This window comes from Parasteatoda tepidariorum, chromosome 2 (assembly GCF_982258835.1).
Source record: "Parasteatoda tepidariorum strain Cologne lab strain chromosome 2, Ptep-v5.0, whole genome shotgun sequence".
Taxonomy (NCBI): Eukaryota; Metazoa; Arthropoda; class Arachnida; order Araneae; family Theridiidae; genus Parasteatoda; species Parasteatoda tepidariorum.
In genome coordinates, this window is record NC_141756.1 from 1,546,247 (window position 1) to 1,786,736 (window position 240,490).

Below are 240,490 nucleotides of genomic sequence, written 5' to 3' on the forward strand. Positions count from 1 at the left end.
TTTATTTGCTGAGCTATATTTTTATATTAATGCAAGCTTATTAATTTCAGTTAGTATTAATCTCATTTATCAATAGCTATGTAAAGTGTACTTTTTTTTTTTTTTTTTTTTTTTTTTTTGCAATGTGGAACTATTTACTTGAATCTATAGGCAGTTCGTACATCCAAAAAAATAATAATAATGTAAAACAGTAATAACAATAATAAATTAAAATATTGTTAATTAAACTTAAATTATAGCTGCAGTGTTTACTAAAAATTTATTGAAATTTTATTGAAATTTTATGAAAATTTATTGAGACATCATAATTACCATTCAATGTCCCTTAGGTTGTGTCGTTCCGAACATAAATTTAAGTTAAGTAACATTAAGCATTGCCTCAAAGTTTCAGTACAGTAAGGCTAATAGAAGTTTTTCTAGTTTTTCAAAGAACTTTTTTTTAAATTTTATTTATTGCTTTCCCATTTTAACTTAATGTATTTTAGATGTCTAGTTGTTAGCTAATACAAATAAGACGTTAAAAAAAAAGAGTAGAGATTTAAAAGAATATCATCAGATTTTTTAAACGACTTGAATAAAATTTAATTAAACAGACTTTTAGCCTCCCCGCCTTTAGAAAAACGTGTTTTTCTTTATATCACTTTTAAATTTTTTTTTTATACGAATTTTTTATTTTCAACACTGTTTTGTTGAAAATGTATATAAGAAAATTTTTCACTCTAAAAAACTGATGCAAATTATCAGCAATTTGCGTACCTGCTAACTCATGAACTTTTTAGAGAAAACATTTTACAGTAGTGAAAATTGTTTGATTGTACATTGCAGATACATCCACTAATGCACTTCATATATTTTCAACTCTACCAAGTGAAATAGTAAAAATCCAATGTTGAAAAATCCAATCTAATGACATTTATCAAAAAACTGCAATTGATATTATTGAAATTCTATACAGTGTGCAAAAATTAAACGGACCACCCTGAATGACTTGTGATCGAATGATCAGATCTTCACGTTCTAGGACTCAATCTAAATATTTCGAGGGGATAACCTCAAAAATGCTAATTACCTAGTGCAAACGATATTTTAAGTTACGAAATCAGGCACAAAATCCTACTTTCTCTAAATAAACAATTTTTTCCCCAACGGATTTGGATTTCTGACCCCCAAAATCTAGAGGGTAGCCGCAATCAGGGAAATATATTAATGCATTTGTAAATGCAGTGTATTTATAATAAGTTGGAGCTTTTGTTTAATTATACTTCTAAGTATAAGCAATCATAAGTAATCAATATCAGATCTAAACTTTAAAAATAAATCTTATTTTCAACTTTGATACTTTTTCTGTATTCACATTAGTTTAAGATTAATACATAGAAGTAAAATTGAAAATTAAGAAATACAATTAAAGCTGAACTGATAAGCTTTTTATTATAGTGTTTTTTGTTGCTGAAGAATCTATTATTTAATCAAAGATACAGCATTGCCGCTTAAATATTCAGACAGTTTTACAAAAGAGTGTCTAATGCAGCATGCCCTTTCTTGATCCTTGTGCCGATTCTCTAGGCCCTTCATTCAATTCAGTTCTCAAAGTTTCACTATAGTGAAACTTTGAGTATATATATATATATATATATATATATATATATATATATATATATATATATATATATATATATATATATATATATATATATATATATATATATATATATATATATATATATATATATATATATATATATATATATATATATATATGTAGTGCTCCTCCTCTATTTTCCTCGTAAACTCTTTAGCAGTCGCTTTCATTCATGAATCATTATTTTGTTGATTCCAATTTTCGCAGTCATATTTTAATATTTTTAATATCCTTCATATAAGGATGACAACATAATGCATTTTCTATGAATTTATTGAATAAAGGATAAGGAAATCTATTTACAAATTATATACAAACGGAGCAGAGGCTCCGGGACACATCTTTACCATTTCATTTCCAAAATATAAGTGTACCTTCTTTAACGTAACATATGTTCATGTCATGTGATCTATATAACCCAGATGTTAGAACCGGCGTCTGGAACATCTTCAGACCAGATGGAGATGAACTAATATCTCAACACGTCTTGATTTTTATGGGAATTCGGCTTCGTTACGATTTTTTATTGCGCGGGGTGGATTTATTTTATAAATAAAGATTTCATCGCTATTCAACGGAGCTTAGTATATACGCGAAGGGCTAAGTTAAGTACGTGAAAGAGAAATTTAATGTTCTCAGAAACCAGATAAGCTTATTTGCAGATAGATATAATTCTTTTTGAGTTTAGTCTTAAAAGATTCTTTTAATTTTATTAAGGTAGTATTTTAGATATTACATATATATATATATATAATATCTAAAATTTAACGATGTATTTAATTTAATGATAATAACTGGAACTTTCTAGTACATATTAACCTTAACAACAATTATATTCTTTTCAATGACCACCTTTTTCAACAAATTAATGGTATTCCCATGGGAAATAATTTTAGTACTAACATCTGCAATATTTTTCTTTTTCTACAAGAATATAGATTTGTAAAATCACATGTTAATCTTCCAATTGATTCTCTCTTTCTCAGATTCATTGATGATCTATTAGTTATTAATTTTAATGATTTCGATATTCTTGCAAAACATATTTATCCAAATGAATTAATTCTTAATAAAACAAATAATAGCAATTCTTCAGCAAATTTTTTAGATTTGACTCTTAATATTAGTGCAGATAAACATATTACATTTAAACTTTTTGACAAAAGAAATGATTTTAAATTTCCAGTTAAAAAATGCATAGATTTTAACTCTAACTTAGCCAATAAGGTTTTTTCTAATATTATTGCCAATCAAATTCATAGATTTTACAGGAATAATTCTAACTATAGCGAGTTTTTATTAGATACTGATATATATAAAAACGATTTAATTAATAGCCATTTTCCTAGTTCATTTCTTAAATTCTATTTTAAAAATATCTTAAAAAACTTGGTACATTAATTTTTTATTTTTATTTATTTTTTCTGTTTTAAGAATAAGCTCTGATTTTTTCAAGGTAGGAACTAACTATGATAAACTATTCCTAAAGCCACTGGACGGAATAGTTTGGATGTATGACCTTTTATACTGGATTAGTTAAATATTTTTTAGTTACTTTTTAATTTTTGTAGCCTCTTAAAATTAATTTAATTTTAATTGTCCAGTATAATGAACAGTTTATTTATTTATTTATTTATTTATTTATTTATTTATTTATTTATTTATTTATTTATTACTTTTGTATAAGTGGAATGGGCTCTGGTTCGTAAAGAACCACCCCAAATGAATGCAGATGATACGTGTATACTTTAAAATTATGTAAGGTTGTATGAATGAAGAATAAAACCTATAAACGGTTTTCTATTCCTGTATGCAGGCTCTGATTTTTAAATAAGTCACCCTATGAAAGATGGATATGTGTATTCGGTAAAATTATGTAAGAATTTATGAATGAAGGATAAGTCTATAAACGGCTTTCTATCCTGACAGACTGACTTTTTAAATTATTTCCCTATTAATGATTTTTTCTGCTAATTTAATCAATCCGTTAAACAATTTTTTTATTATTTTTTCAATTTTATTACATTTTTACTAATCGTTTCTCATAGATGGCAGCACTAACATTTTATCTAAAAAATTTTATTCTTCTTCTTCGTTCAAACATATATTTTTTAAATTTTATTTTATTCGATTCAAGCTATAAGCACAACTTCCAATATTTTACATCTTCGCGATTTTTGTTAACTGTTTTATTATTGTACTTTTAAACCTAAACCGCGTTTTAGTTCACGCCGGTAAGTTTGATTTCCTTTTACATTTTTCTTTTATTTCATGATTTTTTACCACATATGGTTTTTTGCGATATCGACACATATAAGGAATAATTTTTATCTTAGGATAATTATTCTTTATTCAGAAATATCGCATTTATAGCAAATAGATGTGTCTTGAAAACGACTATTTGCCTTTACCATTCTTATTTCTTTACAATTTAGTTTTTATTTTATTCATGTTTTTCATGTTAATTTGTGTTTATATATATATATATATATATATATATATATATATATATATATATATATATATATATATATATATATATATATATATATATATATATATACTCCTTAATAAATTGTGTTTTGTTAGATAGTCTTTCAGCTTTTATTTTTTAAATGTTATTAATATTACTCAATGTTTTGCTTCCAGCTACAGTTCTCAGACGCTTTGAGGCCAAGAGCTTGTGGAAAAATTTGGGAAGGTCCTGGCTGCAGCCACTGATTGGGAAGGACGAAAACCTAAGATAATTGACGTGACCAATTCTTTGGACTTGGAGACCCAAGAATGTGCCAATTTGTTTTACTAATTCAAATAAAATATTCATAGCTACTTTTTGTTTTATTCCTCTGCATTTACACCTTCTATAATTACATATCAGATGGGCAAATTTTATTAAGCCCATAATATTATGATATTTTTTGAGTTTTTAGTGCTGTTGTGTAATATATTAAATTACTTATTTTCAGTGACTGAATCCTGCCTGAAGATCAAATGTGCATCGCAAATGTTAAAAAATAAGAAAACTAATTTGCGTACATGTAAAATGTGGTTATTTTAAAACAAGCAAATAGTCTTTGATTTTGATTTATAAATCATAGTTGAGTTGAAAGTAATTATCATGCCTTACATTAATAATCACTTCTTACATTCCATCTACAGTGCTCACACTTATTCCTATTTACCTATTTTACACTTAATTAATTTTTAAGCTTATTACTGCGCAAATCCTAATTATATAAATATTTTTTTGGAAACTGATTAATAATATTTTTGATTGCTTTTTTTGTTGAAAAATCTGGCTACACGCCTTGAACTTTGAAAGTATGACTTAAATACTTATAGATATTTTATTTTAAGGCAATGTTAAAAACAATATGAAATCTTTGTTCACTAGTTTGCAGAATGCTTGTTGTCTAGCATGCAAGGAAATAATTAATTTTCTGTTAAATAGGCATAGACTGAGCAGAGCATGTAGTTCTTTTCAAGATATCCTGGACAAATTTTGCGCAGTATAAATCTAAGGATTTCTTTTTACTCATTATAAATCTAATTAATTGAATCTGCAACTGTACAGCCTGGAGTGCAATTAGCGAAATAAAATCTGAAGTGCAAAACCGTATAAAATAATTGAGACATGTACCTATATCCTACAATACCCAATGAAAAATTTTTCTTGAATAACGTATCAAAATTATCGATCGGCGTTCTGACGCATCTTTAAATGCTTATAAATATTTATTGTACGAATAACGTGATGAAAATATTCATCGACATTCTACTGCATCTGTAAACGCCGTGTAATATGTTTTTTTCAAACTCGGCATTCTACGGCGTTAGTGAAATATCGATCCATACCAATTTTACAATGTCGCACAATATTAAAAAAAATCGGGCGTTTTTACATACATCGATATTTCGGAACAACATCGATCGACGTCGTAAGCGAAGTTTTTTCGAGATCAATCGATATTGAGTGCTACTTGGGTAGTGTAGAAAACACCATCCATAAGATGTTTATTTTATTAATTTTTGATGCATAATTCCCACCAAAATCAAAGAGAATGATTATGAATTGTCCATTGAATTAATATCATGAGTAATGAATAAATTATCAAAAAATTCTGTCTTTTAATTCTAGTTCATTTCTATTGGATTGTAAATATTTTATTATTTAATTGCAGGAAATTATTTGTTTGTCACCACAGTCCGTTTATGAAATTGACGCAGGAAAAGTGTAAAAGACGTTTCTCAAAAAATTCAAATTGTCAAGGAACAATATCTATAACGAGTGAAGTGTATCTATAACGAGAAAAAATTAACAAGGAAATCAGATTCCTTTCTAAAATAATATTTTCCGCTAAAATATGATAAAACCTTTTTCAAATAATCAAACCTAATTTTACAATAATATTTATATACATTTTGAAATCTCATATAATAAATTCAAACTGAACAGAATGGTTCTGCAATTCGCGATCGCAACGAACTATAGGGGGCGTTGTTGTATGAGACGCTTACCTGCGATTTCCATATGAACCGTCATTCAGTTACTCTGGAGACGTCGTTAATGTAGCGTGTAGCATTGCAACGTTCCTTCTTTAATGTGGCTTATTAAATTTAAAAAAGAAAAATGCTTGATCTTCTTTCTTGTACAACCGAAAACAAAATGGTATTTCTTTTTATTAGAGAAGGAATATCCAAAACACATCGGAAAAATATTTGTACATTAACAGAAAAAAATATGTATATTCTGATAAGAGTTAAAACCTAATGCCCGAGAAATAGTATTACTAAATTTAATGATATAACATGAAAGGCCCATTTAAACTTTACATTCTATAGTTTTAAGAATCATATTAGTTCAAAAATTAAAATGAACAAAAAGTATACATAAGCCTCATAATTTTATGAAATTTAATTTTGTAAACAACGTTTTTTGACAACAATTTTTATCAAAAAATTTCAAGTTTCAATAAAAATCATTATTTAGAAACTAAGAAACGTAAAATAAAGAATGCTGACGAAACAAAAACAAAAAAAAAATTCTTTTTTGTCGCCATTTTTAGTGCTACGAATATTCGTCTTCGGGATTTGCCAAAAACAAAACAAGATGCAATTTTATTTTTTCAGGAGGGAAATATTTGACCGAAAAAACGAAAATGTACCAATTCCCACAACATAAAACTTTATCTTGGCAAACGTACGTTTTGGAAATGTTATTTTATTTGGAATCTTATTCATCAGAGTTCATATGGCGATATGATTGTTTTGAATCTATGCTAAACTCTATATCGGCTCATTTTCCACCGAAATCCAATTAACTATTTTGATTTTAAATAAAGTGTTTTATTTTATGAACTGTCGCAAAAATTTTAAGTGTAGATTGGCGGCACTTAAAAACCGCCAAATCTGTAGTGGCGGTGGCGTTAATACATCGTAAGTACCGAATTTTTATTCCATACTTTTCTGAATCATATTATTTCAAACATTGGAATATACAAGAAGTATACATAAACACATAATGTTATACCATTTAATTTTTCAAAAGTATTTTGAGAACAATTTTTATCAAAAAATTATAAACTAAAAAACGGAAAATAAAGAATTCTTAGGATAAAAAAAACGATTTTAAGAATTATTAACATTGAAATAAAAACTTTCATATTGTTTCTTTTTTTATTATTCTTATAGTTCTTAATCAGACGTAAAAAACCATTCTGTAGAGAACCATCATCAAATGGAAAAAAAATATTTACAAGCAAATTTTTTATTGTAAAAATCATTGCACTTACCTGATTTATGATTCCCGGAGAATTCCAAAATGATAAGTTCCTTGTTTGAAAACTTTAGTCTCAAATAATAGATACATAGTTTATACCTTCATTACTTTTAGATAACATGCTACACAGCAAAATTTTATAATTGATATGAATTTGAATATGTAGCTAAAAACAGAATAGCTGAATTCTAGTTGAACTTATTCTTTCAAAATTAAAAAAAACTTACCAAGAAAACGATTTAAATTAATTAAGAATCAGCACAAATGGCACTATTTCAAGTAACTTGGATAATTTTTTATTGTTTTTTTCCGAATTATATGGATACAGAAATATATACTATTCTATAACGAAGAAGAATATGCTATAACTATTACAATTCTGTATGTTCTGAATTCATATTTATTCACTGGAATGACGAAAGCAATGTTGACTTCACTTTAATTCGTAATGAATTGAAGACAGAAGAAATGCATTTTACCTTAATACACACATCTGTAACAGTATCCGAAATCGGAAGTCATCAGTTGCAAGTTTGTTGATAATAGAAATTAAAAATTATTGAGGAATTTTTTTTCAAATGTTTGGCGTGTTCTGTTCCTGAAAGATTTACTAATATTCTGGAGATTTTTTTCAAGTTCTTCGGCCTTTTCCTTAGGGAAATTTTGTTTCTTATTTGCTGCTAAAAAATGGCGTCTGATTCAGTCAATGACTTTGATGGAACTAAATGAAAACGTGATAAATTAATGTCCGATATTTACAGGCTCCCGCTAGACGGCGTACTCGAGCGTTGCGATCGCGAATCATACTTAATAAATTAAAGTAAGAGAATTTAATTTCTAAGTGCGTAAGGAGATTAATAATACTATTCAATTTGAATATTAACCAATTCTTATATTTATTATATAAAAGCTAGCTAATAAAGCTTTAATTTATGTTTAATAATTACTATTGTACTAATTTGATGTTTTACCAAAACATGGTTGTTTACCTTTATTTCCCTGAAATTCATAACATTAATATTAAATATATTATACTGAAACGTACAAAAAAAATATTTTAAGCAAATAAAGAAAAATATAGGAATAAAATTTAAAGCAAATTAGATTTAAATAAATGTGTTAGTATTAAAATACCATTGATGACGCTATTTTATGCTTTGTCCTTTCCTTTATTTAATAAAACTGGGCACCTGGCCCCTTATATTTTATATTTAGTACAAAACTTTAACATTTGTCTTAAAATTAGTATGAGAAATATACTGGTGATATATGATTGATTTACAATTTGTGATCAAACTACGGAGAAGTGATGTTGGGGAGGAGCTACAAAAAGACGTAGCAGAAGGCAATGCCGAGAAATCCAATCAGCGCGCTCAAAATATCTTGGGGATACTATAGATGTAAAGAGAGTTTACATGCAATCGGGCATCCAAGTTCTTGGCGATAGAATTCGTTTGGCAATCACCCATTTCTGCTGATTGCCAAAGTTTAGGGTTATAAAACGGCTGGCATTCAAGACAGTGCGAAAAACGACCGTGAAAATGGGAATAAGCTTTTTTCTAGGTTTGAGGTTACAAACGGACTTTTTAATCAACTTTGTTTATTCTTTCTACTTCAACTTGTATTTGTTGTTGTCGCATGGATACGGCATCATGGTTTGTTTGGAGGTCACGGAAAAGTGATAAGTTATCTTAAAATATTTCTTGCTGCCTCTGTAATCAGATAAAATCCTCTTTCTCATAAGTATTTTGGAAGTTAGAAACTATTAGAGTTTACCAACAACAATCAAACAATTTTAAAGTAAGTCCTACGGCTGTATTGTTATGCAAACAATTACCACCAGCATATTTATGTTGACAAAAATATAACCAATCTTCAAATATTTATAAGTGTATAAATTGTCTTTTTCGGTCTTATTTGTAGCTAAAAGAAACAATAAGAATAATTGTGAGCATTAATTCATCCTTGCTTTTCCCTGATGGAGGTGTGTTAGTCCAAGTCCTAATTGAAAACCGCGATTCTTCAAGAACTCTTCTTGCCTTAGAATTCTTTGTTTTGTCTATCAACAGAGAGAATAGACGTGAACGTGCATATTAATTATGGATGAAGAGGTAGAGGTGACACAATATTTTAAACAGGGACTCGCATTTAATAAAGAAGGACATCTAGGTCCTAATCACCCGTAGTTTTGGCAACTTCAAGGGCCGGCGAGAAACTAAAAAAAACATCACAGAGAAGGACCAACTCGAAAGGTATAACTCGTAGCCACCCCCGGGCAAGCATCTACATTAAATAAAAAAAAATTGCAAGTTAAAATCTATTTAGCACCTAGGCCTAGTGTAGTTGACTTGACAGATCATGATACTGAAATATCCCTGCTTTATAAGAAAACATTTATGTATAGATGCTTCTTTTAGTTCGTCTTTTGTCAGTTTTTATTTTTTTGCTGTTAATGAAATAGTACGCGATCTCTTAAGATGATTTAATTTTTATAAGAAAAGGTTACACAGGGTGGCCACCCAGCTTGAAAACCTGGAATTATCAGGAAATTTTTTTATGCTGAAAAAAACCTGGAAAAGTCAGGGAAATTTAGATAAAAGCCTGGAAAGATCAGGGGATTTTAAAGAAAAGCTGGAATTCTTTTTATAGATTTTCTTAATCTGTTATACCCACTTGTTTTAGACAGAAATTTATTGCCTAACAGTTGAAATATCAACTTGGCAATATTTTGCATTTGTCAAAATTTCCTCCATTAATCCCTGTTAAATTAGAATGCCACATAAAACCCATGTTTGCTAAATTAATGGAGAAACATTTTCGGAAAGGCAGATGGTGGAGGTTGAAGAAGGAGTTAAGATATTTGCTTCTGTTTATAAAAGTAGCATTTGTTTAACTTCTAAACTGTGGGTTGAATCCATTTATAGTTTGTTCTGATGCTCTAAGTTTTTTTCTTTCTTCCGACTAAATAATAAGAATGTTTTAGTATTTTTAATTTAATAAAGTTCACCACAAATTAGGAAAAGAATTCAAAATATTAATGCAAACAATTAATAAAAATAGCATCCAAATGGAAAAAATGCACTAAGCAGCACTATATTTTATAGAGAAACCAAGAGGAATAAAACACATGAGACGAAGAAAAAATGAAAAAAATATGACAATCAAGGCTGACGTCAGCCTTGAATTGTCACAAATTAGTTGGTCATAATTTAATAGATTTTATGTTACACTCTTTTTCTAAAAGCTTTTGTACTCTCATCCAAATCGGTGAATTATTTTTCTCAGCAAAGCCAATCAATCACATATTTTCTTACAATCGCTAACAACAATGTTTGTTAACAAATCGTTACAATTTTTGCATTGATGCTTATTTTCTCGATTTCGTTTTGACCTTTTATAACATATTTTAATTTAAAAAAAGGTTCTTTTAAGGACCAACCATATGTTAACATTTTGTTGGTAAATATTTGATTTTTAATTAAAAATTTAGACTTCTGATTTAAAATTTGATTCACAATGTCCAATTCAAAATTGACATTGTGTAGTAATAGCAATGTCGAAAGTTCGTTAATGTTACTCTTTTTCCAGAGATGATATTTTCCGAAACTGTTTCTCCTTTTTCTTTGTTTTTTTCTGCCAAATCACTATTTATTATATCCCTAGTGAAAATATATTAAACAATACTTGTCAAGTTTTTTTTTCTCTCTGTATTTCCCATTCGGTGCATTTTGTGCAAAAATTACTGAATACATTAAACTTTTTTTATTCAATAAAAACAATATATTTTACATGCTAAACATATTATTTTCTCCGCATCCATCTTAATTTTTTTTTTAAATTAATGTTGTACCAAAACGTTAAAAATTACACATAAAAAATAGAAAACAAAATCTTGCTAAGTTGTTAAAATAAATGTATTTTACTTATTTATTCAATATGATGTATTGAAAAAAATATCATTTTAAATAAAATACTTTACAATATTGGTACTTTTGTTGTATCCATCCTATACTTTATGAGAAAAAAAACACGTTAACCTGGAAATGTTAAGATTTTTACCTGGAAAACCTCGAAAAATCAGGGAAATTTGAAACCTGATTTGAGTGGCCACCCTGTTATAATAATGCCTGTAGTCTTCTGCTTATCTATCTCTCATCTGTGTTCTCCCTAAGCGTTTCTAGAAGGTGGCCCGCCTGCCTGCCCCTTGATCCCTGTAAATTAGCCTTTTTTGTAAAAATAAGCTGCTATCTCTTAAAAACAGTGTCTTTTATTGATATTCCATTTTAAAAAATTTAATTCACTGTATAATTATTACACACTGGTAACATTATCTGTATTTTTAGGTTTCATTTTGATAATGCAGATATTTATTTTATTAGCATTATTCTCAACTGGTTAAATTTTTAAAAGTTTCTCTTTTTTTAGAGGGGGGGATTATATTAAGCGATTTTTAACATGATTTTTTAAAAAATAGATATCTCTTTTTGGAAATTCACTTTTAAATGTTCATTTCTCATAATTTTCCGTTTAAGTTATAGATTAAGGCTTTCAAATAGTTGATCAATTAATAAATTTTTAGCTGACTTTTTTGAACAAATTTTTTGCTTATTTTGAAGAATGAGATTTTTTTTTTTTTTTTAAATATACGTATAAATAAAAGGGTGATTTGCAATGCTTTTTTAAATACACACAACAACATAAGAGGGCAATTTAAAAATTGTAAAGTATCAAATTCAGTTATTACATGATAATACACATTTTGATAAATTTTAACAGTGTTAAATGAGAGTGTCTTTTCAAATCTCAAAATGACCTCTTCTGTGAGCTTTTTTATTCCTGTACAGTAGGGGTGCACAACCTGTGGCCCTTCGACTGCTGAAGTGCGGCCCGCGAGAGCTTCTAAACACAATAAAAAAAATTTTAAAAATGGCAATTTTTAATCGAGCTTTTAAGTCATCACGTTTTGACACAATCAATTGTAACAGATTCTTTAGTAAATAGCCGATTTTATCGTAAATATAAATGATTTTTTTTTTTTAAAACAGTTATTTCCGCTTATCTACGTGATTTCGAAAACCTGGTATTTTTCTTCCGACGCGAGTTTCAGATCGCAAATTTAAATATTCACTTTTTGTGCACTTTATTTGCGACGATTTCATCGTAAATCTAAGTGATTTTGTATCTTTTTTTTTTGCAATTCTTTCTTTTTTTTCAACAATTTTTTCTGCAGTTATTGCTATGCGTTCCCGCGTATTATAAAAAATTCCAATTGTTCTATTACGACATACAAATTTTAAATCATGCATTTGACACGCTTTATTCGTGATGAGTTCAGCATGAATATATTTTTTCCCAATTATTTCTATACTTTTCCACGTGATTTTGACAATCCTATTATTTAACTAGATGTTATTACGACACATGATTGTTAATCGCGCAATTAAATAATCCCTTTTTGATACGGTATTTCAGTACAGTTTTATCGTCAATCCTAGTTATTTTTCCTTCGTTTTTATTTCCGCAACGATTATAATTTGGTCGAATGTGGTAATGAATTGTGATTTAATCAAAAACCAAATATTCGACAAAAAAGAAGAAGAAATAATCGACTGACGCCGTACACTTGGGGCCAAATAGCAAAATCTTTTAGCAGCATAGCAACACTGAAATTAAAATTTCAATGCTCAGAATAATATTTCCTGGAATAACCTATTCATAAATTGACTCTAAAAAAAAAAAGCCAATCAAGAACGTTTTTGAAAATGTTGAAAAGCGAGACAGAGAATATAAAAATCAATATTAATCTTTGGAAAAAAATTTTAAAGCTGAACATCTCAGTTTTTCAATTACCAGAAAAAGCCAAGGAAAAAGAATTAAGTCAACAGAAATGCTATTAAAAATTACTGCGTTATAAGGAAAACGTCTAAAAAAAGTTTTTTTTTTATTTAAAAAAAATAAAAAGATAGGAAAAACGTTCTTAATTTTTTAAATGAAAATCTTATGCCGAAAATCTCAATTTAAATTTTTCTCATTGCCATAATGTTAGAAGAAAAAAAATTGCTATAAAATAAATTTTATTAGTAACTTTATTTTAAAAAAAAATGCTGAGTCATAATAAAAATACCTAAAAACAGAAAAAACACATTTTTCTTAGTTCCTGAAACAAAACTTTAATACCGAAAATCACACTTTTCTATGTTACTGGTTATTTATATTACAGTACAGGGAAAGAGGGATAATAAATTAATAGTAGGAGACATTCTGTTAAAATGCTAGGTTATAATAAAAACAGTGGAAAATGGAAAAAAATCCTTCTCAATTCTCAAAGTATCGAAAAAATGACAAAATTGACTTGTCTGATTATAATTTAAAAAAAAAGAAAAAAAAAGTAATATTTATAAAAACTCAAAAATAAAAAAAACTTGGAAAAATACATTTCTAAATAATATTCTGCCGAATATTTGACTGATCATTCAACCAATTGAATTTTTCACAGAAGGGCCAAATACTCGTTACATCCCTCCCTAATTTAAATGCAATGTTATTGCAACTTGAGAAATTCATAAAATGACGGAAAACGTGAATTTTTAAGCTGCTCACTGTTTGTAGTTTAGATTTCAATTTTTTGTTGCTTAAGTGATCTTTTTCGATAAAAAAAAAAGGAAAATGTTTAAGATGTAAAAAAAATCTAATAATTAATTAAATAATAAAGTACATTACAAAATAAGCATTAAATTTTATTTTGAACTATCGCAGTTTTGTTTTTATTTTAGGCTTTTGTTTAAAACCTATAAATTTTCTTCAATTAAAATATTTAATTTGAATTTATATTACTTAATTATGACTAAACTTTTTCCTACTTTCCTTCTGTGTCATTGCAGTTCTTTTTTTATTTATTAGAATTTAATTCTAAAATGAATTTTCGTATTGCATGATATGATAAAAAAAAACCATTTCTTTTCTTCAATGTTTATTTATTTTGATAAATCTATTGTTCATATGATAAACATAGCAAGTATTTTTATTTTTGAATGAATTCCAATAATGGAACACTACTAAGTTATTGATATTACTAAGTTTATTGATTAAAAAAATGGAATGCTAATGTTTAAATAAACATTACTACTTTGTCATTAACATGTCTAAATACATCTTCGGCCCTTCGTTAGCCAACCTGCTGTGCAAGTGGCCCTTCACTAAAAAGGTTGTGTACCCCTACTGTACAGCATCTTCTCAGATCACAGTTGTTTTGTAAATTAAAATCTAGAGTTTTCAAAAAAATTGCTTATTACTTTTGCCTTAATAAGAAAGCCTGATTTTCTCTCTATTTTAGTTTGAATAATAAATTTGGTCTTTTATTTTGAGTATTTTGAAATGTGCAGTAAAAGCAAGGTTACTTATTTGCCTCTCTTTTGGTTGAATATTGATAGGTTTTACTCATTGAGGTTTTTATAATAATTATGTTTAATTTTAATACTCTAAATACTTGGAGCACTCTGGATGTATGGGACACTTAAAAAAGAACCCTATATCAACTCAGACATGATTAAAATATGTTATTGATTTCATAATTTAGTAACTTGGTTTACAAAATTTTCTAGAAATTGTGAACTTTCTTTGACTGAATAAATATATTTATTTATTTTCATAGACTTTGTTTAATTGGCGTAGTAAATTCATTTTCCAATGAATTTTGCTCCTGACTCATTCGGACCACGATGCTGACGTAAAGTTATCCCAAGTGATAGACAGATAATCAGTTAAGAGTCTCCTTTGCTATCTGGGTAACCGTGGGAAATTTTTGTTGTTTTCCTCTCCATGTAACGCAAATGCGGGTTAGTATGATCAAGAAATTTTCTATGAAGATTAGTTTTTCCCACTGTTTGAATCATATGTTCCCTTGTCTTCTGGATTGGGGTCAAAATTACATGGCTACGAAGTTGAACATTGATAGTTGTAAACTCAGAATTGGGTGGACTGTTGAATGTCTGTTATAAAATAAAAGGAAATGCGTAAAGGGAAATAAGTTTACAGTTTGTTATTTTATTTATTAATACGAAGTTGGAGTGTAATTTGGGCATTGAAATATTTTTCCTATTTTTTTCATTTTAATTTTTGAGGAATCCAGCTAGATTTAAACTTTTATGTGGAGTAAGACTGGGCTAAGCAATAAATATTGTGATTATATATTGTGATATATTCTTTGATAAATATAGTGATGTATGGTGATATAGCATATATTAAAATATTATTTCTTTCGAATAAAACTACACATTCAGAAATCTATCAATCTTTAAGCAATAAATCTATAACAAAAGGAAATGTTAGTTATAAGATATTCTTTCATAACATCAATAACATTGCTTAATTTTTTTAATTAAAGTAATAAAAGTGGATTTACTCAAGACTGATTTTTTTAAAAGTTGAAATAAGCATTAGCTTTGTTTTAATTTTTTTTTGAAAACCACTTAATTTTTAATGGTTTCAAAATAATAAAATTCTATCAAAAGATTTCACTTGTATGTATTGTAGGAAATTTAAAAAGAAGAAAAAAAATGGGTGAAAAAATACAAAAGTAATTGTGTACTTAAGTAAAACAAGGTTTTTAAAATTATTTGGGGAAAAACATGGTTTTGAGACATTATTAGACCTGATCATAGTGAAGGAATTTTTTCTTCAAATTGAATTGACATATTTTGTATCATTGAGTTAAAAGTCTATAACTTTTTAGAAAATAAAAATTTTTATACCAAAAATTTATGAATTTCAATGCTGGTTTTCAGATACCAATTATTAATGCAATTTTGTTTACTTTGTTAAAGTATTATTTTTATAATATCAGTAAATATCCTTTTTTAAGTAATATTAAAAAAATGATTTTAAAAAATATATACTACTGTGATAATAAAAGCCAATTTAATTCTTCTTTTTAATGTAACAAGAGTAACCAAAAGCTTTATTCTAAATTTAAAAAAAGTTGAATACTAAATTTGAGATACTTTTCAAAATCAAAAATATCCGTATGGATGTTCTGTATTTATGCAATGGTTTGAAACTGATCCATGTAATTTATCTGCTGTTATTCTAAATAACCACAAACTTTTTTGTTTATTGAATTAATTTTTTCAATTTAATTATCTGTAATAGCTACAAGGAGATTTCAATAAAATAACTTCAATTCAGTATCACATCAATTTAACAAAAATTACAGATCACTTGCTTGTTGTAGACAGTTTCAGTTAGGGATGTAGTTTCAAGGGCTTGCTTGTTGTAGACATTTTCAATTAGGGATGTAGGACAGTTTCAAATAGGGATTTTGTCGAATAGCTGAAAATATTAATCTAAAAAATCAGCCGAATATTCTGCTACCAAATAGAAACCTTTTTTGTAAAATCATTAATATTATTTTTTAAGTTTAGTTAATGCTGAAAATTAATCAAAACTTAGTTATGTTATTGGTATAGAATAAAACGAAAAAAAAACTATAATAGTTATCCATTTAAAATTTCAAAGATAAATATAAAACTAACTAAAAAAGTATTAAAAGAAATTTAAAAAAAGCTAGAGTTGTAAAGGTGAAAAAACGAAATAGAAAAAAAATTACCTCGATTATTAATTAACTCTCGAAAGAAAATTTTAAAGCTGAATATCTGTTTTCCAATTACTATATGTTCAAGAAAAATGAATAAAATATAATAGAAATCCTGCGTCATAATAAAGACGTCAAAAAAGCTATATAGAAACCAAAGCAAGAATCTTTCTTAATTTTTAAATGAAAAATTTTAAGCTAAAAATCTCTACTTAATTTTGTCACATTACCTTATTTTTAGAGTAAGTGTTGATAAAAGAACGCTCATTAGAAATGGTCTTAAAAAAATTCTGTGTCACTATGAAAATGCCTATAAAAAGCTATAAATGCTAAGAAATGCGAAAGAGAAACAGCAAAAAATTTTCTTATTCTTATTGTTTTGTCTTATTCTATGTTTTTATATGTCTTATGTTTTATCTTTTTTTTAAAAGGTTGCCTACATTTTCAAGTTCAACATCAAATTGTTCCTTCAACATGGGTCGAAAAGTTACTCTTGCTACATGCACCCTTAATCAGTGGGCAATGGACTTTAGAGGTAATTATGAACGAATTCTTGAAAGCATTAAAATTGCCAGAGATAGAGGTGCTACTTATCGATGTGGCCCAGAATTAGAAATTACCGGCTATAGTTGTGGTGATCATTTTTATGAGAGTGATACATTGCTTCATTCATGGGAAGTACTGGCTAAGTTATTGCAGGATCCAGTTTGCAAGGATATGATAATTGATATTGGAATGCCAATTATGCATAAGAATGTGACTTATAATTGTAGAGTTGTATTTTTGAATAAGAAGATACTTCTAATTCGACCCAAACTAATCCTTTGTGATGATGGCAACTACCGAGAAACTCGTTGGTTTACTGCATGGACTAAAACGAAACAAACTGAAGATTTTCATTTGCCAAGAATGATTCAGGATATATGTGGACAACAAACTGTCCTAATAGGTGATGCTGTGATTGCTACTTTAGATACCTGCATTGGTTTTGAAATCTGTGAAGAATTATGGAACCCTCAGAGCTCACATATATCACAAAGCTTTGATGGAGTTGAAATAATTTCCAATGGTAGCGGATGCTACCATGAGCTTAGAAAAGCCTATGTTGTTGTAGACTTGGTAAAATCGGCTACAGCTAAATGTGGAGGCATTTATTTGTTCTCAAACTTGCGTGGATGTGATGGAGAGAGAACTTATTTTCAAGGCTGCTCTCATGTAGCAATTAATGGGCATATGGTTAGTATTGGCAAACAATTTTCATTACAAGATGTTGAAGTCATAACTGCAACATTAGATCTGGAAGATGTCCGGATTTACAGAAATGCCATTCGTAGTCGCAATTTAGTTGCTGCTTCAGCACCTCGTTATCCTCGAGTTCAATGTGATTTTGCTTTATCCTCAAATGACTTATTCTTGCCAACGTTTGAGCCAAAAGAGTGGAAATATCATTCACCTGATGAAGAGATTGCTTTAGGGCCAGCTTGCTGGTTATGGGATTATTTACGACGAAGTGGGCAAGGTGGCTTCTTTTTACCATTGAGTGGTGGAGTTGATAGTAGTAGTACTGCTGTTATTGTTCATTCAATGTGTACTTTAATTTGTCAAGCTATATCTGATGGAGACACCAATGTTTTGGAAGACTTGCGAAAGATTATTGGTGATTCAAAATACAAACCTCAAAATCCCAGAGAGTTATGTAATCAAATATTGGTGACTTGTTACATGGGCACTAAAAACTCATCGGAAGAAACCTGCAATCGAGCAAAAGATTTGGCTTCACAAGTTGGTAGTTTCCATATGAAAATTAAAATTGATATAATAATAGATGCAATATTAGCTGTGTTTACCTTAGTTACTGGTGTAACACCAAAATTCCGTGCTCATGGTGGAAATACACGAGAAAATTTAGCCTTACAAAATGTGCAAGCTCGTATTCGAATGGTTATGGCATATTTTCTTGCTCAATTGGTTTTGTGGACTAGAAATCGCTCTGGTGGCTTACTAGTGCTAGGTTCTGGAAATGTTGATGAGGGGCTTGCCGGCTACCTCACAAAGTATGATTGCTCAAGTGCAGATGTCAATCCTATAGGATCAATTAGTAAAAAAGATCTAAAATCTTTTTTAAAATATGCAATATTTCAATTTAGCTTACCGGCATTGGGAGAAATTCTCGATGCGCAACCGACAGCCGAGTTAGAACCGTTGGTAGAAGGCAAGTTAGTCCAGACAGATGAAGAAGACATGGGCATGACCTATGATGAACTTAGCATTTATGGTCACTTGCGTAAGCCAGGAGGTTGCGGTCCTTACTCTATGTTTTGTAAACTTGTGAATACTTGGTCAAATATTTTGCAAGCACATGATATAGCGGATAAAGTGAAGCATTTTTTCAGGAAATACTCGATAAATCGTCATAAAATGACTGTTCTCACACCCTCTTACCATGCTGAAACTTACAGTCCTGATGACAACCGATATGATCAAAGGCCATTTTTGTATAATGTGAAATGGGATTGGCAGTTCCATGCAATCGACGTTGCTCTGAAAAGGTATAAGAAAATAAAAGAGGACAGAATGAGAGAGATAGCTAGTCACGGTTACAGTAAAAGTCATCATTCAAAAGAGAGGAGTTATCCCGACCTTAGTGGTGCTCCTCTTCTAGAGAGTGTGTCTGGAACTGGACGATTTGGTGTTGTTGTTTCTGATAGCTTGCCTAAATGCTCAAAAGATGGCATGCATAGATCATCCTACAGACGTGGAACTGTGGGAGCAGCTGTGAGCTCAGATGTTTTATCTTTTTAAAAGATCTGTTAATTTTTGATTAAATTGAACAAATTTTGTTTAATTCTCTTTTCTTATGTTATTTAGTTTTTGAAAACTCAAGGTGCTATACGTGCTGTCCTATATATATATATATCTTGTATTTATATTAATCTAAGAGTTATGTTACTAGATCATGAAAAAAATTGAGTGTAAATTAAAGTTTTCACTTAAAGTTAATAGCTTATCTATCAGTATTTACTTTTCATACGTTGAATTTTTTGGTTATATTATTAATATTACTAGAGTTTTTCTCTACAGAAGTCTAGTTATATATTTGTGCTGTATTGTTAAATGTTTACCTGCATAATGTATGGTTAAGATTTTAATTGATAATTGTTTATTAATTAATTACCATTGATTTGCTTAGTGTTAGATTTTTTTTTAATTCAAAATTTTAGAGAGCTGCAGTAAGATTAATTTTTTTATTCTCTTGAAACCCTATTTTCTGTACTGATTCAAAAATAAATAAGTTGCAGGACTGCTGGAAGAATTTTATTTCAGAGAAGGTCAGTGGCAGATTTTTTGGAGGGGAAATGCTATGAATTCCAATATTTTATATGCATATTAAATAACATGTCAAAACTTGTTTCCATCTGCATTAAGCTTAAATATTTACTTTGAAGTAAGGTTTTTTACATTTAATTTTATAACACAGTTGGATTCTAAATAATTGAAATGAACAGTTATTACAAAATATAAATACCATACAATATTACCGTGTTATTAATTTTTATTCTGTTGGAACTTTAAAGATATATTTTTAGAAATGAATTAACAGTACACAATTACAGTTAATTAAAAAACTGCAAAATCGATAAAAAATGGAATTTTACTCTCTGCTGTCTCCCTGCGCAATAACCCTAAAGATCTGTACTGTAACTGAAGAATACAAATATTTTTCTATACATTTTAAAGTACATTTAAATTAATATTGAAATGTCTATTCCTCAAAACTCATCAATTGCATTAAATCTTCAATTATATTATAAACACATATTTTTTTTCATTTGAAAAATGTTATGTTAGGTTTGTACCTATTCATAATGAATTCCATTTTATGCAAAACCTTTTCAACTGCTATTTTAATGCTGTTCTTATTCTATTATTGAAAATTCTTTATTTTAAAGTTAATTTATTCAAAATTTAACATTCAAAAAAAACTTTTCAACAAAATGCCTTTTAATTTATTATTCTAAAAATTAATAAACAAAAACTGGAAAAAAGGAAATATTCTGGCAAAAGTGTGAAGAAATCTAATAGTATAATACATATTTACAGTCTCTTATGAGTTGCATGAAAAATCTGTTCTCTGTCAAATAATTTTTATCAGTGAGGATGGTTAAATATTCTCAAAAAATGAGTTTTCTGAAAATATGTTTAACAACAAGTCTTGTAGGGTAGCATCTGGCAATCGAAGGAATATTCTTAACTAATTTGTATACAGTATAGAATGCAAACAATAATATTAATCTTGGGCAGTTTAATATTAGAAGAAACTGCATATCCTTTTTGTTATTGTTTCGAATATTTTTCGTCTCATTCTGTAAAAATATTATTTCCAATCGAATTCACAGGCAATAAATGTATTATGTGTATTTTTTTTCCTCTCTTTTTTAGACTTATTGTAATATTTGCTCATTTGGCTGAAGTTTTTGTATGGATATTTTAATTTTACATAATACTTAGTTTAAAGTTAAGTCTCTAAGATTTAAAAAATTACTCTCTAATCGTTTATGTATATACTTTGGATATATTTCTTTATGTATATATTTTTAATTAATAAATTTTTAGTCCCCTTGCATTTGTGTATTTATTGCAAGAATATGTTTGAAGGCTCAGGCCTTGAGTAAACACAAAGATGAGGACAAACCTTCAAAAACTTATGATTCTTTTAAAAAATTGAAATATTTCATTAATGTGAAATCGAAGTGTATACTTTTAATGAAGGTAAAAACTCAATACAATGGTCTATTTAGCTAATTATTCTTTCTTTCCTAATAGTGTAAGACTATGCATTCGAACCATGGATTGAGCTACTGAATTCAGAGTTTCCACTATATTGAAAATTGGTTTTCAATGACCCGAGATCTAATAAAAAAAATCATTTTTATGCCCTGAATGATTTCTGAGGGGTCTCTTCTTGAAAATAAGTCAAGTCTTTTTATCTCAAAATTTTCTCTTAGTGAAATAAGATAGTTACTGTAATGTCAAAGAGGGCATAATATATAGAATACAAACAGAAGGCATTTTCAGTTTTTGTAATTTTTTTTTAATACAAATTCTAAGGAAATCATTAACGGCAAATTATTCTGAAATAATGAGATTGTTCAAACATTTTTATAAAAACTAAGGTGTTGAGATGGTTTAATAGATTGGAAGGACAAGAAAAATTTAGAATTTTTAACACCTCATGCCTTAAAAAGTTGCAAACAGTAAAAGTTAATTTTTGCTCATTATTTTTATGTATTATATTCCTTTTTAATCTATCTATCTTGTATTTTGCATTCATGTACGGTGATATAAATCAGACTTTAGAAACCACAGGTGATTTATTCTTTTTTTCAGTTGAATTTTGTCTTCGTAAATTTGCTGGCCACTCAATTTTTTTCACGCTGTAAATCAAGTTTCGCAGTGGATGCACTATACCTTTTTTTTTTCCGCTTCCACCCAACAATTTTTGGCGTATTTGACATGCTGTAGCACGTGAGAGGAATCGTTGATGTAGATGATTTTTTTAAAACTTTCATCTTTTCTGCTATTTGTTTTATTATACGTTTATTAAAAGAATGTACTGATCTCTTAGAATTGATTGTAAAAAATTTGCTAATGTTTTTAAAAATGCAACATTCAAGGTGTTACGTCAAGTGCTCAGGTATCATAATTTTGATATAGTTGCGCTTTCTACGTCATTTTGTTACCATCGTTTTGTTTGTCATTTCTAAGTTAACTTTCAAAACATTCTATGGCTGGCAACAGTATTTTTATTTTTTTAAGTTGTTTATTTTTATTTCTTTTAGAATTCGTTCTTTTTTAGCGAAATGTTTTTTAACCTACCAGAATTCTTTGGCGACAGTTATCTCTAAATATGAAGAAAATAAAGAAAATATTTAAGTGTTCTGAAAAGAATCTTATTTAGTTGTACAAAGTACTTCACAAGGTTTTCCAAAATTACATCATGATTTTTTGGCATACTTGTTTTGTTATGCAAAATAACAGCTGGATTTTTTTTAAAAAGAAGAGCTTCATTCAAAAAAATTTATATGAAAAATAGCTGGGTATTTTTGGAAAATAAATATGTATGACATGGCTTTTGGCACACAGGGTAAAGGAAAGAAGATTTTGATGATTTAAAAATGTTAGACCCAAGTAGCACATGGATATTGTAACAGCTTTAATATACATCGATCGACATTGTATGTACGATTTCACGTTAAAAGTCTCTTTATAAAACTTTTCATTTTAAATTTTATTGTGTTCTTAAATTGAAATTAAGCATTTAAAAGACAAAAAAGGACATCAAATTGTTATAATTGCAAATATAAATTTTTGGGAAAAATATACTTGAGGGTGCCCTTTGGCGAAATTGGCGACTTATGTTTGGCGTTATTCCTGTTTGAGCGGGACATCGTGGTAACAGGAATGGCGGCCAAAACATTGGAAAATTTCAACAAAACATCGGCAAAACTTGCAATGAACCCAATATGAGCAAAGTTAATAAACCCAATAAAAAGGATTTTGAATCGAAGCAAAAATTAATGGAGTAGGAGCAGAAAGAAAAGGAAAAAAACAACTCACTTCTTTATTAAGCTTGAATATTCTCAGATTTAGGTGCACAGAATTATCTAATAACAGTTAGATACTGTCTAAATTTATCATGAATAGAATCTGTTCACCTCCATCGACACATAACTTAGACGAAATACGAATCGAAAATGGCGTCTCTACTAGCTGTCACATTTTTTTCTTAAATCCTTTTTTATGACTGCCCACATACCTTCGATCTTATAGACCAGATTCAAAAGTAATCTTACCAGCCGGTATCCAACGTAGAACTAACGGACCTCTGAAATTACATATACCGTTGAACATTTAAAAATAACGTTAAAATCTAAACCAATCAGAATCACGATTGGGTTTCAACATCGCCCAACTTGGCGAGAATCAAGGGGCACCCTCAAGTATAGTCTACCCAAATTTTTAAATATCCGAACAATATTTGATATCAATATTGTGATTGCGTTTTTGTCACGACATCGATCGATATCTCTAAATACTGAAATAAACGATATACCACACTCAACCGTAGCGTGTTAAGATGATGTTTATTACTATCCGCTACGCGTGCGGTCTATTTATCTTTTGTCTTCGTTACATTTAAATCTAATTTAGTCTTATAAGATTTGTCGTTTTAAATTTATTAAGAGAAAAACTTATGAGACAAACTAGCTGAAGATGAAACTGAATTATGCACCTTGTTGAAATGAACGAACTTGTTGGAAGTCCCAGTTCTTCAATCTTGTCAGGTATGTCTCGTTTTTTATATGTATATGTATATTTGCAAGAATTGCACCAATTTCCTCTTTTTTTAATGTCCAAGTTGGTTCACTATTAAATTATATCACATTATTCAATTCTGATATTCACATCAAGTTTGTGACGAGGTAAACGATTTCATTTTCTAAATTCGAAACTCCAAAATAATTTTCATATTACCGTTTTGCATTCATTTGCCGTACGTACTTTCTCTTTATTCTGAAAGATATGGCTTGTCTTACATTTATTGAAAAAAAAAGCAACAAAAAATTTATATTTCACGTGTTCAAAAAAAATGAATTGATATATCACTTTTTATCAATTAGTGCCACTTCTAGTATCGCCAAAACGGATGCAATACAATTCGAAACATTGGCTTCTTTCACCAATATATTACGTCTCAAAAATTGTTAATTGAAGAACTTAAGTCACAAAAAAATCTTCGGATTACTTCAGAATCTATTACGAATATCAATCCCTTTGAAAATTAGGGAGATGTCCATATCTTTATCTGTGGCAGAATAATCTCTCAGTCTTGGCAACTTGCGGGCAGCGGCCTGTGAGGAACTAAAAAGAAAATCACAGAAAGGGACTAACTCGAAAGGTATATCTCGTAGCCACTCGTAGATAAACAACTACATGTTTTTTTTTCTTTAAAAATTGCAAGTTTAATACCTATTTGGCACTTTGGCGATTGTAGTTGGTGCGGCTGATCACGATAAGGAAATGTCCATGAAAATCATGTTATTAATAAAAAAAAATTTTTATTTCTGTTATATGGAAAGATTTGAAAATTTCGTAGTTGTCAGAAACGTCTCGGATTTTTTTCAAAAAAGTTGCACTCTTGTTTACTTTTATTGGTTCTGCGCACTATAACAATTTGTCTGCTTCTCTCGGACTAGAACAATGTCTGAAAGACTTGAAATATGACAAACTTGTTCAATGTTTCTCCCATATGCTCATGCCAAAGGATAAGGTATCTCTCCTGATACCCTATTCTTTGGGTACATATAGGTATTTATTAGGGTGCATATTGGGTATCTGCACACCTAGAAAGTCATGGATTACATTATTGAACAAGATTTGTCATGATTTTAAGTATTTTTTAAAAAAAAAAAAACGGATTTCGGTCACTTAACAATCTTAATTTTTAAAAATGCAATTCGCAATTTCACAATGTTCTGAATTTGTAACAAAATATCCACTCTCAGTCATATTTTATTAAAACATAAAGTGTTTCGATTGTGTTCTTTAAAAAATGAAGGAAAGAACATCCTTTCTAGAGTGAATTATCTTTTAAACTTCAGTGATTTCAGAATTTTATTAATTATTATTTATTTTATTTTAATCAATTTAAAATTCGAGCTTAGGCTTTTTATATTACACTTACTTTCAAGAAGAAATAAAGCAGCTTTAAATTACTGTATAAAAGTTATTTGCTTTTGTAATTTTTTTTCCAGCTATTTAATTGCTTCAACTTTTTCTTTACTCGGTTTTTAAGTTTAAAATCCATAAGTAAGAAGATTCAGAGAGTATAACAGCTTTGGTTATATCTATCATTTCAATCGATGTTATTATAATGCTTTTTTAAATTTATTGTTGTGTTTTTGTCTGAGAAAATAGTAACTTCGGTAAGTCATGAAAAATTATTGGAATTATTCATGGAAAGTTCGTGATTTAAAAATATAAAATGTGGCAGATACCCTGTACATATCAAACTGAAAAGCAAACCATAGCTGAATATGTTCCAACTTTGCAACTTTAACTTATGTGATTCTCAAGTCAAATATGGCTTTGATGGCATAGGTATTTCTCCACACACAATTTATACATGGAATTCGTGATAATTGGATTCGTGAACATACAATCTGATATAGCAATCAATATATTTATGCGAAGGCCATTGCTTTGGAAGCATATACAAAGTGAAGAACTAATGCCAGAACCTTACAGAACTCTTTCAGAGAATAAACTGACTAAAATAATAAATAATATATTATAAAAATAAATAATACAGAAAACTTATATAATTCCTTCTTTCAGCAATCCCATGCCCGTTTTACTTGTATGGTTTTAATTGATGATAAAATGAGATACATTTTGTAATGGTTACCGAAACATTATAATATATATATATTCTTTCAGATATGTTATTTTGAAACCAGCTGCAAAGGCAAAAGTATCTTCTTTGCTCTTTTACTTAATTTATGTGTGGAATTGGCGATGACTTATTGTAAATTAGAATGAAAAGAGAAACAGTGTTTTGAAAGCCTCTCAACGGTTACAAAGACCATCTTGGGTAATTTTATAGACATAGAATTTTAAAATTTGTAATAAGACTTTAATCTTGCTCTAAAATGGATCAGTTATTCCTTAGATTAATTACCCTGGTCCTTCCTGTTTTATTTTGCTTAGTTTGTATTCTAAACTCCGAATTAGGACACACAACCATTTACTCTTAGTTTGCTCAGGTGAGTGTGAGAATCAGAACGTATCAGCTATAAAGTATTTTGATATCACCAAATAAGATCTGATTGTGAGTATAAATATTTATTGACTATTGTTGAAATGATGAGCTTAAATGGCCTAAAATATGATCGATAGGTTTAAAAGTTTAACTACTATAATACGTTTAAGTTCAGAGAGTAGTAGTTATAGAATATTTTTTCCCTTAAATTTTAATGTTATTTATTTTTTTAGTTAGGCTTGAAACTTTTATGTGAGGCAAATGCGTTATTAGTAAAAATTTTAATGCATTTGTTATAAATTATGAAGAAAAAAAATTGTTATCTATTACGAAATTAATATTCTTTCTGAAAATTGTAAATCACTAAAAATACTTTTACAGCATTGTATGTTTCAAAGTTCAAAAGTTGATCAACTCTTAAAGTTTTGTAATGTTTTTCATGGCGTCTTTTCTCAACTAGTAGCTATGCATTTAGTTCTGAAAATAGCATAAACGATTGGTAGCATTCTAATGCATGCATTATAGAGCATGGAAATATGTTAGGGCACAGATAGGCTACAATAATATACTTTTCGAAAGAAAAGAATGCTGGACTTTTAATATGAGATATAAAGTAAACAAAATAATGGCAGAATTAAAGAAAGCAAAATATTTTTCAGTAAGCATTTCCCATATAGATCAACTGATGTCCGATATATAAATAATGGATTTTCGAGGATCATTTTTTGAATTTTATTCCAATTGAAAGGCCCAAATCTGAATATTTGTCTGATATACCAGTGTGTCTTTTCTTAATTAAAAAGGTATAAATGATTTTGTATTTGATTTTATAACCGTCATTGAACAGCCGACCCAATTTTCTGTTCAACTACGTAGCGCAGTAATTTTGAGCCTAATCCAGAAGACAAGGGAACTCCTAGATCAAGTATTGAGAAAACTTTACCTTAATGGAGGACTGTTTGATGGAACTAACCTGCATTTGCATTATATGGAGAGGAAAACCATGAAAACTTCCCACTATAAGCCTGACAGCAAGAGGACTCAAACCCATTATCCATCTACCACTGTGGATGTTTTTCATCACTGTGGTCAACCCAGGTTAGATGGGGAATTTGTATTGACCAGCCGGGTTCCAATCCCAACCGATACTGAGATTGGAATCCAAATCACCTCATCGAAAGGTGACCAAATAATTTTTAAAAATTATTCAAGTAAAAACTTTTTTCCATCTATTATATTTTAAAATATAATATTTTTCATAGGTTATAAACTTACTCATAGGTTATAAGCTGAAAAATTTGGTGAAGTTCTTGCCACCGCCAACGACTGGGAAGGCAGAAAGACTAAGTTTGCCTCAACTGACACAGTTTTGTTGTTAGAAACAATTGATTTTATTAAAGAATACAATAAATTATAGAAATTAGTGTATTATTCTTATCTGTTTAGTAAAAATTATTCTTCATTTACACATTTGAAAACCGTACAAGCCCTAATAGATATCTTGGCAAAATTGTTTAATGGACAAAGGCCATAAGTAAATTAGATCGTAGCTTACTCTATCACATAGTTTCTCAACTTTTTTAACGTTGCCACCCCCTTAAGAAGCAAAAAACATATCAACGCCCCCCTTTTGTGATAATCCAGTTATTTAGAGCATGAGGACGGAGGGGGTGTGCTAAATTATAAGATGCATTTTTAGGCAATTTTTTAAGTGTTAAATTTGTTTTTTTAAATTAATGTGTACGTTAACTCGATAATTTTCTTGAGGTAGGTAATCACAGTCTATTTGTCATAATAAAAATAAATACGGTAATGAAAAAAAAGTATAACAAAGAAATCTATGCTTAAAAAGAGTCACTTGTTCTTTATTAGATAATTAAAAAAAGCACCCAAAAATAAATGTAGTATCAACGAAACAATCCAATTACTATGTCAGTGAAATGATTGTACTTGATGGTTCATAGCCAATTTCTTAAAGTTCGGTTCAATATTTTTACTGAGGTAAGGACGCAAGTCCCCTCGTTGCATTATTTCGAGTCTATTTCTCTCTTTTGTGACTAGATCCATAACAGCACTGAATCCACGTTCGACGAAGTAGGAGAAAGGGAAGGAAATTAAAAATAATTTTGAAAATAAGAATGAATTTTGACAGTCCGGAGTAGAGACGACTGATGTTACCTTGAAGCCAAAATTCTGTGAGCTATCACCATTTCATAACTTCATTAGTTGAAAGTTTGACCGATTTCTCCTGAATCTGAACCTCTTTTGTTTCAATATTCAAAAAAAAGGGTTAATAACCCATTGAAGGACTTCCAGAACAAAACATATTTATTACATATTCACTTTAAAAGCATCTTTGAAAAGAAAAAGGAATCGCAAGGAGAAATTTTAGAAGTCTCTTTGTATTTATTTACAATATATATTAACGTCGAGTCCCCAGATTAAAATAGCCCTTTTTTTGTCCGTAAAATTATACTATGTAACAATTAAAAAAAATTTGAACTTCACAATTTTATGGGCATAACCATTTCGAAGTTCGTTCAAAACGGGGCATGATATCTTTAGATACAATACGTGGATGCAAAAAATGTACTTAAAACTTTATTTGCAAAACATTTAAATGATTCAAAAGTCAATCGATGCATATAAAAATAACATTACATATCAAAATGTTCTTTAAATTTGCATGAAATTTCAAATTTTTATAACGAATAATTTTTGCGTTATGAGAGTAAGAAGCGCAGAAATTTTTTGAAATAGCGGTTACTGCTACAACTATTTTCCTTTATTACGGGGCCTCCTTGGCCGAGCGGTATCGCCGGTCCAAACGCTCTGCTAAGCGTGGAGGTAGCGGGTTCTAATCCCGCCGTAACCCTGGATGTATTCTTTGTGATGTCTTTCTCTGAATTGTTCTATCTGTATTTTCTACTTGACAATGACTTATAAGCCTATATTGAGCACACAAGCCAGCAAATGTATGTAATTTCAATAAAATAAATAAATAAATCCTTTATTACGGAAGTAATTTTTACACTTACAATGTATGGTAAATTGCACCATACAGTACAAAATACATCGATAACAGAAGAAAAAAATTAGATTTAAATTTGCACTAAAAGGAATCTGCACATTATGGTATCAATATTAGTGATTTTAGATTCTTAGAAACACACTTGAAAAAAATGATGTGAGACAAAAATGTAAAATATAAAATTCGTTTTAATTTAAATATTTTGAATTAATTTGTTTGAGTCCCCTTGTTGGGGGAGACTTGACCCCTTGTTGGGCAGAGTCTGGTGCCATCCTTGTTTCCTTCTATATTTGTCTTGTTTTTTTTTCTACTGCTTTATGCTTCGGTAATTTTTACTGCATTGTATTACATAATTCACTATTTATTCTTGTATTCTTTTTCTGGACGGAGCAAAACTTTTTGGATACAGAGAAAGCATTTTTGACTTTTGTCTTAGCTTTCTCGATAGAAAGAGTTTTGCATTTTTGTGACAATTCAAGGCTGGTACCCCCTGATGACGTCAGCCTTAATTGTCATATTTTTTCATTTTTTACTAATTTTTCTTCGTCTCATGTATTTTATTCCTCTGGGTTGCTCTGCTGCTTAGCGCATTTTTGCCATTTGGATGTTATTTTTATTAATTGCTTGCATTAATAATGAATTCTTTTCTTAATCTTGTTTTGCAGCTTTCAGCTTATCCGACGATAAACGTCGAGGTTTCAAAAAAATGGGCGGTCCTTTTGTCTGTATACGATGTTCCACTCCGTGCTTAGCTTTTCTTGGCTTGACACCTGACCTAATCAGAGCAGGAAACTTTGACAGCAAATGGTGGAATTTAGAGTTCGCTAAAATTACTTTTACCGTTGAAGAAATCCCAGCATACCGGGTACCTCTTGTTTGCAGCTTGGTCAAAGGATCAATTACTGCAGCATTTTTGATGTCGACTAATAACCCAAAATTGCGTAAGAAGTCAGCTCCGATAATTGGATGTGGCACGGCAGCGATGATAGAAGGCCAACTGAACTCTCTTCTAAGTCCGAGGTCTAATTTCAACAGGCGTTGGCCGAGCGCTGGAATGGTCGTATCGTTTGCGGCGAACAATTTCATCTGTGCTGTATGGTCACTAGATGCATAGGCAGCACGAGGTATAACAGAGACGTCAGCTCCCGTATCGATGAGATAACGTGAGGATGTAGACTTGTCTGTCAGATAAAGCCGCTGAATCATCGCTTCGCCGTCACCATTTGACTGAATGACGGCCTTAGCAGTTTTCCGGCTGGAACGAACATGGAGGCTATTTTGTCGCTCGTTGCTAGAATTTTTTATGATACCTGCAAATTCGCAGTCTGTCGCCTTCGGCTAGTAGAGCGTTTCTGACTAGAACTTTTTGACAGGTCATTTGTACGAGCTTCCAACCGTGAGAGACGAGCTGTGTCAATAAAGACCGCAAATCCGAATGATCCGTCAAACTAGCAACTGTGCTGACTGACTGTCGCAGCCATAATACCATCAGCCATCTCATCTAGGTTATCGTTGGAAATCTGTTGAACATTAGTAGGCAACCTCCGCAAAAATAAAGATTTAAGAAGTTCATCGCTAATTCTTGCACCGACTTTATTCCGCATATCCAGAAGCAGTCTTGAAGGACGGCGGTCTCCGAGTTGCATTCCAGAAATTAAATCCCTTAAACGCTGTGTTTCAGATTCAGCATATTGAGAGCACAATCTTTTTTTCAGTGCGGTGAAAGGCTCATCTACAGGTGGACTGATAACAATATCGCTGATACTTCCTCCGGTTGCAGAGCAAAAACTACGGGGTGAAATGTCGTTGACTCTGTTGTCACTCCAGCAAGCGTGAACTGACTTTCAATTTGTCTGAACCATAACACTGGATTACTTCTCCGTGGCGGCTTTACAGTGACACGAGCAATTTGTTGATCAGCAGTTACCGTAGACTCGGGCATTTTTTGCATTAATCCGAAATATACAAGTCCAACAAGAGAGGAAATTTGTACTCACAGCTTGCCAAAATTTTTAAAACTTGAAACGTGTCAACATTCTGTCGTAATCCATCAAATAGTAGTGCTTCCCAAATGCAGTTTACAGAAACACAAATTCCCGTGTGAAATTGAATGCCCAGAACAGCGGCGGCGCTCATGAATTTTTAATATAGAGATAAAATTTCTTACATTGATTGTGTTCATATACTAGATAAAAATTCATATAAAAAATTATAGTATATTTGTTAAAGCTGTGGTGGCTCTGGGGATAAAGCTCTCACAATCAGGTAAACCCGATTTTGAATCTCAACAATGGCTGGTCGATACAAGTCCCACACCCAGCTTGCACTGACCACTGTGCTGACGAAAAATCCCCAGTGGTAGACCGAACATGGGTTAGTGTCCCCTTGCCATCAGGCTTACCGTTAGAGGTTTTTGTGGTTTTCCTCTCCATGTAACACAAATGACGGTTAGTTCCATCAAAAAGTCTTTCCCCCATTGAGAATTTTCCCCCCCAGAACTTGATCCAGGAGTTTGCTTGTTCTCTGGATTGGTTTCAAAATTACAAGGCAACAGTGTTAGAAATCAGTAATCGTAATATCGCCAGGGACAAGTTTAATAGCCTTTAAACAGATACATAAATCTTGATGGATCTATCACCACCACTAAATAGACCACAATTGAAGCTATCCTGGAATATCATTTCCCATTGAACCAATCCCCCTTGCCCGGAACCTGCAAGTTATAACAAAGATCAACTATTTACTAGGAATGAAATTACAGCTGTTGTTAATAGTATAAAAAACAATAAAGATGCAGGTTCTGACAACATCCCTGTCATTAAATCCATATTTTACCTGGAACCAAAATGGTTCATTAACATCTTGAATAAATGTCATTCCCTCAATTATTTCCCTACATTATATAGAGAGGAAAATACAACCTAATTTTTTTTACATTTTCAAACAAAATCAAGAAATTAACAAAACATCTGAATTCCGAAGGAAAAAAAAATCACCTCAAATAGAGAAATGATTAAAAAGAGAGAAGTCATAAGAAAAATGAATGCAATTTTATTTATTTTGCAATTAAAGATATTTATATATTAATTCCCAGGATTTACAGCAGCTGATAAGTAATAATAAATGACTCGTTAACAAAATTACTTATATTTAAACTTCCTAATAACTACTGTAGATGGCACTTAAAAATTTGTAGTATTTTTTAATTTCACAGTCTGGCAATCCTGAGGATTGCATAAACTACAGGTATATCGTGAAACAAGAAAGAGCGGAGGAGACATACATAACAGATTATTGAATGACTATGACGACCATTACGGTGCACTAGATCTGAATAGGTATGCAATAAGGTCGATTACTCGGTGTTGGCGCGCATGCGCGTCAGCGCCCCAACCGGCAGAAGATTTTGTAACTTCCACAATGACAGACGGCTCTCATGTAGCTCCGTCTAATTAAAAATAATACTCTGAAATCGCATTTAGAGATAATTAAAATAAATAAAAATAAATCATCTCTTTTTTTTTAAAGAGTGGTCCGTCTTATAAATTTTTCTATTCATCTGGTCCGTCGAGCCGGAGTTTGAATCAGAACAATGGCTAAGCCTATGGACGTCATAAATAGATCAAGAACTTCATTTAAAGGTAAAATTACCCGCCTAGAAAACTTTCTACAAATTGATGATCTGCGTGATATCACGGAGTTAAATGTCAAACTTAGAAGTGTAGAAGTCTTAAAAAATAGAAGTGAGTCATTGCGACAAGAATACTACAACTTGGACATTCAACCTGGTGATATTGACAACATCGATACTGATTTGAATCAATGTGATGAACGGTTGGATAATTTAGAGGTAGGAATTTTAAAATTAATAAATTCTAATAAACTATTGAACTCTGATTCTAATAATAAGACAGAGAATAATCATAAACTAAATGATAACTTAGAAACTGTATTAAAAATTCCTCCAGTTAATCTTCCTATATTTTCCGGAAAATATGAACATTTTTCTAGTTTTAAAAATCAATTTGATGATTTAATTTCTTCTAACTGTCAACTCAGTGAAACACAGAAACTATATTATTTAAATTCTTGTCTTGCTAATGAAGTGAAAGAATTTGCTTCTACCTTCGATACATTTACTTCTTTATATGAAGCATTAATTTCAAGATATGACAATAAAAGATTAGTCGTAGATATACACATTCAATCTATCTTGAATTTTAAGAAAATAGAAAAAGAAAATGCTGAAGAAATTCGCGCCATGATTGACTGTTTGAATAAAAATTTAAGAGCTCTAAAGGTTTTAAAATATGATCAAGATCCTCTATTTGATATATTTTTACAAACTATAATGTTGAAAAAAATCGATAAAGAATCTCGTAAAAACTTTGAATTGTTACAAAAAACAAAAGAAATTCCCTCTTTCAATGAGTTCATAACCTTTTTAGAGCAACGGGAAGCTGTACTTTTATCCGTAGATAGAAACTGTTCTTACGAAACTAAAATAAAAAAGCACCCAATGTTTCCCTCTAAACCAAAAACTCTTTTAGTGTCTGAAAACGATAACAAAAATAAAAATAAGAATTGCTTTCTTTGTAAACAAGGTATGCACCCCATTTTTCGCTGCACATTATTTTTAAATCTTGACATTGATGAAAGAATAAAGATAATTCGTGCTAATAAGTTGTGCGAAATATGTCTGAAAAAAAATCATACAAAAGCCCAATGTATTTCCCCATATCGGTGTCCTTGCTCTTTAAAACATTCAAAGCTAATTTGCAGAAAATTAAATTCGAAAGAAACTGAATCAAATATTTCTTCGAATTCTATGAATATGAATCATTTGCGATCTCAAAGTGAAGTTGATCACGTGCCACTTCCTTCTTCTTCCACTAGTAATCCATCAAATCCCAATGCTTCGGTATTAAGCGTAGCCACTAATAAACAAACCAAAAAATACGTTTTGCTCTCAACTGCTGAAATATTTATTACATGTGCAGATGGTAGGAGAATAAAAATAAAAGCGATCCTTGACTCAGCTTCTAATATACGCGTTTTAAAGAAAAATATGAGCGATTTATTAGGGATTAAAAAAGAGAAAATAAAAACACCGATTTCAGGATTAAACGGATCGATCCAAAACATTAATTGGAAATTAACTACATCCATTTCGAATGAAGATTTTAGTTTTAATGAATTAATTGAATTTTATGTGGTTGATAATATTACGGGGCTCACACCGCCCACTACTTTAGACATTTCGCAAATAGAGATTCCTCATTTTTTGAAATTAGCCGATGAGTCATTTTATGAAGCTACTGAAGTGCACGCGTTAATAAGTTCTGATATTTTTTTCAAGGTTTTGAAACAAAATACTTATAAAATAAATGATGATCTGTTTTTTAAAGAGTCGTTATTGGGGTGGATAGCTTGCGGTAAACTTAAAGAAAGCGAAATTACTCAGGAAAGATATTGTTTTCTAACTAAAAATGATTCGTTACAAGATACACTAAAACTGTTTTTTGATTTGGAGGGGCTTGGGATTAAAGACGATCCAATTTTACAAGAGAATGATCAGGCCATGAAAATATTTAATGAAACTGTTGAATTCAAAGACGGTCGTTACATAGTGCAACTTCCATTTAGAAAAGACTATAATGAACTTGCTGATAATTATTCTTTAGCGAAACAACGTTTCCGAAGCTTATGGAAAAGATTTACGCATGACCCGGATCTCTATGATAGATACCGTGAAATTATACAGGATTATACAAGTCAAGGCATTATAGAAATAGTTAAACCTGATAGTATACAGGATGAATGTGAAAGACCTATATTTTATTTACCCCATATGGCCGTTAAAAAAGAAAGTTTAACAACATCGTTAAGAATTGTGTTTGACGCTGCGGCGCACGAGGTCAATGAACTCTCTCTCAATGACTGTTTGTGGCCAGGGCCCAATTTAAATCCCAATCTTTTGGATATACTTATTGAATTTAGACTCAACCGAACAGCTTTCTGTTCTGATGTGAAGCAGGCTTTCCTTCAAATAGGTCTTGCTGAGGTACACAAAGACGCAGTAAGATTCTTTTGGAGCAATGATGAACTAAGTGTTTCTAAAGATCCCAAAGTAATTATCTTCCATTTTAAAAGAGTGAACTTTGGAGTCAACTCTAGTCCATTTCTACTCGCTGCTACTATTAGGCACCATATCAAAAAATATGAAAATGATCTTCCTGTTATCGTTCAACTTCTAGATAGAAATCTTTATGTGGATGATTTTATTTCCGGTAGCAATGATCTTGATGAAGCATTAGAAATATCTAGAAATGCAAATAAAATAATAGAAGCTGCTGGAATGACTCTAAGGAAGGGGGTAACTAATGATGCTGATTTGATGGAGCAGTGGAAGAATGAGGGACTAGATACTCATCCTGCAAACGCTAGTGTTAGTCTGGGCTCCAATCAGACTAAAGTGTTGGGGCTTTTATGGAACACCAGTGAAGATTATTTTTCTGTAGATACCAGAAGTCTCCTAAAATTCGTCTCCTCAAGCAAAAGTACAAAACGTTCGATACTCCAGGCTATAGGGAAGATATTTGACCCTTTAGGGGTTAATTTCATGCTTCACCATACGAATGAAATGTCTGATCCAAGAACTGTGGAGTGAAAAAATTCCTTGGGATGAATCCTTGCCACCGAAAATAGAGAAAGAGTGGATAAAATGGTGCGAAGAGATACCTTTTTTGGAAAATCTTAAGATACCTAGACTGGTTCTTAATTCTATATCTAAAGAGGATATCGTCGAGATTCATAGTTTTTGTGACGCCAGTAAGAACGCATACGGTGCTACAGTATATTTGAAAGTTTACACACCAAATGGACCGATTGTTAGACTTTTGACTTCTAAAAGCCGAGTAGCTCCTTTGAATAGTGTGACTCTGCCTAGACTGGAATTGCTGGGAGCTCTAGTTGCAGCTCGCTTGACATCCAAAGTGAAAAAGATTGTGAATCTGAAAAGGTCTTCAATTGCATATCATTGGACTGACTCTAAAATTGCACTCTACTGGATAAAGGGAAAGACAACTCGTTGGAAACAATTCGTTGCTAATCGAGTTAAAGAAATAGCCACTTTGACAGATCCAAACTCCTGGCACCATTGTGCAGGTACAGATAATCCTGCAGATATTCTCTCTCGTGGAATTAGTGCTGAATGTTTGGTTGATAGTTCCAGGTGGTGGACAGGTGCTGAATTTTTGATGGAATCTGATTTTCAAGAAACTTTAGAACAATCATTTCCTGATATAGAATCCCTTGCAGAAGGTGAAAAAGAAACAATTCTCCGAGAAGCAAAAACTGTTTCCTCAACCGAGAGTACGGAAGAGACTGTTTTGCTAACTGATGATTCACAGACCCTGATTGATAAACTTTTAGAACTCTCAAATAATTATTATAAAATTAATCATATTTTATGTTATATTTGCAGATTTCTTCATAATTGTAAACATAAGGATAAGAAAATGGGACCCTTGACAGTTGACGAGGTAAAGTATTCTGATTAAGCATTCTCAGAAGACACTGGTAAATAAGAACAATTTTTCTCGCAATATTTTTAGCTTAAATCCTTTTGTAGATGGGGACGGTTTAATACGAGTTGGTGGAAGGCTCGATATACCCTGATTGATAAACTTTTAGAACTCTCAAATAATTATTATAAAATTAATCATATTTTATGTTATATTTGCAGATTTCTTCATAATTGTAAACATAAGGATAAGAAAATGGGACCCTTGACAGTTGACGAGGTAAAGTATTCTGATTAAGCATTCTCAGAAGACACTGGTAAATAAGAACAATTTTTCTCGCAATATTTTTAGCTTAAATCCTTTTGTAGATGGGGACGGTTTAATACGAGTTGGTGGAAGGCTCGATATACCCTGATTGATAAACTTTTAGAACTCTCAAATAATTATTATAAAATTAATCATATTTTATGTTATATTTGCAGATTTCTTCATAATTGTAAACATAAGGATAAGAAAATGGGACCCTTGACAGTTGACGAGGTAAAGTATTCTGAAAGTATCCTGATTAAGCATTCTCAGAAGACACTGGTAAATAAGAACAATTTTTCTCGCAATATTTTTAGCTTAAATCCTTTTGTAGATGGGGACGGTTTAATACGAGTTGGTGGAAGGCTCGATAATGCTTCAGTACCCTTTAATCAAAAGCATCAGATAATCTTACTGAAAAAGTCCAAATTAAGTAAAATTTACTTCGATAGTTTACACAGGAAATTACTTCATATTGGCCCTCAAGGTTTGTTAAGTGCAGTTAGGTTAAAATTTTGGCCTTTAGGAGGTCGTAATCTTGCACGTCAAACTGTACATCAATGTGTAACATGTTTCAAATCTAAGCCCTTCCTTTCCACTCAAATTATGGGTAATTTACCAAGTGAAAGAGTCAACATGTCACCCCCATTTTCCGTCACAGGTATAGACCTGTGCGGCCCTTTTGCTGTTAAATATAAACATCAACGCAAAGGTACTCTCAACAAAGTATATATTTGTATTTTCATTTGTTTTTCTACAAAAGCCATCCATCTTGAACAGCTGACTGATTTGACTTCCGATTCGATGATTGCCACATTGAAACGATTTACGAGTAGACGCGGAAAATGCTCCAAAATCTATACTGATAATGCCACTAATTTTGTTGGAGCTAATTCTCAATTAAAAAAGTTTTATGGATTAATTAATTTTCCAGATCAGATTTTGGCTAATTATTTTACCTCTGAAGGCATAGAATGGAATTTTATTCCACCAAAATCACCCCATTTTGGTGGTCTTTGGGAGGCGGGTGTAAAATCAGTAAAACATCATCTTAAAAGAGCAGTTGGAAAATTTCATTTCACTTACGAAGAGATGGAAACAATAGTTATTCAAATCGAAGGAATTCTGAATAGTCGCCCCCTTTGTCCCTTAAGCGGTGATAATGACAGTTTTGATGTTTTAACACCAGGTCATTTCCTAATAGGGAGGCCTATAACATCAATTGTCGAACCAAATTTAACTGATCTCAATGATAATCGTCTAAGTCGGTGGCAGAAAACTACAAAAGTTGTACAACTTATAGGGGAAAAATGGAAGTCGGATTACTTAAATACATTACAAGCTAGATCAAAATGGATGGTAACAAAAAATGATTTAAAGATAGGACAGATGGTACTTGTAAAAGAAGATTTCTTGCCTTTAAATACCTGGATTTTAGGCCGAATAATTTATGTTCATCATGGTGCGGATAATAAAGTGCGTGTAGTAAAAATTCGCACAAAATCTGGGGTATTTAAAAGAGCTGTTTCTAAAATAGCTGTTTTGCCTATCGATACATAAAAAAATAAAATACTGCATTTTTCATTATGTTATATATTCTGTTTTACATTTTATAATGTTTATGTTTTATATTGTCAAGTATGTAATATTTGTGTTTATTTTTTAAATTTTATATGTTAAGTTCTTGCATGAACATTGCAAGGCCGGGCGGGATGTTGGCGCGCATGCGCGTCAGCGCCCCAACGGTACGGATAAAAGCTGACACGGATGCATATTCATCTGGATATATAAATGCCTAATATGTTTTGCACTTAAAAGTGTTTACAAACACTTAAATTATAATGAAATATTAAGTAAAGTTTTTCCTACAAGAAAAATATTTTTCTGACAACTAATAAATAGCACCAAATTATGAAAATATCCCATGCATAAAATAATGAAGAGATGGTTTCTTATTTTTATCAGCTTTGTTAGTAAAGAAAAAAGGATTAAACATCTCAAAACCAAACATTTAGTTTACAATAAACTTGAGAAAAAAAAAAGGTGTGATCTTAAGGAAAAGGTGTGTGCAAAATATTTTTTAAAAAAAGTAAGAGATGTATTAAAAACTTTTATTAGAAAATATAATTTACAACAAAGATCTCTATAACAAAATTATTTTCAGTTTTTAATAAAACTATCTGAATTGATTGACAAGTTTAGCTGTTTTGTAATCAACTCTTAATTGGACAAAGTTCATAAGCACAGTTCGATCAAGACATGCCTAAAGAAATGAAAAAGATCAATATATTTACCAAATATGAATGAAATCAGAGCACAAAACTTTTGCCAGATATAAGCTACTATACATATATATATATGCTAGCCATGTATAATATATACCTATAGGTTAGCCATGCATGAAAACAAAAAATTAATCTGGATATAGGCATAAAAAATAGGCAGGCTCTGTAATCCAAAAGTAGATGTTCCAGTTTGGTGGTGAGCAGTACAGTGTTTAGTCTGGTGTGATGTCACATAGTAATAAGACTTTGATAATGTTTTTTCTCCTCTTTCCTTTAATTTTTAGGGAGTGGTTGACCTTGTGGTCAAAATCGACCTTCAAATGAGCAAAACTTTGAAGGTCCACTCTTGTTTTTGGCCACCTTCAAGTACCCCTCTTAGTGACATAGGCTAATGAATATTCCACAGGCTTCTTTTTGGCGTAGGACAACTGGTTTTCCCCCTTGAACTTCACACCTTTTGCTGAGAGCAATGAATCTAAACGTACGTGACAATGTAAAAATATGATATACATTTGAATAATCTGCCACAACTTAAAAAAAAATAGGAAGTAGATGTACGAGTTTGTACTTGAATCAGAATTAGTTACGTTCCGTCATCTTGAACTTGATGCCTAGTGATTTGGAGGACATTGTTGTGCTGTCATCGCCATGTTTCTTTCCCACTACTTTGATTTTTGATTTCTGTGACTCATTCCCTGTTCTTACAAGGTCAATTCCAGTCGGATTCGAATGAATAAATGTTGAATACATAAAAGCGGCAGAGTCATCAAGCTGACCTGAATGGATATATCAAAGAATAATTTATGTCAAAGTCTAAAGTTCGTTGTTGATTTGGGAACGTGATGGATGCTTTGATCTGAGAAGTGATGTGATAAGATTGCGATTCTAAGATCGAGATATTGCATGAAAGAAATAAAAGGATACACTGCAGTATAAATGGATTGTTTATTTTAGCGTTCTATATCGTCACATATTTCTTGTCATTTAGTTTGTACCAGATGTGATCAAAAGTAAAGGGGTAAGTACCATTTTTATTATCTCTGTTGCATCTCTCTGCTTACTCGCTTTCCAATTTTGTTAAGTAAATTAGAAACTTGAACATATCATCTTGTAAAAAATTTTAAAAAACAGCTACAACACAAAAATTGTACTTATTTCTTTCCACTATTTTTCTGGAGTCAATTATACCACAGCTTGGTATTCATTTTATGGACTGACTGAAGGGATTCAAGACTTAAGGATAGAACCCTGAACATATATCACAGGAGAACCAGGCCTTTTACATTATTCTACTAATTCTAAATATAAAGCAAAAATGAAGAATATTATTTAAAATAATCAGATAATCGTTAAAAAAATTTATTTTTCAATTGTGCAACACTTAATTTTATTCCTTTTAACAATCTTACATGTTAATTTGTTACGAATATAATAGTCTTTCAGTTTACATTCAAAAGACCAAAATTTTTAATATGTATGGTCTCGAATAAATCTATCCGGAAATACAAGAAGAAGAAGTAATAACAGAAGAATAAGAATAACTATAATAAATAACTTACTAACAGAATTAGAAATAACTTACCAACTGATCAACAGTACACATCTGTTTCAGATTGCTAGGCTCCACCACTAGTAAATTACACAAAGCATGTAAAGTTTCAAAAAGAGTATTTAACAATGGTATTTGAAACTCCCTGACGCACCTTCTGTATTCATTTAAATCACAAATAACTACCATTGCACCTGTTACAAAGAGTAATAAAACTATAAATGAGAATTTAAATATAGGCTGACTATCTAAAGAACCTCCTTCACCATAAGTCAGTGGCGGTTACTAGGTTTAAATATTTCAAGTAAGGGTCAATACTTAAAACATATTTAGACCGATAGAAAGAAAATCAGAGGAGAGTTCTCCTTGAGATGCGTTATTTCCATAGCAGCAGGCGTAATTCGTGGGGAGGAGAATTCTTTCTATAGACAACACATTGATTTAAAAACAGATTGGACAAAACAAGATTATATCAAACTTAAAATTCACATTTGAAAAATTAAGTTTAAAAATTATTCACTTAAAAAATAATAATTCTTATATCGAAGTAAATAAATCTAACAAATTTATATATTTTAACCAATTCATAGATTGGAACATGAAAACTATCTTTTTTTTCTGAAGCTTGACAGCAACTATTTAAACTTAACCAATCTTTACACACTGGCAAAAACAAATAATGGGAAGGGACAAATGTTTTTTTATAAATAAAAAACAAAACAAAAAACAATTAAGCAAATGAAAACAACTCAGGTCGAAATACTATGCAATCTATGACTCATATATATATATAAAATCTGTACCCTAAATAAGGAAACAGATCTTTAGTCGAGTACAGCAGCTTTGACCCTCTCAGTTAGAGAAAAATATAACAGTTATACAACTCTCACATCGACATTTCATACTCTTAACGAGGGTCCTTATGAATTCCTAAGGCACCAAGCCACTCATGAGCTCACAGATGGTTGTCAAAGCTGGTCTTCAAATTGTAATTGAACGTCCAAGGGCATACCATACATATTGGATGGGATTAAGGTCAGGGGATACCACTGGCCACTTCCAATTGCTGCATAACCTCTGATGAGAGGTATTCGTTAACAAACTGAGCCCAGTCGGGACAGATGTTATTTCCATAAAGATAAAACTCGGGCCACATGCTTTACAGAAAAGGTGCACGGATCTCGTTTCGATACCACCGACCCGACAGCGTACCTTTATGGAACCTGCTCAAGCCACCTCGACCATACCAGCCTTTTTCGACAATGTCAGAGGGCCAATATTGACTACTTGGTTCTCTTCAGACTGAATTGTAACTCATCACTGAAGAGATCTCAATCATTTCTGTTCAAGACTGGTGACCTTGACCAGGTCAGAGGACCACTGTTCCTGTTTCTCTGAACTGTTTGCACAGAGTGGACACCACATTTCTTAATCCCCCCCCCCCGAGATCCTCACAGCACAGCAAATAGCCTGCGATTGGAGTGTCTCGATTCTCCCAATTATCTGCCATCGTGTGGCATTTTCTAAAAAATGATGACTGATCATACTAACGAAGGGTAAACAAAGAATTTTAGAAAAAAAGCTACTATGGTTTAAAATGTCCTTTGGCAAAGAAAATGCGCTACATAAATGCAATGCCTTTTCATGTCACAAGCCACTGTGTGGCAAAGCTATTCGCGGAGATTGCCTTATTTTCATATTCTCATTTGGTTCTTTTTTTAAAAAAACTGTTCCACCTTTTAATTATTTTATCTATCTATTTTAAGTAATAGGCGCTATTAGCCCTACCAATACTGAAATTTGTTTACAAAGATTTCTATGTAAATATTATGATTACACAAATAAATTGGTGCAATAAAATGCTTCAAAAGATAAATTAGGGTGGCCACTCAAATCAAGGCTCCCTAATTTTTCCAGGTAAAAATCTTAAAATTTCCAGGTATTTTTTTCTCATAAAGTGTAGGATGAGTACAGTGAGTACAGTGTAGTGTAGGATGATCATAAAGTGTAGGATGAGTACAGTGTCAATATTATAAGTATTATATTTAAAAATCATCTTTTGAAAATAATTAGACTAAATTTATTTTATCAACTTAGCAAGATTTTGTTTATTTTTTAAATGTGTGATGTTTTGGTACAACTGATGCAGAGCAAGGAGTCCCAAAATAGTAAGTGCGCCAAAAACATCGATAAAGTGAGCCAAAGGGTGAGTTTGGCAAAGTTTCCTCTTGCTGTAGGGGTTGCAACCATTTAGGAATCAGTAGAAAGTTTGCATAGCTGAGAAAAGGTGACCTGGTTTCGAGATGACACACCTGGTGAGTGAATCCTAGATTCTTTCCCCCTTTGTATTACTTAATGTTATGTCAAATTGTAATCAAGAATATTTTAATAATTAAATTTAACTTTAACTATGTGTTTTCAAATTTTAACTCAAATTAACATGATACATACTAAAGTGAAATCAATAGGTGTATCACAACATTAATTTTCAAAAGATTAAGATAGCAGTGGAGAAAATAATGGAATATATATTGTTCTAATTGAATGAAAAATACTGATGTGTTACTTTAACAAGTTTTTGCACAAAGTATAGCAAATACAGAATGATGCAGGTAAGCACTGGTTAACATATTTTCATTAAGCAAAAGATTCCATACATCAAAAAATTTTTATATTTATTTACATTTCAATATAGAGCCATTTTATCCAAATGTTTATAAAATTCATGGATCACATTCTCTTTAAACCAATATCTTAAATCCAATGTTCAAATAATGTTTGTTTTGAATTAGCATCATTATTATTAGAGATTTAATATTTAGTATTTAAAAACTTATGTCGCGAATGTAAAATTGCCAAATTTTTTGTAGCATATTCTATAGAAAGAAACTAGATAAAATTCTATACATTTTTTTTTCTTATTTGAAATTAAAATATTTAAAGAATTCCAGTCTTACTATATGTTTTTTAGTTCAGATTAGTTAATTGTTTTTACAACTAGGCAATTCCATTCTTTCGTACGTAAAAAATTAACATAAACTTCTTAGAAAAACCTCTCTCATAATAATCATAAAATTTTTATATCAAATATTTAGTACATCATAACTTATCAAAAACCAATTTGTATCATAAAAACTGATAACAATAAGTTCAAATTAAATTATTGGAGTCGGACATAAATTGCAAATGATTACTCATTTACAAGCTGTCTAAACTATGTGAATTTATTTGTAATTTGAATGTAAACTTGCCTGAATTTTAAAGATCATATTTAATAAATAATTATAAATAATAATAATAAATAATTCATATTAATAAAGAATTTTGTGCAGTTCTTAATTTGTAAAATATGATACATAATTCATCTAAATGAAAACCTTTACTTTGCTGGCAGACGTAAAATATTTGGTGTCAGACGAAAATTTTTCAAGTTGGATATAAATTTAAGTCCATAATAACCATCACAATGACTGAAAATTATTTTAATCTTAATATAATTTTTGATTAAGTAGCTTCTTTAAATTTAAAATGCCCACGATTTCCTATTGGAATAGATGGATCAATGTGTTTTATAACATTTTCCATCTTGTAAAAGTTAGTTGAAAAACCACTAATTTAAATTTTAACTATGCAATGTATATTAACTACAATGTAAATAGAACTCATATTTAAGTAATATTTTCTTAAATCTAATAATTTTAAAAATCTTGGAATAAAAAGAATTGGCGCTATTTTTTTTTTCTATATTTTTTAAATAAGATTTTTGTATACAATAAAAAAATCTATTGAGAAAATATATTACTGTACTTACATTAAAAAGAAAAAAAAATTTTTTTTTTACTGTATTATTAGTTTATAACAATTTTTTCTAAGAAAAATAAATTGTTCATGCAGGTAGAAAATTTAATATTAATAGCTTTAGGAGGATAATTTAATAGCTTTAATTATTGCCTACAAAAAATTAAATAATCGTTTTGTACAGTTCTTACAATCTATTGTATTTGATGTTTAAAAGCAGACGATATTAATCAATATACCTTTAACTTGTATTTAGTGGCATAGCTAGCAGTGAACAAGAAAGAGCATTTGAGATGCGCCCAAATTTATGAAAAATTAATTAAAAATGAATTCCAAAATAAATGTTTATCCCTTTTTAATACCCTTCCTCCAGTTTCATTTGCTAATGACAGGCCCAATAACTACAAACAATTTTTACTCCATTTACCTAAAATAGAATGTGTATGATTGATGTACTTCGCATTTATATTATTTTTTGTAAATTGGTGAATCACTTATCTCTCAATCAAAAACAATAAACATTGAAGTGCAATAAAAACAACACTTTACAAACGCATGCTGTTCAAGTTGAAATCGAATTAAAGTTTTTACAATGACGAGTTACATTGCTTTAAAGTTGTAAAATCTTATTCATGAGTTTAGTCTTACAGAATCTAAACTTGTAACAGTCTGACATTGTATCATTTATATATCTTAGGGAGTGCAAAAACAAAGATCAGTGAAGGCTATTATTGCTTTTGAATATAGAAATAAGCGGCCTTGATAATGCTGATTATTAATAAATATTACTGTCTATAATACAGGGGTGATTGTGAGCCCAACTCAAAAATCCTGAAAATTTCTTGAGTAAAATCCTTAATGACGCATTTCAAAAAATTTATATCTTTATAAATTTAAATCAATGATATTTTCACAACATGAAATTCTAAATAAATTATATGCAGCATAATTTAAATTTATAATTTTGTATAAGTTTACTTTTATCTCTAATCACATTTATTATTCTACCAGAAAAAAATATTTACAAATGAAAGAGATGCCAAGTATAAAATCTAGTTCTAATATTTTTAAATAAAATATATAAGAATTTTTATACATAAATGTGATCGATGATTTCTTGAAACTTCTGGACCTTGGATTTCCGAAAATTTCCCAATCAAGGTTAGCGAAAAATCCGGAAATCCGAACTTTTTCCGGAGCACAATCATCTCTGATAATATTGTAATCACTCATTTTTATCGGCCTCTTTAATTTTTTTAAACCTTAAATATTAATTAAAACTTAAAAAATTTAGAATATACTTAAAAAGTACTTTTAACAATCATTAACTTACCAATGGAACTATATTGAAATTGTTGAAGATGATCAAGTATAGCTCGATGGAGTCTAGTGCCTAGCTCAGTTAAAACAGCTTCAACATTTTTACCATCAAGTGTTACTTTGATTTTCTTGATGCACTCAGTAATAAATTTAACAACACTACTACAAGCCTGAAATTAAAAAATTATTTAAGTCAGCTCAAATGTTAAAATTTAATAGATTCATTCGTCGTGACAAAAAATACATCTGAAAATTGCCTTAAAATTAGGATTCTCAAAATTTTGAGACTTTATATTTTAAAGTCTATTAATCTGTTCAAATATAAAAATTTTGTTAAGATCTATTTTTTGCATTAATATAAAAAAATAGAGTCTTAATTTTAAAGCAATAAAAAGAGCCAAGTTATTTAAATATTTTTATGTTCTTAAAGAATATGTGATTTACAGAAACTAAAACTTTTGAGACTTACTTAATTCTTTGAATTAGCAGTAAAATAACATGCCTGTAAAAGTCAAACTGGTAACTCACTCCTGTGCATAGATTCAAAGATTTTTGAGGTATTTAAACTATTACTTAGTATTCTATATGAAACTTAAGAATAAGTCCTGCTTTTGAATTTTACAGCAAGAAAACAAATACAGTATTTTTACATATTTCAATAGTCTACAAATATTCCATTCATAACAGGTGACAATGTATTATAAATTTAAAAGCTGTTGAGAGGTCACAAAGGAAAGTTTTATTTAGGGCAGAAACTTTATATTTCTGGTTAAAATAAAAGTCAATCTAGTCTACTTTCAAATTATGAATTAATTTGAAGGGAAAGATTTTATTAAAGTTAATTTCACTTCAGTTGCTTGAAAACTATAGTTTAAATGTTAATATTTATAACATCAATAATTTTACCTTTAAAGTTAGGAAGTTAACATAATAAATTTCCAAAAAACCTCATTTTTTCAAAAAAGTTAATTCTTTTCAAGTGAAAGGTTAACTTGCTTTACAGGATCTTTTAGGTTTAACCCACTTTAGCAAACCATGATTCTTGACACACAAAAACTGTTAAATGCAATATCATATTTGAGGTTCAAACATTCTTACTTTTTTTTCTTCTTTGTACTCGAATGAAAGTTGTTGTTGTTACTAATTCCCATCTGGTCTGATGGAGTCAGACCAGATCTATAAACCCATTGACATTTAGGAAGTCCGAAACTAAAAGAGGAGAGGAATGAATGTCGTTCCAGTTCAGCCCCAAACAGTTCAAGATATGCTCAGGTGATGCCTGATTTTGTTGGCATTTAGGGCAAAGAGGAAAGATCTTTTGATTGGCAGAAAATGTGAGACTTTTCAGGTGTCCACTGGCCAGTCGGGGTAAGCAAGTGTTGGTCTGCCTGTCACCAGGAAGAGATAGAGTCCTGGTCTTTTTGCTTTGTACCAGTAGTAAATAGGAGGAAGCAGTTTTTTTTGTTTGTTCTGGGCCTTTTGCCTTGCGAAAAGTTCAAGGTATGTAAGCTCTGAGGTGGAGGGGACTGGATGGTCTAGTTCCTGCCTTGCAAGAGTGTCACCAACTCGTTTCTGTGGATATCGACATGGGACGGGATCCATTGAAAGTGGACTTCATGCTGCTGGGAAATGAGCTTTACTTTTTGCAAGATCGAAAAACTGGTTTTATCTCCAATGAGGGCCCAATTTTTGAGGTGTTGAATTGAACTATGGCTGTCAGATAGTATCCAAGTATTTCGAAAGTGCCCTTCACTCAAGATTTTCTCTAGTCCTCTGTCGATTGCAATTAGTTCGCTTCGAAAGACGGAACAAAAATCGAGGTTGCGTTGATGAAGAGTGTAGTTCTATTGAGGTGTTTCAATAAACACTTCACTGCCTGTCTGTCTATCCATTTTACTGCCATCAGTGTACATTTCGACGTCGTTTGAAGGGATTTTATTGATGATTTCCAGGGACAATTGTCTGAGGAAGTCAGGCACACAGTCTTTCTTATCAAGCGTGGTAGGGAGGCTTTCATGGAAACTAACATTGGGAAGATCTAAGCAAATGATGTTCCTCCCTTGACAGGGCGGTGAGGCTTGAGCGCACCTGTTTAAGATTTTAAGTCATTAACGTATGTATATTTAACAGAAGCGCCACCTTTAATTTTCCTTAGATTTAATTGTTTTAAAATTTCACTTTAGGTTGCGTGGCAACTAGATATGGTTTTTGTTGTTGTTCTTTTTTGTTGTAATTTAGGTATATATTTTTTAGAATCCGTTTTTGATGCTAAATTGTTGGTTATTAAAAGATTAAAGTTTTATATTTGTTGTCATTCATCTGTAGAACTTGTAGTTCATTTGATTGACTTATTTAAAAGGAGTCCGCATTATTTATTTCAACTTATTAACGACATTTGTGGCGTCGGCGACAGGACTCGTTGATACGCTACTTCTGATTTGAAAAATGTTTTTAGTATCAAAAGGATTTAAAAAGGAAGATCTTATTATTGTTGCCCAAGAAATTGGAGAAGTATTACCTCAAAAAGTTACTGTATCGGATTTGAAAACAATCATTTCGAAAAGTAAAGAATATTTAGCTGATCCAGATTTTGTAACAAGTGTATTGGTAGCTACTGTCAATGATCGACGACAAAAGGAGGAATATGAAGAAAAATTGAGACAAAGAGAATATGAAGAGAGAGAAAATATAAGAAAACATCAACTGGAGTTGGCGAGACTTCAAGCTACATCGCATAGAACCGGTGAGTCTCCGCCAAATATTATTAGTGCCAGTGCGAAAAAGCAGTTTAATTTGCCAAAATTAGAACTTAGGCAATTTAGTGGAGATTTAAAAGATTGGCTACCATTTTGGGGTCAATTTGAATAAATTCATAAAAATACATATAGTGCCCCTGAAAACAAATTTCAATACCTGATTCAAGCTACAACTGTTGGATCTAGAGCTAGAGAAGTTGTAGAAAGCTTTCCGCCAACCGTTGCAAACTATACCAAAGCAGTTGATAGCTTCAAAGCCCGATTTGGCAAGGATGACCTTTTGGTCGAAGTTTACGTTAAGGAATTGTTGAAACTCATAGTTTCCATTCAAAAGCATGAAAAAATATCTATGACGTTTCTTTATGACAAACTCTAGTCATATCTTAGAGCTTTAGAAACGTTAGGTGCTATGACCGAGAAATGCGCTTCAATACTATTCCCTATTGTAGAATCCTGTTTCCAAGAAGAGTTTCTGTAAGCATGGAACCGAAGTTCTTTGTGCGTTGCTTCTGTTGACGCCCAAGAGCGATTAACAAACATCATGACTTTTCTGAAGGCAGAAACGGAAGGCGAAGAAAGAATTAATTTGGCCATGTCAGGTTTTGTCTTGGGATCTGATGAAAAACGCCAGCCCTTTAAAAAGAAAGCAAGAGATTTGCCAACAAAAAGATTTCCAACAGCGGCAAATCTATTGACTACAGGTGTAAAGGAATTGAAGAAAGGATGTGTTTTTTGTTCTGGGAAACATAAAAGTTCAGATTGCTTTTCCGCTCGAAATATGACTTTGGCTGAAAGAGAGAACATAGTAAGAGAAAGCCAATGTTGTTTTGCCTGTTTAATTCAAGGACATCCAGTTCATAAGTGCAAAGCTTTTATAAAATGTGTCATATGCGGTAAAAGACATGAGGTACTAATGTGTGAATCTTTAGCTGCAAGAAATCGTGAACCCGATAAATCTGGGCAGAAAAGTGAAAGCTCTGAAATAAACATGTCTAACATTACGTACTGTTCAAAAGTATTCCTTCAAACTATGAAACTAAAGCTGATATCTGATAGAAAAGAAATTGTGGTGAGAGCAGTTTTAGATTCTGGATAACAAAGAACACATATTTTAAAAAATTTGGCAGAAAAGATGGAATATGTTCCCTTGAGAAAAGAAACTCTCATACACTCTTTGTTTGGTGGTCATACATCAGATAAATTTGAACACACGTGTTATAGAATTAGATTAAGGAATCCAGAGAATAATTTGACTTGTAACATGGAAGTTTTGGATCAAGCATCTATTTGTGATACTATAACATCTGTTAGTTTTGGACCCTGGTTAAAAGAGCTTGAAGAAATGAATATAAAGTTGTAGACGTCGGAAATGAGTCACAACCAGTTCAAATTCTGCTCTGAGCTGAAGTAATAGGAAACCTTATGACTGGAAAACGAAGAGTTTCGGCCAGTGGATTAGTAGCAATAGAGACACTACTGGGATGGACTTTAACAGGGAAAGCACCTGAATATGATTTATCGTCAAGCAACGCAATGTTGGTTACTTCCCTTTTAGTAAAAGAAATGGATATTTCGGAGCTGTGGAGATTAGATTCCTTAGGAATAAAAGATCCTTCAGAACAGAAATGTAGAGAGGAGCTGCAAGAAGCCTCAATGGAACATTTCTTAAATACAGTGAAAGTTGAAGGAGATGGCTGTTTTATAGTTAGTCTGCCATGGCTTGATGAGCATTTGCCTTTGCCAGATAATTATGATTTGGCGTTAAAGAGATTGCAAATGACAACAAGCAAGTTGAAAACCGACAAATTGTATGATGCCTACGGAGAAGTGTTCAAGGACTGGGAGAAAGAGGAAATAATTAAAGAGGTTTCAAAAGAAGACACGCGGATACCTTGTCACTACTTACCTCATCGACCTGTGATAAAGGAGAGCAGCACAACTAAAATCAGGCCCGTGTCCAATGCTTCTTCCAAGAGAAAAGGAGTTTTGTTTAAATGATTGTGTTGAGAAAGGGTTAAATTTGATAGAAGTAATTCCCTCAATAAAAAATAAATTTCGAAGACATAAATTTGGTGTAACAGCTGATATACGTAAGGCTTTTTTGAAAATAAGTCTTTATGAAAATGATAGAAATTTCTTGCGATTCTTATGGTATGGAGAAGATGGACAGCTCAAACATTTTCGTCATCGAAGAGTTGTGCTTGGCGTTTCCTGTAGTCCGTTTTGCTTGGAGCCACTATTCAATACCATTTGAATAATAAACTAGAGGAAGCAATGGGAGGGAATGAAAAATACCCTAAAGAGATCATACAGGAACTAATATGCAGTTTTTATGCAGATAATTGCCTCACAAGTGTGAAAACTGAATCAGAGTTGAAACAATTCATAGAAGTTGCTACTAATATTATGGCTGAAAGACAATTTGATTTACGGGGGTGGGAGTCTACTAACCCATCAGAACCTAATTCTAGTGAGACCAACATTCTGGGAATGAAGTGGAATAGACAAAGTGATACTCTGTTAATTAATATTCCTGATATGAAAGACACAAAACATGAAAAAATCACCAAAAGAAGCATTTTAGCTGCCTCACACAGAGTTTTTGATCCTATGGGGATAACTAGCTCGGTATCGCTACGACCAAATTATGGTTACAAAATTTGTGGAAAGTTAAAATTGTTTGGGACGATGAAGTTGACACAAAAACCAGGGTTCGCCAAGTGGGCCCACTTTGAAAAAACCCGCCCGGGTTTTATTGGGCGGGCCCACCTTGAAAAAACCCACTTGGAACGATAAGTGGGTTTTTTCAAAAAAAAAAATTTTTTTTTACTAAAACTTATTGTTTTACATTTATTTTTATATAATTTATAGTGCAGCATAAATTTGTCAAATAGAGTTGCATGATTTATATGATTAAGTTTTTAATATTAGTAAAGTAAAAGAAACTCGAATCTTCATATAATTTTATAGTAGGTATCTACTATTGAAAACTTCAAGTGGGTTTTTTCAAAAAGTAATTTTTTAATGATATTAAATCAAATAAAAATTTAAATAATATACTCTGAAAAGATCAATTTTTCAAATATAGTTGCATGCTTTATATATTAATAAACAGGTTATTATTATTAATTCATATGTTTAAAAAAATTGAAAAGAAACAATTTTTTTCTTTTTTTACCAAGTTATACATTAACAAATTTAAACAGTTTTATTTTCTGGCTTTAAGAAAAAAAAGCTAAAACTTTTTATAAGAGAACTTTTTAAAATTATTTATCTAAAAATGAAATCATTTTCCTAGGGTTAATTATTTGAAAACAAATAGGACAAGTAACTGATACTCTTTATAATTATACGTAGTTTTAATTTCACTTTCTATTAACCTTATTATAAAAACATGTAAGACCATTAAATATTTATTTCAGTTTTTTATTTAACTCAAGTCAGATGAAATTTTAGTTTTTACTGATTATAAATATTTACAGATTATAATTTTATAATAGGTAATATCCATATGTTTAATAAATATAGTAAATAAATGTGTGTGAAAACAAAAAGATTAATAAACTTGTTCCTTTTATATTACTGCTTTTATATTTTATAATTCCTAATTTAAAAAATTATGAAACGTAATGCACTTAACAATAAAGAAGATTCAAATAGGTAGTGATAATGCGTTATTTAAACTTAATATAAAATACATATAACCAGGGTTCCCCAAGTGGGCCCACTTTGAAAAAACCTACTTGGTGTTTTTTTTTCATAAATTGTTTTTTTTTAAATTTGGTTCAAAAAGAAGTATCTCCTAATACCATCATTGGACACATCGTTGAAGTTAACAAATATTTTAGAAATGTGCATCAAGCACATGGATGGGCAAATGAAAAAAACTGCTTGATGACCCAATGACACTAGGTGGAATTCATATTGTGAGCACATAAAAACTTTTGCCAATAATTACCATAAATATGAAGAGATTGTTCTTGAACATCAAAATGAATCTAATAATAATATGTCAAAAATATTAAATAATGTTGGGCTTTACCAATAAACTATCAATTGGGAAAAACAGATATCAATTGTTTCTTAAGCTTTAAGAAAGCTTCAATCAGAAAACATTTCAATTTCAGAAGCTGTTGAAATGTGAATTAACTTACTATCGTGTGATGAATTAGAACCCCATAAACATTTTGTAAAAAGATTCAATCAGGCTGTTCAGCCACATCATTTATTAGCATATGCATCCTGGATCCCGAAACAAGGGGACAATTTTTAAATGATGAACAAGACCAATTAGTAGAAAACTGTCTTTCTAAGCATCATCCAGAATTTCTGCCACATGTTATGGCATTTAAAATTTCCGATCCTGAATACTTTCCAAAATCAATGATGCTTGACACTGTTATTCAACAGTTTTCATCAAAAAATAGTGGAAAATTATGGCAAAAAAATTCAGTAAATAAATAAATAAAATTCCTAACTTCCACAAAATTTCTGTCAATTCTCTTTTATTTGCACTCAGCACCAGCATCCTCTGTCTCTATCGAAAGACACTTTTCAAGTTTCGTTTGGTGCACAGTAAACTTCGAAATAGATTAGGAATAGATAAAGCTACAAAACTCGTAAAAGTGTATCACCATCTAAGAGAGAAATGTAGACACTTTGAATCTGTTGTATGATAATAATAATAAAGAAAAAATGGGACCTTTTTTTTAAAGTTAACTCTTAACATCTGCTGACAATTTTTAACTATTTGGAGAAAGTTTATCACAAATAAAAAACAGTTAAAAATTAAAATATTACTTTTAAGATTTTTTAAATATTATTTTTAAGATTTCATTTGAATAAAATTTATTTTGTTTCTTTTAATCATGTTTAAAAATATTGAAAGCAAACAAAAAAAATTTCTATTAAGTGATACATTAAACAACAATAAACAAATTTAAAGTTTTATTTTCTGATTTTAAAAAAATAAGCTATAACTTTTTATATATGCTTTTTTTTATCATTTTAGGATTAATTTGTCTTTTGAAACTATAAAGTTAAAATGTATCTAAAAATGCATATATTTATCTAAATATTTGAAAAAAGGGGCAAATAACTGATACTCTTTATAATTATACGTAATTTTAATTTCACTTTCTGTTAATCGTATTATAAAAACATGGAAGACCATTAAATATTTATTCCAGTTTAATTTTATTACAGGTAAAAGTCGGATGAAATTTTAGTGTTTACTTATACAACTCTATTTAATAAATAAAAATATTTTCACAGTAAAATTTATGAGCACTAAATGAAAAAACCCAATTTTCCCCGGGTTTTTTCAAATAAAACCCAATTTTCCCCGGGTTTTTTCAATAAAACCCAGGTGGGTTGGGTTTTTTCAAAAATCCCCGGGTTTCTTCAAACCCTGACAAAAACACAAGAAGATTTTTCAAAGTGGGTAAATCAGCTTGAATATCTGAAGCACATAGAAATCCCAAGGTGGTTGCATTGTGACAAAGGTTACGAGCATATTTCATTACATTTCTTTTGTGATGCCAGTAAATTTGCGTATTCCACAGTAGTTTTCCTGAGAATAGAAGATGAAAGCAATGTTCAAGTTCACCTGTTACAAAGTAAAGCAAGAATCGCACCTAGCGGGGAAAAGGAAACAACGATTCGACTTGAACTTCTTGGTGCCACAATTGCAGCTCGTCTATCTATTGAAATAGTAAAACAGTTTCAGACGGACAAAGTTCATTTCTGGACAGACTCAACAACTGTAGTAGCTTGGCTTAAAAGAGAAGATACATGGGGTGTATTTGTGGAAAATCGAATTCAAGAAATCAGGAAATGGACTCCGGTAAAAGCATGGAGGCATTTGCCCGGATCTATGAATCCCGCAGACTTACCAAGTAGAGGTTGCTCTGCTCAACAACTTGGCAATTCGAAATGGTGGGAGGGTCCCAGCTGGCTATATCTTTCTCACGCGGAATGGCCTGTAGCAGCTGACGAAATTTCCGGTAATGAAGAGGAAGTAAATTTGGAAAAAAGAAAACAAGTAGTTATTTCCATGGTAAATGTTGAAGTAACGGAAATATGTTGTAATTACTTTTCAACATATAGAAGAAATGTAAGAGTAGTCGCTTGGATCCTACGTTTTGTCCACAACGTTTCACATCAAGATAAGTTAAAGGGAAATTTAATCTATGAGGAGTTAACAAAGGCAGAAAGTGTGATTTTTAAGTCAATGCAAACAACGCATTTCCAAGATGATAAATTTCTCGCCAAAATACAAGCTTTTCGAGATAAAAGTGATATTCTGAGAGTAAAGACCAAACTGGTACATAGTGATGAGAATGAGAATTTCAGATGTCCAATTCTTTTACCTGCTAACAGTGTTGTGTTAGAATTAATCTGTGAAGAGCATATAAAAGCGATGCATGCAGGTCGTTCCATTTTACTCTCAAGACTCAGAGAGCAATACTGGATTCTTAAAGCTAAAAAGTTAATAAATAAAGTTATTTTCAGGTGTGTGACTTGTAAACGTCATCGAGCTAAACCAGTAAAAGTTTCTTTTGCGCCCCTTCCAAGAGAAAGAGTTACTCAGACAAAAGTTTTTCAAGTGTCTGGTGTGGACTATGCCGGTCCTCTGTATCTAAAATCGAAAGAAAAAGCTTGGATCGTTTTGTTTACCTGTGCTGTGTACCGAGCAGTTCACTTTGAATTAGTACGGTCTCTCACTACAGATGCTTTCATTCAAGCACTCCGCGATTTATCGCAAGAAGAAGTAGAATATTGGTAATTTACTCAGATAATGGAAAGAACTTTGTAGGAGCAAACAATTATTTAAAGAATTTAGTTTGGGACAAGATTGCTGTGTACTCAACTGCTCAGAAAATAATTTGGAAATTTATTCCACCCACAGCAGCATGGTGGGGTGGGTGGTGGGAGCGGATAGTTGGAATGCTTAAGACTCTTCTGTGTCGTGTGTTAGGTAAATCTGTTGCAGATTATGAAGAACTAACTACAATTTTATGCGACTGTGAATCGGCTATAAATAGCAGACCGTTGACCTACATTCACGATGATCCATCTGAATTAGTACCTTTAACTCCGGCAACGTTTATATACGTGGAAGACAGCAACGAAACTCCCGATCTAGACCTTGTGAATCGAACCTCTATGCTGAAACATGTAAAATTTTGGCAAAAATTACGTGAAGATCTCAAACAAAGATTTAGAAATGAGTATCTTGCTCAGCTAACGCACAAGGGAATAAGAAGGAATGATGTAATAAACATCAGTGATATTGTTTTAATAGGACAAGATAATGCTCGACGCATAGATTGGCCTCTTGGAATTGTCTTGGAGCTGTATCCTGGAAAGGACAGTATTCCTAGAGTAGCCAGATTAAGAACCTCCCAAGGAGAAAGGATCCGACCTTTCCAAAGACTTTTTTTGATGCTAAATTATTAGTTATTAAAAGATTAAAGTTTTACATTTGTTGTCATTCATCTGTAGAACTTGTAGTTCATTTGATTGATTTTATTTAAAAGGCGTCCGCATTATTTATTTCAACTTATTAACGACAGCACCAATGACCCGGAGGGCTATGCTGGCAGTAGTTTATTACTGGTAGGGTCTCCCAAGCTGGACAGGCCGAAGGGTAGGTGCCAAACTAAAAAGAACACACCAGAAGCCAAGACAGTCTTCTACCTCACGGTGTTCCGGTCTTTGGACAACAGAAGCTGCATACCCCCTCCCATGAATCAGTCGAATGAAAGTAGGAGAAAAAAAAATCATTGAATTACATTTATTTTGCTAGATACCAAATTCTTCTTCTGGAAGTTTTTTTTTTTCATATTTTAATTGTGGAAGGTGCAATTCAGAGATAATTTCCTATAAAAACTGCCACACAGAAAGTAAAATGTTTCACATATTTTTTTCTAACTCTGTCCGCTAAACCACAACAAACGCAAGCCATATTTTAGTTTCTGTAAGAAATAAACTATAAAAATGATTTTTTTTTTATTTTTAAAAACAGACCATTTGTATTTTACATTACAAGCAAATTGTTATAGCTGCCAACTTTTCTGTTCCAGAGAACAATATTTTTTACACTTATTAAAACTTATTCATAAATAACTGTAGGGAAAATATTGGGTTTAAGATAGAAAAGAATACAATGATAAACTTACAGCCGTAGATTTGTCAGCGTCAAAGGTGGCCATTTCAGATTCAGGCTTAAAATCAGTCTTTTTTTGTTCTGTTTGTAGAAGAAATCTAACCCATCCCAAAATAGAGGCTATGCATCTACTCAAAGAAAAAAAAATTATTTAAGCCATCTAAAATACAAATATAAAGGAAATTTAGATATATTTATTAACTGATAAGGAGTAGTATAAAAGTAAATGACTCCAGCAACAGGCAGTTGTCTGTCAAGGGGAGGGTGACAACGTGGTCAGCACGGGGCGTCAGCTGCATGCACTTCCCAGACAGCTTGGTATCTATCCATTTAAAGTTAGTTGGGTTTTACGCCGCAAACTTGGATCAAACCCGACTTTTATATAACAGCTCAGTACCTAAACCACTGTGCCATTATTGTGGCTTAGTTCAACTCCTTTAGCTACATTATAAAAACAAGAAGTGAAAACCCTATTATTCAAGTGTCATTAATATGAAATTAGTAAGCAAGCACAAAATTCCATTGTTTTATTGAGCGTTTGGGTGGGCGTTGAACAGTCCACCCAATTTTGAGTTTAGGACAATCAAAGTTCAACTGCTTCATACCCTTGTATTTTTGAACCCAGCCCAGAAGACAAGGAAACTCTTGGATCAAGCATTGGAGAAAAGTAGTCTTCCTGGAGAACTTTTTTGAAGAACTCTCCTGAAATTGCATCACGTGGAGAGTAAAACAGCAAAAGCCTCCCACGATTATCCCTGCAGCTAGGGATTCTAACCCATGATCCACTTACCACTGAGGATATTTTAGGTCAGAGTTGTAGTAGGTGCGAGACAGGAGCAGAATTTGTATTGAGCTGATATTACTGGGATTAAAAGTTGGGTCACTTTATTGTAGGGGTGCACAACCTTTTTGAGTGAAGGGCTACATACAGGGCAGATTGATCAATGAAGGGCCGCACGCCAAAGTATTTAGACAGACATATTTAAAGAAATTGTAGGTAGTAATTGTTATCTAAAAACAGAATCCGAAAATCAAAATCAATTCATCAGAAAAAAATTCGATAAATTGAAATAATTAAAAAAAAACTATGGGAATTTTTTTTTAAAAAATCATATTACACAATACAAAAGTCCATTTAAATATAAATTTTAAAATTAAAAAATTTGTTCATAGAATTAAATAAAAAAAAAAAACATTAGTTATTAAAATAAATGCAAGTTAAATATTTTGATTTAAAGAAAGTTTATAGGGTTAAAAATGATTAAAATTAAAACAAAACCTCTTCAGTGGAAAATAAGATTTAGCATTTAGTAGGAAATATACTTAAACTTTAAAACATTTATTTTAAAATAATTATAAGAGGCAGGGGCTGAGAGAGGGAAGAAAAAAAGCATTAATTTTGAGGGAACTATTTTCCTTAATAATAAAAAAATATTAATAATATACTTGTTTACAACTTTTAATGATGAATATTTTTTAACATGACACTTACTATATACAATTAATACACATATATATTAACAATTAATAAAATTTACATTACTTCACAAAACTTATCTTGATTACAGTTTTTACAAATAAAATTTAATGATATACAAATCATTTCTCAGCATATAATCATAAATGATATAAAATTATCCAAATAAGAAGAAAATGGGTTAAAAAATTGTCATCCTACAATTTGCAAAATTTTAAAATATTGTGATAATTTTATCTATTGGATCATGTGATAGCTTTATCGAGCCATTAAATGAAAATTTAATGATTTTGTTTAACGACTGCTCTGGAATTTTGAACAGACAAATATTCATTTTGGAAAACAATCTTTCGACAGAAGCTGTTCATGATGGAAGTATTAAACTTAGCGCAAATAACTTAATCAGTTTTGGAATTTGTCCTAGATGGTGTTCTTCCCTTCCAGATTTTTAAATCGCATAAATACAAATATCAATTTGTTATTTTTGAATTGCTTGAATACGAATTTGTGTGATTTTTAAATTGCGTAATTAAAAAACGGGATGTGTGGTTTTACAATCGCGTGAATACGAATCGCGACGGATGATTTTTAAATATCGTTAATGTTAATGCAAATTGTGATGCACAATTTTTAAGATCTTGTAAATACGAATTCCGATGTGTGACTTTAAAATAACGAGACGAATAAAAACTTTAAATTTTAAAAACGAATCGCGACATGAGATTTTTAAATCAATAGACAACAAAAAGAATAGGTTGGGTATGTGTTGTGAAACTTGCACGTGCTCATGGGACTAAAGAAATATGCACATGTTTTGAATTATTTTTTTGCAAAAGGGACTGCGTTTAACATAAATGTACACATCTCTTTTTTTTCTCATCAAGAAGGTGTCGATTTTGCTAAGATACGTAATTACTTTTTAAATTACAAAAAAAATTTCAAATCAGAATCGAATTTCACGAGTTGTAATATTGTGTTAAAATATCAAAATATTCTAAATCACAAGTAAAAATGCAGCAATAATGGAAAAAAAAAAACTTTTTGAAAAACCTCTTATATTGTTAAAATCGGCACAAATAGAGCACTTAAAATGTAATTATTTCAATGTGCAATTCAAAACTCGAGTGCTGCCAAATTACAGTATTAAAAATATCAGAATTGTTTTAAACTACGGAAAAAAGCATAATAATAACTACAAAAAATATAATCAAAAGAATTTATAATTACGATGAAATTGGCGCAAATAAAGCGCTTCAAAATTTTACGTATTTAAATGCGGGATTTGAAATTAAAATGTTGCAATAGCGTATAAAAAATATCAGGACTTCCAAGACCTTGTGTAGCGATAATTGCCAAAATAACGATTGGAAAATAATTTGATTTGCAATAAAATTGGTAAAAATAAACCACGTTAAAGAATGGTAACCTTATTGAGTGATTCTTTACTCGTGATTCGTAAGAATATCGTGCTGAAATATCGAAAATTTAAAAACCACGCGGAAATGCGCAGTTATAGCTGCCGGAAAAAGGATCGTAAGTCATTTAGATTTTTCATGAAGTTTGCACAAATAAAGCGTTTCATAACTTTCTAAAATTCGTATATCGTAATAACGATGTATTAAAAATATTGGGGTTTTCAAAACTATGCCTAAATCCGTAGCGTTAACCATCGAAAAACTAAAATCCGTAACTTTCAAATTTCTGAATTTTTTTTTATAATTTTATTTTCTTCTCATTTTGTTCAGATTGCAGCCACGGGCCACGCATCGAAGGTTGGCGGGCCGCAGGTTGTGCATCCCTACCTTATTGGGAGGAAAGCGCTCTAAACTCTGATCTACTAAGGCTTCCACAACAACCCACGACATTTAAGATTCTACAGTTGTGTGACCTACAGCATAATGATAGCAATGTGGCCAATTTTGCACATCCCTTTCCTTTTATTTATCTGACAAGGTGGTACTCATCTTCTTCAGTGGCAATCAAGCCCCACTTTTTAACAATGGCAGTTCAGTGCCTTAACCACTCAGCTATTGCAGTTCATCTGAAAATAGATTTATTCCAAAAACCATCTTTTACATTTAAATTAAATAAATATTTTTAAATGATAAAATAAGGCTGCAAGAGCTCAAAATATTGAGGTCAAAAAACTAAATAAGCACACACACTTATATGAAATTTTTTCATTGAATAATTACGCTTTAAAGCACACAATATTTGTAACAAACGTATTTAGTGTTCTGTTTTTCTATTACCTTTCCAATCCTGTGTGAAGTTTAATTTCCATTTCTTCAATGGTTTTCTTCTTTTTTTGCAAGCAATCCCCATGTTTCGGTGTAGATCTAAATAAATAAAAGAAAAATAAGGGAAACTTTAATATTAAGTAATGATAGAATTTTCTGAAAACTTATAATTTTATAATGGCATTTATTATCAATAAATATAACTTCTTGTAACTTTGCCTTAAAACTTTAAAAAAAAATCATATTCTTCTCATTAATCTAAGAAATATTTAAATTTTTAGCATTTGCAGACAAAAACAGCAACATATACAGAAAATAAATCAAGAGCTTAAAAACTCTCAAATTTAACTCTTAGATGAAAGTAAAATTTATAACTTACAATTATTCAAATAATACAAATATTATTGCCAAAAATTGAGAATTTAATTCAATTAAAAATTTATTCAATGCCATTTTGTTAAGGACTCAGGTGAACTCTAAAAGTATACGACACCATTAGAAAACTTGATTCTTATAGAAAATAATCAAACTATTAGATTTTATGGTGAAATTTGTGTGAAATCAATTTCTTGATTGTAGTTTGTATCATAAAAATCTAGTCAAATTTTTTTCATAAAAATTTAAATAATGACAGCCATTTTAAGTAAAAGTTGCAGGGTAATTCCAAAGTATAAAGCATTAGTTGCAAAAATATAAATATATTGTTTAAAATAGCTCAATTTCTAACCCTTATAGAAGATATTGGTATCCTATATACCAGTGGTGCGCAAACTAGGGGTCGCGACCCCTGTGGGGGTCGCCAGAAGTTTTTTGGGGGTCGCCAAATTTTTATGAAATGCATTATCCCTGCAAGCTGCATACCATACAGTGTACATATAAAGAGTGAAGCGCCATCACTCACTGTTTAATTGCAATTGGATTTCCGAAATGTCACGAAATATCGAGTCAGAAGTCATAAAACGCATACAAAATTCATCTGTATTTGCTTTACAACTGGACGAGACTACTGATATTACTAAAATGCCACAACTAATTATTTACGTTAGGTTTATTTTTAATGAAGATATAACAGAAACGTTTTTATGTTGCAAAAATTTTGAAGGAAAAACAACGGGAGAAAAAATATTCGAAGTAATAAATGAATATTTTGAAACAAAGTCCCTTACCTGGGCAAACTGTGTTGCGGTTTGTACTGATGGTGCTGCAGCATTAACAGGTTCGAAAAAGGGCTCAGAGGCTTAATTCAGAAGGTGGCACCTCATATGGTATTTAATCACTGTATGATTCATCGGAAAGCTCTTGTTGCAAAAGATATGGAAGAAGAGTTGCACAACGTATTACAAGACGCTGTTAGTTCAATTAACTACATTAAATGCAACAGCCACAACAGCCGTCTCTTTTCAATACTTTGCAATGAGATGGGCTCAACGTATGAGAAATTACTGTTACACATCGAAGTCAGATGGCTTTCACGTGGGAAAATACTACGGCGGATATTTAATTTGAGAAATGAAGTGTACATGTTCTAAATCGAAAAGAAACATAGATTGGCAAGTTATTATATCAATGAAGTTTGGCTAGGGAAGCTGAGATATTTAGTTGATATTTTCGAAAAACTTAACGACTTAAATTTGAGCTTGCAGAGTGAGAATTCAACTATCATAACTACAGCCAGTAAAATTCAAGCTTTTAAGAATAAGTTTAGTCTCTGGCAAACTGAACTGAATAAAAACAACACCAACATGTTCCCTTGCTTTAACGATTTTATCAAAGAAAATAATATAGATATATTTACATTTAAAAACATCATTTCCAATCACATTGAAAAGTTAAAGAAAAAATTTTCGAGAAGATTCGAGGATTTTCCTGAAAACGATCTTGGTTGGATTCGTGATCCATTTTCCTTTGACATATGCAGTTCAACGCTTCAAATTAGTGAGAAAGAGCAATTGATAGATCTGATTAGTGATTATGTTCTTCGAAATCAATTTAAGACTCAGCCTTGCCAAACATTTTGGCTATCCCTGGAAAAACAATATCCCATTTTATGCAAGAATGCCATCAGAGTGTTAATACAATTTGCATCAACGTATTTATGTGAAACTGGATTTAGCAAACCAGTTTCAATAAAAACTAAATACCACTCGCGTTTAAAACCTGAAGATGATATGCGAATTGCAATTAGCAACATACATCCAAACATCGATGAGATAATTAGAAACTTGCAGCCACATACATCTCATTAAAGGGCAATTTACTGATTTTTGTGTTATACAAAAAGTATTTTCTTAAAATTATAAATAAAATTAATATGAGTCAAATATGATGATGTTTTTATTCGATGAAACGAAAGAAATGCTCGAAATATACATTGTATTTGTGAACATTTATCTCTAGGGGTCGCCAAAAATTTTCTCTCTACAAAAGGGGTCGCGGTCGAAAAAAGTTTGCGCACCACTGCTATATACTATTTATCAGATCAGTAAACTATAACTATTCTAAAAGTATGAATTACATTAAGTAACTTCAAAGTCAATAAAATTTCATTTTAGTCTCAGTTTTTATTTTACTCTGCTTTGTAGTGAAGAACTCATTTTTAATATGCTGTCATTTTAACGATTTGTTTTTTCAAAATTTTTATGAACTCAAATCAACTCCTTCATTAATCGTTTTTTTTTTTACAAATTCAAAAAAGAAGAAGAATTATAAATAAAATTTTGATGAAAATACTCTTGGTTGGTTAATATGCTACTCGATTCGTCAAAGGTTTAAGATTGCAACCCATACTTAAATCTGACTCTGTTGAGCGATTTGATAAAATAAAATTCAATCTAATTATACTCACATAACTAAAGGTATAATTGTATCACCAAATTGCTTCTCAAATAGATGATATATAGCATTGCATTGTCGAATCACATCAAAAAAATATATTTCAGGTGAACTTTTAGGTTCAGACAAAGGTATAGCTGCAATAAATCATATTACAGGCATGTTTATGATAAGGAAATTCTACAAACATAATTCTGTGCAGATGAACTGTTAACTGGCTTTGATATGACTTAGTATTGTTTCAATATATTTTTACTTACACAGATCATATATATATAACAAACAATTATTCCAAAGGAAAATCTTCTTTAATAATTTAATAAATAGAATTTCACTTTACAAACTACTTAATTCAATGCATTGACAAGACAATTTGAAATTTTGTCCCCATCTTACATTGTAAAATATTCTGGTAAAAATATTTTTGTTCAGTTATAAAATTACAGACACTCTCTAAACTAGTACACAAACCCTAAAAATAATTCATAACTTCTATAAGTAATACTTCCAAGTAAATGTCAGTGCAAATTCAAAATGAGAAAAAATAAACTATTTCAATAATTTGGTTATTACAGCTAATACATACATTACAGAATATATAGTTAAACTGAAATTGCTAAGTAGACATAAGTAAAATTTCGAAAATTAATAGGAACTGAATCCTGGATCTCAAATATAAAAAGTATATATGCAGAGCCTTTTTTCTCCATTATCTCTCAGCTCTGTCACAAGTCCGTGAAAATTCATAAACTACAAGCAAAAATTCAGACCATGACCCTTGTTGGGTTTTTAAAAACATTCCGAACTGATCTGAGTTGCATTTTTAAACAGTATGGTATTAATGTTCCTAATAAATTTGAAATACAGGTACAAGAAAAATACGACCAAACCTAAGATTTTTAGACTGCCTTGAAAAGGACCTACAAGTTTTAAAGATAATAAACTGGCTAACCTTGGCTAAGGGAAGAATGTCTTGGCATAGGCTTGTTGAGAAGGCCAGGGCCCATCCTGGGCTGTTGTGCCAATGAGAATAATAATAAATTTGAAATATTAAAAATTGTTTGTAATTATATTTTACAACTACGTTTTTAAATTTTCTTTGAATTTATGATGAAATTGAGCTTGTCAAATAAGGTACTCATACGCATGATTCGAAAATCTAGTGTATTCTATTAAAACATCAATATTTTAAAAATCATGCAGAAATGAGTTATAATAACAGTAAAAACACGAAAGGCAAAACTACGCAACTTTACGATTTCATCGTAGCAAATCGAGCGTATATAAAAAAAATTACTCTATATTTGCAGAGTCGTGACAATGCATTAAAATATCGAAATTTTAAAAACCAGCAACTGCGAAAAAGAAGAGAAGAGAAACATATACAATGGACTAGCATATTTCCTTATAATTTCAGGATCGTAGCTTCGACTTCTCTATTAACTAAAGTAAAATACCTGAAATCCGGAATTTTCCGATATCTGAGCTTTTCAGAGCAGTGCGGATATTTTAGGTGATACTCTACTTTATAACATTTAAGCTCTAAAACCTATAGTAAATTTTTAAATTATTCAGGGTGGTCACTCAAATCAGATTTTCATGATTTTTCCAGTAAAATTCTAAAGATTTTTCCAGGTCACCATGTTTCCCCCCCCCCCTCTCATAAAGTGTAATGTTATTTTTTTGATATATCATCTTGAATAGATGTGGAGAAAATATGTTCAGCTTGCAGAATATATTGCTTTAAATGAATAAAAAATGTTTTAAAGTGTCAAGCAGATCTTGCACAAAATGTACCAAATAGCAAATACAGAGTGACTCAAAAAAACCTAGGATAATATATTTTACAGTTTAATATAATTTCGGTTTAACATATTTTCATTTAATTCAATATATTTTCCTTCAATTCATATTTACTGTGTAATATCTTTTCATTCAACAAAAGAAAATAATTCCAGGTGATTACACATCAATAAATTTTTACATTTATTTACATTTCAGTATGGAGCCCTTTTATAATGTATTTAATCCAAATGGTGCTCTTTATACAATTCATTGATATAATTTTCATTAAGCCAAAAAATCAAATGTTTAAATAATGTTGTTTGTTTTGAACTAGCACTATTAAGAGATATCCAGTATTTGCAAAGGTAAAATTGTCAAATTTTTTGTTGCATATTCTATTGAAAAAAATTGCTACTGTACATTTTTACTGTATTATTAGCCTATAAAAAATTTATCTGGGAAAAAAGATCGTGCAGGAAAAAATGAGTATTTGATAGCTTTATTTATTGCCTGCATAAAATTAAATAATTGTTTTGTACAGTTTTTACTTACTATCTTTTGTATTTGATGTTTCAAAGCAGACAATATTAACCGATATATCTTTTACTTGTATTTAGTGGCATAGCTGGCGGTGAGCAAGAAAAAGCATGCTCCCGGTTGTAACATTAGAGATGAGCCAAATTCATGGGAAAAAATTTAAGTTATTCTACCTTTTTAATACCCCCTCTCCAGTTTCATTTGCCAATTACAGGCCCAATAACCACTAACAATTTTTATCCTATTTATTCAAAATTTTAATAGGGTGTGTGTTATTGCTGTAGTTTGCTATGCAGGTAAGTTTACTTTTTTTAAAAAAGAATTTTTTTCTTAAAAATAAATAAATAACTACAGAATGTTCAGAGAATTTCTTTTTTTTTCCCCTCTAAAAGCATACATTTTTAAAGCTGCAAGCAAAATGATTGATTTAAAATCCTCTAAATAAAGTTAAAATTGTTTCTCAAAAAATTAAAACTGAGTTGCTTACCTCAAATAAATAAATAAAATTAAATTAAAAAATATATGTATGAAAACTTCATTGATTAATTTTAAGTTATAACATAAAAAACTTTAAGAACAGCATAGTTAAACAAATTTTATTAGGTCACTGAGGTGAAAAATTAACCTAAAAGATTATTTAGATGGTTTCTGTTCATATTTTACTTTATTTAATAAAGAAAAAACGAAATAAGAGATGGAAATAAATAAAAACAAATGTAATGAAAAGAAAAGCAGTGGTGACTGACGTAAAAATAATTAATGATTATTTTACAATAAAAATATTTATTATTACCAAAATCTTGCTTTAAACAAAAATAATAATTTAATTATGTTAAATCCCAGCAGCACAGTACAATTAATTATGTATTTTGGTGTCGCATGTAAATTATCAAAAGTGTATCATGATAATTTTTTTATAAATTAAAATGCGAAATGTTTCTACATATTTGTGCAAAATAATCTGTTTTATTACAGTTCTCTTTAATTATTATCTTTTTTATTATTAGTGAGAATTTTTAAAAAAAAAACTGTACTTTGTTAGAGATTCACTTACCACGGTTAAAAATTTCAAAAGATGTAGCCCTTCATTTAACAGCCTATAACTTACTGAAAACTGATATCTAAGTTAAAAGTCATTATTTCTAAATCTTAAATTTTTTACCTTGGAAATGATACCTTGTTTACTTAATATTAACAAAATAGTAAAATATAATATGTTATAAAAAGTTAAAATAAAATCCAGAAAATTAGCATCAATGCAACAATTTTGCTGTTAGCGATTGATGAAAATGAGTGATTGGTTGGTATTGCTGATAAAAAATTCATTGGATGGGAGTACAAAAGCTTCCAGAAAAAGAGTAAGATAGAATCAATTAATAAATTATTATTTGGAGAGTTTTATAAAGTTAAAAATACTAAAACATTTTGAATAATTTTGCTAGAATAAAAAAATACCCCCAAAGCATTGGAACAAACTTGAACAGTAAATAAATTCAGCCCAGACTAGAAGATTTAAAAAAAATAAAAATAATAATAAATAAATAAACAACTTTACTCAACAGAAGCAAATATTCTAACCCGTTCTTCCACCACCACCACAGTTTTTGCCTTTCTTAACTGACAAAGGCCCATAATCTCCAAAGAGGTTAAAGATTTCTCCATTCATTTAGCAACATGGGAGAGTTTCATATGGCATTATAGTTTAGCAGGGTAATAATGGAGAGAATTTTAATGCAAGCAAAGTATTGCTAAGTTGATGATAAGTACTGTCTAAATAAAGTGGATAAAACGAATGGTAAAATAATTTAAATAAAGAAAAAAAATTCCAGCTTTTCTTTAAAATTCCCTGATTTTGCCAGGTTTTTTATCCAAATTTTCCTGACTTTTCCACTATAAAAAAATTCCCTGATAATTCCAGGTTTTTCAGGTGGGTGGCTACTCTGTTATTAGTCCCTTATATTAGAAATAAAAAAATAGTTTGCTTATGAAAAATAACACGATTCTAAAATTAAAAATAATTTACATTTTAAAATTTCTAAGTGATTGGAACAAGTATTAATGTAGCGAGTTAAATGAATTGAAAATACCTAATAAGCCAAGTTCCAAAGCATAGGAGACATGTTCTTGAAATAAATAATGTAACATAACATCAAATAACAACACAGCATTTCCAGGCAGTTCAGACTGTTGCTTTGACAGCTAAAAATGTAAAGAGCGTCTTGAAAAACATTTAATATGAGTAAAATGATAAAAGAATAATGATATGAGGAACCCATAAGATTGTAACTAATTAAACTTATTACTTATATTTTTATTTAAAACTTATTCAAAAAAATTTTTTCAATAACAAATTCACAACCATCATTAGAGAGAAAGCCCAACAAGAATGAAAAATTAGTTGAAAAAAAGTCAAAATGTAATTTAAAATTTTTTAAAAAAAACTGTATTTAAATTAACAAATAACATTACTAACGTTAAAAATATACAGAGATCAAAATAATTAAGTAATGAATTACAAAATAATTTAAGCACAGAGAGATATTTGAAAAATCCAAACATACAAAAATAAAACTTCACAAAATATCCAAAATTACATTCTCAAAAATGAAAAGTAAAGAAAATAGCGCATTTCTAGTTAATAAACATTCAAGACTTTTTTTTAAATAAACAACTGCGCTTATTTTCCATTCAACTAAAGTAATCGTTCTACATAGAAACAAACCATGTAAAAATATTATCGATACCATGTATGGATGTACATTTTAAAAAAATTAGAAAACTTTTTATTTCTCAAGAACTATTTGGCAAATTATGTTATTTTTTTTATATGATATTATCTTTGAATAAACTTGTTTCTTAACACAGGCTTCATAGTGGAATAATGAAAAATTCAGGACATTTTTTGGAATGGTCGGTATACACAAAATTACTAAAAAAGGTACAGATTAACTTAAGAATAATACAGATCAATTTTATCGCAAAATGTTAATAAATAGCATTTTTAATTTCAAAATTACTCAATTTAAAAAAGAAAGTTTCAGCAGTTTTCAGTATAATTTTATTACTGGAGCACTTTATTGGATACAAAATTACTAAAAAAGGTATAGATTAACTTAAAAATAATACAGATCAATTTTATCGCAAAACATTAATAAATAGCATCTTTAATTTCAAAATTACTCTATTTAAAAAAGAAAGTTTCAACAGCTTTCAGTACAATTTTATTATTGGAACACTGAACAACTCATAACTGATCAACTCATAACAATAAAATATAGACAGAAAATTTTAATATTACTGCTGCATTAAAAAAAAAATCAATATCGATTAGTACTATTCTCTCATAGAATCCTTGAAATTTGTAATGAAGTTCAAAACTTCCTTGCCACTGAGAATTTTTATGAAAAAAAAAATCTAGTGGATGATCTCTCAATTTACTATTTAAAAATTCCATAATATGATTACAGTTTGCTGATTAGAATTTATAATTCAAAGAATCAGATTAAAGAGATGAATTGAAAGTACAAAACTATACGATTTATTACTGCATTTCTTAAAAATAATAAATAAGCATATAACCTCTGAAGCACTAAAACTTGATAATAGTAAACTATGCTTTCTATTTCATAAAATGACTAATACCAAAAAATTTGAAAGGATGAATCCTGCAGGTGATACTATTTGTCTAAATAATGTATAAAATTAGTGAACAGTTTTATCTGAGTAATCTATATAATTAAAGGTTCAAATTTTAGGTATTTTCCTAGCATTATTAATTAAAATAAAAAGATCCAAATCAATTATTCTCGCATTTGTATTCTTACAAAATGGTATGTACATAGATAAATCAGGAATATTAGGACAAAAAGCTAAAAATCAAGGACCAAAATATTTTCTTTCAAGAATGGCAGGATCAAGAACCCTGCTTGTGTACGTAAAATTGATTCCATTTCACTCATTAAATGCAGAGCTAAGAACCTAAAATTTTGCTGGTTGTACCAAAAAAATAGAGAAATTTAACAGAAGACAAGAGTGAATTGAAACAATTTTTTTCAATCAATAACTGGAAGTCGATTGCTGCATGCAATATGCATAAAAAAATGCTTGGAATAAGAGAAAGTGAAATGAACATCTTCTTGTTGTAATGCTGTTGACTAGATAGAGGCACATAAATGTTCCGCCAAAGAAAGAAGCTACAGATATTTGATTGCTAGAAGAAGAAATTATTTGAAATTATTTTTCTTCATGCATCATTTCTTTTAGTACTTAATATTTTTTAGATATAGGAGATAAATAAAATTTTTATGTTACAAAAGTTACATTTATAAAATTTAAAGAAAGAAAGAAAACTTTTTTAATCTCAACGCATAAAAGAATATTTATATATATATATATATATATGTTAAAAAAAATACACATTCACCCTTTTTTGCAATTTGTGACTTGTCATTGCATAAAAAACGTGAAATCCGAGTCAATAAATGAAAAAGATGGACGATGCATTTACGATGAAATCACAACAATCAGACGCGCAAAAGAGGGTTCATTAAATTTATATATCAAGATTCATGTGGTGTAACAAATAACTATAAAAAATATGCGAAAATCAATAGTGTCGAAAAATTTATGTAAAAAACGATATAATTATCATGTCAAATAATGAATACTCATCTGAATTTCCTCTATTATAATAATATCAAGAATTTTAATAATGTGAAAATCTACAGAACTGCTAAAAAAGCATCGAAACACCGATTAACAATGGTACTGACCTAAATTAGAGAGCATCAAAAAGGGATTACTCAAATGCGTGATTCAAATTTTGCATGTCAATTTTGTGTAATAATATCAGAATTTTAAAAACCACGAGAGAATCAATTGCAAAAGGGAAAGATGGTATAGAGCATGTTGAAAAGTGATTATAGAAACGTGGAAATTTCCATGTCTTAATATCATATTAAAAATTAATTCAATCTAATTGTCGCAAAATTAAAAAGGGGACAAATATAAATTATTCTTCTGTTACTATTTGCAATAAAATTATGGTTTATTATCGAAAGTAAAAAATTTTAAATCAGCGGAACTCCGAAAATTTTGACGGAATATAAATTATTGATTCAAATCAATGGTCTTCCGAATTCTTTGAACTAGTGGAAAAATCACATGCCTGAAACTACTTCAAGTTTCTTTATTGTTTTTCACTCTAGATTCTTAAATTAAAAATACAGTTAAGATTATTTTAGTCTTATAACTTTAATTCTTAATTGAATACTTAAAGTTGTAGTTTCTGATAATTCTTTTTAATCAACTTGAACTAGCAAAGATCTTGACAGAGCTAGACCACATCTGATGGGGTTTCTTAGATTAAGTAAAAATGCATTGTAAATGTTTATGAATACACTGTAAATATTTCTGAATTTTTATTCAGTTAACTTTCAAAAACATTTAAGAAACAAGTTTAAAAGAGAATTTAATTCTTGTACATTTGGCAATAGAGCCGCAATGCTAAGCTAAATAGATTCTTTCGTTCAACAGCCAAAAGCAGTTATACTGTGTAACCTCTAAAAGTTATTTTTTTACTCATTGTAAAAAAAAAAATACTGACGTTTATAAACTAAGTTTTATGTTAAAAAGATTATTTTATACAAAGTTACAAAAACTGTTTCCTTTGTAGGCAAAATTGAATCACAAGATCATACAGATTTCATAGTTACATGAAAAGAAAAATTTTATTTCCTAGAAAAATCAAATACTAATTTCAAAAATACTGTCAGAAAATTAATATAATCAATCAGAAATGGAGGAGTTACAAAAGTGTGCACTAGTTTAAATGATTTTAAATTACGTCAAATTAAATAATATTCTCATGTCTTTAATATTTGTATAACAACTCTCCTCTGAGTAACTAATGAATCGAAATGACTGGCCCACATAATGTTGTGTAGCTAATTACTATTATTGGGATGCCACTATATTTATTTATTTTATTATAAGAAGAATAAGGACTTACCAATTGACATCGATTAAAAGCCTTTTTACAATCCTGTAATATATTCATAGCTATTTCCTCAGACAAAAAAGTTTCCCCTCCATAGTTATCCACAGCTGAGCTCAGAATATTTGTTTTGGAGCCTATCTTTGCTTGAATATCTCGACGTAGATCATGAATACTAAAGTAAGAAGATGAAATAATTATTCTTTATTTGGGTTATGATTTAAAACAGAAATGAAGAGAGACTCACCCTCCAAAATGGATTTGTTTCTTCTGATGATTCTTTGAATTATAGTAAATATTTAATGCACTTTCACACTTATCTTTCAAACATCGCACTTCTATAGTGATATAATTTTCTAAGTATCTGGCAAAGATATTTTTGGTTAACTTGCCCAGAAAAGATGGATCACAGCCTATTTTAAGATTTGTTAATTCATTGGTTAATTTTGTAGTCCTAAAAGAATGAATATATAACAATCCTTAGAAAATTTCACGTAAAAATAATCACCATTAAAAAATCTGTTGTTAAATTATTTTGAATGCTAAAAGAAAACTTAAGTCAGACAAAAAGAATTGATTACTACATCATAAATTTAAGATAAAGTTTTTTTGAAATGTAATGAATGACATATGCATTACAAAAAAATATTTTCACAACATATATGAATGATAAAAAAAATCAAATTATCTGGTTAAAAAAAATAGCTATACAGATAGAGTAATTTTTAAATAAATATTAAAAAAAAACAATTAGAATCAGAATATATCCAACAGTATGAGAGACATAATAACATGAAGCAAATTTAAATGATGCATGGCTTATGGATAGATCACTTTAATTTAGAAATCCGCATATAAGCTGACATAAAAAAATAAGGTTCACTACACTTGGAAAAAAAATATTCTTATAGCAATATGGTATGTCGATCTAGTAACAGTTGCACAGTGAGTATAAGAAACATCGACCTGCCTCACATTAACATATCTCACAATAACATAATTAATATATTTAAAAAAAATAATTGTATTCCTTTCAAATTGCTCATTTTGTGTCTTTCTTTTTCTTCTTTTTTTTAATTATTAATTTTTGCCTGTACCGATGATAGTGTTAAATTATACCAGATTTTACATTTCCCCTAAGAAAATCCCTCTTTGTTTGTTTCTCTAACAGATCAATATTTTTCTCTATTAAGTTTTCTTTTTCTGAAAACCCCTTGCAATTAATGCAAAGGGGTGGCAACTCACAGAAAGTGTCACACTGGTAGAGTAGCGAGCACATTGATGTTTGCAAATGTCCAAACCTTTGACACTGAAAGCATCTCAAAGGGTTTCTAAGATAGGGTCGGACAAGACAGTTCATCCGAGCGACAGCAGAGGGAATAAGGAATGAGTATGAAACCTTCGTACAGCTTTGAATCGTTAACACCCTATCCTGAAAGTACTGCAGTCAGAGTGAATGCTTATTTGCAAAGATGACACCTGAACTAAGGGCGACAATTACAATAATCTATTACTTGAAATCATGATTACAAACATTCATAATTTTGATTACAACTTTAATCATGATTGCATAAACAATTACGGTAATAAATTGTTTGTAATTGTGATTACAAGTAATCAAAATATACGATTATGAGGTGATTGTATTGTATATGGGCATACATAAATGCATATAGGCATACATTTTAGTTACACACACAAATACATACACTTATATTGTATGTATAACGCATATGTACGTATGTACAAATCTAATATTAATAATATGCACTAGTCATAACAATTTCATTGCAACTTCAAAATTTTTTCAAAGTGCAAGAATTTTGCTGAGTTGGCGAATTTTTTTAAGCAAGATAAACAGATTTAGAGCAAGAAGAAAATCACACAAAAATCAAAGTCGGGAAAAAATCATAAAAACTAGAGAATACAAATAGCAAAATTGGATTTTTAAATCTTTGAATGTAAATCGTAATGCTTGATATTAAAATCTAGTAAATATTAATTGCACTATTAGCAAATTCCAGCACAGTTTTAAAAGCTAAAAATGGCGAAAATCTGCCAGACCAAAAGAATCTATTGGGCGGAAATATAACATGTAAGTAAATGTCTTGCTATCGGAATTTAAATTTTATAATGGGGACTTAGGGGATTATAAGTGTTCAATTTGCGGAAGTCTCGAGATACTCAGTCTTGTGACTCCTAGTTTTTTGGCTTGGAATTCTGGGATAAAAAGACCACTGGATTATAAATAAATAATTGAATATGTACTAACCTAAGGAAGAATGCACTCACCTAAAATAGAGTCTTTCAAACTTTTCAAGATACTTTTCAGGGTTACCACAATCCATCAATTCTGCTTTAATATGTGTCTAAAAGAAGAGTACACAAGATAAAATCATTTTTCAAATTATCATTCACTCTATTTTGTAGAAAAAAGGTTGCTCTGATAATTTAGGGTCTAAAAAACCAAACAGCTGAATGGGTTGCAGAGGATATCCAGCATAACTATCTAAACAGGAAATTTGTATGCATGGACGAAACATTTTTAGAAATTATGACTGTACAACCGAGTATCCTCGTTTTAATTACAAATGTCAGTTTTAAATTCCTTTTGTTTTTAGATAAACAAAGTTTAAAAAGTAAACTATTATTAGAAAACTTTTATGGAATATGTGGTAGGGACGGCTATTCAAGGAAAAATTCCTTAGATGAAATATTCCAACTTTTTTGCCCTTAATACACTGCACACAATATAAAATAAACTAATACACGTTCATTAAAAATGTCAAAATTGTAGCATAAGTTTAAAATTAAGTGACATTTTAAAAATAAAATTTAAGACAGTTTTATTATAATTGTATCAACAGTAGTGTTATAAGCAGAAAAAATGCTTAATATTATGCTAAGGATTATAATTAATATTGATTTTCCCAACAATATTTATCATAGTCTAGATTTAGAACTGCATTATTAACTTGCATTAGATTACTCATAAGAAAATGATCTTTTCATAATTAAAAAATAAATAATCTAGATAAATAATCTAGATTTAGAACTGCATTATTAACTTGCATTAGATTACTCATAAGAAAATGATCTTTTTATAATTAAAAATAAATAAAACTTAAAGAAAAAAGTTAATCCTCAAATAGTAACAATATTAAGAATTTGAAAATAGAAATAAAATTAATCACAGGTAATAAACTAACTTGTAATTTTCCATGAAAGATATTAAGGATATATTTTGACATAACTTGATCCGGATTGTTGAATACTTCTTTTGTGACAGTAAGAGCTTCTGCACATGAAGGCACAATTCTTGTTAAAATATCTCCAGTAGAGGGAAGGCTCTGGGAAAAAATCATTGTTTACATCAGTATAAAATAATAAATTATAAAGGAGCAGCAGGAAAAAAAAATCAGTACATACCATTTGTCGCTGTTCAATAAAAGCATCCACACATTGTGAATAACCCTAAAAAATAACAAAAATATTTAAAAAAAAGCCCAAAAGAATGCAGACTAAAGTGAGAAGTGTGAATAAAGCACAAAATAATGAACAGAAATGAAAATATAGTTTTTGTTCTCTAAACTAGAACCTTCTTCTGTGTCTTAACACGCATGAATTTTGTATGAAATTAAAAAAATATATATTCTCATATAATCATTTAAAATTAATTTATTTTTGTATATTCTCCTATCCTCTTTTTTCCTTAGTAGATTGAGGGTAAATACTTATTTAATTTAATATGTTCTAAAACTTAAACAAAACGCAGGAAAATACTCAATTAAAATAAAAAATAAAGAAAACACAAAAAATTAAAGATTGTAATTTTTTCCTTGGAAATTCTGCAACATATTTAGTATAATTTTAAAACAATTTCCACAGGTTCAAATATTTATTCTTTAAATCAAAATTTTATTTTGTCTTTTTGCAAATTGTAATTACAGTAAAAGCTCAATGTATCGAGATTCCTATTGCGAGAAGTCCGATATTACGATGCCTTCAAAACATTAATATTTAAGATACAAAAACTCTTTATTTATAACAACATAAAAAATATTAGCTTTCTGCTATAGTTGCAAAAATTCATAGGAGGAAAACGCGTTTTTCTGATATTAAAATTAACAAAGTTTTACAAAACAGGACAACATGAAAGACGTTTTTATTTATGTCTGATAATAATTTCAGGGGTCTGTCTAGGTTTTTCTGAGGTACCTATTTCGTGAAAATTAAGACATTTGTGAAAAATTAAAAATTATATTAAAAAATCAACACAAAAATATGGTACAAATATGTATTTATCGTTTCTTATGGGAAACAAAAAATTTGTGAAGGTACCACTATACGGTAGCATATTTGGCTTGGACAGATCCCTGAATATAAAATGTGAACATCATTTCACCTTATTTTCCTCGTCCAATCATAATGCTTTAAGTTGTTAAAACATATAAATGTGGATAACCACCAGCTACATTATCTTCCTATATAAAAATGGAAAATCTTTTGCTGTTAATCAGCAATATTGACATATACTTCAAAAGGATGTACAGTAGGCAAAAAAAATAAATGGACCCACCAGAATAACTTTCGATCTTCTATTTTCATGTTCTAGTACTCATTCTTAATGGCTCAAGAGGGTGACGTCAAATATATTAATTAATGCAAATGATGTTTTAAGTTAGAAAGTTAGACACAAAACATACTTTCTCTGATTACACATACCTTTTTTTGGAGCAATCCTTGGAGACAAAAAATAAAATTAGAAGAGATTTTCAAATGTTGGGAAACGGTGGTTTACTAGAAAGATCATAACTAAATTATTAGAATTTTTCAAAATATGACTTGATTCCCAGAAATCAAACTCAGTAAATGAAGAGCAATGCTGAATGATTTTAGCAAAAGAAAACATTGAGTAGATGAAATGATTAGAATTCCAACAACGTAGGGGCATGAATGATCCGTTAATATCCTGATTTATATTTGACTGATAATGAAAAATGAAATAGGATCACATTTTGAAAATTTGCTGGTATAAATTTCAATAAATATTTAACTACTACAGTCGAACCCCGCTATAGTGAACCGTCTGCGGACTCAGTAATGTGTCCACTATAACCGATGGTTCACTATATCCAAATTTTTTGAAAAATATTTTTTGCATAAGACAGTTGAATGATTGAAAATTGGCTTTGCAATTTTGCAAAAGTAATTTAAAAAATTATTAACTAATTAACAGAAAAAAAGCAAAAATTGATGGAAAAAGTAATTACGTCGCTAAATATTAGTTTTATTTTCACTTTTTATGAAAAAAATTTGTGATTTTTGATTGAACTTAATTTGATTTTGAATTGAGTTCATCAATTTTCTTATCTACAATGTGCAAAGAATGTAAGATTTTTACATTTTGAACAAAATTTCGAACCATCTTAACAAAGCATCTTCTACGTTTTCTCTTTCAGCTCCACGCAGTTTTTTCGATGAAACCATGTTTTTGTCATATGCCGCAAGAATTGCACTTCGATTTTTCTAAATGTTTGAAACTGTAGATTTTGACAAGGAAAATTCCTTACACAGTGTCGATTGATTGGTTCCATCATCAATACGCTTTACAATTTTAACTTTGTCGTCTATCGAAAACGCTTTTCTCTTTAGAGAATTTGCCATTTTCACTGCTTTTGAAACAAAAATCTTGTCTCAAATAGATAATGTAAGAATATGAAGAGAGCAGCTGTAGAATGAGTTAAATTGTTCCCCTTTTTGATTGTCAAGGGGTGATTTGTAAAGAATATGGTTTGAACAGATAAGAAAATTCCAAAAATTCAGCAGGTGGCCAAGTTAACTAGTTGTAGAGCAAGCCTGGGGAAAAGAGAGAAAGCGAGGCTTGTCAGGGAGGGGGAAGTATAAGATAAATGATCTGTTTGACATTTATTACAGTATAGTTAAAAGTGATAAGCATAAAGGAGAGTAATATGACACATTTCATAGGAATGCATTCATTTTCAGTCCCAACACCTACAAGTTTAAAGATGGAGGACTGAAAAAGATATTTAAAGAAATGGAATTTGAGTCCACTATAACCGAGTTTCTAAGTTCTAAGCTGTTCACTATAAGCGTTAAAAATAACATTATTTAAATAGGAATACGGACAGGACCGCTACAAAAGTTCACTACATCCGAGTGTTCACTATATCCCAGGTTCACTATAGCGGGGTTCGACTGTAATAACATGAATTGAAAAAAAACATTAAACAATAATAAGAAAAACAGAATCTGATTTTTAAAAGAAATTAAAATTTTAGAAACAGAAATTATAAAACAATGAATATTAATAATAACTATTATTGTTAAACGAAAATTTAATTTCAAACCAATAATTCTCAAAAAAAAAAAAAAAAAAACTTACTTTGAAATTTGATAGTATTGCAGCAACTTCCTTCATTTTGCTTCGTTTATCAGACTGGTGGCATTTCACAAATTCATCAATAAGTTCTCGTTCAATCTCATCATATTTTTTTGCTATTCTCTGGCGTGCCAGTTCAAATTTGGGCCTACAGAGTGAAGTGGCATTAATAAAACTAGTCAAAAAAAGATATTTATTACTAAAATAAAATTTAATCATAATAAGATGTGAGCAGGGTTGGCAAGGTTTAGGACAGAATGGATTAATCCACGGTTTAAACCGTCCTGTCCAAAACCCCTTTGTCTTAAACTGTCCAAAACCCTTTTACTCAAATTATGTCACAATTTTATCTGAATCTATTTTAAGAGGTAAAATAAACATAGAACTAATAACATATTGATAATTAAATATACCAGAGAATATTTGTTTTTAAAAGTATAATGTTTTATTAATATTGTTTGACTCTTCAATTTAAACAAAGGAAGATTAATCAGTAATCAAGTTCAACTGGTCCTCTCATTCAATAGTACATAACTGAAGTTTGGTCTTGCCATACAGGTTAAAATATTAGGGACTAAGTGCTTGGTTCGTCATAAACAGGTTTATTTATCTATAGTACTATTCAAGAATACTTTTATTTCATTCATGTTCAATTCTTTTAGCAAAGTGGTGATACATCACCAGTGTCAGTAACTGAAACTGAGGTTATGCCCTTCAAAACTGTTAATACATTTTTCAGTTATTTTGTATTTTCAATTTAAACTAATATATTTATATTTAAAAAACATTTTTTTTTAAAAATAGATGTCTTTTTTGTCATCCTGTGATGCAGAAAGTATAGCATTTTTTAAAAAAAATATTGTGAAAAATAAAAGGTTAATTTTTGAACAAATTTGGTATCTTTTTTAAGAAAAATTATTATTTTTTAATATTGCCATATTTATCCTTATGCAAAAATATTATTTATCAGTTTTAAAAGCATATTTATATTTAAAGGATTAGTTATTCACTTTTGTGTTCAATGAATTGTGGAGCTTCAAAGCTTCAAAAATTATAAACCTTTTCCTATTATATTATATTATTTTCTTTTAATAAGTTATAGTGAATAATATAAAAAATATCAAATATTTAATGATACATGTAATTATTATGTGTACAATGGTTACACCTATAAAATTGTTACCTTTTACCAAAGTTCAAGGTTTTGGACACTTTAAGACAGTTTAACCCAGTTTAGGACAGTTTTACCCAGTTTAGGACAGTTATAAAGATAACTTACACAAATTTTATGTAATAAAACATTGAAAGTGAAGAAAAAATATTGGACAATTTATGTCATTCTAAAAGAAACTACAATGGGTGACAAAAACTAAACAAGGACATGAACAGTAACATATAAATTAACTTTACAAATAGGTTTAACACATCACAAAAAAAAGTTCAAATTTTAAAGGAGTGGATGAGACGATTTAAAGATGTCACCTAATGTACTACTTTGTAATAAAACACTATTTATGCAATTTAATTATATGAGCTTGCTGTTTTGCTTCTTTGCATATAAACTTTTCTTCTCAGGATCATTTTTTTTTACTAGGCAATAATGAATGAAATGTTACTTAGTAATGTTATGTTTTTTAAGATATATAGATATGAAAGTGCGATTAAAGCTAATTAAGAAACAATGATTTTACATAAATTCAATCAAGTAACAAATTTGGGTTACTTAAAACATTAAAAATACGCTTTAGTATATTTGCATACTTTCCAGGTGGTAATTCTTGTGAAATCAGATGAAGTTTTTGAATGATGTCAGCTGATTCAAAAAGCTAAAAGAAAATTAAACATTATAAATAATAATTTTAATAAACAAACAAGATTAATTTTACCAAAGGTAATATACATATTTAAAGTATTTTAAGAAAAGAAAAAGATCATTAAAGCCCATTTTCGATATATCTGTGCAATAGTAATTTTTTAAGACTACTGAAAATGGACTTTCACATAAGGTACTCTTTTTCTATAAGCACTATAGTCAGTTTTTTCTGTGCATAGTCTAAGACATAATGAAGCTTGTTGATCAAAAACAGCATTTATTGTAAAAAATAAACAGCATACTTTGCCACTAAATTAAAACATATAAATTGTACATTCGCATTCATAGTAATTTAAATCTCAGCATCATAGTTATTTTAATTACTCTCGTTGAATTCTGAAACGAACCCATAGTCACCAAGTTTCCCTTTCTGCCAGACTGATCTCTCTCCATTGAACAGGGTTTTACAGCTCAAGATTTGAAGATATTGCCACCTTATGAATTATAACTTGTAAAGAATATTTGATTTTCAATTAATTTGCATAAAACATAAAATATTTCCAACAACAGCCCCTTTATGAATTATGCAAGAAATCATACACCACAAAAAATATTTCAACCATTCTTTAGACGGAAAATGGCTTCGTTAAAAAATCAACCAAATTAAGTTTTGAATTTACATATATTTCAATACAAAAAGTTCTCCATTTAACATTTGTCTAATAAATTAAAAATTTATATCTATATGTTCTGTTTTCATATTTTTTCTGGTAGTCTTTACAAAAATAGATATCACAAAACTGTATAAGAATATCAATATTTAAAACATTCAATTCTTCAGCTACATTATAAAACCAAGTAATTTCTTTCACATTTTCTGTAAGTGCCACAAACTTAAATTCCACAGAAATTTTGTTCTACTGATTTCCACATAAATGGTACTTTATCTAAGTATAATACATAACCACTATTTGAATGTCTTTGTTACATCTCCAATTTGCATCAGAATATCCTAATATTATGCATTCACTTAAATTTGAAAAATTAATTTTTAAATATTTATTATTAAATACATAATTTAAAATGTCCAACACAATGCTAATATGTGTACCCATTTGAATATTGTGACATTATGTTTACCAAAAAAGCTATATCGGGTCTACTCATATTTGACAAATGACACCCGATTACTGTTCTATAAGGATATTTATGGATTAAATCATTCTCTATTTTTTTCATTCATTTTTTGAGGTAAAACATATCCAATTTTGAAGAGTAAATAAAAAAAACTTTTAGGCAATTCTTTAAATTTATCAATTAGTTTATCACTATAAGATTCCTGACTTAAATAAATGTTATTTTCAAATTACTCAAAATTTATTCCAAGAAAATATTTTACTTCCTCTTATTCCTTTATTTCAAGTTTAGTTTTTATTAAATTCGTTATGCTGTCAATTAAGTCTAAGTTTTTACAAAACATTATAAAATCGTCCACATAAACTAGCAATACAAATTTTTTATCAAATGTACAAACACAATTACACCATTTTAGTTTTTAAAATTCTTATTTCCTCAGTACTACTCATTAAACCATTCTCTTCCACATTGGTGTAAACCATAAAAAGTCTTTTTTAATGAACAAACTATATTTTCCTGAACTTTCATACAAAATCCCTGAGGTTGTTTCATAGAAACAGTCTCTTTCAAATTCCGTTATGCAGCATTAACATCTATTTAACTATGTTTCCATCCTAAATATGCTACAAGTATTATAAAAAATCGAATTATAGAAAAATTAACTACAGGAAAAAAGACATGTTCGTAATCTAAACCTTAGTTTTGACCAAATCCACTAACAACTAAATGTGCTTCTAAATTAGTTTTCTCACTTTTATTATTTTTTAAAGTATTATTGTCAATAAGTTTAACATTTGGTAATTTGTCAACAAGTTCCCAGACTTTACGTTGTTTCATCATTTTCAACTGGTCTTTCATAGCACTTTTAAACTTTGGTCAAATCCTGAGAGTGTTCAAAATTTTTGGGAAGAATTAAGCTTTATGCATTAAAGCTTAGAATTAGGAAGAATTAAGCTTTATGCATTAAAATTTCACATTCACTTTCTTTATTATTTTTCTTCTTTATTCTTTTCACTTTCTTTATTATTTTCATTATTCTTTCTTTATTATAATTCTTTAGTATTTTTATACTTTGTACTTAGTTTGAAGTTAAACTTTTCAGGATAAAATTTTAAACTGTTACTCTTACAATACTTTTCTGCATCATTTAGAGATCTTAATCTAACATTATCAGGAGGATAATAATACACATCAATCCTATCACTTAGATAGATTTCTACGTACTTCAACACTGTTTCACAAAACTGTATCTAAAGGTATAGTTTTAGGTTGAGCTTTCAGACTCTTATCTGTTTTATCCCTTTCTTAAATATTTAATTCAATAGGATTAGGATAGCTCTTTCTAATTTATAGTTGCATCTATTGACTGAATCATGAAAGAAATTTACACTGTTAAAATTTTCTTTTACTTTTACCTGAATACTTTCACATACATGTCTGTCTTTGGGTAAATATTTTCTATTTCAGTTATTCATTTCAGTCGTATAACCTACGAAAATTATGAGTTTGACTCTATCTTGCAGTTTGTTTCGGTAAACTTTTGGAATATGAACGTAAGAAAAAGAACCAAAATCTTTTTAACTGAAGGTTTTCTTCCTCTCCATAATTCAAAAGGAGTCCGTGAATTTATGAACAGTCCCATTCCTTACATATACAAAAGTATGAAATGCCTTACCCCAGAATTTAGGTTCTAACCCACAATCCTATAACTCATAGCCACTTTCACTATTGAAATTTTCACAAATACCATTTCTTCAGGAGCATACGTAGTAGTTTGTTTTATTTTTATTCCTAAAGAAGTTAACAATTTTTCAAACTCATTTAGATACCATTTCATATCTCGATCTGTACAAACAATTTTTAATTTAATTCTCTTTCTGACTTAGCTAAATAATCTTTGAAACAATTAAATTCATTTGTATAATATTAAATTTTTCATTCAAATTTTTTTTATAACAAATTAAAAAATATGAATATCTACCATGCGATTAATATGGAGAAGGTCCCCATACATCACAATTTACACATTCTTAAACAAAATTCGTGAATAACTATGCTTCAAAGAACTTCAAGTAGATTTGGAAATATGACAGTTTAACATTTTACTTTTAACTTTATCAATGCCTTTTACATCATTATTAGGTACTAAAATTTAATTATTGATGTGACAAAAGAGTCTATGCAAAAAAATTAACTTCAATAGTTGTATCTTTACTCCAGCGCCATCTACAGTAACGTTTTGTAACAGAGTTGCAATAAACAAGCTGTCCAAAGGTTGGTGGTGCTCTCTCTCTTGTCGCATTCCAATGCTAGCATTTACCAGATTTAGAAAAATTACTAATTTTAGGTCTTACCAGCGATAATACAGTCCACACTAATTAGAAGTGAAGATTCATGGATAAATTACCCCCCTTTTGTTACCCCACACCAACAACAGTAATAAAAGCAAAATTTCTATTGCTATCATGAAACACATTCAAAGGTATACTTTGAAATACATAAAATTTTCCTAGTCTAGGAAAAGTACATAAATAGTTATATTTATTATCATAAATTATCAACTATCATATCATAAATTATCAACTATCAACTAAATCATAAATAACTACAAACATTAATGCTAAATTTAAAGTTTGCTATATCTGCACTGCTAATCAAATTTTTATGCATGTATACAAAACATTTTTAATATTCATTTGAATGATATCATTCTTATCTTTAAAATGATACATTCCCAGAATTCAAGGGTTTCTTTGTCACCCACCAAAGCTTTAGATTCTGGTAAGTATCCATAAGATAAGAAACCAAGATTTTTTGTAACAGAAGTGAGATGATGATACAGTATATTTAGAGTTTTCCATCGACACCTTGAATGCATCAAATTGACAGTATGTTCTTCTTTCTCCCACAATTCAAGGTTTTGTTTTGTAAATCACAGTTCTTTTTTAACTTTCCACATCTATAGTACAATCCCAGTCTCGTTTTACTTCTTTCTCAATTCTGGCCCATCTCATCTTGATTTTTGTAACTGAACTTTCAATCTTGCTTTTTCGTATTTGAATAGGATACATTAGCTAATCCTTCCTTTTTTGTTCAATGTAGCTTCAGTAATTGGCATTCAATATTACTCATTGCGAAACTTTCTTATCTGTACAAAACTTGTACTAGGCCCTTGAACTCACGTGGTATTAACTGGAAGCAAACCAAGATTTCTGGTATGTCAAATCCAGCCACTTCTTGTTGTTTCTCATTGTCTCAACGAAAGTAAATTGAAATAGTTTCCTCATTTTGATTAACTGTAACTCGAAGAACCCAGCAAATCTAGCTAGTTATTTTTCAAGACTGTCCAAGCTTCCATCAAAAATGTGACTAATTAGAGGTTTCTTTCAATTCTTTGGTTGATAGTAGTATAAGCTTGTTGCTTTCTCAGTTCAAATAGTTGTTTTTCACATTCAGAAGCAACATTGGAACTTCTATTTCCTTCTATAAAATCCCATATACCTCTATCCATAAGTAACACTTTCATGTCAGTCTTCCATGTTGAGTAATTTCACAGTCCCAACATCGGAAACTAAAATTGAATCTCTATTGGACAACTCCGTATTGCTATTCACTTAAATCAGAAAGGCATGAGGCCCATAACCTTCTATAGTCAGTTTCTTCGCTGCAGTGTCATAACGAAGCTTGTAGATCCAAAACAGCATTTATTGCATAAGATAAAGAGTATACTTTGCCACTAAATAAAAACATAACAATTGTACAGTGAGCCCGAAAAAATTTACCATCCTGAATAACTTTCAACTTAATGATTGGATCTACCCGTTCTAGGACTTAATCTCAAAAGCTCGAGGGGGTGACCTCAAATATGCCAATTAATATGTGCAGACGATATTTTAAGTTACAAAATCAGACACAAAAACATACTTTCTCTAAATAAAAATACCTTCTTGCTTGACGGATTTTTGATCCCCAAAATATAGGGGATACCCACAATCTTCGAAATATGATCCCCATAGTTTGGTCAGGACAGTGATTCAAAATTTGGATCACTCAAAGTTAATTTTACTTTTAGAGGGAAAGTTTTGTACACAGTTATAAAATTGAAAGTTTCTTTACCTTACTACGATCACTTAGAATATCCTCTTTGCCAGCCTCTGCATTCATTAAAACTGAAAAATGATTCATCAATTTTTGTGCTTCTACTGCACGAGCACGAGGAGTATTTACACTCTCTAGTTGGTCACCCAGATGAACTACTTTTGTAGCTACAAAATCTATTCTTTCATCGAGTTCATGAAATGTCTCATAAGCAGCCTAGAAAATATTTGCATAAATATAACAAAAGCATGACATACAATAAATCAATGTTCCTTAAAATTAGAGACTAAGAGTATTCTTGACAATCAAATTATTATTTATATATAAATAAATAAAAAATTCAAAATGAACCTTATTTTTGTCGATAAGTTCTTTTGTTTTTTCCCAGTGAGCTTTCTCTTCTTCCCGGCATAGCATCTCTAATGTACCACACTGACGCTGCTTGGTTTCATAACTTTGCTGCAGATGTAGAATGGCATGCTCAAATGCTTTGTGTAGTGAGCTTGGATCAAATGCCTCACCTTCTCTCTGAATACCTCCTATTCGCCATGAAAGACGATCAACATATCCCTCAGGATCAAATGGTTCATCAGCAAATAACTGCAAATAAAACACATTGTTTTGTTAAGACAATGATCCAGTATAAAATTTTGACAACAAAATTCACAGCAACTATAAATTGAACTAAGTACATTTATAATAAAATGATAAACTCAATATTGGAACTAAGTCAATATTCAGTTGGACATAGCACAGGATCTCCAAGCATCCAGACAATAATGATGCATGCAATAACACTAGGTATATATCGAATAAAATGAATACAGGTTGCAAAAAAACAGCAACAAGATGCATCCACAACTGTTTCTACAAGTATCTGGTTGAATTATCAAAATCAGGACACATTTAAACTCTAACAAATTAAACTTTTAAGATTTAACACTTTAAAGACTTCAGAACTTGAAGGAAAAAAATTAAACATTTTTAGTTTAAGTTTAAAGCATACATCAAAATTTTCATTAAAGTAATAATTGCAATGTAAAAAAAAAAAACTATTCGAACATAACAGTAAATAATTTATACCAGGTTTTAATAAAAGCTTTTACCTAACATAAAATTCCAGAAATTCAATTTTTTCAGGATTTATCTTAAATTGTTTAATTGTTCCCGAGTTTTTTAAACTAATATTTAATCCTCAAAGCTTTTCTAAGCTCTCTCTTAGGCAAATAAACTAACTAGTAGTACTTACAAAGCACCTTCTAGTCAATGAAATGAATTCAGATATATCTTCCAAAAACCAAACCCCTATAATTTACTTGCAGGCCTAAGATAATTTAATTTGTATAAAATTCGGTTACAGAGGCATTAGAAAAAAATTACAGAATTGATAATTTATTGTTATTACAGATTTCATTTTCTATTATAGAAAGATAATAAAATTTAATTTAATAAAAAGATTTAAATAATAATGAATGTAATGTTTGCTTAAAAATTGCACTTTATGTAGTCTGCAAATAGAGCTATGTAAAATTTCATCAAGAGCTTCAGCTCAAAGGACTGCTTATAAGCATTGAGACTGTTTTACCTTCATTACACAAATATTTACATTTATCTGGGCATAATTTACTTGTTTGTTGATCAGATTAATAATAATAATTACAACAATTAGATAAATAAGTTTTTCAAAAATAAAATATATAATTATATGTAATAAGGAAGCAATTTCATTGAAAAAAAAACTTAACTTTCATTTTTATAACATGGATAAAACTGAATCTAGAAATAATGAAAACTATTATAGTGAAGATTAAAATGTAACTAAAAAATTTTTTAATCTCATTTACAAAACAGGGTCCAAAAGATATGTAGGTATTAATCTTTTTGCTGGAACCATAAAGAGTATTTTACAATATCTATATTAGATACCTATTATCAGAATTAAAGCAGCACAACCTACACAATAATTATTTACATGTGACTAAAGAACCTCCTAGCAATTGATGAAGCTACAAAAAAAAAAAAAAAAAAAAAAAGCATTACAGAAGGAGACTAGATTGAAAGGTATTATTCTTAGAAATTCTACATGTCAAAGCATTTTTTTAACTTTATTTTTAAAATTGAAAGTTTAAAATCCTTTTTTCACCCTGGCAACTGTAGTTGAAACACAAAGATACCATTACAGAAATATCCTACTTAACACAAGATAAGAAAGTTATCAAGAATAAAATAACTGCATTATCAATATAAACCAGCTTAAGATTAATAAGACATGAATCTTTACATGACCATCCTATTAAAATCAAATTACCATCCATCCAATATGTAATGCAATATTTTCAAAAAATAAAAAAACATTGTACTCTATTTATACATCGCAAATTGTTAAAAAAAAAAACTAGGTATATAATAATAATAATAAAAAAAATCTGGCACATTTATGGTAATTTATTATTTTATTTTAAGTTTACTTTTAATACTTATTATAATTGAAAATATGACATTTTTATATAGGTGTGTTATTCACCTCATCAAGTTCTGAAAGAAGTTGAGAAAAGTCAATTTCATCTTTTTTTCGAGAACCCCATCGTACATTGGAGTTCATTTTATTCATTGAGTATCACATTTATTTATTATTATATCTTGGAAGCAAAACTTCGTCTATTTACTCTAGTTACTAACTCCAGGAACAAGTCGAAACACCTACTGTCGAAGTTGCCATTTATTAAAAGATAATTAACTCAGTTAGTTAAATTCTTAAATTAATAATATTAGAACAGAATAATTATAGTTTTTTATTATTCATTATCCTTTTTTTTTTCAATATAATATACAACTTATTTCGCACATTTTCTTCTTTGACATCTTCTCTAATTAAAGCTATCTCTAATGAATTTGAAGATGAATGACGCTAGGAGTAAAATTCTTCGCACAGTGACTAAAAAATAACTGAGCACCGTAACTGTTTAGTAGTTCTGCTTCTGAAAGAATTGTTTGTTTACAAGCAGTGGTGCGATCATGAAGTTCTACAATTGTGGCTGTAATTTCACTCATAATTAGAGCCCGGAAGTTCAGGCAAAATGCCATAAATGCCCTTTTCTGCCTTTTTTAAACGTTTTCTTCTTAAAATGCCTTTTTCGTTCCTTTTGTTCATAAATGCCTATTTCTGTCTAATTTAAAATTTTTCTGCAAAGCTTTTTGTGCTTTTGACCGAGCATAAACGCAAAATGAAGAAATTTTGAAGTACAGAAATGGCTGACTGTCATCCGACGTATTGTAATGCATTTATAGAGATTAGGACTTTATTCCTTTTGTCTTATTAATATTTTCTCTCCGTGGCGTCACCTTCGTCGTGGCGTCAGAAAACGTGGCGTCACCTTCGCCCGATGCGCTTTGCAAGGAGAGAGAGAAAGGGAGTGAAAAGATTGGAGTTATTTTTACTTACAGTCAATAGAATTTATTCTTACTTACGGCCCATATAGCCTACACCAGGGGTGGCGAACCTTTATACACCAACGTGCCATTTTCTCTAAAAAATTGCTTAATGAGGTCATAGACGTGCCGTCAAATAATTTTGACTTCGTGATTATTGGGAAAATAATAATACTAAATACATACTATCAACTCAAAACTCGTTATTTACATTGAATTTTGCAATGTCTCAGTTATACAAGTAATTCAACTTAAAGTTACATCAGTGTGACTTCTGTTGTTGCAGATTAGATGACCAATAACTTATATTAGGTTGTAAGATGTTAGTTTAAGCAGGACTGTTGATTTTTTTTGCTAGTTATTTATTGTTAGCTTGTTTTTTACGGTTATTAATTGTTTTTTAGTGTTAATTTTTTTATTAATAATTGTTTAATATTTTGTTTGTTTTTTGTGAATTTTAATTTAATTGTTACATATGCTTCATAGCGATAACATTTGTGTAATGACAATTCATAGTGTAACAACAATTGTGATCGGTGGAGTGTCCAAAATATTGTGTCGTGTGCCATAAATGGCACGCGTGCCATTGGTTCGCTATCCCTGGCCTACACCATCGAATAACTCGTATTCTCTCTTATATACAAAACGAATTCACCAAGCTGGTTGAGCACATTGTAGCAGGAGCACGAAAAAGTTTTCTAGTATACTAGTTATTTCTAAAATGCCTAAAGTAAAAGCCTGCACAAGCAAAAAACTGGACAGTTTTGTGAAAGAATTTGGGTCGGATGTGTTTTCTACTGATGGGAGCATTCTGTTTTGTAAGGCATGCGAGAAGTCAATAAATTTTGATAAGAAGTATTTTATATCTCAGCACTTGGAGACATCTAAGCATAAAACAGCAAAATATAAAAAAGATGGGAAAACATCGACTCTGATTTCCACCTGTTTTCAATTATCTTCTCGCAAATCGGAATTTGCAATGGATTTATGCAGATCATTTGTAGATGCCGGCATTCCGCTGTGGAAACTTAAAAATAAAAGTATACGAGCTTTTTTGCAAAAATATACGAATCAAAGTGTGCCCTGTGAATCAACTTTAAGGAAAACTTATTTAGATGACTGTTATACCGAAGTTCTTAAAACTATTCAAAATGAAATCGGAACGAAAAACATAAGGCTATCTATAGATGAAACGACAGATGCAACTGGACGATATGTTGCGAATGTTATTGTTAGTGTTATGGACCCATTTGAAAAACATAAAATCTTTTTGTTGACATCTGAACAGTTGCAAAAGACTAACAGTACTACAATTGCACAGTTGTTCACTAATGCACTGGCTTTACTTTGGCCAAATAGTACTGAGCATGAAAGAGTGCTATTATTTCTTGCAGCCTCCTACATGAAAAAAGCTGGAAATGCCTTAAAAGTTTTATTTCCTAATATGATCCATCTAACGTGCCTTGCTCATGCATTGCACAGGATAGGAGAGGAAGTAAGAGGTCTCTATCCTGAGGTAGACTCGCTTGTTTCTAGTGTGAACAAAGTATTTGTGAAAGCCCCTTCAAGAGTTCAAAGAAATTGCTCCAGACATTCAATTACCTCCTAAACCGATCCTTACGAGATGGGGAACATGGATTTCAGCAGTCTCATACTACTGCACAAATTTTGAGGAAGTTACTCGAGTTCTTACCAGTTTTTCGGATGAAGAGGCAATATCCATAAGAAAAAGTAAAAATCTGCTTAGCAGTTCTAAAATTAAAAATGAACTGACTTTTATTTCAACTTATTTTGGGAAGCTCCCTGGAGCTATTGAACACATGGAAAAAGGAAATAAGTCTTTGTCCGAGTCACTAAAGATTTTCGACAATACTATTGAAGAACTAATGTCTGTGCCTGAACCATCTGGTGACATAATAAGGAGGAAATGTGAAAACGTCATCTCTGCAAATACAAACTTTGAATGCATCAAGGACATTGCAAAAGTACTTTCTGGTGATACTACAGTTGAACTTACCATATCTCCTACCATGGCAAGTTGTTTTAGGTACGCGCCCATAACTTCTGTCGAAGTAGAAAGATCCTTCTCTTTGTTTAAAACTATATTGACCGACAGGAGACAAAATTTCTCTTTCGAAAATTTGAAAAAGCATCTAGTTGTGATGTGCAACAACAACCAATCATCAGAATAAATCTGCATACAATATTATTGTAAGTACGAGTTTTCAATTTTTATTTCGCACCTACGCAGTTGAGGGGTTTTTTTTTGTGCAATTATGTCCACTTCTTTTGTACTATTGCTACGACAGTCGAGTGAAATGAATATGTAGGTATACCGGATACTTCTAGCAACTTTTTTTATACCTTGGATACCTATATGGGCTTTTAGGCATTACCAACTACCATTTTGCTCCAATTTTAAGTGCCTTTTTTAAGTGCCTATTTCAAGCTTTTTAAATGCCTTTTTGCCTGCCTATTTTTGCATTTTTTATTGCCTGAAATTCCGGGCTTTACTCATAATATATATATAAAAGAATACAAATATCATTTTAAATACTTTGATAACAAGAAGTTTTTCATGGATTATGGCAACGTAATTGTTTATCAAACTATTTCATTTACATAATGTATAGAAAGCTATTATATATATAAACATTTTTCCTTTTATGTTATAATTTTAGATTTTGCCTAACTTAGGTTGTGATTCTGAGTCAAAAAAAGAAATATTACTGAAAAACGTACGTATGTCTTTTCAGCTTTTTCTCAACTGAACTAGTATTAATTTTTAACAAGCACTGTTTTGTAATTTATAAATTGTTTTCTTTAAGATTACAGATGAAATTAAAAGAAGAAAGGGAAAAGAAAAAAACGATGTCGATCGAAGAAATTACCTAAAAAGGAATTATCGACCATTAGATGAAATTGTGTACTCGATAAAGGTTTGTATTGTATTAAAAATTAATAACATTATTGATGTTTAAGGTTTAGTAACTATCCTTTTCAGTAATTTACATTCGTAAAATTCTTTGCTTTTTATAATAATGTTTGGTTGTATTGTATTTTTGGTAATTCGTGGATATAAGGGGGGCGTGATCTGTGACAGAATAATCGCCAAGTCTAGGCAACTTTCGGACAGCGGCCCACGAGAAACTTTAAAAAAAAAAAAACATCACAGAAAGTGACCAACTCGAACGATAATGACTCGTAGTCACCTCGGGTAAACATCTTCATGTTTTTTTTTTTTTAAATTACAAGTTTAAAATCTATTTGGTATTGTGTTGTAATTACCACTATAAATATTAAAAACCAATTCACTATAGTATATAAGACATGTTAACTTGATTCTATCTTGAGGTACCTTTTGATAGATGATGGTTGACATAGTCTTAAAATTGGCAGGGTGCTGGGATAAAATTATAGTTTCGTTTTCATAAGAGAATGTTATCTTTTCCTTTTAAGAGCAAAATGCTCATATAATTAAACCTTTGGACGATATTATATGGATAATCAACTAATTATACCATAGTACCTTGGCGATTGTAGTTCTGAGATCACAATATCCCTGATATAAGAATGGAATAATGTGATATAATAAAATGGGAAATAATCTTAGAATAGGAAAACACAACATTAAACTTCAATAAGAAAAAAAAAGTAAAAAGCTCAGAGCACACAACAAGATAAATGATGATCGTAAAAATAGACAACAGCTACGGTTAAGTTATAGGTAAATAAAATAAAAAGAATTCTCTTTTTCTTTATGATATTTCAAATTGAATCAAAATTTCAGGTAAATAAAAAATTATTTCTGGAACAAAATAATCCCATGAAACTACAGTTAAATTTAATTTGCATTTTTGTTTTGTTTTTCATTTTCTTATTCATACGTCTCTCAAAGTAAGGTTATATTTTATTTTAGCTTAGAAATTAATAAAAGTTTTTAATAAAATAATTCAGTATTAAATTTTGTACTGTTATTTTCATATCATTTGTATATAAAACTCAAATAGCTTGGAGGATTTTATTTTCCGAGCATATATCTTTTGAGTTTAAAGTATTTATTTACTCAGTTTGCATTTATAATTTTTTCAATACTATCTTGTTAGTTTTTTTAATATATTTTTTAAAGAAAATATAATTAAAAGCTATTTGATTCATTAATGATTCTAGTGTCAACAGTTCTTTAAAAAAAATTTTTTTTAGGAAGATTATTTTCATCCAACTTTCGCCAAACTTGTTGAATTAACGAATCAGCCAGATTCTCAACAAATTTTTCACTTATTAGATGTTATTTCCACAGGTGAGATAGCATTTGTTACTCATTGTAAATGAAGTTTCAAAATAAATCAAGGAAGAATACAAAAGCTTGTTGAAATAGCATTACTATAGCAATTGTGCCACTCTATATTTGAGAAAATAAAACAATTTTATTTTTGACTGAGAACCCAGAACAATTTTAAATGAAGTGTAAAATGGTTAGCAACTAAGAAATTTTTTTTTTTTTTAAAGATCTTGGAAGACACTGTGTCTATAATTAGAAAGCCTTTTATGTTAAGAGATATTGAGTAACTTATAAAATATTGTTGATATTTTTCTTGATTCTTTTTTAGTTTTTAACTGGGACTCATTTTATATTTGTAGTTATGTTCATTTTTTCTGAAACTTCTAGAAGGCGAAAACTTTTTTCATGTGGTTTTGGGAAATAAACTAGTTGGTAGGTAGAGTATAAACTAGATATAATTTACTTAAATAGGTATTAAAAACAAATGTTAAACTTGGTACACTAATAACACTATATTGTTGATGAATCTTTTTATGTTAACTAATGAAATAACACTTTTTTTTTTCAGAAAAACAAATTTATGGTTTTTCAATATTTAATGAAAACTTTTGCCAAAGGATCATTAAAGAGTTAGAATATTACAATGAATCAAATATGCCAAAAGAACAACCCAACACAATGAATAAAAATGGGGTTTGTATCATGACTGTCGTGTTACTTTTAGCTTTAACTGAATTCTAATCATAAAGTCATTACTCTCTATAGCTAAAAATATTGAAACTATGAAAAGAAAAAACTCACTATTTTAGACTTCTTTGTGTTTTGATATTATTTTTAATCACTGTTTTTGAGACCATTGAAATTAACTTTGTTTTCAATAGTAAAAGAATGTCATTTTAGTAACACTGTTTAGTTGTACAATATGCTATTTGAATATTTTTATAGCACTTCAAAGCATTCCATCAAAACATTTGTGAGAATTCAAATTGAATATTTGATAGTCAATGTTACTTGATTCTAAGGAAAAAAATCATATGACATTTACTTTTAATGAATATGTTTATGTTTATTTTAAAAAAATTTAAAAGTAAAAAAGAGAAACAAAAACACAGGAAATTTCTTTGTGCTAACTAATAATTTGCAAAGGAAAGTTTATATGGTAATATTTCTGTATTTGATATTTATACTGATCAAACTAACTTTTTACTATAAATGCATAAAATTTTTCTAACAATTTCAGGTCAAGGATTCACACTAAATAAAAATGTAATTAAATTTAAACTGTAAAAATTTTTTTGTTTAACAAAAACGCTTACTTTGTTTCCTTTAAATTAACTCAATGGTGCAACACATAAAACAAAATTTAAAATTGTTGATGTACAGAAATTTTTCAGAAGCTCTTAAACATTGAGTATTTAAAATGGTTAAAAATTCTCCAAGAACCTTTTACCTTCATTTCTTTTAGAAGTATGCAAAATGTTACATGCATGTGTTTCATAGAAACATATAAAAAAAAAATTCGAAAATTTCATTGAAGCATTAATAAAATTATAAATATAAAAATACTGAAAATTTAAAAAAATATGTTTCTACCAAAATCAAACAAGAAAAACAGGGATTTTTATTATATTATATTTCTATCAATATTTTATTATACACATTTCTATTAATAATATATTTGAACCCTATATTGATAGAATAAAAATATTATTTTATATTCAAAATTTTGTTTTAAAAACTTTTTAATATTATATATTATTAAATACAAAAAATATCAGTTATCAGCTTTTACCATTTCATTTTCTTAACACTCCTTAAATTTATATATTATATATTGAGAGGTTTTACGAATTTGTATTTTTGTAAGAAGCTGCAAAGTTCAGTACAAAAGAAATTATCTCTGAACACAACTAACACATGTTTTTAAAAATAGATTGTTATCATCTATACAATAAGCTCTATTGACATAATGAATGCATTTATTTGGTGGAGTCCTTTCCTCATGTGTAGTGCTAGACCTCACAATATTTTATCTGCAAGAGCATACATTCAGAAGATAACACAACAAAAAGCTAGGAAATGCTCCTTTGCCTGTGAAAGTGGCAATACTGAAATAATTTCACTATCCTTTCAATTTTAAATAAGGAAAACAATTTATTTTGTGGGAAGTAAATTACATTATGACAAGCTGTGAAGGTGTCAATAGAAATATTTCATGCAAACTTTGAAAGAAAAATATGTTTCTCAGAGAGCAGAACTTTCTAAGTAGTTCCATAGTTTATCATATGGAAGGGATTTTGAGAAGTGGAGATGATTTAATTTGATAAACAATGAGACATTCTCTCATTGTTCCATGAACATCAGCACGCACAATATTTTTTTACAATAAATTGTATGAATGTTTGTTTTAAAAATCTTCTAGCATAAAATTTCAGATTAAAAACTTTTTACATTCATATCTTTTTGAGCACGGTTAGATTCAGAGTTTGAAACCTTAACTTAGTTGTTCTCTTATATATATATATATATATATATATATATATATATATATATATATATATATATATATATATGTATATGTATATGTATATGTATATATATATATGTATATATATATATATATATATGTATATATGTATATGTATATATATATATGTATATATATATATATATGTATATGTATATATGTATATATATATATATATATATATATATATGGTTCTTTAAGATCAATTTGAATAGCTTTTTACTGAGACATTTTCTGCATATAAAAATGGATATGGTAGAAATAGAAATGAATCAAGTCTCCTCCTCACAGTATTTACTAAAAAGGAATAATAATAATAGGATTTTAAATCCTTCCACCAATTATTTTTCGAACAAGCTCAAAAATTATCAGTAGTTGAAAGAAATGTTAGATTCAGTTTTCATTCAATTCCTATTGCAGTCTGATAAAAAAAATTTTGTCTTTTGAGCAAAACTGAGAGAAAAAGAATTTTGTGAGAGTAAAGCCAATTATTTATTATTTTTCACTAATACAAAGCTCGTTGAGAGAGCTTTCTCATCGTATGCATTAATAAATATAGTAACAAGCTTTATATGCTACTCTTGATTTGAGTGTTTGATGGCTTCTTGGAGCCAAATTTCAAGAAACTCAACGAACAAGCTCAAAGATCCCATTTATTTCCTAAATTTTACTTATGAAAGTTAGATTATATGGTTGAAAATTCAAGTGTAAGTTTGCTTTATTTATCTGAAATCAAATACCCCTATTCCACTATTATGTTTTAGGTTATATCTTAAAATATTATGCAAAAATTTAAATGTGCATAATGTCACAGATTTTAATTGTCTGATTAGTTTTAGAGCAAAAACTTAATCAAGAAATTTTGCATACATGATTAAGGAGCAAGAGAGAATTTAATCATTTATAGTATGGGGAAGAAAAAAAAAGTCTGGAAACACTGCTTTAGAGGTTGAAACCCTCTACTAATTGAGTGTTTCAAACATTGAAGTGTCTTGGTCGTGAAAACTTTTTTGGAATTAAATTTATATCAAAAGAATCAAACGTCAAGAAAAATAATCTTTAAAATCATAAAAAGTGGCAGTTAAATAAATGAAAAATTGTCACATATGTAAGTATTTTTTCCCAATAAATTCAACACAACTCTCTGTAGTTTCTCAAATTATGTTGTTATGTCGATTTATAAATTCAAAATTATTCAATTATAGTGTCTTTATAATATCATTTAATTGATATATTAATGTATTTTAAAACTCAGAAGAGTTAAAATTATTCTTATGCATCTTTTTTTACATAAATTAATAATTACAATATTCTAATAATACAGGCTTTCTAGTAGGCCAAATAAAAAACCAGGACATTTTGTGGTACAGTATACTTATACCATACTAATTTTAAAAAAGTAACCTAACTAAAAAATATATAATTTGCTCTATTTAAGTGTAATAAAAACAAAATTTATCACAAAAGAATAATAAAAAAAATTTAATATTAGAATTACTTTGTTAAGAACAAAAAGTTTTAAAACTTTCTAGAATAATTTTATAAATTCTGGACAACTTAAAATTGTTTCAAATCAATGTATAGAAAATTTTTGCAGCATTAAAAAATTAAATCTGTATTAATCAGTTAGTATTCCCTCAAAGCAATATATAATTAAAATTTGTAACTGAGTTGAAGATTTCCTTAAGCAAACAATTTTAAAGTATGGTTTCAATATTCTTAGTGAGATTTAAATAGTGAATGCCTCTTTAACATCCCTCAATCAATCAATTAAAAACTCTATGTTATGATTACTGTAATGTTGATTGATCATTTTAAAATCCTACGAAAGAGATGAATTAATATTAGGAAACTGCACCACAAGATTTGTTTAAAATAATAATCCCTAATTTGATAATACAAAATTGTTAATTGAGTTTCTTTTTTCATAAAATGACTGAATTCCCAATACAGTTTAAATAATGAGTGGTAAGGCTAAATACTTGAACCAGACAGTCCCTTATTAGGAAATAATTGAAGTTTAGATTTCTAGTAGCATTACTAATTAAAATAAAAAGTTCAAAAATCCAATACTTTTGATTCAAATATATATAAAATTCAATGATTTGATTCAAATATATATAAAAAATAATGATAATTTAGGGACATCAAAACTAAAAGTAAGTACAACATCAAGATAACTACAAACCTTGTCTAATATTTTTGATCCTAAAAGTTACAAGGCAAAATTAGAATCAAATCGATGGATGAAATATATAACGTTAGTCATTAACGTCTAAATATATTTTTTGACACATTTAAACATTCAGTGACGTTTATTCAATTCCTTAGATACATTTAATTTAAGTATAATCTTAAATATTAGTTCATTTATGCATATTAGTTTTATAATTAACAGACTACCAAATAATAAGGTATCAATTTATTTGATTGAAAAGTTACATTTAATTTCATATTAACTAAATTACATTAATACAAAAATTACTTGAAAAATTTATAGGTTTTATTAGATGATATTGGATTCCATGATGGATTTTCTTTGGTACTAAGAAAAGACTATCTTGATCCACTTGTGAAAGTTTTATTCCCGGAATGGAGAGGCCAGAAGTTGGATTCTCATAAATTTTTTTCTGTTCAGTATAAAAGTGATCAAAATACAGATCTAGGATTTCATTATGATAATAGTGAAGTAAAAACTTTTATAATATGTTATTTCAAAAAAAAAATTGCATTCATGTTTTTTAAAGTTCTGAAATATAATAAAGTTGTAAGCACTGATAATATGAAAGAATAGCATTACAATGTAAACTGGTATCCTAGTTTTGCAGCAAATAATCAATTTTTAAATATTTTAATTGCTATCATTAATTATATTTTGAGTGTTATTTTTATAATTTTAAACTTCACCAATAAAATCAATCTATCAGTATTTTTTATCAATAATGAATAAATTTTTTTATAATTTTTTCTGTTCATATTTACCACTTGATGTTCAATTTTGTAACTGTATGCCAGTTCTATAATTTTAATTTTCCTAATGATTATTCTCTTTTCAGTATCTCTAAAGAGGATATCTACTTAAGGACTGGATTCCCCAAATCTTAGTTATAGTAACCTTTAGTATTATGTTATTTTCATTTAAAACATTGTTTCTAGCACTGTTTGATTTTGTTAAGTATATGTTATTTTAAATATTTAATTGGATACAAACTTCATTTGGCATTAAATGATACATTTAATCCTTCTGCAAATAATAGGCAATAAAATAAGAAAAATTAACTAAAGTTTAATTCAGCTTAAAATCCTCCAAGTCAACAAAAATTATGAACAAAATTCAAATATAATTTTCTGAAAAATTGAGTCATTAGATTTGCATTGAAATCTTCATTATTTTGAATTTCAGGTTACTTTAAATGTATGTTTGGGAAAAACTTTTGAAGGAAGTGAATTATATTTTGGTGATATGAATTCTGAACCTATATCTGAATCTACCTGTATTCTAATAGAGCCAAAAGTAGGTTATGGCCTTTTACATAGAGGATGCCAATTACATGGTGTTTTGAACATTAAATCTGGAGAAAGATGTAGCTTAATTATGTGGATGCGAAGTTCAACTGTTAGAAATCAATTATGTCCAATGTGCAATCTAAAACCTTCAGGTTTAAGCCAATCCTCACATTATGGTGATGGATTCACATTAAATGATACAGTGGAAGAAGCTTGCTACATAACATGACTTTTGTTATGATTGTTAACATTTTTCCTAAAGAATTTTTTTTTCAAAAATCAAATATTAATTCAATATTCTTCATGTTGCATGGTTTAATTACTATCACAATGTGGCCACATGACATCATGTTCATGTGCTAATAAAACATTTTCTTTATTATGACTGTAAAATATTTTTTGTATTTTTAAAATTGGTTGCTACGTTATATTAACGGTAGGCATAAAAAATAGCAATTTCTTTCCAAATGAAGTTGTTTAAAATTTTTTCCTTAAAAAATTTTTTCATTTTCATAAAAAAAAAATAATTTGAAGACTATATAGAGTATGATTCTATATTTTTTTTAACATTATCTATTTTTGATCTGAATTTTAAATTGCAATGTTTGCATTAAAAAAATTTTAATGCTCGTGGTTTTTTTTTTTGTATAAAATAAAGTGTATAATAATTTTTAAACAAATACTTATCTCTAAATTATTTTTGCTTTAAGTGACATTTCTTTATATATAAGAAGAGAGTGGAATGATAACACATAGCCAATCACAGATGACTTCTGGTTAGTAACGCACAAAACAGCCAATCAAAATTGAGAACGCATGTGTGTGAAAAGGTAACAATTTTTAATAATGCTGTGTGCAGAAATGTTACAACTAAACTTACCAGCTGAATCTTATTGCGATTTTCATTTTGTATTGAATGTGTGAAATATATTGAACAGAGTTTACTTTAAAATACTTATATCTTTTCTAAACAATGGATCGCCGTAAATATCTTAGGCGATATCAACAGCGACATAGGGCTGAACATAATTTAGCAGCACAAAATTACCGGGAAAATAATTGTAGTGCTATCAATACGCGACACCGAAATGCGCGGCGAAGAAACGTTGAAGAGTCGAGATGTTTAAATGGAAACAAATAATATGAAAAATAAATTGATAAAAAATGTTGTACATAAGGAGGTTTTGCAAATAATTTTTAATTTTATCATTGTTTTTCCTTACTTTTAATTGTTTCTTATTTACTTTCAAAGAATCATTCAGCCAGAAATATTAATTAAAAGTTCATATTTGTTTGAGATATTTCTGAAAATAATGCATAAAAGTGATACACAAAATGATGTGAAAAGAAAAATCAATGAAAAATGTACATAGCCAGGTTTTGTGAATATTCAGAGATCTATTGTAAATAATTTTTAATTTTATTGTTTTCACCTTATTTTTTATAACAATTCAGACAAAAATGTTTATTGATCATTGATAACATAATTATTTCATTTTGCATTTGTTTTTTTATTAGTATTCAATATGACAAAAAAAAAATTAAATTGCTTAATTTAATTTGTCGAATTTCAGTTACATATGTTTTTATTACATAATTTGCTTTTTGTCTGATTGAAACTAAAATATTTTGTCAATTGACAGTATTGAAGTTAATTGGGCAATTACTTGCAATGGTTTTTGCTTTTGAAATATTACTCAGCATTAACTTATTAATATTACATGTTTTAATTTATTTGCCATATTTTAAAGTTTTCTTTCATTAGGTTTTAATTGTTTTCAGTTTAAAATTTAAATTATTGGGGAGGGGGGAGATGAAGCACCATATAGGGAGCGTCCAGCATCCTATAAGATCAACAATGATTTGAGTTAGGGGTAAAAATATACTTGAGGGTGCCCCTTGGCGAAATTGGCGACTTATGTTTGGCGCCATTCCTGTTTGCGCAGAACACCGTGGTAACAGGAATGGCTGCCAAAATATAATGATATTTCAATAAAACATTAGAAAATTTCAACAAAAGTGCTGCAAAACATCAAAACATAATAAAATTGCAATGAACCCGATATGAGCAAAATTAATGAATCCAATAAAATGCATTTTGAATCTAAACAAAAATTAATGGAGTAAGCACAGAAAGAAAAGGAAGAAAACAACTCACTTCTTCGCTAAGCTGGAATATTTTCAGATTTATGTGCACCAAATTCTCTAATAGCAGTTAGATACTGTCTAAATTTATCATGACTAGAATCTGTGTACCTCCATCGCCACATAAATTCGGCGAAATACGAATTGAAAATGGCGTCTGTGGTACCGGATTTGCGATGGTATTTTTTTCTAAAGTCCCTTTTTATGACTGCCAACATACCTTTGATCTTATTGACCAGAAGCAAAAGTAAACTAACCAGCCAGTATTCAACGTAGAACTAACGGACCTCTGAAATTACATATACTGTTAAACATTTAAAAAAAAAACACTAAAATCTAAACCAATCAAAATCACGATTGGGATTCAACATCGCCCAGCTTGGTGATCAACCGCAATCACAACTTGGCGAGAATCAAGGGGCACCCTCAAATATAGTCTACCCGAGTTAGGCTCTGCCACGCGTGCTTTACTAATGCCCTATAGTAATGTGTTAAATAATATAGCTTCCTCGCTTTATATAAGTTTATAATATTATTTGTATTAAAATTGCTTTAGATAAGTTCACAATGTTGATAATAAGGCATTTCGCAATCCTATAATATTCTCTCTCTGTGATGTTGACGCAGAAAAATTGCCAGCTAAACTCCAGGAAAACTACTTTAATTTTGTTAGCAAAGTGAACAAAAATGTAATTGAGTAGCAATTATTGGGGGTTGGCGAGCTGTAGTGAGCAAGGGGAGGAGCCCTCTAGTATGTAACAAAAAAAGAATGGATTTTCAGTTTTTACATATCTTTCATGAATACTCCTATTTCTGATACTCCTGGGTAAATAATGTAAGGAATTGCAATTGTTAATTTTTGAACTCAGTGCACTAAAATTAAATCAGTTACACTGATGACTAATGCAACTTCTAGCCTTTTTTGATATGACATCTTAAATATTCCAATTTCCAATATAACTGCAACCATTAATTTTCTAATTTAGCTACAAGACCAAAAATAAATTGGATACAGGCACAAATTTTATATTGCTACCATTAACTGCACTCACAGTATCAGGCAGTATCACTAACAGCTGTCAACACAAAATATTGTAATATTTTAAAAGTCAGTCCTATACCATAACTAATCTGTTGTATAGTTTTTCATCTTATTAAAATCTATTTAAAGCATTCATGCATATACTTTTTTTGCTCTAAAAATGCTTTATTTTTCATACTCAAACATAACACTTAATGTTACAAAAATGTTTGTTCAGTAAGTTTTGACATTTATAAATTGTATCTTAAAATAGAGTTATCACAGAATAAAAGTATGACAGATATATGAGGCATTTTGATTGCAACATGGAAATGTAATAAATCATGTCTTTCAATAATTTTTTTTAAAGTTTTTGATTAAATGATTTTTTTTCTAATAACATATGGATTATTAAAAATTCCTTTCTTAAAATTTATCACCAGTTTTAATATTATTCTATTAATCATAAGAATTGTTAATGAAAATACCCCAAATATCTTAACATAAAATCAGCCTTTATTACAAAACTCAAAAACCTTTATCTGAGAGTGTAAAATATACTATTTGAAATAATAAAATAATTTCAGAGACAATACTTTACTAAAATAATTTAAAGTCTCTTAATAAAACATTTCACGGAATACAGTATTAAACATGTCATAATCAAAATATGGTTAAAGAAATCAGATGATGTCCTTTAGTAATTAAAACCCACATTCTGTCGCACAAAGAAAGTGCCATCCCAGAAATAAAAGAATTAGTTAAGATAATCTGTTACAATGAAGCCTAAGGGCTTCCGATACAGGTTTGCATTTAGTTCGTTGATTAATATTAATTTTATTAAAAAAAAGAAAATTTCAAACAATAGTATTTAGGAAAGAACATTTATTCAAAAATATATAGCAAGAAAATCAATAAAAAAATAAATATTTTAATAACAGTATGTATTTACAAATTACTACTACACTTTAAAATAAATTAACACTAATAGATGTACATTGAAATAATAATAAATAAAAAGCTTAGTCAAATAAATATATGAAATCTGTATTGTTTACAGTAACAATAAAAAAGCATAATAAATAAGCTTCATTAAGAGAGACAATGAAATAGAAGATAAATGAATGTGTGCGCTAAAGTAAATGAGAAGCTAAAAGAGAAAAAGTAATCAACAAGTAGAGAGTCAAAATCATCCATGTTAAAGACAAAAATATGGATCGTGCATTTTGTTTAGAAACCAATTTGTAATCCTAGAAAGATTAATAATAAAAATGTTCATTGCTGAACTATTTGTATATAAATTATTAATTTTGTAATTAAATATTAACATAGTTTTCTAAAATTATCAGTTTATCAGAGATAATGAGCAAGTCTTTTTCCTTTACATTTCGATTAAAGCAAGAATTGCAATTAACTTTTTTATGCATTATTCAAAACTCTAAGAGCTTCCATAACCTTCTTAAAAGATCTTTTCTCCCAAAATAAAAGTTAAAAAGTAAAATAAAAAAAATATTCATAAAAATTATTTTTTTCTTCAAAAAGGTACAGACTTAAGATTTTAAAAAATGTGTTTGAATGACTAGAAAAATCTAGTAGTCAAAATTGCAAAAGTTACAAACTAAAAATTTTCATTTTTTAAAACTTGGGATAGTCGCTCAACAATATGAAACCTTTTTGTTGTCTCTAACACATATTTCAGCACTTGTTCTCGCTTCAAATCTACAGAAAGTACCTAAAAAATCAATCATATGCATAAACAAAATGCAAGTATATCCCTTAATGAGAATCAAGGGATAGCAACAATGAAAGGGCAGATAAACACTACAGTAGAAGATCTTTAAAACAAAAACCTTTGTGTTTTATGGAATTTTGCATTATTTCACTTAACTTATTTATTTACTAAATATGACTACTCAAACAACTTAAAATGTATTAAAATAATTTTTAGTTAATGCACTTAAGTATTTATTATTTCCAGAAAAATTTTCTGCAGCATTAGTTACAAACAAATTAATTTTAGTCTCTTAGCAAATAGTTAAAGAAATAATGTAAAAAGTTATTGCCTAGTTATTGAAATTTCTTAACAACAAATTTCCTTTTTTACATTTATAGAATTGTGTCGTACACTTATATGTTTATATACTTATCTAAAGTATAAAAATAAGCGACCAATAAAAATAAAATTAAAAATACAAAAATGATATGTTTATAATGAGATAAAAATTACAGGGCTCAGTGCAGGTCATAGTAGAAAAAGTAGTAAAAAAATAAAACTAAAATTTTTAAAAAAGGATAAATAGTTAATTGAAAACAGTGTTAATATTCAGGCAACATCCTAATAACCTTCAAAATATACAACTTAAAAGAAAAAATTTGGTTTAGAAACATTTATTGTTGTAGCTATTTATTGCTTTAATTTACTGCTATTGAATTTTTTAATTAAAAGAAAATTACATAAAGAATATTTTTTAGTTTTTCCCAACTAAAAAAAAAAATGCATGTTTGACTTTAGCTGTTATGGCTTAAAGTATTATATTAAAGAAGCAGTGAAAGTACACAACAAAAATATTGTTGCTATCATGCAAATACACATTTATTGAGATGTGCTTCTCTTCAGGAGTTAAAAAACGATGTGCTTTTAAATACAATGTGAAGAACTGAGAAAAACGTTAAATAACTATTATTGCAAAAAAAGTACTTTTACAATAGAAATGGTGCAAAGCGAATGTGGGAAAATGTGATTAATGAAATATAAAATAATATCGTATTAAAAGTATCAAAATTGGAAATATGTAAGAAATTCGACACATGTCGTCATTGCCCTAAAGGGGTTAAATTCGAAACATCCATATAAAATAACATTGTTTAAAAAATAAAATAAAAATGGGTGAAAAAACTCTGAGGGAAAAATAAAGTGGAATCACGATGGAACCGTTAAAAGTGATTTTTGAATAAATCATTAACAAATTGTCAACTCATGTCGTCACTAACAATTGAATAAATCATTACAACATTGCATTAATCAAAAATAAAACACCGTATTAATATGAAATTAATTGAATGCAAAAACTGTCGGAAATCATTAATTTACAATGTAATCGCCCTGAATTGAGTGTGTAGAAGAAGTTAACTTTAAGGTGAAAACGGCAAGTAATAATAACATCGTATTAGAAAACTAAAAGGAAAGGGCTGAAAAAATTATTAAATTTCGCCTGAGCGCCTAAGGGAAACACTGGAAATAAAACTATGAGAAATCAAATATGTTCAAGAAAGATTTCCGAATAAATCATTAACAAATAGCTGTTACTGAAATACATGTCACATAATAAACATTATATTAATTAAAATATGGAGTTTTAAAAAACCATGGGAGAAAAAAAATTTGTAGAACTTTGTCAATCATTTGACTGATAAAACAATTATAAAACCAAGTAAATTTACAGTGAATCAATTGGAAAGTCTCCAATTTAAAATTCGTGTGTTATAACATTGTAAAAAAACAGCACAATTTGAAAAACCACATAGAAAGGACTGAAAAAATTCTTAATAACAACTGACATCAAAAATAATATAAAAAAACATCAAACTGTGTGAAATTACAAGTCAAAAAGAGATTACTCAAATTCGCATGACATAATAACACTGTATTAAAAAAGAATCAAAGTTTTGAAAAGAGAAAAAAATAATTCTAAAAAAATAAAAATTGTAATCACCTTTCAGCGATTAGAGGTTACCCATTTGCAAAATGGTTTATGTCTGTTTTTTTTTTTTTACCTTCTTTATTTGCGATATTCACCTGAATTAGTATTGAAAACGATTTATTTTGAACTGTAGGTTAGAATTTCTGATTAATTAATTAAAACAATAAAAACAAAAATATCATTCAAATGATGAAATTCTCTTTTATTCGAAACTCAAGAAGTATTTATGGGATCTCTCTGGTCTCATATCTCATAAATAAACTCACTAACTTAATGCATAACAAAATTAAATAATAAGAGAAAAAAAAAGAATTATAAAAAAATTATCAAACAGTAGCAGTCACCATAGCAATGCATGCAAAGACGACGCATGCACAGAGTTGAAGAGTGTGATGACGTCCAAATAAGGCGCGCACAACATCAAACCCAAAACAACACCCATTTTGCCAATGGGTTAAAAGTAAACATTTTATTTACGTTTTTTCTTAGGAAGAAAAAAAACTTTTATGCACTTTTAATGTAACATTAGAACTTTTAAGAGTGCTTAATTTCTATGATGCAATATTATGCTCTTATTAAGCACATACAGGAAGAAGAAATTCAATTCAAGGAGAAATACAAAAAATTTAATGTTCTGCAACTCCACAGCAGATAAGAAAACAAAACTTAAGATAGATGACTAAAATCATTCCTCGGTACAGTGAATGGCTCTCCTGCATTTCAAGAGGAATTCTTTTGAAAGTATCAATCCTCTTCTATGTCCCACCTATAGTTCTTCTTTACTAGAGCAAGAGGATTGTAATATTACGGGTTTGGGGAAACGTGAAATCTTTCTTTTGATTGAAATGGGGGGGGGGGGAATTGTGAAATTAAAATTTTAAAAAAAGTGAGATAAGTGACAAAAAAATTTCTGATGTTTATTGGACAATGTTATATAAAAAGGCAAGACATTTTTCTGTTTTTCTTGCATCTATAATGGAAAATCATTTCACCCTAACTTTTCATAACAAGCATGTGTGGCTAACCACCAGCCAAGTTACCTTCCTTCTTATAAAAGAGCTTTTTTAAATACTATTTTATATTCATAAGTTTAATATTAAATAAAAGTTTATAACTACAATCTCGTTATTACAGCAATGTCAATGTAGGATAGATATAATCAAAGTTACCTGTCCATTTCTAGATATTGCAATTATACCCTCAGTTTCTTTGTTAAAGGCAGTGGCAAAAATGACGTCTGTGCAAATATTTATGCTACAAAGAGTAGTACAACTTTCTAAATCACATAAATGCAAGATACCATATTTTGTGACTATATAAACAAGACCCAACTTGGAGCTCACCTGAAATACATACAATAATTTAAAATGAATCGAATGAAATAAAACTGATACTTAGAAGAGAATTGTGTTATCACATTTATAAAAGCAATTAGGGATAGTCAAGATGAAAGAATTCCTAAAAACATAATGACAGCTTGTAAGGACAAATTTATTGGAACTACCATCACAAAGTTTATATATCATACGAATTAAGCAAGTGCAGTTACCTGAGTAATTTATATTTTTTAATCTATAAAGGAACTCAAGTAAATGTATTATATATCTTTTCTTTAACTTTTTTTTGAAGTATATTAGATTACACTTTTTATTGGTAGAAAAAAAAAGAACTTTTTTAATCTTAAATAGCAATGAAATTTGTAATAAACATGACTGGTATTTTTATAAAATATATGGGGCTATAACTTCAATCTTTATCTTGAGAGAAAATCATTAATAATTAAATAGCTATTTTTTTTAAATAAAAATCTGCTAGTGTTTTGAAAATGTTTGCTACTTACTACTAACATTTGTTCAACACAATGACAGGATTTGACTAAGCAATCAAAAATTTGTGTGCTTAAAATATATTTCGAACTGTTTTAAAGGAAACTTAATTTTTCAAATCTATATTTATTAATTTTATTATATTAAATTAATTAATTTTGTTAAATATTTCGAAGCTTATACAAGATTTAAATTTCCAAAACCTATTTTTGAATATTTCTAATTCAGAACTTTAAACATTTCCCTCTTCAGTATGAGCAGGTTGTTCTTTTAAAATAAAATGTTTTTAATTTTAACTATCCTATTTAATTACTTTTTGTTAAAAAAAATTGTGATAAAAATAGTAAATATGGATCTATTATTTCAGTATATAATGACGAATCAGATTGTTGCAGTTGTAACACACATAAAATAATCGTTTTCTATTTTGCAAAAAGTAAATTTACAACAGATGTTTAGTTTGTGAACAAAAAAGTTCTTTCATTATCGTTTTAGAATAATCTCTTATAATCCATATTCATTTCTTTGCAATTTTTACAAAACCAAAGGTATATTTTATTATTGTCTTTATTTCACTTTAAATAATTTTGGTGTCTGAAACTTATAGATATCCATCTACAAAATAACTTTATTGAAATTATTTTAAAAAAAATTTACTACCTTTAAAAAGAAATTATTTATTGCATAAAAATCATTTTTTTAAAAAATCAGTAGTATAATTTATAGTACAGTAATAAAAGTATAATTCCCAAATAAAATAATACTTACTTGTATGGAAGAAGGAAAATCATATCTATACCATTCGTTTGAAAACTCAATAACACCAGTATGGGAAGTATAAGCTAAGTTTCCACTCAAATGTGGTCCTAATTCTACAACATGAAGCTGTAAAAATAACATTCAATTTTTATATTAAATGATTTTAACCAATTAAAATATGTCAATTAAACAAATTTTGGAAGTAAAGTATTTTTTAACTTGCACATATATTATCCATGATATTGTTAATGAATGGCACTGTAAAAAAAATATTAATCTAATCAATCTTGAATGTTCAATTCGTTTGAAAAAAGCACAACTTCAATGATTTAACATAAAAATAACAAGAAAGTTTCATATAAAACATTTTCTGAGCAGTTATCAAATTATTTTTGTCCCACTTTCTCAAAGGATATCATATAAGGAGAAAAATGCGCTTTCAGAAAATCCTCTTTTTCAGCTACTGTTTCTTACAGCAGTTAATGTTTGCATACGTTTTTCTGGGTAAATATAGATACAATGGTCTTTTGCAACTGGAAAATAGCCTACATTATATTATCTGGTTGTTTATATAAGTGTATATTGTCTTCATTTACTATTTTATGAAACATTCACTAAAGTATGAAAAAGAGCAATATAATAATAAGCCACCTTTCCTAATTGCTCAGAGCAGTGATTTTGGGGAAAGATACCAGGATTTTCATATAGACAATAAGATGTTTCTGGGTTGCTATCCAGTACAAATTCTAGAAACTTATGAAACAATTTGGTGTTAAAATGTCACTTTTGGAAAACTTCAAAGCAAGGTTAGATCTAAATATGATGGACTAATGTGTAACTGGGTGCCCAACTTATTATCCAAAACTTACTTATATTCAGAAAATATTAAAAACCTTCATAAAATTCAGTTCCAATTAAACTTGTTTTACAAAATGTTTTAATTTTTACATAAACAATTACATTAAACATTAATAATCAATTAAATGTCCATGTTAGCAAAAAACAAATCAGGTATGAAATTAAAAATATCAAGTATTTGTAAGAAGAACATACAAATTTTTAACAGGAAACATACAAATTTTAAAAATTGAAAGAAAGAAATCAGAATTTTCTAGTTACTAAATTTGTTACATGTTTACCAACCAAGACTAATAATAAATGTTTTGTACATGGTTACAGTTAGAAAAATGTAGTACTTGCGATTCAAAGCAGAAGAAGATAAAATTGAAAAGGATGAGTGGCAGAAGGATATTTTATATGTCCTGAATTGTACACAATGCATAAAATTTTAATGATTCTAAAGACTGTAAAACATCATGTTTGAATAGGGTAAACCAACCAGTTAAGGAACATTTCATATATATTGATTAAAAATAAGAATTTGAAAGTTTTTCTTTAGATTGATTGGTAACAATAGCTTACTGCCAAACAATAGGAAGTCATCTAGCAATGTTTTGGATTACTTGGTCAAATAGACTTCTCAGGAAAATTTTTTGAATTTGTTATTATCTCTGCAACACCTTGTTTCGTTGAAAAAATTATAAGGTGAGTGCTTGTATTTATATGTTTGAAGTGGAATTAATTGCATGTAATAGTCTTATTTTTCTCACTGTGAAAAAGAGAATTCAAAATATAGTTATTGAAGTTACGTTTTATTTTTTTTAAAGCACCATAGCATAATCAAGTACTGAGATAAGGGGTGTTTATTCACTGGATCACCAAACGATGAAAAACCAGTGAAGGAACAAGTGTTCCTTCACTGCTTAGCTGTCGCTTCACTGCTTCCGCTTAGCTGCCACTAAGTTCTATATTTAGGTCATAATTAGTTTTCTAAACTATGCACTTTATTAATTTTAGGTTGAAAAAATTATACTATCATTGACATTATGCCAAAAAATGTCTATAAAAGTTGATAGTAGAAACAAGAATTATTGTAAACATTTCTCTTATCATAAACATTTAATTTTTTTGCAAAATTCAAAAAACATTTATTTCCTATAACTTGGCTGCAGTGAACACTTCTAATGCAACGGGAATGATTAAGAAAATTGAAAAAATGTAATATTTCCCTTTTGATTGCACTAATGAATTCTGATTGATCAAATTTGATAAGTTTAAAGAAAATGAACCACCTTTCCTGGTAAGTCAGCAGTTCTTGATGCAGCAACTAGAACACAAGATGGCTGAGCATTTCCCTTAAATTGGTATGAAGTGAAACAAACACAATGTGCTTCAATATTTTGGCATATGTTGCGCTCAACAGAAAATATTTGTGTCACACCAACAACATGGTTGTCCTAAAGAGTTAAAAAAATACTTAACCTACATGATGCATAACAATGATAAAAAAATATCAAATAGTTTAAATTGTTTGTAAAGACTTTTACAACAAAAATATTAAATAACAAATATATTTTGTTAATAACAGGATCATATAATTTTAGCTCACTTAAAAAAATCCTCCCCTAAATGTTGCTCCTCAGCGTGAGAACCTCTGCACTAACTAATACAGAGTTCTCACTCTTTTAAAAAAGCAAAAATTAAAGACTTTTAAGCACATTTTTTTTTTTTAAATTAAGAACTTTTTTGAAAAATTAAGGATCTTAAAAATAGTATAATTGCTTATCATTGAATATATATATAGCACTAGTGACAGTGCCAATTATTTACCTTTCTTAAAAAAGAAAATCAATAAATAAAATTAAAAAAACAAAAACAATTTTACAATAACGTAAGTATTATTTTAAAATAATATTACAATTTCATAATATATAATATTATAATAACATAAAGTAACTTGTCTCTCTAAAATGCTCTACCCTCGATGCATGGTCTAATTCTAGGTGATTAAAGAACAACTTTTTGTTTAAAAAAATTTTACTGAAAAATTACTCCTAGTAACTATAGTCACGCTGAAAAATTAACAACTTTTAAAAATCTTGTACCAAAATTAAGCACTTTTAAGGGGCCTTATTTTTCAAAATAAAAATTAAGCAGATTTTAAGGACTGTGGGAACCCTGTAATAGAATTGTACAACAAAAAAATAATAACAATCAATAAAGTTGCTTTATTTAAATTAAATAACTACCATCTGAAGCTTTAAACAAGAGATTATTTTCATTAATTTGTAATCACAAAGTTGTAGAGAACTAAATATTACTGATTGCTAGTTTACATTACTTTTTTCACTCCATAAAATGTTAGATACTTGAATAATACTTTCATCTTTTTTTGTATATATATTTTGAATTGGTTTATGTTTCTAAAAAAAAAACTGTTGCAATTGCTTAAGATTCAAAGTAAATAACAAATCTTTATATAAAAAATGTATTTCAGACATAAATCATTATTCTACATATTCAAAGAAACTGCCTGTTTACTTTACTTAATAATAGCAGATCAATATTCTATAATGTATTAAAAACTATTAAATCTGCAATCAGATAATTTTGCAGTAAAAATTTAGCACCATTATAATTCAAAAAAACTAGTGAATTATAGATTTTTATTGTATCTTTCAGACGTTAATTCTTATCTAAAAATTATTTGCATAAAGAAACAACTTACGTCAGCCACTAAACCTGTGAGGGCAAACCATTTCATGTCAAAATCTGAGACATAGCGCACTAATTGTGAGTTTTTTAACTTAGTATCCAGGCAGAACATTTTTATTGGCATTGGGCATTCTGAAAAATAAAATTGCATTTATTATTATACAATAAATTTATAAACAATAAATACACTTTTCTATTACAAAAAGTTTAATATGCTTAATAATATTTTATATAAAAAAATAATTTTAAATATTAAACCCATAATTATTATTCAATAAACCATAAAACAAGATTATTATATATTCAGAGATCCTTTCTAAATTGGAATATTCAGAATCAAGTAAACTTTCAAGTCACTTTTCCAAGATTAAAAAAAGCACTAAACATGCAAAGAGATTAAATAACCTACACAGTTAGGCAACAAAAATAGGGTCTGCATCAATATGATAAGTTTAAAATTAATTAAAATTTAATGTAATACGGCTAAATAATTTGATAAAAATAGGCTTAACTTATGAACAATTAGTTACAAATGCCACCTGTATCAAATCTGTCCAATATTCAAAGCTTCTTTATAAAGAGTTATATGCTATTTCAAAGACCACATTCTTATTTAATACTAAAATGTTAGCACTTTTTGGAGAAAAAATAAAGGATATAAGCAGGTTTATATAAATGTAATCATATATTAATCTTCTTTTATTCCACACTAGTATTTCATTTTTAATAAATTACTATTCAAGCAGTGATAATTATTTTATATGCATAGATAAATATATACTACTGTATAGTTTTATAAATTGCATATCAATTATAATAAAAAGAAGTATAATTTGTTATGCTCTAAATCTTAGAGGAAATTTATGTCAAATTAAATAGTATACATTATATATTTTTCAATCACTAATCAAAAAATTAATGTCTGAATAAAAGTTAACCTAAAATTCAGTGTATTCTTCATGCACATTTCAAACCCTTTGCAGTCCAGAAAACTTAAATCTTTACAACTTTTAGAAAGCTTTAATAAATATCAAACCAAAAAAAAAATACCTACGTAAGTAAAAAAAATTCTCTAGGATTTCTTGTATAAAATTTTAATTTACATTTATTAATTTATTACTACAAATTAAACAAGGCTATATTCAATTAACCCTGTTTAAATTTTTACAATAAATTAATAAATATTTTGTACTGAATAATTATTTATTGATCTATTTCCAAGAATTTCAAGTGAGTTATTTAACTTTTAATGAAAAATTATTTTTGAAACATTTTCTTCCATTTCTAATTTTGTCACAAGCGAGAACTTTGTTTTGTTTACTAGATAGAGAGCTCATTTGAGTTACAAAAGGAAGCTTAAAATTTTTTATTAAATTATCTTTTTTTCCAACTACAATCTTATTACATGTTTAAAATTGCGAAAACTAGTTTTCATTCAAAAAATATAATTACAAAATTCAAATAAATAAATTAAATCCCTCAGCCAATATTTTGATTCCCACCCTATTTTCAAATTGGCACTATACATTGTTAGTGCAGAAGAAATTAACCTTCCACTAAATATAGAAATCATTAAAGTTTTTTTTTTCTTCATAAATTTTCCAGGCATCTGATTTGAGAATTCTTAGTCCAGGGTCTACATTAATCAGTACTATATCCACTGAAAAAGAGAAACACAAGCTAGGGAAACAAATCTATCAATGGTATTTAAAATATTTTGTGAATCTTTAAAAATTTGCATTTTTTCCCAGTTAACCCTCATTTTTCGTCTTAATTTCAGGGGGGTCTTAATCAGTATTTTATGGTACTATTTAAATGGGTATTATAAATAATACATGAGGAATAGAACAGAAATAAACCTTAAAACCATTTAAGTTATTTTTTTTAATCAAATTTCACAGGTATTTGATAGGTGAATTCTTGGTCTAGGCTTGACATCAATTAGTCATTTTACAGATTTAATAATTAAATTAAACTATTGTCATACTATTCCCAATATGGCATGATTAATCTCTAAATAGGAATTTATATAAAAAAATATGTTGTAAGGGTTTCATTGAGATCAGTTAGAGAAACAAGCTATTTGACAATACTATTTAAAGGTTATCTACCTGTTACTTCTATCCCATTTTTTGAATTTCATCATTATAGCTTCTTACAATTAGGAAGAGCATTATAAACGGCACTGCATTATGAAATTTTCTATGACAAAGCAATTTTTTTAAACTATCCAATAGTTTGTGGTTTTTGTGTGGTAATTAAAAAAAATAGTTTGTTTTTTTGACTGAAATCAAACTATTAACTCAAATACATAATTCTTTTTATAAATTTAAATAAATCGTGACGATTTTTAGCTAACCTTGATAATTAAAGTTTTATCTGTGATATTGTACAGTTTTATTATTCTAAAAGTCTGAGTAAAAATCCCATTCACAAACAAATTATTACCTCTGTCCAAATACCAATGATAAACTGAAGTATCTGATACAATTACTATTGTAGATGAGTTGATCCAAGTCCAAAAGTGAACACAATACGTCAAAGAACACCTGTGTAAGCATTTACGGCTTCTAAGATCATATATTTGGAAAGTTGAACCAGCTATAAAATTTAAATCAAAAAGCAAAATTATATGTAGGAAAGAACTGTTTTAAAATTATGATAAAAAAGGAAACAACATGAAAAAGAAAAAAGTTATTACTCGAACAGTAACATTTTTATTTGCGATTCTTTTTACTTTATTATTAGATTCCTGAACTTCTTTCTCTTAATTTCAAAACACAAATGGGCAAAATAATAATAAATCAATTAAGAATTAAGTAGTCAAAATGTACAATTATTTAAAGCTTTAAACACGATTCTTTAATCGATATACATTTTGGATTCAAATTCTTTTTCAATACTTTCCTTTAGATGAATCAGGCATGTAATTCTTCCGTTAAATTACAGAATTCGGCGAAAGTCAAAACCGTTTATTCGCAGACTTCCTCAAATCAATAATTTCTTACAAAATTTTCTCACAGTTTCACTAATCTAATTTTAAATTTCACTATTAAAGAAAAATCTCATTTTTAACCCTTACCAGCACCCTCCTCTTCTTTTCTTCCTAGAGTCTCATTTAAGTGTGATAAAGACTTTTTTTAAACGCAGATTTGTTACAGTAAAACACAACTTCGGATAAACTACGAAAAAACGAGACTGAAAAAAAAAATTGCCATAATAACTTCGGCTAGAATTAATGAACAAGAGAAGCAAACACAAAAATATAAAATTCATAATCTCTATATTATTTCCAAAAAGGCAAAAAGACCATTTGTAGGGGGGGGGGGGATTTTTTTCACTCTTTTTTTTAAAAAAACAACAACTTATATTTCAAAGCAAGTTTGTTGAAAATTCCAATTTTTAAGGAAGAATTACTTAATCAATAAGATATATATGTCCTGTTATTTATTTAGCAACAATTAGATCAAATTAATTTTAAATATGAAACTATGACACAGTAATTACCAATCGCACATTTCAGTAGTCACGTCTCAACACGCTCTACACTATTGTAATTCCTTGTTTAGATCCTTTTTTTTTCCTTTCGCAGTTAATGCAATTGATTTTTTGTGGTTATTAAAATTCTTATTACGACGTTTAACCCGTAAACTTTTTCATTCCTTATTATACAGGTTTGCAAATCCTTCACTTTTTTATCACTTTTACCAGATTTTCAATTGTTGTTTGCGATTTATCCGATTCTCGCTACAATATAAGGAAACTTGGATATCACGGAATGAAATATGGAGTTTTGCGATTATGGTGGCATTTCACTTCAAAGCGAAGAAGATACGTATTTTTTCTCTTGTCTCACGTAAGAAGATTATCGGCAGAAAAATCACACACTCTGTTTCAGAGTGCATAAAACTCTTTGATTCGTGTATAAGAGATGAAATCGTCAGGAATACAGACGTCATAAAAAGCTTATTTAAAACCAATTTGAAATTCACGTGGAACTGTGCAGAAATTCCAATAACTGATGAAATGGTGAGCAAAGAAATAATGAGGGCATTAAATTCGCATGAATCAAAAAGTGATTCCTCAAATGCGCAATTCACTATTTCCTGCACAAAATATGTAGCATTAAAAAAATCAAGATTTTAAAAACCTTACGAAATCGATCGATTCGATTATGCAAATGTCGGTTTACTGGTGAGTCGTCAATAATTGCAGTGCGTAAAAAATTATTTTTCAAATTAGTGATTCGAAATTAGCGGAACAAAACAAAGTAGCAGTAAAAAATTAGGATTTTAAAAACCATGAAAATTCGCAATGGCAATAACTGATTAAAATACGATTGTAAAACTATGTGATTTACTACAGAATCTTCACTAATCGAGTGGGTTGAAAAATGATTACTCAAGTGCGTAATTTGGAATTCTCCGAATATTATAATGGCGCATTAAAATATTGAGATATTTAAAACCATATAGAAATTTGTACAATAGCTGCCAAAATAGATATTGGCAAATCAGCTTGGATTTCTGATGGAGTTTTCGATAATCAAAAAAATGTGTCACAATAATAAGGGATTACTCAAATGTGTGATTCAAAATTTGTGGTACACGGTAAAGACGTATTAAATCATTGAGATTTTAAAAACAATGGGGAAATAAAGCAATAACTGCTTAAAATGCCATTGTCAGAAAAAAATTTGTAAAATGTAGAATTTAGTATCAAAATATTAATGAAAATTGACTTATCTCATTGCCCTGCATTATTTAAAGTATTACTGGTATGTTTGAGTAAAATTTCACAAATTAAAAAATTTATATATAAAATGTTAAATAAATTTATTTCAAATCAGTTAAAACTTTATGATAAAAATTTTTTTTTTCTTGCATCATTAATCATCAAAGGGGTGCATTTCTTAAAAATTCTATGTTTTCAACGCCAAATTTTTTTCCCAGCTTTACTTCACATTGTGCGTTTTTATGCATGATTATTACAACATGCAAAATTCAGTCTGTTACTTTTTGATGTAATGATGCCACTGTTTTTTTCGATTGACTTATTCACAGTTAATGTCATTGATATCCGCATGATATTTTAAATCCCGATTTGTTCATACGACGAGAAATTCGAATCGCACATTCCAGCAATTACTTTTTGACATGCTCGATTTGCGCTATGTCGCGTTTCAATCAGTTTTTTTGGGCAGTTATTGCTGTTGATTTTCACATGATTTTTTAAATTTCCGATATTATTAAATAAGGGAAATTCATATTGTACACAATAATTCAGACGTCTTTCTAATCAATTTTTTGGCAGTTTTAACAGCCAATTTATGCACATTTATGCAAAACTCAATATTTTTAATACAATATTATAAATAACACCACTCGAATCTCGAAATGTACATTCAATTAATCTCTTTCTGCTGCGTCCGCTTCATGTGTTTTCGTCGTAAATAGAAGTGGTTTTATCATCAATTATTTTTCAGTCATTGCTGATATTCTACGGTTTTGAAATCATTTTTTAGTGCACTGACGACTTGCAAAGTAAGGAATATCCATTTTTTTCAATATATAAATTCTTTTATGTGTTGATGAGAAAAAATTTCTTAAATAAAAAAAAAACTTCTTACTTAATTTTATAAATTATTTAATTTAATTTCATAAATGCTACTTTTGTGCATAAAAAATGATGGTGTTTTACTTATTTTCTATGTACAAAAAGAAAAACAAATAAAACCTTGAAGCAGAAAAAAACTACACATTGAGAACAAAAATTTCAGATAATTTCTTCTTCCAGCAATCACATGTCTAAACTGACAATATGGAAGGAAAAATAAATGGTCGAAATAAAAGCACAGTCAACCCTAGAATCTTTCGGTTTCAATCTGTTTGTTAATGAAGAATACTTAAATTATTAATATATTACTGGGAATCTAGTAGATTGATAATTAACTACTAATTTCATTATTATTTTGTGATTTATAATGTAAGAATTGCGAAGTAAAAGTAAATAACAATGATATTTTATATTTCCATCTATATACACAGATGTTGAAGCAATTCCAAATGCAAAATTTTTATTTCACTTATGCTTGTAATTTTTTACATCCATCGATAAGACTACAATTTTATTAAGTAAAATTTAGTGAGTGAAACAGTGTTAAGAACAAGATATATTTAATTAATTTATTTTATCCAGTAAAGGATAAAATAAATAAATTAATGTATAAAATATATTAATTAATGTATTAGAATATAGGTATGCTCCGGAAGGGCCACCTTAGGACTATAAGGCGGCCCTCCCGGAGCATACCTATATTTTGTGCGTTTAATTTTGTAAACAAGCTTGCATAATAAGGCGGAGCTCACGGAGCAAGCTTGTGTACTATTGTGTGTTGTCATCTTTTGTATTTTCTGGTTTCAAATAAATGCCCCGGGTGGAGCTGGCCGATCGGCTGAGCACAACGCTGGTGTTCAGATGGCGGTCCTTATAGGTACTGTCGCGACGGTGGGACACCCCTCCGTTCGCCCCAATGGGGGCGGGGCGGGTTCTATATGCCTTATCCAGTATAGGAGTACATTTTAAATGAATAAATAAATTAATTTGAAAATATTAAAAAAACTCTTAATTTTGTATATTGAGTTGTGAAACAAAATAATTGTATCATATATTGGTTTCAATAAAGTTCATTTTAAAGCAATGATTCAATTCAGAACAAAAAGGAATTTGTTAAAATTTTAAATATATTTAAACTTTTAATCATACATTCTTCGTTTTGTCAAATTAATTGCTTAGAATTGCTGTTCCCAAATGGTGTACAGCAGAATCCTAGGGTTCCGTAGTAGAGTAAGAGAGGCTCCGAAACTTTTTTTTTAACCAGTTATAATTTTAAAACTTATAATTAAATTTATATCCAATTAATTATCCATTATTTATTGAATATTTCCGTTATTTTAAGGAAATTATTAGTTGAAATGCTTGCAAAGGAAGAAAAGCCAAATTAAAAACAATGTTTTTTTAAATAAAAAATATTGAAGAATAAAAAAAGGATATGCAAGGTATGAATAATTATATTGTATTCACATTAATTGAAATTGTATTCACATCAATATAACCAATAATAAACATAAATATAACCAAATTCAAATAAGTTTCTATTACAACCATTCTCAACATTTATATTCGCAGTTTTTTGCTTTATATTTCAGGTCATTAATTATTAGTTTTCATCAAATTAAGAACGAGATAATAATTTCAATTGGAAAACTAAACAAAAAAAAAACAAACTAAAAACTAGACAAAATATAAAATTAAGAGCTAGGCAAGATAACGCTCCTGACCTGTGAATTCAACTCTCTGGCATAAAACTCAATATTAAGATTATTGATAAAATGATATGATGAAAACATTTTGTTTCATTTATTCACTAAATGTTTTCAAAATATTCAATAAAATTTCAATTAATGAATATTTTCAAATTGGTTAATATTTCTTCATTGATATACAGTCAGTTCGCTATAACTCGAAGTACGACAACTCGAATATTACTATAACTCGATTTTTTTATGATCCGTATCTTCAATTTCATGTTAATTACTCTCGATTACTCGAATTTTACTCCCTTTAACTCGATTTATTTTAAAAAGATTACTGGATCTTTTAAAGCAAGGAAAAAAAACTAGGAGCTGATATAATGCCCCTTCCTTTGCAACACACACACAATAGACTCAACTGGTCAGAACAAGTTTAGTCAGAGTGAGAGAAAGGGATTAGTAACATCTGTGGCCCCTGCAGGGAATGATAAATTTGTTTTCTGTTCTGAAAACTTGTTCTGACTGAAAGCTTGTTCTGACAGAACAAGTTTTCAGTGTGAGATAAAGGGATAACACCTGTGGGGAATGAATAAAAAATTTTCTGGTCTGAACAAGCTTTATGCTTATGATTTGCTGTTAGAGATTGTGAGGAAGAAGTGCTTACCTCTAAAGATGTCGAAGCGAAAATTAAAAACCCTCAACTTGGAAGATAAAATTAATCTTATTAATGATGCAGATAGAAATCCAAACATTAAGAAGAAAGATATAGCGTTGAAGCATGGAATTCCCCTGAATACCCTTTCTACGATATTAAAAGAAAGAGAAAATATCCTTAAACGATATGAATCTACGAACCCGCTGTCTAAAAGAATGAAGATGAGTGCCTTTCCCCAGGTGGAATCAGCTCTTCTAAAATGGTTTCAGCAGTACAGAAATCGAGAAAATGCTATTCCCATAAGTGGTGTTTTGCTACATGAGAAAGCGATAGATTTTGCTAAACCATTAAAAATAGACAATTTTCACGCTAGTGCTGGGTGGCTAGAAAAATTTAAGCGCAGACACAATATATTGCCTTTCGCACTCTTCCTGGAGAAGCTAAAGCTGTCCCTCTTGAAGTATGTGAACAGTGGTTAAATGAAACGTTACCAAATTTACTTCAAGGATACAGTGAAAATGATGTTTTCAATATTGATGAAATGGGTTTATTTTTTAAATGTCTTCCAAATAAGACTATGATGTTTAAGGATGAAAACTGCTCAGGGGGTAAAATGAGCAAGGAACGTTTGACTGTCCTAGCTGGAGGAAATGCGTCTGGGACAGAGAAATTGCCCTTACTTGTTATCGGAAAATACCGAAATCCCCGATGTTTCAAGAATGTAAAAACGTATCCTTTGGATTACAAGTCTAACAAAAAGTCTTGGATGACATCAGTTTTATTTGCAGACTATGCAACAAAATTGGATCGGAAATTCTTCGCTAAAAAAAGAAAAGCGATACTCTTTATGGATAAATGCACAGAGCATAGTGATCTACCTAATTTGAAAGCAGTAAACTTGCAGTTTCTTCCGCCAAACACAACAGCAAAGTTACAGCCGATGGACCAGGGTATCATAAAGTGCTTCAAACAGTCTTATCGTAAAAGGCTTGTCAGAAAAATGATAAACAATATTGAAAACAAAAGTTGATGTACTTGAAGCCATGAGGCTACGTTCCAGTGCTGGGAATAATAATGTAAGCGAAACGACAATAAGAAACTGTTTCCGGAAGTGTGGGTTTTTTAAAGAAACACAGAGTGAACCTGTGATAGAAGAGCTTCAAGATGAGGAAGTAATTGTGAACTCCGATTTCATAAACTTCGATGAAAGCATTGCTGTTTGTGGTGATATTTCCGACGAAGAATTTATACAGATCACAGAAGAAAATGATGAAAGTGCTGCTGAGGAAGAAGATTCAGAAACAATAGTCCCAAACATACTTGAAGCGCGTGCATCTCTTGAAGTTCTTCAAAAGTTTCTAGAGAGTCAAGAAGGAATTGATAATTCGATGTTTGTGCACCTGCAGAAAATTAAAGATATACTGTTTCTAAAAACTCAAAAGGGATTACTTCAACGTAAAGTGACGGACTACTTCAAAAAAACGTAAAATGTAGAGCAAATAATAAAGTGAGTTATTATATTATACTTTACAGTTTTTTCTTAAATATTGTAAGCATTTAGAAGATTCGTAATTAATAAGCATTAATTAAATAATCCGAAAATATTTTGAAAGCCCAAAACCGAAACTAACGGTAAGTCGAACTTCCAATATGTCGAAGTTTTTCGTCAGTCCCAATTATCCGCACTATGCCTGAATTCGTTTTTTTTCTTCCTTTTTTTAAAGTTTAGAATACTTTTTAACTTATCCACAATTTTTCTAAATTTCTGAACCAGTAGATCTTCCAGCTGAAAAGATGCCAGGTTGCAGCAGAAGAAATAGAAGACTGGTGTCGAGACACGGAAAACTTCCCAGGATTTCCTATTTTAAATGATGATGAAATTGTTGCTGAAATTTTGAATGAAAATCGAAACTCCACAGACGAAGAGGAAGAAGTAGGTAATCAAGTTCAAGATAGAGGACCTTCTCATATAGAAAAATGCAATTCATTAGATATTGCAATCAATTGGCTAGAACGTCAAAATGATGTTGATCCAGTTCAGTTGATTTACTTAAAAAGAATAAGGGATATGGCTGCTCAAAAAAAGCATCTTCTTTGAAACATAAGTCTTAGCTGGATTTCTTTTGCAAGAGAAAATAAAGAAAAATGTGGTAAAATCAGTAATTGACAAAAAAAATTATAAAAAGCTGAAATATGATAATAAAAATTCAAAATGAAAAAAGTTAAAAAAAAAAACTTTTAAACTGAGCTTCTTTAGATAGTACTACCAGTCCTAAACCTGGAAAAAGTGTGAAAGGAAGTTAGTGCATAAATAATAATCATTTAAACTAGATTTTAAACAACTTTCTAATCATCCGAGCTTTTCATTATCCGAACCACGTTCGGTCCCGAGCAGTTCGGATAATCGTCGCTCTACTGTATATATATATATATATAGATACACACTACTAATGAATATACAAGTACGATATTCATTAACATTATAATTTTTGGTGTATACAAATAAATTACTAGCTTGTAGTAAAACTTATAAGTTTCATTTATTAAAAAAAATCATTAAAATAAAAAAAAATCAAAATTTAAATCAAAAAGCCTGCTTTAAATCAAATAAATCAATATTTTTTTAAAGAACTGATTAAATTAATGATCTTGTTTTTAACAATAAGAATCATTCTTATAAATAATCTTATATCATTCTTATAAGAATCATTCATAAGAATAATTCTTATTGTTAAAAGCATGAGCATGTCATTCAGTTTTTTAATAGTTTTATATGGAAAATGAATCAAAAATATGAATATTTGAAGCACTAACCCTTCACAGTTATAATAGGTTTGGTGGGATTCATTTGAGCACAATCTGCCACTGTTTTCCAAGTTCGAGGCATCGAATGATGTGGATTCAGAATAGTTATCGCAGTAACATCTTCCAAGTTTGGACCCCTGATAATAAAATATTTATGGTAAATAAGTAACTATTAAACATGTGGAGGAATAAAGATTATGATTCTTACAGTAGAGAGTGTCTTATGCAGATCCACTGATCTGAAGTCATTGTAACTCTTGACCATGTTATGTGTTCTAATGGTATACGGAGATGAGTCAACTGTGAAAAAAAGAATTTAATAAAAGAGTTTAACACCTGCATAAATAATTCACATAAATTAAGATTTGCCTCCGTCGAATCTAAAGTTTTTATCCCATTATTGAATAAAGATATTTTTCATATAATATACATAGCTAAACTCTAAAGCAGGGGTGTCAAACTCGCGGCCCGAGATGAACATTTTTGTGGCCCAGTCAATATATACAAAGCAAAGTAAAAATAAAATAGAAATGTGAATTAGAAACGAAACTAGCATATAAAATTATAATATACTTTATTCATATAAACTATACGGATCATTTTAAATTGTCCGCTCGAAAATGTAAAATTCTAATTGGCTGAAATGGAGTCTGTTTCACACTAAGCTATCAATTAGATAGTACATAATCAGGTTTATCCTATTATAGCGAGGCAAGTTGGTTATCTTGCTCCAAGGTTCTCAATCAATTCTGGGATTCGAAAGAAAAAATATGTAAGTTTTTACAAACTGTAAATCAAGATACAAGCTCGTTCTCCGATCAAATATGGTTGCAAGATTTATCTTTTATGGTTGATATAACCAAACACTAATTCGATTTATATTTATTGTTACAAGGCAAGGATCAGATCATTACGAGCATGTTTGACATAATTAAAAAAACATTCAAATGTAAACTATTTCTTTGGGAAAGGCAACTGAAAAATGAAGATTTAACACACTTCCCAACGTGCAACAAGAACAAATCTAGTTTATGATACTGCATTGTATCAAAAGTATGCAGAAAAAATTTTCAAATCTTAGAACAGAATTTGAAACAAAGTTTAAAGATTTTAATTGATTGGAAGACAAATTTTGTTTGTTTTCTTTGATTTTCTCAATAAATATAGACTCAGTACCCAGTTATATGCAAATGGAAGTGATTGAGATTCAGTGCGACTCAAATTTGAGGGCAAAATTCATTGAAGTGGGTGTGCCTAAATTTCACGAATATTTACCAGCAAGGTTTGAAAATACTCAAAAATTCGAGTATGAAATTATTTCCAAGTTTGGAAGTACTTATCAGTGAGTGCAATTATTTTCTGTTATGAATGGAAATAAATCTCCAGTCCAAAACCGTATTAATAACGCTCACGTTGGGTCAATTTCGAAAGTAGTCTCGGCCAATAAAATTTCTCCCGAAATAGAAAAGATAATAGCAGAGAAGAGATGTCAAGTATCAGGACGTAAACAATAATTTAACTTTATATATGTTTATCACAATTCAAAATAAAAATATTTGTTTCTATGAACAGTAATTTTTTTTTTTTTTTTTTTGCGGCCCACCTAAAGTTAAGCATTGTTTATTCGGCCCAAGTTAGCTTTGAGCTTGACACCCCTGCTCTAAAGAATATATGGACACTGATGGAAGGTTTGATCCTGACAGAAAACAAAACGTATGTGGCTGAGGGAGAGGACTGTATTGCTGATCATTTTATAAAATCTTTCAAAAAACATTGCTCAGAAATATATTTACAAGTGAACAAAGACTTGCAATTGAAGCAATACACTACATCAAATGGTTTTAAAGTACTGGAGAAAACATTTATTTAAAAATAAAATAGAAGCTCTTAATACAACTGTTGCTTTTTTGAATAATTATTTTAATTAACAGCCAATATGTATTTTTAACTTCTATTTTACCAAAAGATTATTGAGATGTGTATATTAACTAATGAAGATAAGAATATATTGCTTCTAGAATTGAATGAAGTATATTTTAGCGTGTTTTGCTTTAAATTAAAATAATTATGTTGTGAAATAGTAGTAATATTTATCATATTTTTTTATTCTTCATAATTGTAAAATATAATTTATTCTACAACTTCGTAATAATATGTAGAATTTCAGGAAATGGTGTTTGGCAGGTATAATAGTATTGATAAAACTTTATGAGATGTAATATTGAGAAAATTTTGCAGTAGCATGTAAGTGTAAATAAACAGTTGAATATTTTTATAACTTGGTTACTTTTAATTTTGTAATTTTTTTTTTTTAAATTACGCCCGCCATTGTCTTTTTAGACATAAGGCATCTTGCAGTACAATACAATAGTGAAGTAGCTCCAGAAGGTGAGAGGGCACGAAAGTCGTCACAGGAACGAATGTCGAGAAGAGAGGGGCAATCAAATAGATGCTCCCCAGTCATAGGCGAAGTGTTACAGAGCACACAAAGAGGTGAATTGACCAGGTTAATTTTAAATAGATAGGCCTACAAGTAGTCATGTCCAGTAATTATTCTAAGACAAGCAACTCCCTCGGCCCTGGGAAGGAGGGAAAGATGAGAGCGCTGCTAGCCATCAAGAAGGCTAGCCCAGGATTTTCCATTAGCTAAGTCCCTAAGAGTAGATATTGTTCTGTGTCCGAATTTGCTCTTAAGAAGCCGTCTTGCATTTTCTAAGAGGAACTGGATGTGAAGGTGGGTGCAATGCTCTCTAGCCAACATGTCAACATTTCCGCAGATGTCACAATGGCCAGGGATCCACTAGAGGACTATCTCTCTTCCAGAACAAAGAAGAGAGTCAGTGCGTTGTTTACACTCAGATTCAAGTTCAGAGGGGTATAAATTATATACAGAAATTATTATATTATAACCGTCGTTGAACAGCCAACCCAATTTCATGGGTTTACGACTACTTACGTTCAACTCCGTAGCCTTGTAACTTTGAACCAATCCAGAAGACAAGGAAACTCCTGGATCAGTACCCCCAGAGGTATTGATTTGTTGAAGGAACATGGAGGACTTTGAGACTCAACAGATTTAACGTGCATCAGTCACCATTTACTACACGGGGAGTCTTCGGCCGGCGAGGATCGAACCCACGACCTTTTGGATATGGGCCCAGCGCCCTACCGGCCAGGCTATCCCGGCCCATATACAGAAATTTTATTTTTTATTTTATAACCGTCGTTGAACAGCTGACCCAATTTCATGGGTTTACGACTACTTACGCTCAACTCCGTAGCCTTGTAATTTTTGAACCAATCCAGAAGACAAAGAAACTCCTGGATCAGTACCCCCAGAGGTATTGATTTGTTGTGGTAACATGGAGGACTTTGAGACTCGACAGATTTAACGTGCATCAGTCACCATTTACTACACGGGGAGTCTTCGGCCAGCGAGGATCGAACCCACGACCTCTTGGATATGGGCCCAGCACCCTACCGACCAGGCTATCCCGGCCATATACAGAAATTGTCTGAATTGCAGCCTGAGAATCGACAAAGATAACAATGTTTTGCTCAGAATTTTTCAATATATTGGAAGCAATTTTCTTTTAACGCTGATGTTTAAGTTTAACTCAAACTTGTGAGTATTTTTATGATCAGCATTGTTTTTACTACTTTAATTTTGAATTATCCAATTTAAATTTGAGACAAGAAGTATATATATTTAATTTTCCACATGTTTAAAAGAATATAATAGTAAAAAAATGACAATTTTTTTCCGACGTTGACTTAAATATATATATATATATATATATATATATATATATATATATATATATATATATATATATATATATATATATATATATATATATATATATATATATATATATTATCATCCTGCATATGTTCTGCAACCATATTTTAAACATTAATTCAATCAAAGAAATTTTCTTACTAACGGCAATAGTAAAAAATTTCTTTGATCGACTTAATGTTTAAAATTTAGCTGCAGAACATATGTATGATGATAAAAAATATATATACACTAAGACCCCGCTTAACGCGTAGGATATGTCCCATCAAAGTAGAGCGTAATGCAAAACAGCGCTAAACGAGGCTATCCTAACATGTAAATAATGGGGTTAGGGGAAGATGGATAGAAAATTGATTAGGTATTAAATTTAATGATTATGTTATTTTTTTAATAAAAATAAAACCAAACATTTATTTCTTACAAAAATAAAAACAATATAAACGAATATACGTACTTATAAAAACAAATAAAATTCTACTGTTTGTCTACGATAGGTACTCTGACCGCCACAAAGTCTGCGACAGTCTGGTGCTATGGAAACAAGAGGGCATTTTAGGGAGGGTAGCTTCGATGATAGCTTGTATGGGAAGTATACCAGATTGGCTGCCTCAGCCACCAGTAGGAGACTTATTTAATCTGATTCAATAACTTTTTTAAAGATTCGAATGGATATTTCTTTCTTACTTACTTAAAAAGATTCTCTTTCCTCAATCGTTTGCTATTTTTTATATACAAATGGGGAAAAAAGAAGAAAAAAAGTTTAATTTTATTTATTATGAATGTTCATTGATTATTAGATGGTTTAATTTCTAAACTTGCACATTTTTTAAAGCAGTTAATTTCTTCTATTGAGTTTTCTGGAAAAAGTGAAGTGCTTAAACTTATTAACTCTGATTTTAAAAGGAGATAAAACTTTTGCTGAAAATAGAAATAGTTCACGTTATCTGTGCCAAAAAAATATTAAATATCTTTGTTTTTATTATTTATTTTTAAACTGAAAGCAAGTTACCGCAAATAGGATGAAATCTAAATATATCAACAATGATTTTTATTACCCATCAAACCATCCGAAAGTTTTTTTGTTGTTGCTTAAATTATGCTTTCTTACTCTTATTTTAATGTAACCTGCATAGTTTTTCTCACTATTTATTAAAAAAAATAATTCCAGTAGTTTTTTATTAGCACATTTATTTTTTTATTTTTTTTTCTTAGTAACCAATTTGCTATGTATGATAAATTTATAGATGAGCTATTTATTAATAAAACATTGAGCTTGCTTTAAACAATTTTATACAATTTCCATACATATCCTATTTATCAATCATTACATAGAAATAACAATTTTAATTTGTCATTGAGTCAACATTTTAATAGCGCTTACACACAAAATTTGATATCATAATCTTTACATTTTTTGAAAAGTATATATTATTCAAAACAATAGCCCAAAATGATTTTTTTTAAGTTTAATTTATTTTACAAGATGTTAACAATTAAATTTTAAAGCTCTTTTTAATTAAAAAATAAATATCTAAGGATAGAATCAATGGTTTAAAAAATTGTATCTCATTTTACGCGGAAGTAATTGAAATTTTTGATAAAATAGTTATAAATAAAATATATTCTTCTAGTTCCAAGTTTGAACTCAAAAAATTATGTAAATACATTAAAAATAACTAATTATTCATAATATTATTCACCTAAAATTATAAATTTATTATTTAATACAATGTTTGCTATTTTGTGAAACTTTAGTTGAGGTTTTTAAATTCCCTCCAAATCAACTGATACAGCGCAATTGAGAGATCAGCGGAGTGGAATGGCAGAGCCTGCCGCGGTGCAGCGTTTTGCTAAAAAAGCTATAACTTTTTATGGAATTAGGATCTTTTTTTTTAAAAAAGCCATTTTGTTCAGAATAAAATTTACATTAAAATGCGGTTTGTTTGAACTTTGTACGACATAAACAACATTTTTGTTTTTCATTTCACAACTTAATTTTGCAATAAAAATTAAATTTTTTAAACATTTGTCTTATTATAATTACTTTATCAAATACTTCAATTATTTCCGCGTAAAATGAGATAAATTTTTTTTAAATCCATTTATTCTATCCTTTTATTTTTTAATTAAAAAGAGCTTTAAAATTTAATTGTTAATATCTTGTAAAATAAATTAAATAAAAAAAATCGTTTTGGGCTATTGTTTTGTATAATATATACTTCTTAAAAAACAACAAAAAATGTAAAAATTATGATATTAAATTTTGGGTGCAACCGCTGTTAAAATTTTGACTCTTTTAAAAAAGAGAAAATCGAACGATCTAAACGATGTTTCAGGAGCGAATACTTATTTCTCTTCACTTTAGAGCTAACACAATAGACCGAAGAAAGAGGTCTCATTTTCTCTCACCGAAACCAGTCTTAAAGAGGGACCCGCACCCCTACTTGAAATAATCATAACTCGTTACCATAGTCACCGCCACACCTCCAGACGAATGTCTGTCAGAGTACTTATCGTAGACAAACAGTAAGTCAGTCAGATCATTCAGTCTATTTTGTGTTTCCAATTTTTTACCTTTTTGTCAAGAAGGCATCTAATTTAGTTTGTGTTTTCCTTTTGCGTTATGTTAGAAGTTGTTGATAAGTGGATAAAGCATCTATAACACTACATCTTGCTTTTGAACTCCTGTCAAAATTTGGATCGTTTTCCACAAATTGGTCCATAATTTCAGTTATAGTGGTCAAAACTCCTTTTTACAAACGCTACCGAAAGTTCTTTTTGCTCTTCTCCGAAATCACTTCTATCAATATCTTTGTTTTCTTCTTGCTCAGTTAATTCCTTGAGCTCATCATTAGAAAGACTAGCTGCTGTTTCTTGAACTATTTCTTCGACGTCTTCCACATTTACCTCATCTAAACCGGTTTGTTTTGCTAATTCCACTATTTCATCCATATCGAAAGAGTGTCGCTCTTACTTAATCTGGCCAAAGGCTCTTCCATACTCCTTTCAAAAATCTTTCCGTTATCTCATTCCAAGAAAGGTTTATGTTTTCTACAGCATTCATGATATTGTAGTTTTTCCAAAATTCTCTTATTGATTGCTTCTCTTCTCTGTTTACTTTGTCAAACATCTGTTTTAATGTTCGCCGAAAGTAATAAGCCTTAAAATTAGATGTAACGCCTTGGTCCATTGTTTGGATTAAGGCAGTTGAGTTAGACGGCAAAAAAACCACTTCGACTGGAATGCATGTTGTAAAGTCTGATAAATTTGTTGGGTGGCTTGGAGCGTTATCGATTAATAATAGTGCTCTTCGTTCAAGTTTTTGAATTTCGCAATAATGTTTAACAGACTGGCAGAAATATTCAGTGAACCAATCCCGGAAAATTTTCACAGTTATCCATTTTTTATTAGACTCCCAAATTACAGGTAAAGTTGATTTAGATATGTCTTTCATCGTACTTGGATTTTTCAAACTAATAGTGGTTTTAATTTGAAATCTCCGCTTGCGTTACCACCCAGTAGCAGTGTTAAGCGATCTTTTGCAGCCTTAAATCTTCGTGCTCGCTTCTCTTCACGGGATAGAAATGTTTATTTTGGCATTCTTTTCCAAAACAGGCCTGTTTCATCCTCATTAAAAACCAATTCTGGAGGATAGTTTCCTTGCTCAATTATTGTTTTTAATGTCGCTGGGAATTCAGCCGCCTCTTTCGTATCACCACTTGCTGCTTCTCCTGTAATCTTTATGTTGTGAAGATTATTTCGATGTTTAAATCTATTAAACCATCCTCGACTAGCAACGAAAGTTTCACTTATGTCACTTGCCTCAACCTGAATGTAATTAAAAACTCTTCTAGCTTTTTCCTTTATGATAGATTGGCATAATGGCATATTGCGTTCAATTTCGTGGTCAATCCATATAGACAGTCGTTTTTCCATTTCCTCTATAATGTTATTTCCAGAAAGTGTAATTCTAGTTGCAGAGCTTGACGTAGTTGCCGATGACAGTATTTTTCCTTTATTCTTAAGAATTGTCCTTATTGTTGAAGTTGCCAAATTCAATGCAGCACTAATTTGAGATTGACGTTCACCAGAATCTAATCCTCTAATCACTTGCATTTTAGTTTCCAGTGAAATTCTTTTTCTGGTTGCCTTCTTTTCTTGTTTTTCATTATCACCCATGATAAAAACTAAAGATCATAATATTTGTCACTGTATTAATCATTATAGTATTATATAAATTTATATGTACTTACAATAATATCAACAAATGTTTCAAATTATAAAAATGCGTCCATACAGCACCGCACCAAACAAGAAACACAACTACACTGTTTCGGATATGTTATGTACATATTTGGGGAATCCCCGGGTTGAAATAAAAGAGCGCTAAACGAAACAGCGTTAAGCGGGGTCTTACTGTATATATATTTAAGTCAATGTCGGAAAAATACTCCCATATATTAATTGCCAAAATATATTTTATAAATACATAATGTAGTTTCTTATGGTTAGTTCGTCATTACCAGAAAGTTGACTCTAGCCTCTGCCCAACTTTTTGCATTTTCTTTTTTTACAAAGTCCAGATTAAAATGCACATATTCACAAATAACATCTAGTTTTTATTTGTAAACCTATTTAATATGTTCGTAATGCATAATCTTTTATCAGTAAAATGTAAGCAATGAAATTGTTTGATTTAAACATAAATAAATTTTGGGATAATAGCGTTCTCAAAATATTAACTGCTGGTAGTTGAATTTCAATCAATAATACTAAAGGCAGCTTTTAAAAGTTGATGTAAAAAATTATGTTTTTCCTCTCGTTTTTTTATGGAATTAAATTTATGGAATTTTTCAGCTAAGATTGTTGTTTCGTGCATAGTAGTTTCAATCAAATATACAATTGTTAAATATTTCTGATGTGCAAACGTATTTTTAAAATATAAAAATTATTTTTACAATAAAAAAAACTATTGACAATTTTTAAAATATTTCATGCTTTTCTGGTTCCAACCCTGATAAAAAAATGTCTTGAGGTACCCTTGGGTTTTGTTTCAAATTTTTTGTTAATTAAAATTTTAGATACTGAAAAAATAAAGTAAAGTACATAAATAAAGTAGGGTATGTAACTGTTTCTCCATCTAGTTTTAATGAAAGAATAAGTGGAAGGAAATTTATGGAAGTAAGTAATATGATTATATTTAAATTATTTTTTTTTTCATTATCAAAATTATTACAAAAATGACATTTTAAAAATTCAAACAATAATTTTAGTTTAATCTTGAATAAATCTTTAAATAAAGCTACAATTTTATTTTATGGAAATAAATAATGGCACATAAGTATATTTTAAGATGGGAAGAATATATATTTTTTTATCGAGTTAAAATTTCCACTCAATCCAAAGAAAATATAACTTTACAACTGTAGTTGATGTTTTTAATGTACAATTTCAAAATGTAAATAATATATAATAATTTTAAAATTATAAATGACTAGATTAAAATGAGAAATAATTAGAGTAATGTATTTTATAAAATATGTTTTACAAACAAATTCAATTAAAATTATGATAAAATTAAATTAATTCTAAAAAAAAAATTAGGAATGCATTTAAAACTAAAAATGAACACTTGAAAATGATTAATGATATAAAAATGATAAAGAAACTCTTTGTATATGAAAAGAAAAAAATATATAAATAAAAGTTTAGCTACTCAAGTATTAACTTTTGGCTAAATTTGAAATTTTCATTCATAAAAATCAGCTGAACATGAAATATAACTAGGAGTAAAAGCGAGGATATTGGTTGGTAGAAGGATATAATTTTTGTCCAGCATATCTATATTGCTAAGTATATGTGTAGAATAACATAAGACTCATCATCATATCTGGCTAGACAGCCCAGGGTGGGCCAGTGCCTTCCTTTGAATTCGAATCCACTTCTCTCTACTTTTGACACTTGTTCGCCAGTTTTTCTCCTTTAGAGTAAGGAAATCAGTCTCAACTAAATTCAGCCATCTCAGCCTGGGTCTACCTCTTTTCCTGTTCGTTAGGGGTTTGTGTAACAGGATTTTTTTTAAATTTGAGTCATCATTCCTTCTGAAAATGTGAGCTGCCCAGTTCATTCGATGTATTTTAATGAATTTCACAATATCTGGCTCTCTGTAGATTTTATACAGTTCAGTATTATATCGTCTTCTCCAGGAATTATTTATTTTTATCCCACCAAGGATGGCCCTCAAAACTTTTCTCTCAAAAATGGCAATTTTATTTTCACCAGCTTGAGTTAGGTTCCAGGTCTCAGAACCATAGGTAAGTATTGGCCTAATTAATGTTTTATAGAGTAAAAGTTTTGTATTTTTTGATAAAAGAGAGGATTTGAAAAAACGTTTTAAACCATAAAAAGCTTTATTTGAACAAATTAGACGACTCCGAATCTCATTGTCTATGTTATTGTCGGCAGTAACTATTGAACCATTGTTCGATATTTTATTGCTTCACAACTATACACAAAATTTATCCAAAAATTAAAAACAAAACAAGATAAAAACACAAGGGTAGAAAATATTAGTTTGTACAAAATCTAACATAATCGAATGCAGAGAAAACAGTGACCTTCTGTATGCTTCTAATATTCTAAAGTAATGCAAACTAACGTTAGATTTTTCTAGTTTTTTAATGTTATCAAATATTATGTCTTACTCCGAGTAATATAATTATAGTCAAATTAAAAATATTTAATCATTAAAAAATAAAAATTAAAAAAAAAAAACGTTAGGAAGATAAAAAAAATATTGCTAACAGCAAGTTAATATTTTATAAATAATATTAAAATCAAGTGTCTGAAAAATCTCCTTTCTAACAACACTCTACAAAATCATAATGAGGAGAAAGAAAATAATAACACAGTACAAGTGAATGAAACTTTATGAGTTACAAAAAAAAAATTATTTCATTTGTATGTTAACAAAAAAGAAAAGAAAAAAAAGGCTGGAGTGTAAAAATACAAGCTATTACTATACATAAAATTACATCTTAAATGGTCTAATTTTTCAAAAGTAGAAGTTAACTATAAATTGCTTACTTGAAGTAATTCAGTTATTCGGAGAGGAGGTCTCAGGGTATGATCCCTTTGTCTCAGCATTTCTAATATTTATAAAATGGTTAGTTCGATCTGTAATATTAAAGAAATTATTATATATTTACACCACAAACCTGTTTACGTAAATATTTATTTGTTTTTATAATATGATTACACCTTTATTTACCATGACACCAATTCTTAATTTCCGACTTAAATATCAAATACTTATAATTATTCGATGCATGCTTATAATGCATTAAATTAATACAAACAGCATATAAATACCAAAAGTATTTCAAAATTTAATAATATTCTCTAGTATTTAAGTGATATAATAAACGTATAAAAGATAGTTCAATTGCTTTGTGCATGAAAATTTAAAAAAATAAAAATACTACTTGTTCTTACTTTTAAAATAAGCCGACTTCATAATGAATCATAAAGATGATGAAAAGAAATTTTTAAAATAATAAAATGTGTAGAAACTATAAGCATGACAGCTTGGAAAGTTTCGATTTTGCAGTAATAGGCGATTACGATACGATGACCTTTAGAGTTTGAGGAACTCATGCACTTTTTGAGTTTGTTTCTAAATTTAAACCGAAGGATTCTACAATTATCCAGTACGCCAAAATTATTACGAGACATTACTTCCTCCTTTGTTTAACCAAGTCAATCAAGCAGTAAATTCTTTTGAGTGCAATAATATGCTCAATTACTAGTACATTGGAAAAAAGTTAAACTCGTAACTTCAACTTTCAGATAGATTTGTTTATTAATCGTCTGCTCAAATATGATGGCGGGATATTTTTATTTCTAAGCAGTGAAAGCTACTAATATGACATCAATTTTCAACCGATTTAATAGTGATCACTGTAATGACTACGTATTGGAGGCCTCTGTGGATAATACTCGCAATTTAGCTCAATTATTGAAAGCTATTCATTTTAGAGATGTAATAATTATTGCTATTTTCTGTAACTCATTTCTTTTTCCATAACAACAAGTATTATAAAGAAGAGAATCTTCACAACACTCATTAAATTGGCTTAGTAATAATGCTTAATTTCGTTTAATTTATACAATGAAATGATTGCGAGCTCTAATGATGTATTGAAAAAATATGTGTGATTGGCTATGCCTTTATTTCGGAATTTAATCTTAAATTATATCTTCTAAAACTAATGATTCAGACAGTTTCCAACACTTCAAAGGATCTGTAGTTATAATAGAAAAAACTAGTATAAAGCAAAATAAACAATAATTTAAGTTAAGAACACAATAAAAGTATTGGAAAATGTTGTGGTGGCAAAGTGATAATGAAGTGCGGAAGTACAGTGATATTCTGCAAGCTCTTGAAATAAATACTATATACGTTTTATAATGTTGCTTTCTTGAATAACGTTATAATTTCAAATTTGTTTTTGTAATTTATGTGTAGATTATAATTATAATTATGTTTACTTTAAAATTCACCTGATAATTGCTATGCAAGCCAAAAAAAATTTTTTTTTTCTAATTATATGACCTAAAACCTTTTGGTTAAGTTCAAGAAGCATTCTTTCATGTTTTTTATTTAATGGGGAAATTTTTTTTATCAGTACCTTGACTAAAATGACATCCAGGCAGTAGTGGGATGATATATTTCTGTAATGTGATCTGTCACGTCAACTACAATCGCTAAGGGGCCAAATAGATTTTAAAACTGCACATTTTTTTGAACAAAAGGGGAGATTTCCCTATCGTGATGTGTGGCAGAATAATCGCCGAGTCTTGGCAACATCTGGGCAGCGGCCCACGAGAAATAAAAAAAACATTACAAAAAGGGGTCAAAGGTTATACCTCAAAATTACCCATGGGGAAACCTCTACATGTTTTTTTTTTTTAAATATTCCCAATTAAAACCTTGGCGATTATAGTTGGTGTGGCAGATCACATTACTGAAATATCCCCCTGTAGCGTGTGAATAACTAAAGAAAAACTAATTTTAAATGTACAACTTTTTCAAAATTCAATTTCTCAGGAACTGTTTAGTGATTTCAGTCAAATTTTGTAAATTGCTGTGTAAAATTAAATTCTTTAAAATAGTGTGAAAATTTGTTTACCATACAATTTAAAAATTTTTGCACTATAATAAAGTAAAATGATAAATAATTCTTAAAAAATTTTTTTTGCATAGAATTGTTTTTGGACAAACGAATTTTATAATTATGTAAAAAAAAAATTTCAATTCACTTAAAAAATTCCCCTGATATGGCAAAATGTGCAAAAAGTAAAATTAACATGAAGGGATTCACTCTTTAAACTGCACTACGTTGGCGGAAGTGTCTGATTTCGTAACATAAACTTCTACATTAGTCAATTAGCATATTTGAGAGTACCCCCGTGAATCATTAAGGTTGAACTCTAGTTTGTGAAAATCCAATCATAGACCAAAACTTATTCAGGGTGATTCAATCATCTTTTCTTTTTATTTTTCCTCCTTTTTTTTGTTCAGAGTATATACTCCAAGGGCGGCACCAGTAGGGGGGCAATTGCACCCCTGTCGGGCATGGTCAGCCCCCCCCCCCATCGGGAAAATAGTTTGGTCGCATTTTTTTCTAAATTATGTCAAAAATACAATTACAAATGCCTAATAAAATATTTTGTAGTTGATTTTTCATTTTTTTATTTTTAAGAATTACAACAAAAATTAGTAAAATACATTGTAAATTCTATGTAATTCTAGTTTCACTGCACTACTCATAACTTTGCCCATACCTTGTTAAACTAGAGACCGGATGCGATTAGACACGGGTGAAATTGACGACTTTTCGAAGTCCCTTAGAAATCCTTTCCCACAGACGCATCTTCATTTTCTTGGAAACTTATCTTCCAAATTGCTATTCTTTCTTCTGGAGAAAGGGGATACCTCTTTGCTGGGGGAATAACTGACAAAAGCTTGAGGGATAGAAAGAAACGCAGGTCCTCTTCTTTTTTATGTAATGTGTTTATCAATGGTTTATGGGATCACATAATTGCTTTTTGAAATTTTCAAGCAAAATGAAAGTATAAGAATAAAATAAAATTTATTTAATTTTTTAATCCTTTTTTTTCATATTTGTAAATGAAGAAAATCATTTACTTATTCGGATTCAAGGTTTATATTTTAATCAACGCAATAAATATGCAGTCGGAAAAAAAGGAAAACAGTAACAAAATATTTTTAATTTATTATTATTTTTTATCATTTTCTTATAGTAAAAAGATTGTTGATTGATTCAGAAAAACAATTAAACTGTTCATATTCAATATCTTAAAATATATATTAATCAACATAACAGATTCTCATTGACTTATTTTATGTACAGTGCATGAACTGGAAAAGGAAACACCTTGATTACTTTTTATTTAATCATATTTTCATGTAGAAAGAGTCAATACCATATTTTAAGTTACGAAAATGAACAGAAAAGCGCATTCTGTTCTAGATAAAAATACAAGTTCGTCTATAGTTTTGGGTTTTTAATTTTCAAAATGCGGAAACAGCCGCAATCTGGAAGATATGGTCTGAAGTTATGGCAAAGAGAGAGTTGGAAAGTTTGGGTCCTTTGATTTTAACTTCACTCTTCTATTATCTCGAGAACTTTTTGAGTGTATTGAAAAATGTTTGCATAAAATTTCAAAAAGCATTTTATACAAAAATTTTTAAGCAAAAATAATTTTAAATAATTATTTGTTATTTTTTATTAGTTTATTAAATAATAGTAATATATATTGAATTGTATGTTCTACATATTTTTACATCCTTTTAATTTCAAAATACTTTCAGAGAGATCGATCAATTAGTTTCTGAGTTATCAAATTTTAAAAAAGTCAGCTTAAAATTTTATTTATCTCGAATTATTCAACCTATTTCATTAAAATTTTGTATTTCGCAAATTAAAATTACATTCCGTAAAATTATATAAAAATTTGTATATCTTGCTATTTTATCCGTCGTTGAACAACCGCCCCAATTTTCGAGTTTATGACTACTAATGTTTAACTCCGTAGCCTTGTAATTTTGAACCAATCCAGAAAACAAGGAAACTCCTGGGTAAGTACCCCCAGAGGTATTGATTTGTTATGGGTACATGGAGGACTTTGCGACTCGACAGATTTAACGTGCATCAGTCGCCATTTACTACGCGGGGATTTCAAAAATCGGGATTCAGAATTTTTCCAGCGCATGTTATAAATATAAATATATTTTATAACTATTTAAAACTAAATTTTTTGCATGGCATCACCTTTGGAAAAACGAATCTTTGCAATTGTATGGGAAATGTTTTCGATTCAATCAAAAAGCAAAACGTTCTTGAGATATGACGAGATTGAGATATTATCATTATTATCATTGAGCTATTATTTCGAAACTATTACTATGCAATTACTATGAAATTAACAAAAGAGGACAAAATGAAAGACGTTTTTATTTATATCTGATATTAATATTGAAAGTGAACATCATTTCACCTTATTTTCCTCTTTCAATCATAATCCTTAAAATTATCAAAGCATATATATATGGATAACCATCAGCTAAATTATCTTTCTATATAAAAAAGAAAAGTTATTTTGCTATTATCAGCAATGTTGACATATACTTCAAATGAATGTCAAGTGCGCAATAAAATAAATGGACCCACCAGAATAAATTTTAATCTTAAGCTCGGATCTTCATGTTCTAGGATTCATTCTTAATGGATCGAGAGGGTGACATCAAATATACTAATTAATTAGTCCAAACAATATTTTAAGTTAGGAAATTAGACACAAAAACGTTATCCGATTAAACATACCTTTCTTCGACGGATTCGGATTTCTGACCCCTAAAATATAGTAGTTTCAATCTAGAAATATTGTTTTAATAGTTTTTTCAGGCACGCGCTTGAAAGTTAGGAATCTTTAATGTTAACTTTAGTTTTTTCGTATTTCACTATATCCCAATTTCTTTTAAGCGAATTGAAAAAGTTTTGCATACAATTCCAGTCAGATCAATCAATTCCTATTCGTTTCTCTAAAGATAATTTCATGCGAAATGAAACTTTTAGTAAACATTTATTATTGCTTTATTTAAGTCGAGAAACTTAAGAAATGTAAGGTGTACAATTTTTTCATCATTTGCAAATTTGAATGTCAAAATACAAAATCTAAGCAAAATCGGTCAAATAAGTCCTGAGAAATAAAAATAAAACTCATATTTTTCGAAATTTGGTCCCCTAACTTCTTAATTTTTAGTGTCCATTTTTTGTGACTTAAAATTCGTAACTATGAAAGCAAATTTAAATTGTAAAGGAAAAAATGTTTCGCCTTGACATGTGGTAAACAATAATCAATTAACTGTGTGAAAGGTTATTCGTTGCAGGCGTATGTCAATATGCAAAAAGCTTCTGAAGGGCGAAACAGAAATCTTGGTAGAAAGTGTGCTTTCAGCTTTGCAAAGAAACGAAAACGTAGGCAGACAAACAGCAGCCATGTGTGGCAATTTTTTTTAAAAATGTAAGTTAGTTAACATTCGTTTCTCGGAGTCAAATTTAAAATTTGTAAATTGAAAAATAATTACAAATTTAAGTTATATTGTTTGAATCTTATATTTTAAGCCGATAGACTTATTCTTTTTCTCAAATGGAGAAATTAGCATTTTACCGGACATAGATGTTCACTTTAAAAGCATCTTTGAAAAGAAAAAGGAATCGCAAGGAGAAATTTTAAAAGTCTCTTTGTATTTATTTACAATATATATTAACATCGAATCCCCTGAATAAAATAGCCTTTTTTTTTTGTCCGTAAAATTATACTATGTAACAATTAGAAAAAAATTCGAATTTTACAATTTTATGGGCATAACCATTTCGAAGTTCGTTCAAAACGGGGCATGATATCTTCAGATGGAATATGTGGATGCAAAAAATGTACTTTAAACTTAATTTGCAAAACATTTCAATGATTCAAAAGCCAATCGATGCATATAAAAATAACATTTTATATCAAAATGTTCATGAAATTTCAAATTTTTATTAACAAATAATTTTTGTGTTATAAGAGTAAGAAGCATAGAAATTTTTTGAAATTGCGGTTACTCCTGCTACTATTTTTCTTCATTACAGGAATAATTTTTACGCCTACAATGTATGGTAAATTGCACCATGCAGTACAAAATACATCGATAACAGAAAAAAAAATTAGATTTAAATTTACATTAAAAGGAATCTGCACATTATGGTATCAATATTAGTGATTTTAGATTCTTAAAAACACACTTGAAAAAAATGACGTGAGAAAAAAATGTAAAGTATAAAATTCGTTTTAATTTAAATATTTTGAATTAATTTATTTGAGCCCCCCTGTCGGGGGAGTCTTGACCCCTTGTCGGGCAGAGTCTGGCGCCACCCTTGATATACTCCCACTTTTCTAACTTCTTATTATGCATTTAAATTAGAAGAGTTTATAAATATTTTAAGTATGGAGTTAGGCTTTTTAATGATAGAAATAAACAAAGCTCTTCTCTCCCCCTTCCCTAAAGAGGAATGATTTTTCTTTCCAATTTTAAGCTTTTTTTTTTTAAAAAGTAATATCTGTGCTGCTGATTCTTCAAATAAAATAGAAAAATGAGGCGAAAAATGTGCTTTTATTCAAGGCAGAGAATATTCAACTTGTCTTCTGCTTACATTTTCATTTTTTTCCTCATTTTCATATTGACATCTATTTTATTATACTAAATATTCTAGTTCATTAAATGTCATTTAACAAGTAATTCAGCATTATTGTTTAAAAATGAATATTTATTATTGTTTTTTTATTAAATATCATATATTGTTTACCTGATAGACCTGTTATATAAAGAAGAAGAAAATAATGAAGTCCTTGATTTTTCTGGATATGGAACTTTCCACCTTTTCAAAATTCTATTTCTTGAACTAACAAAAATTGATTTTTATGAAATGCCATATTTATTAAATCAGACTAGTCATCTTGTGAATGGTATTTTGAAATTGTTGTTAGTTTTAATTTTACATTACTTATTTATCTAGGTTGCAATAGTTTGTGCAACATCTGATGGATTGAAAGTTACAGTTGAGGATACTAAATCAGTTCAAGGAAATGCCTATATTCAATCAGCACTCTTTCATGATTACAATGTCAAAAAACAGTCTGTGATATTTAAAGTTAACTTAAGTCTATTGCTGGTAAGGATACCTTACTTCTCCCTTTATTTGACCCAATGAATTTCTATCACTCATAACATATAAATCTATTAAAACTTCCAACGATTCAATAAGATGAATTGGAAATTCTGAAAAAAATATTTTAATCATAAGCAATATCAGTAGATTGGAAAGTTTTTTGTTTGGATTTCGATGAGAAAATTTCTTATCTGAGTGAGCCTTTATAAAATAACTTTTAAATTTATATCAAGCATAAGTGACAGTTGCTTTTTATTGCCTCGCATTGTAGTTGGCATAATCAGGGTTCTATACAGCAATGACCTTAACATGCTAAAATTTGTAGTAAACATTTTATAAAGTCACAAATTTTTACTATCGCAATTATCTACCAGGAAGTAGATTATGTTAGATAGTCAGAAATAACGAAATGAATTTTACACAAAATCATTTATTAGAATGTATAACGAGGACAAATGAGGAATTAAATTCTTAACATACACAAAGAGTTATGCTTTTTAGGCTGCAGATCAATTATCTTAACAAACTGATGTTATACTATTACAATTTTAAAGATTGCTAGACTAACGTAGTAAATTGCATGCTACACAGCCTGCTCACATTTTTTACTATGTTCTGAATCAAGGTTGGCTGGTTCAAACTATGTAATTTAGATTAATGTAATGTATCAGAGTAATGTAATTTACACCAGAGTTTAAAATAAGCGGGTTTTTTAAAAAAAAAAAAAAAAAAAGGAATGAAAAACAAGTCTGATTCTTTTAAGAAATACTTTAATAATTTTTTTTATTATTTATGCTAATGAGTTCCATTTAATTATAACGAAATGAAAAAGATTTACAATTTTGAGTTGAATTTCCAATGGGAATCCGTATTATTTCACGTAAACAAAACTGCAATTTTTACGTAATGTTTAGGTAGAAATTTTTTTCCTCAAAAATATTTATGTTTACTAAGTTGGCATTTTGTATGGAAGAAACCGATTTCTTTCAAGACAGTGGAAGAAACAGGGCAAAATGGAAGGAACAAAAAATGGCCAATATATTTTTTTAACAATAAGTATTATAAGAGTAACTCAAATTTAAACATATTAAATTTAATATAGTAGCATAAAGTTTAAATTTTTTATGTACTTTTGAAAAAATATTTATTTATTAATTAGTTTTTTGGAGAATTTAGAAATTTGTTCATCCTATTTCAGAGTTGGTTTGAGTATTCATACTTAACTTTATTTGATTATAAAAATCAGTATGCTATTTATACGTCAGAATTCGATATGTTTTTTTTTTCCTGTTTAGTATGTAATTTTTTAATTTGGTAATATTAATAAAATTTAATTATGTTATTTTAATAGTTTATATTATAGTAAAATTACCAGTTTTACTGTTTAATATAAAATATACTGTCTTGTCCTTTTAATCGAACCCTTCACAAATTTGTTTATCTTCATTATTGTTTTGTTAATTGAATAAACCCTTCCCAGGGCAGAAAACAAAGAAGATGGATGTAAACAAATTAAGTTTTGTCTTCGGCAGACGATTCTTCCATTATTCGCCAAAATAAATATTCTGCGTTCAGCAGTATAAGCTAAATACCAAATATTTGTATGTTGCATCTCTAATTTAGAAGCAGCAATTTGCCGTTTATTTTTGAAACTTTAATTTTTTTATTATAATTTTACAGTGCTGAGCATAATCTTATATCTATTTACAATTTAAAAACTCCTTGAAAAAGTTTTTTGCAAAAATTTCCCTATTTGCACAAATTCGTAAAAGCAGGACCCTGGTTGAAAGAATGTGAGTAATTTTTTCACAATTTCACGAAAATCGGACCTTTCACAAAATGTCTGGACAGACCCCTGATAAGTTATATTCTCTAATCAAGATGGAACATAGTGCATTTATAGCTTTTGTGAAACCAGAAGTAATATATGATGCCTAAAATATAAAAAACAAACACACTTAATAACTTTTGATCAAATGATTGAATATTCACGTACATGGACTCAATCTTACTGGCTCAAGGATCTAACCTTAAATATGCTAATAAATTTGTGCAGACAATATTTTAAGATACGAACGAAATAAAATGCAAAAATATCCTTTCTCTGCATAAACATAATTTTTTTTCAATGGATTTGGATTCTTGACTCTCAAAATTTGGATAGTAACTGCAATCTAGAAAATATAGTTCCAATAGTTTACGCAGGAAACTGATTGAAAATTCGAAGTTCTTAATGTTAATTTCACTTTCTTCGGCATATTTTTTTTCTTAAACAAGTAATAGTTTTAAATTTTTATTTCTCAAGAACTATTTGACCAATTTTCTTTAAATATTTTTTTTTTAAATTAAAATTACATAGATTAAATTGGTGTTGAAATTTTCACCTCTTATAATTGTAAAAAATTATTTTTATATGAAATTTACCTTTTGATAAACAAGCTTTATATTAGTCTGCAAAAAATGTTTGAATCCAGAGTTATGGCAAAGTACACAGAAAGTGAAATTATCATTATCATATCCATTGCTCGCCTGCCTAAACCATATTTTCCAAATTGCGATTTGTCTTTAACATGTTAAATTAATTATTCAATAAATAAATGCATGTAAAAAGGGATTGTGTTATTATATTCAAAAATTGTATCTGTTTGAAAAAATTAGCAAAAAGAAAAAGTTTTAATAAAATAGTTGATAAGATTAAACTGACGGAATTTTTTATATTTATTTAAAACAGTTGTTTTTGTTATTTTAGTTTAATATGTTTTTGTTGCATACTATTATCATTATTTTTATTATTGTTCCTGATATTCTGTTTTATAATATTGTTAAAATTATGCTTAACTGCAGTTGTTAATTCTAACATCAATTACAGTTTTTAAATAAACTTACTAAACTTAAAACTAACTCTTTAAGTATATTGTGATATACATTTGAATTAACAAACTATATTATTCAGAATAATTTATTATTCAATATCTTGATTAAATATCTAATAATTTAATATGCTACAACTGATAATTTCAGATATGATATTTCTTACTATTGTGTATAGTCTAACTACTAAATTTGATCTCCATTTCCTACTGTTTTTTTAACTATATTTTTTCTCTAAAATTTGTAGTCACATGCAAATAAAACCATGGCTATGTATTTCGACTCTTTAAATACTTTGAAGCTAGTCAGTAGAAATCATGCTATAAGTTAGTCATTATTGTAAACGTAGTGTTATCCCTGACGCAGTATGGCAGGAAATCGAACAGCAACACTGAAAAAAACCTGCTATAGTCCTTTTGGGTGCATCCAAAAATTGACATGTTTTATTTTTATAATTAGTTTTTCCAAAACAGCTTAGTTCAAATAGAGTTAGGATGTAAGAAGGAAGAAGTTCGATGAAGTTTGCTTATGCAATGCAGAGTTTTTTTTTAACAATTAATTAATGTTTATGATTTTGAAAGAAAGAAAAAATTAATTGTATTGTCGATCAAAATGGGTTGTAGGTGGCGTAGAGCAGAACTCTCTACCTATGGCAACACTTCACATGCTTTCCCCATTAGCATGTAGAGAGTCATAGAGGGAGGAAGTATGGTAGTTTCTCTCTTGATTTTCATATAGATTAAAATCTTTTAAGTTGGAAAACTATATGGAACTGAAAACTACATTAATCATAGTTCTAAAGAAAAGCATCACGGAAATTTTAAAAAATATTTTTATTAAATAAAAAGGAAAATTATTAGGAAAAGGGAAAATATCGTAGTACATTCCTATACAACTGAAAAGAGGAGGAGAGGGAAGGGAGCAGGGTTAAAGGCATGAAATCGGTCTCTCCCCAGATGGCGTATTCGAGCGTTGCGATCGCCAATTTTAAAAGCAGTTTTAAAGTTTAAAAATTAAATTGTTTTGCAAAAAAGAAAAAATTTGTATATCACAAAAACATATTTAAAAAAATAAATAAATCATTTTTTTTATTTATTTATTTAAGGGAGTGTGAGAAAAATTTAGAATCTATTTTGTGACATATTTTAAAAGGAAGCTTATTTCCATTGTTACAAAAATAAATCAGTATAGAAAGTGAACTAATTAACTAATGATTAACTAATCATGAACTAATTAATCTGTCAAGCATTTTATTACAAAATCGATTCTCTAGAAAGATTGTAAATATAAAGAGTAATAAATTGAAAATAAAGTTTTCTGATTTCTTATTATTGCAATTTTATTTATTGTGTTTCTTTTTTGTTATGGATGACTACTGCATCAAATAACTTTTTTAAAAAGGTTTAATCAAATTTGAGAAAATGAAAAAATCTTTATTTCTAGGTAAAAAGGGAGAAAAAATGCAAATGATGCATTTGTCATCCTTCTAAAAATATAGAACGCCTCTTATGAAAAACTTTCTTTATCTGCATTTGTTACATTTATAGGAGTATATTAAATATTTATATGTATATATTTACATCTTAATAATAATGTATATTTAGCTTGGATTTTTCCATTAGTATTTTGTAAAATTGTTGAATTAAATTAGCTGAACTATTGTGATAATGAACTATTCTTCTTAAATGTTGTTTTTGGTTTTAAAATAACAGTGTTATGCAGCATTCTATGTAACATTTATAGCTTATTTTCTCATGAACTAATTAAGATTTATTATATCTAGAGTAGAGTACCACTCGCCATTGGCAATCAAATGTTTAAGACTGGCTTTTGAAATCTTGAGTTTTATATTAAAGTTGATATGCTTAGATTGACATTTGGCAATCAAATATTTAAGGCTGGCTCTTAAAATCTTGAGTTTTATATTAAAGTTGATATGCTTAGATTGATCCATTTTTATCCCCCCCCCCCACTTTTTTTTCCTTTTTTTTTGCTTTGGAAAGTATCAATCCTTTCAATGTCTGAGTTTAAATGAGAGTCAGAAAAATTCTGTAAACAATGTAAGATGAATTTGTAAAAATAAGCTTTTACAATTTACTTTAAACATTTCGAATTAAAGATGTCTTTCTCTTCATCATATATTAAAAATTTTGTAAAATTCATTTGAAAATTTTTTATTGAGAAAATCATTAAAACTTCATGAATTTGCTTATTTCATGCTTGTTATGCTGTGAATATATTAATGTGGTTACTGATATTAAATATTGGTTTCAATTAATAACATTTCATATTCAAAGTATAATACAAACTTCTAACTTTGGGGCTGTTTTTTTTACTTTATGGTATTTTATTTCATATAGTAATATTTTGAAAAATATTTTAGGAATGCCTTAATATTTTCGGTACCAAGAATAATCCAGGATCAATAGCTACAGTGAAAATTTGCTATTCTGGTTATGGATCGCCTTTAGTGTTGTTGTAAGATGTTATTTTGATAAAAATCTGCAGTTTTGAATTCAATTTATCAAAATGTAAAGATTTTTTTCTTGTTATTATTAAAAACTTGTTACTTTTGTATAAGTTATATTTAATAATTTAATGCGGGTGTCCCCAAACTAAGATGATAACACAATTTAAGATGATAAAGATACCTAAAATTTCCCAATAACTAAAATAATTTAATGGGTTTTTCACTACGAATTTTTAAGGGTAATCTAGATGAGGGGTCTCCAAAGTTTTCATCCTTAGGTCCATACTGTAAGTTCCAATACTGTAAGGTCTTCCTGTAAGTCCATGCTATAAGGTCCTCCAGTAAGTTCCAAAACCCTTTTTCTGGACATCTGGAGGTCAAATGTGGAATTTAACATCTAATGGTCCTTTTGCAAGTGTAGTATAACTATTCAACATTCTAGGGAAAACCGTTTGTTGTGAAATAAGTTTGCTATAAAAAACATCTTTGAACCACCCAAAGCCCATTTGTAGCATTTTGATTTAACTAAATTAATTTTCTGATTTTTTATTCAAGCATTCTTTAGGATAATCGAGACAAGGGGTCTTTCCAGCCTTAGGGCCATACCACAACTTTTAAAATAAAATTTTTCATATTTGTGATAATTACCATATCATTGTATTTTAAATTACTCAAAATATTAGCATAAATGTAAAATGAAATGTATTAAATTTTTACCATTATAAAAAACTAGAGAATTAACTATGGAGAATTAATATCATGTATATTTCAGAAATCGTGGAACAAAACACATAATAATAGAACAAAATAATCAAATGTAATACAAATCAACTTAATTTCTTCTCATCGAAACATTCATAAAATAAAACAACCTGCATCAGTTATTTTTTGTTAATCCCTAAAATTTTAATGTGGCCCATTAATAATATGACCCATGTAATAAGATAAACATACAAAGAAAACAAGGAATGAAATAAGAAGAAGACAATGTTTCTTTGAAGATACGAAGAAAAATTTTTTTAAAAATTAAAAAGGAGGAAAAATTAATGAAAAGATTTGAACTCTATTGTTGATATTTATAGTTGATTTATTTTTTAAATTTCTTAACAGGGAGATCTTTCATGTATTGTAAAAGCTAAATTTATCCTTAAACTTCGGTTTGTCATAGGTTTCAGTTTTTTTTTTTCTGTTAACTTCATTTAATGCTGTTCTTCAGCTTCTGATCTAGATTTCTTGCAATTGTTTTATATTTAAAAAAAATTTTATAATTTAGTTTTGCTCCTATTCTTTCCCTAATAATTGGCAATCTATTTTAATATAATTTCCACTTTTTCACCACCTTAGGTCTTACACTTATCTCTTCTAAACATCTGTTGTTGTTTTTTTATCTCTCTCTTTTTTTATTATCTTATTCACTCACTCTTTTTTTATTATCTTGTTCAAGTTTCTATCTCTTCCCATTTGATTTTCCCGTTGCTATAACCTGTTTGTCTTTTATTTTCTTCTGTCATTCTGTGTTTTAACTTTACTAAAGTTCATCTTTACGGAACGGAAGTTAAAGTATATCTGTTTTTGTGCTTTATTTATAATGTTTAGCTTTATTCTTAAAATAATAATTGTTTAATTATATTATCATATACTATGATAAATAAAAAATTATGTTCATATTGAGATGTTCAGTGCACAAAATAATAAAAGGATCACCATAAGTAACTTTTAATCTAATGACCGGATCTTCGCATTCTGGGACTCATTCTTATTGGTTCGTGGGGGTAACCTCAAATATGCTAATTAATTAGTGCAGATATTATTTTAAGGTAAGAAATCAAACACAAAAACTTACTTTCTCTGAATAAACATACCTTTTTTTGGACAGATTTGGATTTTTGACCTCCAAAATATGGTATCCATAGTTAGCTCAGGAGAGCAATCTGAAGTTTGGACCCCATAATATTAATTTTACTTTTTGCGTATTTCACTATATCTTTAGAACTTTTTAAGGGAATTGAAAAAGTTTTGCACACAATTATAAATTTCTTTATCTAAGGATAATTCCATGCAAAAAATACTTTTTAGTAAACATTTATTATTTTATTTAATATTAGTCGAAGAAATTTTTAATTTTAAGTTATGCAATTTTTTACACCATTTTAAAGAATATAATTTTACATGATTAAATACAAAATTTGAGTGATGTCAGTCAAGTAGTTTTTGAGAAATCGAATTTCAAAAAAGTTGTATTTTAGAAATTCAATTTCTCAGGAACCATTTTGACTGATTTTGTTCAAATTTTGTATTTTGCCATGTAAAATTATATTCTTTAAAATGATGTGAAAAATTGCATACCTTACTATTTGAAATTTGTTTGACTAATATTAAATAAAATAATAAATGTTTATTATATGTTATTTTTTGTATGGAATTTTTTTTTTTTTTTTTTTTTTTTGATAAATGAATTTTACAATTGTATGGAGAAAGTTTTCAATTCGGTTAAAAAAAACTTTTGAGATATGGTGAAATATGCAAAAAGTAAAGTTATCATTAAGGGGTTCAAATTTTGGACCGCTCTCCTAACCAAACTATTTGGACCATTATTTTTGGTTCATTGCTGCTATCCCCTATGTTTTGCGGATCAGAAATTCAAAGCCGTCGAAAAAAAGATAAGTTTAATCAGAAAAAGTACGTTTTTGTGTTTGATTTCGTGACTTAAAATATCGTGTGCAATTATTAGTTAGCATATTTGAGGTCAACCCCTCAAACCATTAAGAATAAGTCCTAAAACGTGAAGATCGGATCATTAAACAAAAAGTTATTAAGGGTGGTCTTTTTTATTTTGCGCACTGTATATCACATACCTATATGAAATTTTGTGCTTACGTGAAATTTATTTTTATTTCTTGTTATATTTGAAACTTCAATAGGATCGAAGAAAATGGCGTGGTTACAGATTGCAAACTTCAAACATTGGAACCTGAAGACATTTTAGATTTTGAATTTACACCTTCAAAAGTAGTGAATAAAATAATAATGCAGGTGAGCAAAATTGCTTGTTTATAATATACTGGTTCCCTGTGGCAGAATTTTTTTAGGCTATCTGCCACAAACCAAAACTAGCACTAATATCTTTTGCAAAATACTTTTAATAATAACAAATAAACATGTTACTAATTTAATTTAAATTAACAGAAATGTGTTTACAAAAAGAAAAAAAAATGGATGAAATAAAATTTTATATTCAATGAAATATTTAATTCAAATAAATATGTATTTTTTTTTTTTTTTTTTATCATGGGTGATATTTTCCCATTTTGTAAGAGGAAAACACGCTAATTATTTCCTTTTTCGCATTTCGTGAATCATCTCATAAAAAAATTCAAAATAAAAATCTTTAAATTCGTAGCAGTAACTTCCAAAAAAACTTCCAGCGAAATCTTGCGAATTGAACTCTTTAAGAAGGGGGGTACTAAATGTGTGTTTCGTTTCGAGATCCAGTTGTTGTAATAAACAATATCTTATTAAAAATTTGGGATTAACTGCGGGAAAATAAATGCCCCCTAAAAGACAAAAGCGATAGAATCATTGCTTTAAAAATGAAATATTCATAAGCACGATTTGAATTTCCCATATTGTCAGAAATATATCAGGATATTTAAAAACCACAGGAAAATCAATATCAATAACTGCCGAAAATACTAACATCCGAGATTCTCTCAGAATATCATATTTGTATGTCAACAACTCAAAAAAGAGAAACGAAGTTTCTGATTAAATGAGTTTACTTAAAAACATTAGTAATAAAAAATGTCACAAGCAGAGTGACGAAAAGAAAAGAAGGAATACCCAAGTGATCTTGAACTTGGATATGAATTTGGCCGAATGTGGACATCTCACTTCTTCATCTGGTATCTGGCCCTAGGGCTACTGAGACTAGTGGCTTTAGGTTAGGGGGGGGGGAGCATTGGCGGTTTACTAACATAAGGTTAGTTATCTGTAGAGGTAATTACTGGGAAAGTCCCCTGAGTCAATAGCATGTGTAAAATACAATAAATTGAAAAAGAAAATATATAAAAAATTATTTACAGATTAAGTAGTTGTGAAATAGGAAAAGTATCATATATTTACATATTAACATTATTTACATAATTTGATGTTTGTATTATTTAGAGTGATCCTCTGTTATAACGATGACCCGGTCGTGCCGGGTTGCTCATCGTACTAATGTTAATAGTCCTACAGCTTGCCCGAATCGGACCCTACAGGGTTGCTCCTTCACCGGGTTCGCCGTAGGGCTAGAGTCATGTTTGTGTATGTCAATTGTTTGCGATCTTAAAGTACTTGGATAAGATCCCATCTGAGAGTAAGAAATTAGTAATGGAGTTTTTGGTATCTCGTATCAGTTCTTTGTTGAAGATTAGATTAAAATCTGCTGTTGTGCTATTCATAGCTGAGCTAAAGAAGCTGGCGCTTAATTTGTTCATGTATTCATTAATAGATTCTAATTCGAGATCTCTTCTAAGGGCTTTTTTACTGATGTGCCATGGTACTCCTGTAATTCTTCGTATGATCTTATTTTGTATAACTTCTAATTTGTTGATTTGAGTGTTGTTGAGACATCTCCAGGCGAGACTGGCGTATGCAATGATAGGATGGATACAGGAAATGTATAATAGTCTTTTCAGGTTTAGTGGTAGCTGCGATTTTGCGTTAAGCAGTGATCTAAGGCATGAGAAGGCTGCAAGCGATTTATTCTTGATTTTGTCTACATGATCGTTCCAATTTAGTTTATCATTGATAGTAAGTCCGAGATAATCGGCTTTTTGCGCAATTGGTAGGTTGTTTGAGAAGAGAGAGACTTTACTTGTGATACGTTTGTGTCTCTTCTTTTTTCTTATTATCATCAGTTTTGATTTATCCGCATTTATAGAAATTTTATTTTTGGCGCACCAATCTTCGATGGGTGGCATACCCAAATGATCTGCTTCAACAGAAGCTTAAATACAGATAACGGGTCACGTCATGATCCACGCAAAAACGACCAACAGCAAATGAAAATAAACTGGCCGTTCCCCGCAGACCATGTTGACCATGAGACCACCGACGCAAGTTGAATGCATGAGATCGACGACGGAAAATCGAACCTCATACCTTTTAGCCTCTATTTGTCTAACAAATACAATTGAAACACTACATGGATTTGCGATAGTATCGGCATAAAGTGATCGAGTCAAAAAGTAATTATTTAAGTGTGCAATTTAAATGTTATCTGTAGAAAAAATATTAACTGAGAAATAACCGGGCATTTAAAAGCCCTGTGGAATTCTGTAGTACATATTAGCAATAAAAAGTTGAAAAAAACGATGAAATCATCACAATAAAAGTAAATAATTGATTTGAGTTTTGCATATAATTAAATTGTATAAAAAACATTGGGATAAATTTTTTTTCTTTTTAAAATGTGAAAATACGTAACAATAACTGTCAAAGGAACGATTGAAATACCGAATGGATTAAAGAGAATATCGGCGCAAAATGAGCGTGCCAAAGAATGATTTCTTGAATCCATGATTCAAATTTCGCATGCCGTAATAATATTTGTATATTTCAAAAATTAACTAGAATATAAATAATAACTGAGCGATGAAAGACATCGGAATTTCGAAAAAACAAAGCAAAAATTCTTAGCAATAATTGCCAATTTTTTTGCAAATTTGCTTCTTGATTTACATTTGCAAGTAAAAATTGCTTTAGAGTTTTTATGCTTTGTATCGCTTGATCAGCTGTTGGCACGTCTTCTGATATTTCATCGTCATCCGCACTATCGTTGGAATCAGGCATTAAATCACTTATGGAAGAGATTTCTGAAGTAATGTGTCACAGTCGATGTATGCATTATTGACTTCCGGAAGATCCTCAACTTCAGACACGCTACCTTCTTCTTCTTCCAAAACAACATTGCTCTCCTCCTCCGATATTGAAAATCCTGCTTTATTGAATCCATCTATTATGAACTTTCGGTCGACACTGTCCCAAGCTGAAGATATCAAATTAAGAGTCTTAAGAATATTAATTTTTGCCTCAGAAGCATCCTGAAAGTCACCAGAATCAAGAAATATTAGAGATTTTCTAACCAGTTGCTTCCTGTAACTCTCTTTAAATGATCGTGTAATTCCTAAATCCAGTGGTTGAAGTTTGCTCGTGCAGTTAGCTGGAAAAAACTCTATTCGCACGTTTTTCAATTTAAGGTTTAAATGAGCAGTGCATTGGTCTAGGAATAAAATTATGTTGCGCTTTTGAAAACTCATTTTCTTATCCAGTTTTCGAAGGAATTTTTTTAAATAATGCTTGCGTCATCCATGCTTTTTTGTTTGAAGCGCAATCGGTAGGAAAGCTTTTGATATTTTTGAAACACCGTGGTTTCTTTGCTCTACCGATCACAAGAGGCGTTAACTTTTGGCTTCCATCGGCATTTGCACAGAGCAAAACAGTCAAGCGCATTTTTTAAAGCTTTCCTCCATGGCAATTTTCACCTTTAATTGTAATGTCTTGTTTGGCAATTGGTTGAAAAACAATCCCGTTTTGTCCACATTAAATATGTTACTTGGATTATAGCCCTTTAATAAATTTGGCAGAGTTTCTTGTTTCCCCTGTTGCACAGTTGTCATATCCACACTATCGGATTCGCAACAGATAGATTTGAAGCATAAATTGTTCCTTTTTTTTAATAGATCGATCCAGCCATTTGATGCACTGAAGCCTTTGAGTTTAAGCCTTTCATCAATTTCAAGCCCCTTTTCTCTCAGGATGGATCCATTTATCTTTGCTGCTCTGCCTTCCTTGAACCAGTTCATTAAAAAATTTTCGAACTCATCATAAAGAGATGTTTTAAGGGTTTTTCTCTTCTTGGCATATTTTCCGAGTTTTTCAGCATTTAGTTCTACTAAAGCTTCTTGCTTTAAAATCATTTGCAAAGTTGAATAAGCAATACCCAAAGATTTAGCAAGATCAACTTTAGTGCCAAGAAATACTTTAGCTTTTTCGATGATTTCAGCTTTTTCGGCCAGAGAAAAGCATTTTCGTTTCGACATCTTATTTTGAGTAAAGAGCATGATGACTGAGGTTTCGAAAATGAGAAAAAATGCTATAGCTTTCAAACTCGAACAAAACCGACTGAAAATCTCTTTTGGTATGCTAGCACGGAAAAATGAGTAAAACCATTTCGATTAGAATATTAAAAAAATTTTGATTTGTTTGTAGCAAAACGCATTAAGCGGGATTTTCATAAAAGGGGTAACGCAAAATCCGGGATTTTTTAACATTATCGGTATGGGCAATTTTCACGGATCAGCAGAAAATGATGTAAGGAGCAGGATAATGTACAAAACGGACAACGTAAAATCGGGGTTTCACCATATATATATATGTAATAACAGGATACATCCCTGTTATCATTGGTTTTGTTTAGCTCAAATAATTCAGTCGTGAGCCAACGTACGTCTTCAATAGTTTTATTTAAAGGTAGGCTGTTGGTGGTAATAGCTCACACCCATTTCTCCACACTGGAGGGGGAGGACAGCATTCTCGGACAATTCCGGCATATTTTATCAGGATCACATCATGTTGAAAAAGACAAGCAAAAACTATTGCTCCTGCATTATATAATAGCAGAAAATGAGGTAAAAAGGCTCAGTCATTGCATACCTTCTATTTCTACGCATCACCGAAAATCATTTAATGCTTCCTAATATGGAAGTGAAAGAGGGTAAGATTTTAAAAATAATTCCTCCTTTGAAATATAAATCTAATTATAATTCATTGGTATGTTTTCAGCCATGAAGTCCCAAATAGAATATCTCTACACCTATTCTTTACCAACGACATTTTATGAAAAGAATTACAGTGTAACGTCCCATATCCGGACGTCCCTTTTCCGGAAGGGTCAATTTCCCGGACACTTTTTAACAATCAAAATAAACAAACATTTCTCCATCTTCCCCACTCTCTTAAAAAAAAAAAAAAGGTATTTTGACAGGTTTTTTCCTTTCTTAGCTTCTAGTTATCTATGCATTAAACCCATAAATCAACAGAAAAAAGAACAGAAGATCTACCAAGACCGTACCGTTAGTAACGCTCCTCCTCAGGAATGCAGGAAAGGGGGGGGAGATTTGTTTTCAAAAGAGCACAATTGAGTCCCCTCCCCCCTTCTTTCCTGTGCAGCTGGCTAGTAAAAGAGGCATTTCCTGGAACCTTTTTGATAAAGTGTTAGGGAAAGAAGTACTGTGAAAAAGGGTAAACACAGCAAACGTTAAAGTGGAGGGGGAATCCCCTTTAGTCACACAAGAAAAAATAAAGAGAACCCAATCAGCATGCCACGCCCTTATGCTTGATTGATAGCCAATGACAGGAGAGAAAATAAGAACTTGTCACTTCCCCCCCTTCAACTTGAATGGCAAGAAGGAAATGAATTTTGCTTCTTCACCTACCCACCTTAATGAATGAATGACGGGAATTCCCCTTCTTGCTTGAAACGTTCTAGTTCAAAATGGCGGAGAGAGCAATTAATATTTTCATAACTGTAAATTTTTTTAGTTTCCTATATTTATTTTTATAATAACAATAATTATTTTTTTAAAATATTTTGTTTTTGATTGATTAGATATCATTCTAATACTAAAACATTATTGCCCGAAAAATAATGCTATTTAATTTCTGCTTCTTAGATTCAGATCATTTTAATCTCTGTTTACCTTGGGGGTCTATTATACGGAAAAATCGATTGTCCGGACTTCGGAAAGTCCCGCCGATTCCGGATACGCGACTTTCCACTGTATTACATATATATGTATATATACATACATGACTAAAAGAACAGGATTTCTAAAATGGAACTATTTTTTCAACTTTTTAGATTTCAGTTTTTTGTCCCCCTCATATTTTCTAATTGAAATTCTAACTGAAACTAGTCATAATCAAGTTTTTTTATTCTTAAATAAGAGTAAAAATCAGGAACATTTTTTTCCCTATGATGCATGTGAAAGGAATCTGTTGAAAAATGAAGTACAAGTTTTGTTATATAATAATCCTGGAGAAAAAAAAATCTTTTGAAAATCTGAGTAGAAAAGAAACTAACATTTTTTCATTTTTCTTTAATTTTTTTTCATTATTCCCTAATAAGAATAGAAAAATCAGGAACATTTCTTTTCCCGCTAATGATCGTAAAAGGCATCTTGTGAATATCATTATGGAGAAAAAATTTATTTTGAACATTTCTGCAGAAAAGGAATTTTTTACATTATTTTTTACTTTTCGTCCTTCTCAATTAAGAATAAAAAAATCATGAACATTTCTTTCCCCTCCATTGTGCAAAAAAGGCATATTTTAAATATAATTTTAGAAAAAAAAAATTTTGAAAATTTCTGCAGAAATAAAAACCAAATTTTTTACTTCCTAAAGGAGAATTCTTTGTGAAAGAACTCTCTGTAACGTTCTGGACAATGTGTCTGTGTCACCGCGATTCTGCCACGGGGTACTGGGCTATTTTGTGAGCTCTTCAGCTACATCTAGTGATTTTCCCAATTTATAGTGCACTAACCGATTTTGTCAACTGTTGTAAATTGTTAAAAAATGTTAAAATAGATAAATAATTGAAAAAGGATTTTTTTTTCTTTTAAATGTTTCTATGAATTAACTATTTTTTGTAATGTCTTAATATTCTTATTTTATGCTATAAAGTTCGGAAAATTAATGATAATAATGGAAAAATAGAATTTAAAGGAAAACTGTCCAGCAGAATTCCTTCCTCTTAATTTCCAAAGGTTATAGCTTAAAAGTGGTGTTTAAGTATACTAAAATGACCAGCATAAGACTTCTTACCTTAGTAACTGTACTGTACTTACTTTAGTAACTGTATTTTGAAAAGTATATAAAGCATGAGAAAAGTTGTATAACATTATTGATTTAAATGAAATCGACACTTTAATGCAAAGAAAAAGTGTGACATAGGATCATTTATGTTAGCCTAAAGGTACCTTTATTTTTGATGTTCTATTAAGCTTTGTACAGAGAAAATAAAGATATCTTGTGATTAACTAGTTTTTTGTTACATAATAGTGTAAGAAATTGAACACAAACATACTTTAAGCAGTTTTTCTTATCATTATTTTTTGTGACTATTTTTAATAAAACAATGATGCTTTCTTTCGCTCTATCTTGTTACGTTAGAACTCATTCTTTCAAGTGTTTCATTATACCCTGACAGCAGTTTTATAACTCTAGCTGTCCCCATTTGAAAGGGTAACTTATCATAGAAGAGATGTTTAAGTAAAAACAAAGTTATTGTTATGTAAGCAAAAAATTTTAATTAGTTTTATAATTGAAATTAAAAAAATAACTTAATATTTAAATTATATTTTTACTTTCTTTGTTTTGAATTTGTACTGTTTCCTAAGCAAATCTTTGTTTTAAAACAGTCAGAAATATTGAAAGAAGCCTGGTCTGATTTAGACATGAATAGTGAAGTTTTAGAAATTTTAATGTCACCTTCTGAACCCTACTTTCAACTTACAACTAAAGGCAGCCTCGCTACAATACACGTAAGATTTTTGAGAGCTTCATTTCTTCCTAATACTTAAATAATATACTTTTAAAACAAGATTTCTCCCTTTTTAATTAGATCAATATATCTAAAGATTCAGACATGATTGAATCATTTGAATGTACAGATGAAGTAAAAAATAGGTAAGACCCACTCTTGGCTGGTCACAAATATTTAAAGCATCATTTTATAAATTTGTTTTACAATAATTTTGACTGCCACTAAAACCTGATTACCTTGCTATGAAGTTTTAAGTGCTGAAAAAAAGTAAGCAAAATGTACTGGTCCTAATTGTTTGTGTACCACTTTAAATATGGCAAATAACTGTATTAGCATCCATGACATATATTTTACTATTGATATTAATTAAATTAATTTTTTAAAAAATACGCTTCTTGATAACTTGAGTTAAAATATTTTTATGTTTATAAATTTAGTTAAGAATATATTGAACCTGCATACTGTTCCAATATCTATCATTATTTATTCATTCAAAATGAAGAAATCGTTTTGTGAATTCTGCTATGGATCTATTCAAATTACTTTGGCCTCATTAATGACTGAGAAAATGTGTTTGCTATTTATCCTATTTTTTTCCAAATATTCTGAGGATCAGTCATCTTTTCTGTAATAATATCACTAAAAACTTCAGACATTTCTGTTGTTTTGACTAAATTATCTTTATAACTGCACAGCTTCTTTTTTAATATAAAAATTTGGATATGATATCCTGGTGCCTGCCGTGTTTGTTATAATTCAAATACATTTGGCAACAACTGAGTAATTATATTATAAACTTTAAATATTGTGCAAATTTACAAAATACATTTAAAATTTATCTATAGATTTACAGACCAGACTTAAGACAACCATAAAGTAGGAATTATTTGAGATCAGAACTTTCATCTCTATTTTTTCTATCAAAAATAGTATTTACTAACAATTGTATGCAGTTATTAATCTTGTATTATAGTTGGTTTAAAAAATTAAGTGTTTTTGTAAAGTATTGTATTAAAATAAATTATATTATATTAGTATATTAAAGGAAAAATATTAGAATCAAACATTGCGTTAATTGCAAATTTATTTTATAAATTTTGAAAACAAATTTAATTTTTAAAAAAAATTCTGAGAATTTCGGAAAATTTTCTTCTCTGTTTTAGAGCTTGAAATTTTTTGAAACTTCTTTCTTTTGATTTATTAGCTTTTCGTTTTCTCATGAATTTAAAGCATTTCTAGCATGTGTGAATGGAGAAAAAAAAAGAACTTTAGTCACTTAAAACATATAAAATCAACTACAGTGAAACCTCTTGGGAGCGATCACTCTCTCTTCCAAAGTAAAATTATCGTTAATGGAGGTGGGTCGTTCTTAGATGTTACCTCCATTGATTTCAAAATATTATCGAAGTGAAATGATTTTTCGCAAGTAAATGTAATTTTACTCATTGTCATTTTATTGATGCAGAAATGCCACTTGCGTTGGAAAACAGGATCGACGAATAAAATTTAGTGCCAGTAAAAATGACCTCTACTGATATAATTATGTGTAAAAACAAATTTATCAATTATGAATGATAGAACTATTTTAAGTATATAAACAATAATGTTTTTTGTACAAGTTAGCATTTATTTTCATATCCTAAAAATTAGTTTACTTTAAAAAATGAGAGGTTTGTTTGTTTGAGATGCTTAGTTTTTTTCTGAAATAACTTTTTTTTTCTGATTTAACTTTCAACTCTAAAACTAAATCATTGAGAACATCGTCTTATGTGCACTCTGACTGTAATATAAGATTGTGAATCTCTTACAGAGATTGTCAAAAGGAGCTCTCTGAATAAGAGCCACTCACAAATATCTTAAATACATTTGAATCTACTTATTTGTTTTTTTTAATATTTTTTATTTTGATATTTTTTCGTGTTTCCTTATTCGACCTTTTCAGCATTTCGTGCGGAGGTCTACCATTTGCCTGGAAAAGGTTTTGATGGTCTTCGTCAACACAAAGTCGTTGGAAAAAACTCCCAAAAATGGTCGTAAAAAGAGGTGATCTTTCCTGAAAGTTTCACTGTATTCTGAAAAAGGGAGTTGACTCCTCCCAAAAAACAGTAATATGTGACAGCAGTTTGAGTTTGTTGTTTTTATTCTAAGTGAAATAACCTCTGTCGATTAAGTTATTTCCCCCAAAATAATATAACTTTTTAATTAAAAATATTCTAATTGTTTGTAGCTAACATATTTCAAATACGTTGTTAACTAAACACATTACGTATGTTTCTGCTATTTATTTAAATAGATGAAAAAAATCATTATATCTTAATAAAAATCTTTTTGAAAAATGACTCTTCATTTCAGGTATCAAATATTTTTAATAAAACCATCACTAAGAGCTCTCGTTCAGTCATCAAAAGTATCTATACGTATCGATGACCGGGGATTCTTGTGTATGCAATACATGATTAAAGTTGAAGGTTTACAATGTTGTTTTGTTGAATATCTTGTAAGTATAAAATAATAATAATTAGTTATGATGAAGGGCATGATTTATAAGCTGTAAAAAAAATCGCTTTTTTAATTAAAATTGTGAAATAAAGAGGTGGTTTTCGAAATTTGCTTGTTATATTATTGCAAATTTAGAAAAAAAATTACAAACTTTGTTTTACAATTGTTTCAGTTTTCTTACAATTTATAGGCATATTGTTATTTACTCAATTAATATGAAACCAACTGACAAGATTATCAAAATGTTCTATGCCAATATTTGTTAAGCAATTATCTATGTGCATAGAATGAGGAACCTGCATGCTTTTTTTTTTTATGTTTTAAAATGAAACATCATGCCATTTTATAAAGATAGACACCAATTTCAGACCGGTGCGATAACTAGTTATGTTGTTATTAATAGTTAAAATCGCTCAATTAGCCCCACACCCTAAATCGCTGCTAGGTTTCCCATCCGCTCTGATGATGTCGCAGTATGGTACAACCACGACTCTCATCATGTTGTGAAGCGGTGAAAGCATATGCCGCCCGAGTATAAATTCTGAAAAATGGCTCCAAGCAAAACGTACAAGTGTTGCATTGTACCATGTGCAATACATTACCATGTTCTACCTTAAACACGGCAAATAAATTTTTTTTAATGTACCAAAAGGAGAAAAAAGACAAATTTGGTGCAAAGCCGTCAAACGCGATGAAAAAAATACTCGCAAATTGTCTGCAACTACTGCATTATACTGTTGCTAAGACCATTTTACAGTAACTTACTTAATTATAATTTAATTCTATAAGATTCTTTTCCTGATTGATAAGCTTCTCTGAATGAATAATTCATTATACTGAATTAAAATGTTTATGAAATGTTGTTCAGATCACTTTCTTTCTTTTTTTTTCTTTTTTTTTTTTAAATGAAAGGATTTTATTCTTAGAGTTTCTTTAAAGTTAAAAAAACATTTTATCTAGAAGAAAAAATTATCAAAATTAAAATGAAAAATTATAAGGGTCTAGCATTATTTACATATTTTCAACAAAAAAATTTAAAGAAAATAATTTATAAGTTAATAATAAAAAAAGAATTTTTTTTTTAAATTTTATTTGCCTAAAAACTTATAATTCCAGGTCATATACCATTCATTCCATTCCCTCTAATTGGGATCAACTCATTAAATAAAAAACTTTCAAAACAGTTCAGACTTTTATATATAGACAAATATAAATAAAAATTTATCGGTATAAATGAAGAAAAATGAATTTATTTCAAAAGTTATTGATAAAAATGTAGTTTCGAAATTTATTTTTTCATTCCTCAATTTTATTTCATTGTGCTGAAAGATGCCCACAAAAATTTTCTCAAAGGGGAGGATGCAACTGATATGCACTACATATATATTTAAACTATATATATAATATAAACATGAAAGAAAAACAATTATTTAAAAATGCAGTTCAATTTGAAACGCCTTTGTAACACACTTCTAGATAAGAAGCTTGGTTTCACTCCTCCTGTTTGCTGAGTTACTATACTTTGACGTCATAAGCAAACCCCGCCTCATTTTGTGTCACGTGAAGTTAGTTTCGTTTTGGGCTAATTTTAAGTTAAGTTTTTTTTTAATATTCGGATCAGTTTTTAATTCTGAATTGATTTTAGAGAGTTTTAAGATATAGACTATTTAAAATAATCAACATTCTGTGATTACCCAATGCACGCAGGTTCCCCATTGTAGAGATATATTTAGAAAAGGAACACAGAACAGGGTACTAAACTGATGTAGAAAACGATATAGTACAATCTGTTAGATAATGTTTCCTTTCTCATCCCTGTCATTCTTCCAATTCAGTGAATGTCTTACAAAAATTGCATTTTGCCCATTTAAAGAGAAACTCTGTATCAAAAAGTTGGTAAATATATTTTTCTTTTTTTTTTATGAAATGGGCCTACCGTGTTAATCTTATAAATGTGTTTTTGTATTAACATTAACTAATGATGTTAACAATAGATGAATATTTTTAAGCAATAAAAAGGAGCTAATACAATTTTATAAACTCCCTTTAAAGATTAAAATATGAGGACAAAATGTTATAACACCGATGTTAAAATTTTTTACTTAACTTGTTTCCTTGATTCCATAAAATAATATATTGAATGAAATTCTTAAATTTTTGATTCTACACAATTGGAGGCTTTTTAATATACAGGCAAATTTTAACTGAATATCTATGCTTTCACTCACTTCCCATTTTACTGCTCCACTAATAATTATTTTGAGTATGTAAACTGTAATGATTTAATAATGACAAGTATCCATATTTATTGCAACTGTTTTTGCTACTAATTGTGTATTAAAACTATGGTTTGTAAGAAGTAACCAAATAAGATTCTTATATATTTATTCTTTTCTAGTGCTCTCCAAATATAGACGATGACTAACAACTGTGAAATCAATGTATGGACTTGTGTTTATTCATTATGTTTTATTAAAATTTCTATTTATTATACAAATATGTCACAAACAATTACTTGCTTTTATGAAATCACAATGCTATATTATCATTTTCTTATGAATTTGGGCTCTGCTTAATGACTGGCTTGAATAATAATTCAAATCGACAACATAAAAAAGGAATAAAGTAACTGTAATTAACCTTAACACTTTCGCTACCGGAACGCCCGAAATGCCTCGTGAACTAGACTACCGAAAACGCCCGAAGTGCCAGTGAAACTAGTTAGAGGTTCTTCCCCCTTTTCGAAAAATTACACACTATAAGGAAGGTGTAGCAGTAATGGTCCTTGAAGGTAATTTGCAAAAAGGGGAGAAAGTAGAGGGATTTTTCAACAAAAGTTTGTTTCATATCATTCTGCTCTTGTAAAGTTGTTTTATCTTGTCTTTTTTATATAAACGGAAATTTATTTTCGTCGCAAAGGTCTTTCGACCGAAGAAATAATAAAATAGTTTTCAATGATGACAGATGAGTCTGATTTTAATGAATCAGGGGATGAAGATGAATTCGATGATGTATCGCCAACTGAAACTACTATTGCCCCTAACAAACTTTTTCTGACAATACTTTTCAAGAAAAAGTTAAATGAAATATTTTATTGTAAAAATAAAACAAAATTCTCATAATCTTATAATTTATAGTTGAGAAATTTAGTATTTTTTAACTTTGCTGAAAGACAGAGAGAGATGTAGAAACAAATATAAACTCAATATTAATTAACCTAAATTATGAAGTTGTCTATTTCTTTTTATCAGAACTTTTTTGATCACTTACGTTGAAAAGAAAATACTAGAGTAATGGTGTCAAAGTTTTTTTTAAAAAACATTAAATTACTTAGTTAATGTGTCTTTAAAAATATATCGATTGTTCAAAATAATTAACTGCTAGAAATTTGCAGTGTTTTTAGAAAAAAGAAATGACAGTAATTTAAAAATGTATTATTAGTTTTTCTACAAGACTGAAAGATTACTAAATACAATTAATTATAATTCTATTTTTAAATAGAAAATAAATAGGTAAACATTATTTTTTTAAAATTATATTGTAGGCTTTGATGTCTTACAAAATGGTTTTTATATTTATAACAATAGGATCCAGGAGAAGGAACTGCTTTGACGGGTACCGAAACTATTCTTTGAAATTTGAACTTTATTCTGCATTTGTAGTTCGACAGCTGTAAATCATAATTCACGTTGTCTTGCTGTTTATGAATGCCTTGCTATTTTCACCTTTTCAATGCTTGTTATTACTTAGGTATTGCACTTGAAGCTGCATGGACCCAATTTTTTTATTAATCGTTAACACCTGGTCTAAGAACACGAATGTTTACTAGTGGAGAATGCGTTGGTGTCAAAACTCTTACAATAGTTAAATCTCCATGAATTTATTTATTTTCAATTTTAAATGTTATCTTCCTACGAAGGGGATTCTTTGCTGGAAGATAATCGGTAGTTAACTGTAATTTCTCATAAGCTTATTCTTTCCTTCATAATGAATTGTGGTGATGTTCAGTTCATCACCTAAAAGCAATACCACAGAATGTTCTATACAGGGTATCCGCGCACCTGGAAAGTCATAAAAAATCATGGAAAGTCATGAATTTCGGTATTGAACAAAATTTGTCATGAAATGTCATGATTTTTACTATTTTTAAAAAGAAAATTATGGAAAGTCATGGATTTAGGTCTCTGAAAAATCTAATTTTTAAAATGGAATCTCCCTCCCCCTAACTTCATCCTGTTCCAAATATCTGAATTTCTAACAAAATCACCACTCAGTCATATTTTATTAGAATGTAAAATGATTTTATCATGTTCTTTAAAAATTATGGTGTTCTTTCAAAAAATGAAAGAAAAAATATCATTTCTAGAGCGAATTATCCTTTAAACTCTCTTCTGTGATTTAAGAATTTTTATTATTATTTTTTTTAAATTTTATCAATTTAAAATTCTAGTTGAAGCAAACCAGTTATTGGCGAATTTTTTTTATTCCGAATTGAACAGAAAAATCAGGAATATTTCTTTCCTTTCTAATGAACAAGAAAAGTATCTTTAGAATATAATTCTGCAGAAAAAAAAATTTTTTGCTTTTGTATTTTTTTCAGCTATTTTATTGTTATTTTCTATTTTATTGTTTCAACTCTTTCCTTACTCTGTTTTTTAAGTTTAAAATCTATAAATATGAAGATGAAGAGTATAATAGTTTTGGTTATACCTATTTTGAATAATGTTATTATAATGCTTTTTTTAATTTATTGTTGCGTTTTTGTTGGAGAAAATAGCAACTTCGTTAAGTCATGAAAAATTCTTGGAATTAGTCATGGAAAATCATGAAAAGTCATGAATTTGAAAATCTAAAATGTAGCAGATACCCTGTCTATATTCAGCTGTCAGACCACCCAGATATATTACAAGTTACTCATTCATTTCTGCAGAAGATAAGCGTTATCAGCATAGCTTCTAAAGGCTATTGTTATATGAAAAATAACATGCCATATTATAGATTTTCTCTATTTTTATTTGAAGTTGGGACTGATATCTTTGTCATCAAAATTATGGTGTGGTAGTGTAAGAAATGTCTTCTATATTCCTCTTGTCTTTCTTTCAAAGGATTCATTCAAATGGATTCTTTCAAAGAATCCATCCCAAAGTTTAATTTAAGATAATTTTTCCATAATTAGATTTTTATTAAATTACACATAAACTTACTTTTGCCAAATGATTAGCAATTATTTATTAAAATTTAAATGCAGTCTTATTGTTTTTATTATGAATATAATTTTTTAATCAATTTACTTAATTACCCATATTTATTGCATTTTTATTTTTAATGACAATATTTTAAAAATTTGTAAGAAAAATGATCAAAAAGGAGGAGGACACGTGGAAAAATTACAGCAAAAATGGATGCTTCAAAAAAGAAGATAAGATATTTATCAAAAAAATATTGAACAACAGATTTTAATAAATATAAAATTACAGCTTAAAGAATTTTTCTGAAATACTATAAAAGTATTCTGACAATACTTTTATGTTATTCAATAAAATGTTTTTATTTCTACAAATTACTATATATAATCAGAGCGCATTAAAAAGCATACTTGGAATGCAAAAACTAAAATATTTTTATATAAATTATGGAAAGACAGATACAAAATTTGGCATCTATTTCGAATCGTTTACTTTCAAATAATTAAAAATTAGTTAAACGATTTAGATTATTTACAAGAACCTTATAACAAATAAATTTATTTATTATTATTCCTTTTAATTTTCAGATTTCAAAATTTTTTCCCACTCACCAAACTGAAATTTACATAAAAATATACTTTATAGATAAATGATTTATTTGAAGAAAAAATTGTACTTCGTGATTTTTTAAAATTTATATAGAAATATTGTACTTAAAATACTATTGTTAAAATAGTTCTTCAGCATTTTTTAAAATTTTTTGTACAAGTTTGCAAAATCTTTTATGGTGCAGCGCTAGAAGGAATATTATTTACAAATGAAAATTTCACTGAAATGAATTTAGTGTAGGTTGAAGTGAAAAATATTTTTTTATACCTTGGGGTGAAATAAATAGTTTCTGGAGATAAAATTTTTAATATTTTCAGAGCTTTATTAAATAAAAAGAAAAGTTTATGGTCTTTCAAATTGTAAAATGAGACGCACATTTAGATTGATTGAATATTTTTAATACTATCACCAAATTAATTTCTCCTTAATGACTGATGTTAATTTTAAATGTTGGTTTCTAAGAAATTAAAAGTTTATTTTTCAATCATTTAAGTTATTGAATTATATTAGTTTTTACTTTACAACGAAAAAAGGATTTTATTTGTGCGAGAATATCATTTTCAATTTAAATGCTTCATTTAGAAATTTTATTACTTGATTGCATGGAATTACATACTTAATTTTCTATATAAGTAATGAAATTTTAAAAAAAATGAAGGCATTTATTAAAATTTTATAAATCTTGCTACGTTAGCGATATTCTTGCTTCAAATAATGTCTTTCTTCCCTTTGAAAACCTATTTTGGGGATATTTCCGCAGGTGAATAAGAAGAAGATCAGTCATTCCAGAGTAAAGCTGGGGATAGGAACTTTTTGCTACCTGTTTTCCAACTTCGGGCGTTTGCGGTATTCTGGGCATGTTGAGGTTTAGGTCGCTCGGTATTCAAAGAGTTAAATAAATAATTACCATTTAAACATTTATGGTACAACCAAGCAAAACGTTAACACTTTTCTAACCACAGATTAGACTTTGCCACACCTAAAATATATTATTAAGAATGTTAATAATTAATTCTATTTATATCTGAGGTGGGCATACTAAGCCACATTAACGGAAATTTTCTAATCTATGTAAAAGGAAGTCATTACATCAAACATTATTTGAAGAAAAAAAACTATTTTAATTAATATATACTAAGGTAATAATGCCCTTCTGTTATAAATAACTAAATTTATTTTTCATAGGCCAAGATATTGTTACCTTTTTTTACAGAAAATTAAACTTATATTTGGGCTATAAGTTCACACTTTTTATCTTTTAGTTACTTGCATAACTTAGTGAATGCATATTTTGAGTGTATTTTTTGTCCGCGAGTGTATTTTTAAAAGTTTCAATATAAAAATACATTTTATTTTTTTAATATGTTCCAAGTAATTATTATAATTATTGTTTATTTGTCATTTTTACTTATCATCGACTGCTGACAATATAACCAGTTGAGATTTAAAAATTGCTATTGGGCTTATAATATATGGTTTTGACTTGAACTACATATAATTTTGAAAAATTTCAGACACCATTAAATTAACACTAATCATGTAAATCCTCATGATTTTGAGTTGTGGTACTTTTGCCTTACTTATTATAAGTTTAAATATTATGTTTACAAGATTATTTATGTTGTATTTTAACATGAAATTGGAATATGTATTTAAACACTTTGTAAACCAAAGTTTTACTTAAGGTTGTCAATACGGGTGATCCCAAACCTGCTAAGTATCCAGTTCTAGTAAAATTGTTTAATTTATTATTACCAAAAAATCAAATCACATATTTTGTTTAATTCTACAGTCCACAGATGGCGCTTTGCGCATCCGAATTAATTATTCATTGAACTTGAAAAAATAAATAGTGTATGTGTATCGATTCATGTGTGTGGAGTGTTTCAATGTTGTCAAGGTATAATTCAATATTCTAAGTTCATCTCCGATTCTAGTAAATAGTGGCAAATTCTAACTGATCTGTGAGATGTCTAAACGTTCCACCTTTAATTTATTAGTTCCAAGTCCATACTACAACCGAGTCAGGTAAGGATTTATGAAGCATTCTTTTTCCCGCTATTTGGTGAATCATTTGGTCCGTCGAGCCGGAGACCAGCTGAAATATTCTAATTCAAAATTCCTGGCTTGTTGTTTCGGCAAATATTTTTTCTAAAATATATTGTCATAATTCAATAAAAAAGTAAAATTCGAATTTTATTCATATATGCTAAGCATTAAAACGAAAGAAATGTTCGTAGTGTAACATTTCAAATTCCAGTGTATTCAAAAGGGTTTAATTTGCTTAAATGTGCTTATTAACTTATTGATTAATTACTTATGTGCTAAATTACCGATGTATTCTGCCATTGTCATTTCTGTAATATAATTTACAAAAAACTGTTTCGTTTTACCCTTCCCTTTATTATTGTTCTCTTTTCGTTTTAAACCGCTGTAATTCTTTTTGCAATTTTCCATTTCCCTCCGTTCACGTTCCCAGGCGTCAGTGGAATAATTTTTGTTTGGGCTAGACAGTTAGACTTTTATAAACAGCTCTGTTCAGTGGTTTTTGATATAATAAATATTTTTTCTTATTCTAATATATTCTAATGGATATAGAGGCCTTGTTAAAGAAAAAAAAGAGTGTTAAATCATCGATTACTAAATTGCAAAAGAAAACAGACGAGGAAATTGGGAATTTAAATAATGCGGGTTTATCGGCTCAGAAATATAGATTTTTGGAATTTAGAACTGAGGTAAAAGATATTTTAGATTCTATTATAAGTATTTGCGAGGAAAGGGATGAGGAAACATTCTACGGAAAAGGACGACATTTTAGATGCGTTAGAGTCAGTACTTGTCTATATAGACACCCGGCTTTTGCCTCCCATAGTGAATTCCAGTTTTGAGGTTAAAAACCAAAGTTCAGGCCAAGCTTCTGTCTCATCTCAGTCTGCTGAAGTGAAACTTCCTACGTTATCTTTACCTATATTTTCTGGTGCAAATGAGGAGTGGCTTGCCTTTTCCGACCTTTTTGAAGCTGTAGTCTCAAACAATCAAAATTTGACGGGAGCGCAAAAATTGCAATATTTAAGGAGGAGTTTAAAATCAGATGCTTTAAAAATCGTAAACTTGTTATCCATTACCAATAATAATTTCGAAATCGCTTGAAAATTGCTAAAAGATAGATACTTTAACAAAAGAGAAATTATATTCTCCTTAATGAAAAAGTTTATCAATATAACGCCCTTGAATGGAGAATCATCCACCCAAATTTTAAATTTGATAGATTCCACTAAGGAATTCGTAAGAATGTTGGAGTCCCTGGAATACAAGGTTGATCCAACTACAGAGACCCTTTTAATGCACATGATATTGTTCAAGCTTGATGCAAATTCAAGAACTTGGTTTGAGAGAACCTTTCAAACTGATGTCATTCTAAAGTTGGACGAACTGTTGCAATTCCTTGCAACACAAGCGAGATCCACCCCGAGTTCAACTACTAAGAGAAACATTCAAAGAAAGGTGACTTTGGTTTTGTCCAACGCCCAGTCACAATGTCCTCTGTGTAATGGAGATCATACATTGTCGAAGTGTGATACGTTCTGAAAATTATCAGTTCGAGGCCGTTTAGATTTTGCTAAATGGAATAATGTTTGTTTTAACTGTTTAACTTGATTTCTCAGTGTGAAAACTTGCAACAGCAAGTTTAGATGCAAAAAGTGCAAAAAACCCCACCACACTTTGCTTCATATCGAAAATGTTAGCGATAGGGGAAAACAGGGTGCTATAAATAAGTCAAATTCTAGTGAACTTTCTATCAACGCTCCTGTCTTTTCACCTGCCCTTATTCCAAGTACTAATCAATCAAGTGAAAATTCTTCACGACTTAGATTCCTCAATGCGCGAATTATTTGGGGATATTTCTCTGGCTGATCCAGCATTTCACAAGAGTGCTCCGATTGATGCACTCCTTGGTGTTGACCTTACTTTGCCATTACTAAAGGGTCAAACATTATCGTTAGGTAAGGATAAGCCATTTGCCATTCGTTCAGAACTGGGTTGGATAATTGGTGGTAGGGCAAATTCTGATGGTCAAAATTCTCTACATGTCAATCATATTCAGTTAAAATCGGATCTTCTAATCAATAAATTCTGGGAATTAGATTCAGTACCATGCGTCAAACCCTTAACTTCTTTAGAAGAGGCTTGTGAAGATCATTTCGTAAAGACACATTCTAGGGATGGGAATGGTAGATACACAGTAAGGTTGCCTTTTCACACTTCTCCCACACGGTTAGGTAATTCAAAACAAAATGCAATTCGTAGGCTAATCAGCGTGGAACAACATCTCATTTCTAAACCTGAGAAATACAACCTCTATCGAAAATTTATGAAGGAATCTTCACTTAAATCACATGGAACTGGTTCCGGACTCTGACATTAATGAGATCAAAAGTTTATACCTTCCTCACCATGGAGTTGTCAGAGACACTAGCTGCACAACAAAGCTTCGTGTAGTCTTTGATTCTTCCAGTTAAACTTCATCCGGACTCTCTCTCAATGATCTGCTCCTGGTTGGTCCAAGAGTGCAGCCAGAACTTTTCCCTATTCTCATCCAGTTTCAACTTTTCAGTGTAGCCATTTGCGCTGATGTTGAAAAGATGTTCCGCTAGATTAAAGTTCATGAGGAAGACGTAGACTGACAAAGAATTTTTTGGAGGGATTCTCCAACCGAACAAGTAAAGGAATATCGTCTTATTACCGTTATGTACGGTATGACCTCAGCAACATTCTTCTCCACGAGAACCTTACGACAGCTTGTCATAGACGAGCAAGAAAATTATCCAGACGCTTCAAGAGCTACCCTTTGTCATTTTTACATTGATGATTTGCTGAGCAGGAGTGCAACAAAAGAGGGAGCCACTCAACTGGTGTCCGAACTGCAGGCAATGATGAAGAGAGGAGGATTTTCTCTATGCAAATGGGTGTCAAATGATCCTGACGCACTAGCAAACATTTCGGAAGAGTTAAAGACCGTTGATTCCAAACACATGATCAACGACGACCAACCGGTCAAAATTCTGGGAATAGCTTGGCTTCCAGATGTTGACAAGTTCACCTTTACCATCTTCCTCAATGAGAGCGACGTATGGACTAAACGCAAGGTACTTTCCAAAGTTGCCAAAATCTTTGACCCCTTGGGCTGGTTGGCACCTACAGTTATCACTTCCAAAATCTTCCTCCAAGAGCTGTGGAGTCATCATCTAGGCTGGGATGAGGAACTACCAGACTCTCTGGCAAGGCAATGGAGAGTATTTTAAAAACAGCTTCCTCTACTTACAAATATCAAGATTCCACTCTATATCCTCATTCCACAGGCTACAGACGTTCAAGTACATGGATTCTGTGATACTTCAGAGAAGGCCTACTGTGCAGCTATATACATTTGTTCCAAAGATTCAAACCAAGCCGTGACATCTAGACTACTAACTTCCAAGACACGTGTCTCTCCAGTAAAACCACAGTCTCTACCTCGACTGGAACTCTGTTCTGCCTTACTTCTGGCCAATTTGTTACAAGCTACCTTGCCAACACTAACTGTGCCAATATCTGAGACATTTGCATGGTCTGATTCCAAGATCGCACTAGCATGATTGAAGTCCGAACCAAGAAGATGGCAACCGTTTGTAGCTAATCGAGTAGCACCAATTCAAGAGCTGACTCCTAACGTGCACTGAAACTTTGTGTGCGGTTTGGAGAATCCTGGTGATTGTGGAACGTGAGGGATACCCCCAACTAAACTAGAAAAGTGCGACTTGTGGTTCAACGGACCTGATTGGTTAAATAGTTCTACTTTTCCTAATGGAAGGTTTGAGGAGGATCCACAACTACACGAAAGCATGTTTGCCAAAGCCAAAAGAACATCCAAGCTGGTTATGATGAATGTGGTTGATGCTACTTTCAAGGCAGAATTTTTTCAAAAATTTTCTTCTTAGAACAAGCTGAAAAGAGTAGTTGCCTATTGTTTAAGATTCGTGAAGAACTGTTCTGTTGCTGCAGATAAAAGAAACAAGTCCTTCTTAACAACGAATGAAGCCGAGAAGAGAATTGTCAAATTCATCCAACAAGATCATTTTCCGACGGAAGTCTCCTATCTTTCAACAGGCAAGCAGCTTCCTTCGAATAACAAGCTTGTTCTCTTGACTCCGTTCTATGATGATTCTGGAATAATTCATGTCGGTGGTAGACGGGAAACTTCAATGCTTCCAAAATCAAAGAAGCATCCCATCCTGCTTCCTAAAACCAACCATGTTGTGAACTTACTTATCACTGATTATCATTTGAAACTTCTTCATGCCGGTCCTCAACTTCTCCAAACAGCTCTCAGAGAGAAATTTTGGATTCTTTTAGCCAGAGATGCAGTTAGAAGAGTGGTGAGAACATGTATCCCATGCTTCAGAAATTGTCCAAGGCTCACCGAACAAATCATGGGTGATCTTCCAGAGTTCAGAGCTTGTCCCTCTTCTATATTCCAATGAACTGGTCTTGACTTCGCCGGCCCATTCTTGATACGGAGCTCCAAGGGAAGAGGCAGCCGAAATACTAAGTGCTACATATGCGTCTTCGTCTGCCTCGCAACGAAGGCAGTTCACCTTGAAGTCGTCAGTGACTTAACCTCAAAAGCATTTAGTGCTTGTTTAAAAAGATTTGTGGCACACAGAGGTAGACCTTCAGATATCTTCTGCGATCAAGGAACCAATTTCTACGGAGCTAGCAGAGAGCTCAAAAAGGAGTTCCGGCAGTTGATGAAGGAAGACGCCCTTCAACAATTCCTGGTATCAGACAACATCGCCTTTCACTTCAATCCTCCATCTGCTCCCCACTTCGGAGGCATTTACTTGCAAGAATGACCCAACATTTTTGGAATAGATGGTCCTCAGAGTACTTGACATTGCTACAATCAAGATCGAAGATACGTATCTCTCAAAAGAACCTTGACATCAGAGATCTTGTTTTAATCAAACACGACAACTTACCCCCACTACAGTGGAAGTTAGGGAAGGTCACGGACACGTTCCCTGGTAAAGACTCATACTGGTGAACTTGTGAGACCTATTGCAAAATTGTGTCCTATTCCTATAAACACTTGAACATTTGTAATTATGCCTAATTTTTCTTCTAGCATTGTAGAAGTCATCTATTCATCTGTAAAACCAGTTGCTTAATTTCATTAATTTACAAGTGTACCTTATAGTTAATTGAAGTTACTTTTTATGTTTAACTAAATTCATTAATTTTAAAACCCCTCCGTGTTTCAAGGGGGGGGGGGCGGTACGTTTAATTCTACAGTCCACAAATGGCGCTTTGTGCATCCTAATTAATTATTCATTGAGCTTGAAAAAATAAATAGTGTATCGATTCGTGTGTGTGGAGTGTTTCAATGTTTTCAAGGTATAATTCAATATTCTAAGTTCATCTCCGATTCCAGTAAATTGTGGCAAATTCTAACTGATTTGTGAGATGTCTAAACGTTCCACCTTTAATTTATTAGTTCCAAGTCCATACTACAACCGAGTCAGGTAAAGATTTATGAAACATTCTTTTTCCCGCTATTTGGTTAATCATATTTATTTTACTCAACATGGTTAAAAAGGAAATTTAAAAATGCACATAAAATTCACAATTTAATATTTGGGTAAGAAAATGAAATTTTGATAAAATATTAAGAATTATAAATAAAAAAGGTAGCATTAGAAGAGTTAAAATGTTTGATTGTTAAAAAAACAAAGAGGAGAAATACAGATATTTTTGGAATGCTGATATTTTTAATTCTACTGTCTTCAACAGTGGTTTGTCAAGTTTTTGTAATATTTTTGTTTTCTCACTTAAATGTTGATTTAGGAATTTTAATTGCTTCATTTTTTGCACATATTTTAAAATAAACAGCCTTATCTTTAACTGAATAATTTATCTTTCTTTCCTTGGAAGCAAACAAATATTTGTCTTGTTAAAATTTATATTTGTATAACATTCTATGAACTGTTTTAATATTGACTATAATGAGCATAATTTATTATTGTTTTAAATGAGTTACCTGATAATCTATTATGTACCGATAAGACATTTAGATAAAACCATATAGATGAGACTATAACATTGAGTTCTAGATGGATGGTCGCTAATGGACAATCATTACATATAAAATGGCTACCAAAATATCAAACCCTAGTCGCAAAGATTGGTTGCCATGTAACAAAAAAATAAAACATTAAAATATGTATGATTTAAGACAATTCCATGTTCTGTTTCAATAGTTTTTTTTAGCAACTTCTACGAATTCTGACACGTTTTTTAAAATCATGATATTTTTTAATATGACTCACAAAAAGCACCTTTGAGTAACCTTTTTTTTATGCTAGATTTGCGAGGATTTCATCCTTTTTTGAAGAGTAATTGCTATGGATTTCCTTTTAGTTTTAAGATTATGCTATACGAGTATTGAATCGCCCTTTGAGTAATTAGATTTTTCATTTGTAATGATTCCATTGAATTGGTCCATTAGCAAAGTCTTATCTCTTGCTTTTATGAAAGTTATTCTTATGGATTTCCACATAGTTTTTAAAATGCTGATAATATTAATATCGTAATACGATACATGAATGGACTGGATTTACAGCAACATTTATTTTATTATTAGTTAATTCTTTCTTTTTTTTCCCAATAGAATATATTAAATCAGCAGCTCTGGTGCTATAAAAGGGCTACGATTTGTAATTGTTACTCTAGAGCTCTCCTATAACAAATACAGAATAAACTTAATTTTATTTATAAGTGGATATTCAATCCACCTCATAATTTAAAACTGTTTTAAACAAGAAAGTTGTTTTAAAGGAAAAAAGTCATAAAAATAATTATGTTAATATATTTAACAACAAACCCATAAAACAGCACTCTTAATCTTATAACATTTTATTTATATATTCATCACCAATTATTATTTCTGTTATAAAGTTGTAGACTTGAAATTAAACCTTTTTTGTCAAACTACCAAATAATATCCAACTTTATTTGACTTCCTCCTTTTGTGCTCAGTGTTTTTCTTCATTGAAAAGAGGTTGTGAAAAAGTAAAAGAAGCCCCATGATTACCAAGCAATGTACCGTTACTTTAAATATAAAACAAAATATTGATTTCCAAAAGATCCATTTAACATGGCTGAATTGACGGAAATGCTTGTTAGATCTTTTCTTTATTTTGATTAAAAATCCGTAGGAACCTGAAAGTGGAATGAAATTATTCGCTAATCTTAAATACTAACTTCTATATTTCACTACAGTTTTTAATAATTTCTCATAAATGAGTGTTTGCATTAAATGCTTCTTATTGTGTTTCATTCAGTTAAATATAAGGACTTACTGTTGTTGATTTGTTTAGTTAAGGTTCTGAATTCTTACAGCAGAAAACTTAAGATGTTTCTCAAAAACTATTACAATTGCTACTCTAATCTAAAAAAACATAAGTTCAATATTTTTTTACATATTATTATTTCCTTATTCTACAGGTTTTTTTTATAAACTTATTCATAAAAACAGTACTTAAAATTACTCTATATACTTAGTAAAAATTATACATCCATTTTGTTTCCATTTTTAAAGCATATGTCTATTTTAATTTATTTAAAAAAATAACTTCAAGGAATTCAACATGAATTAATAAGAAGTATTCATTATGTTATTAAGAGAAAAAAAGGTCATGAAAAAGCATCATCAGTAATGTAAAACTTATTATATTATATGCAAAATAAAACTCACCCTACCTTTCTATTTTAAACATAATTTTTCCTTTCAAAAGGAAAAAAATTTCATCCACTCTAAAGGCTTCCTTACTAAACAACCTTTTCTTCATTATAACTGCATGTTTTAAACTATGATTCCATATATCGCATGTTAACAGTTGGGCTGAAAAGTTCGTAGGCTAACATAGAAAAAAAATTTTTTTTAATAAAATTCCATTTTATTATTCAATATAGTTTCCTTCAAAGGCTATATAACGATTATAGCGGTCATATAATTTTTCGATACCATTTTTATAGTACGATTTGTCTTCAGCCTCAAAATAGGCCTTTGTTTCTGTGATTACTTCTTCATCGGCGCCAAATTTCTTTCCAACAAGCATTCTCTTGATGTCTAAGAACAGGAAAAAGTTGCTGGGGACCAAATCTGGAGAATACGGTGCAATTCGAAGACTAATTCATATAATTTTGCCATCGTTTTCATTGACTTGTGACACGGTGCATTGTCTTGATGAAACAGCACTTTCTTCTTCTTCTAATAGGGCTGTTTTTCTGCAATTTCGTAGTTCAAACACTCCATAACGCTATGTAATAGTCGCTGTTGATGGTTTTTCCCTTTTCAAGATAGTCAGTGAGTATTATACCATGAGCATCCCAAAATACTGACGCCATCACTTCGCCAGCTGACTGTTGCGCCTTTCCACGCTTTGGAGTTGGTTCGTCTCGTGGAGTTCTCTCGGCTGACGGTCGGTTGGACTTCGGTGTGAAATTATGGAGCCATGTTTCACCCATTGTCCCATATTGATGCATAAATTCGGGTTTATTACGATTAAACAGCTTCAAACACAGCTCAGAATCATCAATTCGTTGTTGCTTTTGACCAATTGGGAACTCGTGCGGCACCCACTTTGCCTAGAGCTTTCGCATACCCAAATATTCATTCTCGATATGTTCAACACGTTCCTTTGATATCGTTAGAGTCTCCGATATTTTGATCAACTTCACTTTACGGTAATCTAAAATTATTTTGTGGACTTTTTTGATGTTTTTGTCAGTAACAGCCTCTTTGGGGCGACTACTGTGTGCATCGTCGTCGGTGCTCATTTCGCCTCGTTTAAACTTAGCAAACCACTTCTCAATGATTTATTTTCCTGGTACAGAGTCTGAATAATGTTTCCCAAGCCAAGCCTTAGCTTCAAGAGTATTTTTTTCGCTAAAAAACAATGCTTTAAAAACACACGAAATTCCTTTTTATCCATTGTTTTTAAACTAACAAAAGTTGCTTCACTAAAAATACTAATACTAAAAATACTATCTCACAAACTAATAGTCCGATGGCTGTCAAATTTATACACATGTCTTTCAAAGGTTAGAACTAACTAAAAATCATATGTATTTAATAATAGTAGCCCATCTATGTGTCAGCCTACGAACTTTTCAGCCCAACTGTTAAAATACTGAAATATTTCAATACTAACTCAACAAAAATTTTATTGAAAACACAATACAGCATTTCATTATCACATTAGTTTCCCTTTCTTCTCCTCTAGTTTGATTTTTATTTCTGTTGGAAATCACTTTCCAAGTCACACATTTGTGAAGCTCTGTGAGGATATCACACTCAAATAGAAAACTAACAGCTTGAAATGGGAAAATTAATTTCATAAGCATTGAAAATATTCATTGAAGAAATAACATTGTTATCAGAAAAAAACACCTAAATTGTAGAATTTCAATAGAATGAAAGTTTTTATTGCGAAAGTTATGGTTACCTGCGAGTGTCGTATGAGTCGTTTCATTTCCACTCAGCCATCCAGTTGCAGGTTGACTCGAGGGCAAACGTGGGTTCGACAGATACCAGACGTGAAACTTACGCAAATGAACACCTGTCTGATCGGATCTTTGTGATTTCTCCACATGTGGAGGATTTACTTCATCTAAAAATTAGAAGAATGAATTTCACTATCCTACTTAAAAACTAAAAAAAAAACTCATGCATGTAAATAATACTTGTCATTCATTTGCAATGCTTATGTATCACGCAACCCATTTGAAATATATATCTGCGCCTAGAAATTGTGTGAAAACATTTCAATGTCCTACTATTAGAAAAATTACTTAATAAAAAAATAATAAATACTTGCTATAATGATATAACATTATTTACTGTTTCTACATAGTGTTACAAAAAAAGAACAGTGAACACTGCAAAAAATTATAGTATTATTAAATAGTGTAGGGGAAGAGTTTGCTCATTAATTGGTTAGCTGATGTTTCGTATTTTTGATTTTTTTTTTTTTTCATTTCTCATTACTGGGGTCCTTCATAATTTTTTAAAGAATCGCAATTGTATAGCTTACTATATTCATAATGATATTTTTGAAAGGCACTCACAGAAAGGGTGAATAGTTTTCCTTTTGAGTGATCACCAGTTAGTAAGATTATTGTTATTTATAACTTTTTATCTACTTATTTTTTTATTATTACTTTTGAAGTTCCTCTGACTAAATTATCAGAATCAGAACGGTGAAAATATTCAGAAGGTTTAGCATGAAACACTAAAATTTGTATAATACCTACTACTTATTTCAGTCTGATAATATTCGTGAAATCTGTTGTTTCTTCTCCCAAATACTCCTTCTATTCTACAAGTAATGATATATACCAAGGATGAGCAAACTACGGCCCGCGGGCCAACTGTGGCCCTCTGGAAGATTTTATCTGGCCCTCGGATAGAATTTTTATTTGCCGATCAGTGGCAAATATAAACAATATACATCCATTTTCTTGTCGACTATGCTTAAAATTATTTCTGTTTTTCCTTTTTCAACGAAGTACTGATGAAGTTTTTGCTTTCTCTATTTTTGTTCTACAAAACATAAATTGATGGATATAGTTAGCTCAAACAGCTTCAACTGGTAAAATGTTGAAAGCAGAAGTTCTTTATTGAATAGCCGTAGATTGGCTCCAACTAGCGCTTGTCTCTCTCGAGGAGCTGACTTATGGAATCTAATATAGGTAAATTGCACTTCACATTTGGCAGACTGCGCATTTTCCGCTCCAAAGAGCAGACAATCTAACAATCATCTGAAGCAGTCGTTTCTAAATACTATTCCAAAGTTTTACAAATCATTACCAAAAGCTAGTTTCCAAAATTTAATATTTCATGCTCAGAAAATCAGTGCATATTTGCTTAATCTTATATATGTGAGCAAGAGTTTTCAACTATGAACCTTAGAAAAAATCATTTCAGAATTAGACTAACAGCAAAGCATTTAGCCTTGTTCCTTAAAATAAGCACATCTCACTTCCAACCTTAATGTAAGGAACTTTTAAAAATGAAATCGCAATTTCCTTCATCTCACTAAATATTTAAATTAAAACTTGCATATCACCTTTTTTTCTTAAATTTTGAAGTTTTTACTTGGCCCACCAAACATTTTTTTTTCTTGATTTTTGGCCCCTCGACCAAAAAAGTATGCCCATCCCTGATATATACTATAGATTTTAACCCTAGCTTGTTGTATCCTCTCTTCAAGATTTCCCTATAGTTGACTATTTTAATGTTGCTGGACTATTTATGGAGAGTTATGGTCTTCAAACTCTTCCCCGACAGGATTTGAAAAATAACCTAAAGTCGTATAAAACATTAAAATTTTTAAAAAGTTCCTAATCATTCTTAATTTCTTTTTATTTATTTATTGTTGTGCAAAACGTTATTAAACCCATTTAAAGTGTATACAATCCATAAAGAAAATAGCCACATACTTGCAACTTTTCTATCTTGTGTTTTGAAGACATCCTGGTGTGTTGTTGCTTCATCGCTTCTATTATTTTCCATGTCAATAGAACCTGAAGAGATCCAACGGTGTGGACTCAATAAGTTAATAAAGGAATGTAGCAAAAATCGGAAGATAAAAAAGAGAGGATGACTTTTCTTTTGCACTCTTCCTTCCTCATGAAATGTTTTAGTGGATAATTCTGTTCCATTCTGGTATTCAGATGAATCAGGGCTGGTTTCTGTGGCCAATTCATTACTGATCTTGTTAGCTGGGGGGGGGGATTATTTTTATTAAAGTTTGTAATTCATTTTGAAAACTGAGTAAACATATGTAAAATACGTGGATTTCCCAAAGATTATTTAAAATGTTTAGTTCATGTGTCGATTGTAGTAACCTTTGTTTGCTGGCTTTTTGTTCAAAATGCAAAGACAAGTTGCTATATATTAAATTTATTTTTCCCAATTATACAACGACAGTTTTTTTAAAAAAAATAATAAATAAATAAACAGAAACTCGTTTTTAATTGAGAGTAAAGGATTTTCTCAACATCTTGTTACAATAAACGGTTTCTGAACTAATAATTTTGCTTCTGCAGATTTTTCTTGCATGTTTAAGGCAAAATTTAAAGTTTCATTTTTAGTTAAATTAATTTTAAATGGCTTCGACGTCAACGAGACATGGAAAATACATAACCCTGTCTATTGAAGTTGAAATCATCTTATTTAATTGTTATTTCACTACCCATTTAAATGTTATGGTAAAATAGAACTTCCTGGTTAGTAAGTATGATAATTTTAAAAGCTGAACTTTTTGCAATCTTGTTCTTAAAAACCTTGAATTGCTCTTTTTTTGTTATATGCACAAGATTCTGCTCAAGCAATTGTTTCAGATAATTGTTATGTTTTTAAAAGCATTTCATGAAATTTGCTTTGGGTAGGGTTTTTATTTAAATCATTTATTAGTGTTAATTATTCTGTCTTATAATATGTTTTACTCACATTTTCAATATTTTTATTTTTTAATAAAAACGTAAATTTGCAAAGATTTGTGTTAGCTTATTATCTCTTAATATGCTGAGGCTTGTAAGTTATTTTATAAAGAAAAGAATTTACAATTTTTTTCCCCTCAGAAAGTACTGCTTATTTATGAAAATTAAGTTATTTAAGAAAATAGGTACTTACTTGAAATTGCCAGATCTGAGTAGCCATGTTCAACTTTATCACTTACTTTATCTTCTAAGCCATATCCGAAAGAATATGGAGAAATCCAATGACGTGTTTTAACTATGTTTGGAATAAAATTTGGCAAAAAGCGAATGATTGAGAAAAAATCATGTGACTCAGTGATATTTGTCACTGTTCCTCTCTGATATTCAGTATGTTGATGAATGTCTTTGAAAAATTCAGTTTCATTATTAACTGCTCTTTTTTGATATTCAAGTAAACTTTGGCTATGAGTTTTATTGTCAACTGCTCCTTTCTGATATTCAGAGGGGTCATGACTGGTTTCTGGGGCCAATTCGTTGCTTTTCTGTGCCTCTGAGATAGAAGGAAAAAAAAAAACATTTTGACTTGTTCTAAATTTAGTAGTTTATTATAAAAAAAAAGATTGAATATTTTATATACTTTAACCACATTGTTGTGTACCATTCATTTAAACATACATACTTTCATGAGAAAAACCTTATGTATTACTGTCATGCAACTAAAAAACCACCATTTGTTTAAATATTTATACTTAAGTGTGAGAAAAGTATATTTTAAAGCAAAATGATGCGTTTTTTTTAATGTATTTGTGACTCTTTTGAGTGCACTTTAGCTGACAGACTGTCAGCTTGGAATCACTGTCCTTGTCACCATTTATACATCTATATTAAATCTCTAGACATAGAGTTCAATGATTAAATCTTACTTTACTAGATGGGAATACTTCTCCACAATCTAGCTAACAAATTCTTTTTTTTTTTTTCCTTTCAAAAAAATGAAGACAATTAAGTGAACTGATTTGGAATGATGTCTTTACTATAAATGAACTGACTTGTAATCCATTTCAGGAGAGAGCCTTCTGAAGCTGAGATACATAATAGATCTTCCAACTAGTGTTTTTTGGATTAAAAGTTATTAATTTTAAAGTGTACTTCATAATTATCTATCAGTAAATTAATTCCAAAAAGCTACAACATGCAACAGGAGTCTTTAGCGCCCACATGCGCTCATTTCTAAAGTGAACTCTAAACATGGAAATGAGTGTCTCAATTGTTAAATCGATGTTGGTTGTCAATGTTGGTAGTGGTTCCATATCCATCAAGTATTTAATTGATTTTAAAGCTTTAATATTGAGTAAACATTAATTTTATTATATCAATCCAATAACTGATAGATCCATGATTATTTAAAGATTTTTTTATTCTTGTCAAAATCATTTTAGCTTTTACGTTGATTGGTGAAGTTGATTTTGATCACATAAAAAAAATTTTAAAAACTGATTTGTTTTTGTACATCATTGCTCACTGAAGTAAAAACAATGGTAATTGTCTTATTTGAAGATTGAGATATATATCTTTAAAAATAAAGAAGTAAATAAATGTTATTTTATTTTATTAACTTTTTAATATAATTTCCTTTTTTCTTTAATATTTGTATTTTATTTGAGCTTACAAATTAACATTTTTTTTAGAAAAAATAAGCTTAAAAATGTGAAGCCATGGGGAGTATTCGAAATCTATCATTTCAACTATTCCATTTATCATTATCTCATAATTTTATTTACCACTTGTATACTTTTATGGGAAGAAAAGTGTTTTGTCAAAATTTCTATATATTTCTTACTTATTTTCAAAATCATGCATAAAATGACTCCCACGATCAATATTATCTTCATCTTTCATCACAGTTTAACTTAGCTCTGAAAAATATTATCTGCAAAAAGAAATATATATATATATATGTATATATATGCTTTTATACAATTTGTGTTAATTCTTGCGCAAATTAAATGTTTGTCTCAATTGTTATAAAAGTCACAATACAATAAACATTCACTAGTTGCCATAAAAATACTTCGTAAACAATACTCCTTAAAAAGAGACTTTGAAATCAAGGGTTTTCCAATAATCATCATTCTTAATCTATATTTTTAGAATCCTGATCAGAAATGAAGTAAAAATTTTATAAGCATTAAAGGTTGCAAATAAATATTTAATCTAGGTAAGCCCTGAAAAGTTTTTTTTTATTTTTAATTTTGATGAATCGTTATTGAGAAGGGGGGATTGAAAAGATTAAAACTAGATTGATTACCATAGTTTTTAATCTCGCTTTACTCAATAGTGATTCGTCAGGTTTTTATTGCACTTATGCTTTTTCCTTCATTTGAGACTTTGAATGTATAAACTTTTTTTGTTGTCTTTTAATGTTGCCCCAATTTTGTTAGCCATTATAAAAGATAAGTTTTTGAATAAAAAACATTGTAATGTGTGCACTGCTTTTAATTATTCACTCTTTATTGCTTAGTCATAAAAAAGACATTTCATATTAGTTATATATGATTTCGCCTAAAATTTGTATAAAAATAATAACTGTATAAATATTAAAATAAAAGATGTATACTTATAATGAATTGCCACATTTTCAACAAACTGAGATTAGGTACTGAAATTTAAACACATTCGTGAACATTAAGTTTTTGTCAATTAATATTTTTCCTAAACAATAAATATAAAATTGCCTCAGTAAATATCTATACCCAAATTATTTTCCGTAAATACTAGATAATTTTTAAATAATGAAAAGAAAACTAATTTTATGCTTATAAATCTTGTGTTTAAGAAATTTATTAAAAGATGATTTAACTTTTTGATCCAACAAACTGTAGGGTAAACCAACCAGTGAAGGAACATTTCATATATATTGATTAAAAATAAGAATTTGAAAGTTTTTCTTTAGATTAATTGGTAACAATAGCTTACTGCCAAACAAGAGGAAGTCATCTAGCAATGTTTTGGATTACCTGGTCAAATAGACTTCTCTGCAAAAATTTTTGAATTTGTTATATCTCTGCAACACCTTGTTTTTTGAAAAAATTATAAGGTGAGTGTTTGCATTTATATGTTTGAAGTGGAATTAATTGCATGTAATAGTTTTATTTTTCTCACTGTGAAAAAGAGAATTCAAAATATAGGGGGTGTTTATTCACTGGACCACCAAACAATGAAAAACCAGTGAAGGAACAAGTGTTCCTTGATGACAGGGTTTTTTTCTAAGTTACTGAAAATAAAAAATAAACTTTAATTTTCTTGTACCTTTAGTGATGTTCCGCATCAAAAGTATGTTAAAAATGCGAAAAACAACTTCTAACCAGTGAGAAAACAGGCATGTTCCTTTACTGGGCATAGATTTCCCAGTGAATGAACAGTATGTGTTAATATGTTGACACTTTAATTTTCAATTCATGATTACAAAAAAAAGTTAACATTTTCCAAGTATTTATATGTTATAATTTCAAGAATAGGCTTGTTTTTAAATATTTGTATGGTTTATAAATTCATAGAGAGCATTAAAAAATAACCAAAATTAAGTGTTCCTTTACTGGATGTTCATTCACTGGTAAGAGCTGTTCCTTCACTTGGTCTTCTTACTACTTGTTATTTGAACCTCCAAAACTTTAAAACAATATTATGTAAATTCTCTACAATTTTTTTACATAATTTGCAATTAGTAACAAATATGTTGACACTGTCATTTAACTAAAATTACGAATTTTGAAATTAATATGATTTTTTAAGAGAGCAAGTGAAGCTTAAGTGTTCCTTCACTGGTTAGTTTACCCTACATAAGTTTAAAATTAAATTCGATTTGAAATTTTTAGAAGAAAAGAAACATTTTATTTTGAAGCATCAAAATAAATTATAGAGTGATTTATTTATTCATAATTATACAGTCAAGTAAATTTAGTTTTAGTTAGTTATTTTTACTAAATAATAAATATAGAATAATGAATGTAAAATTTCTAAACGAAATATACATATCCAAATAATTTTTCCAAAATAATAAAATAATTTCCTAAATTATAAAAAAAAAAAAAATCTGCTTTTAAATTGTATGTATTGGCGAAATTTATTATATGATTACATTTTTTGGTAAAATAAAGACAAAAAAATACATTATATATAAATACAAATTAAAATTTCAAATTAAATTTGATTCGCAATTATTAAAGAAAAAGCATTTTATATTGACACATTAAAATAAATAAATACCGATTCGTTTTCAAAATATTGGCATTAAAGTAATGCGCCAATTCCAATGAACGTTCTTTATTGAAAAAGCAATAAAAAGTTCCAAACTTTTGTACCCATATGAGGTTTAATAGTAATTAAAATGCCTACAAATGTTAACTACATTATTGTCGTGCGAATAAAACATAAATAGCAATTTTACAGGTTAAAAACGTAATAAATTCATTCTATAACGACGCAATGATAGCGCACTCATTGCAATGAAATGTCTAAAGAAATTAATATGAAAAAACATGCTTGTGAAGTGTAAAAGGTTCTCTTTTTATTAATTTTTCTCCATCTCCTAAAACACAGCTGTGACCATTTTTTATTAAATTTTATAATTCCAAACTCAGCTCAGCCCTTCGCCTTCATAGTGGATCATCACAGGACAACTCTCTTTACATAAATTACACCTCTAAGATCAGCACCTAATTTAGCGATGTTATTGCCCAACATCCCTAAGTCTCATCGCAATCGAGCCCGCTCACTTACCGTTACTAATGACGCTGCTGGTGATCTACTGGAATCCGTGTCTAACTATCAGTGGGACTATTTTGTTAGAAATATATTGTATCAAAATAAATACTTATTTTTATTAAAAATGAGATGCCAAAATTTTGGAGATTTTTAAACTTTAGTGGGTGACCTATGAGTGAAATTAAAAAAAATAATGGTAAATTTCAATTTGAAGGAAGCTCTGCATTTATCCGTTTCGAGGTCTTTTAAAAAGATTGTTGAACAATAATGGATGAATTGTGGTAATAAGTATCGAATATACTTAGGTACTGCGGCAATAATTTTTTGACAGCCACCCGAAACGGATGTACCGAAAGTTTTGGAGCCGAATAATAAGCAAAAAAATGAAAGTTCGGGCTTAATTTTGAATGCCCCCAATTCGAGAATTGCGATTTTCAATTAACTTTTGGAAACTAATAAAAAAGTACTCTTCAAAAAAGATTTATTAATTTATCGGAATCGAGTGGAGGAATAAAACGCTGCAAAATAATTCAAAAAGTATGATATCATGATTGCCCTATCTAAAACAATAACTTAGAAACTAATGTGCAGTTATTAATAATTTAAATGTTTGTAACATACCTATTTCATTTTAATGAAATGAAAGTATTTTTAAATGATAACTGAAGAATAATTTTAAAAATTTACTTTTGACCAGTAATCATTACTTGTAGCAATTTTTTTTATTTGGTTGTACTATATTAAAAGATGAAAAGCATAAACAGATTAATTCATAGAACGTAAAATTTTTGAAAAATCATAGCAAACATTTGTAATACACGTAAATCACGTGAAATTCTTTTTTTAATTACCTATGCACATTTTTTTTTTCATTGCTTATAACCGCCTTCTGGATTTGTTTAAAAAGTCTTCATAATTTTTTTGCTACGCGAAAACTGTTTAGACGATTTAAAGAAAATCAATAACTGCTGCAATGAAATTACAAATTATAGAATTCGATAATTGATTTCTTAACTGTTGAACTTGTTGCGAAATGAAAACCGCAAAATACTCTGAGTCAGCAGACAGAAAAATTAGTTGCAGAGTTAAAATTTGACATGTCAACGTCACATTTTCTTGTGCGCATGACACAAACTTTTTATTGTTTATAATTACAACTGAGACTATGCTTTAAATAATTACCATATCCAAAGTTTAACTTTTTCGATAAACACCTTGCTTTTCATTATACACGTCAAAATGGTAGGGGAAAAAAACCGGTTGCTTTAGTAATGAGGCATAGAGTTTTAATGATAGTTAATTTTCTTTGAATCTCATTTCGCTTATTATTGTTTTAATAAAATTCACATTACCAAAATCAAACAGGCAAAATTCGTCGATCAAACAATAATAGCCGATTTAAAAAAGAAAAAGGAAAATCGTATTTTAAACACATCAACAATTAAAAAAAAAAAGGAAGTGCTATAATACTTTTACAAATTATGCCATTAATATCCAGCATTGGAACCTACAATAATTGGTCAATTAGGAGAAAAGATATAACAGGGGAAAACAAAACTATTAATTTCCGTTCTCAATTTTCTCTAAATGAAATATAACCTTAATTATTATAACTAACCCATATAGCGCGAAATAATCCAGTGGCTGTCCAGGAAACGTCATGGCAAACATCCACGAAGTTTCATCTGATCGACCACAAGACATCCATATTTGAGCCGGTAGAGAAATCTAAAAGCCTGTAAGGGAATGGACTTCATCTATCAAAAGGTTTAATTGGAGCGAGTTAGCATGTCTTGTATCCAAGCGAATTGAAGATTAATAATTAGAGCCCGGATTTTGATGACCTAAAAAATCTCAACTAATGCCCTTAAAAAGTGCAAAAAATGCCCTTAAAAAGGGCAAAAAATGCCCTTAAAAATGCCTTAAATAAAGTAAAAATATTGAATTAAAAAAATGTTTTGCTCTTTAAAATTATTATGAGTCATTTAAAAAATATAAAGCAATGCAATACTTGCTCATTAAAGTTTGAAAAATATGTTTTATATCCTAAAATAACAAAAAAAGGAAAATATATCCCTCAAAGTTTCTCTACAAAAGAAAAATATTTTGGTGTCAATATAACAACTCCCCTCTCATAATATTACTAAATATCAGAATTACATTGGATTATTAATTTTTTTTTGATAATTTGAAATGTAAACGAGCGTCTCTTGTCTGAAAGTAAATTTTCATTCCTGCAGAAGCTTCTTTCAACGTCTACTGATGTTATAGGTGTGTACTTGAAAAGGACAGTCTCACTTACTGACAATTCTTCTTCAATTTGAAAAGATTTTGCTTCACCTGTTAATATCCTAGAGATTTTCTTCATTGTTTGGAAGCCAGTGTAATAATGAAAATTGAAAAAAAATAATAAAAATTAGAAAAAATTTACAGAAAACTTTAAAAAATGCATTAAAATGCAAAATACGCCCCAAAATTTAAAGAAAAATGCCCTATAAATCTAAAAAAATGCTCTAAAAGACAAAAAATGTCCAAAAATGCAAATGTCATCAAAATCCGGGCCTTATTAATAATCGTAACGCCACAATACTCCCCCACCAGAATTTTATCAGGGATAGAATTCAATGAACGGATACCACTAGTCCGTATTTTCGAAAGACCGGGAGAGCTGTATTAAGTTCACCGAATTTGGAAATACCGAGAACTAAATTAATGTAAGGAATAAACATTAAAAGTAAAACATTATTAAAAAGAGAAAACTATTTTTATGATGTTATTTAAATCTTTTGTTATCTAATGCTAAATATTTTTGTTCGTCTTACAGTTTACCTCTTTCAGATAGATTTCATTAGGTACGTAACATTGACTATTTTTTCCGTGTGTTTTGTTTGATTTCTCTACTATTTTAACATCTGACTTTGATTTTAATTCCATTTGATTGCTTCACATTGAGTCTGTAATAATATTTTCGTTTAGAGCAGTATATAACCGGTGTGAACCTGAGCAGATCTGCCACGGGGACGGGTCAAACTACTTTCCCCGTATGCCCCCTTAAATACAATTCCCCCTTACCATAGTTATAAGACATCTGGTGTACCTAAGCCCGTGTGGATTATCCATAAATAAGAAAACGCCTTTCACGACACCTAATGGAAATTCTGAACGTCTACTGGGTAAATTGTACTGTATTGGTACGCGTTCCTGTTACGCTGAATACTGAACTGTGAATATGCAAATATAAGTATAAAAAAAAAAGGGGGCATGTGTAGTAACATAATGCATAATAGTGCCATTTGCAGGAAAATATATATTCAAGATTATATCTGCAATTTTTCACATAATTTTTCAAATTTTTGCTTTCAAAAGCCAGGGGGGAAAAGTCTTTGCCGTTGGGCAGGTTTTAAAGGTTTTCCTATACAGATTCTGCTTGGCAAGTTTAATTAAAAAAGTAATCTTTAAAAATGAGTTTGTCCATATGCCTGTTCTGAGTTGTATAACATATAAATTTCTAATTGAATGCGATTTGTTCACATTGGTAATCAAAAATAACTGCTATAAAGCCACTTTATGAATTAAAACAAATGGATTAACTGTTTTCGGCGTTCAATATTTTATTACTGAAATTATTACGTTTAGAAATCATCTTCCAGGAGGTAGGATTTTTTGTTTAATTAAGTTATTAAAATTTATATATTAATAAAAAATACGTCTTGAAAAGTACGCTTAATGTAAGCATACAAAGTAAATACCTTTCGTGATAATAATAATCTGGTTGTTCTATAAAGCTGTGCTCCAACGAAAGGGCTCTTTTTTGAGCGTATGTTTGATTTGTCAGCAAAACTCAAGAGCCCCTAATGAAGTCTGTGTGTGTTCGATTCTTTGGAGACACAGGTTAAGAAAGTTATCGCATTTTCGTACACCTGAACCAGTCTTAGGCGCGTTCCTTTTTTGCAATGTGTTACGAAATTTCAAGTTAATAGTTTCATTTCGACATGTTTTCACGCACATCACAATCGTTGGTTTGTGTAAACACTCGCCTTGTTTTTGAATTGGTAACAACACCAGCCTTAACTATAAATTTGTGGCTGGAAATTTCATGACGAGAAACGATTGCTTTAAATATAAGAGTTGTATTTATATGTTGAAATAAATAAGCACTTTAAAAAATGTACACTGACATTTATTGGTGGAGGATACTCTACAAATGAATGCAGCTTTATCTATAAAATGTAACGATGGCAGTATTTACAGAGTTTCAAACACTTGATGATGTACAGCCAAACCAATACTGCGATATATGTAAAGGGTAGTTTTCATCAGTGCTTACTCTTTGGTTGTCGAATCTCCAAAAAATACTTCCTTTGAAAAAATACGTTTTGTCTGAAATAAAGTTTGAAGGTTAATATACAAACATGGAAAAAGTAAGATTTTGAAAAATATTAATTCATTGTGTTCTTGTGAGCACAATTGTGGACATTACCTTTGCATTTCTATAAGAATATAATTAAGATCCCAACCACATTTTATACATTGTTCGAGATCTATAATTATTTTTTATATTTAAAAAGAATATATATATGTTAGCGGCAAAGTGTATTATTAATATATAATGATAACCAGATTGGCTGGAATAATAAAGCTCGAAAGGTATGTGAGGTGCATTGCCCGATATTCTTTACACAAATGTTTTTTTAATTGATGTTATTTAATGAAATGCTATTTTCCTTTGGTCGTCACCTCAATCGCATCTTTCTCCGTCATTTACACTTGCCTAACAGTACATCAAGAAGAAGTCGTATATAATAAAGTAGTCTCATGTTTCGTACTTCGCCTAAAATTGTCAACATCATTGTTACAAATTAGGCCTAACAGTCGGACAAAGTTCCTCTGGTAGTCAATCAGTACCGTCTTTACGTATAGACACACTAGGGCAATGCCCGGGGACCCCAGTCACTCGGGGGGCCCTTGAGAATCTTACTTTTTTTAAAAATTGCATTAAAAAATGCCCAGAATAAAATTATTACCTTGTATATTTTTTAAAAATTACTTTTTTATAGAGTATGCATTTTTTTCTTCCTACAAATAGTGATTGATTTTCAAACACAAATAATTTGAAGTTATCACCAAGGAAACCCAAAAAGTAAACAGAAATCAATTTTTCATCGTTCCAGGGGCGGATCTACTTGAGGGCTTTTTGGGCTGCAGCCCAGGGCCCTGTGGATACAAGGGGCCCCGTCCCCACTGAAAACAATAGGTGATATTTTGAATTTAAAAAATATCTAATATTAGAAAAAAAAAACTATTATAAGGTTGGCAAACCTGAGATCAATCAACCCATGTATGCGCGCGTCTTTGAACGGAACGGGGAATTCCCCGTCTCTTGTTTTTGGTCAGTGTATTTTTTCCCCGTCTATTACGGGGAACTTCCCGCCACGCCGCTTAACGCCCGACGTAATTTTTTTTCTCCGCACATCTGTTCTCGCCTTCAAAGTGACAAACTTGTTTTGTTTACTAATAAATGATAACTTAAAAGTTATAAAGACCGGAGCTTTCTCTTTTTTTACCTATAATTGAAAGTTCATAATCAGTATAAGAAAAGATTTCCTGCTCTTAGTTGGTAAGTAAAAAAATTATAAATCATGTTTTTTTTTTGTTTTTAATGTATCTTTTCAATACTAAATGAACTTTTTAATCGATTTTTATCGATAATTTGTGAATTACTGCACTCATTACAAAGCATTAAAATGTGATGTGAAGAACAATATTACATCGATTATCTCGTTCCCTGTTTATTACCAGAAAATTATCAAGTTCATTGTTTATTTTCAGAAAAATATCAGTCTTATTTTACAATATGTCAGGTAGAAAATAAAAAGTGTAGCTGAAAAACAGAGATTACAGCTAGATCGAGAAAAAAAGGAAGAAAGAAATGTGCAAAAATTGACAATTTTTTCAAATTAGAACACAAAAACGAGAATGAAATAGCTACAAATTTATTAAAAAGCGAATCTATTTGAAGGGAGCAGAAAATCGCAACACCAGGAAAAAAATACAAGTCATGAAAATGCGCAAAGTCTTGAATACCAGCAACCCTCTGAGATCCCACTGAAAACTATATTGGTGTTCAGCAAGAGGACGGTAATACCGAGGCGGAACGAAATTTAGAGAATGTTAAGTGTGAGAAGTATGTTGACGAGAGCTTCTGGCCAGAATTGCTAAATAATGATTTTATTAATGACATCCTCTCACATGAAATGACTGACTTTCAAAATAAAGATCCGAAAAATATATATTCAGCTTCAATAAAGAAATACAAAGAAAAAAACAGAACATTTCCAAATAGGTATTTCTTTAAGAAAATGAAAAATGGTCAATCACTGGAAAGATCTTGGTTATGTTGGTATGTTATGTTATTCAACCAGGGTTGGTATACTGTTTTTTGTTTGACTTGCAAACTTTTTTCTAAAATCCCTTCTCAATACACAACCAGATTTTCTGATTGGAAACACATGGGAACTTGTTTAGAAAATCATGAAAATTCTAATGAGCATAAGAAATCAATGTTAGTGTGGTTGACACGAAAAGAAAATCGATCTGTTTTAGACAAGCAGCTTCAGAAGCAATTAAGAAAAGAAACAGAATATTATCACAATGTCCTAAAACCGGGTTATTGCAGTGGTCAAATTTTTAAGTATAAGGGGCTTAGCATTTAGAGGTTCCGAGGAAGTATTTGGTTCTCCACATAATGGTAATTTCATGGGTGCTCTGGAGCTATTGGCAGAGTTCGATCCATTCATTCGCGAACACATTGAACAACAAGAGCTGCGACCAAAACCGTAACATACTTATCAAAAAAAGTATATGAGGAAATAATTGAGATGATGGGCCGACAGATAATTAAGCAAATTATAACTCAAATAAATAACGACGACACAAAGTATTATTCAATTATGATGGATTCTACTCCAGATCTATCTCACAATGACCAACTTGTTATGTATTACGATACTGTTTTCAGGGAAAAGTGTATGAAAGATGTGTATCCTTCATTAAAATTAGTAGTCATACTGGCTTACATTTATTTAATATTCTACAAGACTTTTTAGAAACAAATGGACTACTACTGGATAATTGTAGGGGACAACCTTATGACAACGCTGCTAATATGTCGGGTCACTACAATGGTGTACAAGCACTACTAAAACAAAATAATAAATCCGCGGATTATGTGCCGTGTGCTGCGCATTCCCTTAACCTAGTTGGTCAAGAATCTGTTAAGGTTACAACCGAAATTATGAACTTCTTTGGAGTAGTGCAAAATATATACGTTTTCTTTTCTACTTCGACCCATAGGTGGAAACTGTTAAATCGTGAAACAAAACTCAAATTTACGTTTAAAAGTTTAAGCCAGACCAGATGGTCTTGTCACTATGCTGCTGTCAAAGCTTTGAAAAATAATTATAATGACATTATGAAAATTTTCGAAAGTTTCAGCGAAAATTAGGATGAGAAAGATGATTTCCGGAAAGAGGCACGTAATTTATTCTCAATACTGCAATTTTGATTATTTTATGAGAAGAAATTTTGGGGAGATTTAATTTAGTTAATAAAAAAATACAGAGCTCTGGTTTAGATATTTGTGAAGGCAACAAGTTAATTTCGTCATTACAAGACTTCGTGAACAACATAAGGCACCAATCAGATCAGAAGCTAAAGGAATGCGAAAAGAAAGCTAAAAAATTAATTACTAGTGTGGGAATAGACTACAATGACATAAACAAGAGACGCATTACTCCAAAATTTTCAGATAAGTCTGCAGATAAATTATCAGTATACGGCGCAGAAAATTTTAAAAGAGACACGCTAAACGTTGAGTTGGATAAGCTGATTATGGATTTAAATAAAAGAAGCCGAGTCTATGAGATGTATAGCAAGAAATTCAAATTTTTAATGAATTTGCAAGACGAAAATATGAAAAACATAGATCTGGAAAGTGTACATAATATTGTTGATTGTTATCCAGATGATGTAGACGAGCATTTAGTGAATGAGTGCATTCAGTTAAAATCTTATTTACTTCGGTCTAAGCCAGAGTCTTACACCTCTTGCAGTGAAATTTTTATGCTAATTCATGAAAAGAAACTTGCTGATGTTTTCCCAAATTGCTATACTATCTTAAAGATTTTTTTAACTTTGCCAATCACTAGCTGTGAAGAGGAGCGCTCTTTCTCCATGATGTCATACATATAGAAAACAAATATAGGACAACAAATCATTTATCAGTTCTATCCATAAACTGTGATTTAACGAAGGACTTACAATGTGATGAGCAAATAAAGGAATTTGCAGCACAAAAATGCAGAAAGGTTGCTTTATAATTTATCTAACATAACTACACATAACCTGTCAATTTCTTTTGCAATAATGTTGTACAGTCACTGTTTGTATACACAAATGAAAATAAATAAATAAAAAATAAATAAAATTATTTTATTGTCCTATTTTTTTCTATATACTTATCTGCATCACTATAGAAAACGGGCTTTTTTGACAAAATGGCTATTAGGGCCCCTAAGTAGTTTCGGCCCAGGGCCCCACAAATTCACGATCCACCCATGCATCGTTCCTATGAAAATTTTAAGTACTCATAAAAATTTTAGGTTCTTGGGCATTGCAAGATGTTTTAATAACTTGTAGTGTGTCTACCTCTACAAAAATACCATTCCAAATCACTGGTACAAAAAGACATGTTAATTCGATTCTATGTCGGGGTACCTTTTCATGGGTGGCGGTTGACATTGTCGATAACTACTATCCCCACATGGATGATCTTCGGACTTAATGTGAACATTCACAGAAACGCCCACTCTTCGATCTGAGCACGCCTACTTCGATGAATGGTTTACATTGAACAGTTGACTTATGACTGCGACATTACCCACCTCCTCACGCTGTTGCTACTCAGTCTCGATCACACACAACGAACAACGTATACAATCGACTGCTAAAGCAATACAGGAGCGACCACGAACGTGAACTTAATACAGCTCTTCCGACTTTTCACAAAAACAGCAATGAAACAACTAGTGGTATCCATTCATCGAATTCTATCGCAGCTATAATTCTGGTGGGGGAGTACTGCAGTGTGTTTACCACTACAAAAAATACAATTCCAATTCACTAGAATATAAGACATATTAACTTGATTCTATTTCTCTACCTTAACAAGTGCCATTTAATTGTTGTATTTCATGTAATATGTCTATTGCTTTTGCTTAAGTTCTCATTACAGGATGAATGGCAGTTCTCCTTACAGGATGAGCCTAGTTAGACTAAACAGAAGAAGAAGAACTTGATTCTATGTTGAGGCGCCTTTTCATAGATGAAGGTTCACATTATCGATAACTACTATCCCCACAAACCAAGGCCGTAGCCAGGATATTTTTTCGGGGGGGGGGGGTGATATGGTAAGAAGCAAGGACAGTTTCAGACATGCGAAGTAGGGGAAAAACATTGTAACAAATATTGTTTATTCTGTTGTTTGCAAAAGTTAAACTAGTAATTAAAAAATATTACATAATACTTACTTTTCAATTAATATTACATAATAATTATAATCATTTTGTAAACAAAGTTTACAAAGACATGCGACGGGGATTTGAAGAAAATTTTTCGATTACTTTTTTAGGACAAACCAGAATATCCCGAAATATACTTAATAAAGTTAGTTAATAAAACGTTTAATTCGACAGTTTTTGTTTTTCTTTTTACTGAGAGGCTCGAAGAAGGACTAAAAAGTTTGAATCCCAGAATTTCGGGGGGAGGATTTGTCCTGACGGTCCCCCCCCCCTCCCCTGGCTACGGGCCTGCCATAAACTGTTTAGTTTGACAAAATAATTGATACCTTTTGAACTTTTTTTTAATTTGTTATACCTTTGTGTTTATTTAGTTTAATTATTTTAATTTACTTCCATGGTTTTGAAAGTTATTTTATTAAATGAGGATTACAATTGGTTAGAATCTCAGTTTTTTTTTTTTTTTTTAAATTATGCATAGCTTAAAAATGCTTCGAGTTTTTGTGGTAATCAAAATGAGTTAAAATTATTGCATCCTATCTTAAAAATGATTTATTTTATGTATGTGAAGTTTTTTAGTTTGTTCTTAAGCATTATGGCATGTTGTAGGTCTAAAATATTTTTGTGCCCTTTAGTCAATAGAAGTATTAAAGAAGAGTTTTTAAAACATAGAATGCATTTTAATTTTAAAAAATGTAAGCTTTTGATTATTAGTATGTTGTTTTAGCTGCACAGGAAAATACATAAGAATGAAACATTTTTTACTCTAAGAACGTTTCGGAATTTATACTTAAATATTCATTTTCTTACGTTCTTTTTTGATCTGCAAACTTGAAGATAACGAATATCTAAGTAACAGAATGCTTCGTGATTATTTACTCTACTACTTCGTTACAAAAGCCTCAGTTTGACACTCGTTGAGATAGAAAAATTAAAAAACGGTTTACATGTTCCAGAATAATCCTTCAGTAATTTAATACATACTTAGAAAAATAGGTTCGCCCATTAACAGTCTCACATTAATATATATATTATCATAGCGAAGGGGTTATCGAAATCTGTCCAATCACAAATGAGGAAGGCGGGAAGCATCAAAACCCATTTGTTTTCACGTTGGAACTAAAGATTTTTACGTTTGAAATTGTCCGCCTATAAAAATTCGCTAACGTTTTTGTTTTATCATTTAAATGCTGATTTTTCCGAACAATAACGCTCATACTATTTTATTTAATTTCGGAATAGCTTTGTAATAATTACCATCTTTCCACGTGAAAGCTGTGTCGATGTTGTTATCAATTCCACGCCATCGACTTGTTGTCTTTTTCGGATAATTTTTTTCCATTCTTTCGGTGGTCTCATTATATCTCCAATATAAATCTCTTCTGAAAAAATAAGTTTTTCCATTTTTTGCCCACACAATAGCCGAGTCCAGTCGATCCAAATCAGCAGGTAATCCAAGATTGGTTAATGGCAAAGGACTATCCTGTGTAAAGCTATTTCCATCGAAAATCCAGTAATAGGATCCTATGAAAGAAGAATATTTTTATTAAACGTTGTTATACAGTCTGTTCAGTAGAGTGATAACAAACTCAGATAAAGCACGCGAGAATTGCATAACCACTCAAGGATCGTAGGTTTGCCTCTTCATTGCGATCTGGCTGTTCGTGCGCATTTGAACCTGTATTTTTATTTATCTGAATTATTTTAATTTTTTAGTGTTTTCTAATAGTTTTTATTAAAAGTTGGAGTCAAACATAAATAGTTTATCATAATTTATTCATCTGACGACGAACTAGTAAAGCTCATCAATTTATTTGCCAGATGAGCAAATAGCGTTAGAATAGCTATTTCTGAGCTCATATGAATGCAATGTTCAACAAAATTACTTGAGAACAACAAAAATTAAGCAGACAAATAAAGTGTTTGTTAACAATCCTGCCAGGGAGTTTCTAAAAATGGGATTTGTAGCTACACTGTTTTTTAATTATCATCTTAATACAAGTCAGAGTAATATGTTTCAAACTATTATGAGCCTGATTCGTACATGTAAAATGCTGATTTGAAGCCAACACCGATCGCTGAAACTAGAAACTCTTAATGATGTTTTTTTTTTTTTTTTTAATTTTTTTTTTTTACAAAGTTGTCCATTTAGAAGTTGTCCATCTAAAATTATCAGCAATAAAACAGCACAACTAAAACATTATAAACATTTCTATCACAGATACCCATAAATCATTTAAAATGAAAAATTAAAGGAAATGTACTAAATTAGTAACGTCTTGCACAGGAACTTTACTGGAACAAGAATTAAACTCACGATCAATTCACGTTTTCGAATTTAATAGAACTCAAATCAAAAATTTCAAGTTATTTTTTGAAAATGTTGACGCGGTGCCTATATGTATAATTGCATTCAATATAAACTAACATTCTTCTTCTTCTCCTTGGGCACTACAGTCTATGACAGGTCTAGGCCGTCCCAATAAGTTTTTGCCATCTTGATCTATTCTGTGCCATGGCCTTCCAGTTAGTTATTCTTATTATCTTTAGGTCCCTCTCAACTGCGTCCATCCACCTAGTCGGTGGACGACCCCTTTTTCTTGTGTATTCCGGTTTAAAAAAAGTTACTTTTTTGCGGGGTTTTGGTCTTCAGATCTATAAAAGTGTCCCAGCCATCGAATGCGATTGGCCTTAATAGCATGAACTATGTCTGGTTGGTTATACTTTTTATATACCTCATGATTGTATAGGGTGCGCCAAAAATTTTTCCAAGTATCCCTCTCTCAAAAATCAGCCATTTGTTCTCTTTTTTATTGAGAGTCCAGCACTCACTTCCATATAGGATCACAGGCAGTAGGAGTATTTTGTATTTGTTATTTTTTGTCTTTTGTTTAAGAAATTTACTTTTTAGTTGACTTTTTAAACCAAAGTAGCACTTGTTTGTCATTTCTAAACGGCTATCGATTTCAGTATTTATGTCAATTTTGCAGGTTACAGTAGTCCCAAGATATTTAAATTCATAAACAGCTTCAAATTCATAATCATTCACATGCTAAGTGAGCCCTCTGTTTATCTCCATATATTTAGTTTTGTCAGAATTAATGGTTAGTCCCATTTCACTAGCTGCTACTTCAAGAACTTTGAAGTTCGCCAATACTGATTGTCTAGGTCTTCCTATAAAATCAAGATCATCTGCATAAACAAGAATTTGTGTAGATCTTTGAAAAGTAGTGCCTCTTACATTGATTTCAGATGCTCTGATTACTTTTTCAAGTGTGATATTAAATAGAAGGCAGGCAAGTGCATCTCCCTGCCTCTGGCCTCTATCAGTGTAGAAGGGCTCAGAGAGTTCGTTTTGAAACTTAACTCTGCTCTTGACTTTTCTGAGTGTTGCCTTTGTCAAGTTAATAAGCTTCAGGGGAATACCAAATTCCTCCATTGCTTCATACAACTTATTTCTCTTGATACTGTCGTATCAAGAGAGTATGCTGCCTTAAAGTCAATAAAAAGATGGAAAGTCTCAAGATTAAATTCTTTTTTTTTCCTCAGTAGTTTGTCTTAAAACTTGTATTTGATCAATTGTAGATTTTCCGCTTTGAAAACCACACTGGTAACTTCCGACCACCTTCTCCATGTGTGGTAAAAGTCTTTTATATAGTACATTGGAGAAAACCTTATATGCTGTATTCAATAAGGTGATCCCCCTGTTATTTTTACAATCCATCTTGTCTCTCTTTTTGTAGATTGGACAGATAGAACCATCATCCCATTCAATGGGCATTTGTTCCAATTCCCTATCCTGCATATAATATATTGAATTGCCCTAATCAATGCTGGTTCCTTAATTTTCAAAAGCTCAGTTTTTATTCCGTCTGGTCCAGCAGATCCGTTGTTGTTCATCTTCTTAATTGCCTGTTCAATCTCACCTACAGTAGACAAATCAGTCTCCTCTTCTTGACTACTGGTAGTCTCATAAGATATACCATCAGCCAGGTTTGGTGACTCACCCTCAACTAAGATTTCCTTAAAATGTTCTTCCCGTTCTCTCAAGCATTTCTGTCTTTTCTCCTGTAAATTCTACATTCTTTTTTCTGCAAGTAATTACTCTAGGGTTAAACTCTTTTCTGATAATATTAATTAATTGGTAGTATTTTCTTGCCTCTTTCTGTGTCTTAAGTGATTCAATCTCTTTAAACTGTTCTTCAAAGAAACCTTTCTTTTTCTTTAAATGTGCTCTCTTTTCCTGTCTTCTCAGCTCTTAATACTTTTCCTCTGTATTTCTAATACTATGTCCTTGTATCATAGCTTTATAAGCTTTGTTTTTCCTCTCAATGGCTTCCATGCATTCCAGATCATACCTATCCTTCCGTTTATTCTTCTCCTCCTCTGGAAGTACTTCTTCAGATATATGGGTTATGATTTGTTTTAGGCTTTCCCAGTCATTATCCTCCTTTCAAGCTTCTTCATGGGATTGAAGTTTATCACTTACGTTAGACAAATACTTTTCTTGAGCATTGGGTTTCTTCAGTTCCTCAACATCAAACTTTTTCAGTTTTCCATTTCTCTTCTTATAATATACTTTGCTTAGTTTATACCTCATTTTAGCTATAACCAGAAAGTGATTCGAGTCAACGTTTTCTCCTCTATAACTGCGTACATCAAGGAGACTACTCATATGTCTTAAGTTAATAAGCACATGATCAATCTGGTTATGGGAATTTCCATCTAGGGATTTCCATGTGGCGTTGTGGATGTTTTTATGTTGGAACACAGTACCTCCAATTCCCAGCTTACCTGCTGAGGCAAAATTAGTCAATCTGTTTTCGTTATCATTACACTCTTCATGTAGACTTTGACCTCCAACAAAGGGTTCTTATACAAGCTCTGCCAATTTTTGCATTGTAGTCACCAACCACTGATTTTATATCATTCTGAAGGCATGCATCAAAAGTTAGCTCCAATAGATGATAAAAATTATTCTTTTCCTGATCATCTCTGTCCTCTGTTGGTGCATGTATGTTCATAATTCTGAGGTTCTGGTTCTTGCCTTTCAGACGTAATTTGCAGATTCTCTCGCTTACAGGCATGAATTCAATTATCCTATGTCTCTTGCTAACAATGAAACCAGCACCAAAGTGGTGATATGTATCCTGACAACTGTAGTATACATTACAGCTCCTTTTATAAACTAACATTACTCTTTGAAAAAAAAATCCTTAACATTTTTGGTAAAAAAGTACCGGCACGCAGAGCGCCAGTGTTACTCACCGCAAATTCAATATTTACTGCAAAGATCTGAAACAGAAAAAAAAAGTCAAGAGCATACCCTGTCAATAAAAATTCGTGAAAACTTACGTTAGAAAGTATTGACACTCAGGATACCAGTATTTTTTTTACCGCAAAATCAATATTAACTGAAAAAATGTATGTCGAAAAAAAGAGTCAAGCAGTCATTGCCGGAATTAAACTAGCAACACACTTCACTCCATTTCGTTACAACATTGTGGACGGTTTTAAAATCAGCCAGGGGAGGGGAATCTCCGTATTATTTAACATAAAAGCTGAATTGTACCCTAGAGACCACAAAGTCTATCTTTCATTCCCACTGTCATTCTTTTTCACACTTCTAAAGTCAATGATTTTTCAAACACTATAATGAAAAATAGTCATCGGATTTCATTCAGGCTTTGTGAACGTTTACAGAATGAACTGATATAGGTTTTTCATAAACTTAAAATAAATAATGCGAGAAGCTTTCCTGGACCAGAACTGAAAGAAAAAAAAAAGATATTTAAAATCGTTAGTGTGATGAATAACGAAATCAATTACCCGTGAAGAAAATGATGTTGTAATCTGTGGGTCGTTGATAGATTGCATCTATAGAACGAATGGACACCGGTAAACTTCTGAAAAATAAGTGGAAGTCGACTGGGTAACCTGGTAACATCTCATCTCGATCTCGAAAACGCCACATATACTGAAAAAGAATCCATTTTTATTTATCGGTTATGAAATTTTATTTGTTATTGAAAGAAAAAATTGTGATCTTTGATTTAGTAGCATGTGGGAACATTATTTAAAAGTAAAGATGTAATTCATATAAATGAGAAAAAATACAATGATTTCGCAAATGAATCGGATGAAATAAGCTCCCGTAAACATCCAATGGTGTTTCCTAATAACAATTTTTGCAGACATTGATCACTTTTTGACCCTTCAACATCCTGTATATTACTATCCATTGCTGGTCATTTTTTTCCCCCATTGTGTTTATAAAATGAAATGCTTATTTTAAGGAGTTTTATCAATTAAATATTCTAAATGCTATGGGAACTATTTAATAATTGAAGTTAAATGTTTAGACAAATGGATTGAAGAAGTGTCTATGAGTAGGAAAAATGTTTTTACGTTAATCAGACACTCCATTTCAGATGATATTAAAAATTTACAAAAAATACTGAAAGCGACAATTTCAGTTTTAAACGGGTTTTTTTTTTCGTTTTTTTTAAAAAACTTTTTTAAGAAATGATTTGGTATTTTAAGAGGTGTTTCGGTAGAGAAATTTTTCACACGTATTAATAAAGTTTTCAAAGGTTTGAGACACCGGTCATAAATTACAGACGAAACAAGTATTTTCAAACACCCTATGTCAGAAAATATAGCAATAAGCTTGTAACTTGTATTGATTACTTTGGTTTTTATTTGCAATCATTGCATTAAATTTCGTAAACCTAGCTTAAATATTTATTGAAAGCTAATCTTTTTATTTTACAATTTATTTATTTTTTTGCTATAACTTTAAAAGTATTCAATAATATCAAACAAATTTTCGGAACAATTTTATATTAATTACAAAATTATTATTTTAAAACTTGAAATTTCGCGAGATAGGAGCATTTAAACTAATTATTTCATACTACGCATGCACGGATAAAATTCAAAAAAAGAATTCTTATCAGAAATTTGTTATGAATTGCATTTAGTAACTAATGAAAAAAGTCCGATTCGAATATCTTGAAAATTTAAAGAGTTTCTAGTCATTTTCTAAGTAGTTTTTGTACTTTTTAAAAGAAAGCTCTAAAGCTTCCCCACAGCTTTTCCACACATTTTATTTTGTATCATAAAACAAAATTAAATAGTAAATGATAATACCTTCCATCAACCAGTCGTACACCAAAATGTGATGATAGGTACGAAAACTTGCGAAAAAAAGCACACATTTATATGGAATAATTCTCCACAACCCTCCACATTTTTAATAAATCTTGTACAGTACAAAATAAAATTTACAAAAAACTTTTTGTCATTCAGAACTTTCTTTGAAAAATTACAAAGACTACTAAGAAAAAATAACTAGAAACTCTTTAAATTTTCAAGATATAATTTTTTTTCATTAGTTACTAAATACGATTCACTAAAAAAATTGTATAGTTTGTTCACCAGTAGTTGGTACTTGGCTCCACCTCCTCGGACAAAGAGTTCATTTCAGAGCGGGAGTAAGAGGAGGAACGTCTCCGCACCTTATATTGAGACAACCCTTAATGCGCGACAACCGCAAACAGTGAATTCTTTTTCAGCCATTTACTTCGCTTTATCATCTGCTATTATACCTTCCGTTACTCTAGCTAATTAAATATATTGCAGCAAAATGTCTCAAAAAGGACAAACTATTCACTTAAAAGAGAGAAATATCATCAAATTTATGAAATATTTAATATTAAAAATTGCACATAAAGATTGCGAAATAAATATTTTTGCCATACGGTCGCCAAATAGCAACCTTGTTCGGGATTGTTCACATCCTTCTCCCAAAAATAGCAAAATAGTATCGCCGGATATCACGTGATGAAGGCGGAGCCAAGTGAGTGCCAACTCCTGGAGAACGAACTATATATAAACAGGGCCCGACTTAGCCTAATTGGGAATCGAGGAATATAAGAAAAACGATAGACCAACGCAGTGTCATCGCTGCCAGAATTATTTCCAACGGCAAAGTAACTGCTAAGGCGTGTTAAGTGCGCTGGCGCACCCTTGACTAAAGACTGCGATAACAAACATACCACTGCGAAATGATGTAATTGTAATGGAGATCATCCAGTGAATTTTTCAGGATGCGAAAAATATAAAGCTATTGTTGAAAAAATGAAAAACAATCTAAACAGAACTAAATCATTTGATTTCAAAAGAAAAGCAACTATTACTCCCAGCGAATTTCCCAAAGATGGATTCTAATAATCCAGACTCAATTCTTCGCAGACTACTAAATAAGCAATAGATGTATACTTAAACTTACAACACCTAATAAACGAGGTTACCGTGCAATTAAAGAAGAGCCCTCAAGTTGACAAGGAAAATTATGAAACTTTAGCTAATCAAGATGGACAGGGATGATTGATATATAGCACTTAAAATCAATCCGTGGAATGCTAATAACATTATCACAAAAATGGCAGAACTCACTGACTTTATCTCGAACTACTCGCCGGATATCTTATCTATGACCGAGACCCATGCCAAGCCTTCACAGAGATTGAATATACCCTCGTTCAAGATGTGACAGAACCACTCACAGAGGCAATTTATGTATCTAAACTATTCAACTCTTCTGTCTATAACCTACCACTGATAATATTGACGAAACCTCAAACATATTGCAGGTCAATAATAAGTAAACTCCTGTTTGTGAAAATTGCAACACCATGAAGGAATCGTCATAATTGAATGAAATTTACTACACGGTTGAGTGGTAGTGGTACAAATAAATGATTAAACTTTCAAGGCAAACAAACAATAACCAGAGATCGAAATCAGTATTTTGTGTAGCCACCACGCACCGCTATAAGCGCTGCTACACGACGTGGTATAGAGTCAAGTAAATTTTGAATGTCTCTCTGAGGAAGAACATTTCATATAGTTTGTATGCGTACCCAAAGTCTGTAGAAGCAACAGGACGAGGATCACAAGCGAGGCAACGACCAACGAAATGACACACATGTTCAATCGGTGACATGTCTGGGGAATACGCAGGTCAAGGAAAAAGCTGTACCTGCCGCAATGCAAGGAAGGATTGAACAGTCCTAGCAATATGAGGGCGGGCATTGTCTTGTTGAAATACAGCGCCTGGCAAGGCTTGAAGGAATGGAACAGCTTGGTGCTGTAAAACTTCACTGATGTATCGGTTGTTGTTCAGATTACCCACAATTCGCAGCAATTGAGATCGTCCATGATATGCTATGGCACCCCAGACCATAACTCCTGGTGTTTGTCCACTGAGGCGTTCGATAATGCACTCCGGAAGGTGGCGTTCACAGGCATAGCGACTGACACGAATGCGGCCATTATGGTACCACAAATTAAAGCGGGATTCGTCAGAAAACACGATATGCTGCCAATCAGCATGCCAGTCCTTATGCTGATTGGCCCATTGTAGCCGCAGGCGGCTATGGTTTACTGTGAGGGTGATCCTGCATAAAGGAGTCCTTGCGCGCAGTCCACGCTGCAGTTGACGTCTACGAATTGATGAAGCACACAATGAAACACCTGTAGCTATGGACCACTGTGCTGCCAGTTGTCTAGAGGGAGTCGTACGGTCTGTCAGCGCCATGCGGACCAGGTGTCTATCATCGCGAACTGACTTGACATTTCTGGGTCCACTCCCGGATTTCCGAGTTGTCTGACACTCGTCCGTTCACTGCTTCCAAACACGCATCACTGTGCTGCTGTTACGCTGCACACGAGCGGCTACTGCACGATGAGACAATCCAGCTTCACGAAGGCCGATGATTCTCCCCCTTTCAAACTCCGTAAGTTGTTGAAATCTCGCTCTCTGTCGTCGAAGAGGCATAAGTAACGTCTGAGCTAACGTTTACCACTAGCAGATAACCACCGATAACCATACACGCCTCGCTACAGCCGTCTATTTATTCGGATCCATCCGCCGTTCAGAGGGAGCTGCTCAGCATACGCATGCGCTACGGGTCTGAAATTCTAATCATTTGCATATTATGCTCCACTTTGCATTTCCTGAAAATTTCAGCTCACTCGCGTAAGTCCTTCATGGTGTTGCAATTTTCACAAACACAAGTTTATATAAAAATTAGTTCTATTTATAATCCCCCAACAACGAGCTCAAAGAAAAACATTTTAGAGCATATTTCGACTCAAACATGGATACGATTGTTCTTCGGGACCTAAATGCTAAAAATAAAGTTTGGGGATGCAACGCTGCACAAATAAACAAGGAAGAAATCTGCACGACATTACTAAACCTAGATCAGACCATTTATGCCCCTGTCGACCACACATACTACCATGTGCACCATGGCTATAATCCAGATATGTTAGATTTAATGGTCACTAACATGAATTCTCCATTTGTTCTACAGGTCATAAACGATCTAAGTAGTGATCTTCTACCAGTTCTAGTTACGACCTACATCACTATTAATGACAATAAACTCACCCGAAAAAAAGTAGACTGACTATTATACCACACTCTAAATCTCTTCCTTAACCAAGAAGTATTAATACCATTTCTGAAATCACTAATGCCATCATATCTCTTAACGACAAGCTAACCTAGGCCGTAAATCAGGCCACCCCAGAAAGAGGGCTTAACTTAAATAATTTGAAATTACCTAGAAGCATTAAAGAAAAAATTAGATACAAAAACAAGTTACTTAAACACTATAAACGCACTCTCAGTCCAATGTATAAGACAGAATATAACAATCTAATTTAGGAAATTAAAATGCTGTGCAAAAATTTTCGAAACGAGTTGGGGAATGATAAAGTGGCCAGGCCAGCCTTATTAAAGAAGATAACTCGCTCTGAAACATGGCCAGGACTTTTGAGAAGGCCTATACCGGTTAACCTACCATTAAAGAATAATAATCAAACTGCATATACCAATAATGATAAAGCTAAGGTCTTCTCTGATGTCATGCAAGAACAATTCTCACTAAATAGTATCTCATACCCTCTCAATGATAAGCATGTTAGCTCAACCTATAATGATATAATAACCTCAAGCAATAATTCTATGGATAATACCAGTGATGAGGAAATCACCAATATTATTAAGAAATTATAAAACCGAAAGGCCATGATTCAACCTCAAACGCTAAAAAATGCTCCTCCCAGCATCATACCCCTCCTTAAGAAAATTTTCAATGCATTTCCGGAGATCTGGAAAAATTCTGACGTAATTTTATTTCCTAAACCTAAATATGCTTCCGACCAGAAAAACTATCAGCCAATAAGTTTACTTCCAAAATTTTATCTAAAATATCTATGAAAAAAAGACTTGATAAAAAAACTAAACAGCAATATGGCTTCAGGCCCAATTTATCGACCACTAAACAGCTTATAAATATACTTGAATTTATCAGTAATGGTAAATTTAAAAATGAAACTATGGCCCTTATCCTGCTCGACGTCGCGAAAGCGTTCTATCGAGTATGGTATAGGGGCTTAATAGTCAAACTTTATAGCATGAATTTCCCCATTGATATCCTACACCTACTTATATCATACCTTAGTAATAGGAATTTTAGAATCAAATTAAATAATGCTTACTCAGATTACAAAACTGTAAAAGCGGGTGTCCCACAAGGGTCTATTTTAGGATCTATTCTTTACATTCTATACACTTCAGATTTCCCTATAGATAATAGTAATCTAAATGAAATGGTGGCCCTATACGAGGACGATACCGCTATAGTTACTAAATTAATGAGTTCCAAAAGAGCAGTAGCCCTCCTTCAAAACAAACTAAATTTAGTAGAGGACTGGTGCGCGAGGTGGAAGATACAACTTTATCCAGACAAAAGCAAAAATTAATTATTTTTAATAACAAAAAACCGATCAACCATACAATATTCCTATTTAATTCAACTATCAAAAACCCGTCACGAGTGTTATACCTTGGGGGTTGCAATATCTCGAAAACCTCAGCTGGTGTTCACACATCAATGAGATAATTAAAAAAAGCGAAAGGAGCCTTCTTCGGCCTCAGTCCAATTGTCGGCAAAAACTCCCCACTCATCCTAGCAAATAAAAGACTCATTTACTTACAAACAATTAGACCGATACTTACATATGCCTGTCCGGCCTTAACAACCAAAAGAAAAGACTCTCCGATACGGAGGGAAAAATTCTTGGGATGATGCTAGGGGCCATTAGCAACGACTCACTGAAAAAAGATCTTAAAATCGAAAATGAATTCATAGCTAAATTAAACACTAAGTTCTATAGTGATGCCACCATCTCAGACCTACTTCTTAATCTCGACATCATTAATGATAACATAAATTATAACCAGTCACCGCCTTTCTGAGCTCCGACTGCATCATATCCAAATATTATAAACACACACAGAGATCTCAACACCAGAATGTGGCGAACAAGGTGAAGGAGTAACCCGACGAAAGGTTCCGATCCGGGCGAGCCACATTCTCACAGCGACCAACCCGGTACGAGCGGTGATCACCGGGGAGACCGGATCGCTGTGCTAACAGAGAAACACTTCGACACCTCATCGTATCTCTTATGTAAATAACTGCACATATAAATTTTATTTTCTGCTCATGCTTATATTCTAACTGTTGATTATTTCACATTTGTATTTAATTTTTTCACAGTTTATTGTGCTCTAAATCATGAACCTTGACAATGGAGTTTTTTCTTACCCTTCTCTTTATTTAAATTATGACTTGTTTCATGTCTTTTTAGCTCATGACTATCAGAACAGGATCTCAATTATATCCAGACTGGGAAAAAACTTCTTTGCCCCCCCCCTCTACCACCTCAGTAATGAAGAATTGAACTTCATGGAGGTATTTAAATTTTTCACCTCATTGCACACATATAACAAGAAAGTTGACTAGAACCTAAAATAGCTATAAACTCCTCCCCCCCCCCTCCTCCAATGATAGGACGAAACATTGTTCTGTCCATTTTATTGATTTTCTGACAATTCTATGCCCATCATGCCGAATGCAGCCTTCTGATTCTTAACTTTGTCATCTAGCAGCGAAAAATTCATTTCAGCTAAATTTTCGCGATGACGATGGTGCATTTAAGTCAATCAGAAGCCCGTATTTTTGTAAACATATCGCATTTTGCTATATGTAGAAATACAGGCTTTTGATTGGCCAAATTTTTCCATCGTAATTGCGAAAATTTAGCTGAATTCCGCACTAGAAAGCCATGGATTTACGAAAGATAGATTTTTTTGTGTTCATACTGTTCTAAATATTAGCAAAATAAAGGTGACAGATATTTTAAATAGTATTTAATATGAACTTAGAAATAAAAAAGGAAAAGAACGATTAGAAAAAAATAAACTCAAAATATATATAAGAAATAGAAGTTGCCAGATTACGAAAGTGCAACTCTACAAGATAAACAAATATAGCGTGAGGCTCGCTGATAGCATGCTCGATTTATAACACATACGATAGATTAATGAAGAAGCTAACATAAAACTGACGGATTTTACACTGTACTGATATTTTGTTTAAAAAAAAAAGTTCATTAATGAAGGAAACGTAAAATAAACTTTCAATTCGATTTGGGGGCCCCCTATGATGTGGGGCTCGGGGCAACTGCCCCGTATGACCCCACCTTTGTCAGGCTCTGTATATAAAAAATAAAATAAAAAATTTCAGAGCATGCGCAGTTTAAAAGAGCTACTTTAAATGCTCATATCTTGCGAAATTTTTAAATAATTTTTTTTCCAAAGTTTAAGATAATAATTTTGTTATAAATTGCTCCAAAAATTTTGTTTCATTTTATTCAATATTTTTAAATTTATAACAAAAATATGTAAGACAAAAAAATATTTGTTATTTTTCTTTTTTATAAAAATGTCCACATCTCCATAAATATTTAAGCTAAGTTATCAAATTTATATACAATTATTGCAAATAACAACCAAAGTAATCGACACAAGTTACAAGCTTCATGTTCTATCATAGAATGCTAAAAAATTCATGTTTTCGTTTGTCATTTATCGCCGAGCTCTCAATCCTCTGAAAACTTTAAAATTTATTGATAAGTACGAGAAACCGTCTAATCTAAACTTCTCTAAAGTCTTAAAATAATACTCTAGGTATTTCTAGAGAAAATTAAAAAAAAATTCAACTAGTGTCTCTTTCGTTCCATTATTGTAGGGTAGTGTATTTTTACACGTATCCACAAAAAAAAGAAAGAAAAAAAATTTATAATCATTTTTCTATGTTTTTCTCAGAAATCTGTGTATTAATAAAAAAGTATATTTAAAATGAAACTTGCATTATTTTTAAAAACAAATAGCTCTCCTCTTATGAGTGAAGCAGCGTCCAATGAACCGTTACAGATGTCTTCTTTTCTGGGAACTGAAGTAGGATTCATTGGGATGTGATCCGTTGTTCTCCCTATCAAATGAAAATAAATTGAATCTTTAAGAACAAATATTTATTTATAGGTCGGATACTGAACTTTCTTGACTTTGTTAAAATTTTCCAGTAAATGTTCTTTGTGTGTAACGACTGGGCAGTGCTTGTTTGTTTTTTAAATCATTTTTGCGATTTTTATTAACAATCTATAGCAACACTTCAATTCACAAACAGTTTAAAAGTAATAAAAGATTTGTCTATGAAAAATACCGTTACGTACTTTTTGCATTTACCTACTTAAAACTTTTTGAACTGAACATAAAAATACATTGGAATAAATACTACACCACACATATGTTGATTATAGTCACTAGTAAGTATTCACTGAAAAATATACTTTTGTGGTTTACTGTTGGCACAATTATATCTTGGTGATCAAATTCTAAGAAAATAGACTTATTTTAAATGACATTTGACTATCGAGGGCAAGGCTCCATTGAAAGTATTTATATTTTAATAGTTAGTGTGAATGTAGTTGAAAATAAAATTATGGTCAGTGCGTGGTTCAGTCATTTCACAAAAAATATTACCGCATGTACAGTCCGCAAAAAAAAAACTAATCACCCTGAATAACTTTCGTTCTAATGATCGGATTTTCACGAACAAAGTGTCAATCTTAATGGTTCCTGGGGTTGACCTCAAATATGCTAATTAATTAGTGCTAACTATTAATTAAGCTACGAAATCAGACACAAAAACCTACTTTCTCTGAATAAACACCTTTTTTTTTTTTACATATTTGGATTCTTAACCTTCAAAATATAGGGGGTAGCCGCAATCTGGGAAATATGGTCCCCATAGTTTGGTCAGGAGAGCGATTCAAAGTTCGTACCCCTTAATGTTAATTTCACTTTTTACGTTTTTAGTCATATTTTTAAAACTAATAAAGCAATTCAAGGAAAATTGCACCCACTCGTAAAACTCATTTACCCAAAGATAATTTCATGAAAAAAAATAATTTTTAATAATTATTAATTATTTTTTATTATTTAATTATATTGAGGATGAAAAAATTTTGAATTATAAGGTCTGAATTTTTTTATACCATATTAATCTACATATTTTTCAACTGAAAAATCTGAAGTTTCAACTGTTTTTATTTATTAGAAGCTGAGAAAAATTAATATTAATTATTTTTAAAAAAATAATTTGACGACAATAAAGAAATAATAAAATTGATTAAATGGGGCAATTAATATTAAAATGTGATAAACTTGCGAGGAACTTGACTTCGCGTAAAATTTCATTCATATTTTTTTCGCTAATAATCGTTTGCTTGTCTTTTTATTTTTATTTTTTTCAAACTATAAAATAAGATGTTTCTTTTTTAGTCGTTTATTAATTTATTTGCAATTTAGTAAAGAAATTTGAATAAAAAATACTTTATTCAACGAATATCTGGTTTTATAAAAGTGTGCTTCTGATAAAATATGATTATACACCAGATTGTGCTTATTTAATGTGATTATTTTTTATATTTTTATTTTGTTTTTCAATAACTGATACAATTTCAATAATATACATACGTATGCATTGATTTGGAATAAGATATTTATCAATTTCTTGAATATATATTTTATAAATATTAATAAAAATGCGTATTCATCATTTTTAATGATCTTAAAACTTCTTTACATCTTATATATCGCTTTAATCTTAAAATAAATTTGTAAATTATCTGTCTGCCCTTGCTTCGCAGAATTATTTTTCTAACTTTTTAATTAAATTTTAGCGCAAAAACTTATTTTTTGTTCTACCATATATATTATTTTCCAATAATATACTAATCAATCATTTTAGTACTTTAATTCATGTTTTCCTTTAAAATAAAATTACTTTTTAAATTATTGCTAAGTTCTTATTGAAAGAAAACTCAGATTTATTGCCAGCTATCTGAGAATTAAGTCTTGTTAAGAAATTAAAAATATTCTACTGATCACACACAATATCATTCGATGCAGAACAGCTGACTATTTACTAAGAATACTATTGTTTACGAAAAATGAAGATAAATTATTAATTTTCTTTTTTTTTTTATTGTTTCTTATTTATTCGAGTAATGAAAAGTAAATGAGTATGTGTGCACAGCGAAAAACTACAACAGATTGTTTTGTTTTTTAAATGAACAAAAAACTATGGACATACAATTTTATTTCGACATTCAAAGTTATTCTTGTGCGCTAACTTAAAGAAAGTTACCCTTTTCTTTTAAAAAGTTGAAAGTATCTGCTTAAAAAGTTGTTCATATTGTATTTCGCAACTTTTGCACAGTTCAAAAAAATATTGCTACATCAGGAAAATGTTCGATATGCCTTGTATTATTAAAACAACTACTAAAATAAAAAATTGCAAAAAGATTCGAAAAACGTGCTAATTTTAGAATCATCATCTCAAAAATTATTCTTTTTTTAACATTAGGATTTTTTCTACTTGATAATAGTTTTGTTCAACCTGTAATAATAGTTTTAATACACGTTTTGAAGAAATAATGAATACAAATTTGAATATAATATTTCGTAATAAGGAAACAAGCATATTCATTGATAATTGTTTCATTGCACCGAAGTAGTTAATTCTTTTCGAAACAATCGGACTTTCAACTATTTAACTTTGACTCTTTGAACTAGGGGTCATTTCAGCATGTCATTCGACTTTAAAATTTCAAATATAAGATTCAAAAATTACAAGAATGCGTAAGCTGGCTTTAATTAATCATAAAAACGGACAAAATCGTCGGCAAAAGAAGAGATCTCGTGAAAAGAATGTCAGAGTTTAAAACTGTAACAAGTGCTACTCTTGTTTAATTTGGGGTATTATAAGCCTAAATTTTCCTTTCTTTCAATTTTTTAAATTATTTTTTAAATAAACTAGCGAAATGAGTATGTAAATAATATCCGTTTGTTTTACTAGAAATCAAGTTTACTTAGTATCATTCGCAAATCATATGAAGTGCAAATTCTTGAGCTCAGGTGTAGGGTAGGATATTTCATGCATGATCAGTAGCTTCAAGAGTGAATTCTTATATTAGAAGGCAGCTAACTTCTTTAAAAATTCTAATTCGGAAAAATACTTGTTATTTTACAAATGTTATAAGGCATGTGTATTTTTTAAATGGTTATTTATAAAATTTTCACAAGTGTGAATGGCCATTAGATTTCCCTTGATGAAGCAAAAACGAAACCAAAAATTAAATCAGTATGAATTTTTATCTTTTAACTTTTTTTTTGAATTCTCTAACCTTGATATTTAAACTCTATGATCCGCTTTAATATGTTTTTGTTTGAGTCAAAATATTGGCATTTTTTATATTTTTTACGATTAACATACATCAACATAGTTCAAGAAATTAACATTTTTAAAAATTTGAATTCATTTTTACAAAGAGTGAATCTCTAACAATATTTCGGCGAATCATAAAAAAATAATTTAGCACAATTTCTGAGTTAGTTTATCCTCTAAATACACCCCCCCCCCCTCAATTTAAAATTCGATGATAAAATGGATTAGTTTTTGTAAAAAGAGACTGTTACAAAGTAACAAAAATAAAAGAACTGATAGGAAGGAATACATAAAAGTTTGCTACACTACACTAAATAAACTATTTATATTAAATAATCAAAATATAAATTTACAAAATATTTACTTGTTTTATATAATTTTTACATTTAAAAATGAGAAGTTTTATGGCATTCAGCTAAGTTATGCTTTACAATATTTGCAATGTTCGAAATGCTTAAAAGATATCCACCTAAATCCTATAGGAAGGAATTCAAACATTTTGATTCTATTTACTGTTTTCTATTAATTAAGTCGCAGATAATTTAACCAAAAAATATTACTGACTTATTCATCAAAAAGTTAAATTATTAATTTAACTCAGTAAAACTTAAAAGAGTAATCTACCACATATGCATTAAATTTCAGATAATTTCTTTTATTAAACATTTTTACCTTGTATAAAGCGGTGGGTTAAATAGTTCCTACCAACAGCATTAATTTTTAAATATTGTTGCTAAGCTATTTTTTCATCTATAATTTCTGCGACCATCTTTCTAATAATTTCAGAAAATATCAATGAAGGGATATGTTTGCATAAATGCTGGAAATATAATTAAGGGGTCTCATTATTTTCTCTAATTCAACAATTAAAACTAGTAAAATTCTAATTAAAATTAGCAAATCTCTAAATAATCTACAACTGAAAAATACAACGATAAACTCTTAAGTAAAATTGATTCCAACTTCTGACGAATTTCAATTTTTCAAAGATTTGGAACTCTTTTTTTTTTTTTTTTTTTTTTGATTTGACCTTTAACAATAAAATAAAAATACAAGTAAAATTTACTCCTATACTATAATATAAATATATATATATATATATATATATATATATATATATATATATATATATATATATATATATATATATATATATATATATATATATATATATATATATATATATATATATATATATATATATATATATATATATATATATTTCAATTTTATCGAAAAGAGATACCGTGAATTTTATAAAACTTTCTGATTGCGCAGTGCCCCAAATTTTTCGCAGTAATCTCTTTTTTCTTTTCCTTACCTGAAAGACTTGAACTGAGTTGTAAAAGCAACTTATCATAAATTTATAATAACTTAAGTAAATTTGGTTTTAGAACAGCATTTTCATGCAAATAACATCTTTAAAAAAATAAAAAATGTCAGATAAGAATTTCAACGTTCAAATTTGAAATATTGGAAAATCAAAAATAATTTAATTTTCATTTCTTCATTTTAAATTCACATTTTATTTTCAAAGTATTAAAACGAATACTATTTTCTATGCCCAGAAATCAAATCCAAAAATTCTCTTCTTGGTTGCCTATAGCAACAGAGACACGCGATGTTATGACGTCTCGTCATTCATTCAGTTTCTTTGTGGTTGTTTTAAATTGTTTCACTTTCTATGGCGAGGTAATTTGGCATTTTTTTTAAACTTTCGTCATATATATAAATCATTATTGCGGCCCAATTTACGACCCAATTTTTTCGAAATTTTGTCTTACATTTTTGCGTCTGATTTCATAACTTAATTAATAGTTATCGCTAATTAATTAGCATATTTTAAGTCACCCCTAGGAACCAGTTCGTGAAAATCCGATCATTAGAACGAAAGTTGCTCTGGGTGATTCGTTTTTTTTTTTTTTTTTTTTTTTTTTGCAGACTGTACATATGTGTCTTTCTAAAAATTCCGATGGATCACCCCCAAAACTTTAAATAAATAAAAAAATTCTCAAAAAAAAAAAAAAAAGAAAGATACGCGTACCATATTGTTTTACTTAAAGAACATATCCTAATAATTTTAACAAAATCGAAAATAGTTAAGTATTTAACTTTGCCCGATATTTTAAAAGAAGAAACTGCCTATTAAAATAAATGGTGCGAGAATTTCAATACTAAAAAAAAAAAAAAAATTATATATTTGAATGTGCGACAAAAAGATATAAAACCAAATCTTTACGTGTCGGAAAACATAAACGGAGCCTATTTTAGACGAGTTAAATTTGACATTATTTATAGGTGTTGTGTAATCGCTCACTCTAATTATATATTTAAATGTTTACACATTTGAATTATATACATAATATAAAATTAACTATGTCACACAATTAGGGGGTCACAATTTAATGCTGAATTGAGTCGTAAAGAAAAAATATTATTAAAAGTTATCGATATTGAGAAAGGCACGATTAAAAATATTTAAACTTGCTTGCTTGTCTGAAGAAATTACGAAAAGGAGAAAAGCAATTATCGCAACCGCTATCAAATTTTATCTGGAAATCAATCTGGTGTTGAAGATTTGAAGCCCGGCTTCCTCAATAGTGATGGGTCGACTATTCTTACTATTTATATTCTTTCTTCGCTTCATAGCATTTTTCGACCCCTAATGTGCCTATAATTTTAACATCTTATTCACGAGGGTCTTAACAGTATATTTTGAGGGCGGTTAGATAACGAAACACTGTATATTTAATGTATTCAAACATTTTTCAATATCAGGCATTCGTGTCGCAAAATTAACAAGTAAATATTTTCGATAGTAAATATTCAAAATTTTGGCAGTAAATATTTTGTTGGTAAATTATGGAATCAAATATTTTTGGCAAATTATGTTTTGAAAGAAACATTATCAACGGTGAAATTTACATCGTACATCATGCATTCACATGATTTAAAGAAATTTTTGTTTTTTCATTCGCATTTCTTAGTTTGAGACTTACCTGATGTTGATGTAAAATCATCATCAGTATAACTTTGTGAAGACCAATCGTAGTCTGTGTAATCTACACTCGTTTCAGTGCTAGGAAAATATAATTTTTCTGTAGTCGCTGTTTGAGAATCGCTGCGACTATCATCTGTAGGGTGTATTCTGGAATCATCGGAATAGGCTTCATAACTTTCATCCTCGAAATCAGGATTCAATACTAAGAATGAAAAACATTTAATGAAAGTATATTAAGAGGAAGATATAAATAATTTTCCTAACAATGTGGCGAAATCTTATCAACCAGGTCAGTTTTGACTCTCGCGTTATATTTTAAATTAAAGTGGATTTGTTGTAGTTCATTTACGGTCGAGCTGCACAATGGGCTATTGGCGACGATCTGGGAAACATCACTGAGGATGAACCGAAAACATGCCATCACAATTTTGATCCTCTGCAGAGGGGATGGCTCCGGTAGCCCGACGAAGTCGAGCACTTTACGGTAGAACAGTTTAAAAGAGGATCGATACCGCACACCCTACGCCAGAGATCACCAAAGTGGTCTATATAGACCCCTAGGGGTCTATTTAACATAAGCGGGGGTCGATCTGAGCCAGGGGGTCGAATGGGGGTCGATTGGTTGAAGGATTATCAGTATTTTTCAGATATGTGACAATTAGAAATAAAAGAAGAAGACTTGGGAATATATACAGGTAATCTTCAAAAATTGAGCGACGATTTTAAACTGCGTTTTGTTGATTTGGAAAATATTGACATCCCTGATTGGATTATTGTGCCATTTTCTGCTCAAATTGAAAACGTGGACATCAACCTGCAAGATGAGCTTGGTGAATTATTATGGGGATTTGAAGCAAAGACGCTTTTTAAAAATTTAACAATAAGCAAATTTTGGACAAATATAAATATAATGCAAAAATATGTAAAACTTTACGAAATAGCTCAGCCATTTATGCGAGCATTTCCAAGTTCCTATAGGGTTGAAGCCGGTTTCAGTCACGTAAATTCAATCTTAACTAAGAACAGAAATAAATTAAATGTGGAGTTTCGAGGGGATTTAAGATTAAAATTGACCAATTTTGAACCCAATATAACGAACCTTGCAAAAAAAACAAAAACAAAAAAAACAAAAAAAAAAAAAAACAACAACAACAGGCACACCCATGTCATTGATTAAGAAGCAATAAATCCGTAGTCACTTTACTTATTATTTCTACTTACCTATAATTACTTATTTTTTCATAAATATTAAGGTATTTATATTTCAACATTAATATATCTTTCGTAAAACTATTGTTACACAATGTACACAATGATTTTAAACTTTAATAAATGCTTAAAATCATAAAATAAATGTACAAACACAGTATCTAATAGAGTCTTATTTTAATTAACAGAAAATTACTTTTATGGGGGTCGATGGAGATTTCGAAAAATTATGTAGGGGTCGATGATCAAAAAAGTTTGGCAACCCCTGCCCTACGCAGACTCACCCGCACACTGCCCGCAGCCAGTGACTTCGGTGATCTGCTGGGAACCTAGTCTTAACGATCAGTCCACTTAAAGTGGAGCACGAAACACTGAATAATTTTTTACTCCATTTCAAAACTATTACTTACCTTAGCAATAAGCCGTAATAACACGATATTTTAAATTAAATAAAACATTTAGTGTTATTATTAAGCGTTGTCTGGCATTACAGCGAAGTTGCCTTGTCAAATAATTCTGAAAATAATACAGCATAATTTATAGGGCTATTAAAAACAATTTGTGCACTTTACCTGACGTGTAAATAAACGATACATGAAGTTTAAAAAAGGGTAGACCTTCAGAATCACAAGGAATAGCTTTTGCCGGGAAGCAAGTGACCACTCAATCCTATTATTTATTCTGAGCTTAATGTATTAGTGTTGATAAAGCACTATTACATTTAGCTCATATTAGTCAGCACATCAGTGAGGCACATCACACTAAATGAAAACTTCTTTTCGCATGAAAATAGTGACTAAAATTTTTATCTTCATTCATAAACATTTGTTTCTTTTTAATAGAGTAATTCCAAGTGACTAATAATTTCCCAAAAAAGGTAATGCATATACATGTAAATTTTTTTTATTCCTTTAAAAAAAAATTAGTTTAGTTCAACACTCTCAATTATCATCGTTTCACTCAATATTTTAAAGGTGATTCGATATTTGAATAAAAATGAGTTGAGTCATACCATACATGGAATACATAGCATATACGTCGTCATAGTCCAGCCGAAGGTTAGAATCGTAACCTTTGTAGTAAGGGAACATAATGGATGCAGGAACAGTGGAATGGGCGAGACCAAGACTGTGTCCCAATTCATGAGCAGCCACAGTGAAGAAGTCAACACCACCATCATCTTTTGGATTATAAAAATAAGTATTACATTACTGTTTTGTTATTAATTATGGTACGTATAAAATGTCTATAAGCACTTTTGTTATAATGCGTTCATTTTTACATATTAAGTGTCAATTTTACTGGCTCAAAGGGTTGACCTTATGAATGAGTGATAATTCTCAATTAGGCTAAGAGACAGAAAAAAATATTTTTTTTTTTTGTCGAATACTTAACCATCCAAATATAGGGGTGTCCGCGGAATGTAGGATCAGGTGAGCAGCTTACTGTTAATTTCACTTTTTACTTATTTCTCTCTTGAACTATTCAACAGAAATGAGTACTTTTTGCACTCAAAAGACGTTTATCCAAAGTTAATTCCATGCAAAATAATAATATTATGTTATCCTTTTGTGATAAACAGGAGACATATGGATCCCCCGCTGCATTTAAGAATTAAATTGATGGCGATGATAAGGTGTAAGTGGCCCAAATCGGTCAAAAACATAATGGTCAGCAGTTCTGTAAAATGTCTTTTTTTTTTTTTGGGAGAATGGCATGGCAAAGCTCTTTGATGAAGTTGATAGATTGTTACCTTCTCTTCTTAAGTGGAAAAAAAAAGCTTTGAAACACTTTATCGAAAGCGTATTGTGGATCCATTCTATAAAAAAAGGCATCGAAATGTTATAGTTTTTACCTGTTTTATAACTGACGTTGAACATCCGGCCCATTTTTGAGTTTACGACTATTAACTCAGTAGTTTTGCAATTTTAGCCACGAGACAAAGGAAATCCTGGATCAAGCATTAGGACAAACTAGCTCACAGGGCCGGGATAGCCTGGTCGGTAGGGCGCTGGGCCCATATCCAAGAGGTCGCGGGTTCGATCCTCGCCGGCTGAAGACTCCCCGCGTAGTAAATGGTGACTGATGCACGTTAAATCTGTTGAGTCTCAAAGTCCTCCATGTTCCCACAACAAATCAAAACCTCTGGGGGTACTGATCCAGGAGTTTCCTTGTCTTCCGGATTGGTTCAGAATTACAAGGCTACGGAGTTGAACGTAAGTAGTCGTAAATCCATGAAATTGGGTCGGTTGTTCAACGACGGTTATAAAATAAAATAAAACTAGCTCTCATGAGCCGCGGTGACTCAGGGGATAGAGCGTTTGCCTCCTAATGAGGTGAACCGGGTTCTAACCCCAGCGATGGCTGGTCGATACGAATTCCGCTACCGGCTCGCACCGACCACAGTGTTGTCGTAAAATATCCTTAGTGGTAGACGGATCATGGGTTAGAGTCCCTTTGCCGTCAAACTAACCGTCGGAAGTTTTCGTAGTTTTCTTCTCCATGAAATGCAAATGCGGTTCAGTTTCCTCAAAAAGTCCTCGGCGAAGGCAAAATTTCCCCCTCCCCCCAATACTGGATCCTAGAGTTCTGGATTGGGTTCAAAAATTACAAGGCTTTGAACATTGGTAGCCGTAAACTCAAAATTGGGTCGGCTGTTCAACGACTGCTATAAAATAAACTAAACACTAGCTTTCATGGAGGACTTTTTGATAGAACTAACCTGCATTTTTGTGTTACAACGACACAAAAACCCTCAGACGGCTAGCCCGACGACAAGGAGATTCTGAAAATATTTTACTTCAGCACTATATTCTGTGAAAACCATCGCTGAAGTTCCCCTGAAGCTACAAAGAAGATTGTGGTTTTTGCAAAACTGAATTAAATAGCAGTTCTATGTTTTATAATGACTTACGATAAGTGTTTTGATTTAGAGAGGCTCCATCAATCCAATTCTCTTCATCATCGAAGTGTATGTCCCCACCGAAAGGTCCATGCTCATAAGGGAAGAAAGCATGAGCCAATACACTTCCAGGACCATCGAAAGGATAACCATCGCCGTGAGCTCGACTTCCGAAGGCGACTATCAGATCCGCATCCATACTGTTTTTGGGTACAAATCTTAGAGGGGATATTTCAGACCACAAACTAAAAGCCTTTGAAAGTCTGCTACCAACTAGTTCAGGATCTAGTTCAGCCGGCCAATTTGCTAAGCTGTGGAAAAATCAAAACAGGCAAATATAGCTGCTAGAATTTCAGCTGAAAAACAGTATTTAGAAAGAAATTTTAGCTCTCATTGGAAAACAATGTTTAAAAGAAATTTTTGTTTCAGTCTAAAAACACTTCTTTAAAAACAAATTTTTGTATCCATCAGAAAATAATGTTGGAAGAAACGAAGAAATTTCTTACAACACATTTTTGTAACCTAACTTAATTTTATGTATGTCTTTAAACTCATAATCTTTTAAAACTGCGATGCTTTTTGTTTTCTTCGTCCTCGCATGTTTAACTTTGCTTCCTTTCTCGTAAAAAGTGGTTTGACTAAAAAGTCAAAAATTTCGTAAAAACAGTTTTTTATTTATTTATTTATTTATTTATTTATTTATTTATTTATTTATTTATTTATTTATTTATTTATTTATTATTATTTTTTATTTAAATGTTTCAAAGATGAAGTTATCTGAATTTAGAATCCTATTAATAATTGCAGCTTTTCATAATTTTTCTTCAAAAAATTATTTTTTTTTAAAAACAGAATGACGGTTAGATGACTGAATTCACTCGTGCATATGAAATATACGTGTGAGCGATGAAATAACAATGAATTATTTTTTGAAGCTATGACATCCAATAATTTTTTTGAATAAAGAAAAACAGTTTTTAAAATTACATAAGGATTTTAATGAAGTCAGTCCCTCAAAGATTAGTAGGAAGCATTCCGATAAAATATTATTCTAATATTTTTTTTTTTTAAATATTATTTAGTAGCGATTTATATTTTAGCATTATGAACTTCTTCACTAATGTTTATTTCTACAAATAAATGCATCCGCTTAGTTTAAATGGAATATGTAAAATCAGCGTAAAATTTTACACAATTTACTCATTAAAACTATTGAATAGATTAAAAATATTCTTGATGCACTTTATTTTATTTTAAATATATAAAAAGCATTTACGGATGTGAGAAAAAGATTTTTGAGCAAACATTTCCATAAAAGACTTCTTTTCAAAAGTTTGCTGCTCAAAATTTTAATTCACAAAAAGAAATTTGTTAATAAAATAAGAAATATCAAGACACGTTCGGAATTATTAGAAAGTTATTCTGCAGCAAAAATGGGGAAAACTCCCATACAGATAATCAGGTTTTCCCATTACAATAATATGCCTTACAAATATGTGAGTTGTTTTTTTTTCCATGCGTCTGATCCTATAATAAATCTTTTTTTTCTTCTATTCGTCACAATAATGTCAGGCACTCCACATCTCGCTGCTTTGGTGAGATTGATGGTGGCTTCGTCCATTTCGCCTGTCTCTGGTAAACCACCGAACCTTTGCATTTGAAGGATGGCTTCTTTAAAACCTTCCACTGTTATAAGGGCATCCGCATCGTTGGGTCCCCCTGACTTGATGTACCCAAAGCGTTTCATGAAGTTCTCCTAATAATAAAATAAAAGTACTTTTATTACTATTTTTCTAACTGAAAACTATGTACAGCAGTGCAATTTTACTGGAGACCATCCTTAATGTTTATTTATATTTAGAATACTCGTCAAAAATTAGGTCCAAAAAAATGGACATTAAAGGTCACGCATTAATATTTAAGCTAATGATGTTGAATTATGATGAATAATAACTATTGCGGATGGTAGGGTTAAAAGCATCAAAACCCGATTGAACGCATGAGAAAACAGAGAGCATTTGAAAAGTGGTTATTAGAAACCTCTTCAAGTTTTTAATGGCAATCAAACTAGTTCCAATATTTCTACGCCCGCCTTCCCCACTCCAATACTTATTTGTAACGCGTGATCTGCATGTTTTTTTTCTTTTCCTTTTTGATAAAGATTCCAAAAATACATATTAAGGACTGCGATTATGACTCACCTTGTATCTCTCTAAATCATTGAAAATTTCTCAGTCTATTATAGGAATATTGACAAGAATGTGTTTCACGTTCATATGGAGATGCATCACCCAGACCCAACCATGGCCAAATCTAATTTTTAAGTCTCTATTTTTTTTTAACTGTAATGGTAGGAATGCCACGTAGTATTGATCCTGATCAAGCGACAGCGCCTGAGTTGGTAACCCTCTTTCCATACCACAACCACTTTTAGTCTGTTGCATAAACACGCCAGTTGTTTTTGTCGGCCACTAGGATCGAACTCACAATCCCCGGCTTTCCAGTCATCACTGTGAGCGACGCCTTAGCCCACTTTGTGAAAAGAGCGCAGCATATGATGGAGACGCGGGACTTGTATTGTTAAGTAGAAAATGAAAAAAATTAGATTTTTCTGGTGGAAAAGTGACTAGGGTCAGATAGATAATTAAGATCACTTTTGATTTTAATTTTGAACTTTTTAACGTTTTTTTTTTAATTAAATGTTTAAATGGTTTAAACTGATAGTTTGATTCTTTAAATATCTAAAATAATAATAATAATAATAATTTTTTTTTTTTACAAAACAGACTTTATCTGATTCTTGATATAAATCTTTACACTCTGTTTTATAAAAATTGCAGGCAATTTTCTGGAATTTTGTTAGATTGTCACAACGACTGAAGGTGTTTTCAAAGATTCCGGTCCTCAATAAAAATATCAGAAATAAAATAAAAATAATCTGTCCAATCAAACATTCTTCTTCTGTAATTGTTAAATAAATTGAATTTAGATGTTCTTGATTCTCTTGACTATGTTGAGGACCCTCTCGCAACACTTCCTCTTTAAAGAATAAAAAAAAGGCTTCTTTTTGTGTATTTCTCTGCAACAGTTTGAAATAATTAATTTTTAGACATCATTAAGCATCATGGTCGTTCTGATAAAAAAAAAAAGGGATAATTATGACCCTATACTTTTAAATAACATTTTTTTTTTATAGAGAGAGAAAGTAATAATCAAAAGTAGAAAAAAATCGTTTTGTCCAAAATTTTTCTGTGGGGTTATCATCTTGCGGCAAAACTGTTTTTCAAAGATTTTTAGTGTCTTTTAGTATTATTAGAATAGTGTGTCAATATTTTTTTGAACAGTGACACATTTTAAAGATTCTTGATGTAAAATTTAAGCATTCTTGAAACAACTTGATGCGACATATTTTTTAAATTTTTTTCTGGACGAGGTTTTTTAAAATAGCGCTGGTCATAATGGACAATTACAGTCAATTTTTTAAAAAATTTAATGCCTTAAGAATCTTTCAAAACCATTGAAAAACATTTTATTACTTTTCTAGGAATGATAATTATGTATTAAGTTATTTTTAAGCAAAAAAGGCTTTCGTTTTCATCTGAAACTGGGAGACTAGTGATTATTCACGAACTGACGTCACTCGTTTCCATCTCCCATTCCTTATACAATTGCCGCACTGTGAAAGCCATTATACGCTTTTGCTTTCGTTTGAATTTTCGTAATTAAATCCAACAATTTTAAATGGTAAATAACTATGTGAGTACAAAGTTCGGCATATTGTGCTCTATTGCAGCTTATTAAAAATGTGACTTAAAATAGCGTATTTTTATAATATTTCCTAATAATAATAACATCGAATAATTTATAGGGTACTCACTAAAAAATATTTTTTAGTTTAGTAAAAGAAGAGTTAGAATGAGTTATGGATGCCTGATATTACATAGTAAAATGATGCGTTATAAATACAAAATAATTTTGTTCTTTCATTTCTTTAACCATGTTAAACTTAGCTTTAAGACATAACTGTAATTATTTTTATGTTAAGTGAAAAAAAAGGTTGAATGAATTTTTTATATGGAATAGTTTTAGATCTTAAAAATGCAGTATAAAGGTTAAGTTATTGATTTTTTTTATTTATTTATTCTAGTTTGAATTTAATGCAGGGGATTATCTTCAACATAACAATAGCCTTTTTAAAAAATTGTGATCTCAGCAAAACTTTTAATACATTCTTTATAAAAAAAAAAATTATAAGTTAAACGAAAAAAAAAGAAGAAATTAATGTATTCAAGTAGATTTTATTAACTTTATTTTAATTTCGTTAATACAGTATAAGAGTATTGAAATCAAGCATATGCATTTATTTAGTTTTACATTAGAGACAGAGGAACTAAATTTTTTAATGTATAGAAAAATAATTTTTCATCATAGCAAAATTCCTATTTACTCAAAGAATAAAAATGGTAAGAAATGATGTTAGCATTACTGCATATTTAATTATTTAATATATAATGTTTAAATGGTTTAAGCTTAATTATATATTATTATATACTTAATTATATATGTGGATTAGAATTTCTTTTCATTTTGCATAAGTTTTATTATTATTTTTTCTAATTCTTTAGCTTTAAGTGAAACAAAAACGTCTAGCTACATGATATTCGCAGAAATTATGTGACTAAATTAAATGAGATATTTTAAGTATGAGCACATAAACTGGGGCGATAATGATGGGCAGATGTATTTCATTGGACTAGGTTCTTAAAAGTATTGATTCGTTTTCGGCGATACCTGTAATTTTTTTCACCTATTTTAATTAAATTGTTTTCACTAAAAATTTAAAATGCATTCATTTTATTATTTTAGAATTCTTCTTTGCTAATAATTTGCAGAAATAAGGAGAAAAATTAACAATAATCATACATGGTAAATACTATATTGCAGAAAGAGGAATTAAAATTCCAAGTAAAAATAATTTTCCAATTATAGCGAAATTCCTATTGACTCAAAGAATAATATTGAGAATAGATATGAGCATTAATGTGTGTTTAAATATTGAATACATAGTACACAAAAAAAGAAGAAGAAGAAATAAACTGTATTAGTAAATATTTACTTAAAATCCTACAACTCTAGTAGGAAAAAAAAAAAGGCAAAATTAAATATTTAGCGTGTGACGATGATGGATGGACAATGAACTTGATTTATGAAAACACTGATTTCTTTAATGCAATACCGAATAATCCACCCTTTATCTAAATGTATACCATTTGTATCTAATCTACGATTGATTTTGAGCAATTAGGTTATAATTGAGCAAATTACTTCAAAATAAGTGTAATAAATTAATATTTTTTTATGAACAACCACTGATTTTAGCCGAAAGAAGTGTTGATTCGCTCTGAAGAATCATTTCTTCTTCAGCTATTTTAGTGAGAAATAAACAGTTTCAAAAATCTTTCTTCCATTTTGCACACACTCTCAAAGCCCTAAATTTAATGAACAAAAATTTTACTAATAATTTACAAAGGATATTCATATGATAATAAGTGATATCAAAACTGAAAGAGCATTGAAATAGCCTCATCAGGAATCGTTTTTGATTGCATCACCCACGGAGGTCTTTTTGGGCAATGCTTAATAATTAAATAAATATACATTTGGGGGAACAACTATCAGATTCAGAAGAGAATTTCCAATAAGTTAGGATAGAAATTTAAAAAAACAAACAAAGAGATGTTGCAATTGTCTATTTTTTATTTATCATTTTTAATAATAAAGGACATCATTTGATAAATGAACTAATTACATATTTAAGGATTTACTTATTATTCGCCCTTTTTAGTTAATTAATAATGAGTTGGAACTAACATGTAACTTAATGTGGCTAGTGTGGTCACATTGGATTGTAATTTATTTTATGTTACTAATCTTTCTGTGATAATGATGTGGGTTAATTTTTATTATAAGGGTTATTTATTGCATTTCTTATAATGGTATTTATTAACTAAATTATTTAATTTTGTGTAAATTTAAAAAAAAAAAAAATTTGCACATGTATATAATTTTAAGTATTTAATGAATAAACTCTGCTAAATTTTGTTCAATGAAAAGTTCAGTTAATGCTTGAACACATTTCAGATTCCCCCCCCCCCTCAAAATATTGATTAAATGTGGAATCTTTTTATTTTATTTTATAGCAGCTTTAAATTAAGAACTCTGATTTTTTTTAATGCTCAGCTCTCAGTTAATATTTAATAGTGATTTGTCATGCTACTTTATAAAATAAAATCCAACTTCAATTGAATCAATAAAAATAAAAAAGCTTTTCCTCTAAATAAATGTTAAAAATCGATTTCTAAAGAAGTCGATTGTCTTTCTCAATAGTTTTTTGGAATGAACTAAATTTGATAAAATGCGAAAACAACCAGTTGTGATATACTAGCATGACATATACTACATTATCATAATTTACACTGAAAAAAATTCAAGTTTATTTTTTCACTTGCTGCATTGATTGTTCACGTGAAACATATGCAGAATAGGAGCATAATTAAATTTTTGCGTGTGTGTGCAGTTGGATAGTTGATATTTTGCACTGTAAATAGCATTTGAAACCTTTTAATCTATGCTATGTTGAAACAGTTCATTTAAAGATGAAAAAGAAAGAAAAAAAATCATAGAAAATATGTCGTTTTTTTCGTTTTTATTCTTTTTTTAAAATTTATTATAAATTTTTTAAGTTCATAAATATTTGTCCCTCGATGAATCTTTCACTTAAGACCTTAAATTTGTTTGATATTTTTTTTTCTTCAACTTATAGCTCGAAGATTTTTTAAAAAACTTTTTTGTGCTTAACGTTCTTTTAAAAAACGCTCAATATTTTCAAAAGAGAAAAAAAGTGTTAGCACAAGTGTTCTATTTTAAGGATTTACTTTGAAGAAAAAAGGTAGCTCTTCCTACCATTAGAAATATTTATATTTGGATTTGAAAACAAAGTGTTCTTTAAATCCTAAGTGGTAGAATATATCCATTTTGTATAGAAGCAGATCTGTTCTGCCACTTTCCTTCACATCGGTGTTTTTCGTATAGAAAACAATTTTTGCGGCATTCTTGAATTTAATGTTTAACTGTATGGTAATAGTTGTATAGATTTGTGAACAAAAGGAGTAAAGTATGATTTTTTTTTTCACTGTTGTAATAGATGTTTTTAATTTTAATTATTTCGACCAATATTGTTTTCTACATGAATGTTATATTTACTGTCAAATCTAATGAGCAATGTTATTACGTTACAAAAATTATTATTTTTCGAAGAATTTCTATAAATTTTTCTAATTTTCAGTTAAATGATTTTTCATTTGTATTCACGTCTCCTCAAATAAGTATAATAAACGATGCTTCATAGTAGTTTTTAATCTAAACTCATTAATATGTTTTTATTATTATTATTTTAAATACCTTTTTCTGAAAATCAAGGGGAAAATTTTTTTTATTTTTTATACACGAACTTTTCGATTTAACTACTTTTGAATAGTAGAGAAAGTTAAGCTTTCTTTTGAAGCTTTTTACCATTTCTTTTTTTTTTAATGCACTATGAAAAACCGGTTTCAAAAATAAATCTAAAACTTACCATTTCCTTGGAAGGCATTTTTTCTTGAGGTAAAGGTGCATTTTCAATGGAGAAAGCAAACATCAATAAACACACTATGATGAAAAAATTCTTCATCTTTAGTCTTTTATGATATCAACTCTTCTCAATCACTGGGCATTTATTATGGACCATTCGACATTTTAAATTGTTTCCCTTTCTTTCTTTTTACATTATATTATTTATTTTTGACTTTGAAACCGCACAAACTAGAAATCATTTTTTTTCCTGTTTCTTTCGTTGATTGGAGAGAGGGGGGAGGGGAGGGAAGTAGTGCGGTTTAGGAAACTTGATTAGAGCACGAAAAAGTCATCATGACTGATGCTTCTCGTTTCTTCTCTCTCATCCTCACTCTTAATTTGATGATTTATTAGATGAGGCAGAAAATTTAGTTTATTGCTAATTGTGTGATCCACATTCTACGAATTGTCATTGAAAATTCTTATATTTATTTTTTAGACAGACGACACAGTTGATAATTAAATAAAATGAAAATTTTAAAAACTATATCTTTTACTAAAAAGAAGAAGAAAAAAAAATTTTTTTTTTTGTGAGACGTAACACGAAAATATGCAAGACCATTGCAAGTGCATCATTTCGTGTGAAATAGTCTTGTGTGGTTTTAGAAGTTATAATGACGAAAGAGATACGCCCTCTCTACGTATAATGTTTTAATATTGGCAAAAATAAAACTAGTTTTTCTTTTTGGAATGTGTATGCTTAATAATATATTATATATATTTTATAAGAAAGAGGTTGACATAAAAGAAAAGAAAATTTTGGGAATTACATTTTTCAAGTGGGCTAAAGGGAAAAAAAACGAATTCATTTTTTTCTGACATAAAACAGGGCGCAATCACTTTCTGAAGTCAAGAAAACTTCTATTCTTGTCAAAAAGGGATATTTTCTGTGGTGATAGAAGCTAATTATTAAAGTGATGCACCCTACGTTTTAGGATTGTCAAAAATAAGCCTTTTTTTTTCCAGTCTACTTGAAAAACGTCTTCTTTTAGCTTATTTCTTTCAAAATATGTGTGCTAATTTCCTTATGTCGGAAAAGAGTTGAAGTTTTATTTGCACCCTTTAGGTACCAAGTGTTACTTGTGTTGCCATCAAGCACAGATCTCCAAAGAAGGTCTCAAGATAGTCGGAAATGAATTAAAAATTTAATTGTTGATTCATTATATTTGGAGATAAAATATCTATCATGAAACGATTGAAACTTGTATTGTCAAGAAACACGTCCCGTAGTCAGTCAGAAAGTGGTGGAAATTTCGAAGGCAAGGTTTCACTGACATCAAATCGAGTTCATAAAAACTTGGTAATAGTAATAAATGTCATATACGTATTTCATTGAACCTGAAATAATGATTCGCAAGCCTAAGCATCTTGAAACAAAACGGCGAAAATTCGAATTCATAATTTTATCTTAGTTATTTCAAAAAATTTTATTTCAATAGATCATCGAGAAGAAAATAAATTTAGGAAATCGTTTAGCATTAAATGATTGGATACTTGCAAACGACGATCATTGCGTCATCAGCCTATCAAGTTCGACATACACGCGTAACATCACTCGCAGGCATCCAATTAAATCTAACTGAAAGAAAAAAATGCAAAAAAAAAAGCACTAATGGAAGAGCAGAAATGGACATACTATGGTTTCAGTTCTATATAGAAGAACCTTCTATGTCTAAACACCCGATGATGACGGTAGAGTTGTGAAAAGAACATAAACGTGCAAAGTGGTTTAACCAATTTCGACATAAGAACAAGTTAGAAAGAGATATCATAAAAAAGTCAAAAGAGAAGATAAAAAACATGTAAGAGGAGATTTGGCTGTGGGTGCAACAGATTAAATTAAAATAGACTACCAAATATAAGAACCGGTACCGGTAGAATACCGGAAAAATTACTAACAACTAAATAATTAGAATTTTTCATAAGAGGGAATGGAATGATTCCCAAAATTCACATTCGGTAGATGAAGAACAGTGTTGAATGATTTTAACAGAAGAAAACTTATGATTAGAATTCCAACTATGCCTTTAAGTCGAAGTGTGAGATAGGGATTTTAAAACGACGTCCAAATCCATTATGCGCACATAGACACAGAATTCGATGAATGCTACTAACTGATGGGGTCAAAGTTAAGCTGGGGTATTCCGTGTCAATAAGGTCTTGCATATAACTTTTATTTCTTCAGAAAGAAAAATTTCATCTCAATGTTTTATTGCTCTGAAACTATAAATTTTTACTTTTGTTGATCTTTCTTAAAGTAATCAATAAAAATTATTATTGCAAGCAATGAGATTAAATAAACAAGGTTTACTAAAGAGAATAAGATTTATTTTTACTCTCCATAAAAGTTCTAAAATCGAAATTTCCACATTTTAAACCTAAAGAAATGTAGTAACAAATTCAACGAAATCTAAATTTTTTGTGGTTGATACGGTTTTTCACATCGGAAATGACGTTTTTAATGTATATCCTCTATAGAATGAAACATCCGGAACTGTGCAACATTTTTAAACTGAATGAATAATCCTGCACAATTCCTAAAATTGTTACATTTGAATGATGATTTCTTTTTACAAAAATCACTACAGGAACACTCATGGTTATGATTTTTTTTTTATTTTCTCGGCTACTAGTTAGTAGTCACATTTTTAAAGGTGGCTATTTTTTCAATTGCGGAATTTTGAACCTTGCGGAAACAAAATCTTAATGCATATTCTAATTTTTTTTAATTGTACATAATACAATTAGACATTATTTATAATTAAGAAATACTTAATTATAAGTATTAATAATACACTATATATTAATACTTAATAATATTACTATGTATAATGTATCCATTAACGATAACTTCTCAGGAGGTCATTTTGAGATAAGTAAAAAATATTGACAAACTATACGAGTTATTTCATTTCAATACAATTTTAAAAAAAAAAAAAAAAAAAAAAAAAAAAAAGAATCATTAGTTGATAAAGCCTTATTACAACTCAATTTATGTAATGATTGAAAATCTGAAATATTATGATAAATTTTGCTGAATTCCATGAAATTTAAATGAATCCTTTTTCAGTTCATTTCTTTTAACAAAAATATCACGAAATTAAATAATTAATTTCTTTAAATTCGGGCTTCATTCGCTCAGCGGCCTAAATCGTAATGAAATATAATTGTTATAGTGCTGTTTTTTTAATTTTTTTAAATTTTTTTTAAACCTTTTTATTTTCTGGTTACTTTTAGTCCTTTTATTATTATTATTTCTCAGCTTTTTTCCATTTGATTGCTGTGTGAACTTTCAAGATGTGTACAACACTGAAGGATATATTTTCAGTGGATTTTGTGTGTACTGTATTTCTATATGTGATGTGACCGACTGTTTAGTAAATGTCAATTTAATAGGTTCCAGTGAAGTATAAATAGAAGTATATCTAAAAAACGGTGGGTGACATGGATATATAATTAGAATCTGTAAATTTTAATTATCTTAGAAAATGTATTAACACTCGTTCAAAAGAAGGGAACGTGTTGTATTGATGTATACTTCATTTCTTAGAAAATAAAAGAACAATTTAAAAATTTCAAGTATTAGATTCTTAAATTTATGTAAGCCTTATATTTAATGTAAGCCTATTTCTTATTCAAAATCATTTTGGTGTAAATTGAAGTTCTCCAGCAAAGTTCGTCTTCTTAAAGTAGTTACTAAATTTCAAAGTAGTTTCTAGTCATTACATTTAAAAAAAAGTAGTTAATTACATTTGGAACAAAGTAGTTGTAGTTAATACATTTGGAACAAAGTAGTTATAGTAAACTGCAGAAATAACGTAGTTTTCACGACCACTGCTCCAGAAAAACGGTTCCAACGGTTTAATTTTCCAGCTATGAAACACTAACCCTTTACATTACAAACTTATTATAAAAAGATGAATTTACACATGAAGAAAAAAATAGATCATTATTTCAAAAGTATTTAATGTGAAGAATGAGATTTTATCATTAAGTAGTAGGCTCCCCAACCACCGAATGCAGTTTTATTGGGTTTGCTTTGCTCGATACTAAATTAAACCCACTTGAAATGTGTTCTAACGTAAAATCTTAAGAGTTTAAATCAATTATCTTTAAAACTAATTCCTCTTTTAAAAAAAAGTTATAATTTCTAGTGAATTATGAGTAATTGAACTAAAAAATTTTAAATTGAAATAAATGAAATGCAATGGAAAAACGAGCAGAAACAAAACAATAATTATGATTTTAAAAACAACATGTGTTGAATTTCTTCTTGACATATAACTTTGATCTTCCATTAAAAATATCGATCTTTAAAATGCAAAAATCGAGCGATATATATATATATTTATGTAATTTATGTAATTTTATGTAATTTTGTAATTTTTCCATGTGCAAATCCATTTCGGGCAAATCCGTGGCTAAAATTATGTACTAAAATTTTTTCTTTGTTAATCTTTCCATGTGCAAATCCATTTCGGGCGAATCCGTGGTTAGAATTATTTACTAAAAATTCCTTTGCTAAATAATTTCCCTTGTTAATCTATACAGTTTTTCCATGTGCAAATCCATTTCGGGCAAATCCGTGGATAAATTGTTTGCTGAAAATTTCTTTATTAATTTATACAATTTTCCATGTGCAAATCCATTTCGGGCAAATCCGTGGTTAAAATTATCTATTAAAATTTTTTCTTTGATAATTTAAATAATTTTTCTATGTGCTAATCCATATCGTGCAAATCTGCGGCTAAAATTATTTGCAAAGCAGGCAATTTATGTTTCTCTTTTCTATTTTATATTTTTTCTTAAATAAACATCTATCTTCTAAAACTATTTATGATCAATTTTTAAAATTATCCAGTATAATATTACCTGGCGCACATCCATTTCGGGCCCATCCTTGGTAACTAACAAATCAAAACTCAGAATAACAAATCACTTCAGCAGTGCAGTAAGAACGACACTTTAAAACCCTTTTGTTACACTCAATTTGCGCTTTTGTTTTCATATTTTGTAATCTGGCAATCTTTCTGCGAAAACATTTTTAAATCATTCTTGAAAAATAACCGTCCATGTAAGTTGTTATGATTTTGCTACTCGCTTTATAGTCCCCCCTTTTTAATGTTTTTTCTTTTTATTTTATTTTTTCTTTTTATTTTATTTTATTATCTGTTTTTACATGTTATATTTACTTTTTATGATCTATTTCTATGTAGCTATTTTATAAAAAAAAATTTTTTTTGAGTGCTCCTCACACTATTGTATTAATATATTTTGCTTTGGCTTTATTGATACAATATCAGAAAGCACTCTGCTTTGCGGATATAATCGTGTGGGCTGAAGAAAAGATTATATCTTTTTTTTTTCCGGTTTTTTAATTAACATTTCACTTTTTTTTTTTTTTTTTTTTTTTTTTTAATAAAATGTTGTTTGTTATTTTTTACTTATTATTTCCCACCCCCTTTTTTCATATGTCTATAATTTTTCTTTGTTTTATTCTTCATTTTGAACTTATATATATATATATATATATATATATATATATATATATATATATATATATATATATATGTAATACAAAAATTATAAATACTTTTGTATTAGTAACAACATTAAAACTCTTTCGTTTTCATTAAATGTCTTTGGTAAAGAATAGGTGTAGAAATTCTATTCTTGGGAATTCCAGGCTGAAAACATACCATTGAATTATAATTAGATTTATATTTCAAAGAAGGAGTTATTTTTAGAATCTTGTCCCTCTTTCACTTCCATATTAGGAAGCATTAAATGATTTTCCATAATGCGTAGAGTTACAAGGTATGTACGACTGGAACCTGTTTACATCAAAATCTGTAAGTATTTAATGCGGGACCGATGGTTTTCGCATGTCTCTTGCTGAATAACGTACTCCATAAAAGATCTGCCGGAACCATCCGGAGTTTTATCCACACCCCCTCCCTTGTGGAGTGGGGATGTGAACTGTTATAACCACCAGCCTACCTTTAAATAAACCTTTTCATAAAGTATATTGGCTTATGACTGCATTATTAAAGCTGAATACAACAATGATAACAAGGATGTAGTCCTGTTATTATAAGCCTCGCAGGATTTTAGCTTCGCTGAGGAAACCCTTTGGAGGAAACTTATGCAGTTCTTTAGAGGCCGGCTGTACTTCGGAATTCCTCATCCCATCACCCCCGGGGGGGGGGGAAATACATAAAATATATCGAATATCTCATTCGCCTGGACAGTTGAAAATAAGCAGTCAAATTCTTCTTCAACTAATGTCAATTCATAATTCATCCAGTATCTTCACCAACAAAAAAATTCTTCAATCATCAAACTTTTTGTTACGCCCAGTGTAACGAACAACGACTTTGCATTTGTCTACGTTCTGAAGGCGATGGGTACAACTAGAAAGCTGAGATTCGATCTTTTTCTCTCCTCTTGGACAAAAGAGAAAATCTGCATTGGGCTCCTGATAGACGTTAAAAAGTTTTCGTTTTGAAACCTCATCCCTTCTGGAAAGCGTAGCATTTTATGGTCAATAAATTGTTCTCACCCCGCCTCATTCAAGGAGAAATATGATTCCTCTTAACAAAGAAACTAGAACAACTTTCATCTGATGTTGTGATTTTCAAAATGTGTTTTGGAATCGAAGAAACACATTTTTTTCCCCTATCAACTTTCATCTGATGTTGCGATTTTCAAAATATCTTCTTGGACTAATTCGAACTTTTTCACGTATCCTTTTTGTGGTAATTTTTTTTACATTTCTCATAAAACACTAATTTTTATTGATTAAGAAAAAAAAAGCACTCATGTAAATAACAAAAATCATAGATTATGATACAAAATTTTTTCTCATACTTGATGTTTCAACTGAAACAATTCATTTTTTTTACACAGTGATCGTATTTACTGTTGAAAAAAAATTTTATTTCTTGAGAAATTTTTATTTTCAGTGAATTGATTGTTTTGATTGACATAGGAAATGTTTAGAAATTTTTTTTTTCATACTTATTGTTTTATGTGTTACAGTTTCCATGAATTATTGATTAGTAGAAAATTTATATTTTTGTTTTACTATAGTGTGTAGGGTTAAGATAAAAATGCCATTACAAATTTTTTCTCTTCTAAATGCAACTACAATTATCAATGATAACAAGGATGTAGTCCTGTTATTATATATATACACATGTATACTAGGGGACTAAGCCCCCTGTTCGCTGCCGCTCACCAACCTTTGCAATAATTGTCGTTTCTTGGAAACAGTTTTTCCACTAAACCTGTAGTGTTCTATCAACCAGGCTATCACGGCTCTAGTGCTATCAATTAGTATAATAAATAATTAGATACATTGCTGTCAAACAAATTTAATGAGTTCACAACCGTAATTTAATATTTTCGCTCACCAAACAGGCGGATACTCTTTTTGTTTGCATCTTATTGTGCATGAAGCTGATCATTAAGTTCTAAATCATTTAACAGATCTCTTTAAGTTTAATTTATAGCAGTTATGTTATCTGCACAAAAATTATAATGATAAAACGGTAAATAAGATTCGACCATCTTTCTAAGTAACTTTATCTTTTAAGATGAAGTTTCTTAGAAAGCACAGAATTACATTTTCATAATAAAAAACAACAACAATTTTCCTTATTTTTAACTCTTCAATTAAAAACGTAATAATAGCAGTACAGAAAAGAAAAAAAAACTTTAAATTAGGGATACAAAGATATTTATAGCGAAACAATACCTTTACGACTTTTATTAATTTTATGCTGATGATAACCAAAATAATGTGGACTCCATTTTGTTTGGCTGTTTTGTGTGTTACTAACCGCAAGTCTTCTGTGATTGGCTATGTGTTATCATTTCACTCCCTTCTTATATTATATAAAGATATATAAAAACCTTAAATAATTTAACCATTCTGCTTTCATAGATAACACAATGTTAAATAATTTACACTTACATGAATTATGTCATTTGACATTTAAATAAAAGGCAAAAAAAATATTTTCTTAACTTACCAAAAAAGGCCAAACCAAACTTACCAACAAGCAACTCTAATGAGCAAACTCTTATGACTAAAAAATATGGTTATCCTGGTGAGCTCATTTCAAGTCGAAAGTTGTGCTTCTCTGTGATTTCTTATTAACAAATCTTAACATACCCCACCCCTTCATAAAGGTTTCACGGGAGAAAATTAGCTTTTGAAATTCAGGAAACGACCCCGAAGACAAGCCATCCACTAGAAGAAAAAAAAAAAAAAATTAGAAGCTCAGAAAGGAATCTGACAACACTTTATCTGAAGCATTAAAGATGGGGTGACATTTGAAACTAAAAATGTTCCTATCATTCAGCAAAAGTACGCATATATCACCTCAGGGATGAGTAAAAGATGATTTGGTATTAGTAGTGCAAGGTCGGAGCCCAGTAGGGGGTTGGGGGGAATCTGCTCCCCCTATCGGGATGAACTGAAAAATCGGCGTGAAAATGCGACTGCCTCGTAAAGAAATATAATTATATTCTTAAAAAAATCTAGTTTTTTTTCTTTTTTTGTAAATGAGAATAAATTAAAAACAAAAAGACGAGTATAGTTTGTCTACGGTAAGGACTCCCCCTGCCCCAAAGTCCGCTGCTGTGGAAACAAGAATAGCACATTTCTGGGAGGTTAGCTTCTTTTCACTTTATATAGGGGTAACACAGTTGACAGAAGAAAAAGATTCCCTTCCTCTTGCGGATCCGAGTCAAAACCTGTCTTAAACAGTAATCGCACACCCCCACTTGAAATAGTTATACCTCGTTACCATAGTCACTGCCACCGGTCCAGACGAATGGCTTGGGGAGTTCTTACTTTAGACAAACTATATGTGTTCGTTTTTATTTACACTTTACCACCAACTTCCTGTTTAGACATCTTTTTCTCAGAAAGTTCTGAGGGTCAAATCTTTTTCTTGTCTCTAGATGGAAAGTTATTCCCTAAACTCCCCTTAAGTATTTTTCCCTTTAAGTTTAGAATATTTGGTAACATTTTCATCCATTTAACATTTTTATATATTTATTATATATTGAACAGGTGATTAAGAATTTATTGCATTCTATAAAAAGTAATGAAAATCACGTCTCCACTCCAAACTAATCATCATGCAGATTAGGGAAAAGATATACCATGTGATTGCTATTTTATCATGGAAGTCAACTCAGAAGACAAGGAAACCCTTAATTTCAGAACTAATTTTTTTGTGAAAGGTCTTTAAGAACTGAGTTTGCGTTACTTGAGTGATAATTCTATTGATATTATACTACTAATTCTATTAATATTATTTTGTTAATTTTTCATGTGTACTATAAAAAAAATATACAATTGCAAAGTTCAATTTTTTTAAAATTTGTCTACCATATTGAATTTAATGACAATTAAATGAATACCAAGGTGGCCCTTGGACGACTAAATTTTTATTGCTAAATTAAACCCTACGAATGACCTAAGTATCTCTTTAAGTTATGAAATAATCTCAGTATTTCTTGAGAAATTAATTAAAATGTCAAAATCTGAAAGTGTCTCGCCCATCATTGTAGGGCAGTATGTATTATTGTTGCTCAATAGTTGTATTCTCTGTTGAATAATTACTCGCACAAACGTGTGGAAGTAGAGCGTCAATCACAGTAAATCATTCTTATCTCTAAGAATATTTTAAGGTTACATTAAATTAATTTTGATAGACTATAATCAAATGATCACTGACAAAGTGTCCATCTTAAGGCTTTAAGACCTCAAAAATTAATAATTTCTGATTTTTTTTTAATTTTTTTTTTAATTTAATTTTTATCTATTGAGAGATATTTAGAGATTATTCTAATTCACAAAATATTCCAGAAGGTTCGTAAGCATTAAAAATAGTCTTGAATGTATGCACAAACTGTAATTTGTTTCAATTTTTGAATTTTTATTGACTATTTGATTTTTATTGAATATTTGATTGACTTGTATAATCAATAATCTGAAGAATATGTAAACTACTATTAATTCCATTTCACATAGGATCAATATTTTTTTTTCCCTTTAAGTTTAGAATATTTGGTAAATTTGGCTTGACGACTTTTATTAAACGATTAAAAAAATAATGCCCTATCGGGGAACATTCACTGGCGGGTATTCAGAACATCTGAAAGAACTTTTAATTTAATGAATTTAAAAAAACTGGTATTTATAAGGAAGTAATTACTGCAGACAAAGTTTAACTGCGTGGAACAATCAGAACTATTAAAAAAGGATAAAGTATCTGGACGAGCATCAAAGAAAACAAAATGGCGATACAAAAGAACATTAGCAAAATGTAATAACAAATGAAAAAACAAAGATGTTGACACTGTTTAAAATAGGTATTTTTTTTAAAAATAATTACATGCTATACAACTTTTGATAAACCAGTACAGTTGTAAAGTTCAGCATACCCATGCGCCTTATCAGGCGCATGGGTGTGCTGAACTTTATGACGTATTATATGATCATTTTCTAGAATTAAGGAAGCTTTGCAATCATCTGAAATTCACTTATAATAGATTTTCGTTCTGTGTTTCATCCTTATTCTAAATAAAAATTCATTAAATCAAACTAATTTACCACCTCAAATTGATTCGACATACTCAAACTGAGCCATTTTGTTTGCATGTAAATCTTGGAGCCAACCTTAAAAAGTGATAAAGATAGTGGTGTTATCTCTCCCCTCTTTTACAAACAAAACTGGAAATTCAACTCCTTATCAACCCATACCCAATATAACAGGCGCTCATAAAGGAATTTTATTTATTTATTTTTTTTAATTTTTAATACTTTTTATTCCTGTACTGATTCACTCTTACTCTTTCACTTATTTTACACTACAATATTTTAAATCGTTAATTTTTTAACTGGAATTTTAATATTTTTCCCATTATTTTAGAACAATTTAAGTCAAAATAAGTGAAAATATTATATTTAACATTTTAATAATTTATGATTACGAAATACAACATGAAACACCGTTGTTTTTCCTGCGTTAAAATGTAAATTTTCTAAACATGACACTTCCAAACAATCTTCAAATGTGCACTTATTTAGATTTAAATTAAAAAAAACAATTATTCATTATTGAAATTACAAAATTAATTATTGATATACTTTTGAGTAAGATTTATTGATACGATTTCATAAAAAAAAAAAAAAAAAAAAAAACTTTCTAATAACACTTCTAAAAAAATGCACAAGTTGTTTCCTGATAATCTAAACGAATTTTTAGTAACTATTCGAGTGTTTTTTATAATTAAAAAATACCTAAATATATTTTTGCTTATAATTAGAGCTTCAGAAATTTTTTTTTAGAACGGGCACCAGTCTCCAATCTACGTCAAAAGATTATTAATATGCTACCTTTGTAATTTTTCGCCTACATTTTACGACGACGTCAAATGAATCAACAGCAACGAAAGCATCTATCTATTTATATTATATAAAACGCTAATACGTACGTATGTATCAATAAAACCGATGATATTTCTTTTCTCGCGCTGGCAACAGTTTTCATTTTTAATTGATTGGATTCGGCGCGCAAGAGCACGTAGTGAGCATCATATGTCTAATCGGGTGAATTCTCACCGAATTATTAAAAAAATTCTCATAAAATTATCTTCATCGAAGCAGATGCTTTACATCCGGCTTTCAGTACTATTTCATATTGTTTTACAACACATGGTTTTAGCCCTCTGGTGGGAAAGACTTTAAAACAAAACTTACAACAGTTACTTTTCTCAACAACTGAAATTTAGAATAGTGCGATTAAGAAAAATATGTGAACTGTTTACAATTTCAAATTAATATTGAAATGCACAGGTTTAGAATTTTCTACAGTGAAAACTTTTCGGAACTTCAGTGTTCAAAAAAGTATACAAAAGCTAGACGTTAAGAACGTATCCAATGAGCGAGCAAAGCTAGCATCGGATTGCAAAGCAATCCGAAATGAACTGCAAAAACAGTTCCGGGGGTTGGTGATCGGCAGCGAGCAGGGGGCGTAGCCTCCTAGTTCTTTAAAAAAAGAAAAAAAATTGAAAGCATTGCTTTATAAAACTGAAGTGCCACGAATATCCATTTTTTTTTTTTTTTTTTTTTTTTTTTTTTTGTAAAAAAAATTTTAATCGAGGCTTTTAATGTTTATGAGTTTTTTGAATATTACATAGTAAGAAAATTTTAATCATGAAGCATCTTTTATGATAATATCATGTTACTATTCATAAAGCACCTTTTATGAACGGTAGCATCTTCACTTGAATTCCATAAATAACTATCATTGTGGTATACTGATTTTTTTTTACTATCATTTTGAGGTTTCAAAAAAAAAAAAAATAAAAAAGCAAATTCTGCAGTTTGATTATTCCCAGCATCTTCAATCGGATAATGCAATGCAGTATGCCCTTTAAATTTAAGTATAAAAAATGTACGAAGACACACGATATGTATAGATAATCTTCAAAAAATTAGCATCGGAGTTCCCCCCCCCCCTCGTCATTTGAACGGTACCCATGACAAAAACACTCGGAAATGTCGTGTAATGTTTTAACTCAAATCCCTAAAAATCCCTTGCGCATCCGAAAAATTCCGCAAGTTTCACTCTCCCACTAAAGGAAGAATTAATCAACTATGTCTATCAAATCCGAGGTAAATCGGTTTTCCATTTGAGACCCTTTATCGCCGTTGGCACTATAAAGATTTGGCGAGTAATGATCTACGGGAACAGGTGCGGTTTTTCAATAGAGCTTCTCCGCCCACTCCATCAATCATTCAGGTAGGGGGAAAACTTTTAGGCGGGACCTATAAGACAGCAAAATTTTTCAAGCACTTGGGGTGATAGTTTCTAGAGATATACAGCCGATCATGCTTTGACCTCTCTGGGTCCCCCCAAATGTGGTCGGATGGAACAAAAAACTGTTTTCCTTAGAGAAGGGTGCATTTCAAATCATTCTGAGGAAAAACTATTTTCCTTAGAAGGATTTGAAAGAAAAGAACATTTTATTACAAATCATTCGTTTTTAAATCCCCCCCCTAAAAAACGTTGTTTTAAAGCAAAAATAATGTCAATTTCTTTTTCAAATTTTTTCCAATAGAAAGTAACCATGTCGGTTGTCGCCAGTTGAAGGGGTACACCAGGATATCTCCCAGTGGGCCAGTCCATTCCCGGTGAAAATTCGAAGTTCGTTGTTGAGACATAGTTACAAAAAAAGTCTTTTCTTTTTACCACCTCTATGAGTGTTAACTAACTGTGGTATATACTTATTTTATGCGTATCTCTTGACACACTCAGGCCCCTCTTCCCCACTGGGCACTATG

The 240,490-nt window shown here is 29.8% G+C and overlaps 14 protein-coding genes across 22 annotated transcripts; 8 read left to right on the top strand and 6 right to left on the bottom strand.

The window, feature by feature from the left end:
* The first annotated feature begins 8,942 nt into the window (after nt 1–8,942).
* On the top strand, nt 8,943–21,632 carry Nadsyn (NAD synthetase). Of its 3 annotated transcripts, XM_016057804.5 has the most exons (3): nt 8,943–9,221; nt 15,073–15,256; nt 17,442–21,632. In XM_016057804.5, exon 3 carries the CDS (start codon nt 17,485–17,487, stop codon nt 19,810–19,812), a length of 2,328 nt encoding a protein of 775 aa, XP_015913290.1. In that variant the 5' UTR covers nt 8,943–9,221; nt 15,073–15,256; nt 17,442–17,484; the 3' UTR covers nt 19,813–21,632. The 3 variants fall into 3 exon arrangements, with proteins under 3 accessions (XP_015913290.1, XP_015913291.1, XP_015913289.1); XM_016057805.5 differs by lacking the exon at nt 15,073–15,256 and having other exon boundaries at nt 8,943–9,673; XM_016057803.5 differs by lacking the exon at nt 15,073–15,256 and having other exon boundaries at nt 8,944–9,221.
* An 8,880-nt stretch (nt 21,633–30,512) lies between these two features.
* Nucleotides 30,513–31,070, bottom strand: LOC139425061 (uncharacterized). The gene has a single exon (XM_071178092.2). The coding sequence runs from the start codon at nt 31,068–31,070 to the stop codon at nt 30,513–30,515; it is 558 nt and encodes a 185-aa protein (XP_071034193.2).
* A 242-nt stretch (nt 31,071–31,312) lies between these two features.
* LOC139425062 (uncharacterized) lies at nt 31,313–32,741 on the bottom strand. The gene is made up of 2 exons (XM_071178093.2): nt 32,700–32,741; nt 31,313–31,705 (listed from the first exon to the last, which is right to left on the bottom strand). Exons 1-2 carry the CDS (start codon nt 32,739–32,741, stop codon nt 31,313–31,315), a joined length of 435 nt encoding a protein of 144 aa, XP_071034194.2.
* Nucleotides 32,742–33,456: 715 nt separating this feature from the next.
* Nucleotides 33,457–39,256, top strand: LOC122271644 (uncharacterized). Its single transcript, XM_087155346.1, has 5 exons — nt 33,457–33,714; nt 35,398–36,424; nt 36,522–37,413; nt 37,612–37,674; nt 37,873–39,256. The coding sequence occupies exons 1-5, from the start codon at nt 33,457–33,459 to the stop codon at nt 39,254–39,256; spliced, it is 3,624 nt and encodes a 1,207-aa protein (XP_087011472.1).
* Nucleotides 39,257–39,793: 537 nt separating this feature from the next.
* Nucleotides 39,794–88,795, bottom strand: Sec10 (Exocyst complex component Sec10). Its single transcript, XM_016057802.4, has 17 exons — nt 88,416–88,795; nt 86,243–86,491; nt 85,910–86,107; nt 80,605–80,669; nt 78,847–78,991; nt 75,870–75,914; nt 75,650–75,790; nt 74,733–74,809; nt 72,688–72,894; nt 72,456–72,615; nt 68,533–68,644; nt 64,137–64,260; nt 61,304–61,390; nt 57,588–57,702; nt 46,662–46,818; nt 41,564–41,724; nt 39,794–39,959 (listed from the first exon to the last, which is right to left on the bottom strand). Exons 1-17 carry the CDS (start codon nt 88,500–88,502, stop codon nt 39,873–39,875), a joined length of 2,217 nt encoding a protein of 738 aa, XP_015913288.1. The 5' UTR covers nt 88,503–88,795; the 3' UTR covers nt 39,794–39,872.
* Nucleotides 88,796–88,804: 9 nt separating this feature from the next.
* On the top strand, nt 88,805–100,021 carry LOC107451900 (2-oxoglutarate and iron-dependent oxygenase domain-containing protein 2). Of its 3 annotated transcripts, none has more exons than XM_087155082.1 (8): nt 88,805–88,936; nt 91,833–91,913; nt 92,002–92,058; nt 92,149–92,259; nt 93,962–94,034; nt 94,171–94,295; nt 98,630–98,818; nt 99,533–100,021. In XM_087155082.1, exons 1-8 carry the CDS (start codon nt 88,907–88,909, stop codon nt 99,863–99,865), a joined length of 999 nt encoding a protein of 332 aa, XP_087011208.1. In that variant the 5' UTR covers nt 88,805–88,906; the 3' UTR covers nt 99,866–100,021. The 3 variants fall into 3 exon arrangements, with proteins under 3 accessions (XP_087011208.1, XP_087011211.1, XP_015923622.3); XM_087155085.1 differs by lacking the exons at nt 93,962–94,034; nt 99,533–100,021 and adding exons at nt 93,524–93,620; nt 99,186–99,285 and having other exon boundaries at nt 88,807–88,936; XM_016068136.5 differs by lacking the exon at nt 93,962–94,034 and adding an exon at nt 93,524–93,620 and having other exon boundaries at nt 88,808–88,936.
* Nucleotides 100,022–102,967: 2,946 nt separating this feature from the next.
* On the bottom strand, nt 102,968–134,959 carry LOC107451919 (clathrin heavy chain 2). Of its 2 annotated transcripts, XM_016068161.5 has the most exons (10): nt 134,713–134,959; nt 134,305–134,394; nt 123,625–123,716; nt 123,426–123,553; nt 115,092–115,244; nt 112,657–112,775; nt 111,221–111,385; nt 109,098–109,214; nt 107,673–107,846; nt 102,968–104,534 (listed from the first exon to the last, which is right to left on the bottom strand). In XM_016068161.5, exons 2-10 carry the CDS (start codon nt 134,362–134,364, stop codon nt 104,421–104,423), a joined length of 1,122 nt encoding a protein of 373 aa, XP_015923647.1. In that variant the 5' UTR covers nt 134,365–134,394; nt 134,713–134,959; the 3' UTR covers nt 102,968–104,420. The 2 variants fall into 2 exon arrangements, with proteins under 2 accessions (XP_015923647.1, XP_015923660.1); XM_016068174.5 differs by lacking the exon at nt 123,625–123,716 and having other exon boundaries at nt 134,713–134,943.
* Rad1 (Radiation insensitive 1) lies at nt 134,853–162,440 on the top strand. Of its 2 annotated transcripts, XM_043050107.3 has the most exons (8): nt 134,853–135,259; nt 141,360–141,515; nt 146,767–146,861; nt 149,775–149,886; nt 157,320–157,442; nt 157,523–157,587; nt 159,797–159,941; nt 162,342–162,440. In XM_043050107.3, exons 1-8 carry the CDS (start codon nt 135,143–135,145, stop codon nt 162,366–162,368), a joined length of 840 nt encoding a protein of 279 aa, XP_042906041.2. In that variant the 5' UTR covers nt 134,853–135,142; the 3' UTR covers nt 162,369–162,440. The 2 variants fall into 2 exon arrangements, with proteins under 2 accessions (XP_042906041.2, XP_087011217.1); XM_087155091.1 differs by lacking the exon at nt 141,360–141,515 and having other exon boundaries at nt 135,002–135,259.
* A 6,079-nt stretch (nt 162,441–168,519) lies between these two features.
* On the top strand, nt 168,520–169,326 carry LOC147814376 (uncharacterized). Its single transcript, XM_087155349.1, has 2 exons — nt 168,520–168,843; nt 168,949–169,326. Exons 1-2 carry the CDS (start codon nt 168,520–168,522, stop codon nt 169,324–169,326), a joined length of 702 nt encoding a protein of 233 aa, XP_087011475.1.
* A 292-nt stretch (nt 169,327–169,618) lies between these two features.
* Nucleotides 169,619–170,158, top strand: LOC147814377 (uncharacterized). The gene has a single exon (XM_087155353.1). It carries the CDS (start codon nt 169,619–169,621, stop codon nt 170,156–170,158), a length of 540 nt encoding a protein of 179 aa, XP_087011479.1.
* A 328-nt stretch (nt 170,159–170,486) lies between these two features.
* On the top strand, nt 170,487–171,374 carry LOC139425064 (uncharacterized). Its single transcript, XM_071178095.2, has 2 exons — nt 170,487–171,032; nt 171,099–171,374. The coding sequence occupies exons 1-2, from the start codon at nt 170,487–170,489 to the stop codon at nt 171,372–171,374; spliced, it is 822 nt and encodes a 273-aa protein (XP_071034196.2).
* A 246-nt stretch (nt 171,375–171,620) lies between these two features.
* Nucleotides 171,621–172,259, top strand: LOC147814378 (uncharacterized). The gene is made up of 2 exons (XM_087155371.1): nt 171,621–171,668; nt 171,717–172,259. Exons 1-2 carry the CDS (start codon nt 171,621–171,623, stop codon nt 172,257–172,259), a joined length of 591 nt encoding a protein of 196 aa, XP_087011497.1.
* A 2,417-nt stretch (nt 172,260–174,676) lies between these two features.
* On the bottom strand, nt 174,677–185,850 carry LOC107451937 (uncharacterized). Of its 2 annotated transcripts, none has more exons than XM_016068184.4 (6): nt 185,668–185,836; nt 182,123–182,212; nt 180,476–180,832; nt 179,281–179,562; nt 177,285–177,449; nt 174,677–174,996 (listed from the first exon to the last, which is right to left on the bottom strand). In XM_016068184.4, the coding sequence occupies exons 2-6, from the start codon at nt 182,172–182,174 to the stop codon at nt 174,761–174,763; spliced, it is 1,092 nt and encodes a 363-aa protein (XP_015923670.3). In that variant the 5' UTR covers nt 182,175–182,212; nt 185,668–185,836; the 3' UTR covers nt 174,677–174,760. The 2 variants fall into 2 exon arrangements, with proteins under 2 accessions (XP_015923670.3, XP_015923675.3); XM_016068189.4 differs by having other exon boundaries at nt 174,678–174,996; nt 185,734–185,850.
* A 3,354-nt stretch (nt 185,851–189,204) lies between these two features.
* On the bottom strand, nt 189,205–235,378 carry LOC107451952 (matrix metalloproteinase-25). Of its 2 annotated transcripts, none has more exons than XM_071177051.2 (9): nt 235,182–235,378; nt 220,941–221,206; nt 219,463–219,761; nt 217,561–217,728; nt 215,338–215,541; nt 208,917–209,038; nt 200,451–200,598; nt 195,879–196,145; nt 189,205–189,426 (listed from the first exon to the last, which is right to left on the bottom strand). In XM_071177051.2, the coding sequence occupies exons 2-9, from the start codon at nt 221,195–221,197 to the stop codon at nt 189,302–189,304; spliced, it is 1,590 nt and encodes a 529-aa protein (XP_071033152.2). In that variant the 5' UTR covers nt 221,198–221,206; nt 235,182–235,378; the 3' UTR covers nt 189,205–189,301. The 2 variants fall into 2 exon arrangements, with proteins under 2 accessions (XP_071033152.2, XP_015923695.2); XM_016068209.4 differs by lacking the exon at nt 235,182–235,378 and adding an exon at nt 227,084–227,421.
* Between the last annotated feature and the right edge of the window lie 5,112 nt (nt 235,379–240,490).

Coding starts and splice junctions, on each gene's coding strand:
- Nadsyn (XM_016057805.5), top strand. CDS start 17,485: ATGGGTCGAAAAGTTACTCTTGCTACATGCACCCTTAATCAGTGGGCA.
- LOC139425061 (XM_071178092.2), bottom strand. CDS start 31,070: ATGATTCAGCGGCTTTATCTGACAGACAAGTCTACATCCTCACGTTAT.
- LOC139425062 (XM_071178093.2), bottom strand. CDS start 32,741: ATGACATTTATTCAAGATGTTAATGAACCATTTTGGTTCCAG. Junction 31,706..32,699: donor ATGAACCATTTTGGTTCCAG/GTAAAATATGGA, acceptor ACAAATTGAAAG/TCAGTTCACGCTTGCTGGAG.
- LOC122271644 (XM_087155346.1), top strand. CDS start 33,457: ATGGCTAAGCCTATGGACGTCATAAATAGATCAAGAACTTCATTTAAA. Junction 36,425..36,521: donor ATTCGTCTCCTCAAGCAAAA/GTACAAAACGTT, acceptor GTCTGATCCAAG/AACTGTGGAGTGAAAAAATT. Junction 37,675..37,872: donor TTGACAGTTGACGAGGTAAA/GTATTCTGATTA, acceptor TTATATTTGCAG/ATTTCTTCATAATTGTAAAC.
- Sec10 (XM_016057802.4), bottom strand. CDS start 88,502: ATGAATAAAATGAACTCCAATGTACGATGGGGTTCTCGAAAAAAAGAT. Junction 64,261..68,532: donor TTTGGAACTTGGCTTATTAG/GTATTTTCAATT, acceptor GATTTATTGCAG/CTATACCTTTGTCTGAACCT. Junction 61,391..64,136: donor ACAATTATACCTTTAGTTAT/GTGAGTATAATT, acceptor TTATTTATTTAG/ATCTACACCGAAACATGGGG.
- LOC107451900 (XM_016068136.5), top strand. CDS start 88,907: ATGAAGTTCTACAATTGTGGCTGTAATTTC. Junction 93,621..94,170: donor ATTAGATGTTATTTCCACAG/GTGAGATAGCAT, acceptor TTTTTTTTTCAG/AAAAACAAATTTATGGTTTT. Junction 94,296..98,629: donor ACACAATGAATAAAAATGGG/GTTTGTATCATG, acceptor AAAAATTTATAG/GTTTTATTAGATGATATTGG.
- LOC107451919 (XM_016068161.5), bottom strand. CDS start 134,364: ATGCTGAGACAAAGGGATCATACCCTGAGACCTCCTCTCCGAATAACT. Junction 123,554..123,624: donor TGCATAAGACACTCTCTACT/GTAAGAATCATA, acceptor TTTTATTATCAG/GGGTCCAAACTTGGAAGATG. Junction 107,847..109,097: donor ATTTTCCTTCTTCCATACAA/GTAAGTATTATT, acceptor TATGTATTTCAG/GTGAGCTCCAAGTTGGGTCT.
- Rad1 (XM_043050107.3), top strand. CDS start 135,143: ATGACATCAATTTTCAACCGATTTAATAGTGATCACTGTAATGACTAC. Junction 149,887..157,319: donor TGAATAAAATAATAATGCAG/GTGAGCAAAATT, acceptor GTTTTAAAACAG/TCAGAAATATTGAAAGAAGC. Junction 159,942..162,341: donor GTTGTTTTGTTGAATATCTT/GTAAGTATAAAA, acceptor ATTCTTTTCTAG/TGCTCTCCAAATATAGACGA.
- LOC147814376 (XM_087155349.1), top strand. CDS start 168,520: ATGAGGAAACATTCTACGGAAAAGGACGACATTTTAGATGCGTTAGAG. Junction 168,844..168,948: donor AATCAGATGCTTTAAAAATC/GTAAACTTGTTA, acceptor TTAATGAAAAAG/TTTATCAATATAACGCCCTT.
- LOC147814377 (XM_087155353.1), top strand. CDS start 169,619: ATGCGCGAATTATTTGGGGATATTTCTCTGGCTGATCCAGCATTTCAC.
- LOC139425064 (XM_071178095.2), top strand. CDS start 170,487: ATGTACGGTATGACCTCAGCAACATTCTTCTCCACGAGAACCTTACGA. Junction 171,033..171,098: donor CTCTGGCAAGGCAATGGAGA/GTATTTTAAAAA, acceptor CTCATTCCACAG/GCTACAGACGTTCAAGTACA.
- LOC147814378 (XM_087155371.1), top strand. CDS start 171,621: ATGTTTGCCAAAGCCAAAAGAACATCCAAGCTGGTTATGATGAATGTG. Junction 171,669..171,716: donor AGCTGGTTATGATGAATGTG/GTTGATGCTACT, acceptor TTTTCTTCTTAG/AACAAGCTGAAAAGAGTAGT.
- LOC107451937 (XM_016068184.4), bottom strand. CDS start 182,174: ATGAAGATAATATTGATCGTGGGAGTCATTTTATGCATGATTTTGAAA. Junction 180,833..182,122: donor ATGCATGATTTTGAAAATAA/GTAAGAAATATA, acceptor CTTCTATCTCAG/AGGCACAGAAAAGCAACGAA. Junction 179,563..180,475: donor CTCAGATCTGGCAATTTCAA/GTAAGTACCTAT, acceptor CCCCCCCCCCAG/CTAACAAGATCAGTAATGAA.
- LOC107451952 (XM_016068209.4), bottom strand. CDS start 227,179: ATGAAGAATTTTTTCATCATAGTGTGTTTATTGATGTTTGCTTTCTCC. Junction 219,762..220,940: donor AAAAAACAACTCACATATTT/GTAAGGCATATT, acceptor ATTTTTCCACAG/CTTAGCAAATTGGCCGGCTG. Junction 209,039..215,337: donor TGATTTTACATCAACATCAG/GTAAGTCTCAAA, acceptor TTCATTTGATAG/GGAGAACAACGGATCACATC.